We start from the raw sequence: 224880 nt of genomic DNA on the forward strand, positions 1-224880 counted from the left end.
TAAATTGGGGCAGGAAGCGAGCGGGTCTCAGTCTGACTGCCAAGGTGGTGTGACAGTTGGACCGACAGGAGGCCGGAGCAGGCACTAGAGGTTTCAGCGAGAGCTCTTTAGATTGGCTGCCCAGATCGTTGGATGTTAGCACACTTCTTAAGCTCTGATGAGAACACACAAAGGCAAGTCGGAAGAGGGGCTTCTCCCCGCCATCAGCATCATCTGGGCTGGGCTGGGAAGTCCACGGCAGGGGCAGAAAGAGGGGACAAGGAGGACAAGGCTGACCAGTGCAGGAGGAGGAGCAAGAGAGGGGCGGTCGCCCCTCCCTTCCCGCTCTAGGCTGGACTTTCCAGAATGGAAGAGAAGGGCGGACCGCCTTGATAGTCCCAGAAAACCACTTCCTTGCCCCGGACAGCATGGCTGCCCACAGTGAACGCGGCGTTACTCCATTCACACTGAGTAAATTAATCGACAGAGGAGCATATGGAGAGATGCGTAAATTCCTCATGGATGTGCATCATTGGAAAGAAGGAACGGATGTGGGCGGTGATTGTGGAGCACCTTCGGTGACCCCGTGGTGGTCACAGCCCTCGCGCAAAGCCGCAGGCGGCCTTGGGAGGCGGCCCTGACCCTGTTCCTCTTGCTGCTGCTGCTGCTGCTCCTTTAATTCAAAAAACTATCGATAGCCTGAGCCAGAGATCCCTGTCCTTCTATTCAAACAGCTTTCTGGAAGTTTGGAAAATAGAAGAGATTCCCCCGGGGAGTGAAGAACACACGTTTCAAAACCGAGCGACCTGGCGAAGTAAAGTGTAACAACCGGCCGTGGGTAACACGGGGTCAGGCTCGAGCGCTTGATTATCAAGGTTCTTAGAACTAAGCACGTTGGGAAGGTTTCTTCCACCAGGGCTCCGGGGGCCATCAGCTCGTGCTCAGATCCAGGCTTCCGCGCTCCTCGCACGGCGCCTCCAGCACCTGCTCAGCTTAGTGCCTGCTGCTGTTTCTCTCTGTCTCTGTCTCTGTCTCTGTCTGTCTCTGTCTCTGTCTCTTTCCCTCTCTCCTTCCCTCCTTTCGAACAAGCAAAGCCCAACTCATACTTGCCATTTGTCCTCTGAAACCGCTAAGGTTTCAAATGACAACAATATCTGAAATACAAAACAGATCAGTTACTCTCAAAGCAACAACCACAGCAAAGCTGCTAAGAGTCACCCAGGGCCCCAGTCAGTCACCAGTTGTGGGGCCGCAGTGTGTCCCACCGTGGACCAGCCCAGCGGGTAGCCAGGGCAATGGGATGAGCTCCACCGGGACAGAGCACGCCAGGGGATGGAGTGACACTTAGAAGCTGAGCATTTTTCAAATGTCTTAGGGGCTGATGATTACTCTTGGCAGGAGACGTTGGATCTCCTTTCTCTCCCAAGGACACAGTTATGCTCAGACGGAGTTGGAGTAAACACTCAGCTGGGGAGGAGCGGGTTGGACTGATGACTTTGCCTCATCCAAGATGGGATGCCTTTGCACGCAGGCAGTTAGCATGGGGCTCCCCAGCGGGTGTCAGGGTTCTCCCCCTGGTGGTCAGAAAGCGTACAAAAGGCTGCTGAACCTGGAGCCAGGAGGCTCAGGCGGGAAAGGCTGCTTCCTGGTTTTATCACTCAGAGGTCCCCCTAAGCTGCCTTTAGGCCTCAGTGCCCTCACTTACAAAATGGCTTAAAACTGCTTGCGGATGATGTCAAGATTACACAGGAGGATGGAACTGCAAAGGCCGGGTGTGACGTCCAGCCTGCTGTCTGTCCCCAGCTCTCCCTTCCTGATCCTGGGTTTCTCAACCCTGGCCCTACTGACACTTGGGACTGGGTGGTCCTCCATGGTGGGGGCTGTCCTCAGCTCTGTGGGGTGTTTGGCAGCGTCCCTGTCCTCTACCCTCTGGATGCCAGTAGCCCCCTCTCCCCAGTTGTGACAACCAAAACGTCTCTGGATGTTGTCAAATGTCCCCGGGAGAGAGGAACTGCCCCCACCTGCCAGAGTTGAGAACCCCCGGTTACAGTGCACGTACGCCTTGTCACCTTATACAGGCCCCCAGAGAAGGGAGACCTTTCCTGATTTGGATTCCAAGCAGGCCTGCGAGGAGCCCAGACCCTTGAAGTCAGCAGCTCCGCGGGCAGGAGCCCGGGGCAGGCCTGGTGGGGTCCAGCAGAGAGGGAGGGAACCAGGGAGGCCGCCTGCGTCCAGGGTCCCCCTGCTGGCGGGTTCTGCAGCTGCAGTAAAGAGAAAACATTGAGAAAGTGGATGAAATGAGGGAAAGCATCCAGAACATGTGTGTCTCCTGTATCCATTTCAAGTGGGCTGAGCGGAGCCTGCCGCGGCCCCTGAGAACCCAGGAGGCCACGGGGCTGGGGACGCCCAGCTTCCATGTTGCCCACCTCTCCGCAACCAGGATGGGGGCCAAGCCTCCCTGACCGCCAGCCCTGTTTGGGGTCACGCAAGCGCCCCTGGACAGCTGTCAAGTCATTTAGAAAAACCCCTGTCCTGAGAGCCGTGTGAAGCCTCCCAGGATTTCGGTATGCCCAATTAATTCCAGTTGGCATCCAGTTAGCAAGTTCTCCCTAACAACGTTAAGTGTTTGCGAGTGGTCCCCATCGGTTCTGTTTACAAAAACTCAGCATGGCCCCGAGAAATGGGCTAGATGAGCTGGCAGAGCCGTCCACGTGAGAGAAAAAAGCCCGCTCTTGTGGACATTGAACTGACTGACGTCTGCTTTTCCATAACCCAGGCGTGGGAGGAATCATGCTCATGGGCGCCTTGTCCATTTTCCATCCCGTGTTCCCTCTTTCAATGCGTAAATGCGCAAAGAAAACACATCTTTGGTCTCCGTCTCCCCCTGCCTGATGGACGGGCTGGAGCGCTGCGTGTGCTGGCTCAGCAGACGCTGGGGGCCCCGCTCGGCCTCCTCTCCGGCTCTGTGATGCAAACCAGGCGGCTGCAGCCGGATTTCCTCACTCAGGTTCCTCCCTTCCCGAAAAATGGGGAAAGGGTCCCTCTTAGGTCATAAAAATGTGGCTTAAAGGCCAAGAACATCTGGCCAGAGCTGACTGTTTAATGGAAACTTCTCCAGGGGTTCTGTGCATTGCCAGACTCCGTCTAGGGCAGCTGGGACGCAGAGACCCTGGTGGGCCAGCGGGGAGAGGCGGGATGAACACAGACCCAAACTTTCAGACCCGGCCGGTGCCACGTCCCCAGGTGGGGAAGTCAGACACACACTCCCCTTAGCAGAAAGAGACAAGCAGCTGGTGAGTAGAAATGCCACTGTGCTTGGGGCCCGACTGCCGCACGGCCCCCAAGTAATCTAACAGAGTGGGGAACAGTATTGTCCTGGAGCCACGCAGACCAGGGTCCTAATGCCAGCTCTCTTGCCGTCTGGACAGCGAGGACCCTGGCCAAGGGACAGACCGTCCTGAGGTTCTGCAGTGCGGAGACATCCTATCTGCCCTACAGGGGTGGTTGTGAGGATTCGAGGGTCAAATGTCAGGCTGCGCTAGAAGTCTGTGATGTGCTATGGGGTGTGCGGCCCATTGAGATCCGTGGTAGGGTTTCCTAGTTCTGATAACTCTGCTCCTCTTCCCAGCCTGTGGGGGGGCCCAGGGGACCTTCCCTGACCAGCAGGAGAAAGGCTGAGGCTGTCAGAACTCAGCCCTGTTCCAGCTGCCGGCAGACAGAAACTTCTCGAGTCCTCGGACCGCAGAGATTTCTTCCAGCAGCCGCCTCGGGCAGCTCATTTGTGAGGCAATAGCACCCTCTCTGGTCAGAGAGTGGTATTTCCTCTAGAACCTTCTTCAGCTTCAGAGCACCTGCACCCAAAGAGTCAGAGGGTGTGCTGAGTTCGTGGGTGGTCCCGCCAAGGGCAGGGTTCGCGCAGGGAAGTAAAGGTGGCTTCAGGTCCCCTCGCTCCCTGTGGTTGTGGTCGTAGCACCCATGCCTTTCTCCCCTGACTCGGGCTGTCGCCCCTTCTGGGCTCTGATGATGGGGCAGAAGGGTCTGCCTCTGAGGGAGCCCACGGGGAACAGGGTGGTTCCCTCCCCTTCTCCATCCCCGCAAAGCCCCGGAGCTGACTGGACCCCAGCTGGCACTGACGCCTCGCCAGCACATGCCCCAACCATGGAAATTTGTGTGCTGTTTGCTTTGGAAAATTCCAGAGAGCCAGGCTCTCCTGGGGTCTGTTTGTCCATCAGGGAGAGACTCCCAGGCAATGTTAGAAGAAAAGGGAAGGGTGAGGTCTCGCCCCGTGGCACTCCCCCCAACTGCCTGGGCCAGCAGAGTGTGTTCGGTGGTCTCCTGGGTGGTTCCTAACAAGGGCAGCAGGCTGGGCAGACGTGGCCTCCATTCAAGTCCAGCCCTGTGGACGGTGTGGCAAAGCCCCTCCAGCGGCTTCGCTCGGACCCCGGCACTCACAAGCTCCCTGTGACTCCAGGTGGAGTCTGTAGAAAGGAGTGACCTGAATTTTATAAATGAAGGTGGTGGCAGTCCAGCTTCAACTATACCACGGAGGACCCATTAACATGCATAACGGCAAAGCTGATCCTTGCCCAGCGGGCAGCTGACACCTCCATCCGCAGCACAGCCGGGCTCCGTCTGAAAACTCACTGACCACTCCCAACAGCCCGAGGCGGGTAGTGATATCATCTCTGCCTCGTGGTTTGGAAAGCAGAGGTTCAGAGAGGATGGGCAGTTTGTCACTGTCACACAGCAACTGGAATTTTCAAGCACTGGGCTCTGAGTCTCAGCTCATAACCTCTATGTTTTGTGATGATAAACACTCTGTTTTTATAAATACCCGGAATTTGGGGGATTTTTTTATTATTGAAGTATAGTCAGTTTACAGTGTTGTGTCAATCTCTGGTGTACAGCATAATGTTTCAGTCATACATACACACACATACATTCGTTTTCATATTCTTTTTCATGATAGTTACTACAAGGTATTGAATATAGTTCTCTGTGCTCTACAGTAGAAACTTGCTGTTTATCCACTCGGGATGTTTTTAATGATGGTGCGGGATGATTTGCAGGCATGATCTTTCCTGATGTCGCTACAAGGAGGAGGGGGTTTCATGACCATTTTATAGATACAGAAACTGAGGCACAGGGAGATGTGTGCCTCAGCTAGACATGGCAGAGATGGTTTTTAAACCAAGGCTGGACGGACCCTTTATCTTGTATTAGCGACCATGTGACATTCCTGTCGGTGGGCAGGTGCCTTCGGTCTGGAAACCAGAAGCGCGAGGCACAACCATTGTGAACGTGCCTCATCCCTTCCCTTGTGTCACACAGCTCTCACGTGGACCATTTGGGCTCGGCTCACTTCTTATCCCCATTTCATGGATGGGGAAACGGAGGGTCAGAGGAGTTGAGAGGGCTTGCCAAGGCCCCACAGCAGGAGGAAGCAGAGCCGGGACTCAGGCTGCCGACACCAGAGTCGAAGCCCTCCGCCATCCTTCTTAGCGAGTTACCAGGGTTGATGTGACCACATACATCCTGGCCTCTGTTTAGGAACTGCTGTGGCCAGAAAACGTGCTCTTCCTCCAGGACAGGGGAGGGCTGCTAAGCAAGCCCTCCTTTCTCCCTGGTCTCTGCTCTGAGAGAGGGGATGGGGCTGCCTGGGGCTGGGGTCCAGGAGGTGACTGGCCCAGGGAGCTGGCCCTAGAAAATCCAGGTGTGTTTCTGCCGCCCTCCCCTGGCTGCCGGGGGCCGGGCTCTTCTCTCTAGATACCCCTCCTGTGCCATTTGTATCTCAGCCCCCTGCCCACTCCTCTGGTACCCCCAAGGACAGAGGGGTCGCATTGTTGGAGAGACCCCAGTGTTTTCTTGTCTGCTCAGCATCCTGTCCCCTTTCTTCTGGGAGCGGCCACTTGCCTCTGTCGGGAAGCAGCCCCTCGCAGAGTCTCAGTCCCTGGGACGTGGACGGGGTTTGTCCTTCTCCCTCCTGACTCAAGAGGGCAGCACGTGTCCACGCCCAGCCAATCAGACTCAGAATAATCTGGCTGGTGAGGGGAGGGAGCTGAGGGGCCGAGAGGGAAGTGGCTGACCCAGGGTCACACGGCAGCAAGGTGGTAGAGCCGAAACCGGAGCCCAGGCGGTGTGTCCAGATTCACGTTCTTGGGCTTTATTCTGAAGGTGACACAGCAACATGGATTTGATCTGCCTTTCAGAACGAGGGTTCAGACAGACGCGTGGAGCCGGGCTGGGGCAGGGGCCCTGGGGACTGGAGTTGAGGCTGCTCAGGCGTCCAGGTCGAGATGACGGGGGGCGGAGGGGAAGCTGAGAGGCGGACACAGCACTGATGGGATGTGGGGGCACAGAGGGGAGGGCTCCGGGGCCAGGGCTGCGTCTCTCAAATGGGCGACTCTGGGGCTGGCATTGCCCTTCCCGGAGACAGGTACAGGTGGAGGGCAGGGTGGCTCGTGGCTCGGAGGGCTGAGTTCTGAGACTGTCAATCTCATGGAGTCGGCCCGGCCTCAGCTCCCCGGAGACAGTGCAGAGTCCTGGGCTGGTGGGCTTTCTTCCTCTCCCACCAGCATGAAACCCCCTTTCTGGCTTGGGCAGCATCTTATCTGGACCCAGCCCCAGCCTGCCCTCCCCACCATACGTGTCTGAACCCGGCTTTGCACGACACCCAAACGCATCAGTGGGGGCACCACACAAGCCCTGCTGTAGCCTTAGGGGCTCCCGGCTAACAAACCAAGCCTCACGCGTGTTTAAATAGTCGGTGTTGTCACCGCAGGCCTGCAGACTGAGTTCTCAGTCACAGAGCCTGCTTTGCCTCCCAGCATAGGTAAGGTTATGCTGGATGCTCATTAAGAGAAATAACGGGGTGTAAACGCATGTGCAGTGGCCGGAGCCCCGCAGAGGATGGATCTGCACTGTGGGAGCCCACTGGACGTTCAGGGTCACCCCAGAGTCCTGGGGCTCTCCAGGCCTGGGTTTTAACCCCCGGGAAGAGCAGATGGGTCCCCACCCCAATGCACTGAGCCAGGCCCTGCCCCTGGCCCGTCCCCTTGGCCACCTCCCTGGCCTCCCACAGCATCCGGGGACTGGGGTGGGGGCTCCCCTACCCCTCCCCACAGCAGGATTCATGAAGGCTCAGGAGGTGGGGCTCCCCCAGCCGGACGACACTTAGAATTTTACCTGAGTACCTACCACGTGCAGGAACCATGCAACAAGGTTGTGCTACACCCGCTTCCCCGACAAGGCGTCCCTGCTCACAGAGCCCTGTATGCCTGTTTGGGGGGGACACAAGATGACATCGAGACAAGCAGAAAACATCTGCAGAGAGTTACAATACTCTGAAAAAAATAATAAACCAAGTTGATGCGATATTAAAAATCACTGAGGAGGAGGGCGGGATGGAGGTGTGTCATGAGGGCCTGAGACCCAAAGAATGAGAGTGAGCAGCTGTGTAGGAATCTGGGGGAGCGTCTCTCGCGAGGAGGGCAGAGCAAGTGCAAAGGCCCTGGGGCAGGAACAAACCCTGCAGGTTCTCCGCCCTAGTCTTCTAGGCCCGTCTTCCAGGACCACGTGGGAAGGGAGAGAAGACACCTGCAGAGACCTAGGGAGGGCTGAGAGCCCAGCATAGTCATTTAAAAGCCAGCATCAGAGCTGCAGCCTCTGCTCCATCGCCTGGCCCTGGTCCATGCCAACGGGCTGTCACTCAGGGCCCCAGCTTGTGGGCTCACGCATCCGGGGACACTGGGGCAAGAGAGGGTCTTGGAGCCTGCCCCACCTCTCAGGCCCCCGGGCCCATGGATCAGCTGGAGCAGGGAGAGCAAGGACGCATTTGTGACATCGCCAGATGAGATGGTGACTAATGGCCTGGCCAGGCCCTGGGGACACAGGCCCGGCTCGGCACAGCAGATGTTTCTTGATGACGAGGAAATCAAGGCAGGTGGTGGCTCTCGAGCCTGCGGCTCCGCTCCCACGCCGGCCAGGCCCAGCCGCGCTGTGCATGAGGCCCTTGTGCCCAGCGGGACGGCGGAGCAGGAAGATGGATGGCCTGGCTCTCGGGCCATCCACAGAGAGGCCACCCATCTGCTTTCAGTTAATGACACAGCCTTGCTGTGGCGTGGTTGTTGTTGTCTTAAACTCAACCAAAACATTGTCTTTTTTTTTTTTTTTTTTAATGAAGTTAATAGTTTTTAAAGTCACCATATGTCGGCTTTGGTTAGATCTCTTTGCAGTGGTGTATGTAGTGCAAGTCTGCGGGCCAAGCCGCCAGCAGGCTTGGTCAGACCAAGATGCATGTGTCTGAAAAGGGGGTCTGCAGAGGAGAGGGGAGGCACCGTTCCCTGAAGAAGGAGGTTGCAGGCGGCAATCGCTGCTGTCCCCCAGGCCCCAGGGTCCCCAGCTTGGCTGCACTTTGGAATCATGGGGGCGTTGGGAAGATGCAGGTGGGAGGCCACCCGGGGCTCCCTTGGTCCCGAAGTGGCCTGGGAATCTGGACGTTAAAATCTCCCCAGGTGATTCTGATGAATCTTCAGGTTGGCACCGCGGCCCTGCCCTGCCTTGGAGAGAGGCCGAGAGATTGACGCCCTTACAGACTCCCCTGTTGTCCTGACAATCGTCGTAGCCATTATTACTGTTTTTGAGCTGAGAAAATTGCGGCTCGGGGAAGTTAACCGGTCCAGCCAGTCTGGACTGAGCACCTGGGTTTCTTGGATTCCAAAGCCCCATGCCAAGATGGAAGCTATTTTACCTTAGCCACAGTAAGAAAATGTGTATTATTTCTGTTCTAGACCATAATCAGCAATCACTTAACATTTTTACTTTTCAAGCGGTAGGCAGTTAGCAGAGTTTAAAGAATTGGGAGGAGAATTTAAAGCTTTCTGCCTGAATTGTGCTTCAAATTCCAGATTCTGGAGCAATTGTGTGGAGCCTGGAGTCTTTGAAGCATAATTGGAACAGGAATTTCTCATCCTAGGGGCTGGGGGTCCTTAGGCACCAAGTGTTTCCATGGTCCAACCATACTGGAGACCTGGGGCTTCAGGGGGACCCAGGCATCCTCGGCCACCAAGCTGGCAGGATGGCAGGAGGGGCCATGCAGCAACTGACCACCGCCCAGCACAGGGCAGATCTGCGAGGTCAGCTGTGCCCCAGGGAGGGTGCTGGGGGAAGCCAGGGCCCCATGGCGACCAGGGTGATGGAGGAAAGGGTGACTCGCCCAGACAGTGACAGTGGACAGAGGTCCAGCTAAGGTTGTCAGGTAAAATACAGAATGCCGAGGTAGATTTGAATTTCAAATAAATGGCATTTTTAGCAGTATTTTTACAATAAAAAATACTGTAAGTATGCCCCAAGTATTACATGGAGCAATCTTCTATGAAAAAAAGTTATTTGTTATTTATCTGAAATTCAAATTGATCTGGGTGTTCTGTATTTTTATTTGCTAAATGGACAACTGTACACAGGACCCTGCTCAGAAGAGGGGTCCCAGCCCTAGTGGGTAAGAGTCCACAGCCCCTAGAATTGTGACTGGCACAGAGCAGGCACCTCTGACCCACCCGGGGCCAGAACTCCGGAGTGAGTGAATGAGTGAATGAATTAATGCATACTCATGGACTGGATCAAGCCCTCTGAGCTTTGGAATACAGGCGGGGAAGCTGATTCTCTGGGTGAAACGCCCAGGGCTCTGCTCAGCAGGGCGGGGACCCAGGTGAGGTGCTAAGCCCCAAGTGCAAACAGGAGGCACCACCCTCAGAGGTCCGCCCTCCTGGGTGCCGGGGCGCTGACCGCCCTCGCCTTAGTTCCAGCCCTGCTGGGAGGATGCGTTTCCTTCCGGCTTTCTTGGAGGGTGCAGCCTTGGGTTTATTTGGGGAAAGAGCCCTCTGGGGGAGGTGGAGGATTCTGGGCACTGGGGAGAATGAGGACCCCCCCATCCCAGAGCCTCCAGCAAGGAACTCCTGGCCAACACTTTGATTTTGGCCTTGTGAGACCCTCAAGCAGAGGAGCCTGTGCCTACCCAGACTTCTCATCTCTGGGAATGGCGAGGAAGGGAGGTCACGCTGTCTGAAGCTGCTAAGGTTGTGGTCCCTTGTTACAGCAGCAACAAAACATAACTCTGTGTGTTGAATCTCCAACATGTCCTCCTGTTGCACCTCGCACTTCAGCCAGAGAAGGTTCTTGGCTTACTTTTTGGGCTCATGGGATTCCACTGGGTTCACCCAGATAATCCCAGACAACGCAAGGTCTGTAACCTCAGTCACATCTGCAGAGTCCCTTTTGCCAGGTCATGTGACATATCCACAGGTTCCAGAGACTAGGGTGTGGCCATCAGCGGGCCGTTCTGCAGAACACGGGCCTACATGGCTCGGTGCAGCAACTCGGTGCACAGCTCAGTGAATGTGTCCACACCCACACACCCACTGCCGCCCAGCTGGGCACAGAGACCCGCCCGGGGCCCCAGAAGGCTCCCCATTCCCTCACCTGCCTCCTTGCATCCCCAAGGGCAGTGCCCACCACTCTAAACTGTATTTACTGCTTTTGTTTTTTTTTTTTTTTTTAAAGAAAACAATCATCCAGTCTGCACATTTCTTTGTCTCTAGTTTCTTCGACTTCACATTCCGTCTGTGAGATTCATCCATGTTACTGTGTGTAGCAGTGATTCATTATTTTTCGGTGCCATGTCATATTCCATTAAATGAGCAAACCGAAACATGTTCATTCTATGTGGACGTGGGGGTCATTGTGGGTTTGAGGCCCTGGTGAAGCACGTGGACACAAACATTCTTTGTTACGAAGAGTTTGAAGGTGGCTTCTGTTGCTACGTGTTACGTGACCAGCACAAGGGCCCAAGGGTCGAGACCACCGCAGTTGGCTTGCATTCTAGTGCCTGTCTTACTGCTCGGTGACTGTGTGCCTCGGGCTGTCACACGACTTCTCTGTGCCTGCTTCTCTCTTTACAAAGGATAATAATAGTCCCCACCTCAGAGGTGAGGATAAATTAGTTGGGTACCTACTGGAAAGACTTAATAAATACCACAGGTAATTAGTAAGAGGCCCAGCAGTGAGACAGAATGAAAACAGGAGGGAAACTAAAAACAGGGTGGGTAAAACAAGGGTGGGACCAGGAACGTGTCTTCTGTCTGGAGTCCCCCCCACCCCGTGGTGGCCTGCACCCCTCCCAGGAGTGGGCAGTCTGCGGCCCGAGGCCCAGCTGTCAAATCACAGCCTCAGGCTCCAGGGACACTTGCTTGTGCCAAAGGGGTGCAGGATGTCCCAGGGGAAGCAGAGGGTGTCTCCCTGGAAAGGCGCCATCGTGCGAAGATTTGAGGGGAAATAGGATTTGTATTTTTAAACAAATGTTGGAGTAACCTGGAAAATCACTTGCATTTCTGAAATAAAACCAGGGGCTTCAGAATCATCTAGCGTCTGCTGTCCCCTCTTGGCGCTGGGCCTGGGGACCCCTGCCAATATGGGGGCGCTGGCTGCATGCTTCCTGGTGGCCACTAGAAGGCAGAATCATGAGTTCCAAGATTCTAAGGGTCCCAAAGAAAAAGCAAAACAATTGTCATTGCTCATTTTCTGGATTTTTCCTGATGCCGCTGTGGTCTGAGCTCCGTGTTGTGCCTGAGGCTCTGCGGCCTTTGCTGATTCTCCAGTCTTCGGACCCCCCCCCCCCATCCCACCCACCATGCTCGGTGGCACTGTATCCCCAAGGGAGCCCCCCCAGAGAAGTCAGCTTGGGTTGTGTCTTTCCACGCTGCCCCCGCATCCGTCCTCAGGCAGGAGTGAGCAATGGAGTATGGGAGGTGGGGGGTTCTGTGGTGCCCACCCCACACCCAGGGGAGAAAAAGAGGGGAAAACCGAAAGGAGAGAAGAAAAGGGGGAAGAAGAGGGGGTTTGGGGTGTGTGTGTGTGCACGGTACCCACCATGTCTTGGCAGAACCCCATCTTACATTTGAAATGGCCAGACCCCCGCACCCCGGCCACAGAGAGGCCCCTTATCGTTAACTACAAGTGCCCCACGGGCTGCTCCGACATTGCCTCTTGTTCCTCCTGTCAAGTCTGCACTGTCCTCTCGGCTGCACGTCTCATCCGTGAGGTCTGTTCTAACACACAAGCTCTTCCCGCCTCCACCTTTTAAATCAATTTATATACAGTGAAAACCGTCCACTGAGAGTATCCAGGTCAGCGTGCTTTAGCAGAATGTATACACCTGTGTAACCACGACAACAGGCCAGGGAATGAACCTCCCCTCTCCTCCGAAATGTTCCCTCTTACCCTTTTTTTGTCTCTGTAGATAATTTTGTTTTGTCTTGATTTTCACATGAACAGGATGTTACAGACCTTTTGGTGTCTGGTTTCTTCCACGCCGCCGTATGTTTTGAGATCCATTCATGCATTGGGTGTCTCTGTAACTGGTTCTGTTGCCGCTCAGTAGTTCTGGTGTATGGGTTATGACTGTTCACCTGTTGGGGGACATCTGGGCTGCTTCCAGCTGGAGCTGTTATGATTACAGTTCCCATGAACATTTGCGTTCTTGTCTTTCTGTCGACTTACACTTTCATTTTTCTTAGGTGAACATTTAAATTAGACCCCATTTTTAAAATTAAAAATGTATCCATTTTTAATTGATGGCCGATGTTTTTTGTATCAGATCCAAGATCTGGGCTAAGATGGTGAAGGTTTTCTCCTGTTTCTTTTAGATGCATGATAATAGCAGCTTTTATAGTTAGGTCTCTGGTCAAGTTTGAGTTAATTTTTGTGTATACTGTATGGTGAAGATCAAAGATTTTTTTTTTTCCAGTGTGGCTGTTCAGTTTTTTCCAGCTCCAATATTTGAAAAGACTACCTTTTCCCGTGGTATTCCCCTTTGCACCGTGTGGAAAATCACTTGACCACGTATGTGATGATCTATTTTTGAACTCACTCTTCTGTTCCATTGATCTGTTGGACTACCTTAATGCAAAACCTCACTGTTTGATAATGGCTTTATAAAAAGGTGTGAAGTCAGGCAGCATAAGCCCACCAACTTTGTTTTTCTATTTCCAAGTTGTTTTGACTATTAGAGGTCTTTTGTATTTCTACATACATTTTAGAATCAGCGTGTTAAATTTACAGAGAAAGCCTGCCATGGTTTTGATCGTGGTTGCTTTGAATCTACAGATAATCTATGAACATGGTATATCTCTTTATGTGTGGAGGTCTTTGTTAATTTCTCTCAGCAAGGTTTTGTAGTTTTCAATATACTGATCCCAAATCCCTGTTGTTAAATTTATCACTAAGTATTTCATGGTTTTTGAGGCTATTGAAGATATTTTAAAATTTCTTTTTCCAATTGCTTACTAGTACATAGAAATACAATTAGTTTTGTATATAGATTCAGAACAATCCCAATCAAAAATTTCAGCAGATGTTTTAGTAAAAATTAGCAACTGTGATAAAGTCATTCACTGATTACTACAACTAATATAGAGCCTTGTAAAATGAGAGCTTTTAAATTTTGATTCTTTGGACTTCTCTAACCCATTTCATCCATCATGTTGTCTTTGTGGAATGGTTTTCAGTTATGAATTCAGTTTCTTAATTGACACAGAGCTATTCTGTTTTTCTATGTGTAAGTCCATTTTGATACTCTTTGTCTTTCAAGGAATTCTTTCAATTCATCTAATTGGTCAAATTTATCAACATACAGTGGCTTGCCAGAGTCCCTTTTGTCCCTTCACTGAAGTCTGTAACATCTGTGGTGCTATCACTTGCTTTTTTAACAGCTTTATTGAGGTGTAATTGATACACAGCAAATCACACATATTTCCTGTGGATAATTTGATGAGTTTAGACGTATGCAAACACCTGTGATACTAGCCCCACAATCAAGGTGTAGACATATCAACACCTCCCCGGTGTCCTTGTGTCCTTTGGTGTGTGTGTGTGTGTGTGTGTGTGTGTGTGTGTGTGTTAAAAGAACACTTAACATGAAGTCTACCCTCTTAACAAGTTTTGAAGTGTGTGGTGCTGCATTTTGTCTCTTCTTTCATTCTTGATATTGGTCATTTCTGTCTTGTCTCTTTTCCTCGATCAGTCTAGCTAAAAGTTTACCAACTTTATCGATCTTTTCAAAGACTCATTTTTGGTTTAATTGACTTTTCCCTATTGATTTTAGGTTTTCTTCTTTTTTCTTAGTTTCTACTCTTATTATTTCCTACTGTCTACTTACTTTGAGTTTAACTTAACTCTTTAATTGTAGTAAAATACACACAACATAAAATTTACCCTGTTAACCACTTTAAATGCATGGTTCTATGACATTAGAACCATATGCCATTAGAATTACACATTTCACGTGTGTGGTTTTATTGCCTTAAGTACATTAACAGTGCTGTGCAATCAGTCCTGTCATCCAGAAGTTTTTCATCTTCACAAACTGAAACTCTGTCCCCATTCAATAACAACTCACCACGCCCCCTCCCTCCAGCCCCAGGCACCCAGCGGTCCACTTTCTGTCTCTAGGAATCTGACCACTCTGGGAACCTCATGGAAGTAGAATCATACAGTTTTTTTGTGACTGGCTTATTTAACTTAGCATACTGTTCTCCAGGTTCATCCATACTGTAGCATATGTCAGGATTTCCTTCCTTTTAAAGGCTGAATAATATTCCAATGTATAGACTACCTTTGGCTAATCCATTCATCCATCCATGGACACCTGGGTTGCTCCCACCTTTTGGCTGTGGTGAATAATGCCGCCATGAATGTGGATACACGAACACCTCCTTGAGACCTTGCTTTCACTCCTTGTGGTGTACACCCAGAAGTAAAATTTCTGCTTCGTATGATAATTGTGTTTATTTTGAGGAGTTGCCATGTTCTTTCCCACATCACTGCACCATTTTACATTCCCGTCAGCAGTGCACAGAGATTCCGGTTTCTTCACGTCCTCACCAACACGTGTTTTCTGTTCGCTCGTTTTTGATAAGAGCCCCCCAGTGGGTGAGAAGTGGCACCTCACTGTCGTGGGGTTCGTGTTAGTCTTGGTTTTACAGCTTCTTAAGGAGGAAGCTTAGAATAGCATTCTTCGCCATGATGCTCTGCCGCTCAATTGTATTAAGATGTCATGTCACCATAGATCCGGAAAAACAGTGTTTATGTCAAAACAAATGATTGCATCGTCTAATAGTTATAACCCTTAAATGTGTTTTAAGGAAATACAAGGCACTTCATAGAGAAACGGCGAAAGTAGTTGCCAGGAGCTGAGGTGGGTGGGAGGAAAAGGGAGCGGTGGGTAAGAGGGTGCGAACTTTCAGCTGTAAGATGGGTGACTTCTGACGGCCGAGCGTAAACTGTGGTGACAGTAGTCCATGACACTGTGTTATGCAGCCACAGCGTGCCACGGAAGTAGAGCTTGAACGCTATCAGACACAACAGGAAGGCAAATACACGCTGTGGTGGACGTTAATTAACTAGGTGGGAGGGATCCTTTCACAGCGTATACATAGATCAAAGCCTCACGCTGCACATTTCAAATATCTTATGGTTTTATTTGTCAGTTATACCTCAATAAAGCTGAAAGGAAAAAGAAAGAAATGATGATAAAGTCGAACTTTAGGCTGCTTCCTCTAGCTTTGTGTAAGAGCCACTTAGTAAAGGCTCATCAGAAATTTTCAGGAATTTATAAGGTGCTTGTTCACATTATGAAAATTTTCATACTTAAACTGTATAAGAAGAAAGCGAATAATTGCTTTAAAATCGTCAATTACTATTTGACTACATTTTACTGTTATCTCGGTGGGTTATTTGTGTCTATTGCATACATACGGTAGAAACATTGTACGATGGTAAACGTCTCTGCCCAACTCCACTTCAGCAATGTCACTGTTTACAGCTTGAACTCATCCGTGGTGGGAGTATTTACACTCTGGAAATCAGCCCTTGTTATATTGTTTTGTTGATTGTCTCCACTTAAGAAAGCAGTGGGAAAATGCTAAATAATGCAAATTAACCTTCAATATGTGTCATGTCTGTAGCTGTTGTATTGTGAACAGCACAAAAACGTTGAGGAGAAATTCTTTCAGTATTTGAAAACTATTATCTCATTCTGCGAGGAAGTTACTCACATTATTGTTGAGTGAATGAAGTTTTGACACGTCTTTGTTATCTCGCTTTTGTATCACCAGTTGACATAAATGAAAATATCAACCAACATTCAGGTCGGAACCATAATTGTTTGTCAATGATGTGAGCCAAATGCTTTGCTGAATCAGATATCAATCAAGCCTTCCTTCACAGACTGCTAATGTGACTCTATTGTTGGCAGGAGAATTTTAAAAGTGGATGATGGATTTTGTGAGAAATAGAAATTATCCTGAAGTTAAAGTTGTATGGAATTTACAGCAGAGCCGTGTAACTTGTTATTTGTGGGTTGTTTGCTACACACCCTTTATGTCAGTAAAATTTATAACAAACATAAACGTACGTGCGAATGCACGTGCACAGGTTTTTATTTGCTGGAAAGCCAGAAGGTAAGCACTCGGCAGCGTGTTACTGACCCTGCTCCACTCCAGAGCTCACAGCCAGCCGTCGCCTCCTGGTGGCTCTAGGAGGCTGATGGAGACACCTGGATGAGCACAACTCTGGGACCCTGCGAAACCTGAGTATCTCCATCTGTACTTCTCAAACCTGAGCACATGGTACCCTAAGGAAACTCAGTTCTCAAGAATGGTCAGCTCATGTCTGGGGAACCCTGATTTGCATATCTGAAGTTCAGGTTGACCCACGTGTTCCCGTTGGGGATTAACACCATAACAGAGTTTTGTAAAGAAAAATCCAAAAGATTCCCACAGCAGGGCAACCCGTGGTGACATTTCTGGTGGCACGCTCCCTCCAGAAAAGTCTGCTCCTCTGCGTGGGCCCGAGCGCCCGTGCGGAGCGACCGAGTGACCGGGTTCATGGTCGGTGTCCGGGAGTGAGCGCTCAGGAAGCAGAGGGCAGCCCTTCAGAGCAGCGCTGTCCCTAGCGCCGTTGTCAGCCCCCATCTCGTGCTGTGGGCTCCTGCCCCAGTGCCACGTGCACGGCGTCCCCCGGGCCCCCGGGAGGACCATGGCTGCCTTTCCCAATCAGCCTCAACTGCCAGAAGGTCCCAGGGGCCTCGGGTGGCCAGCCTGTCCGTGTGCGCCCCATGCTTTCCTGCTTTCGGCACGGAATGTCCACGTCCTGTGCATTTGTTTCCTCTGTTGCAAACTTTGTGGCTTAAAACAACACGAACAGATTCTCTTAGAGCTCTGGAGGTCGCGGGTCCCCAGATAAGTCCCACTGGGCTAAAGTCATAGTATTAGCAGGGCTGAGTTCCTTCTGGAAGCTTTAGGGGAGAATTCATTCTTCGCCTTTTGACCTGGAACTGTGTTTCTTCCATAGCGCTTGGCCCTTCTGTCTTCAGGGCATCTTCCTCTCTTTCTGACTCTGGCTCTCCTGCCCCCAGCTCCCAGGAACTCCCGGGGTTCCTTCGGGCCACGTGGAGCGTCCAGGATGACCTCCCGTCCCAAGGTCATTAACTTAATCACATTTGCAAAGTCCCTTTTGCCACAGAAGGTAACACATTCACAAGTTCCAGGAAGTGGAGGGTGGACATTTGGGGGAGATCTTATTCAGCCAACTTCACCCAGAAAACCCCCCACTTCTGGACAAGCCAGTGTGGTTGGTCCTCTGTCGGCATCACTGTTCCCTTACAGCCGTCTTCCCGCGGGCCCAGGTGCAGGACGCAGCCCTCCTCCCTGCCCCCCCAGACAGCCAGGAGCTGTGGGTCCCAGCTGACAAACGGGGGCAAAGGATTTACCACCCAAACCTCGGTGGCGCCTGTGTCTTGCCACCCCCAATATGACGGGAATGATTCACCTCAACTTGGGCGTGTGACCTTGCGAAAATTAATTAACCTTTCTGAGCAGTAACGGCCTCTGTCAGATGACAGTAATAAACGTCCACCTTCCCGCTGGTGTGGGCTGGGGTTTGGGAGAGCTGCGTGTCCCTCACGGGGACCTGAAGGCCTTCAGAACACGGGGCTTGTGTTTCAGCCAAAGCCCCCTTCTTAGGGGTTGATTCACACCCTCCTTTCATTTCACAAAGGGCTTCGTGGGCTGGTATGGTCCATAAATTAGAGCAGCAGGACCAGGACTGTGGTTTGGAGCAGGAGGGAAAGGAGCCACCCAGGGAGCAAGCCCGCTGGTACAGGAAGCAGCGCGAGGTGAGGCTGGCACCCAGGGTGTCCCGTCGGTCCCCACTCGTGCCCAGGGGTCTGGGCCACATGCAGGGCCCCCAGCCTGGCCTCCCGGGCCCCCAACTCTGCGTCGCTGTGCTGCTGGTGGTGCAAAGCCGCCGGACACCCCCGGGCACCTTTTCATTAGGAACCTGAATGTCAACAATATATTTATGTTAAAAGATGCCACCTTGTGGACGTCAGGCTAAGTGACATGATCCAGTCACAAAAGGACAAATCCTGTATGATTCCACTGATGGGAGGCCCCTGGAGGAGTCCAGTCCACAAAGACAGAAAGGACGGGGGCGTCTGTCAGGGGCTGGAGGGAGGGGAGGGGAGGGAGCACTGTCTGCAGGAGTTTCAGTCTGGGAGGTGGAGAAGCTCTGCGGACGGACAGGGGCGATGGTCGCCCTGCGGCCGCCCAGCTGTGCCCTTAGAAATAGCTGAGGTGGCCCATTTCATGTTAGGTGTGCTTGACTGCAGTTTGCTAAAGGATGCATCGCCTGTAAGCGTGACATAGTTGTGAATTCTGAAATGGAAACACGGCATCTGAAGTATAGGCAGGCTGCTGGCCTCTGCAGGTTCCGGGGTGGAGGTGCCTCTGCCCAGCACAGGGGAGCTTTGGTGCTGAGAGCTGCAGGCCCCCTGCTGTGGCCTAGCCAGGAGCCAGGAGAGCCAGGCGTGTCCCCCAGCTGCCCGGCTGCCCTGAGGTCACCCGGGAGCTTCTGAAAGTCCTGCTGTTCCAGTGGCTCCCAGACCCATTAGAGTGGCTGCGGGTTGAATGAAGTCCCCTCAAAAGACACGGTCCCGTGAATGTGACCTTGTTTGGAAGCAGTAATCAAGTTAATATACAGTTGTAATCAGGTTAATACAAGGTCACACTGGAGCAGGATGGGCCCTAAATTCAACAGGACTAGTGTCCTTGTAAGAAGAGGAAGAGACACAGACACACGGGGGAGAAGCCACATGACAACAAGCCGGGGAATTCTGAGGACTGCCGCCTTCGCACCCCACGCACCCCCAATGCTGGGAGAGAGCCAGGAACAGAGTCCACCCAGGGGCTCAGGTGGGGCACAGCCCAGCGGATGTCCTGATTTCACATTTCTTGCCTCCAGATTGAGAGAATCAATTGCTATTGTTTTAAGCCACTCAGGTGGTGATCCTTTGGACATGCAGGAAATGGACCTAGAGCTGCACCTCCGGGGCCAGGACCCAGAGTTTGGAAGTCCTGCCTCCCTCCCCACGATTCCAACTCAAAGTCAGGCTCAGGTCTGTGCAGGGGAAGACGGGGTCCCTTCCAGGTTCTCGGCGGATGAGCAGAAGTGATCCATCTTGGGACCCTTTCCTGTTCTTGCCATTGTTACTTTTATTCTCTTCCTCCTTTCCCACCTCGACTAACGTGGGTACCTCCTGGAGTGGCCAGTCGTCCCCACTTGCCTAGGACCAGAGAGTTTCGTGGTACGTGGACTTCTGCTGCTAAAATCAAGAAAGTCCTGGGCGAACAGGGATGAGCTGGTCACCCCAGGGTCCCCCCGTGCTCTGACCCCAGAAATCTCTTTGCTGAGCTGTAAATGGGGTGACCAGCTGTCCCAGCCTGCCCAGGACCACCCCCCAAGTACAATCCTGAAAGTACCTTGGACACCTGGAGTGTGGGTCCCCCTGGTTACAAGGCCCGTGATGCCCATGGGCTCTTACAGAGAGAAGGGCTGCCCTCCAGACCCAGGGGCCCAGGCCTGACTGCCCACGGTGCTCTCCCAGGAGGAGTGTGGGAGAACTGGTGCTCTGGTCCCTCCCAGAGAGTCTGATGGAATAACTCTTTGGAGGGGACTGGCTGAAAAAATTCAGATTTTTTTATTCCTCTTGCATCAGTTTTAATAATGTGTGGCTATTTTTTTAATGTGTCTATTATCAAAATTTTCACGCTTCTTGGCATAAAGTTTTTCATAACATCCCCTCGTCTTCTTAATGTCTATGCCAGAAATGTTCTATTTTTCCTCCCCGATGTTGGGTGTCTGTCCCCTCGCTCTGCCTCTCCCTCCCTCTTACCTGGGTCATGTTTTGTTTTTATGTGAATGAGTGAATTAATGGATGTTCTCCTTTGCTCTTATTTTCCCCTCTACTATTTATTTTTGAAGGTAGATTATATAAACTCTTTGGGCGCATGGATCACTGCTGTAAAATATGGGTCGTAATTTCTACCTGAGACTGCTGTCTTGAGGCTGTGATGGAGTGGATGGACCAGCCCAGCACAGTGCCAGGGAGACCGTCAGTCAGCAACTCTGAGCCATTATCGTTCCCAAGCTGGCTGAAGAGGCCGTATAGAAATGCGAAATAGAGCAAGAAAACAAAAATTAGAAGCAGATAATAAAGAAGATTTAAAATGAGGCAAACCCGGAATAGGAAGTACATATTGCTAGAAGGGACCCCTGATTTGTTTTGTTTCCAAACTCGTTCTTGCCAAACTGGGGTTTGTCCTGCAGGGAACACGGGGCCACGCGCCAAGGGTGGGAGAAGCCGTGCGTGATGTGGTGCGTCTTCTGAAAACGCCGGGATCACTACTGGTCACGCACAGCGCTTACCGTCCAGCATGATCCCATGTATGTTATGTGGTTTATGTCTTTTAATCCTAACAACGGTCCTGGGAAACAGACTCAGCTATCATCCTGATGTTACCACGGTGGGTAGACTGACGCTCAATGACGTGAGGGTCCTTCCTTATGGCTTTAAAGACACAACTGATGGAAGCAGAGCTGGGACATGGGCCCCCGACGTGCATGCCCTGACCAGTGCCCCGAACCTGTATGTGTTCCGCTGCCTTGATTTCATTGAGAACTTGTTTTATATGAAGTCCTATAAAAAACACATCTTTCATTTCAAGGAACACAGTTGTGTTGTTTAGTGGAATACAAACTTTGAATGCATTTTGAAGAAATAATGAAAATGTCGTGATTTTGCAGCATAACCTGTCAGGTGTCAGGCTCCCCCGCCCCATCCCGGACCTCCTGGGGGAACTTGGTTTTTCCCCTCGTGCCTCTGAGACACATTGGTAGAGGATATGGAAATGCAATGCTGTTCATTTTCTTTCAGTCATTATGGTGAAGTTTTATCAGTTCTGTCAGTATTTCTAAAACTCGAGCCAATTTTCTTTTAGAGGCAAAGAAGTCACACAGTGCTGAGGACCCCAGGCTGAAATCTACTGATTTAAGAATCTCAGTTTTGGAGGATAGAAAATGCTTTTCAATTGTAAATGAACAATTGAGCAGAGCAGATTTCTTTCAACATTTTTTTTTAACTTGTTAAAGGATGACTACTGAAAAGACACCAGAAAATTACAAAGCATATTGTGGAACTGCCCCCTAGAATCCAGGCACACATCTCCCAGGCCTGCAGGGCCAGTATGAGAAACACTGAGACACAGGATGGACTGTGTCCTTCAAGACAAAGCAAGTCTGTTGCTCAAAAAAAAAAAAAAAATAGCATGGTGGCCCTCATCAAGGTGATGGCATTAACTCAACCTCTCCTCCAGTGACTCCCTTGGCTGAGTTGATTGGACACCACGAGTCTATTTAGATCAGTGTCGCCTCCTTTCCTCACCTGCTCCTGTCAGGCATCACTAATCAATCACCCCACCTGCTCCCATCAGACGTCACTAATCAACCCTTGTCTTAGGCTCCCTGTAGAAGGAACCTGTTGTCCTCTCCACCTATAGGACAGACACAGATTCCTATGCTGGGCCCCAAGCGACCTGCTGGCAAGATTGTCTGGATCAAGTGCAACTCCACCAGCTGCACCTCCTCATGTAAACAAATTAGCCTTTCTGATGCCGGGTCCTCTCTCAAATGGGGGTGGACACCCCCAGTGAGAGCTGGGGGCTCAGTGCGGGAGGCAGTGAGAAGCCGTCATGCTCTCCCCACCCGGGACAGGACCTCTGTGGATAGGATGGGAGCTCCTGTTTTGATCAATCCACTGTTGTGTGTTTGCCTGTATCCACTCTGCATTCAGAGGGGGATCTGGAAGCTCACCATGGACGTAAACTCGAAAGGTGGCTGAGAAAGTGAGGCAATGGGAATGAACTCAGGAACGAGGACCCCAGGTGGCCCCGGGGAGGCAAGAGCACAGGTCACATGCCCCTGGCCTCCCCACCCCTACTGCATGTCCCTGCCACGGGGGCGGGGGGTCACACGCTGGGCTGTGAGCCTGTGCCTTCAGACAGAGGCTCTTACCCTTGGGTCCCGGGCTGGGGTGGAATAAAGCCCCAGGATAAGCCTGGTAGATCTTCTAACCCGAAACTTGGAAGATTAAAAAAATGCCATTATTTTATGCCCAAAGAAACTTGCTCATATTAGGGCATAAAACATGAAATTTCCATTAATTTTAAAGCTCAAGGGGAAAAAAATGAAGGAAATTGAATGCTTTTATGCTGTCACTCCTTGAACTCAGCAGGGGAGATGCTGAATTCTATTCGTTCCACTTGAGGGGCCTTCGATGGGAAAATGGGTGAAGTTTTGCTGTGGTACCGCTCACAGCCCTTAGAAGCACAGTCACCTCGGCGATTCACAGCACCTTCGGATGCAAAGCACAGCAGTTTCGCGGAAGCGTGACTCTTCTGGATGGTTTTGATATCAGCATCGCTGCTGCTTTCCTCTTCCCCCTCGTCCTCACAGCAGCTTGGTGCCAGCGCCCTGCTTCCCCTCTCCCGTTCCCACGCTTCTGGGAGGAGGGGGCTCCTGGTTTCTTGTGCCAGAGGGGGCTGCCTTCCCAGTGGTGACCTGCACGCTGGCTGCTTGGCAGGGGCTGGTCAGGGGGACTTGAAAACCGGCTCGTGCCGAGTTTCCCCCCGGAGAGCCTGGCTTGGGTGGACGAGGGTGCTTCCGCCACGGGACATCACGTTCACAGGTGCCCAGGAGTAAGATATAGGAATATTTGAACGGGTGTTACTCAGCCCATCACACGTATATTAAGAAATTCAACCCTCACAAGCATGCGATGAGATAGACTACTGTACATAGCCCCATTTTACAGACGCGACAACTGAGGAATAGAAAGATTAAGGAACCCACTCAGTGATGGAGCCAGGCCACCACCCCAGAACCCATCTTCTTGGCCTCCAGCTGAGACCCCAGCCCCACCTTGGTTGCAACCTTGTGAGGTCCCAAGCGGAGAACCCAGATGAGCCGAGCTGAGTCTCCTGACCCATGGATCTGGGAGATGCTGAGTGGGTGTGGTCTTAATAGCAAACTGACTGAGTCACGGACATCTTCACCCGGGTCGGATGAGGCCTTGCGATCTTCAGGACGGTAACGCCAGGAAGCCGTGAGCACCGGGCCAGATGTGGCTCTAGATGGAATTGCTGACATCTGTGTTATTCCCTCTTCCTGCTGTAACCAGGCGCCACACCCAGAGTGGTTTAGACAACGCAAACATATCCTCTTACAATTCTGGAGGTCAGAGGCCTGACGGGGGTCTCACTGGGCTGAAACCAAAGAGTCAGCAAGGCGTGTTCCTTCCGGAGGCTCCAGGGGAGAACCCCTCCCTGCCTTTTCCAGCATCTGGAGGAACCTGCAGTCCTTGGCTTCTGGCCCATCTTCCAGCTTCAGAGCTGGCGACGGCCACCTCCTACATCCGTCACTCTGGTGCTGACCCCTCTTCTGTCCCCTCTTCCACTGTATTTTATTTATTTTTTGCTTTTTTTTTGAGGTGGGAGGTAATTCGTTTGATTGATTGATTGATTGATCTATGTATGTATGTATGTATTTAATAGAGGGACTGGGGATTGAACCCAGGACCTTGTGCATGCTAGACATGTACTGCACCACGGAGCTATACCCTCCTTTCTCCTCTTCCACTTCTAAGAACCTTTGTGATTGACATCAGGGCCCCCAATAATCCAGGCTCATGTCCCTGTTTTAAGGTTTATTCCTCCTTTGCTGTTAGACCTGGCACACTCGACGTCCCAGGGTGCAGAATGTGGACATCTTGCTGGTGTGCAGTGTGGGGCGTTACTCTGCTTGTCAAAGGCTGCGTTCCTCTGGTGGCCTCGGTTATTTTTGTGAGTAGTTGTTCATTCAAATCGGGGCCCAAAGAAGAGGCTTTCTTCTCCATTGGTTGATATGTCTTTTCAGTCTCATAATCTGTCCCCCATGACCTCTTGCAACCTAGCTGTTAGTGTAATCAGATCATGTGTCTGGAGAGTTTCCCACAACGCAGATTTTTCTGATTGCATCTCTGTGTGTAGTCTTTTAACACCTTCATCTGTATTTCTGTATTTCCCATAAACTGACAGCTAGACCTAGAGGCTTGATTAGTTTCAAGTTCAATTCATTTTGGCGGGAAGTGGGGGACAAGAATATTTCATAGGAGTTGTCCACATGCATCAGGAGCACGTAATGTCTGTCCTCACCTGCAGGTGTTGGAGCCCTTTGTGACTGTTGCCTAAACCCGCTGTCTCACTGGGGGTTGCAACACAGCAGTATTCTGATACCATCCCTTCTTCTTCATGCATTACTAGATGTCGCTCACCCACTCCGGTCATCCTGTGGTGTATGGTTTGTACAGGAGAGGCAGGAAAGCCTTGGTCTCTTCCTCTCTTCTTTTAAACTAATTTTCAAAATGTTGAGTTGGTTTGCTAGGCTCCTTAAAACGTGACCAGTTAGGTTCTGTTTGGTATTGTTATGATTTTGCTGATTTAGGCGCTGTTTGTGTACTTCAGTTCATTACAGTTCTTATTCTTATCGATGCTTAAATTAGCCCACCCTGGGGGTGGACCTTATTCAAGTTGGCACCTAAACTGTTTTTTGTACGACCTCTGTAGGTTTGAAAATACACTTGTTCCAGGATCATCTGGGATATTTCTTGCCCCAGACCTGGAAACAGTTATTTCCCCAAGGAGTTCTGGTTCGTTTGGGAGGAAAGTGAAAAAGAGACCATAATCTCTGGGCTCGGGGTGCTCACCTCTTGTGTTCATTGTCCAGGCCGTGCTTTTTGGCCTTTTCGATGGACAGACCTAGGGAATGCACATGTTTTAAGGATAAGCTACATTCTGAATCGCCCCTAAGACTTTGCAATCAAATTTAGATCTACAGATAGGAGTTTTACTGACCTCACCGATCTTAGTCTGTATCCTCTTTCTCCTGTTCTGAAAATTCCAGCTCCTGATGTCAAAGCAATCACTGTATTACTTTCTCCTACAATATACACCAAATACTCTCAGAGTAAAAATACAGCACTGCCAGCAAAGTTAGGATTGCAGGTTTAAGATTTTTTCCCCAAGTTTTTTCCCTTTTGGTATGATTTACTGGGGCTATACAGTCAGACAACTGTCGGTAAATTGAAGTCAGCAAAGAGAGTTCCTTTGTGTAACTGTTCTGCCACCTTGATCTATAATTAGGTTTAGTTTGTCTTATTTTCATTGCAATTAATAGGGATTGATTTTTTAAAATAATTATCTATATATAACTATATAATTTGGTTATTACTTATGTTCATTTTGCATAGTTAGAACTAATTTTGTATAATTATATAAAAATATTTGCATGGTTCCAGAGTCATCTCTACAGACAGGATATATCATGAGAAGTCTAGCTCCTAACCCTGTCCCCTCCACCCTGGTCCCCTTCTCTTTCTATAAGGAGACATATTTTTAACATTTTGGGCTTTTTTTTTTTTTTTCATTTAAAAGATATAGGCAAGTACAACTTATCTATGAAACTGAAACAGACCCACAGACATAGAGAACTTACGGTTAGCAGCGGGTAAGAGTGGTGGGGAGGGATAAGGTGGGAATTCAAAAATTGCACCTCTTGGGGAGCGATGGAAATGTTAGCTAAGTGATCATGGTGGTGGTTTCATGGGTGTATACATTTATCAAAATCCATCAACGTGTGAATCTGAAATATGTGTAGTTTACTGGACTCATTCCTCAATAAAGGTGTTAAAAATATAGGCAAGTACACACACACACACACGGTCCCCCTTCCTAAATAAATAATAGTACATGATACACACTTTTCTTCACTTGCATTTTTTGATTTCTAATACACCCTGGACTCGCTCTCCAGCGGTATGTAGATACTTCTTGTTCCTTTTCTAACTGAGTGTTACTCCGCTGTGTGGCGGTGCCGTAGTACATGTAATCAGCCTCCTCCTGGTGCACATTTGAATTGCTTCCAGATGTTTGATAGTGCGAAAAAAAGCTGCAAGACGTAGCCTTCGGCAGGTGTCTTCTTGTATTTTTGCCCATGAATCTTTAGAATAAATCCTTAGAGGCTGAATTGCTGGGTTAAAGGATACATGCACAGACCATTTTTTGAAACAAACGTCTAATTTATCTTCCCAGGAGTTGTTCTATTTTTCTTTCCAACTGGCAGCTCATGAAAATACCCATTTCATGGTCTTGCCTACAGAGAATGGAGTCACACTTTTGGATTTGAGGCAAATGGACCCAAGAGAAATGGTGTATCAATTCGTTTTAATTGGCATGTCTTTCATAATAAGCAAAGTTAAGCCTCTTTTATTCATTTAGGGCCATTTGCATTTCCGTTTGGTGCACTTTCCCGATTCCCTCCTATTGCGTAACCATCCCCCTTCTCCGCGGCACAGCCCCCACCCAGCTCCCTTGCAGACCTGCCATCCGGTTGTTGGGATGATTCACATTCTGGGCTTGTGCACTAGATTGACGTTTTGCTCTATATGTTATACTTTGTACAAACAGGTATCTAATCCAGAAGCATCACTAGGTTCAGCTTTAGTGTCCCAGGCAAGCATCTTGCATGGTGGGCCCTGCACCATGGGGCACAGGATTCATTTGCTCACTTCTGTGATGGTGAACACACAACACACGTCAAATTGGTTCCCACGTTGTCACCTGGCTGAGCCAGTGGAATGGCCCCCACCAATATTGCACTTCCTAGTTTCAGTGTCCCTTGATCACTATTGCCTAGGCCCACCACTCTTAAGGGACCAAAAGGGTGATTTTTAAAACTGTCATTCCCCCTGAATATATATTAGCTGGCATTTTCCTCCAAAGAAGACTTCCCCTCCTCTGTTTGGTGACCTGAAATGTCATCCCGTCCATACAAGGTGCTCAAGGTAATTGTTTTATTCTTTCCAGTTATGTGCCGATGTTTCAGAACAAGAAGACAGAGAGAGTAACTTAGGGAATAGAATCTGCATGCTGGGAGGGCTCATTTTAAAATACTACTGGGCTGTGGTCTTCTAAGTCTTTCTGGGAGACAGAAAAAATATTTGATAAAGAAAACACATGTTTATACTGATATTTTCAATTTAACATTAAGATTATAGAGAGTTACTTAACCTCTTTGATTTGAAATTTTTCTCTTAGGCTGAAAATCATGGCTCCCAACAACAGTTACCTTAGCATAATTGTTTGCTTTATCCTACAGTCTCCCTGTAATTGTTTCAAAATAACCATGCCAATAATGAATTCCGATTTACATTTCTTTGAGGAATTTTTGTCCTTAGAATACATCCTATTAGGACTATAAATCTAACAGCGTGTTTTAAAGTCAATTGGACCAATGATTTTCTCCATGTGGTGATCCTACCAGTCTGATAGAATTTTAGGCTTGTTTCCTTTTCAAATTTTAAAGATTTTTTTTAATTGTTTTAAAAATAGCTCGAACACTCCTTGACTAATATCCATTCCAATTTTATTTTTATTTTTATTTATTTTTTATGTTTAACTGAATTTATTTATTTATTTTAATGGAGGTCTTGGGGCTTGAACCCAGGACCTCGTATGTGCTTAGCTACCACTGAGCTATACCCTCCACCTGGCTTTTATTTTTGAATGTAATCCTTCTCCAATTATGCAAAAACATTTACATGGTTCCAAAATCAAAACTATTCAAAAACTGCATCTAGAGAAGTCGTGTGTCACCTTTGCCTCCTCCTTCATCGTCCTTCTCTCCACCAGAGGGCACCTAGTTTATTAGATTTTGGCTGTATTTACATTGTTTCATTGTAATAATGTAAGTGTTTATGTGGATGTATTTATAGGTCCCTTTGGCATGGCTCTTTTGACATTTTTTCATCTGTTTCTTTGAGGAGGGTCCTAGAAAGAAGATTAATAAGTCAGGGGGTAAATGCGCGTGGAACCGTCCTGCAGTGTCGTCACACGCCCCTCTCCTGGGGACTGGCTTCCCACTGGCAGTGTTAGAGAGTGTCAGCTTCCACGCAGCATCACCCACAGAGCAGGCTCCAGACCACTCCTCAGTTTGTTAAGTGATGGGGTCTCCATGCAGTTTCAATTTGCATTTCTCATACTGTACACGAGGCTGAGTATCTTTGCAGGTGACTAAGGACAATTTGCGTTTCTTCTCTGAATTTTCTGTCTATATCCTTAGCTTCTTTCTTCAACTTTAGATTTTCTTGAATTCTTTACAGATTTTAAGGCTTCTCTATACATTAGAAATATGAGTGTTTTGAGATTCACTCATGTTCGTGTACGAATTAACATTTTGTTCATTTTTATTGCTGAATTGGCTTGGATGTGCCCCAACTTGTTTATCTGTTCGCCCGTTGCTGGAGATTTCGATTTCTCCCCATTTGGGGCTATTCTGAATAATGCTGAATTGGAATCATACAGCTACACTTCTGTGTGTGTACGTATGTCTTCGTTTCTCTTGGATAAACACCTAGCATTGGAAAGGCGGGGTCTGTGATCGGTGTGTGTCTAACCATATAAGGTGCTGCCAGACTGTTTTCCAAAGTGGCTGTGCAATTCTCATTCTCACCAGCAATGGATTGGGTCTACTAGTATCTTTCTTATTAATACATAAAACATTTTTAAATCATAAGTTTTATATGAAATACGGTAAATCCCTATCTGCTTCTCGATCTGCTCTGAAGAAACCAAAGCTCTCAGGGATCTTCAGTGTTTTTAAAGTGTGCCAAGGGGTCACAAGGCCAAAATGTCTGAGAACCGCAGTTATAAAGAAAAATTGAGAAACGGAATGTACCCTGCTTTCTGGCAGCCGCGAGGGGGGACCCCACCGTGTGCCTCAAACTTGAGCCGAGTTCATTTCAATGGGAATAAATTCTCAGAGTCCCCCCAGACCATCTTGGAGGACGCGAGGTTGAAAAACATCCATTTAATAATATAAAATTCTGGACTATGAAAATCTCTTTCCGTGGTGCATTATGAAGGCAACACTGGGGTTTTGTCATTAGGCGCCCTCCTCCCACCTCCAGGGGCCTCCGTTCAGGGACATCGGTGGCATTGTCCCTTCAACATCCCTGCTGTGTTCTGGCACCTGCAAAATGCATCTGCCTGGACCCTAGTGCCCAAACACTACCCCAGACCCTGCCACAAGTGTGCGTGCGGGGCTGCCCCCCGGCTGCACTCCTGGGAGCTCCGTCTTCTGCGTAGTCTGCACTCCGCACAGCGCTGTGCACACGGGGCTGGCCCCAGGCCTCCCGTGACCTCCCCCTTGTCAGACCTCAAACCTCTTCCCCCTGAGTGTCAGGAAGCCTCATGACCGTCAGCGTTTCCTGCAATTGATGACAGGTGGCATCTTAGAAGACACTTTGTGGTCTTGCACCCGGACCCTTAGGTGTATGTTTACTGCAGATCTGCTCTCCCGGGAGATGCAGGTGGGATGGGGGCTGGTCCCACCCAGGGCAGGCAGCTCCCAGGAACCCAGTGTGTCGGCGACTCATTTCTGCTGTGTGTCCCTCTAGTGGCTGACAGAAGAATTGCACAGGACTTCAACTGGTACCCTAAACCTCTTAAAGGGAGAATTAACTCCCTGAAACAGGCTCCCTGAGGAGTATTAGGGAGGAGGGGGCATGGCATCAGATGTGAATGATGCAAGACCCTTGCTTAGTGACGATGCCCCCTGTAAACTCTTAAAAAACAGAAATTGTTTGAATTCTGCCCTCTACTCAATGCTCAGCTTTTGTTTCAATAGCTAAGTGATCAATTCCTCCCTTAAAAAAGTATGAGTGCAATGGCTATCCTAGAAAAACGAATGATTTTTATCCAAGAGCCTTACTAATGCCTGAGCTCAGGGCCCCAGGCACACAGACAGACCTAAGTTTGAAAGGCTAAATTGAGCAGGTGAGCTGATGTGCGCCCACCTGAGCCCCGGCCCCAGTTTTCAGTCCCTTCCTCCCTCTTAGCCTCATCTGTCTTATCTCTCAACTCTGAATGCCTGTTCTGTCACTGTGACTTCTATGTCTAGAGGATCCATATTCAGCCATCTCTGGAGTGAGATGGGCTGTAAAGTGATGTGAAAACCAAAAGAGGAGAAGGAAGAGAGCTGTGTGTTCCCAGGGCTTGCCTACCGTGTGCTGGACACGGAGCCAGGCGATTCCACCTTTACACCAGCAGGATGATGTAACAGATGGCTTTGCTGCATTGTCTTCCAGAGGTGGGTGCTGGGGCTCAGCGCCTTGGCCCCCAAGCTGGTAAAGTGTCAGGAGCCCAGGCAGAATTGACTGCTGGCGTCCCGGTGGTGCTGCAGGCTCTTCTGCCCCTCCCACCTTCCTGCCTCGTTCCTGCCAGGACTCCTGGTAAGTATCAGGGGGCAAGAGCATTTCCTTGGATCGCAGATGATGGCGTCTTTGCCAAGGAGGATGGAGATAATAATTATCATGCCCTTTGACTCCCACCCCAGGGACGGACTTTTGGAACTCTCTTCCATTCTGATTTACCGTAGTTTTGTGGGTAAATTAGCTCATCCGAGTCTCTGACTGCATTGTCTGTTATTTGTATTGAGGGGGTGGCATTTCAGGAGGTTAAGAATAAAGGGCCCTGGAGACTTCTGTTTGTGGCTCTGAAGGAGTAGATGTGTAAGACTAACCCTCTGCCTGAAAGTCTCAGGAAAAGGTGAAAAGAATTTGTGTGATGTGTGGGAGAGCAGTGAGGTGGCCAGGACCTCGGGGGAGCATCTCAAAGAAAACGAACAGATGAGGAGCCCAGATTCTGCTGCCACTTGTCCCCTTGGCCGTTTACTGATTCTTTTTTCTCCCTCTGGAGTTGATGTGGGTTTTCTGTTTTGGTTTTGGTTTTGCTTTTGGGGGGTTATTTTTGGCATTCTTTTTTTATTGAAGCATAGCCAGCTTACAATGTTATGTCCATGTCTGGTGTACAGCGCAATGTCCCAGCCATGCACATATATCTGCACATATTCATTTTCATATTCTTCTTCATTAAAGGTTATTATAAGATATTGAATATAGTTCCCTGTACGATACAGAAGAAGCTTTTTTAAAATCTATTTTTATATATAGTGGTTTTTCCAACTGCCAGGGGTGCTGGGGGCGCAGATTAACTGATGACTTCTAAACATCTGACATGTGGAAGGCCCTCAGCGAGGTGGCTGTAGGATGACTGTGTTTTCAGTTGAGGTGTAATTTACAGACTCTGAATTCACCATTTTAAACTGCTGGCTGCGGCGGTCTCAGTAGACACCCACGGTATGCAGCCGGCACCACTGTCCTTTTCCAGGGCAGCACTGTCACCTCGTACCTGCTAGCGGTCACCGCCTAGTCCCCTCGCCCCAGCCCCTGGCCACCCCGCTCTACTTTCTGCTTCTGCTCTGCACACTTTGTGTAAATGGAATTGCGCGCTGGGGGTCTTCAAGGGTGGCTCCTTTCACTTTCCACAGCGTTTCCCCGGCTCATTCGTGTGGCAGCCTGCATCGATGCCTCATTTCTTTTCATTGTCCAATAGTCTTCACTCCATACATCCATCAGTTGATGGGAATTTGGGGTGTTTCCACTTTTTGGCTCTTATGATTAATGTGACCATGAACAGGCACTGCAAGTTCTCCTGGGGACATGTGTCTCCAGCTCCCTTGGGTAGGTGCCTAGCAGTGACATACACCCTGAACCTGCAGGGGGGTTGAGGACGTGTGCACCCATACCTAAAACACAGCGGAAAACGGAAGAGAGAAGGACACTTTGATTGTGTATAGAAAGAAATACGGACACATGTTGTCTAGAATGACAAAGTGGGTGAACTTTAGAGAACTCAGAGGGATCGACTGCCTGCGTGCTCTCTCCAGCACCCCCTCAACATCACACACCTGTGAACCCCGTTCCCTCAGGAATCGGGACTCTGGACAAGCTCGGCTGCACTCTTCCTAGTGGCCACTAGAGGGCGCATGGACCACCCTCTGTGTCCGGGTCCTTAGAAACGCACATGGTCTCAGTTTCTTCCCAATTCTGCCAGCGGGGCTGATTCCACAGTGCTCGCCCTAAAACTTCCCAAGGGTAGGATGACTGGCTCAGGCCCTTAACCTGAATCAGCACGTGCACGAAAGAGAAGCAGGTGACATTCTGACAGCTGGAGGCAAACTCACCCTGGAGCAGTCTGACCTGGAAACCCCGTCTATGCGGGTGCCTCAGTGACCTCGAGCCTGTGTTGCCCCAGACCCAGTCTGTGGGGGCTCCCGCTGCCCCCTCTCTGTTCCAGGGCCCGGACAAGTCCACGGATGCTCAGGACACTCGTAGACGGTGGGAGGTCCGAGGGCATCTGTTTAATTTACCAGCCAGGGCCCGCTCCAGGGGTCTGCTGCAGCCTGCCTGGGGCTCCGGTCTAAATCAACACCGTTGATGGGCCCTGTGGGCCGGAGATGTCACACACAGGACTGGCCTTGAGGAGTCTTCAGGGGCACTGGGAACAGCCGGTGGGGTCTTCAGCCCTTGGGATTCCTCGCAGGGGCTGGCCCAGCCAGCCTGTACTCAGCCGCAGAACCGCCTGCAAGGAATGTGGTCCATGGCGCAGAGCGTGGGTCCTGGAGTCCAGCTCCCAGGGCTTGAACTTGGTCATCCAGGCACCAGCCGGGGGGCCTTGGGTACTCTCTGTGAGCTCCCGTTCCCTCGTTTGTAAGAGGGGGTAAGTGGTCATCCCTGTCTTCTTGGGGTTGTTGTGGAGATTATCTGGGACCAAGTGTTCGGCACTGGGCCTGGCAGTAGGAAGTGCTCCATAAATGCGGATTATTATCACAGCTCCTCCCCACTCCCCTTCTCCTCTGACAGAACTTGCTCAGCACCCCAAAGAGACCGGGGGCCCCAGCCCCAGCCCAAGTGAGTGGGATGGTCGGTCTGCCGGCCTCAGGCCGGGCTGCTCAGCCTCTCTCCGCGTCGTGCGGACTCGGGAAGGCTGTGCCATCCTGTTGCATGAGGACCCCGTTTTGTGGGCTGCCACGGTGTCACTAGCACATAGATGAGTGGCATTGAAGGTGCTGGTCTGTGGTCCGAGGAGCCCAGGAGTGACAGGGAGAGGGAGGGAGGGGGAGGAGACAGAGGGAGAGATGGAAGGAAGAGGAGGCAGGGAGGGAGGGAGGGAGAAAGACACAAGATATTGAGAAAGAGAGAGATTTCTCATAGGATACTGTTCTTTTTCTTTTAACTTCAGCTTTATTATTTCGAAGTCCCTGGGGTCAGGACTTTGGATGCCTCAATTCAAGGTCCTTCCTTCCTTCCAGCTGGTCCTGGGGTACAGTCTCATCCAGAGGCCCCCCTGGGGGCCATATGCCTGGAGCTGGCCACACACTGTCCTCAGGGCTCAGTGGCTCACAGGCTGTTGGCAGCAAGTCACCCTCAGGTCCCTGTCACCTGGGCCTCTGCAGAGGGCAGCTCACCGTGTCAGCCGCTTGCCATCAGGGAGAGCAAGGGAGAAGGCGCCCAGGACAGATGCCACGGTCTTTTCGTACCTTGAGCTCAGCTATGACATCCATTCCTTTTATTCCCCCAGCTTTTAAAAAACTGTGGTAAAATAGGGCACATAAAATTGACCATTTGAGCCATTTCTAAGCGTGCAGCTCCATGATATTAACTGCATTCGCATAGTTGTGCAGCCGCCAGCACCGTCCTCTCCAGAACGCTTTTCATCTTCCCGAACTGAAACTCCATCCTCATTAAACAACGACCCCCATACCCCTCCCTCAGGCCCTGGCACCTGCCCTTCCACTTTCTGTCCCTGTGAACCTGACTCCTCTAGGGACTGCAGACAAGTGGAACCCTACAGTATTTTTGGCATGCTTGCTTCGCTTAGCATCATGTCCTCAAGACTCATCCATATTGTAGCCTGTGTCAGAGTTTCCTCCCTTTTTAAGACTGCATAATACTCTGTGGTCTGGATGGACCATATCTGCTCATCCATTCATCTGTCGATAGACACTTGGGTTGCTTCTGTGTTTTAGCGATTGTGAATGAAGCTGCCGTGAATGTGAAAATATCTCTTCAAGCCCCTGCTTTCAATTTTTGGAAATATAAGCAGAAATGGAATTGCTGGATCAGATGGTAATTCTATTTGTAATTTTTTAAGGACCCTCCATACTGTTTTCCACAGAAGCTGGACCATTTTATACTTTACATGCTCATCAACAGTATATAAAAGTTTCAGTTTCTCCACATCCTCACCAGCCCTTGTCATTTACTATCATTATTGTTATTATTATTTGATGGTAGCCATCCTAATCAATGTATCTCATGACAGTTTTGGTTTCCATTTCCCTAATGATTGGTGACGTTGGGCAGCTTGCCATGTGCTTCCTGGCCATTAGTATACCTTCTTTGGAGAAATGTCTGTTCAAGTCCTTTGCCCATTTCTGAATCGGGTTGTTTTTGGTGTTGAATTTTAGGAGTTCTCTATGCATTCTTGATTAATCCCTTATCAGATATGTGATTTGGAAATATTTTCTCCCATTCTGTGGATCGCCCAAAGTACACCTTTGATTCTCCTTACTCACTCTTTTTAATGACCTCTTTCCCATGAAGGCTGGCAGGGAAAGGAGATAGCAAAGAGAGTGTGGTTGAACATTCCAGCCCTCCATCAGTCTGCCTTCAGGTACAGCTGGAACCAGGTGCTCAGCCCCGGCATACCTCTGTCTCTGGGATCTTCTCCCTTCTGTGTTGTTTCAATTCTGAAGTGTGTGGTGGCTCCCAGGGCTTCTCTCCCCATCCAGTAAAAGTCCCACGTGTGTGCCTCTGCAAATGGACTTCCCCTGAACTGATCATTGAGGCCAGATGGGTGGACTATGCTGATTGGTCAGACTGGGCCACGAGCCCACCCCTGGCATTAGGGAGGGGAGCTGGCTGCACCAGCGTTGGGGAGGGAGCTGCCCAGAGGAAAATGGAAGTTTTTTGTTTGTTTTTGTTTTTTCTTTTACCAGCAGAGGGAGACAGAGCTGCAGAGCAGATGTTCTTCACTGACCATGAGCGGGTCTGGGAATGCAGTGACTAGGACCAGTGCCCATCCCCTAAAGGTATGTGGGTACATGACCTACAAAGGTGCACACAATCCTTGGGGCATGGACATGAGAGAACCAAATGTGTCGGGAGGGGAAGCAGGGAGGCTGAAGGAAAGACTTCGGAGCAGAGGCAATGCTTAGTTAAGCTGGGTCTTGAAGAATGAGTAGGAGTTCGTCAGGTTATGCCCACAGGGCTGGGCAGAGAACAAAGGCACTGAGACTTTGACTGGGGTTTGAATCCTAATGCTTCATTTTCCTAACTTCCAACGGCACATTACATCATTTCTCTGAGCTTCAGTTTCCTCCCCTAAATAGGGGCTGATCGTAGTGTCCCCCTGTGAGCTGATAGAGGGGGAAATGGGATGAAGCCGGAGAGGGAGCAGTAGACATGACAGTCCCTGATCGCCCAGAACTTGTATTTTCTCACTTGTAAAGTGGGAATAGCAATTGTCCCCTCCTCAAGAAGTCATTATAAAGACTAAATGACTATATGGATGTATGACACAGTGCCACCTACTGTTAGTTGGTAATTGCTGTTATTGTTACAAAGTTCTGAAGCTGAGGAGGGAGAGGTATGCGGGGTGGGAGTGGGGGATGATGCTGGAAGCGGCCAGATGTGCGCCCCAGGGAGGACACAGGTGGGTGGGATGCCCGGCTACATCTGAGTGCCAGTGCTGCATTCAGCTTCTATGTGGCGTGGACCAGTCCTTCCTTTTTGCTGCCTGCACTTCTGCATCTGTAAAATGGAACAGATGATTGCACCTGTTCACAGGAGCACTGGGCCTGAACAGGAGAACGGCTGATGTCCTGAGCAGAGCTGCCCTTGGGAAGCTCTCAGTGATGGGGGGGTGTTGGGTGCGGTCCCTCTGGGGCTCTCAGGACCTGTGCCTGTTACGCTGAGCGAGTCAGTCCACCTGGAACTCTCTAGATGACTTGGGTGCTGATGAGGGCCCAGAGAGCAAGCAGAGGCCTCCCCAGCCCCCTCCAGACTGAGGGCCCCCAGGTGCTTGTGGGTGGAGCGGGGGTCGTGATTGGACTGACAGGTCAGAGGGCTTGGGAAGGGGTCCTGGCTCGGTCACAGCCCTTGAGCTAGTTGGTAGTACAAGGGCTCCACATACAGTTCTCACCAAGTTAAATGTTTCTGTTTTATTTTATTAAAGATACAAGTATTTATATGTCTATCAAGCGGATTTAAGAGAAGCAACAGTGGCCCCTGCAGTCTCGCAGCAGCCGCAGTGGGGGGCCAGGCCCTGGTGCAGTTCCAGGCTCACCCATCTCCTTCAACCCTCCCCAACCCCATTTGCCACACCCGAAGACTGGGGCTCAGAGAGGTCAAGCGACTTGCCCAGGGTCCCACAGCGGCTCCACTGGGCAGCTTCTTTACAGCCTAGTTATGCGGGCGGCTACACCTCCTGCCCTGCTGGCCTTTTAACATTTCCAGGGCGTCCCGGCACTGAGGTCTCGCCTCCCGGGCTACGGCGCCCGCGGGGTCCAGGAGATCAAGGTCACGGCGGCGCCCCTCGGCGCCCCCGCCCAGCGGAGGGGCCGGCCTCGAGTGGCGGCCCCGCCCCCGCCCCGCCCCCTCCGCCGGCGCCTCCCGCAGCCCCGGGCTCTGCGCCGCGCTGGGCGGCCCCGTGGACGCAGCCCCGAGCGGTTTTCCGGCGGGATGCGCGGCCGGGGCGGGGGGCGCGCCCGCTGGCCGGCGCCGGTGCGCTCGCTGCTGAGCGCCTTCGGGGCTCGGGGCGCCGCCGCCGCCGCCGCCGCCGCCGCGCGAGGCCCGGCGCAAGGTAAGCGCGCGGCGCGGGGAGCGGGCGCGGGGCCGGTGGGCGGCCGGCCGGGAGCCCACGCTCTGCCCTTGGCCGCTGCAGGGCGGCTAGGATGTCCTCTGGGCCCCCAGCACAGAGGTGGGCTCCACGTGGTTCAGGCTGTCCCTGAAGCCAAGGCGGGGGACTCTGTCCGCAAACAAGGGCAGTGCGCGCAGTGGTCCCTCACGCTGGCCTTGGGGTCGGCCGTCCCGGCATCGGAACCCTCCTCTGCTAGCTGTGTGACCCTGTGCGCATGACACTTGACTTCGCTGTGCCTCAGTTTCCGCATCTGTAAGATGGGGTGCGATCCAGTACTTAAGTCTTGGGGCAGTTGTTGGTATCGTGGGGGCAGTGTTTGCCACCCAGTGAGAGCGCCGCACGTGTTCCGTTGTCTCCCAGGGAGGAGGCAGGCCTCCCTCCACCTGTGCAGGGCAGCAGCAGCCAGGGCCCCTGCAGACAGACACCTGGCCCTGGAGTCGGTCCAGCTGCTCTTAAAGGGACAGGATCTCAGGAGATCCTGAGGAAGCTGGAAAATGGTGAGGGCCCCACCTGGTCCAGGGGAGAGGACCTGGGAGTGGGCGGGGGCTTAGGCCTCCCCATGACGAGGCCAGAGAGCTTTGCCTGGATTCAGTGGCCGTTGGTACAGTTGGCGACCAAGAGGCTGAATGATGGTGGGGCCTGGGGAGAGTTAGGCCAGTGTTTACCCCACTGGTCCCCTGGTATGGATTTTCTGGGGGGCACTAGAAACAGCATCCAGCCCCTCCCCTTAGAATCTCCTGGAATCTGTATTTCCAACCAGAGCCCCAGGTGACTCTGGGATCAGGCAGGTCTGGAAACTGGTTTTGATACATCAGTGGTTCTCAACAGGGGTGTCCCCCCCTCTTTTTTGGTTGTTACAACTCCCCTCACCCTCAGTTCTACTGGCATCCAGTGGGGAGAAGCCAGGGGTGCTGCTGACATTCTGTGATGCTCAGGAAGCCTCCCCCATCCCTAACCCCCACCTCTAACCTCCCCCCACCAAAAAGAAAAAATGCTCAGGACCACATTGGCAGTGCAGAGGTTGGGAAACAGATGCATGGTGTCACAGGGTCAAGAAGGATGGGACGGACGCTGGGGTTGTTGGGAGAGCCTGTTGTGTGCCGCGCTCTGCGGTGCCCTGAGGATGAGGAGCCCACGGTGAAGCTTTGGGGCATTTCTGTCTGCTGAGTGGAGCCCCACCCTGGAGGATGGGTGGCCCTTCTGTGGCTGTTCACCCATCGTGAATATCAAGCACCTGCGAAGTCTGAGACCTTGTACAGAGCTCAGGGGTGGGGTGGGGTGCAGTGGTGAATGAGAGGGAAGCTTGCCTCCCAACCCTGGCACTCATCCTGTAATGGGAGCAGATGCTCCCTCATCCTGTGCCTGCACACAGTAGGTACGCAGGAGTGCCCTCACACAGAGTCCCCACCCGGTGCCCACACACAGTAGGTACACACAAGTGCCAGCTTCCTCCCCTGAAAGCCCCCACCTCCCACCTTTGCAATACTCGGGTACTGAGTTTACAGCGAGGCATATTTGGGGTTGGATTTTGAGAAAGGACGTTTCAAATCCTGACCTTCAGCCGTTTGGCAGTGTGCTCAGAGCCGTCACAAGTCTATGATCTGCCTGTGGACATGATGCAACTCCTGCCCCACAGGCTCATTTCAATTGTTGGGCATTTTTAAAATAGTTCTGTGGCTTCTGTCTAGGCCTTGAAGGATGCAGGGTTTAGCCCTGCTTGCCCGCATCTCCGAGAAGGCCAGCTCTGCAGGCAGCGGGGCAGCAGGAGTTTATTAATCTCTGCAAATGATTCCAGGGCTGACCTACGTGCGGGGAGCCGCAGGGCTTGGAGGTCAGCTTCCTGCCCTCAGGGAGCTTTTATTTTGGTGAGGGGGAGAAAGACAATGTTCCTGGACTTGGAGGCAAAGAAAGAGAAACATAAAGATCATCTCTGTGCAGAGATAGGCTGGTGGAGAGGCGGTGACTGAAGATGGGAGCTGCTCTAGCTGGGGTGGCCAGGAAAGGCTCTCTGAAGAGGGATGTTCTACAGACTTCATGTGGGGAAGCAGGGAGCCATGTGAGGGTAGGGGGTGAGAGCATTCCCGGCAGGAGGGAAGCAGCGGCAGAGGCCCTGAATGGGAGTTAGCTTGTGGAATTCGAGGAGAGAAGAGGGTCATGAGGCTGAAGATCCTGGGCGAGGGGAGATGTGGGTGTTGTGCCCAGTGAGGTGGACAGATGGACAGGTGGACTCTGGACTCCACCAGGAGCTGTGGGGTTTCACGTGTGCAGCCCGAGGCCTTTGGCGGCTTTACCTGAGAGAAGGCTCCTAGTGGGGAAGGGGAGCTGCCTGCTGTGGGAGGACGGAGGTGGGGAGCCCAGAGGACCTGTCGAAGCCTTGGGGGCCTGAAATCCAGGATGCTCCATTTCTTGTCTAAGCCCAGGGGTTGGGGTTCTGTTCATGGAGCTGTGGAAGAATGGGTGGAGGATGGGGGAGGCTGGTGGGGAGGAGGTTGGGGAGAGGAGGCTGTGTTCATTTGGAGAGGCCTGTTGACTTCTTCCAAGACGTGCCAAAGAGGCCATTTCATTGCCTGTCTGAGTCCGGAGCCTGGGGCGGGCAGATGGCCTGGAGCCTCCACCCTGAGATGCGTCTGCCGGTGTGCGGCTGGCTCCCAAAGGAGGTCACCTGCCAGGGGCTGAGTCTCTGGGTTTCAGCGTTCCAATACAGCGTTGGGTCAGATGGGACCCCAGTCCAAATGCCAAATCTTCGTGTGGAGCAAGGGTGCAGGGACCCAGGGTAGAGCCAGGCTGTGTGCCCACAACTCTGGGCATCCTGCTGGCTAAGCCTCGGGACGGTCCCCTGACCTCTCCGCCTGGAAGCAGGACTGTTTGTCGGGTTGCCACCTGCAGCTCTTGCTCCCTTGATTTGTGTGGCTCCTTCCTCGGAGCTTGCTTTGGGTGGATCCTAACTCCCAGCCTTAAAGGGATAACATGCTATTTCAGTGGCTTTAATTTATGAAGAAATGAACTACTCACTCGTCCAGACTTCGAAGTCGGATTCAGAAGCGCTGACTAGTACTGGGATATTTCTGCCCCAAGGGAGTTTCTTCCTTCCTTCCTTCCTTCCTTTCTTTCTTTTTCTTTCTTCCTTCCTTCCTTCCTTCCTTTCTTCCTTCCTTTCTTTCTTTCTTCTTCTTTCCTTCCTTTCTTTCCTTTCTTCCTTTCTTTCTTCTTTCCTTTTCTTTCTTCTTTCTTTCTTTCTTTCTTTCTTTCTTTCTTTCTTTCTTTCTTTCTTTCTTTCCTCTCTTTCTCCCTCTCTCCCTCCCTTTCTCTCCCTCTCTCCCTCCCTTTCTCTCCCTCTCTCTTTCTTTCTTGCTTTCCTTCTTTCTTTCTAAAAAAAACCAAACCAAACCTTTATTTGAAGGGGGAGGGGTGATTGATGAGAGCCTGATGCGCCCCAGCTGGTGCTCATTAAAAGCTGCGGCTTCCAGGGCTGCACAAGGCAGTTGGGAATGCAATGCCCTGGCTCAGCCCTGGGCTCAGAGTTAGGACTGGGTCAGCCTTTCCGAAGGCAGCAGCCCTGAAGCCCCAGGTCAGGTCTGCACCGCCCAGCTCTTTTGAAATCATAATGATGACCAGCTGTACTCAGCAGGCTTTTCCACTAGCAAGTGACTAGCAGTTCAGGAAAATGCATGTCCAAAGCCAGGCGCGTTCAGGAGCTCCAGCTAACGTCCCCTTGGTGGTCCAGGGCTCTGGCAAGGTCACACTACCTGCCCTGGGGAATAGGGGAGCTGGACGGCTGAGGCTCAGCTCAGGGGCCAGCTCACAGGCCACCCGGGGCCATGGATGGAGCCGGGCTTGAGACCCCGGAAGACAATCAGTGAGATGGTAGCAGAAGAGGGAGCGAGGGTGCTGGGCATTGCAACTCCTCCACCCCTAGGAGTGCGGAAACCCCATACCTGTGCTCACCTGACCTGCAGAACCTACCTTGGATCTGGAATCATCCTCTGGCCTCAGCCTTCATCCTCATGAGTGTGTGCCTGGAGCAAAAGGCAGGGTTCGTGGCGTCCGGGCAGTAGAAGGCCCTGCCAGGGTTTGCTGTCCAGCCAAGGTCTTCCCTTCCCTCGAGTCACCTGCCCAGGTGCCCAGAGCATTTTCCCACCCCTTGGCCCTCATCCACCTGAATCTGCACCCCGTCACCTTAAAGACCGCTGGTGAACTTGGCGGGGTGACTTAGCTGCTCGCTCCATTCTTGTTTGAAGAGAAGGAGTGACCCCTGGCTTTAGAGCGGGTCTGGCCTGGAGCTGGCACGCCGTCGCTGTTTGTCCGATGAATGCATGATGTGTTCTCCTACACAGGCAACGGGGTTCTTTGGGGAAAAAAAATAATTACACCAGTATTTCATGAATAGCTTCTCGAAGTGAGAAGGGAAAACGTTACAGACCCTCCTTGGAGCACCACTCCTTCCTCTTCCTCTCCCTGGAGAGAACCCCTGTGACCGCCTGTGAGTGTTTCCCCACCAGACAAGCTTGCCATGTGCCTGTGGGTCTCAGGAGGAAATGCGCAGGGTGGTTTCCTCTAAGAATTGCAGAGACGGCATCTGAAGACAGCAGACTTGTTCTGAAACTGTCTTCATTCGGCAGTGTGTCTTGGAGATTTAGCTGGCTCCTAGATTCTTCCTAATTGCTTGAGAGCATTCCATCATTTGAGACTTTCTGCTGCTGCCGGCCATGGCGGGTGTCCTCGGACCCTCTGCTACCCGCAGTGCCCTCTTGTACACTCATACAAGTGCTTCTCCACAGGGCACGTTCTGAGATGCAGAATTCCTGGGGCAGACGATGAGCCCGCTGTAAATTTCACTTGATTCTGTGAAATTGTTGCCCACGTGGCCGCCACCCCCCACAGCAGTGTCGGAGGTGCCCGTTTCTCTAGGTACCGTGAAAGGTTCCGTTTCTTAAAGGCTGTCAGTGCTACGGAAGGAGAAGGGAACTCCTGTGGTCTAATTTGCATTCCCTTGGTTGCTTGAGCGGGGGTTTTCTTATGTTAATTGGCCGTTTGGGTTTCTCTTTCTGTGAGTTGCTTCTTTTCTGGGCAGCTGTGGGTCTCTCTTTGTGACTGGTTTGTGAGAGCTACTTATGTGTTCTGGGTTCTAATCCTCTGTTTACTGCAGGGGTTTTTGTTCTCGCTGGGGCTTGGCTTTACATGTTTATCGTGTCTTTGGTTGAGTAGAAGTTTTCAGGTTTTTTTTTTTTAAGATATAATTGACATGACATACTATATGAGTTTTAGGTCTATGATGTAGTGATTCACTGTATACATTGCAAGATGATCACCGCAGTAAGTCTGCTTACATTCGTCACCACAGAGTTACAGTTATTTTTGTGTGTCTGATGAGAACTTCTAAGATCTACAGTCTTAGCGACGTTCAGACATACTGCGCCCTTCTGTGAATGGTTGTCACCGCACTGTGTAATTCCTCCCTAGGTTTTCAGTTTCGACGCAGTGAAGTTTTTCAAGCTCTTTCTTTATGTCTTTGCCTTTTGTGTTGTCTTTAAGGAGTCTCTTTCTGCCTCAAATTTGCAGCAAACACCTTGCCCCAGTCTGCCTGGGACAGTCCTGGTTTTAGCTCGAAACGTCTGGCGTCCTGAGACCCCTCGAGTCCCTGGTGAACCAGGACGGTTGGTCAGAAGCGTATCCACCCACGTTCCCTTGTAATAAGTGTACAGCTTTCCTTCTTTATATTTATATTCCTGGTCCACTGTAATTCACTTCTGTGAATAGCATGGGGCAGAATACAGATTTTTTAAAACTGAAGTATAGTTGATTTACAATGTTGTGTTAGTCTCAGGCGTACAGCAAAGTGACTCGTATTTTTTCCAGATTCTTTCCATTTATATTATTACAAGATCCTGAATATAGTTCCCTGTGCTGTACAGCAGGTCCTTGTTGTTTATCTATTTTATATACAGTAGTGTGTATCTGCAAATCCTAAATTCCTAATTTATCCCTCCTGAATACAGATTTTCAGTAGGGCTTCTAGGAGTTGAATGTTTAACTCAGGGAACAATTGTTTCCTGGTGGCAACATCCAGCCACGCCTTAGCCAAGGAGGGAAGGTGATCTGGGAGGCAGACATTTGACCACGAAGTGGCCCGTGTCTCCTGAACCTTAAATCGAAACAGATTTGGGGCAAGGGTTTTCTTTCCAATTTGATAAGGTAGATGATTTTTTGATACGATCAACATTTCGTTTGCATCTGATGAACCCCTTTTACCGAGAAGCACTGGCTCGCAGGGGTCATCTGTTGGGAGAATTTCTGGTGCTCCTCCTCACTGCCCTGGCTGTTTGGAAGGCCCTGCCCCTGGAAGGACCCCTCCCCTGTGTGTCACCTAGACGTGCATCCTTGTGGCTCACTCTAAGAGGTCTCCAGACCTCTCCTCTCTTGGGGCCTCATTGCTAACAAAATTCAGATGCAGTTTATTTTAAGGAAAAACACCAGGAGCGTACATCCTTTGCATCGGCCTTCTCCTGGCCGGACTGGGGTGCCGGTGGAGCCCGTGGTGACCAGAGGGGCCTGGGTCTCCCAGTGGCTCAGGGTCTGAACCGTGTGCTCCATGGCTGGAGCGGAGGGAGAACAGGGTGGGATGCCTGCTGCCCTTTGCTGCCCGGTGACCTAGGTGACCTCGGAGGAGGTCGAGTTTGCGAAGTTGCTCTAGTTTCAGGAAAGGTGACTAGTTCTCCCCGTTACGGGTTGTGAGTGTGTGAATCTTCATGAGACCTTTTCCAGGATGGACTGCAGCAGTGCTGGGTGCTCAGGGCTGAGCTGTCCCTCGTCGTTCTCCTGCGCTTGGACCCGGCATCCTGGCTCTCAGGCCTGCAGGTGTGGGCCGGACCAGTACCAGGACTTGCCTGGCCTGCAGGTCGAACATGCTAGGTCCTGGGACTTCTCCGCCCTTGTAACGGAGCAGGTCGGCCCCGCGTGCTACGTCTCGTCCTGTACGCATGTGTAGCTCTCTGGTTGGTTCTCTTTCCCTGGGGAGCCCTCACTGGCACGGCTGGCAGCTGGTGTGCAGAGGGCACCATAACGAGGTGCGGCAGAAGTGAAACTGCCCCAGCCCTGGAGGCTCGGAGTCCAGAGCCAGGCTGTCGGCAGGGCTGGTTCCCCCTGAGGCCTCCCTCCGGGGCTTGCAGACCGCCTCCTCCCATGGCCTGCGTCCCCTGGGTGTGTGTGCCTCGCGGTCTCGCCCTGTGTCCAGATTTCTTCTAAGGACACTAGTCAAAGTGGATTAGCACCCACCCTGGCAGCCTCATTTGAATTTAGATGCATCTTTAAAGGAGCTGACTCCAAACACAGTGGCGTTTGGAGGCCCTGGGAGTCAGGGGCTGGGCTGTGTGAACTTCGAGGGGACACAGTTCCGTCCAGAACCACGGCCGGGTTGGCGCCGCTGTCCCCAGGGAGCTCGGCCGGGCTGTGGGCTGGGCCTCAGGCCCGCTCCACGCGGCCTTCGCCCGGAAACTTGGGTTCCAAGAGGGAGCTTCCGAGAGAAACAGCCTTCAGTTCTGTCATGTTTCTGTCATCTTTTATGATCTGGCCTTGGAAGTGTCGACAAAAATAATCAATAAGCAATCAGTAATAAGAACAGAAAGGAGTTTTATCTAAGCCGGCTGCCAAAACGGGCCCACCGGCTCAGCCTCAGCAACACGTGAGCTCCGCACGCCGCCTGCTCCCCGGCTCCCGCCGTCTGGGGTCCAGGTGTCGGAGGTCTGAGCTCCTCCCCGAAGCTCTGAGAGGGAAGCGGAGTCCTGCTCACGGGTCCCTGCCGGCTGTCGGGGCTCATCCCCACCTTCCAGAAGCCGCTGCCTTCCTGGCTTGCGGCCCCTCAAGGCCAGCGGGGGGGGGGGGGGCCGAGTCCTCCTGGCCTGTCGCCCCCTCCCGGCTGCCCTCTCCTCCTCCCCCGCCTCCCCTCAGCTTTGAAGGGCTCTGGCGATTACACGCCCGTCCCGGTCATCAGGGTGATCGCCCCGTCTTCGGGTCAGCTGGTTACACCCCGATTCCGGCTGCAGAAGCCTTGACAGCAGTGCCTCGGGTCGTGTTCGGTTGAGTAACCTGGGGCCTGGGGCCGGGAATCCGGGGGCTTAGGATTCTGCTGTCCACATTGTGAGGAAGTGCATTAGCCTGGGGTCCGGCCCGCGGTGGGCCACTGCGTGCAGACGGGGTGGCACCACGTTGATGAGAACGAGTTACGTCAGCAGCAGGAGTTTGGGTGGGGGGGACAGCCGCGTCCTGCTTTGAGGAATCCTAGTATTAAAACATCCCCCCCCCAATTTGTAGAGGACAGAAACCAGTTGGTAACAATCTGAACTTCAGTAATCGAGGATAGGAATTGTTTTCTGTATTGCAGTTTAGCTGAGGGCACCTTTGCATCAGGAGCTGGCCAGACACGCAGTTACACACCGTATGTGGGCTCCGCCCGCCGCGTTTCCAGGCTCCTCTGTGCCTCTCACTATGAACTGCAGCAGCGCCTGCCCACCCTCCTCGTCTCCCGGCCCCTTCTTGCCTCCCGCTGCTTTGTTCCCCACCCAGTGGCCCTATACCTTCCGAGAGAAGGGGAATTGTTCTCTTTCTTTCCTGGGTGGAGACCCTCCTGGGTTTTTCATTCCTCCCAGAGGCCCCTTCTCAGCCCCTTGAACTGCCCAGCGCGCTTACCCCAGGGCCTTGGCGTGCGCTGTTGTCAGGAGTGCGCCTCTCCCCGTCCCCACCCCCTGCACAGAGCCTGCCACATATAAGTGAGTGGACAGATGAGTCCGTGAGGAGTGAATCGGTCAGTCAAACCCCAAACAGGGGACTTGTGTTCTCTAGGACACATCTCTTGGCTCAAGCCTGGTGAGTCTGTGTGCCTTTCTGAATAAAGGGTCAGCCCCTTGTCTTTGCTGTGCATTGCAGATTCTGGTGGGAGCTCTAGTCCCTCCTGCTAACAGACCCCCAGGGCCCATTCTCCTAAAACTCTGGGGCTCCTTTTTATACCGAAGTATCAGCGGGTCCCCCAGGTAGCCCTTGAATGAACTAGGAGGGTCAGAGACCCTCCAAACCCGGCAGCATAAAATGCCAGGGGTCACCTCTGTTGCAGCCCATGCCGCAGGACTGATGTCAGCCTCTGCTACACACAGAAACGAGCGCTGCTCCCCCGGCCGGCTGTGGGAATCGCTGGCACTGTTGTTAATGTTTCAGTATGAGGCCGGGAGAAGGCGCCAGGATCTAATTTCCTAAATAACTGCTCCCCCTGCCAACATAAATCCAGGGGACCCACCAGCTCTAAACTTCACGGCAGTTTAGTGAACAGTGGGCTCGGAAAGATATCACAGCTTCTATGAAAACGTGGATGCAGCCGTCACTATTGTTAGATTTGTGCAAGTGAGTCTTGGAGTGACCACCCCAGCCGTGGAACTCGGGATGTGTTTTTCAAGTACTACCTATAAACCTCACGCTATGGATTTTCTGTAATTTACGGGCCGGGCTCGATGCCATGTTTGAGCTGTCCCGCGGTGGAACACTTCATCTCCTGTTCCCGCGACGAGGTATTGGAGACCGAAATCCGTGTGCGGTCAGGCAGTGAGCCCGGCTCTGCGGGCTGCCGTGGGGAAGGAAGCGGGCCCCCGTGGAAGGTGAATCCAGGAAACACTTCACACTGTACACGCTGAACTGGAGGAAAGAGAATGTCTGGGTGACCATGATATCGTTTTTATGTGAATTACCTTCTTTTATTTATTTATTTTTTAAACAAGTCTTTTAAAAAATTGATTTATTTTTTGTGAATGGAGGGACTGAGGATTGAACCCAGGACCTCTGCATGCTAAGCACACACTCTCCTACTGAGCTGTACCCTCCCCACCCTGAATTGTCTTCTTGTAAAAGTAAGAGTCAGATGGCTGGATGGTTGGGGCAGTGAGTGTAACTGCAGAAGAGTTACTGGTTTGCCCTTTTATTTATTGTTAACATTCTAATCTTGGAAGCTTCTCACCACCCTCTTCTGGCAAAAATGAAAGCATTGCTCGGTGGGAGCTTGGATGGCCACCCCCTCTTGGAGGCGACCTTTTGTCCCTCTCAGGACTCCACCTGAACTTTCAGGGTCAGGTGAGCCGTGGGAGATGGGCAGTGGTCAGGGGTATGTGTGAGGGACGATGGACCATTGCTTTGTTCTGTGATGTACCTGCTGACCCAGGAAGCCAGAGAGCCCGCTGATGGGAGATTACATGGATTTATTTCACTGAGAAAGCCGCTGTGTAATACTGCTTGGTTTGGATAGACCACAGGCTTTGAGGGACATCAGGTTGTTGCCAGACTGTTCGCCTTATTCATGCCTTCCTGTGTTGGGGGGGTTTCTGTAGAGTGGGTGGCAAGTGAGGCTGTGCTGGGGCTGACGCTCGAGATTTTGGTGGGATGCAAGGCACCAGGGATGGGCTGGGACAGTGGAAAGAATGTAGAAGGCCTGCCCTGTTGCTGTCACCTGTCAGCTGTGGGACCTTCGGGAAGTCACGCCCTCTCTTGGAGCCTCAGCTCCACTCTCGGGACAAAGAGGACGATTATCCCAGCTGCGTGGGGTCATTAATGAGCACTTGTGGGGTCACAGTCTGCTGTCCTCTCCCCACCGCGCCACCTCCTGTATCCTCGTCAAGTCCGTGACTTCTGTGGGGATCAGAAGAGTGTGAGGTCTCTGCCGGTGCCACTTGGGATATGTTTGTAAGAACAACCTGAGCTCTGGAGCACAGGACCCGTGTTCGAATCCTGGCTCCATTCCCTGGACAACGATGCAAGCACTTTGCATCTCACTTGCAAAATGAAACATCAGAGTACCTACCTTATTTGGTCATTTTTAGCATTAGCCACATTCATAATTATGAAGTTCTTGGAATGGTGGCTGGCCCATAGTAAAAGCTATGTGTTAAGTAAATGAATACTCAACCAATGGGGCTTGAGCTGTGGGACATTATCTCCTTTACAAGGGGTCTGGAGGGAGGCAGACTGGAGGTCTCCATCCATGGGGTTGGCACTCCAGCCCCCCGTGTGTCACTCCTGGGTCACAGGGTGGCAGCTGCCACCCTGGACGCCTCAGGACACTCAGACAGGAAGCAGGCACGCTGCAGTCAGCACCTGCCAGGGTGTCTTTTCTCGACGGGGCTCCCCGTTCACCAGCAGTGTTTCCCAGAGGCCCCGGAAGACAGCCTTCTCCCTTCATTAGCTGGAAACAGGGCACATGGCCTCCTGCAACAAGGGAGGCATGTAGGAGGTGCCCAGGACGGGAGGTCACCCGAGACACACCTGACATGGAGAAGCAGGAGCTCCTGGGGCTGTGATCTGTCCTTCTTGTAGAGGGCACTCCGGTCCCTCCCCTGCCGGAGCTTCCTTGCGTTTTTCTGCCTCCCATTGCTGCCCACCCTGTACAGCCCTCCGGGTCACCTGGATGTGCATGGGGCATGGAGGACATCAGAAGACCAGTGCTTGCACCGGTGGACTTTTTGTGTTGATAACAGCTAGCACATGGGGAGGCATCCCTGGGGCTGGGCTGCCCGCTCCGTGGCAGGGAGCCCTCCCCCAACTCGCACATCCGAGAGGAGACACAGGAAGTGATCCAACCGCCTCTGGTGCCTGGGGCTGCGGAAGGGCTTCTCTAGACAGCCTGAGCGCTGGCAGAAGACGCTCGGAGGAGGGCCAAGCCCCACGGGACCCCTGGCCTGTTTCTCAACCAGCCTTGGTGACCCACGCCTTTCAGGGTGGGGACGGCGGGTGGTGAAATGTAGGATTTTGTTTTACAAGAATTGAGACTTGTTGAGAAAAGAGCCGCAGCTGGCATTGCATTGCGCACTAACCTGGGTAGCCTCTTGGGCGTGGTCGGTGGTAGAGACCCCAGGGAGGAAGTGGTCGAAGGGCTAAAGAAGCCAAGTTCAAGGCTGGGTCAGCGCGCAGGTCAAGGGAAGTTCCCACAGGCCACGGCTGCGCGCAGTTCCTCCTGTGACCAGCAGAGGGCGCGGCTCCCCTCCGCACCGCGGGCGCCATGGGACCTGCTTTGTCTTCCGCTGTCCTCCCTTGGCTTCCCCATCCCGGGGGTTACCCTCTTGATCCTCTTCCGTTGGTTCCTTGAGCTCTTGGCAGAGACGAGGGCTGGAGCAGTTCTTTTTAAACGATTGCGTTTGCTGGTTTAATTCTGTTCCTGTGATGGGCAAGGAAGTGTTCCCGGAGCCTCAGGAGAAACCTCAGGACTTTGAGGCAGGAGGCAGCCACTTATGTCCCCGAAAGCCTGGAGCTGACTTGGGTCCTGGGGCGGCTGAGCGCCCCCCTCCACGTCCTGGGTTAGCGACGTCATCCACTAATCACCCGTGTGTACGCATGCTCACTGATTCAGTCAACAAATGTCTGTTTCCTGGGTGCCTGCGACGTCCCCAGCCCGTGCCTGACAAAGGTCCCCGAACTCATGCAGTGACTGGGCGAGGGCCCAGGTCTTTGGGCCATCAGCTCTCCGGGGTCGTCAACCTGCGAGGGTTCTCTGGGAGCACCGCAGGCCTGGTTCAGCTCCCACCATGTGCCCTCTGGAATGATTGTCACCAAGTGACCAGGCAGGAGTGACCATGCTCACTCCAAGGTGAGGAACTGCAGTTCCAGAGAGGGGTCTCCAGCCTGCAGCCAGTCTCAGAGGGTCTGTGGGACCCCGGAACTTGAGCTCTCTCACCCCGCCTCCCCCCACCTCCGATAGAGCGGACTGTGTCTGGGAGTCTCGGGGGTGCTGAGCTAAGGCAGTGGGCTCTCCTACATCGTGTCTAACGTGCAAATGGGGCCCCTCCTCTTTCTGCCCCATCCTGCCCCTTCTCTGATCCTCCCCACCCAGGAGAGGGCATCTTGCCCACCCCGTGGTCAATGTCAGACTTGATGGTTACCTTGAACCCCACCCCCATATCCAGCTCATCATCAAAAGCAGAAATCTGGGGGCCTTCTCTGGCTCCTTTCTTTCTCCCGTCCCTCCACAGCTGACCCACCACCAATTCTCTGGGACCATCTTGGGGGACCCTGAATCAGGCCTGCTCAGCACCTCGTCTCCCTCGTGGGTGGTTGCCAGCCTCCTGCTGCATCTCTCTGCTTCCTCCCTCACCTGTGGTCCCTTCCCCATCAGCAGCTGGAGGGATCCTCTGGCGACTCAACTCCTGCCTCCAGAGGATCTCGTAGTCGTTGTATCAAGGACCACAAGACACTGCGTGGCCTGGGCCCTGCCCTCTGTCCAGCCTGGCTCTCGCCCTGTCCCCGCAGTCTCTGCCTCTCTTCAGCGCCCTGTGCTCCTCCCACCTCATGGCCTTTGCCTGGACTGCCCGCGCTGCCTGTGAGCCCTCGCTCCGTGACTTGTCTGGTTCATCCCCACTGAGCCTTCGGTTTCAGAAAGAGCGTCACTTCCTTGGAGCAAGGTCCGCCCACGCAGGTGGGGCGTCCCTCACTCTGTTCACTGAAATCAGTGGCTGACTGGTTGCTTGGCTGTGAGCTCCGTCTCATCTGCAAGGCCAGGAGTTCTGAGATTTCAGGGTCCCATAATGCGCTGCTCCTTGTGATATTCCCCAGACACTGTAAGTTTGTTACAAAAATGCTCGGGAAATATTTGATGGGTACTATTAACGTGCATCTCTTTTTAAAACTGAGGTGTAGTTGATGTGCAATATTATATCAGTTTCAGTGTACAGCATAGTGATTCACAATTTTTGTATATTTAATCTGCACTTTATGTAAGAATGAAAGCAACTCTGAAAACACATGTGAGTGGGGTTGGGTCTCCACATGGTCCTTTTTCCACACCACCTGCTGCTAAGGTGCACATCTCCACGTGTGGGTATCTGCCAGCCTCAGGGTGTCACCTCTGCCGTGGTGTCCTCCTGCTGACTGTTGTGGGCAGAGGAAGACCCTCCCTTTCCTTCATCACTTTGTGTTTTTGGAAGGGACACATTTTATAGACTTCGCAGTCTTTTTAGTTCTTTGAGGCAACTGTGTGGGGTTTATCAAGGCTGCCCGGAGTCAGGAAATGGCTTTGGGTTTTCTGATCAAGGACCAGAAGGGTGACCCCTGGGAGAGCTTCTGTCTGATTCGAAGCCCAGGGCAGGGACAGGACAGTTTTAAGTGTCCTGTGCTCAGCAGAGAGGCTGACCGAACACAATTATTCTTCAGATCAAAAGCTCAGCCCAGGTGCCTCTGTGTCCCTGGTTTGGTTTTGTTTTTAAAACAGCTTTATCAAAATAAGTTACATACTGTAAAGCTCACCTGTTTAAAGTGGAAAATTCCATGGTTTCTGGTATATTTACAGAGTGGTGAAGCCATCACCATGTCATTTTAGAGCATTTAGAACATTTCTGTTACTCTAAAAAGAAGCCCCTCACTCACTAGCAGGAATCCCCCAGACCCCTCCCCGCCCGAGGTAGTCACCAGCCTGCCTTCTGACTCTGGGGACAGCTCACATAATGGAGTCATATCATACGTGGGGTTTCTTGTGACTGGCTTCTTCGGCTTGGCGTAGTGTTTTCAAGGTCCATCCATCTTGTGCAGGTATCAGTATTTTATTTCTTTCTATGGCTGAATAATGTTACATTGGGTGAATACACCACATTTTCTTCATTTATCGATTGGTGGACATCTGGATTATTTCTGTGTTGGGGCCACCGTGAAGTGTGTTGGTTCTGTAAGGGTTCCACAGTGTGCTTCCCGACCAACCCCGCCCTTGCAGGGGTCTTGTTGAGGGGGTGCAGTTGGGGACTTTCACAGAGACCCCCTGAGGATCCTTGAGGCGGAGACTTTGTGTGGACAGCGGCCTCCCGCAGTCTGTGGCGGCCAGCTCCCCGGCCTGGGGTGGGCGCCTGGGAAGGCCTGGCTCTGCCCTGCAGGCAGCTTCCTCGACTTTCATGGCTGCTGACCACTCATTTTTTAAAATTTAAAACTGTTTTTTATTTTGGAGCATTTCAAAGCCAGAAGAAACACAACGACCAGCTCCACCCCTCCCTGATTCAAACAAGTCAGCATCCTGCTGACGCGGACGTGTAAGAACCGAAGTTTGGTGGTCGCTTTTGTCTTCCGCCCCCAGCTCCACGTGCGCTCCCGGAGCAGGTGCTGAGCCTTGTCCTTCTCGGTGCCTGTAAGCACCGCCTTACAGTCAGCGAGAGCAGGGACTAGAGAAGCTCTGAGGTGGCGCACGGACGAGGCACTGAGGGGTACTGGCGTCTAGGGACAGTTCTCGTGGTCTTCGTCCTTCCCATGCACGACGGGGAGGCTGCCTTTCTGTCACTGTAGTGATGGCTTCCTTTAAAATGGATTTCAGTGCAGATTGTCGGTAGCAGGACAGGTTCTGAGTCTGGGAGACCCAGAAGCGTGAAGGTGAGGAATGGGGGGCAGACAGCCGGCAGCCACTGGCGTCCTCTTTCTTCCCCCTTCCTGCCCCACATATCCCTGAGCTGCCGTCCACACCCCCAAACCCCGCTGGCCCTTCTCTGTGTCTGCTGCTGGCTGGCTTCCTCCACCACCACAGGCTTTCGCATTCAGATGTGGGAGGCTGATGGCGTGGTTGAGGGGCTCCTGAGACCTGCCTGCTTCAGGGCCAGGACTCAGCATAGCTCTCAGGGGCTGCCTGAGGACACACTTGGAGAGACCCCGGGCTGGGAGCATCAGCCCTGCCTGCCCTGACTTGTGACCAGGTGTGCTCACCTCTCTGAGTTGCCCTCACCTGTAAGGTGGGGGCTGTAGTAGCTCACACGTTCTAGGTGTGTGAGGAAGAAATGCTGCTCCCTCTTCCCCCAGAGAAGGGCTCAGCCCAGAGGTAGGTGTGTCACCCGCCAGCACGTTTTTACTTGGATAAAAAGTATTTAGAAAAACATCCTATCAGTCTCCTCTTTGCTTCACGGTATGTGCTGACAACCATAAGGAGATGTTTTGGGGGTGACATCTATTGATCTATTGGTGGCCTTTCTCAGCTCCCTCCTCCCGGCCACCTGGAAGACCCTTTGTTCCCTGTCGGACCCCCGCTCCTGGCGTGGCACGCAGCACACACTAGGCGCTGCAGAGTCCTTGAGGGCAGGCGGGCAGGCAGGCGGGCTCTCAGAGGGGACTGCCGCTAAGCACCCAAAGCTCCGTGTGGAGTCAACACGCACGTTGTTTCTCCACATCTCAGTTCTGTCCTTGGCTCTTCACTGGGGCTCACCCAACCCTGCCAGGTGCTGCTGGGGTGCAGGGGCAGCCCTGCAGCTGCCGGACCCCTGACAGGCTCCGTCTCTGAGCCCCAGTTGGGTTCATGACCTGCAGTGGGGCTAAGAGCACCGCCCCCTGGGCTTGTTTGAGGGGCGGAGATGGGATCGCGCCCAGCTGGTCCCGCGCCCGGGGGGGGGGGGGCGGGCAGGCAGGGTGGTGTCTCTGCAGCCCTTTGTCACCCAGGCTGTGTGACACAGCTCCACGCCACGCCCTCTCTCTGTCCTTCCCTGGGCTTTCCTCCCCGTCGTTCCTGTCCCATGCCTGAGCTGGAGACGCGGGAGCTGCCTGTGTTTCCCCCACACTACCATCTAGAGCGGTGAGAATTGCTCATTAGCACCTTGGGGAACAGCTCTGTAAGTGGCAGCCCTAGGGGGTGTCACCTCCCTTGCCTGGCCTCAGCTCCATCAAGGAATCCAGGGGAAGCCTCCTTGGAAGGCACCAGGTGCCCCTCCTTCCTCTCTCTTCCCAGGATTAGGGCTGAGGGTCTGGAGGGAGGAGGAGTGGGCGGTGGGGAGGAGGATGTGGGCGGGGACAAAGCTCCGGAGGGCCCCGCCCCCCATCCCATGATGGAGCCAGGGCAGCAGGACCCACTGGCCTCCAAATCCCCTGAAGAGCAAGGGTCTGGGAAACCGGCGTCTGAAGCTGCTGGAGAGGTTAGGCCCTGCCTCCAAGGGAGGCACCTCAGGGTCTCCTCCCCTCCAGCTGGGGAGGGGGAAGAAGCGGGATGTGGAATCCTTGTTTCTAGAGCCCGCGCGGCTGGGGTGGGGGTGGGCGGTTCATAACTCAGGATCCAGCCCCCACCTCCCTCCGGGCAGGCGGCGTGCCGTTCAGGTATTTGAGACCCCTCCCCATCACCACGCTGGCTCTCACTCCCCGCTCTTGTGACGTCAGGCTCCCCGCGCGTGGCATGATGGGAGAATCCTAATGTTTTCCAACAGATGCTCCAAGAACAGCTTTCAGATTAAAGCAATTGCAAGAGCAAAGATTCTTTTTTCCTTTTTTTCCCGGGGGGGTGGGGGGTGGGGTGGGGGGAGGGAGCACCCCCAGAAATTCCTGGACATCACCCCCTGCCCCAAGCATGCAATAAACAGTGACAAGAAAAAGTTTTTATTTCCTGGTTCAACTTTTTTTTTTCCTGGAATATAGACTGAAGAATGGAAATAAACGCGAATAAATAACAGGCAGGCCGCGCACGCCGGGATGCGCCTGGCTGCAGCCGCGAGGCTATTGTCTCATCGCCCTGAAGCCAGCCCCGGCCTCGAGCTCTGGCTCCTTCCCTTTCCCTGTCCTTTTTGATTTTTCCTTTTTAAAAAGACGCCCCCTCCAGCCCCCTCGCCGGTGACCTTGGCCGCCTCGGATGCTCTGATTCCACGCGGCTCCCTCCAACTTGCCGGGCCCATGGCCGCGTCCGAGGACGGGAGCAGCTGCCTCGTGTCGCGGGGCCGCTCGCAGAGTGACCCCAGCGTCCTCACCGACTCCTCGGCCACCTCCTCCGCGGACGCCGGGGAGAACCCAGGTAACAGGGCGGGCGGGGGCGGCTGGACGAGCGGATAAGGCCAGGGAAGGGGGCGCTGGGCGTGCGTCCCCGGCGCCACTCTGCGCCCTGGTCTGCATTTGGGATGCCGCGGCAGGACCCGGGCGCTCAGGCTCCCACTAAGGCGACAGAGCCCTTTGTCCGGAAAGGAACCGGTTCGCCGGTTAGAGCCCTGGGCTCCGCATCGGCCCTCCTTGCGGGTTGGTGGGCTCTGCTGTTCCCTCCCAGGGGCTTCCCTCCTTTGGGCGCTGACCAGCTAGGGGATGAGAGTCAGACCTGTAGCCGCTTCCGCCAGTGCTGGCTCCGAGCTCTGACCCCTCCCCGAGGCCCCAGCTCAGGTGGCCCGGGCGGCCCGGCATGGGCGTCCCCGCCCGGGCAGGGCGGCGTTCGTGCGGCCACCGCTCAGAGGGGCTTCCGCGGGGCGCCCGACTCGGCGGGGCCTGGCGCACCTGGGCGCGCCCACCGGCCTCCGGGACAGGTGCGCTTGTGCTCGCAAGAGCTGCCACAGGGAGATGGAGGGCGTGCGCCAGGACCAGGGCTGATTTCATTAAATTATATGGACTTCGTCCACTCCCCCACCCCCACGGTGGCGTCGATTGTTCAGGTGATAAATCTGGTCACAAAGGCGTCTATATGGCTGGATTGATTACTTTCCAGAGAGGAAGAAAGGCCCTAATAAAGCAAGAGGGGGGTGGGCTGTGCGCCCTGTCACCATGGAGACGCAGGAAGCAAAGTGATCATTAAAACCTTTCTCCACCAGAAGGCAATTTTCACTTCACAGGGAGAAGTCTGAGCTTCTGAAATGTAGGGTTCAAAAAAAGAATCAAAGCTGGTGTTTTGGTATCAAGCCACAGGACTCCGTATCTCAGAGAAGCAGGATCCATTCACGGGTTCTGTTTTGACAATAAGTTGCTCTTACCTTCCTTTGAAGACTCATTCTCTCTAAATGCGCTGACCCCAAATGGGGACTTGATCACATTAAATGGTGGGCATGGAACTCCAGATACTCCCTGGGGCTGGGGTGAACCGGCTTTGTGGGGAGGGATTCCTTTACTTGGCTGGAACACAGAGGAGCTTCACTATTTAACTGCAAAAAAAAAAAAAAAAAAAAAAAAAAAAAAAGACCCATTAAAGGCAGCTCTGTGGGCGCCAGGGTCCAATCTGAAATTTTAAACAATAAAGCCATGCAAGCTTTGTAAGGTTTCTTTGTTAGGACTATTGACACTGTGTCATTTGGTCAAACTAAGGTACCAGCCGGAGGAAATCCCTGGCTTGTTATATCTGGGAGGGCAAGTTAATTTCCTTGGAGTTTCAAGCAGAGGCTGCCATCGGCAGACCCTTAAGGCTTTAATTAATCCTTTTATTAGAAATCGGGGATTAAGGCGTCAACACTCCATGACGGGCTGGCTTTCTCTGGGTTGGAGATGCGCATTCACGATTATTCCAATTATGGAAGTTGAGTGGCTCCTCACAGGAGAATCCTTCTCAGCTCCTTTTGTCTCCCTGGCAGTAAAAGGAAGCAAACTTGAAGCAAGAATTATGGAGGATTTAGCTTTTCGGCTGTCTGTGAGTTGATGCCTCCGTGGGTGGGAACAGAGGGCTTGGCAGGTAGCTCGGCCGGCCTACCTGGGAGAGAGGTGGAAGGACTTGGATGCCCGTGATTAACTGATGCCTTGGGAGGATGAAAGCCTGAGTTAGTCTCTGGTTCAGATGTTCAAAATGGGACCCAGAGAGCAGATGCCTGAGGTGAAACATCTCTTAGTGTGTATAATTCTGGGAGTGGAGAGAACCTTACTAAAAAGCATCAATCAATGGAGCAATTAAGGGTTGTGTTAAGCAGAGGCGTTCTGGTGGAAAGAGAATCAGAATCGTCAAGTTGGAAGCACCTGGGAGCTTGAAGCAGGAAGGGTGGGTGAGGGGATCATTTTCTACAGATGCTTTGGTTGGCTTGGCGTCCACTTGTATACCTCTCTTGACGGGGGACTCATTTCTTTCTGATGCATTGCGTCCTTCTCTTTGGGCAGATTCATTTAAAAATTCTTTGCAGATGGCTTGAAAAGGTCTTCTATCAGTCAGTCCTGGTGGGGATCCTCTCATGATGCATGTTACCTGGGCTTCCAGAGAGTCTGGTGTTTTTAGTTAGTTATCGCACTGACCTGAGTCATTTCTTCACCAGGCCGAGGGGTCCCAGTCCTTCAGCCCGCTCCCCCTGTAGTAGACCTCTCTCATCAGTCCGCTTGCTGCTCTGAAGTGCGACTCCTGCAACGTGAGGCTGGTGCATGAGCCGCGGGATAACCCAGCAGAGTCAGGCAGAAGAGTCACCACCTGCCGTCTAGACTATGTTTTTATGAAACAGCCCAAGTTGCATTTACCCTTACCCTCTCTCCAAAATGCATTTTTAATGCATCAATATTCTCTCAATGAAAGCTCAGAACAGTATGGGAAAGGTAGGCAGTGCCATCCTTTCTCTCACTCTGCAGAGGTGGTCTCTGTGATGAGTTTGGTAGAGCATCCTCTTCCTGCATGTTTATATTTCCTTGTTCTTGGGAAAAGGTATTCAGGACAACACAAGTGGTCGTGCGCCGTATGGAAGCATCTTCGGTTTGGATTTCTGCTCAGCACTGGGTCTTGGAGGTCTCACCGCATGGTGGGTATCTGTCTCCCTTTCTAACCCCCCCCGCAGCATCCCAAGGAATATATTTTTCATGGCTGAGCTATTACATATTTGTGTTTCCAATTTTTACCCATTTACAAGCAACACAGAGATGGCCCTCCAGGCAAAGCCTCCTTGTGCTCACGTGTGAATTTCCTCGAGGGCATGTCCCAGCTAGTAGGACACGTGTCTGGGTTGTAGGAGACCCACGTGTAAATTTTTTTATAATATTGCACCCTCCTGGAAAATGTACCCTTGACACTCCTTCCAGAATCTGCACGCGCCCTTTCTCCAAAGCCTTGCCGACCACCTGAGGTCATCATTCTGGTTTTCTCTCACACGAAGGGGGACAAGGGGTGTCTCGTCGTGTTAATTTGTGGCTCTTTGATTGCTAGTGAGTGTGGGCATCTTTTTGTGGCTTTATTTGTGCATTAAATCTCTCAGCAGCTGCATCTGCAGCCACGGACTGCGTGGCAGGAATGAAGGATTTTCCCAGAGGGGCGACCCTAATGGTCTCACCACATCCTTGCTCCATTCATGATTCTGTCGGCAGCTTGGCGGGGTTCCTCTCTGCAAATCCTTACTCTATGCCCACAAGTATGGTTAGGATTTTCCCCTGAACTTAACATTTTAAAAAAGTAACTCAGCATCCCCATCACCTTGCCTCCTTCCGAGGAGCTCATACTCACCAGGAGGAGTTTTGCTTCCTTTTGTCCCGTTAGCTCTCAGGATGTGGGATGGGCTCTGCCCTGGCATTGGTCCCGTATGGACCTCCTTCTGGTCCAGTCCCACGCCCCCTTCTCACCTTGTCCCTTCACAGCTCTTCCCTGCCGATCCCCTCTTCCTGACACTCTCCCCTCCCTGGGTGTTTGCTGCACTGCCCTCCCCAGCTCCCTGCTCATTGTTTGCTCCATCTCCTCTTCCTCGTCCATCACATGGGGGTTCCCGAGGGGCCGTCCTTCGCTGCCTTCCTCCTCCGCTCTCAGCCTGGTTCCCAGATGCCAGGACCAGAGACTGGGCCCAGAGTGACCTGGGACAGCTGTGTAGAGCGTGTCCGTGGGGACTCGTAATTTGCCTTTTTAGAGATTCTGCTGTGCAACCAGGTGGGGGACCCTTTAGAGTGGTTTCTCAGCCTCGCACTGTGGGCATATGTGATGGAGTCCTTCTCTGCTGTGGGGCCAGTCTGTGCGCTGGAGGATCTTTAGCAGCATCCCTGGCATCTGTCCACTAGACGACAGCAGCCCCCCCAGCCCCTGACCGTGACCGTGGAAAACGACTTCAGATGTTGCCAAGTGTCTCCTGGGGGCAAAATCTCCCTGCAGAACTGCTCATGTAGATCATTGGTTCTCAAACCCAAGTGTGCATCATAATCACCCAAAGGCTCGTTGCCCCCACCCGCAGTGTTTCTGATTCAGCCTGCGGTGGGCGGGGTGACGTGTGGGCGTGGTAATGTGTGGGCGTGGAGATGTGCAGTTCTAACAAGTGACCAGGTGATGCTGATGGCGTGGGTCAGGGGACCACATCTGGGGAACCGTTCAGTCTAGGGCTCAGCCCCTCTGTGTCCTGCTGACCCCTGCTTGCCCAGGTCTTAGTTGGCTGTTACCTCCTCAGAGGGCCCTCCTTGTTCACCTGATTAGGTTAAGTAGCTGCCCTGCCCCGACCACCTGGATCTTGTTTCTCCATCCTGATTTACTCACGGGGCTCATCCCCACCTGGGATCCTAGTCTTGTTCTCTGTGGACCATCCCCACTAGGCTGGGGACCCAGCACAGACCTCGCCTGCAGGAGGCCTCAGTAAGCCTCTGTGGAACCAGGCACCAGGTGGTGTCTTAGCAGACCAGGCTTGGGGGTGGCCAGGCGGTTGGACGGGACCTTCGTGATTACATAGCTCAGTGACGGCTGAGAGTGGCCAGGAGGTCAGTGTGGAGGAGGGTGTGGCCACACCTTTCTGCAGGGACAAAGCCATTTCTGCTCATCACCTGGAGAGGGAGAGTGCTTTCAGAGAATCTGCTCCCCCCCTGAGCTGCAGAAAGACACCCTCCAGGCTGGGGTGTCCCTTGGCCTGAACCCTTAAATGGCACCCCTGCCCATGAGGGGGTCGTGAGCCCATGTTTTCTGTGTTGTGCTTCTTCCCGGTTTTCCTTGAACGATCTCTTGCTCCAGAGTCCTGAGCTTTGGGAATCTTCCTCTGGCCCCTTCTAGAATGTCTCCATGGCTTAATTAGCCATAGAACTAGGTAGTAATTACTTTGTCAGCTTCTTTGGGGTTATTAAAAATAAAAGCTGGATGCTGAAAAGAATACAGAGTTTAAAAACTTAGAATTTTTGCTGGTGATGAAAGTACCGCACATTCCTGGTAGAAATGATTGGAGGCTTTTGAAACTTCTGTTTCTCCTGCCCTTCTCACCCCGCTGCGACACAGGCGGCAACAGCCAGGGGGCGAGGCACAGCTTCGTTCCCGGGACTGTTCTGGGTGCCAGGTGTGGCTGTTCGGCAGAAGGCCAGTCAGTCAGAGCCTGGGGTGGACCTCCCTCCTCCAGCCCGTCCCTCTTTGATCACCTGAGCCACTTTTTCCCTTCTCCTTACTGGTCGCTCTTTGAAATGACCTCAATTATTGGACAAACTAGCTTATTCTCTTTCTCTCCCTCCAGACGGCACTGTCTACGGGAGTCACTCGCTACTTAGGACAATTTTAGCCTAAAATCAACTAACATTAAAGTTTCCTCTCAGTTGCGCTGGCCACATTTCAAGGGCACAGTTGCCACACGTGGCTGGCAGCTGCCATGTTGAAGAGTGTGGATCTAGAACATTCCATCCTTGCAGACAGCACTGCCCTGTAGTGGATGACCTTGAGGGCAGAGCCTCGTCCCTTGTCCTCTTGGCTGGGCTGCACTTGGCTGTTTCCCAGTGGATGTCTGTTGATTGAACGGCTCTGTCAGAGGGCAACCGACAAGGTCTGAGAGCTCCTCTGCTGGATGCCCTCAGCTGATCACCTCACGCCCTTAAAGGGCACACTCAAGCAGAGATTATTCCTTACCCACGCACGACAACTTCATTTCAATTCAGTGAGCTCCTGCAGAGAACCGAGAATGTGCCACAGTTGGTCCTGGCTGGATGGGTCTCTTTGACAAAGAGAACAATGACGTCCAGAGAGATTCTTTGCCTGGAGTTGGAGGGATGGGTCCAAGGCCTGGCTCTGCCGCGTACATGCTGTGTGACCATGGGCAAGTCACTTCACCTCTCTGAACCTCCATTTCCTGGATGTAACATAGGGGCAGGGATTGTTGCTAACTCCATGTGGGTGAGGATTACTGAGCTATTGTCTAGAAAAGAGTCAGTTTGGAGACACCAGTCATTGGTTTCACAGCTGGGAGGCAAGTATGTCCTTGACATCCTCTAATCATCTTGAGATAATTCTGTCTTCTGTGAATAAAGTCGGGGAGGCAGGGGACCCTGTGATGAGAGGTGGGGAGGCACAGGAAGGACAGCTGTGGGTTAATTTACAGCCCCTCCTCTAGCTGGCTCTGTCAGAGCCAAGCTGGTCAGCTTCTTTGGATTTTGTTTCCTTCACTGATGAGATGTGAGTTAGTTTGATGCCTGGCCCACACTGTATGTCCCACCCTGTATGCCCCACCCACCCTATAAGCCCCACCCACCCACTCTGAGCCTCCCATCCTACCAGCCCCTCCCACTCCACCCCCCTCACTCTCTGCCCCGCCCACCCTTGACTGGCCTCATCATCTTGCAGGAAGGCTGCCTGTACTTTAGATGAAACAGACACATGTGATCACCCCACTCCTCCATTCCTGGCTCGAGCAGTCTATCCCACAGATGTATACGTATCTGTGGTGGCGCAGACACACAGACACAGACATACCCTTCAGTTCCTTTAACTGGAATGGCCACTAGGACAAGATCTATTTATTCAAAGTCAGGCAAGGTGATGGTCGAGAATCAGGGGGCAGCGCTGTTGGAGGTCCCGTCTTTAATGGGCTGGGGTGGGTGTCCCTGGTTGTTGAAGCGCGTCATCTGGATGGGTAACGTGGCTGCGCACTTTTACCTCGTGACCACGGCAGGAGGAGATAGCGATTAGTCAGCAGCTGGAAGATGAACCTGCCAGGACCCCAGTGGCGGTGGGAGCTGGGGCTGCAGGTTCAGGGAGCGCCCCACACGTGGTTCTGCAGTTGTGTTGAGTGTAGTTCTTTGCTGAAGTTGCTGTTGGTCTTACTATTATTAATGAGCTTGTTGCTATTCCTTGATTTTTTTGGTCCCGTTGCTTCTTGAAAGTTTGTATCCGTGTGCAGGCAAAATTTCTGCCTCGTTGTAATCGCGAACTCAGGGGATTGGAGTCAAGTCAGGAAGGTGAGCCAAAAATGATCTCTGCGCTTCCCTTTGGCAGGAGAACCTTGTCTCGGGCCACATTAACTGTGGGGTGACGTTGTTTCTGCAGTCACATGAGTCAAGTCATCGCTGACCTTGGCCCATTTGTCAGTGGGGTCTTTTGCGCAGAGCTCCCCAGAGCTTGCCAGCACCAGGGCTGTCTCAGCCTGACCGCCATCCTCAGGGGTCCACTTGGCCCCATCCCACCATCTCTCTTTTCCTGTTGTATCCAGGTGACCAGCATACAGGTTCTGCCCAGAGACTGGTGGTAGTTATTGGTCTTCCTTTAAATCAAATTGATTTGCAGACAAAAGAAGATGGGCTTAAAATAGTAACAAAGCAGGAGTGGTGCGACATCACGGGACGCATGTGTGGCAGACATCACCAAGGTGGTGCGGGTTTCAGGGAAACGGGGAAATGCTGTTGTCTTATCATCTTGGCCTTGTGACTCTTCCATTCTTATTTACCTGCTGATGCATTAAGCACTGCTGTGTGTAGGGAGCGAGGTGCGGAGGAAGATGGAGGGGCATTGCCTGTCCTGGGAGCTCACCCTCTGGCTAGAAGCATAGCATTTGGACCAGTAAAATGATAGGTGATTAAGCACCAGACCTCCCACATTGCACCCTCTGTGTGGCGTCCGCTTCATCCTCTGCAGCCTCCAGTCCTCTGCGGTAGCCCCGAGGGCTCTCTCCTGCACCTCCTGCAGGTTGGCAGGTCTGCGATCCAGGATGGGCTCAGCCGGGAGGCTCTTCTCCACGTCCTCCTCCTCCTCGGACCCAGCGGTGTCGTCTTGTGGCAGTGGTGGACCTGCGCGAGCCTCTTAGGGTCTGGGGCCCTCAGTTCTGCCTGATTCTGTTAGACTGGGCACTTGACCAGTTGAGGGTCGAGGGGAAGGAGTAGAGTTCACCCCTTGGTGGGAGGAGCAGGCAGGTGCCACACAGACACAGGAGGGGTGGAGAACTGGGGCCGTGATGCAGGCTTTTTTCCCCTCCTAGACCAAGCTCCTTGGGGCGAGGGGCTTGGCCACATTCACGTTGCCGGTGTTCATGGCAGGGCCTTGACTTTGGGAGGCCAACAGACAGGGTGTTGAGGGGAGCCAGCAGATCTGTGGACTCTTTGGTGTCACCGGTGTCCGTGTGACTTTGCAGATCCACCTAACGTCTCTGAGCCTCGGTTTCCCCACCTGTAAAATGTACCTGCACAGGAGGTGGCGGTGCCGATTTGATGGGGTGGCTTCAATAAGCATTCAGCTCAGGGCCTGGAACGCGGGAAGACCCCAGTCACCAGGGGCTGGAGTCGGCCCCGCCATCATAATGGAGACGCTTCCACCACAGGCCTCTTGGAGGCCCCTGCACATTTCGGCTGATGACAGATGTCAGGGAAGCCCTGGTCCAGGGCAGCTTTTAGGCTCCCACGTGCTCTCCCACGGGGGCCTTGCGATGTTGAAAGAAGGGTCGCTCCTGGCCCGGGGCCGCAGAGGGGGGCAATCCGACAGCCCTGCGGGACTCTCCACTCTTCCTGCCGTGTGGCCCTCGAGCTGGTTCTTGGGGCTCCTCTCGGGGCACTGTGCCCGTCTTCCTAGTCCGGGAGCTGGACTGGGGGAGCGAGAATGCGGAGGTTTTGTAACTGGCCCAAGTCAAAGGTCAAGGTCAAAGGCTGAGTCACAGCCCAGCTGGAGCATGAGGCTGTGGCTGTGCTGAGCTGACCAGAGTCCCCGGGCTCCTTGAGGTTGGCCTTGGGCTCCAGAAGGAGGGTGTGAGGCTGGTGGAACTGACGGCTTCAACTTCTGTTTTTCCTTTTCCCCTAATCCTTGCAAGGAGCTGCTTTTGCCTTAATATGAAATAACGGAAAATGTAAGAATAATTTATTGTTTTATCTCATTTTTTTAGCGGGAAAGGTGAGTAGCGGGGGCACATTCATCACATCCAACATGGAACAAACCAAGCAGTGCTCCGTGCCTGCACTCTCCCGGGCAGGTGCGCGGGGTGGGGAGCACCGGGGCCAGATTCCGCGTGTCTCCCCTGGAATCTAATGGAACTCATCTTTTCCTTAAAATCCTTATTACAAACCACACTGACATTTTAATGGGAGATTAATTTCCTTGAATATTTTCCCAACTCTTTCTGCTTTCTAGGAAACATACTTGTACCTTTTTACTTTAAAGATACATGTCATCCACCATTCTGTCCTCAGCTCCAGAATAAACTTTTGCTCATAGTAGGTGCACAGTAAAATTGGTTTTCTCTTCAGTGCACGGCAGTGACACCCAGCAGCCACTTCGTAGTCCTTTCCCCGTGTTCCCGTAAGGAGCAGTGAAACTGAGGGGGAGAAATCCCCCGAGGAAGCCGTGACAGCAAAGCGTGATGATCAGGTCAAGTGGTCTCGCCCTGCTGGAGATTCCTGGAGCAAGTGACCAGGCAGAGAGGGCTGTTCAGAGGGCAACTTGTCAGTAACACGTGTGGCTAAAATAAGCCTACAAACTCGTTAATAATTGCTCTCTAGGTAGTTTTTTTAAGTTAACTAATAACAGTTTGTTCCAGGAGGATGTTAGCAGCGAGCAGCTGTGTGCTCACAGGCAAATATCCATTCCAATCCCTTGTCTCTTTTCTGTTTCCTTTTTCTGACCCGGGCGGGGTTCGTGGTGGTATCTTGCTTGGTGAGCTCTGGGGCCAGGAGGCTGTGGGGGCCTGAAGCACAGGGGCGACATCCCAGGAGCCAGTTCTGGTTGAAGAGGGGCCATGAGAGCCTGCGAGGACCAAAGGAGAGTTGCACAAAAGTTGGAGGACGGTGCCTGTAGCTCACGGCAGGTGAGGCTCCTCCCTTCCCCTACCCTGCCTGCTTGCCATCTAGCAAATCGCCTGCCTTCTCTTAGGCCAGGTGCGATGCCAGGTGTGGGGCCACCACAGAGAGCAGAGAGGGGCCCACCCCGTGGAGTTGTCTAGTGGGGGTGGACTCGGATGCCAGTCTCTGGGGAGGGGGTGAGGGCTGTTCTGCGGCTGTGAGGGGCTGACAGGCTGGAGATGTGGAGGGAAGGTATCCAGGGGCGGTGAGTTGAGACCCAAAAGGTGCTCGGAGTGAACCAGGCCATTCGGGAGGGAAAGGTGCTCTGGGCAGAGAGAACGGCTGTGCAAAGGCCAGGAGGCAGGAGGCAGCTTGGGGAGCTCACAGAGCTGAAGTTAGCCAGTCCTGGAGGAGGGGCATGGGGAGAAGGGTGGGGGCGGGTGAAGGAGTCATGCGTGCATGTGTGCACATATGTGTGTACATGTGCCCTGCTGTGACCTACCCGCCTTGCTTGTAAAAGACACATGCTGTGTGGCCAGGCGCCATGCCCCGCCCCCTCCTGCAGGCAGCTGGAGCCTTTGTGTCTGGGCACCTGGGAGCTGGCCCTGCAGTCAGGCTAGAACCCCGGCCTTGCCGACTGCACCTGGCTGACCTCAGCAAGTCCCCCTGTCAGGCGGTGCCTCAGTTTCCTCATCTGTCAAGTGGGAGCACTGAGTCCCTGCACCATGTGGTTACAGGCAGGATTAAATGACACAGGCTGTCAGGTGCCTGTCACCCGGTGCACGTCCAGGCAGCGCTGTCTTGATCGTTCATGCAAACCGGCTCTCGGCCTGTATCCCCAGACTCCTCCCTGAGGCAGCTGCTGACCAGCTTCTAGTGTGTGCTTTCAGACAGTGTCTGTGCGCTGCATTCTTCCTGTTGTTTTTGTCACAAAGGAAGCCTACTCCTTCACCCTGATTACCATCTTGCTTTTTTCTCTTAAAACTGTATCTTGGAGATACAGATATGAAATTTGAAAAAGTAGGGATGAACCAGATGTGGTGGGGGAGGGGTGAAGGTAATGACCTTCCAGGCAGAGGGAACAGCATGTGCGGTGGCCCTGAGGTGGGAGGGGATGTTGTGTTTGAGCACAGTCCAGACAGCTGGGGGTGGGGGTGGGGAGATGGCCAGGGGCCAGCCCGTGCAGAGTGCCTAAGATCTCTTTGAGGATTTTGGTCTTTATCTAACTGTGAGCAATGTGGAGCCATTGAAGGTTGTATGAGAGACGGTGACCAGTCGATTTGGGACTGGGAAAGATCATTTTGCTGCTGCTTTGGGGGCAAAAGGGTAGGATGTGTGTGTCTGTGTGTTGCAGCTGCCCAAGAGAGAGGAGATGGACCAGAGGCTGGAAGAAGTCATGGAGGAGTAGACAGAGGTGGGGTTTCCAGGGCACTCACTGGGGCTGGGGGCAGGCGCGGGAGAGGGAGGCACCAGGCGTGTGGCTTGTGTTACTCGATGGGGAAGGTTTGTGGAGAACCTGGTTTGGGGGAAGGAGAAGAGTTCGGTCTGAAGGCAGATGCTTTGTAGGAACTGAGTGGCAAAGGCGGGTACTTGGCCTGGAGAGAAGTTAATCACATTGACATGTGAGTAACCAGTGCACACATGAGATTCCCGGAGTGACTATAAGTGTCCCCAGACTCCCCTGTCTAGTATTACACTGGGAGACCCAGGCCAGCCAGCCAGCCCTCTGTCTACCTGCCTGCAGTGCAGGCCCAGTGAGTTCCTCGTCCCCATGGAGCGAGGCTGAGTGACCTGTGCCGGTCACACCAGTGGCTCATGTCAGAGTCAGAGCTTGAACTTTGGGGGCGGGGGGTGGTTCAGAGGGGGGCCTTGGGGTTAGACTGTGTGGCTTCCAGTCCTGAATCTGTGTGACCTCAGGTGAGTCACTTGCCCACTCTGTGCCTTATGCCACCTGTAAAAACAGGACAACACTATTCAGGTTGTTTCCACAGGTGGCCACATTCATTACCACGTGACTTGTCACTTCGCCCACCAGGAGGGGAGGCTGTCTCCTGCCCCCTCACATCTGTGCACTTGCTCTGACCAGTAGGACGAAGCAGAGGTGACACAGGGTGACTCCTGGGCCTGGCCCTTGGAAGCCCTGCAGCCCCTGTTCAGCCCTCTCCCCTGCCGTGCAGCTTGGGCCCTCGTGCGGGGGGAGCGGGGTGCCCCAGCCGACAGTTCCCGAGGGCGGAGCTGTCCGGGGTGTTTCCAGCCCGGGCCATGCTCCGGGCTGTCGTCATGTCCAGCAGGTGAGCCCTGCCCAAGCCCCTGGCCCACAGCAAGTGGACGATGAAATCCTTATTGTTTTAGGCCGCTGAATTGCGGGTGCTTTGTTGTATCTCATCGGTAACTGACATAGACCCCAACCAGCACGCTTGAGAAGCCCGGGCTCCTCCTTGCCCCGAGTTACACTGTGGTCCTTTGTTCTGAGCTGCTGGCCAGGTGCTGACTTTTAAATGAGGTTTCCCTGTTTCTGGCCAACTCTGGATCTGCGTTGAATTGGAGGGGGCGCCCGTTACATCTGTGTCCACGTGCGCCTGGTTTGTGGCGGCACCAGGGCTGAACCAGATTTTGAAGGGCGTTCGGCCCAGGAGTTCTGAGCCAGGAGTGTTCTTCGCAGCCCCCTGAGGGGAGCTTAAAAATGTAACGTCTGAACTTTCTCCCTGGAGTTCGTGACTGCCAGGCGTTAACAAGCACTCCTCGGGCACCTGCTCTGCGTCCGCCGCTGTTTCGGGGGCAGGGACGTAGCACTGAATATTGTGACGTCCCTGCCTTTAAAGATCGAACAACTGTATTCAGTTTCCTGTGAAGAGCTGTCATGGAAAAGAATCTGAAAAAAAGTGTGTATGTATGTATATGTATAACTGACTCGCTTTGCCATATATCTGAAACTAACATTGCAAATCGACTACACTTCAATAAAAAATAATTTACATTTTTTATAATAAAATTTTTAAAAAATGAATAATAGGTTCATGGGATGAGGGGAAGCAGGTATGAAAGAAAGAGATATCTGATGTGATGCCAAGGAGCTTTAAATGCCCTGCACGCAGGCTGGAGGAGGGAACTGGTAGGGAGTAGTCAGAGGGCATCTGCAGAGAGAGAGAGAGAGGGGCAGAAAGGAGGGCATTGGTCACATAAATACCTTGAAAAGCCTTCCGGGCTGAGCGAACAGCAAGTGCAAAGGTCCTGAGGTAGCTGTGCTCCTGGACATTGGTGAACCAGGAGACTGGTGCGTGACAGATGAGGGGGTGGGGATGCTGAAGCCAGTGAGGCCAGAGGCACCGGGGGTTAGGATGTGGGCATGTGCAGAGGCTCAGATGGACACTTGGCTTTGTTTTCAGAGCTAACACTTGGAAAGGGGGTGGTGTGCTGCAGGGTAGAGACGAGACCAGGCTGGGCAAGGCAGGAGCAGGTCGTTTGGTTAGAGATGTGGTAGCTGGGAGCACGCTGCTCGTAGCAGATGTCTCTGGTGCCTGCGCCACACGCTCATGGACCACCTCTGCCTCTGTCCTCAGTTGTGCTTCCAACTCAGCCCATGTGACAGGCGACAAGCTCTGTGCTGGAGCCGTCTCGAGTTGGCACCCAAGAGCCAGTGGTTACATTTTCAGGAAGGTTGCGAGGTTGGGGAGATCATGTTGGTACTTGAAATCAGCCGCAGTGGGAGTATTGACACCATGGAAGTTGGCAGTCCTACCTGCCTGCTCCCCCCCGTCACCCAGGTGGTCGTCACACCGGCACACGCCTTGCCAGGGCCTCACCTCGGGCATGAGCTGCATGACCCACAACCTTCTCCCTTGCAGCAGAAGCGAGGCCGCAGCATCAGGGGGGTTAATACCCAGGGGATGATTCTCAACTGACAGGATGGGAGGGAGTAAATGTCCCAGCGTCTCATCCTTCACGTGGGCAGTTCTTGGGGCTCTTACAGAATCCAGCCCCAGTTGCCTGCAGCCGGGACCTTGATGAGGTACCTGAGCTGGTTTTTCCTCTCTCCCTCCTGCTCCCTCGAGCCTCTTTCTGGGACCATCTTCCAGATAAACTGCACCAAGTCCGCCTCCAGCTCTGCTTACGGAGGAAATCAGACCAAGACAGTGGTAGAGTGGGAAGTGGGGAGAGTGGCCACAGTCTGGCTGGGATTTGCTGAGTGATCAGACATGTGGGGTGAAAGAGAGACAGAGGTCAAGGATGACCCTGAAGGTTTTGGTCTGAGCACCCAAAAGGAAGATGTCCCGTGATGGGCAGATGCAGAGCTGAGCCGGTAGGGAGTCTGAGCAGATGGCTGCTCCCTTGCTTTTGGACAAGCTCTGGTCCTGTTGGACACCGAGTGGAAGTGGTACCAGGAGTTGGGGAGAGGTGGATGTGGAGGCCCGGAGAAGACCGCGTGGAGTCGACGGGGACTCCACCTGGCACCTGTGACGCAGCTGTGCCTTTCTGTTTAGGAAGTACTGTTCTTCCTCCCTCCCCCTTCCCCTCCCCCATCTATCACCTGTCTGTCTAATCTATCAGCCATTTGTCTATATGCATCATCTGTCTGTCTGTTTGTCTGTCTGTCTATCTTCTGTTTGTCATCTGTCAATCTGTCAGGCACCCATGTGTCCATCCATCACGTGCCTCTCTCCATCCCTTCTTTGGCATTCCTGCCCAGTTAGAGTCTTGCCCCTGCTTGAATGCCCCAAGTGACAGGGATGTCCCTACATCTTAAGGATTCTGCTCAGACCACTTGTGGTCTGTGACCACAACTTGTGACCGCTTCAGAACACTGTCCTCTAGGGACGGTGCTGCCCTCCCCTCTCCTCCGCCCTGAGATTTATTTACACTCTCCACTTGCCAGGAGAGAGGCACTTAGGAGTTGGGAGGGGTGCGTGTTCCCTGGCGGGGGCAGCCCCCGACGTGGGGGGAGAATGGGGCCAGTCACGGCGGCGGAGGCGCCCCCGTCTCAGCTGCAGCTTCCCTGCTCTTGGCTCCCGGGCAAGGGCGTCTTTGTGCTCCCTGGGGACAAGGCTCGCCATTGAGACGGGCCGGGGACACTGCAAGAGCAGAGGACAAGGACGGCTGGAAAGTAGAATCAGGCATTTCACAGAAAGCCAGCCCCACGCCCGTGCCCGCAGCCGGCGGGCTTCTGAGCCGCGCGTGGGGGCCCTTGGTTGTGGGGCCGCGGCTGGAGCAGGCGTCTGTCCCTGCAGCGAGAAAGCCCTCTCTGTCCTCCCCCGGCTCTGGCTCTGTCGGACACAATGAGCCCAAACACAGAGAACGGAAAGTGCCAGCGGGTGGCCCCCCGCGGCCTGCAGACCTGCCTGGGGGCGAGTGCGTGTTCTGGAAGGTTCCCCACGACTCCTGTTCGGAGGGGTCAATGGCGGCCGGCTTGGAGGGAGGCTGGCGGGCGTGTTTATAGGACGAAGGGGAGGGGAAACCGCCGGCTGAGGTGGACTTTGCTGTTCACATTTTTGTCCGTTTTCTAAGCTTTTTTTAAATTTGAAATAATTTTAAACTCACATAGACGTTGCAGTAGTCCTGAGAAGCCCCCCAGGTGGCGGCCCCCCGGGACCCTGGCGGACCAGGGGCAACTGCCCCGGGTGTGGTCCTGTAACTGAGCCAGGGGCCGGGACGAGTGTCACCAGGCTGTACGCGTTCTTTATTTTTAGTGTAAGTTGTCTGATATTTTATTGCATTTATAGACCCACCACGATCGGGTGAGACTCTACTTTTAGATAAAAGCCTTTTTGGCCCCTGAGATGACGCCAGCGCCGTGTAGGGATGTTGGCGCCCGGGCAGCAAGAGCCCAGCTTTTGCCGCTTACCAGCTGGTTGACCTTATACAAGTTCATCAGCCTCTCTGTGCCTCAGTTTCCTCACCTGTGAAGTGAGAGTAGCAGTCACACCAAGCCATAGGAGTCACTCAGTCGCAAAGCACTTGGGACCACGCCCGGCTTAGCTGAGCCCACGAAGTACCAGGTGGCGGTGTCGTCGGCGGCACAGCTCACAGGTCACTTCCCACTGCTTAGGAGCAAGTTTGCAGCATCTTGTAAGAAAAGAGCAAAGTGCTTGGGATCTGGGCTGCGTTTCCAGGTCACGTTACCCTGCCTTAGTATTAATCCCTGAGCAATCCACTGTCACCCTCTCTCGTCATGCGCTTCCCCAGTTCATGTTACCGTGAGTCGTCACTCACCCCGACAGACGCAGTGGGTTCCCCGTGTTTACTTCCTGAGCGCTTGTCCCGCCTCTGTGGTCTTGCCAGGAGAGGCCCCGTGGGCACATGAGCGGCGTGCCCGCCCCGAAGGGATCCTGAGGCTTTCAGCTGCCGCTGGACGCCGCACGGGGACGCGGTCCAAGGGCAGCTTCTGTTTCATGTCAGAAAATGGAGCAGAATAAATACAGTTGCCTCTCGGGAATTGGAGATTAGTTCCTATGATTCTGGGTGAGTTCTTCAAAACATAAAAAGAAAAAAAGAAAACCAAAAACCTCCCAATTCCATAATTATCTTCAAAACAATCCCAGTGGGTGACACTGAATGAGCCATGGTGGACTTGAGTTCTCACGCCCGTGACTGATGGCAAGGCGCTGGGCGGGGGAAGCACCCCAGTTCCTGATGACGGCAGGTGATAAATGGTACCCACGGGGGTGACTTTAGACCAAGGCTTTCCTGCGGCTGAAGGAGGAAGAAACACGCAGGCAGAATTTAAGAACACTGGGCAGCGGTGTAAATCCCAGCCCACCAGCAGGACATTTCGACGGCCACCCACCCACTTCCCAGCCAACCCGTTAGAATGCTGACCTCCTGGCCGTCTCTGAGGTGATTTTAGGAGGTAAATGAACTATTATACAAGGACTGTTTAAGTTAGGTGTACGTTTGTTTAATTTTTTAATGAAGAAAATATTGTGTTTCCATTCAAGAGGATGCCAAATTTTTCCTTTTACATTTATTTGGGAAAACATTTAGAAAAATCAGTTAATTACAGGGAAGGTGGTTCTATGATAGCAAAATCCTCGGGAGTGGTGGCCAAGTGAGTGGAATTTGGAAGACACTGCGTTGTGCAGAGTTACATAGTGCCTGCTTGGCAGAAATGCCCTGGGAGGGGCAGGGGGTGCGGGGTCTAGGAGAGGGACGAACAGCTCACGAGACGCTGTCACAGGGACGGCGCGTTGTCAGACCCATCGAGGAAGCGCCTTAATGCTCTGGTAAATTCAGAGAGGAAGGTTACGTGTGCTCATGTGCAGATGGGGATGGGGGAGGCATGGCAGAAGGTTCATGAAAGACAAGAGGCCCGGTGGGGATTCTGGAGGTGAGGTGACCACGGGCACAGAAGCTGGCATGTGGTGCAGGCTTGGTGACTGTGGACTGTCATCATTTAATGGGTTTAGAAGAGTTGGAAGGGTACTGCAGACCTTCCGTGCTGGCAGAGGAAGCGGTTCCAGGGGATTTATGGAGCTAAAAGTCCGGGGTGGCAATGCTCAGGCTCGGGGACCCCCTAGTGGCATCATTCGTGAGAAGCAGTCCTTGGATGAGGTCTGGTCCAGTGTTTCTCAGACGTCTCGGTGCACAGGAATCTTTGGGGGATCTTGTGAAAGTATTCTGACTCATGAGGTCTGGGGTGGGGCCTGAGACCCTGCATTTCCAACAAGCTCCCGGGCGTTGCTGCTGCTCTGGTGCCCGCCTCTTGTCTTCTGACCCCGTGGATGCTTGGGGCCGTCCCGCCTACAGCGACAGGAGCAGGTTGCTTGGCAGAGGCCGGAGGCCTGGGAGAGCTGTGGAGGGCGGAAGCGGGTGGGACATTGTCTTGGTCTCGGTGAAGTTTGCTCAGCTGAGACGGCAAGGGGCAGGGAAGGTTGCCGACTTTTCAATTTTAGCCAAATAGGGAAGTTTTATAACAAAAGGATGACCACAACAAAAAACTCAAAACATCCAACTCTGATCACCATTATTTCTTAGAAGAGGTAGAATTTTAAGTCCAGAGGATCAAGAAGGCTACGTGCTCCGATAAGGGACCATCAGTCTTTGGGGTGCCTACCTGGCTGGCTGTTCCTGAGGGCTTTCAGAGCGGGGTGTCCGTGGAGGACTGGGGGAGTTGCTGGGTGCATGAGGGGAGACATCTGTCTGTGGCCTCTGCTGCGGGGATGGAGTGGTTCAGGCTGGGGTTCAGGCTTTTTTCACGCAGGTGGAGCTTTGCCGGGCGGTTTTGTGTTGCCTGGGCTTGCGTGTCACGGAGGGCTCTGTACGTCGTGGAAAGTGTGTTCTCAGGAGCTGCTAGTATCATATTTAATTTTGATAACGAGATACCCATGCTCACTACTTCTTCCCTGCTGTGGCTTGGGCCCTGCTTCCTTGAGCGGCGTCAGAGTTCAAGGTTAGTGTGTCACACGAGCGATTATGTAGAACGTGGAGAGGAGGTTCTTACAAAACCAGGACTTTGTGACAGATTAAGTAATAGGTTCCTCACTTAATTATCATTTTGAATTTTCCAAAGAACACTTTCTCTCAAGCCACTCAGCGGTGGAAAGTGGTTGGGCAACGCCCGGCTTTTACGCTGCTGCTTTGCTGGGTTGAAGCACCGATGTGCTTATTTTTCAATGGCCATGCAGCTGAAGGCTTTTGGTCTTCATTTCATTGCCTGTGAAATATGTGAATTTCAGTGGATTCAGCCCCTAGGAAACCTGTGGAGGGGTTTGCAACACAAGGTGATATTTTAATGCTCTGGAGACCAAAGATTTGATGGTGAGGTTTCATTTTATCCTCCTGAGGGACTATGTGTGGTGGTTACAACTGCAGCCTTTAGGGTCCGGGCGACCTGGGGTGGATCCTAGCTCCTCCAGGGCTGGAAGCTTCGCCTCTCTGACTCAGTTTCCTCCTTCATACAGTGGGGATACTGAGCCTTAACCTGGTGGGTAGTAGTGAAGACTGAACTTAAAAAGGCAGGCACCACACTTAACGGTGGTGCCCAGCTCGGGGCAGCAGGTGAGTGTCGGCCGTTAGTGATGGTGATACTGGTGTTCGCTAGAGCGAGGCTCAGCAAACCGCAACCTGTGAGCCCACCTCCTGTTTTTGTAAATAAAGTTTTATTTAAAGACCAACACGCTCATTCATCCGTGCACATGCCGTCTGTGGCTAACTGGTTGAGTAGTTGCCCAGAGACGTCTGGCTCACAAAGTCTGAAACACTGACTCTCCGGCCCTTTGCAGAGAGCGTCGGCTGCCCCTGCACTAGAGGCATCCTTCCTTGCTTTCACCGTCTCTGGGGACCTTGAGAGGTTTCCCTGCAGGTCCTGTGGGGGTGGGCGTGCTCTGCATCTATGCTGTGCTGCTGGGTGTGGCGGCCACCGGCCACAAGTGGCCACCAAATGCCCGAGGCCAGGCCAGTGCCCACGGCACTGAATTTTACATTTTCTTTAGCTTAAATTAATTTAGATTTAAATAGCTCTGTGGCTAGCGGCCAGCACGGGGGGCAGGGCAGTGACATGCTCCTTGTCCTGTCCGGGAGTGTTGGGCAGGTGGCACCCCGGGTGGTCCTCGTGCCAGAGCCCTTTTCGGAGAGCGCAGAGGTGGAGGTGCCGGCTTTGGCTGAAGTGACGAGGTTGTTGGGGGAGGGGGTGGCGGAAGGCTGCCTGCTTTGTTTTCTCTTACGCTTTTGCTTATTAAAACATTTTTAGTTACAAAAATACATCTCTTTTTGAGGGGGATTGGTGAAATATTTGCTAAACATAGTAAAACATAAAGGGAGAAATTAAGGTATTTCATCCTATGATTTAGAGACACAGCCCCGTCCACACGTTGGTCTGTGTGTTGGTGTCCCTTTGATACGTTTGTGTATCGCAGAAGCGGGGGCTTGAGAATGTCCACATGGGGCCCACCACTCATGGCCAGCACACACAGGGACCTCCACGGGGTCATGGTCAAGGCTGTGTAATCAGTGGTGTGGCCGCCTCTCCGGATGGCTCTTTGAGCTCTTTTCATTTAAGGACTTTACATGCAGTGCAGTGACCCGCACCCTTGCTGTAAAGTGTCTTTGTGTTTTCCCTGTTTATACAGAGTTGCCACACATTTTCTTAAGAGACTTTTTATCAATTTATGTTCCTGCCAAAGGCGTGGGAGGCTGTGCTCCCTCACGTGATAGTTGTGGGTGGTGGGTGGTGGTCACTGCTCACTGCTGTCCATCTGCTGGTGAAAAATTGCTGGTTTGTATTTGTATCACTTCGATTTTGTATAAGATGTGTACCCCAAAAATCACTGCTTGGACATACCACTTTTCTTGCCCTTTTTAATTTCTGGAATGGGCCAGCGGTGATACTCGGTTTCCTGGCTCTCTGGGCTGTTTGGAGAGGCGTGGGGTGGGCAGCAGAGAGCAGGTGTTATCAGCTGCGTACCTTTAATGAGGCTGACACCATGTCTGGCAGGTTTTAGCTCATCCATTCCACCTGAGGATTCAGGGGGTCTCATCCCCATTTTACGGATGAGGAAACTGAGAACAGTCTCAAGTCCAGGTGAGTGGTTGACACACACACAGTGGGAGAAGGATGTGGGAGTCGGGGCAGGAGACCCGCCAGAATAAACCCCCCCAGGCTCCGTGGCTGTGGACAAAGTTGTGTGGCCTCTCAGAGCCCTGGTTTCCCCAGCTTCCAAGCAGATAGCAGGGTATTTACCCTGCGGGGTCGTTTTATGGATACACAGGGAAGTATGGAAGGGTGCTGGCACCCCGTCTGTGATAAGTGATGGCTGTTATCTGTATTATCAGCTGTGATTCTTAAGACAACGATGGAAAACCTAGAGAGAAGGTGATAAATACAAAGAGTCTAAAACATGGTAGCCACCAGGGTGTTAGCTGTTGTTTCTTTCGTTAACATGTTAGAGTGTCTGTTTCCAGATTCTGTAACAGAACCTGGCCCTTCCCGGGACACTGATGAAAGCCCCTGGGGGCCCCAGACTATCTCCTCACAAATGCAGGCCTCTGATCCAAGGTGGCTGGTGACGTTTAGACTGATCTAGGCAAGAGCACAGCCGTGCTTCTAAAGCAGCCTGCTCCCTTAGGCTTTCCATGGGCCATCACATCCTTCCTGGCTTGTGACACCTCCACGGACTGGTGGTTATGTTTCGTCCATGGGGTCGAATTGTGGTTAATCTGTTCTGTGTCAGCGGGAGGACTTACCACTGGAACTGGAGCCTCTGGGTTCCCAATATTCTCCAGCACCTAAACAGCTGTGTCCAGCGACGGCTCTGGCCCTTCTGTTGCAGGCTAGAGACGTCACAGCCAGAAAGGATGTCCTGATGTCTGGGTGCGTTCCTGAGAGGCCTTCATTTCCAACCCAACTGTGCCTTCCACCTACTCCTGGGGTTATGGGTTTGGCCAGCCCGTGACATCTTAGCTCCCAATGGTCCAAGTTTACTGCTGGTCAAAATTCCATGGATCAGATTCTCCATGGAAATTGTCATGCATGATGGATGAATGGATGGAGAGATGATGGATGGAGAGATGATGGATGGAGAGATGATGGATGGAGAGATGAATAGATGGATGGTGGATGGATGGATGACGGGTGGATAGATGGGTGGGTGGATAGATGATGGATAAGCGGGTGGATGAATGATTAGTGGATGGATAGATGGATGGCTGAGTGGGTGATGGATGGATAGATGGGTGGGTGTATGTGTGGGTGGAAGGATGGGGTGTGGACGGACAGGTGGATGGAAGGATGGGGTGGGAGGATGGGGAGCTGGAAGGACAGATGCTTAAAGAAGAAACACAGACATTCTCTGGAGTAGGGGGATTTCTCTCATGGTCCCCCAGTTTTGTTGCCATTAGCTCCTAGAGAAAGACGCACCTGGAGGAAGAGCTCAGCAGGTCTGTCTGTTCCTTCCTTTTGGCCAAGATGCCCTCACAGCAGTGCCCTAGTTCCCTTCAGGAGAAGGTTCTCCCAGACACGTGAAAACCCAAGAGGGGAACAGGCACATCCTTGGCCTCCAGCTAACGTGAATCTTACAACTTGGACCTCATTCTCCCCCGACCGTCCTGTGCTGGCCTCTTCTAGGATTGCTGATTGAACTGAGAGTATTCATAAACCTGACTTTGAAGGGTCTTTGGAGGCAGCCACAGAGAGGATTAGAAAGACTTAGGTTTGAGTTCCAGCTCTGCCACTTGCTGTGTAGTTTTGGACAAGTCACTTTACCTCTCTGACCTCGGTGTCCACCTCATAATGCCAACCTGTGGTTCTGCTGAGCATGGAGGGAGATACTTACGCATGGAGTGAAGCCAGTACCAGATTGGTGTCTAGCAGGCATTAAGTTGCCTTTCCATTTCACTCTATTTCCTTTTCCTTAGACTCTTGGAAGTGATGCACTGTGCTGGATTAAATTTCTATACATTATTTTCTCTTCCTTCTTCCATATTTTCCATGAAAATGCAAAAAAAAATCAAAACAAATAAACAACAACAAAAAACAAGGGTTGACATCCAGCTGTGTTGCCCACTGGGCTGGCAGACACTTTTCCTGGTTCCAGTCCTGGCTCTGTGAGAGGAACTTCTGTGGAAGCAGGAGTCCTTGGTCCCATGTGAGCCCATGGGGGATGCGCTGGGGATGGAGAGGGTGGTGCAGGGGCAGATCAGAGCAGATGGTTGATAGTGTAGGTCTGGGTTCAGACCTACTTGGGTCAGCCTCTCACCTGCTGAGCAGTTGTGGGAAAGGTCTTAACCTCTTGTAACACCAGCCTTGGAGGGTAGGTGGGACCAAGTATGGAAATGGTTTAGCATATTATGTGGACTCTGCCCAGAAGACTTCCCCAGAGAGCCTGGTTGGATGTGGGCAGGGCTCAGAGCAAGGGGGGAAACGCAGATGGCCCTGGGGCCAGACAGGCATCGTCTATCGGCCAGGGTGAGACAGAGCAGCGGGCCCCAGCGTCAGGGTGGGAAGACACTGGGAGCCCCTGTCCTGCCCAGAGAGGACGCTGCTATGCTGCCCAGCTGGTTGTGATTGTGGAGGAATATGGGTGCAAGTTTGACAGCGCCTTGGTTTTTAAGAGAACTTGAGAGTCTAGATTTTCATGTGAAATCTCTTGACTCTAAAAATGTTTGCTTTTGATTCATATTTTTTAAAAAATGTGGTGTACACCCGACAGCACATTTCTTGCCCTAGCATTGCAAAGGGCAGAGATGAGAACAGAAATGACAAGTTAGGTGACAGAAGGAAACAGAAAGCACGAATGGCCAAACCGACGAGTGCATCAAACCAGTGGGCCAGAAGGCCGCAGGAGAGGGTGTAAGTTTGGTTCCTAGAGAGAGCGCACGGATGGCCGTTTCACAGTTGTAAACTTTTACCTTGCATCTTGGAGAAATGCAGTGCAGCTTTAGATTAGGGACGCTGCAAATGGAACAAACTGTAAGGAGAAGACTGACCAATACACCTGTTGTGCAAAAACTCAGAAATGTGTCTTTGGAGACCACTCAGCTTCTAAGTTATACAGATGGACCCGAAATGGACCAGAGGGTAGGGACACACGGCTGAGGGTCTGGCATTCTTGTTACATGTCTCTCTCTCCCCCGCCACCTCCAGCCCCTTTCTCTCCCCTCTGTCTGTCTCTCCCAGTAAGGGGATAGAGGGACAGGCGGACCTCTAGACGCGTACGCACACATGTAAACAGCATGTAACTACCTTGGCAGGGATGCCTCGCAGCCTGCAGGGAGCGATCGAGTCTGGCCTGGTGCTTTTCAGTGTCTCTTTATGCACAAGTGAATTATGCAGCCATGATACCCTGTCCCGTTTTATTAATTACTCGTCAGTTAGTCTGTTTAAAGTCAATTATTCTTCACGGAGTCCCAGTTCTTCTCTTGAAAACAGGCCCCTGTCACTGAGGAACCCTGAGCCAACGACCAATGGCTATTCTAACTCTCCGGGAGCATGTGGACAATCTCCCTGGGTCTCTGGCCGACCGTGTCCTGCGATTGGCACGGGCGGGCCTGCTCATCTCCGGGTGCAGAGCCGACTGCCTCTCTGCGGAGAGCTGGGTTCTGGGAGCAGGAGGCCTAGGTTAAATAGGAAGAGGGGCTTAGATGCGCGCCTGCATGCCACCCCAGACACGGGCTGCCTTGATGTTTGGGGGGGTTGTTGGGTTATTTCACCATTTAGTTATTTGCTTGTTTGTCTAATGCCCTCTTTATTTTGTTTTTCTTTTGAGACTTTTTTTCTGGTTGGAAAAAACACTCATTACTGAAAAATTCAGAAAACAGGAAAATATTGAGAAGGAATTAAAACCCTTTCACAAGCTCCCCACCCCCATCCAGAGGGAACTCTTGTGCCTTTTTTCTGTTTTCTTCCAGAAATTTTTCTGTGTAAATGTTTTGTTTGTTTGTTTACTGTTTTGGAATCTTTAAGTCTCTCCTTTATTAAACTAATATTTCATAAGCATTACGCTCTGTGTCCTTGAAACCATGGTTATGGTGGTTTCATAAACTCCCAGACTATGAGTTTGTCAAAATTTATTTATTGGGCGCGCGTTGCTCTTTTGCTGCAACTTAGCCTGGCTTGGGTTCTCTGTTTGCTTCTTGTTTCTTGTTGTAGTAAAGCCTGGGATGGACTTCAGGCTACGTGTCTTTTTCTGTGCCTCTTCATCTCTTTAGGCTAAATTCTTCGAAGCAGGATTCTTGAGTGAAGGGGAATGAAGAAAGCATTCAGGTACGTCGTGCCGGCCTGTTTTCTGGTGGAAGGTGGGGTATTCGTGGAGCGAAACAGCAGTCTAGTTGAACCAAATAGCCTTAAGTGATTTAATTCTGCCTCTGAGAGCTGGGGTGCAGAGCAATGTGGGAACCCCCCAGCCCAGCACCCCAGCACACAGTGGGCGTTCAGTGGGGGCTGGGCCCACCTTCATTTGTAGTAATTTTCCTCTCTGTGACAATCAAGTTTCTACCTGCTTTCTTCATCTCTTTAAATTGGCCTTAACTGGGAAGCACTGGGGGAATTCAACACACACACAGAGTGATCTGTTTTTCTTTTTATTTTAAGCATCTCGATTTAATGTGATCCAACCAATTTTGTCAAGTTTTGCCTAGCTTTTGAGTGATTCTGCTGAAAACTCCGTCCTCGCTCCATGAGCAGAACAGACATTTTGCCTTGATCTTCACGGGGTAATTAGGCTCTAAAATTAGAAGGCAAACAGTGCAGTTCAAATGCATCTAAGTAAAATCCCAGTGGGGGAATTCATCCTTCCTGCCAGCGCAGGCACACTTCGGCGCACGCCTGGTGGAGCAGTGAGAAGCTGAGAGGGGGCTGATCCGCGTGGAGCATTCAGGGCAAAGGCAGATGCTTCCATGCTGCTGACGCAATCCCGTTGCTTTGGCTAAAAATACTTGGTTCCAAACGAAAAGGAGGAGGGGTGCGGAGACCCTATGGGATGTCTTGCGGATCTTGTGAGGGCAGCCCTGAGGACGTGTCAGCCCCACTTAGCGTTGCTCTGTGAGCTCCTCAGAGAGCATCCCTGGTTGTACTCGAGGAAGGAGGAAGGTCAGGCAGCTCGGGGCTTAAGCGGTGTCTCCTTCCTTGGCATAGTTGACCCCGAACGTTCCAGAGCAAGCCCTCCATCCACCCGTCCACCCTGCAAATACTTATTTCACCGCTACTAAAGGTCATGGATGCCAAGGGAGTTTATAGTCTAGTGCGGTGGAAAGGCTCCTTTAATAAGTTAAAGTCCATCAGATGCCTGCTGCACGGAGACACAGAGCTAGGGGCCATGGCTCCCCCACAAGCAAAAGGGACATGACCTCCTCCTCCACCGAGTCAGCCCTCAGACGGAGAAGGCAGCTCCTAATCCATGGGTCACCGGCAAGTTTCCAGTGAAAAAGGGGCTATGTATGCCATGTTCCTGGAGAAACGTGTGTGCTGCACTTCGCGGTGAAAAGGGCTTTGGGTGAATGACTGTCTCATCAGCTGTTCAGCTTCAAGCTATTTTCTCTCTTCCTTGGCTCTGCCCACCCCCATTGTAAACTCCAAAAAGATGGGACCCCAGGGTCAAGCCCAGGGCTGGTCCTTAGTGCAGAGTGTGTGTGGGATGGGTGGACGGACGGACGGACATGCTGACTCTCCAGGACGTGCCCCTCCCATGATGCTGTGCACCTGAGCGCCAGAGGTGGCGCTGTCTGGCCAGGGTGCACTTGCCCCCGTGTCCGCAGAGCTGGTGTCTGCCCAGGCCACCCCCACCCCCTCTCAGGAGGCTCTCCAGAGCGTCCCCAGCCAGGTCATCCCTTTTACTGCCGCCACACCCACACCTTCCCTCCATCATCCCCTCCTGGTACTGTCACTTAGCCGCTACTGCATTGTCGGCAGGTCTTTTGATCAGGGCTGGGCTCACCTCTCTGCACCCAGATAACAGGTGCTCAGTCTTTTTAGAACAAAGTCCTGTTTAGACTCAGGAGGGAAGGGGAGGGGAGAAGAGAGGGAAGCCCTTTGCCTGAAACAGCTGTCCCTAGGATCATAGCACCCCCGGCTCCTCATTGGTCCTGTCTCAGCTCCCTCTGACCCACCCCCCGGCCACCATAGCCCGAATGCCGCCCCTCCGCGTCCCCCTGGATTCTCTTCTGGGCGCACGTAGCACCATCTGGAAATATATCACTTATGCACACTTGAGTATTGCTTGTATTAATTATGCATGAAGTGCAAATGTATATGATGCGCGTCTGTGGGTGTGGGTGCCTGTTTGCACCGCCTGAATGTAACTGAGACGCAAGCAGCCTCTCCCAGCACCCAGAACACGGTGGATGCTTAGCCATGACTTGAATGAATGAACGAATGAGTTTCCCTTTTCCCTCCACTCTGCTGTATTTTTCATGAGACTATTGAGCCCAGACCTCGTCTGGGGCACGGGGCCCACCCAGGAGGACACAGTCTGGAGCTCATTCAGGGTCACGTGGGCCATTCTAGGATCTTAACACCCCTGATTTCCTGCGAAGACCCCACGGCATGTCTCCAGCAGAAACCCTGGCGAAGATGGTGCCAGGCCCAGGGCCCTTTTGATTTTTCACCCCTTTCGTTCTCCTCTCCTGCTGATTTCCTGAGTCCCTTTGACAGACAAGCTCCCCGTTTCAGAAGGAACCTGTTACCACATACATCCCGGTGGCCACACACGCCCCGTGGAAAGCCACCTCCCACAGCATCCCAGTTCCTCACCTGGTTTCCTGGATGTAGTAAGAGTTAGGGTCCCCGCCTCCAGGTCCCAGTCCCACTCCTGATGGGCTTGTGACCCTCGCGGCCGTTCTCGGCTCTGACTCTCATCTCTGAAATCTCAGGCTTGGATTGGGTCCTGTCTGCATTTCCTTCCAGCTTTGAAATTTTCCATGTGATTCTGTGTCATGTAGCCTGTTGATAGTGGAGCACAGCCTTGTGATTAACTGTGGATGATGTAGGCTTGGTGCCTTCCCTTCAGAAGACTTGTCATCTCATTCATCAAGATTCTTTTGGTTGCATGTGGCTTTAGCTGCCAGTGAGAGACTCAACGACACTGGCTTCACATAAAGGGTCTTTATTGACTGATAAATCCTGTTGGTCCAGGGGGAGACCGACTTAGACCCACTGGATCCAGAGAGAGGATCTCTTTGTATCATCAGCGTTGGTTCCCTCTTGGTCTCCTGACCTGGGGCTGTGTGCTGGCTCGCTCCTAAGCCAGCTTTTCCTTCTTCTGCGGTCCCTTGTAGGCTCCAGGCTCCAGCCAACTCAGAGAAAGAGGACGCTTTCCCTTTCCTACTATCTCAAAAAGGAAAAACTCTGGGAAACTGTGTCTTACTGGCCTGGAGGGGGTCAGCCTCTTTGAAATCCTATGGGAAGAACGGGCAAGGGGTGTGTCCCCCAAAGGAGATCCAGGGATGCAGCCAGTAAGGGGGCAATGGCTGTTGCGTAGGAGGAAGCCCATCCCATGGTCTTCAGAAAAGCTCTCCTTTAAAACTTCCTCATGATTCTTTAACCAGCAAGAGAACGGCTTGAATCTGGGGGCAAGGAGTTAGAAGACTTGAGCTTCTGGGGTTGATGATACCATTTGCTTTCCTTTCCTGTAACAGGTTTGCACTGACCTTGGTCCTTCACCGGGCGCCTGTCCTTTCCTTAGCTCACCAACATCCATCACTGTCAGTCCTTCTGGTACTAATTAAAGGGGACATGTTTGGATTGGTAGGATGATGGATTAGGTTGGTGAGATTCAGGGTGGGGGTGAGCGAGAGTATGAGTTGCTCACTCTTAGAGAAATGACCTAGTAGCGACCGAAAGCCTGCTTTGCCCACAGAAGGGCTGGGAACGGCTTGGAAACTACCTTCTCCAAAAGGCTTCCTCGTATCGGGGGGACCGCGTTTTCCTCTTTGGAAGCACCTGTGTTGAAATGATGAGCCAGGAAGTGTGCCCATTGACTCTTCAGTTTCATCGCTCCATCTGCTCAGCGTTGCTGACTTAGAAGTATGATCGGGAATCAAATGGTTTTTCCCCTCAGAGTTTATATGCTGGGTAATAGTTTACTTGGTTACTTTCTGAGTTTTCTTTCTCTGACTTGACCTCACATTAAAAAAAAAAAAGGCTGATAGTGAAATTTTATGGGAAGCGTATTGAAAAGCAAATAGCAAATAACCTGTCCGTGAAATTGTTATAAGAAAAGTTATTATGGTGATGGTTAGAGTAAAACAACTCTATCTAATGCTTGGTGATTATGGAGATTCCAGCTAAGATGTGGAATTGTGCTTTTCTTAATGGACTTTTTTAAAGCACGCATTTTTAATATTATGTCTCTCACACATAGTCACATGCGTCAAATGAAGTAAATTCATCAAAGGGTGAACTGCATGCAGCAGCTGTGTGCTTTCTTTCTATAAATACAGCATATATTTCATCTTGTCAATTAGGGGTGAAATTATACAAGGTAGATTTTGAAGTAATGTAAGGGATATATTGGGTTTTATTGGGTTTATATTTATTTTTATTTGGGTTTGAAGAGCTTCTCTATGCTTTAGCCAGTTAAAAAGCATCATGCTTTTAGAATCAGAGTTAGACATGCTTATTCCTATTAAGAACTCAGGTGCCCGTAGAAATTGATATTTGAAGACTTTTTATCAGTTCATGACTCAGTAACATTCAGCAGCGTCTTTCCTGTGGTGTAAAAGTATCAGTGGTGAATTGGAGCGTGCCTTTCATGTGAGTTACACGTTGTCCCGTGTGCACCTGATCAGTGCTTACCTTCACCTGCTAAACATAAGAAACAAAGACCTCGTAATGTTTCCGCATTATCTTTGTTGGCAGTGAGAAAACGCTTTTGCAAATTAGTTTCTATTTGACGTAGTTGTGTTAGAGATATTGCTCACTTGCTAATATTCCAAATTCTTCAGTGTTGAAAGTCAAGTGGTATTTTCCTGTGTACTTTTTTTTGTCCCCTTAAGGTCAAAAGGTGAATGTGGCACATCTGTCAGAATTTAGGTGAATAATTTATAGATGTGCACATGTTTTATTTTTATGGGTGTAGAAATAGGGGTAAAGGGACTCGGGAAGCATTTCCTTTTGGCAAATGAGCATAGAAAGCAAAACTATAAAGAATGAGGTACTCAGCTCTGGGTACAGGATGGTGATATTCATAATACAAAATGAGGAGAGTGTCTTGGTTATGTTTTCAAAGACAGGGTTCTCAGAGGTCTGTATTTCTGCTGTGAAACACAGAAAACAAAGAAGTAATTAAACATCAGCAGAACCACCAATTCAAAAACAAATCAGGAAATTCCAAATAGATCCACATGGCTGTGCTTCCGTTTTCTCTAAAATTAATAAACTATATACTTTATGTACCTGCCCGTATCCAAGATTTATATAAAGAGTTGCAGATATAAACAGGCTAAGTTCTTAGGGATGAGAATAAATACATAAAACTGTTCTGTCTTTTGCATTACGTTGATTGTTCCTGGGAAGGGGGAAATTGATTTTAAAAAGCCAGTTTAAAGTACATTTTCCCATTAAAGAAAGATACTTTTGTTTTAAAAAGTTATCCTATTCAATGCAAATTAAAACAATGAGGTACTGTTTCCACCCATCAGACTGGCAAAAGTTAAGATACGTAACAATGGTAAGTGTTCGTGAACTTCGGAGAAACAGGAACTTACGTGCACTGCTGCTGTTAGCATGGGTGGGCGGGACCACTTTGGAAAGCAGTACGGCCTACCTCCTTGAGTTTGAAGCACTGTGAGCCCGCAGTGCCCATCCAGGCATTTGCTCCGGAGAAAATCACATCCAAGGGTAGGAGAGCCATCCAGCTGTGTCTATCACAGCAGTGACTGAATAGCAAAAAGTGGGAGGGGCCGTAACAAGGGAACCAGAAGTCAGTTGCAGGAAGACCCACGCTTCAGTCACTAGCGTCAGTGCCTCTGCGGCGCTGGGAGGGCTGCGGGCTGTGGTTGGGCTCCTGAGGTTACCACAGGGGCTTAACCTTCGTCTGTAATGTTTGTTTCTTCTAAGAAAAAGAAAACCCATCTTAAGCAATATGTCAAAGGTTCATCTTTGCTAGTTCTGGCTTTTGGATACACGCACGTTTATTTTCTGTGTGTGTGTACTATTCAGAAGAAATCAGTCCATTCAGACTGCATTCTCTAAAGCAGTGGAGTTTTTCACATTAGAAACTGGAATAAATCCAACCAGTGAAGTATGTACTAAATCGTGAACTATTGCCTCTATAATTAGTTGCCAAAATGTCCTGCCGGTGTGTATTAAGTAAGAAAAAATGTACAAATAGTTTTTTTTTTTATTAAAACATGGTTATATTGTCATTAAAAACTGAATGTATAAACCTAATGGAAAGAAATGGGCTATATTTTGCAAAATCACATATACAGTTACTCTTTGAACCAGTAATCCCATTTCTAAGAATCTATCCCAAAATATCTTGGCAAAATATAAAATAGCACAAATGCAAGGCTCTTCATTTCATCATTACTCATTATAGCAGAATGTCAGAACAGCCCCATGTTCGTGGCTAGTGGCTTGGTTGGATAAGCGATAGTGTATCCACACAGTGGAATATCAGATGGCTGTACCACCACGGAGCCATCCCCAGGGTGTCCTGTTGAGGGGGAAAATAATCTAGACAGACAGTGTTAATACTATACTACAATTTGTGTAATAAGTGGGGAAAAGATGCATGTGTGCATGTGTGCTACAACTTGTGTAATAAGCAGGGAAGAGATGCCTGTGTGCGGCCACATGTGCATGTGTGTGCGCAGATTGTCCAAAAGAAATCCTGCAGACATCAAGCAAAAACTAAGAACAATGGTTGCCTATCAGGGAGAGAGCCACAGAGTGGAGAGGACAGATATGGAAGTGAGACCACCATGAGTGCACTTTGTTACATAATTTTGAGCTTTGAAATGTATATGTTCTGCATATTCAAAAAATCCAGTTAAAAAGGGGAAAAGTGAAACAGATGTAATAATTGAACCTAGCCATATACCCAGTTGGTGGCTTAACCTCAGAGAAAGTAATTTCTTCAGGTGACTTTATAACCCAGTATTTCAACTGTCCGTCCCTGGTAGGTGTAGTTTAAGGACACACATGCTTATAAAAATACAAAAAAAAATCATAAACCGCATTCGTCTGTTAGCTGTAATATTGCTATTGTTACTTTGACATTACAGGAATAACTTTGGGAAACATTATGAAAAAAACATTTCTTATGAGATAGGTATGCTGGCAATGAATCCTGTGTTTTGTTTACCTGGGAATGTCTTTAATTCACCTTCGTTTTTGAAAGATAGTTTTCCTGGATGTAAGAGTCTTGGTTGACAGCCTTTTCCTCTTCCCACAGTTTGGATATGTCAGTTCTGCCGCGTCCTGGCTTCCATGTGGTTTCTGATGAGAAGGTAGCTGTATGTCACTGGCCGGTTTTAACTTGCTGCTTTCAAGATTTTCTTTTCATTTTTATCTTTCAACATCTGTATTGGGATGTAGGTCTCTCTGAATTTATCCTCTTTAGAGTTTATTTGGCTTCTTGGATGCATAGATTACTTATACAAAATCACATTTGGAAAGTCAGCCATTATTTACTCCGGCATTTTCCCCTGCTCCTTCCTCATGCTTTTCTCATGCCGGTTCTCCTGCTGTGCACGTGTTGATGGACTTAATGGTGACCCCACATTTTCTGAGCCTCTGTTTATTTTCCTTTGCTGTTTTCTTCATTTTTCATCTTTGTTTTCAGATTGAATAATCTTTGTTTTCAAGTTTGGTATTTCTTTCTTCTGCAAGTTCAAAGCTACTGTTACCTCCTGTAGTAAATCTTTTATTTTAGTTACTGTAGTTTTCTTTTCCAGAATTTCCATTTGATTCTTTTCAATAACGTCCATCTCTTTATTGACAATCTCTTTCTGATAAGACATTGCCACGAGACCTCCCATTTCCTCCCCGAGAATGGTTTTCTTTAGTGTTTGAACGTATTTGTAACAGTTGCTTTGATGTCTTTGTCTACTAAGTCTGACGTTTGGGTCCTTTCATAGGCTGTTTCAGTTGTTTGCTTTTTTCTTTCTGTGCTGGTCGGACTTTGCTGTTTATTTACACATTTTGTAATTTTCTTTTTCCCAAACTGGGCGTCCTAGAGGATATATTTTAGCAACACTGGATGCTGAGTTTTCCTTCCCTCAGGCTTGTTGTTTGTTTTTATGTTTTGCGACTTAGGCTGTTTTAGTGTTTATTCCCCCCACAGTGTGGAGCCCTGGCGTTGGTTCTCAGAGGATGCAGCCTCAGAAGTGTGCACGGTCACTCGGAGATGATGGCGCTTTCAGCAAGTCTCTCTTCGATGGTCTCTTTCACTGATTTTCCTGTTGATTGTTGGCCTCTGTTGGTATCACACCAAGCTGTTAGGCTCCACTGCTTGCCAGCGGGTTGTTCTGTTATTTCCAACAACACCCAAGAGTTTAAATTCCTCCCTAGTCTGATCCAATTATATTTGGACCCCTTTGCAAAAGAGCGGGTCTTTGGCCAAGAAGGCTATTCTCAGCTGTCTGTTTCTCTGATAAAACAGCTGGTCTACAATTTAGCTTTTTGCTGTCGTGGAGCTATCAGCCTCCCACACCTGTCGCAGGTTCACTGTCATTTCCGTTGCTCTGCCTAGCCTGTCTAAAGACCATGTTCTTCATTTCTTCCGTTGTGGTTTTCCTCTCAGCATTTCCATTCCTGTGGTTTCTGTGTGCTTCGTTTCTCCATCCCTTCAGACCTGCTGTCCATCTTTTACACACTATTCTTTAGAATTTTTATCGTAGTTACTTTCAAGTCCCTATCTAACAATTTCAATAAATGAAGAGGAATTTATATTTGGAGCCTAGATGGGTCTTGTCTTATTGTCTGTTTCCTTTCTTGATCACGGGCCAAATTTTCTTACCTTTTCACGCGTTGCATTCTTTACCACACGCCGGACGTGCTGTATCAAATGACAGCGTGTTCCTCTTTCAGGCTGCAGGAGTCGGAGCCCTGAGTCAGTCCTGCCCAAGGCTGAGCTGCGTCTGGGCTTTTTCGTAGGTTCGGTTTGCTTCAGTTTTCTGCAGGCTTCACGTGCTTTGAAAGGAGGGTCGGGACGTTCCCCTGCGTAGCTTGGGCTCTGCGCTCTGCGCTCTGAGGGGTCTCCTTGTGCTTTGCACCTGAGGCCCCGGCCCTCTGAACCTGGAGAGTCCTTTTCCCACGCTGCAGCCTGGCTAGCAGAGGTGGGTGCCACAGAGTGACTTTTGCCCTCCGGTCCCGCTGGAGAGCTCTGCTGCCTGCTCAGACTTCGGAGGAGCGCTGTCTTACACTCCGTGAAGGCCTGCCAGGCCTTGAAGGGGCTCCTCCTGCTCTGCGCTGTGCCCTAGACCTCAGTGGCTGAAGGCCTAGAGCTTCCAGGATGGATTTCTCTCAAGTTTCCTCCTCGGCCCCCACTTTCCAGGGGCTGCTGCCGTTCACTTGGGGGAGGCACGCCGTATCTCAGGGTCTTGTGTTTCCTCGCTTTACCTGTGGGAAGGTAGCCAGGGGGCGCAGACTCACTCTGTGCCTGGAGCTTCTTCATTAGACCTGTCACCTGGCCATCAGAGCTTCCTTAACCCCACCCCCACCCCCTCCACTCTCCCAGGGCGGGGAGCAGTCAGCTGGCAGACTCCTTAAATAATACTTGCTGTCACCCCACTTCCATGCTCCGGATCGCGTACGAACGTTAGTCATGTGTAAACGCTGCACACTCACTGTAAGGACAGCATCTTCTTGCAGAGCCAGGAGGTGAGTTGTTTTATGAAACATCTCTAATTGAGTCAGTTTGGGTTTGAACAGGGAAATTCTCCAGTAGTCGTTGCCTTTGCCAGTGAAAATTACAGAAAAGGGAAATCAGGAGACCATTACGTCACTTCTGGAAAACACTTTGTCTGCCCTTCCTTGTGTCCTTGGCTTTTTCACAACTCTGATGGACAAGGAGAGAATGGGGCTGCCTGGTGTCGGACTGGATCTCTTCACCCTGTGGTTTCTCATTTTCCTAATGTCAAGATTCAGAATTTTAAAGTGGACAATGGACTGTCCACGTTTACAAAGCTTCTTATTATCTGATAGTGAGAGGAAAATGGGGCTTGGGTCTAAAGGCATCAGCAGCAGAAGAGCTCACCTGGGGACCGTGGCTTTGCCCTGATTTAAGGAAATTTGAGCCGAAGAAAGTGGCCATTTCCAACTGGGCTATTCTTTGATTGCTGTGTTGTGAGATATGCGATTCCTAAGTTACTCTGTGTCGTAGGGACAAGTCCAAATGGTCACTTCCATCATAATGCTTCGTGGACAAATGCCAGGATCCCTATCTTAGGATTTGGTTCTTGGGCCCCCGAGGCTGCGACACGTGTCCATGACTGTGTTTGGCCAAATCTTCTTAACCATGTTGCAGACCCGTCCAGTGTGGCCCCCCGCAGGGCATGCTTCCTGTGGCCAAGATGCCAATGCGTGTGATTTTCTACGTGCTTGTTCCCTCGCCACTTGGATGTCAGGCTGGCTGTGGAGTGACAGGCCTGCCTCTCAGCGGGAGTTTTCAGGATGTGTAATCAGATGGAAATCTGACCTGTATGCACGACTGGCCTTGACAGTTAGATGGTGCAAAATAACCAAATCTGCCCTGGCTTCTCTGTCCACAAGGTGACTGTTGGCAGCAGCCCTGCTTGCCCTGGGCCCATTGCCTTCTGGTGGGATGGCTTTGGGTTGGATCAGTCTCTGGTGACCCCCACAAAAGGGAATGAGTGCTGCGTAGGAGAGCACGTGGAGTCGTGAACCCGGTGCTCCAGGGGCTTTCTGGGTGCATCTGTGGGCCATTCATGCATTCCTGTACTTACCCCATCTCTCGTGCACTTGCTGCTTGCCAGGCTTCGTGCAAGGCCCTGGAGTTACTGGGGGAAATGGGAGATGGCTCTGCCCACAGGGACTTGCAGTCTAGAGGGAGAGATGGACACTGAACAGGAAGTGACAGATGGGGGTGTGTGAAGAAGCCAGGATCTGGTGGGACACCCAGCAGGGAGCCTTGGCCTAGCCTGAGGCGGGGGGGGGGGGGGGCGGGGGCAGAGGTGGTCTCCCGGAGGAAGCAGCCTTTACCCTGAGACCCCCAGGAGGAGTCGCATTCCCAGACGAGGAGGGAGAGACAGAGCCCGAGGAGATGGTTCAGGCTGAGAGGACCGTGTGTGCCAGGGGTCCCGGAGGGAGCTGGTGGGGTGTTTCTGTGAACCCGGCCAGTGCTTCTGGTGGGCAGGGAGGTGGGATGACATGGAGAAGGAGGTAGGGCCACATCACAGGGCCACAACCATGGGGTTTTGTAGCCAGTGAAGGAATCTGGATTTTACCCTGAAAACCAGAGGGAAGAAGTTGAAGGGTGTTAAGTAGAGGAGTGACGTGATTAGATTTGCTTTTTTTTTTTTTTTTTTTTGGTGGGGGGAGGTAATTAGGTTTATTTATTAATTAATTTATTATTTTTAGAGGAAGTACTGGGGACTGAACCCGGGACCTCAGGCATGCCAAGCATGCGCTCTACCACTTGGGCTATACCTCCCCCCTAGGTTTGCATTTTTAAGAGACCCTCTGCGTGCAGAAGGGGCTGGAGCGGGGAGTGGGGCGGAGGGGTCTGGGGTAACTCAGAGCTGTGTAACAGGTACGCTTCACGTGACGTGATGATGAACTTAATAGGGAGGTGAGGGAAGCCTACCAGTTTTCCGGGACTGCCTTGACAAATGAGCACAAAGTGAGGAATTTAAAACAACAGAAATGTATTGTCCGCCCGCCCAGGAGCCCACAGGTCTGAGCTCGGGGTGTCGGCAGGGCTGTGCTCCCTCTGGAGGCTCCGGGGGAGGGGCTTCCTCGCCTCCTCCAGCTTCTGGGGGTTCCTGGCTTGCAGCTCCAGCACTCTGATCTCCGCCTCCGTCTCCACACAGCTTCTCCCTGTGTGTCCCTGTGTCCTCTCCTCTGTTGATAAAGACACCAGTCACTGGATTTAGGACCCACCAGGGTGATACCGTTTAAACTTAACTAATTACATCTGCAAAGACCCTGTGTCTACATCAGGTCTCATTCTGAGGCTCTGGGTAGACATGAATTTGGGGGGACGCCACTGCCCCCAGCACAGGGAGGGAGGAGGAGTTAGGGACCCCGGAGTTCCTGCCTGAGCACCGGGGTGGACACGTAGCCCAGACAGGCAGCAGCGTGAAGACGCCAGGGCCGCTGACGCGGGAACACGTGCTCACGGGCGCGTGGGCGACAGGACCAGGCCTGGGGATGGTCTCCGATCCCCTCACGTGACCCTCTTTCTTTTTCACGTGAGTGAGACTGAAAGCCTGTCAGTCCGCCCTCACTTAGTGCGAGCTGTTCTGCAAAGCTGCCGGGTAGACTGCTGCTCAGCCTCGCACAGCTTGCGTGCTCTTACGCTGCTTTCGTGCAACAAGAGTTGAAACACTTTTGAACAGGGCCACGGAAGGAATCGTAGAGTGCTCGGAAGGGCTCAGCCCAGATCCAGTCTGGGTTTTGGTTTGTTTTTACTTTTAATGGAGGGATTCCATATAAGGATTCTGTTGCAATTTCCAGCAACTGCAGTGGGAGAGTGCCCACAGTGACAGGACGTTTGCTGAAACGCCCAGGTTTCTCTCAGCGTGAATCGCTGATGAGTGCTTGTTTGCTTGGGATTCCCCCTTCCCTAAACACGCGGGAGAGAAACACCCCACTTCACTGCAGATGCTTTTCTATTAAGGATTTACTTTATTTAGGAGTCCGGAAAAATGGTGGTTGATGGAGAAATAAGAAGTGGATGAGTAAGAAAAACAGTAAATTTCCTCTGTAGAGAGAGGGCAAGGAAGTGAAAAATACACGAAGGTGTGGTGATAAAGAACTTCGGACTTTTTTATTGGCATAGAGTCGATTTACAATGTTGTATTGGTTTCTGGTGTACAGCACAGTGATTTGGTTATATGTGTAGATATATATTTTCATGTTTTCATCATAAGTTCTTATAAGCTATTGAATCTAATTCCCTGTGCTGTACCAGCAGACCTCGTTTTTTTATCTATTTTGTGAGAACTCTGGGTTTTGGAAGAGGCCTTCACGTGTGCTTCCTGGTGTGGGACTGGGCAGGCGCTGGTCCCCACAGCACAGCCCGATACATGAGGAGCAGTGATAGGTGCTCTGGAAGGTGACAGGAAGTGTGGCGGGACAGAGCTGGCCCTCTCCAGGGGGCCACAGAGGGCTGGCAGGAGAGATCTCTCTGGCCTTCCCCTCTACCCAGAGGAATCCCAGTTTGATATCAGCTCAGCGGGTTAGCCTGTCTCTGGGGTTTAGTCTCAGAGACCAGAGAGGGTGGAAGTACGGAGTTGGCCACCTCGCCAAGCGGCTGTGCAAAGCTGCCCCTCTCAGCTGCGGTTTCCCTGTAAGCCTAACCAGGAGCGTATCCTGGGAAAGTGAGCTTTGTGTGAATCATTCGGACCTGGCTCTTGCTTCAGAGTCGGGATCGTCTGCTTAATTACTGGCTGGAATTAACCAGTGGCTTCTGCTGAGCTGGCCACAAGCGTGTGCTGGGCAAGTGGGCTCTTTCATAGTCACAGTGGGGCTTGTGTGTTCTGTGGAGGTGGCACCCGGACAGAGATGGGGGTGGGCTTCTGTGCCCAGCAGCAGCGTGGCGCCTTGTCAGGGTCTTGGGTCTTTCTCTCGGGATGTGGGGGCTGCCTGGGACGACCCCTTGCTCAGTGGCCATTTTGATTTCCCTGGGGACACGAAGCTGTCCCCATCAGAGACAGATCCTCCCTCCCCATGGAGGATCCTCCTTCCCTATGAGACCAGGTTCTCCCAAAGTAAGAGCCTTCTTGAGGGGTAACTCAGGAAACAACGTCATATGTGCCAAGAGAGATGGAGCTGAGCAATAAAAGCTTAAGCTTTGGTATAAGACTTACATGTCTTCAAATTCTGTCTCTACCATCGGCTCGCTGTGTGACCTCAGCCTGGTGGCTCCAACTCTCTGAGTCTCACTCCCCACGTCTAGAAAATGGGAAAGAGACTGCCTCTCCCCACTCGGGCTGCAGGGGCAGCACTCAGTGTGCACAGAGCAGGGGTTCAGGAAAGGCTGATGACAGCAGCGCGGGTGGCCACGAGATGTCCATCATTCCAGGTCACAGCACATTTTGTGTTTTAACAACTGCAGCTGTTACTGGTCACCCGGGGCTGTGAAGCCGTCGGCACTGCTTTCCTTACTAATTCACACTCAAGGCGTAGCTTCCAAACTGGGAGAATCTGACCCAGGGATGAGTGGTCTTGAAATTTTTTCTTTCTTTTCTTTTTTGCCAACAGCTTTATTGGAATATAATTCACATACGATAAAACTCACCCACTGAAGATGTGCAGTTCAGTGGGTTTTAGAATTCAGAGTTGTATAACCATCACCATAATCAATTTTGGAACATTTTTATTCCCTACCCCTGAAGGAACCCTGGGTCCATTAGGAGTCAGTTACCCCCCTCCCCCTCCCTCAGCCCCTGACAACCGCTAATCTGCTTTCTGTTGCTGTAGATTTGCCTGTCTTGGACATTTTATATACATGGAATCCTACCATGTATGGTGCAATGATTTCTTTCACTGGGTGTAATGATTTTGAAGTTCCTTCATGTTGTGGCGTGTATCAGTGCTCCATTCCTTTTCATGGCTGAATAATATCCCCTTGTATATTTGGTTTATTCATTCATCAACTGATGGACATTTGGACTGTTCTTACTAACTTTTTCAGCTTGAATTGCCTTTCATTACATTCTTGCTGTGATCTCTCTGTCTGCCTCAGTCGTAAGGTTCATGAGTTCACCTCTTTGTCTGGCCCACCCATATTTCTCGAGCACCTAATGCCTCCTGAGTGCTTTGAGAGGCACTTCTGCTGTGAACGAGACAGAGGAGCCCCTCGCTGTTGTGGGAGGGCACGTTCCAGTGACCAGGATACGAGGAGGTGTGTCTCACCACCGCGGCAGGTGGCGATGAACACGAGGAGGGAAATCAAACCAGCTTGAAGGCACGAGCGGTGAGGTCTGTGTCCGGTGAAGTTGTCAGGGAGGCGTCTCTCTGAGGCAGGGTCGTGAGCAGAGCTGTGGGTTTCACTGGTCTGGGTCAAGGTCAGAGACGGGTGGATGATGATAAGCCTTCGGAGGGCTGGAGATGGGGCAGAATTTGGAAGCAAAAGTTGCTTTTTACTCCCCATTAAACAGCCTCCCAAGTGGCCCGGCCCCACGTGTCCTCAGCACTGTCCAGGATAAAGGGTAACAGTTTAGAGGCGACACCCACACCTGGCCTTCTTGGGGATGCAGATACCCCCACGTTTCCTCTGCGTTTGGCCGTCTCAGGACAGGGAGTGAGGACAGGTGCCTGCTGGTGCAGGCATGTTGCACGGCTGTGTCCTGGAGGCTGGCGTGGAGCACATCCTGGCACTCAGGAACACCCGTCTCTAAACCGCGTTGAGGCCGATGTTGGAACTCCAACGGCAGCAGTGCGTGTGTCCCAGTCTGCCCCGCCATCTCCTGTTGCCTGAGTTGTCTACTGGTCTGGGTGGTCCTGTCTGTCTCCACAATCCTCCTCAAGTCTGTCCAGTTCCTCCCACCTTGCCCCCGCTCCCGGCCTCACTCAGCAGCAACTTGTGCTGGAGAAGAACCACGGCCCCGGCAATCCTCCCCGTGTCTCCTCTGTGGTCTCATGGTTTTTCTCCCAAGCCGAAGGCGGGGGTGAACTCTGAGCATCCAGTGCTCTTGCTTTTGCTTTTTTTTTAATGGAGGGACTGGGTTGGAACCCAGGACCTCGTGCCTGCTAAGCGCGCGCTCTGCCCCTGAGCTGTCCCCACCCCCACCAGGTGCTCGCACTTTCTGAGTGGCCTGGAGGGGCTGACCCACCACCTGTTGGCCCCCGCACCCCCTTCAGTCCAGTGGGAAAGAAATTTGGTTCTAGGAAAGCCATGTGGTTCTCCTTCTGCTCATTCTGAGCTTTTTCCTTCACGGAGCTTCAGTTCCCAGCGTGAAAAATCAGGAACCAACTGGGCAGGGGTCGGGGAGCGGCATTTCCAGAATAGTGGGCCTCCCTCGGGCCTTCCTGAAGTGGCTTCCTTGGCCCCAGCCAAGCGGGAGACTCGACCATCCGCTGTTTCAGGATGAGGCCCGGGTGCAGCCCCAGGCTGGGCGCGCATCCCCCTCCTCTCTGGGAAATTCAGAAGCAAGTCACAGTTTCCCCGAAGCTGCTATGCCTTCTCCTTTCTTAAGCCCGGGTTGGAAGCCACGGAGTCTGGAGGCCGCCCAGGGAGGTGGAAGGATAGGAAAACTCGAGGTCCGAACAGGCAGCCCGGGGGCCAGATTCAGCCTCTAGGTGTGGCTGGTTTGGGCTTGAACAGGGTATGTGTGTGTGTGTAACTGAATGAACATTTGACCCCTGGGGTTTCTGCCGTGGCTTGGAAACCTCGGAGCTGCAGGCGGTGCTGAGCTGCCATGCTGGCCTCTCGTGAGGACGAGGTTGTCAGTCCGTTTAGTTCACTGCTCTGTTTCCGTGACCTAAAACCACGCTTGGAGGGGGCCGGTCAATTTGCATGAATGGAAGGACAGACGGCCAGGTGGTGGCTGCCCACCTGCTTTGGGCAGGACCCGCCCTGTCCGGTTTGTCAGTGCCCCCACCCCCTGCGTGGTCAGCTCCCACCTGGTCCCCGTTTCCTCACCTGTGTCCCCGCCTGGCCTCTTGGGGACAGCCATGGACATAAGGTGTGTGTCCCTCATTCTAAAACGCAGTCCACCAGCTAGAAATGCTTCCAAAATTCTGCGGCGAGGACGCCTAGATGCCTGCGGCTGTGACCACGACTTTCACGAGTGACCGCATTCTGGAGCAGGGTCAGGCGGACGGCATTGGCTGCCTGTTGCCAGGGTAGTGCCCACAGTGTAGAGTGTCTGTGCTGCGTGCACGAAGAGACTGGATATGGTTCGATGGGCCAGCAATGCTGCTTTTATTATGCATTTTCCAGTGGAAGGAAGTCTCAGACCCCTGTTGGAGGCAAAGGCGACACAAGCCATGTCCAGCCATCCCTGGTGTTCTTCCGTCTAGAGCAGCAGTTCTCGACGGGGGGCGGATTTGGCAGTGTCTGCAGGCATTTTTGGTTGGCAAGACCGGTAAGGGAAGTCCTATTGGCCTCTGGTGGGTAAAGACCAGGGATGCCACTGAATGTCCTGCAGTGCACGGGTCAGCCCCCTGCAGAGGCTCACTGGCCTCAGTGTCCGCAGTGCCAAGGCGGGGTGCCCTCCCAGCTCCGTGCTCCCTCCCTGCATGTCTCCACCTCGTGCCTCTCTGAGCCTCAGTTTCCCCTCCCTGGAACGAGGATGATTGTAATGCCTACCTTCCACGGGCACGTGGGTCTGTGGAGGAGGGGACCTGCAGGCAGACGCACCCTCGGTTGTCAGGGCCTGCAGCTCTGACTTTCTGGGAGGTGGTAGCCATCTCATGCTGCCGTGTGTTAACCATGATCTCAGGCTCATCACGTGTCCCCCCGAGCCAGCTCCCCGACCTGGACATCAGGGAGGGTGATCGCACACCCCTCTGGGACGTGAGATTAAACGGGACTCGGCCCATGCTCGGCGCATGGGACGTGATGATCCGGATAAGCGCTGCCGTCCGGCTCTCCCCGGGCTCAGCCGTGCACTTTGTGCAGCTCCCGGCCCCTCCCCCTCCCCCTCCCATCCCTGTTTCTCATGCCGGAGGCGGTAAATCCACCCCCTAGCCACACTCTCCAGGAGGACTGAGGAAGTCCGCTGGGTCTGACCTTTGGTGGATGGGCCCCAGGGCGGCTCACGTGGAAGTGGGGAGACAGTGGAGGGGCTTCCAGGGGAGAGGTGAACGTGGCGTAGCCTAGGCTGATGTCAGCGGGGGTGGCGAGGAGGGGGTGGAACTGAGAGAGATCCTGGGGGCAGAGGCCAGAGGAGGCATGACGGAGTGAATGGTCTGTTCCTGAGGAGTCTGAGGGCAGGAAGGCATCTCCTTTCAGTGAGTCTCCCCAGAGTCTGAATCAATATGGTTTGTGGCTTTAAATAAGATAGGAGCTTTCAGGGCATCCTTTTGGGGCAATCCTAATTCATCTGTCATCTTCTCATGATTTATGTGTCAGCGTGGGTAGGAACATCCCGAGACTGGGTTCAGGTTTCCCTCCCACGTGAGCCTCCTTGGGTCTCAGTCTCTTGATCTGTCCAGTGGGGATGGAATCCCTGCCTCCACGGCTCTTGTGGGGATTCAGGAAGACCTGGTGTTGGAGGTCCCGGCAAAGCGATGGGCTCCCGGGGTACAGACGGGAGGAACACAATAATGGATCGTACTCATGAGAGCTGGTCCCGGGGCACCGAATGCCCCCTGGGAGCCTGGCACTGTGCTCAGCGGAGTTTCTGTGATTAACCCCATCCAGCTCAGTGACCTGGCCCGGGGAAGGCCTTGCGTTCTCTTATCCTGCTCACAGCTGGGTCCTGGGGCCCAGCATGTGGCGAGTGTCCAGCTGGTTTGGGGGCCCCGGGGAAGACGGGCAGCTGGGATGCTGTCCCTGGGACCCTGCTTCTGGGTGGAGGCCCCGGGAGCAGGACTGGCGCTTGACCTGGCTTGGTGCAACCTTGGGGCTGACCCAGACCCAGGGTCAGACAGAGGCGGTTTCTGTGCCCCTCCCAGCCACGTCCTAATGTGTGGCCTCATACAGCTCATTCCACCTCTCAGAGCCTGAGTTTTCCCTCCAGACAGAGGAATCACAGAAGTGCCTGCCCTTGGGGCCATCACGAGTGAAAGTGCGACCAGGCCTGGCAGAGGGAGCCCTGTGGTTCCCCAGCCTGGTGGCCCGGTGCCGCCTCCAGGACGGCCTTGAACGTGAATCAAGGGAAAGTAAACCGTCTGAGCTTCATCCTCTGCCTTCCACCAAGATCCCAGTCCTCTGTCCTCCTGGTGCTGAAAGGGGCGGAAACCGGCTGCCAGCCTCAGCCGTAAGCGCAGCGGGCTGGCTCCCGGGCGCGGGCTCTCCCCCGCCCCTCCTGGCTGGGTACAGGCAGGGGTCGTTAGCAGGGCAAGGCTTCTCTTCTGAAGGGCAGGAGCAGCCGATCGGTGGCTGCTGGAATTGGGGGTTTCCAGAGAGACTCCAAATGTGGACTGACTCCCCCAACAAGCCAGCATCCGTGTGCTTACCCCAGGCTGTGTGGGGGGACCTGGGTCTCCTCTGAACCCTACCTTTGGGATTTCGCTCCCCGACCCGTGCCCCCCTCCCCTGCGCCGCCTGGTTGCTGACCCTTCACTGTGTGAAAAGCACTTTGCTTGCCTTGCTGAGACAAGCTCATCCCACGCCAGCCCTGGGGAGGGGTGTCCGCTCTGTACATCTGGGTAAACGGAGGGGCACAGAGAGGAGTGAAGCCCCAGCTGCAGTGTGGTGCATGCCGACCCCCGACCTGGGTAGCCTTGCTCCAGAGTCCAGCTCCATCACCTGGGTTTATCTCCAGCAGCAGGAAGGATCTGGGCCCTTCTGAGTGCACAGTGAAAACAACTCTTGAGAGCAAGAGCTTCACTCCTCCATCCTTGGCCCTGAGCTGAGCACTTTTAGCCTTATGACCCGCCATTGCAGATGAGAACACTGAGGCTCAGAGTAGTCAGGTCGCTTTGCCAGGTGTCCATTGTCATGAAGGTGGTGGGAGCATGATTCAGGGCCACAGCTGCCTTTCTCTAGAGCAGAAGTCTCAAGCAGGGGCAGTTCTGCCCCCCAGGGAACATTGAAATGTGTAGAGACACTTGGGTTGTCAGAACTGGGGATGGGGCTCCCGGCGTCTAGTGGTGAGATCAGGAATGCTGCCAAACATCCTACGATGCACAGAGTGGCCCCACGACAGAGAGGTGTGTGGCCCCGGATGTCACCCGTGCTGATGTGGAGAAACTCTGCTCTCGTCCCCTCCGCGTTGGGAGTTCACTGGAACATCACATGTTCCCACCCCTACACAGAGGTGTGGACGGAATAGGTGTGGGGGCTTCGGGTGAGTCTGTGGGACAGGCCTCCCCATCTGTCTGCTGCCCATCCTGGGCCTGGAATAAACGTGCAATGAGGGTCCCTGCCTTCATCCTTTGGCTGAGGCTAGGGATCAGAATCCCATTCTCCCGCTGTGGTCCCTCCCGGCCCGGCCCCGGGCAGCCTCCCCGACCTGAGACTGCAGCAGCAGCCTCACAACTGAGCACGGCCAAGGTGCCCTCTCCCCAAGGTCAGCGTGGCAGCAGTGGGGGCAGGGGAGAGCAACCCCTCTGACCGATGGGCCTTGCCTAAGGCCAGGAGAGGTTTGATGCAGTGGGTTTTGAATGTGGCATTTGGTTCTGGTGACTTCCGTCAAGCTCCGGCCAGCTGCCGTTGCGGCCAGTGTCCCGACAGTGCTCGGGGGCAAGTCGTGGACACTGAGCAGCCCTGGGTGGGGCTTGGTCCATGAGCTGATTGCTCATGCCCTGGCGGCCCTCCTCACCCCACCCCACCCCCACTCCTGCAACATCTATATTTAAAAATGTTTACAGATAATAATGGTGTTCAGCCCCAAAAGGCAGACAGGAGCGTCCTGACAATTGCAGTGCTGCTTGGGGCTGGAGGTTTTTCGGGGAGCTGAGCTAGTCCTGAGCGGTCAGATTCTCTGCCGGTCACTACCTCTGAGGGAGGTTTAGGGAGACAGGATCCAGGAACCTGCAGGGACACAGAGTTTCCTGGGAGGATGAGGACCTGAATTCAGAACCATTCTTTGACCATAAGGTGAGTGGAATTCCTCCAGGCACCTCTGCGGGAGGGAGGGGAGTGGGCATCTTTTGTGGGGGTAGGGGGAGGCCTCTGGAAGGCAGAGACCTTGCAAGTGTGCACAGCAGCAGGGCCGCCAAAGGGGGCCGGCGTTTTACCCCCAGGAATCAGATGGCCAGGCTGGGAGTCTGGGGTGAGGGGGAGGTGTGCCCCTTTCCCCGCTGACAGGCCAGGCCAGGGTTAGCCAGCCGCTCTGCTTCAGCCAGAGCCCAGAAAGAGTCTTTTGTTTCCACAGGAATGCTATTTTAACCTATTACTTCTGGGCTAAAAATAAAAATTCCACCTGGATGGCTTTTCCTCTCCAGCTTGTGAGATAATTTCCAGGAAATAATAGATTGTCATTGATGTGCATTTTGACTGCACGGGGTCCTGTTCTAAAGCTAGGTTTTGTAAAAATTCCAAGTAGGGGAGGTTTCCAACAGTGGCGGCTGAAACCTTCATTTAGTGTCTGGAATGAATGTTGCGTGCGCAGTCACGATCCCTTGGGAATCTCAACCACAGACTCCCTGCTCGGGGGCTGGGGGAGGGGAGGAGCGTACCTTCTGCTTTTCTGTGTGATTTTGCATGTAGTACCACTGGTGGATTTGGGCTTCTGAAAATTGGTTTGCAGGTGGGATTGGATATCTGGAGTTGGGGCCAAAGAGGGAGATGGGGAAGCTAATTCTGAGTGTTAATATGGGTCACATGAGGTTCTTGGACGTAAAATTGGTTCCTGATGGTGCTCTGCTGTGTTTCTAAGCTGCAAGTTTTTGGACTCAGAGAAAAGTGGTTTAACTCTTGAGTCCTGAGTTCTTCAGGAGATAGCCATTGTCTGAATGCCAAATCCCCTCTCCTGAAGTGCTTGCTTTTTTCCTTAGAGGGGAAGGAAAGATGGTAATTTAGCCATCCTTTGGTGGGATGTCCTTGGCGTGTTACACTGCCAGGGTGAATTCTGGAATTGTGTAAATTCATAATGATGGTAACCACTGACAAAAATCGTAGCATTAAAAAAAACCCATGCTTGACGTTCATTCAGAAGTAATCAGGGGTATATACTGTTTGATTAAGGAGAGGAAGGGAACAGCTGTCCCGGGGCCATCATTTCAAGCTGTCACCGAGGTGCGACTCTCAGCGAAGTGAACATTCCCAGTAAAGACACACTGCACATTTGCTGCTGTTTAATTTCACAACCTTTAGCAGGCAAGCTAAAATAAGAAGCCCTTATGAAATGCACTGTTTCTTTACCATAAATTATTTTGCCTCCCAGAGCCATACTCATGGATGGCTTGGCTGTTTTGTTGATCTCTATCTGCATGGACTAGATTTTTTTTCCCCTGTATTTTTTTTTTTATATTAACTCTTTGGTTGCCAAGCAGTTGAGCCCTGAGTCAGTATGATCTGTTCACAGCCTGTGACTTAAGGGATTTTTTAATTACATTGTTGTTACATAATGCAGTAGCTTTGCTTGTGGGGTGACTGTTCATCTTGTGTATGCTCAGAACATTCTATTTTTAAACTATGGAGTATCATCCTCGGAGCAACCTGCTCGCTCTTGCCTCCCCTGGAGTCCTCCACTCTGCACCCGCAGAGCTGTGGGCAGGAGGGCACGTGACATATGGACAGAGCAGCGAGCTCCTCCTGGCCGGGGCCTTGTGGGGACCTGAGGAGTGGCCGGAGGCTGTTTTTGGTCCCGGAGTTGATAAACCAGAGCCCTGGTGCCGGCCGCATGGTGCTATTTTTAGCTCCCTTTCTTCGCTGCCTCTTGACATAATTTGACATGTCACAGCTGAATCCCATCCATTGGCAGAGCTTGCTGTGTTTTGCAATCTGTTTTATGGGGCAGAAATCATCTTTGCCTGAGCAATATTGCATTGTTATTACTTAGGTGGGAGGTTAAGATATTACCAATTAACTTCAAAAGAGACATGCAAAATGAAGTCTAACCTTGTATTTTGTATCTGTGTTAATTTCCCCCGTGTGAGCTCCTGGAGGGGAGAGACTGCTCTTCTAGCTGTTGGCTTAGAGGGCAGAGAACAGTGGTTCCCAGGGTTTAAGAACCTGCACCAGAACCCCCCGGGGGCTTGTCACACCAGCCATCGCTGGCCCCGCCCGCAGAGTTCCTGGTTCTGCAGGGTTACGTGGGTGTGAGAATTTGCATTTTCTAGTGTGTTCCCATGTGATACTGCTAGTCATGGTCACTCTTAGGATCACTGTCCTAGAATCCTGGGGGAGGTCAGTAAATAATTAGAAGGTGGGGGAAGGGGAAGGGAATAAGGAGGAGATGCTCAGCTCTGGAGAGCCAATTTAGGAAATATTCAGACTGCAGAGCAGGAGATTTCTATTGGTTTGTATCCTGTCCTTGTGGTTGAAGATGAACTTGATTGGAAAAGAAATTAAAGTTTAGAGAAAAACTTTATTTAATAAAGGGGCTAAATATTAGATGATCCAGGGAATTATTCTTAATGGGTTAGATGTGATCATGTTACTTTAGGAGGGGATGAAGGCTGAAATGTTTAGATGTGAGGTGCACAACTTCAGGCATCTTTCTTTGAGATGACTCAACAGGGCTCACATTCTGTAAGAGGAGGGAGCGTGTGTGAATGTAGGAGGTACACGGAGCAAAAGAGTAACAGTTGCTGAACCCGGAGAGCTGTTTGTTACACAATTTCTACTTTTCTGCAAGTTCAGAAGTCACATTAGCGTGTTCGGCTGAGGGCACCGCTTGGCTTTTTTGTGGGTGCATCACCATGCGTGTTTAGAGCTAAGCTGCTCTGGGTGTGCTGGGTGCACGCGTGTGTGTGTGCACACGCATCTCTGAAACGCTGTCCATCCTTGTTACAGTTAGTCCCCGTGATGGGACACGATCATGTACCCGATTCACATCTCTTTTGGAGGTCTTACTAACGCTGGAGTAAAGTTCCCTCCCGGAGCCAGCTTCAAAGATGTGTTGACTCTCATCTGACACATAAGCTTGCTACTTCAGTCGTGCCCCTGTGATTTAACCCCCCAGTTGTTAACAGGAGAATTCCATTAGTGTGGGGTCTATGACATTAGAGAGAGAAGTTGCCAGAAGCTGATGGGACAAAGAGGTGGGCAGAATTAGTAACAGCTGGAGAACTCTGCTCCTGGCATGAGCGCAGCTGGAGTCGAGGCTGCAGGGCTCACGGCGAGGGAAAGAGCAGCGCACGTGTGCGTGGAACGGAGCGCCCCTGTGGGCGCTGGGAGTCACCGCCACCGGACCCGTAGGAATTCTCGTCTCCTTTCCTTCCTTCTCGCTCCCTTCACTCCTTTTTCTTTCCTTCTTCTACCCACATGGCTTCTGATCCAGGCAGCACGGCAGGAATTTGGGATTGTTAAATTTCACTCTGGGAAATGAAACGCCTCACCTGTGACTTCTGGGCAGCAGCTCCCACGGGCACATGCTGGTACTTTGCGCATCTCCCTCATTCTCATGGGGGCCTGGGAGGCGGGTCCTATCCCAGCTGCCATTTTACAGATGGACAAACGGAGGTTTAGAAGTTTAAGTAGCTTGCCCTCTTCCCCATCTTGAACGCTTTGACCCCCAATCCCACACTCCTCCCCACTAGTGTGATGGGAGAGCAGTGGAGGGTGGGGAGTCCTCTGGTCCATTGTGGGCTTTGCCTCCCGCCCTGGGACCGGGCCACTCACCCTCTCCAGGCAGTGCGGCCGAGGCCAGGTGCTCAGCCTCCGAGCTTGGAGACAGGCTGGCCGGGTCTGCATCTCCCGGCGAGTAACTCGTGTGAGCTTCCCAGCAGGAGCAGTTGAGGCAGAGACCCTCGGCCCACACAGCTTAAAGTATCTGCTATCCAGCCTGTTGCAGAAAAGGTTTGCCGACTCCTGACTTTTCCTGTGAGGTAGCTCTCTGGGTGGCGATCACACGCACACACAAGAAGGGAACTCAGCAAGGTGCAGACAGTCGTGGCCTCGGGCTGACATCTGTATGGCAGTTCACCATGCTGTTTTTTTTCCTACTTTTCTCTGTGATCAAAAAAAAATGGTAAAACATTTCGCTAACTGTGAGTAGCGATGACCCCCAGGTTGCAGGAATAGTGCCTCGGGGCTCCGTCCTAGGTCTTGAACCATCAGTGCTGGGTTAGCAGCTTGGCAGGTTAGCAGTTGGGTAGGTTATAGAGCTGATAACGGCATTAACAGCATGCCCGACGTGCTCAAGAGAAAGAGTCAAATGTGTATCTCCACAGACTGTTTGGGAGGCAGAGCCAACAAGGAGAAGTTTAATGTTGATGAACTCAAGTCCTCAGCTCCGATTTCCAAAGCGCACTGTCCTGCGAGGAGCAGGCTTGGGTAGGGATCCGGCCTCTTCACTGAGCTGACCCGGTGTCTGTTGGCCCGAGCGTGTGGGCGGTGTTCTGGCTGTTGGGACATCGCGAGCAGAGCAGGCACGTGTACTGGTCCCCGGGACCTGCATGCCGATGGGGAAGGACAGACAATAACCAGTGCCCGTCCCCAGTGGAGAATCCCTTCCTGGCCCGGGAGGGGACGGCCCTGGGTGCAGCAGGTTCTGGGGCAGAGAAGTTCGTTTGGGCCTCTTGAAGCTTGAGGCATTGGTGGGACATCCACGTGGACACGGCAGATGGCACCTGGTGGCCTGAGCCTGGAGTCCGGCAAGGGCCGGGCGGAGGCGCAGACGCGGCCGTCGGACGAACATCGCTTGCCCTAACGCACCCGCTCCCCGACTCACTTGTCTGCCACCTTTAGGAGACTTTGCTGACTATTTTCTTTTAATCCAAGTCTATTTCTTCTTAGCTAATTTCATTGTAAAAGAGATTCTTTTGCTGTGACTTCAAGTAGAACACCGGTATCACTTGCCTTTGATAAAAGGTAACCATAAAAGTAAAACACTGAATGTGAAATAACATTAATTCAGACTAGACACGGTCTCCTGCCAAGGTCTCTGACCCAGAAGACCCTCTGTGTTAAAACACCGCGATCTAAAAAGGTTGTGGGTCAGAATCATCTCGGCACCGACCTGATGCTCCCTTGATGTTCTCTGGAAGGCTTGAGGGGGATGAGAAGGGGCTAACTTCTGTTACTTTGCACTGGGTCCATGAGCCCCCTAAAATCACCTTATCACCCTCGTATCTGTGCCTGGATCTTGGGGAGATGCTGAGTAGAGCAGCTGATAGATGGAGAGTGTATAGTATAATGGAGCTTAGGGTCTAGCCTGACCCTCTGCTAAAGATTGCATTCACTTTGGGGTGCTGTGTTTTCTGAAGGACTCTGGCAAACGGGAATTTGCAAGAGCACTGAGAGGGACTGCAGCTGTTTATTTTAGAGCAGACTTAGGGGCTAAGAAAGGGTGGGATTTGTCCTGCGTGGTTCCAGAGGGGGGCACTGGGACCTGCAGGGAGGGACAGCAGACAGCTTTCAGTTCTCCCCAGCCCACGCTTCGTCTCTGAGCATTCTCACTGGAGTCTGTATTTTTAAATTAAATCATCTGCTTCCTGACTCATCTCTTTCTTCTGGGGTGTTTCTTTTTCCTATCTGTTTATTGTGGTCTCTTTTTCACGTTTCAAGCTTTCCTCAAATGCCATGGTTGACCTTTTCTGCTTCAGAATGAAGCAGCAAAGAGCCATGCATGCCCAGGGCTGCATGCTTACATCAGCAGATCGTGCTTCAGGGCATCCTGATCTCGAGCTGGCCTTTGTGCTGCGGGCACTGGCAGAAGCCTCTTGTCGTGGGTGGTCTCGGGACAGGCACAGGTGGCCCAGTGTCCTGTGCCTGGAGATGGGGGCTACCTGTGCTTCCCGCCGTCCACCCTGCTGCTGATGGTGAGAGAGGGGATCGCTGTCAGTGGAAGCATGTAAACACAATCAGGCTTCGGAAGAGCTTTTGGATCTCTGAGGTCCTCCCTATTGTACGGTTGTGTCGTTTTACCTCTGTGACCGCTCCTGCCGGACTCCCTCCCTGGACGGGGAGCGCCCGGAGGGTGGGACCTGCCGCCCTGCTGTCACATCACAGCCAGCCCTGGTTGGGCTTTGCAGTGTTGAATGGATAGATGGGCGTGCGGGTGGAAGTACCTACCACCGAAGCAAGCTGCCCGACTCGAGGCCACCCTCCAAGCCCACTTTGGCCCCAAGGTCTAGCCCCGACGTCTGGGCTGGAACGTCCTCTCCGCTCCCCACAGCTCTCTGAGTCCTGCTCGTGCATCCGGGCCCCCCTGTTGTATGACATCTGGACCCACCGCCTCCATCTCTGTCCCTTTTGTTGCAGGTTATTGTCTTTAATGTGGAGAGAAACATTGTGAGGCTCTACCCTGAAGGGAAGTGGATGGTACTGAGGACAGACTCTTAACCTGGTTGCCTCCAGCTACACACCCTTGCCAGGTGGGCGGTGGTCCCGGACGCCCTGTGAGCACTGCTGTTTTTGATGTAACTCACATGGGGCTTTGAGTGTCACGGGATCCAATGATCAGATGGCCGTTCCCTTTGAATTCTCTTTCAGTCTTCTGGTTGTAGATCAAGGAGAAAATTTTAGTTTGTGGCTGATGTGTCTTTGACGCTGAATGCTGGCTGCTTTCCCTTTTGTAACAAGCGGAGAACAGCCTCAGGCACGGAGCCCTGGAAGGGTGCAGTGTCTGCCAGAAATATAATTACATTGATTTGTTTCCATTGTATTTATTTTGTGGCCATTTTGCAACATTTAACATTTCTGGAAAGTGATTCTGACTTTCTTATTAAAGCAGAGATGTAAAGTTTCCTTAATAGATTAAATTTACGTAGGTAAAAAGAAAAGTGTGTTGACTTAAAATATAAAGTATCATGCAGCTGATTGTGCGTATACGCAACGATAATGCCAACAGCTCGAGAAGGATTCTTGGCAGATTTGCAGACGACTCTTGGAAGGTGGGGTCAGGGAAGTGGGAATAGATGGATGGAGGTTTGGAATTTCTATTTTTTGGTGGTGTTCATACTCAGTGGGAACAGACGGGGTCAGTTGGGGCTGGGTGAGCCCTTCCCCTGCTCCCTGGTGGGACAGCATGAAGAACGTGCCCTCTCCCTCCAAACGTCCAGTGTGTGGAAGCCACGGGTTGACGTTGTTCTCAGTACCAGAGACGCCTGGTTTCTTCATCTCTCGGATTCTGAGAATGTCATACCTGACTGTGTTTCTGTCTTCACTGGGGCTGCTAGGAAGCCCGGCATCCAGCTTCATTTCAAATCTCCAGTCTCTGCACCGAATCCCATAGCATACGTTTTGTGTATTTAAGCCACATCATGTATGTTCTTTCCTCGTCTTGTTTTATCTTTACTTAAATTACCACAGGCATTTTTGTAAGACACCTTACACCTCCCTTTTGGAACATGGTGGGGGGAGGGGTAATGAATTAATGCCGGATGAATAAATAGTGATGAACTTCTCTCCTCAGACTGCAAAACGAGGCTGGCGGCCTCTTCACCACTGGAGCTGTCGGGAAAGGGTCAGGACCTGGGGGCAAGCGGAGCGTCTCAGGATGCCGGCCTTTGTCCTGGGAGGCTTGGGCTGGGCGGCGCCATGGCTGTGCTGAACACTAACTTCTCTTATTGGTGGTGTTCATGTCCCAGGCCTCTATTTAAGACACAACATAGACTGCAAGGCACGTATTTGCATTCTGCGTGGGCTGAGGTGCCTGGCTTCATTCCCTCTCTATTCCCACACCATCCCCTGGGTATTTTTAAATATGCGTCTTAAAAGCCAACTTCTCTGCAGGGTGTGGGCTTATCGTTGTGTCGGGGAGTTGCCACGTGGGTTTGCAGGGGCCAAGGACAGAGACGCCAAGTCCCTGGGGGGAGAGTCCTCCTTGCGGCCGCTGGCAGAGATGCCTCTGGGGGTCACTCCCAGGCAGGGCAGAACTCAGTCCCTGGGGCCTGTCCTTAGGGTTGCTGGAGTGGCCACAAGGCCCAATGGCCTGGAGGTCATGTCTTGAGGCCAGGTAGGGACGATGGCTCAGGAGAAAGATGGTTTGTCAGATGGCGCAGCAGGACAGAGACAGAGGGGCTGGCGAAATTGTCAAGTCCTGTGTTTTTTTCACACTTGTCTGAGGATCTGTCAGAGTTTCGTGGGGGTGCCCCAGGGGCCTGCTCGGAATTGAGGGACCTGCCATTCCTGTCCCCTCTAGTGTGATTTGTTTGGATACTTGGATGCTGTGTGGATTGGTTTGGAGTCCAGCCTCGGCTGGCGGGACAAGGTGGAAAACCCCGCCGTGGTCCAGCCCCTTGACTTGGCACTAGGGGAGGCTGAGGCTCAGAAATGGATCCCTGGGCACAATCCCTCATGCTCCCAGGGGATGACCCCCTTCCCATCTGCCTACTGAAGCTGGAAACCTGGGTATCAACCGGCCTCGGCCTTTTCCCTCCTCACCCTGCATCCTGCAGGCTCACCCCGAGTACCTCTCAGATCCGTCTGCTTCCCATAACGACCACTTCCCTCCAGCCATGACCACTGAGGCCCAGGCCTCCCAGTCTCTCTTCTGGGAGAATGCGGCTGCATCCGGCCCCACCCCTGCTTCCTCTGGGAGGCCCACCTAACTGGGTTTCTGCTGGGTAATTGGAGTGGTCTTTTTAAACCTCCAGTCTCATTATGGCGGTATCTCAGCACCCCCCAACCCCCCCGCCACGTCCTCATCTTACTTGAAATTTCTCAGGGCCCCCCCCATGACTTGCAAGATTTAAGACACCCAAACTCCTCCCTACATCTGTCCCTCCTGCCTCCTTTGGCCCCTCCCGCCTCCTCTGGCCCCTCCCCTCCGGCCTCACGATGGCACGGTCCAACCTCAGGACCTTGACACATGCTGTAACCTGTACTGGGACTCTAACGTGAACTCCACCCTTGCAACATGTACAAACACAGGCCTTTCCTGGTGGACTCCTGCTCTGCCTTCCCATCCCAGCCCAAGCATCCTTTCCTCACCGGCCCCTGTCACCACGTCTGGGTCCTCTGGGACAGCGGGAACCAACTGCCGGTGCCTGAGCAGGGGCCTCTCCGACCGTCTCACCTGCTGGGCTGCCAGCCCCATGAAAGCCAAGGGTGCCTGCTTCCTGCCCCAAGTCCCGGGGCCTCCCAGGCGGACGGGGGCCTTAGGCGTTGCGCGGAGACTGTGAGACGTACGTAGAGGTCCCAAGTCCAAGTAGGAAGTGTCTTCCGTGTCCTCATCCTGCTCGTAAACCCTTCTTCACTGGGTTGCTGAAGCATTGTGTCATGGAGGTTCCGGTTCAGGGGCCCCAGGCAAGGGGACCGTCTTCAGTTCACCGTCCCGAGCCCCTTGCCTGTGTGTCCTGGGACGGTCCCCAGTGCTGCGACGACAGTGACCACCACTGCCGAGCAATGTTTACCTGGCTGTTTGCTCTCTGTCGTCTTGCCAAAGCCCAGCCGTCGAAGGTCACCAGCCACAGTCCTGCAGTCAAAGCAGGGCTGGCTGCAGGAGGGTGGATGCGGGGAGGCGTCCACCCAGGGTCCTTGGCAGCATCCTGGTTCAGGAGGGCTGGGAGGGGCTTCTTACAGGGCTCAAGGCATAAGGTGATAATCAAAGGAATGCAGGAAGTGAGGGCCAGCCCAGGACGGGACATTGTCGGGAAAGGCGGCCCTCCGCTGGGGGCGTCTCCGTGGTCTTTGTTCAGGAGGTTTGTTTGGAAAGTCTTGCTTGGAAAGCAGGCTTCATTCCTACGAGGGTCTTCTGCAGCTTCCATGTGGCCTCCTGTGGGTCCTGGTGGAAACCCTGTCTCTGTCCTGTTGGAATGGTCAATGGGAACGATTTTCACTTTGCTCACCATTTTTTCTCTTCTGTTTCTGTGTACTCCTGTATTGGGGAGTTCAGCTCTTTGAGATAAGAGTTGCAAATGTTTCTTCTTGGCTTGAAGCTAGTCTTTTGACTTGGCTTCTGGTGATTCTTGTTATACAGAAATTTTCATGTTGATGTTGGTGAGTTTCTCACGATTGTCTTTCTTTTACAGTTTCTGGGTGTCATGTCCTTGTTAGATAGGTCTTCTCTCGTCCAAGCCTGGTTTTTAAATATTTTCTTTGGGAACAAAGATAACATCAGACACATTATAATGTCATAATGTTACTTCAGTGACAAATACATTGAAAAAAATAAATGTTTTCTTTTACTTCTTCTATGCTTACATTTTCTTTTTATATTTAAAGCATTCATAAATCTGGCGTTTATCTTGACGTAAATGTCACGGCCAGACCCAACCTACTTTTATTCCAGTTTGCCACCAATTGTCCTAACTCCATTCACTGAGTCATCCCACTTTCTGATTTCACTGCCTTCTCTATAAATATATTGAATCCCATGTGACTTGACGTCTATATTTGGATTTTTCATTTTGTCTCATTGAAATCTGTCTATTCCTGCAACAAACCCACACAGTTGTCATTGTTAACAGTATTATTATGTTTTGATAAAAGAGAAGACTGTTCTCATTCTTATTCCTCTTTCTGTCTTTTCCTGGTTCTTGTTGTTTATTTTTTTCATTTTAGCTGACCTACTTTGTGTCCTTTATCTCTGACAACTCTAGCGGGATTTTAATTGCAGGAATGACTGGATTTAACCCTGGAAGGATGCTTGGAGAGCCTTCGTCTCACTCTCCCATTTTCTAGACAGGATAGTGATTCTCTCAAAGTGATGCTGTGAGTTAGTGGTGGGGGTAAACCAGGAAATCCCCATCGTGCTCCTCCCCCTGACTCGACCCCCCACCCCCCAGGGAGAGAGCCTCCAGCTTGAAGGCTGGTTTTTCCCACTGCCGAGGAGATGCTTCATCTAGGAGGCCTGGTACACTCTTCTCTCATTTAAATTTCATCTTCTGAATCAAAGCACCTCCTTCCGCAGTGCTGATTTTAGAAGAAAGGAGCTGAGGGGTTCAACCTGGATTTTTCTTTTCCTTCTCTGGCTATTCGCGTTCTGAGCAAAGCTACAGCGGAGTCAACAGCACTTCTTTGTTTCGATATCGGAAGGAAGTTCTGTTGGAGGGCTTGGCTCCATTGAACTTGTGGGCAAAATCTTAAAAGTGCCCAGGGCACGGCGTTCAGCAAGGAAGGGAGCGGTGTGAGCCTGAGTTTGAGAACAAAGGCCTCGCAAGCACTGACCCAGCAGGGCCGCTGGGCTGGAATCGTAATAAATAGAAGCGGGTGAGAATGCGGAAGGTCACACGCGGTCCGGCTCCGGAGGTGTCCTTGTTCGCGCTCACTCGGGGTGAGCAGCAGTTTATAAATAGCATCAGGCCAGCTGCCCAGTGCGGATCCTGACTGGCCCCGGCTGGAGGCCTGTGCTGGTCGCCGGGTTGTGAGTCTGCCTTGGGTGTCTGTTACCTCACGCAGAGGAGGGTGGACAGTGACGGAAGCTGCTGGCATTAGCAACGGACGCTTCTGGACAACATGCCCGAAGCCCGTTCTCTGTGAATTAACCCTTCAGTCTTCAAACCACCCTTTGAGGTGGGGCTCGTTTTTATCCCCATATGACAGATGAGGAAACTGGGCCCCAGAGGGGTGAGGACAGAGTGACCTGTGGCCCGCAGCTCCCTGTGAAGATGCAGGTGTATAAAAATAAAAACAGCATCAGACATAACCCCCAACCCCGAGATGAGCAGTGCAGACATCCTGGTCGGGCCCGTTACAGTGCTGCCCCCTCTTTGTGTGCAAGTATAGATTCGACAAACAAAATTAGAATCATGCTGTTTGCACTGTGTTTATCCTGTGTCGTTAACCTCACGTCACTTTGTGAACGTTTCACATGTGTCTTCCTCACTGAGTCTTTCGGGCTCGGGCATTTTAATCTTACCTCTTGAGCTCAACTTCTGTCTAGAAAATGGGGCTGATAACAGACCTCCCTCCTGAAGGGTATTTGTTCTGTTTCGATTTGCGGAGGGTTGAATGAACTGATGCACTTAGCCCCGTCCTGGAACCATCAGCTCTAACCTTTTATATACGTACACTTATTTGGGATGAGAACAAACCATGTGCTAGGTTATTTGGAAGGTCATGTGTCAAGAGAAGTGCTTTGAATGCTTTGGAATAAAATTAAATTAGTAAAATTAGATGGAGGTCAGAGCTGAGAGCACTTACAGATTCCCAAAGTGTCCAGAACGACAGAGGTGGGCTATAAATTACAAAAATGGCCCAGTGATGCTGCCCCTAAGATTCTAAACACAGCATCCATTAGCGCCAAACAATGGACAGCAGCCTCTTTCAAGGCTTCTAGAGAGTGGCAGCCATGGAGAGCAAGGTCAGAGCGATGACCCAGGCGCCTCCTTTAAGTGTGTGCTGACCCGTGTGGAGAGAGGGACTTGCCCACCTCTCCTCTGTGGCCGGGCGGTGGGAGTCCGCCTCGGGCTCCACGTTTTGCTCCCTTGCCACGTGGGGGTGTTCTTCACTCCTCCGTGGAGTTCGTGCATTCAAACTGGGGCATTTGTATTCCAGCCGTTTTGCTGAGAAGGCCCAGGGCCAGCTTGGTGAATACTAAGGAACAGCCCCTGCCCTGGCCCAGCCTGTGCCCGGCTCCCTGGGCAGCCGCCTGGGGAGAGCGCACGCCAATGGCCTTGAAGAGGCTGGTCAGCATGTGACCTCTTGGGGTTGACAGGTCCCAAGGTGGCCCCTTAGAATACCCAGATCTGCTTTTGGGAGACCTCAAAGGCTGATGAATTTCCTCCCTGCCTCATTCTTTTTTTTTTTTTTTTTTTTTAACATTTTTTATTGAGTTATAGTCATTCCACAATGTTGTGTCAAATTCCAGTGTAGAGCACAATTTTTCAGTTATACATGAACATACATATATCATTGTCACATTTTTTTTCGCTGTGAGCTACCACAAGACCTTATATATATTTCCCTGTGCTATACAGTATAATCTTGTTTATCTGTTCTACATATGCCTGTCAGTATCTACACATTTTGAACTCCCAGTCTGTCCCTTCCCACCCCCCCCTCCCCCTTGGCAACCACAAGTTTGCATTCTATGTCTATGAGTCTGTTTCTGTTTTGTATTTATGTTCTTCTTCTTTTTTTGTTTTTTTTTTTTTTAGATTCCACATATGAGCGATCTCATATGGTATTTTTCTTTCTCTTTCCGGCTTACTTCACTTAGAATGACATTCTCCAGGAACACCCATGTTGCTGCAAGTGATTCCTGCCTCATTCTTACTTTACTTGAATTAATAGTGGGACATGGAATCGTGTCCAGCTTTCCCTCTGTGGGGTCTCTGGCTCACCAGGTGGATGGACACTGAAATTTTCAGTAAGAATAATTTAAAAACCTGAGAGTTGAACAGAAGATGCTGGGGTTTATCCCCGATGCTTGGGCAGAGAGGAGGAGGGGGGCTGGTGATGGGTTAGACGATGAGACAGTCATCACTCACAGGCGTTGTCCCCTTTGCTTCCCACTGGGCACGTAGGAGATCAGAGCTGCTCCACATGCCAGCTTATGAAACCGAGGCTCAGAGGGCACAGGCAGGTCACCCCAGGCATGGCCGGACCCAGGAGCCCTTCTCTAGAGCCTTCCACAAAGGATGTGAGCACATGCGTGTCCCAGTGGGCGTCTTCCTTGTTGCCCTTCTTCTCAGGGTGCGAGCTCATCCTATTCTGTGGATTGCTGCTGGAAGGCGGAATTCAGGTGCTTCGTAGATCCATGTCATGATTGTAGGAAAATAGGAAAATCATACTTATTTTCATGGTGGCTCAGACCTACTCCTTTAACCCTGTCCTGCACACAGAGGCCCCTAAGAAATGTCAAGTGGTGGAAAGAGACTTTGGAAGCCAGGAGTCTTGGCTATAGACCCCTCTATCCTTTCTTAGTCGTGGGGTCATTGGCAATTCACCCCCCACTCCCACTTTCTCAGGTAGTGGCTGTTGCTATTAGTCACCCACGAGGACTGAGGAAGTGGTCATTGTGCCTGATGTTCCGAGCAGCACACAGGCCAAGGAAGGAGTGGAGAAGCTTAGAAGGAAGAGGGGAGAAAAAAAAGAGAGGGCCACACATCTTTCACCCAAGACACTGGCCAAAAAAATTTTTTTTTTTAATTTGATGATGTCAAGTGTTGGCAAAAATGTGGGGGAAACAGCTTTGGTACATTTCAGATACATATTGGGATGACCATTTTGGAGCGGCAGTTTGGCGATGTCAAGTACAACTAGAAATGTGCATATACCCGATGTCTATTTCTAGGCACAGAAGTGGGCGGGGGTGCATGGCCCAGGCTGGTCCTTAGGGTTAGAGTGCTGTGTGTGATAATGAAAAACTGAAAAGAACCGAAACAGCTATTAGTAAGGGGCCAGATGTATCAAATGTTGTGTGTCCTACCCTGGGACCCTGGGCAGTCATTAAAAACAATGAACTAAATTTCTCTGATGAGAGGAGGTTGCAAGATGAAACTTACCATGTGATATTATGTTTGTAAATCTGAACCCAACAATAAAGCAATATGTTGCATGTCAGGGAAGTGTCGTGTCAGGAAGGAGCGGGGAGGGAGAGAGGAGGGGAAAGATGGACGGATAAGTGAGGGTGTGTGAGTGAGCGTTTTAAATACTGGACTAGAAGGACATACACCAAATCCGTGATAATTGCCCCTTCCGAGGGCACTGAAAGGAGCGAAAGAGGATTTCGCTGTAACAATAATGCCTCATCATACGTATTATACAAATACCATCATGCACTGTATTTATTAGATTTATTATGATACACTGTATATACTGTATGTCATTATCAACCACATAGCATACACACAATGTATATCATACGTCATACACGCTGCCTATAGATGTTACATATGTGTTGTTTTACCATTGCCCACTGCATACATCACACACACACCAAGCAACAGCTTTAAGAACCGCCAGTTTTGTATGTTTGATACATTGTTCCATGTGCTTTAAATTAAAGAGAAAATAATTCAGGGGAACTAGAGAAACAGTTTTAAGAGGAAGAGGTTTATTTGGGAAGGGGAAAAGGCTGGATAACTCAAGATTCATATTTTAAGTTCAAGGTCTCACTGGGCTTGCTGTTGTGAGGTCATCTGTTCTCCCAGAGTGTGTTTGCAGCAGATACTTCACTGCCTGTTGTGTGCACAGTCTGCAGAACTGTCCATGGTGCTAGTTCTGTAACTACTCGGCAGGCAAACTCATCGTCTAGTTAAGTGAATTCAGCTCTGATGGTCTTCTGTCTGATAAGAATTCACATTGTCACACTTTGGCCCATCCAAGCTGCAGAATATGAAGGAGGATGAACAACACCTGGGAAGTACATTCAGAAACATGACTTTCCCCGCTGTTCCAGTGTTTCTGCTGATCCCAAATTCCCAAGGCCAAATAGTACGAAGGTCATGCCTGAGCTACAAGAACATCAGAAAATTGTTGGAGGATGAAGTGGATAAGGCTGCCACTTCTTATTTTTTATAGGCCCGGAGGACCAAGCCAGAATAGGCGTGCCAGGCCCTGTGGCTGCCTTCTTCATCTCCTTCCAAGGCCTGGGGTTCGGGGTGTGGTTTGCAAGGAGACAGCAGCGCTTCCTTATGTTGTTTTAAGTCTTGGGCTGGAACCAATATGGTGACCTCTAGACTCAGAGCCAAGAGCTGCAGGAAACATGGCTCAAACCAACCATTTCAAATCCAGAAGTCACTGATCCTTGAGGGAGCCACCGATCCCCCATTTACCCCTGATGACCCGGAAAGACCTGACATTCCTTTTCATGCTGTTAAAAAGAAGCCTAATGGTTCTGTCGACTCCGGTCTCCCATATCTTATGATTCCTTTCAGATCTCCTATGGGCTTGGCTGTTTGGTCTGGCAAATGTTTCTTCTTTCTATCCCCTTCCTCCTTACATTTACTTAAAAAAAAATTTGAGTAGGTAACACATGCCTATGGTAAAAAAAAAAAATTAAGTAGCATGAAAAGGTGCTCATTGCTATTGTGAGTGCTATGACGACCACCACCATCGCTTTCGTTAGACAGTGGAAAGGCGCCCTCCTCCTCTGATTTGCCAGCTGTCCAGTCCTCCTCCCCTGGGGCAACCACTGTATTGAGTTCCTTCTTTGCGACTCCTGGCAGATCTACTTAAGTCATGCATCATGTATATACACGTGTGTGGCGTGTTTTTCACACCAAGGATGGTACTCTTCCATGCTCCCTAGTGCCGCCTCTTACTTGCCAGTATTTCTGGGAGATCATTGCATATCAGTCCATGTCAGTCTTCCTCATTCTTTTCACCTGCTCCTGGTGGTCTAAGGAGAGCAGGTAGCAAACTGCTCTTCTCAGGGCCCCACGGCTGGATACTGAGGCTGTTTCTAAACATTTGTCAATAAAATCTGCTCTACCATGAATAATCTTATACCTGTGCATGCATCTTGGTTCTCAGCTTCGGGTTTGTTGGTAACATCTGTTCCAATGATTGTAACTGCTGAGTCGAATGATATGTGCATTGGAAGTTTGGATAGACAGGAAAAATCGGCCTGCAAACATATTGCACCAATTTGGAATCACATCAAAATGAGGAGGGACTCTGCCTTTCAACACTCCTCCTCTTACTGAGCCAAGTCACTGAAAATTCTAAGAGATGGGTCAAGAAGAGTAATGCTTAAAAACAGAAGTCGTTTTTGACGTAAATTCAAGTCATACTTACCATCATGATATATGTCATATATATGAGATATATGTCAATGATATAATGTCTTGCAGTTTCTTCAAAATAATGCGATGAAGGGTGAGTGGGAGTTCGTGGGGGTGTATCTTAGGGGCGCTCACCCACATAAAGGAGTCGTCGAAGCTGAGGGTGAGTACCCGGCAGTTCGGGTTTTTTGTGTGTGTTGTATACTTTTTAGACACTTAGTCTTCTTTATATTTTTTGTAACAGAAATTTTCAAGACCCCCATGAAAGAGTTTTACCGTCTGACCCACGCAGCAAAATTTGGACAATGAACTTGCATAGATTATTTTTCTGCCTGCATTTAACAACAACAACAACAACAAAAAAAAGCTCACCGTGTGCCAGGCAGCAGGCTAAGTAGCTGGCGTGATCATCCCATTCCTCCCCTCCCCTCAAGGTCACCCCTATAAGGTTAGGGGGTGATGATCGGATTTCTATTTTACAGATGAGAAAACAGACTCTGAGAGATTAAGTAGGTTCAGAACCAGGAAGCCCAGACATCTGACAGAGTGTCACACCACGTATGGCTGGCTGTCGTGCCAGCTGCCTGCCAGGTTCTGAGCTTACTGGTCACTCTGAGGTCTAGTTCGTAGACTGGACCTGGCAGGACCGGAGAGACTGGATGGAGTATTCAAACATCACAGCAGCAATTCTTATTTGTTAATAGATCTATTTTTTTGAGAGCAGTTTCAGGTTTGCAGAATTGTACAGAAAGCACAGCGTTTCCATAGACTCTCCCCACTCCCCCAGTTTCTCCTGTCATTCATTTCTTAGTGGGGTACGTGGTGCAGCTGATAAATCAATGCCAGTGCATTGTTACAACTCAGCCCGTGGTTTATATTGGGGCTTGCTCTCGGTGATGCACATTCTGTGGGTTTTGACAAATGTGTCATGTTGTGTATCCACCATCACAGGATCACAGAGAACAGTTTCACTGGCCTGAAAGTCCCTGTGCTCCACCTACCTGAACCCCTGGCCAGAGTGGATCATTTTACTGTCACTGTAGTTGTGCCTTTCCCAGGATGTCACATGTTGGAATTATACCGGATGCAGCCCTTTCTGACTGGATTCTTAGCAACACACCTTTAAATTTCCTCCATGTCCTTCCATATCTTGATGGCTCAGTTTATTTTTATCGCTGAGTAATATTCCATTGTATGGGTGCACCAGAGTTTGTTCCTTTACCTATTGAGGGACACCTCGATTGCTTCTGATGTTTGGCACAGTCTTTTATACTTTCAAAATGGCTAGATTTCACTGGTGGATCTTGCTGCATTTAGAACACCATCCAGGTGCCCGCCATGACCTGAGGCCCAAGTGGCTTGGGCTCCGTCACCCTCGCTTCCCTGTCCGTTTTCATCTCCCTCCGTGTCCCCTCCCTCCCGATCCGCAGCCACTCCAGCCTTCTTCCTGCTCTTCTCCATGCCTTGCTGGATCCCACATCAGCACCTTCATGCAGACTCCTCCCTCTGTCCTCCCTCTGTCCGGAAAGCTCTTCCCCAGGTCTTCTCACCGTCTGGGTCTCAGCTCAAATGACACTTCCTCTGAGAAGCCCTCCCATCCGAAAGGAATCCGCACTGCCCAGTAACCCTGCTTCACGAGCCCGTTTTGATTTCCTGTAGTACATTTTCCACTCCCTGAAATGATCCAATCAGTTTGCTTGTTTGTTACCTATCTCCCCCCAGAGGGTGGGACCACATCTGTCTCACCCCGGCCACACCTCCCAGCCCTAGAACAGTGCGTGGGATGCAGTGAAGAGGCTCAAAGAATATCTGTGGGATGGACAGAAGATTCATTGATCAGTATGACTGCTCTGATGCTCCCCAAGGTGATAGCCTCACCTCTGCACTGATCACATTTGCCCATTAAAAATAAGATGGGGAAAGCACACCTTCAGTGACATGTGTGCTGTGTCTTGGGCAGTTTGTGGGGGACCATGACACGTTTTCATGTAGCTTCTGCTGGAGACGAGTCTGCACGCCTCCTCCCTCTGCAACAGAAGGGGAGGAGCCATCGGTGTTTTATCATTCTAAACCAACATGTTGCAAGAGTTCATTTCAAAGTGATCCTCACACCCGTCAGAAAGGCCACCATTAAAGAGTCTACAAATGGTAAGTGCTGGAGAGGGTATGGAGAAAAAGGAGCCCTCGTACTCTTGTTGGTGGGAGTGTAAATTGGTGCAGACACTCTGGAAGATGGTATGGAGTTTCCTTAAAAAGCTAAAAATAGACTTACCATATGATCCAGCAGTCCCACTCCTGGGCGTATATTCAGAGAAAGCTCTTATTTGAAGATACATGTATCCCAATGTTCATAACAGCACTATTTGCAATAGCCAAGGCAAGGAAGCAACTTAAGTGTCCATCAACAGATGGCTAGATAAAGAAGTGGTGGTATATACACAATGGAACATTACTCAGCCATGAAAAAGAATGAAATAATGCCATTTGTAGCAACATGGATGGACCTAGAGATGATTATATTAAATGAAGTAAGTCAGACAAAGACAAATATCATGTGATATCACTTATATATGTGGAATCTAAAAAAAACGATACAAATTCTATTTAGAAACCCAAAACAGACTCACAGACATAGAAAACAAACTATGGTTACTAAAAGGGAAAGATAGGGAGGGATAAGTCAGGGGTTGGGGATTAACAGACACACATTCCTGTATAAGACAGATAAACAACAGGACCTAGTGTACAGTGCAGGGAACTATGTTCAATATCTTGTGATAACATAATAGAAAGGAATCTGAAAAGAAAAAAATACGTATGTACATGTATACCTGATTATTTTGCTGTACACCTGAAACTAACATTGTAAATCAACTACGTTTCAGTAAAAAAAAATTTTAAATGCCTCTTTCCTTTTCCTCCACATCTATTTAGGCTCTGAAAGGTGTTTATGTTGATTCTCTCTGTCTCCATCCCTGAGGTGCAGATCAGCACCGTAAATATGTTAGTATTGAACAGGTCTTAAAATTTACTGACATAATTTCCACTGTTTTGTCAGAACTCATGAGCCCAGATGGCTTTTTTTTTTTTTTTTTTTTGGTGTAGTGAATGATCCACTGTTGGGGATGGTTTGAAGGCATTTTTATAAGGACATTTAGTCATCAGGGATCACTTGTTCCTGAGTCATGTGTTTATTTTAAGTCTAAGTCTTTTGAAAGGTCGTTTAGATTTTTCAGATGTAGCAGGCGGACCCTTGTCTCCTCTCCTTTCTCCTCGCCCATTGTTGATTTTAACAAGTGAAGTTATTTCTAGGGAAAGAGGATTCAGATGATACATGACCAGCCAGGAGGGATGTAGCTTCAGACACACGCTGGTCAGGTGTTTGCATCTTTCCATGGGGAAAGGATTGTGTCCAGAGTAAGAAGTGGTGAGAATTTTAACCAAAGTGTCTTTACTAATTGTGAAATTAGGACATGTATATGATAGAAACATTTTCAGTTAAGTTTAAGAAAGAAAATAATTATTGCACAAGTTCCTCTAAATATCATTCACACTTTGGTGTATTTCCTCTGTGTGTGTGTGTGTGTGTGTGTGATCTCATTAGACTGTGAACACCAGCCAGGCAGCCCCATGTCTGTTTTGTTCATTCTCTACTGTCTGCCCCCGAGAAGATGCTCAATGCCAATTTACTGAATGAATGAAAGTATATATACATACATATATATGTGTACGTATGTCACATCTTTTAAAGCAAAGTTTGGATAGTTTCCTGTACTTGGTTATGTATTCTGCTTTTTTTCCCCCATTCTCTATGAGCAATTCCTCATTTTCAAAATATGTTTTTGAAAATGGAATTTTTAATAGCGGAATGTTATTTCATTGAATGAAAAGCTATGTTGGAAAACCCCTTCGTGCTGGAAAGTTTGAGGCCATCTTCATTCACTTCCTTACAGTCAGTCTCCAGAAGTGGAATTCTTGGATTAAAGGGCCTGAAGATGTTAAAGGCTTTTGTACATTTTTGATGAATAAGTCTCCAGAGAGAAGGTGCCAAGCTTCACTTTCATCCACCAGGAAGAAAGTGGCTCCTCTGTTCATGTCCCTGTGAAACAAGGTGGTGGGGGGTGACACTCTCACGGTGTCAACATAGCCCCGTTGTGTATGTTAAAAGCATTTTCTACAGCGAGTAACATTCTGGGTTTTTTTTTAATGGTATGTTTCCACGAGCAGACGTTTTAAAATTTATTAGGTCACCTGTACTAGTGTCTTTCCTTTAAGGCTTCGTTAATTGCTTTTACTTAAGAAGATCATCCCCACCACCAAGTCAGACAAATAGGGTCGTCATCTTCTGGTTCTTGTCTGGTTCCCCGTCTTTATATTTGACCTTCCGCTCACGGGAAATGTGTCTTTCACGTGAGGTGTGGTGACCTGACCTCTGAGTTTGGTCGGAGACTCAGCCCCCTCCTTCAGATAGTCTATATTCGCCACTGATTTGAAGTGCGTGCTTTATAATACACCTACTTCCTTTATTTGTATTAGGTTCTCCTTCTGGATTTTTAACTTTGTTTATTTACCTGGGTCTGACCTTTTAATAATTGCAGTTTTAGTACATATTTTAATATCCAGCCTCCCTCACAACAGATTTATATATTAAAAATTAATTATAATTATATACTAATCAAAATATACTTAGTATCTGTTAATAAAATAATTATTAATTAAAGTATAATTATATATTAATTAAAATATACTTAAACATATTTTATTTTTATTTTTACAACTAAGTAGATTTTTTTTTCTTATCTAGACTAAGTCCCAAAAGTTAGGGAGTATTTGTATGTTGTTCACTGTTGTGTCTCTAGCACACATTAGTCACCTGCTGTTTTTTTTTTTTTTAGAGGAATGTTAAGAATGGCAGAAAATCAAGACTCATGTATTAATAAATTACATCCTTAGGAAGGATCCAGAACAAACAAGCAAAAATAATCATCAAACACTTAACAGAAGAAAACATACTTAAATCAGAAAAAAAAATAAAGAACCACTCTTTCACAATCCAGAATTTGTACTTAGTATATATTTTAATATGGGGCCTCCCCCATTATATTTTTCTCAACTCTTTTGGCCGTTCTATCATACGTATTCTGTAAGAATTATTATGACTTGTAGCGTGTTAGATCATAGTGCACAGTTACAATTGCGTGAGAGGTACAGAACCCTTTGGAGAACTGGATCTGTACCACATCACGTCATCCCATTCAGGAACCTGATGCACATCTTTGTTGTTTGAGGCGTCTTCCAAAACCGTTGTAAATCCTGGTTTACATGTTATCCTTTCCTCCTGAGTTCCACAGTTTTTTTTTATGAGTTTTATTTCTCTGTGTTTAATATTTTCCATTTGTTACTGTGAATGACATTTTTATTCTCTTTGAATTATCTGAGTGACTGTTGCTACTTAATCAGGAAAAAATACTGATTTGGGTCCATTCATTTTTAACAAATTATCTTAAAAACTCTCTTAGTATTTAGAAGTTTTCTGGTTGGTTCTTTTCGGTTCTCTGAGTGAGAGTGATCAGTTGCCCACGTGGCCAGTAATGAGTGACTGCTTTATGCAAAGTGCTCAGACATGGCTCACAGTGTCCACACTAACTGAGATGGCTCTGGTTCCAGGGCAGTTCTACTCCTCGGCTCCTGCTGCATCCTCTGTGGAGAAGGATGCTCTGACTAGCCCTAAGCTGCCCTTTCTCTCCTGTAGGCAGGAGAGAGTAAATAAAGGAGAAGCAGGAGAAGTAATAAGTAAAGAAATAAAGAAGCCCCAGGAGAAGTAAATAAAGGTGAAGCAGCTCACCTCTGGTCTGCAGTCAGTTGGCAAGTGGCCACTAGGGCTGGGACCCAGCCTTCTGAGGGCCGGGCCCGTCCTCTTGTCCCCATCTTGCCTTTTTGGGGTGCTGACTCACTTGTCCCCAGCCTGGCTCCTCTTCTAATCCAGAGAAACCTCCTTCCTTCACACCTCTTCTCTTGCTGCTCCCTCTGCCAGGATAGGCATCCTTCTCGCCTTCCCCATCTTGCTTTCCACTGTGCGTTCAGAACCACCTCCTCCAGGAAGCCCTCCTGGACCTTCCCTCTAAGCCGGTCCCCCTGGTCCCTGCTCCCAGGAGGAGTGCTGTCATTTCTCCCCCACAGGATTGTAGGCTCCCAAGGAAGAGGCCTCTGGGTCTTGTCCACTGATGGGGCCCAGTGTATAGTGAACATTCTGGGTGCAGCATCTACCTGGCAGGTGTCGGGGAATGATGGGGGACCACTGAGAGAGTTCAGGGTGCCAGCCAGGTCTGTTTGTTATCTGAGTCTGTCCCCATTCCCATCCCCACCCCTCCCAACAGATGGGCAGCCGAGGGTGCCAGCCTGTAGTGTCTGGGTGTCCGCAAAGACAGTACAGTCGATTTGGGAGTTTCAGACTGTGGGCTTATGTCCCAGGGAATGGGGAGAATCTGTCTGCTGCTGACAAGGCCCCTCGGAGGGCAGGTGAAGTCTGGGATGCTCCGTTAACAGGAGATGATGCAGAGGTTCCAGGACTGTGGCGCGTTTCAGATGATCCCGCCTCCACGCCTCTCCAACAGCCTTTTCCAAGGCTTTGTGAATGTGGGAATAGTGACACATTGCACCCCGACCCTCCCCGACCACCGCGGCGGGGCCTGCAGGACGCTCATCCCCGCCCCTCCCAGACCAGAGACCAGGCACATCCGGCTCCCAGAAGCTCCTCGGGCTCCTGCCTGGATCCCATTAGTGTTAATGGACGTTGCATTTGGGCCTGGAAATATAATTGCACCATTTCCCCTAGAGCTGTTAATGGGGGAAAGAAGTGTTCGTTCTGCTTTGTTTGTTCCAGTCTTGCGTTTGTGCTGAGAACGTGAGCGCACGTGGCCACACGCACACGAACAGCCAGAACAGCCAACCCCTTCTGTGCGAGAAGCCAAGCTCACCAGACGGCAGGGGGAGCACCCCCCGCCTGACCCTGGGGCCTGACCCTCCGCTGGCTTTCTGCGCGCTGACCTGGGCGGGGGCCGGTCAGCGTCCACTCCTGGGTGTAACGCACCTGCGCTGGCTGCGCAGGCCCTCAGATGCCCGTGGGCCTTTTCCCCGGAGCTGCTCTCCAGGCACCTTGCTGTATTCTTCCCAAAGAAATGCAAACTCTGTGTTTTCTAACAAGCGCAGGGGAAGCGGGGTCTGACAGGGTGTAAGTGCAGGGTATAAGTGAAAAAGGTCACTGATGGAGTCACAGGGCCGAAACATCTACGGTCAATCAGGTGACCGTGTCCAGTGGTGCAGACCACGTCTGCAGGAACCTTCTAGCCCGTGTCTGCCCTGCGTCCATCTGGTTTGGCCTCGCCCCGCAGCAGGGTCTCCCTGTGAAGTAGCAAATGGCTGTTAGAGCCCCAGGCTCATATTCTCAAAGCTTAGCAGTCCTTGCTTGGAGAAACAAATGTTAATCCAGCACTTCCATAAAAAGTCCTGGAGTTGACTCTCCTGGGCCCAGCCCAGTCCCACATCCATCCCTGAGCCAGTCACCGTGGCTGGTGACAAGTGACACTCTGATTTGCTTGCTCAGGCCTGGGTTGTGTCTGGACACCAGAGCCTGGCCACTGGGATGGGGGTGGGTGGGAGAGTTAGCCGGGGCAGGAGGGGGCGTTTGTCAGGACTGGCTGGGCTCACGCTGCTGAAACAGCCTGAACACTTGAGGGGCTCACGGAGGCGTCTGTTCCTTTCTGATTCTATGCGTTGATTACGGGACAGCAAAGGGACTTCACTGATCATAGTCCTCTGGGACCAACTAGAAAGAGGTTCCGTCTTAACACACACCTCCGTGACCACAGAGACCGGAAACACGGTTCTCCCAGAGTGCACGTCACTTCCCACCGATTCATTTGGTCAAAGCAAGTCACGTGTGCAAGCCTGAGTTCAGCAGGGTGGAAGTGTGATGCTCTCCCAAGCAGAGGCGCTGAGAGTCTGTGAGCAATAAAAATCTACTGTAGACGGGCCTGCTGGTCCCCAGATACTCAGTTCCTACTTCCTTCCCAAGGGAGATGACCCCAGAGTCCCAGCTGTTCACTCCTCACAGGCCATTACCCCAGATCCTTATGAGACCAATCATCATCGTTTACATCATGTTTGGATGTGGTCCTTCTCCATGGAGAGACTAATGACCAGTTACCTGCCCTCCACCCCCAACACGTAAGGTTTAACCAGGGATACAATCTTGCAGACTCTTGAGTTTCTGGATTCTCTTTCATTGCTAGTGGACCAGGTTACCTGCGGGGGGATTTCCCACATGTACTGGGTATATTATTGAGTAAAGAGAATGCTTTGTTGCTTTCACGTTGGGCAAACTTGATGGCTCCTAATCTGAGGGTTAACGTCTTCTTGGTCAATAGAATTATCCTTCAACTGGTTTAATGAGTGATTAGATGTTTCATGCCTTGAGCCCCCCTCCCCAATTCCCCACTTTGTCCAGGATGCATTAGGATGCAGTTGGAATTCTAGGGTGGGGGTCGGTGCAGGGGACACTGGTTTACCGAAGTTGACTTAGCACTTCCAGTTCCCCTGAGTCAGGGTCCCTGTCCCTGCTTAATTATGTAAAGCCACCCTCGTCATCTCTGAAAGTGAAACCCATGGGGGACCTGTGGTCACTGGGACGTGGTCTTTTATGAGGTCCTATCATGTATTGTCTGGTCCTCTGGAGGACCTTTTGGGTTCTGGTTTTCTCCATCTGGGAGGAGAATCAACCCAGTTTCAGGGAAGGTATTGGTTAAGTCGCAAAGTCTGGATTGGTGACCAAGTCTTCCTGGCTTGGAGTTTTCCTTCTATCTACCTTTTCAGATTGGTTTCTGGAAAGATTTCTTTAAATCATTCCCTAGTTCACCCCCTTGATTCAGTAGACTTATCTTAACAAGCACGGAGTCCTGTTTATTTGGGTTCTGTGGACATGAATAGAAAAAGTAGCTTCCTTTATCCATTCCATTCTCCTACTTTTGGTCCCAAGCCAGATGCTCCCGGAGTCTAAGTGGACCTCAGGAGAGATGAGTCTGTGAGATACCAGATGATGATAATGGTCCTCCTTGGATCATGGCTGGGTGGAATTTTTTGGAGCTTGGTTTGTTCTTTGGGAGACAGGGATAGGGTCTTGTTAGGGCTCAAAGCATCAACTGACCTGGCAAAATGGACACCTGAGCCACCCCCTACAGGAAGACACACGCTCTCAAATTCCCCATAATCTCCAACTGGCCTTTTTATTTTTTATTTATTTACTTTTTATTGAAGTACAGTTCATTCACAGTATTGTGTTAGTTTCAGATGTACACAAAGTGATTGTTATACACACACACATATACATACATACTTTTTTTGATTTTCTTCCATTATAGGTTAATACAAGATACTGAATACACCTCCCTGTGCTACACAGTAGGTCCTTGTTGCTTATCTATTTTATACATAGTAATGTGTATCCATTAATCCCATAATCCTAATTTATCCCCGCCCCCTCCCCTTTGGTAACCACAAATTTGTTTTCTATGTATGAGAGTGTTTCTGTTTTGTAAATAAGTTCATTGGTATCATATTTTAGATTCCACATATAAGTGATATCATATATTTGTCTTTGACTTACTTAGCTTAATATGACAATCTCCAGGTCCATCCATGTTTCTGCAAATGGCATTATTTCATTCTTTTTTATGCTGAGTAGTATTCCATTGTGTATATATACCACATCTTCTTTATCCAGTCATCTGTGGATGGACACTTAGGTTGCTTCCATGTCTTGGCTATTGTAAATAGTGCCCTCCAACTAGCCTTTTAAATTCTTTTTCAATTCTTGTGTGTTTCCTGGGATTAGTCGACCCCTTTCAACAGAGCCTTCAGCTCTGCCAGGTTAACAAGTGGCTCCGCCAGTGACTTCTTAATTCCCAGGCACATCTTTTTCATCCTCATTGATCTTCAGTTTGGCGGGTTAGGTCCCTTCAGGTCTGCAGCAGCCTTTCCTTTCTCACCTCTCTCTCTGTTGCTTTTCCTCATCCCCTAACCCAACATCTTGCTGTTCCTGCATCACAGCTTTCTTCTTATTGGAAAGCTCTTCCTCACCTGTCAGGATCCTATGCACCCTTCAAAGCCCAGGTCAAATGTTCCACCTTCAGGAAAACTTTGGGGGAAAGTGGAATTTTTTTCCTGCATCTGAGAGTATTACATGTTTATTATAGAATATTTATAAATAAAACAAAAATTGCTTTCCATCATATCACCTGGAGTTAATCACTGCAAGTATCTGTATATATCCCACTCATCTTTTTTAATGCAAACATACACACAGACTCTTTTATAATACTGATACCATATTGTAGATATAATTACATATCCTGATTTTAAATATAGCATTGTGTCTTGAAAATCTTACAGCATCATTAAATAATTTTCAAATACATGATTTTTATTGTCTGCTTGAAATTCTGTCCTGTCTCTCTTCTGCAGTGTATCTAAACATTCCTCTTACTGCTGGGCTATTGAGATTGTTTTGGTGTTGTAACTTATTCTAATTTTAGAAATTCTTTTGGATTTTCTAAAAACAGTTCCCTAGGGGAAAAAATAGCTTCATTTCTTCCTAGCCAGTCCTTAAACTTTTTGTTTCTTATTGTACTAGTTAAAATCTCTGGTACAATTTTACACAAGGACATTTTTGTCCCATTCTCAATCTCAGAAGGAAGTCTTTCAGTATTTCATCAAGTATGGGTTTGCTACAGATATTTTGTATGTATTGTTTTTGAGATTAAGGGAGTTCCCTCCTGATCCCAATTTGCCAACAGTTTTTAATCATGATTGCGTGTAGGGTTCCGTCACATGTTGTATCTACTGAAATGATCATATGACTTTTCCTGTTTGTTCAGTTAATGTGGTATATGCACCGACTGATTTTTGAGTGTTGAACCAGCCTTAGGTTTCTGGAATGAGCCCGGATGGCTTGGGACGCGTGTGCACGTCTCTTCCTGACGCCTTAACTTCCGTGCAGGCTTTCTGTATCTGCTCTTGAGGCGGGAAGCCCCATAAAAAGACCGGCAGGACCCCTAGGCAGGGCCGCTGCTCTCCTCTTAGCACCGTCGGGTTCCCTGGCCCAGAGCCTCTATCTCACTTTCTGCCTCTAAAGCGGCTAACTTACACCTAGAATTCTATTGGTTCCCTGAGCTCACTTCTGATTAGTTATTTCCTTCACTCCTGATTGGTTATTACTCTCATTCCTGATTGGTTATTACTCTCACTTCTGATTGGTCCACTCTCCTGACTTCTGATTGGTCCATTTGTAGTACTTCATTTGCATGGAGCTCACTCCTGATTGGTCTATTTCTACAAAGCTTGTTCCTGGTTGGTCAACTTCTGTTGTACTTTATTTGCATATGATGTTGCAAAGTGTAAAAGTGGCAGCCTATAAAAGGCCTGTGTAAACCTGCAGACGGGGTCCACACCTTGAAGTGTTAACTTTTTTGGGCCTGCAGAGTTTTCCGACTCTGTGAGTGTTCGGTCTCTCGCCCGGATCATGGTTGTTGTCACAACTGAGCTGTAACACCGAGCTGTATGTAACACATTTTTCTGCAACACCCTCATTAGTGATCTGCTTTTCTGGCTCCTATGTTAAGGTGATTCTGGCCTCATTGACTCGGTTCCCTCTTTCTTGATTCTCCCCGGGACTGATGTTATTCCTGCCTTAAGAGGCAGGAGGGATTCACTGTCGAGCCAACGCATCCTTCAACAGATACTTGAGTGTTTACAAGAGGCGCCATCATCTCAGATGGTACAGACTAAGAAGAATGGAAAAAGACTGAGGCAGAGGTGCACGTCCGTGTTCCTCTTGGTGGGGAGGATTCATTGATCAGCGAAAATGGAAGGTTTGGGCCCACCGGGCACTGCAGGGGGTCGGGATGTGCAGGGAGGGAGCCGCGTGCACAGGCCCTTCCCCGGACGGGAGTGCTCCCGACTCAGGGCTGAGCGCGTCTCCCTGCACCGAGGCCCTTCGCTCCGCCGGCACCCGCCGCGTTCCGCCTGCCCTCCTCTCCAGCCTCCCCAGCCCGCCGTCCTCCGTGACCCGTCATACGGTTTCTCCTCTTGGTGTGAGGCTCCCCCTCCCTCCTGTGCTTTCTCCCCTTTACTCTTTATCTGTGCACCCTGCCCCTTCTTTCTTTTTAAACTTTTTGTTTTTATGTTGAAGTACAGTCTATTTACGATGTGTTAATTTCTGACGTACAGTATATGTACTCATTTATACGTACATACTCCTTTTCATGTTTTTTTATCGTAGGCTACTGCAAGGTATAGAAGATAGTCCTCGTGCTGTGCAGTAGGACCTGTTGTTTATCTGTTTTCTACATAGTAGTTGGCATCTGCTAATCCCGAACCCCCGGTTATCCCTCCCCACCCCTCCCCCCGTTGGTAACCACGAATTTGTTTTCTGTGTCTGTGAGTCTGTTTCTGTTTTGTAAAGTTCATTTTTTTTTTCAGATTCCACATATAAATTGTATCATATGGTACTTTTTTCTTTCTCTTTCTGGCCTATTTCCCTTAGTATGATCTTAAGTGTCGTTTCTTCAGTAAGGACTTCGTAGGCCTCTGTTTAAAAATATAGTATGTTAATTAGATTATTGGAGGTATAGGAAGGTCACGACGTTTGGAGATGCCAGCCATTGAAAAAACAGCTCGTGGTTCATGCCGGGCACGGGGGCCCCACGTAGCAGTGGGCACTGCGAGTGCGGGGGTGCACCAGCAGGCAGGGGGAGCGAGGGGAGAACAGTGGGACAGGAGCCTTTACTGTGGTTTCCTCGGGAGGGACAGGTGCGGCCGGGTACGTAGGCTTGGACTGGCTAGTTAGAACAATTGCAGTGGGTTCCAGGTGTGGGGGGTCCCTCTTTGTCTGGTCCCGGGCCCTGGAGTGATTAGGGCAGGGGACAGTGGCTCAGAGTGTGAGACCCTGACACGGGGCGGGTAGGGGTGTGCCTCTGGGTTGGTTGGTCTGTGTCTGAAACCGTGCTCACAGGCAAGCTGTTTCTAGTCTCTAGGAATTGGCTGGACGAGGGAGCACGGTCTCCCCAGGCTCAGCCAGGCTCTAGACGTCAGAGCATCGGAACACAGAGGACAGGAGGCACGGTCATACAGACACCAGGCTAAATGCGGTTCTCCAGGGCCGCAGGCTCAGAGCCCCGTGCTCCTCCCTCTTCACACTTACCCTGTTTGCACTTTACAAATGAGCAGTTTCATTGTGTAATGATTTTTGTCTTAATGTCGCTTTCCTCATTAAAGTGTGGGGCTCCTTAAGGACAAAAGCTGTACTCACTGCGCTTGCCAGTGAAGCCCTTGTGCCCAGCGTAAGGCCAGGCACACAGTAGGTGCTCAATAAATGTGCACCCCTTTCCCTTCCTTTCTAAAGGGTTCCCAAAGGCTGTTAGTAGGCAAAAGCCCCAGTGCAGCGTGGATTTATGACCAAATCCAGCGTGCTCCAGACGCGCCCCCACTCCCAGCTCTTTCGGTGCTGGTGGAGTGAATGAATGAGTGAGTGACGTGTAATTGCAGTTTATTATACTCATAAAGGCAGACAAAGATTGCGTAGAGTCACTGCAGTAAGACTATTTTGAGAAGTTACTTTAGGCCTACACTCATTTTGTTTCCATTGTAAACAGTACACAGAGACAATTATTTTTTGTTTTCGTGAAAGATCAATTAAAAGGACCCTTGAGTGTTTATTCTGTGTATTCATTTTGGTAGGGTGAACAATCTTAATGAAACTAGCTGGCTAACTTTTTTAATTGGACTTTTTATTGAGATAATTGCAGAGGTCCATGCAGAGTAAAACTACTGCAGCGAGGGCCTGGGGCCTTTGGCCAGTTCACCCCAGTGCTAAGCTGGAGAGTGATAACCCCACCAGGGTGTGACATCGACCCAGCCCACTAGACTTAACATGTTGGCAGCTTCTTTTTTTCAATTAAAAAAAATTTAATTGAAAAAATGTAAAATTGTTATACAATTTTCAAAGGTAGTTTTCCATTCACAGTTACTACAAAATATTGGCTCTGTTGTTTTTGTTGTACGATACATCCTTGAGCCTGTCTCACACCCAGTGCCTTGTGCCTCCCTTCCCACCCTCCTCCTCAGCTGGTAACCTCTGGTTTGTTTTCTATATCTCTGAGTCTGCATCTGTTTTTTGGTATATTCACTAGTTTGGTGTATGTTTTAGATTCCACATATAAGTGATATCATACAGTATTTGGTCTTTCTTTGACTTATGTCACTTAATGCTCTCCAGATCCATCCATGTTGCTGCAAATGGCAACATTTCTTTCTTTTTTATGGCTGAGCATATGTATGTATGTATGTATGTACGTATGTATGTATCTGTCTGTCTATCTCACATCCTTATCCAGTCATCTGCCAGTGGACACTCAGGTTGCTTCCGTGTCTTGGCAGTTGTAAATAATGTTGCTGTGAATAGGGGGGTGCCTGTATCTTTTCAAATTAGTGTGTGTGTTTTTTTGGGTATATACCCAACAGTGGACTTGCTGGGTCGTATGGTGGTTCTGTTTTTGGTTCTTTGGGAAACCTCCATGCTGTTCTCCATAGTGGCTGCACCAATTCTATTCCATCAACAGTGTACGAGGGTTCCCTTTTCTCCACATCCTCACCAATATTTGTTACTTGTGTTCTTTTTGATGACAGCCATTCTGACAGGTGTGAGGTGACATCTCATTGTGTAACTTTTAATTTACGTTCGCGGCGTTGTGCTGAGTGCTTCATCTCATTTAATTGGTAAAGCAACCCTATAAGGGAAATGTAGCTTATGTTCCAGAGCCTGGGGCTCACGTTGTCAGAGCTGTGAAGTGAGTTGCCTACAACCTTGCAGACACTAAGTGGTGAAGCTGAATTCACACCAGAAGGACTGACATCCTAGTCCAGGTTCTTTACCACATTGACGTGAACCATAATACATGGCTCTGCCTCTCATTAGAGGTCTTTAAAGAAGAAAATGACTTGGGTGACAGAAAACAGTTTTGTTGTAAGATATGCTTTTTGAGTATTCCTTCAGAGTCGTGTTTCCTAGAAGTCTGATGTCTAAAGAGAATGCGTATAAAACAGATAAACCACAAGGTCCTACTGTAAAGCACAGGGAAGTATATTCAATATCTTGTAATAACCTATATTGAAAAAGAATATGAAGAGGAATATATACGTATAACTGAATCAGCAAAAACTAACACAACATTGTAAATCGGCTATATTTCAGTTAGGAAAAAAAGAAGACTGCAAAAATTCAAGGCAGCCAAGTCTCAGAAGAAGCTCTTTGAGTTGATTTCATATCCTTTCAGCTTCGTGGGAGACAGCTCTCCTCCTCAGCAATGACTTCACATCCTGGAGTCATTCCCCCAGGTTTGCAGAAGTTCCTGCGGGGCTTGGGGAAGGGGCCCAGGTGGTAAAAAAAAAAAACAAAAAACCTGGGTCAGTGGTGTCCTCATGTGTTCTTAGAAGCTAGGTGGCTGGGGCCCCTAGAAGTTAAGTGGCCAAGAAGAAAAAGATTCTCCCTTTTCTGTCTTTCTTCCTAAGACCTTGTCACTTACAAGGTTTGAAACTGCTTCCTCAAGGCCTGGGGGCCAGGCAGCTCTGTCAGCCTGACTGCGTACTGTTTCCTGGTCAGTGAATGGTGTCTGAGGCCACCTGGTTCCTCTCCGGGTCGCTGTGTGGCTGTGAAGGACCCTGGACTGAGATGCTTCTTGCTGCCTAGAATTTCCGTCTGGTCCCACTTAGGAGGGAAGCGGGGATGCTGTGTCTGTGGCTGAGCTTCACGGGGACCCCAGCCTCAGGATCAGTGGTTCCACCTGCCTGGACCACCGACGGGTCTCTCCTGTGTGCAGATGCACCTAAGAGTGGATGAGCCGGGCAGTCAGATACAGCGTACAGAAAGGAACGGTCCTCAAGTTCCAGTGTAGCCCCCATGATGTAGGGAAGGGCTCCCCCAGACAAGTCCAATCACATTCCATCTTTGTTCATTTCATTATGGAATGAGATGTAATGTTAACTTCTGTTGGGTTGATCTGTATGAAGTTGCCATTTCTGTAGGTCAGTGACGGCCGCATTTTGGCAGTCGTGCAGCTCCCTCTAATACAGCAAATGAATTGGAACCTAGGGGGCATGCAGATCAGTACTCTGCCCGGCTCTGTGTTTTAAAAAGGATGTCAGTGTATTTCAGCTGCATTTCTGGCATGTGTTGTGAGCAGCCCTTAATGGTGAAGTCACTGTGGTTGCCCCACGCTTGGCCTCCGGTTGTCACCGAAGCCTCCCACCTGTCCAGGTGGCCAGGACCTCCTCACGAGGGACATCCTGATCCAGATAAGAACCCATCAGATCTCATGAAAATTTAATGTGTCAGAGCGTATGGTTGGATGAGGGTTTAAAAAAAAATTAGTTCATAGCCCTTGGTAACACCAAATGAATAAATTAATAATGGGCCTTCCCCAGGGCTGTGGGGCTGACAGGAGGCCCGCTGGGGCAGAATTCGCACTCTTATTTGTGGCTTATCCTTGAAGGGAATTCCTGCCTTTTGTTGTTCTTCCTGAGGTAAGTTTCAAGTTCGGTAGATTTGGGGGGTTTTAACTGGATTTTGTGCTTTTAGTCTGAAGGGTGGAGCGACAGCCCTTTACTGCGCCTTCCCCCTGGGACATGGTGGAATCTCACGTACAGTCCCCAGCTGAGCCTTTACACTGGCTCTGGGGAAGCCCGCCGGGCTTGCCCAAGCTTGTGTCTTAGAGGCTGTTGCCTCTCGCACTTTGATCATGATTGTGACTGATGCTAACAGTAGCCTTGTCACATGTCACAGTCAGGACCCCTGGGAGACCCAGAAAGATCTGTGACCTGCCTGCCGTCATGGGGCCAGTAGGACGTGGAGCCACTGCCTCTCCTGGCCCCGGAGTCCAGGCTCCTTCCTGGTTGTCAGATGAGATTGTAAACTCCTTGAAAGCAGGGCCCTGTGCTGTCCTCTCGGGCGTCCCCGCAGCCCCCAGCTCTCACAGGAGGCGTGCGGCGAGTGCAGGGGGGCAGCGCCTGGTGCTGGTGTGGGGGGGTCTTCCAGTGTGAGAAGGGGCTGAACCGCCGAACTGCCCCGGGAGGGCGCCGTGTGGAGGACCCGTAGCTGCTCTCAGGAGGCCAGCACATCTGGCCACAAAGCTCATGGTTTCTTTGGGTGAGACTCGCACGAAGTGGCCCACACCACGCAGAGTGGGGTGGCCGTGTTGGAAATCTGCAGGGACACGTCAGTAAATGCGAAGCCACCCGTGAGGAGCCCACGGGCTCACGTGGACAGGCACGGAGGAGGCCACGGCCTCTAACGTCCCCCAGTTCCTGTCCCCTTTGCTTTTGAGGGACACTCAGAGTGCAGTCCAATAACGCTGGCTCCAGCAGGCCCCGCCGGCGACACAGCTGACGGCATCCGCTCAGCCCGCGGCCGCATGTGGTGTTCCCCGCGGTTATGCATCCGGGCTGATCGTCCTCGTTCAGCCTGAGTCCTCAAGGAGCGTGAGCTGCTCACCTTGTTATGGAAATGACAGGCCAGCCAAGAAACAAGCACCACTCGGAGGGTTGGAGTACTCAGATTTATTACGCCGGCGGGCTCAGAGGGGCTTCTGCTCCTAAGCCTTGAGCACCTCCAAGACGTGCACATGAGGTTTTATAGGGTTAATTACAAGTATGGGGCTATTAGCCAATAAGGCTCAAACAACAAAAAGCAAGGAGTCAGTACACTGGAGCTTATCAATTTGGAACAGATCACATTACTGACACTTGTTGAGCTTGGATTTACGAGTTAGCTTGTTAGCCCAGTAAACTGACACTAAACTTCAGATTTATGAGTTAGCCCAGCAGAACTTAGATCAGTAAACCGACACTTACTACACTTAGATTTGTGACTTAGCTCGTTAGCCCAGCTGGGCTTTTCCTTCACAACCTCTCTCCATCTCTTTGATCTGAGGACACCGGTTCTTCTGAATTTTGTCCGCGGTTCATTTTTTCCCTAGATCTTTCAAAAGGATTGTGCTTCTTCCAAGTATCTTAAGACTCTTGTCGTAATGGCCACTTCTGAAAGCATCGAGCCTGGTCCTTGCAGATTCCAGGAGGAACCACTGATCTTTTTGCATTCATCTTTGGTGTTTTGATTTTGGAAGGGGATATCCATTCTGCTGAACATTGAAGACTTGGTAAAGGTGCTTTTTATGATTCCCTTGAAAATTGTGAGACTTAGCCCAGGATCTCTCTATCTTCACTCATCCAACAGATATTTATTGAGTGCCTACTGTGTGCCAGAGACTGATTCAGGCAGGCCACCCAAGGAGCCTGGAGAAACTGCTGCTGGGGAAGGTGGTGATGGAGATGCATTTATTAAACATCACCATGTGCCGGGCAGCATGTTAAGCCTTCCCTGTTCGTAAACTCGTTTAACCCTCACGACGATCTTTTGCGGTAGGTGCTGATGCCATCCTTGTTTCACAGACGTCAGGAACCTGCGGCTCAGAGAGGTGAAGCTCCTCGTCCAAGTTTCAGCAGCTAATGAGAGCTTGCATCCACACCCAGTCCATTCCCGCCCATGGACCCTGAGCTTGGCACTGCTGCGCCGAGCTGTCAGGATAAACCAGCAGTGGCCTTCAGGGGTCCTTCCTGAGGACCGGCCTTGTGCCAGATGCTGCCCTGGTTGATGGTGGTGGGCAAGACACACCTGCCCCTCTGCCTTGGTGGAGTCATGAGTCATTCCCACAAGAAATGCAGTGAAATCAGCAATTCTGATGTGGTGTGTGCGACAGGACCGTCGAGCAGAGGGAAGCTGTAGCCAGATCACCCTGAGTCTGTCCCACCAGAGGCAGGGGTGCTGGGTTTTGCTTGTGTGAAGCCAGTCATTGGCTCAGGCTGGCCAGGCTGCGGGGACCTCCAGCACTGCCTCCTCTCTTTTTACGAGGGCAAAGGACAAGGCAGCTGCAGGAGCCTCAGGGATGAGGGCGCAGGTTTGGGCTGTTAGAGGCAAAAGTGCGTGGAAGCCGGACAGGGCCACGGCCAGGGTGCAAGGACTCCAGGACCCGGAGAGCCCTGCCAGCACCTGCCGTGGGGCCAGTACCCCGCCAGCATCCTGGACATGCCTCAAGGAGCATAGTCGGCCCCCAGCTAGCTCACAGTGTGGCCAGTTTCCGACGTGCTCTGCCACAAGGAGCATGTTTCTGCTGTCAGCTGAGGTGGTGCCTCCACGTGGCAGTTGCGTGAACCCCGTTTACTGTCCCCACAGTCAGGACGCTTTGACGTGTGGGCTCTTTAACGAGTTTTTAATTTAGGATGATTGCAAAGTTTGCACGTTGCCTGAGGCTTTCTATGTTAATGGCTTTTTCAGATCTGTGTGAATCACAGCCTTGATGTGTGTGGGTTATTGTTTGGCATCCTGATCAGTTCTCTTCTGGACCCTGGAGTCTTAATTCTGCAAAGGGCTGCATTGACACGTGTGAACAGAGGCCAGGCCTGGAGGCTGGCCCGGAAGCGAGTCGGCATTAAGTCCACAGGGAGGCCGCCCTGCCCGGTGCAGCCCTGCTGCGGCTGGAATAATCGTGCCGTTTATTCCCTGGGACACCGGCTTTCCTCGGCGCCGGGCCAGGCCGCACTCAGATGCAGGCAGGCGAGGGGGAAGCGGAGAGCCCTTCACTCCTCATTCCTCCCAGTAACCGCCGCTTTTCCTGGTGGGCTTCGCGGGACTGTCTCTGGCTTCAGGGCAGAACAGGGAGATCCACTGGGTCAGGATGTGCTGTTTTGGTTTGTAATTGAGGTAAAATGAACACAACGTAAAATTTAACATTTTAACCGTTTTAAAGGATACAGTTCAGCAGCAGCAAGTACGTTCACGGTATTGTGCAACCGTCACCACTCTGTAACGCCAGAACTTTTGAGCTCCTAAATGGGAACGCTAAACCCATTTAGCAGCCACTTCCCACTCTCCTCTCCCTCCCGCCCTGCCAACCAGGAATTTATGTTCCGTCTGTGTGGGGCCAAGTCTCAGGCACGGCGCAGGCACTCAGGAAGGTGGACTGGTGTGTGAGTCGATCAGTCCAGTGTGGGTGCAGTGGCTGCGCTCCCCCTACCACTGGTGGCCCAGAATGATGGAGAACGGTGGCTGGGCCTGGGGGCACTTAGCTATGCCCCTGCCACTGGGGCTGGCCCTCCCCTCCGAGGGCACCAGAGGCTGCTGTTTTCCAAACGCAGCAGGAGGTCCTTAGGGAGCAGACAGGTGTCACCTGTAGGAGCAGGTTCCCAGGACTGGCCCATCACTGGCTGCCACTTGTTCCCCAAAAGCACGTGGTATATGGACTTGCTGGCTTGTCTGACTGTCTCCATCTCTGTCACTTCCATGACAGTTGCCGGAGGTATCAGGGCCAGGACAGGGGCCTGTGGAGAAGCAAGAGCAAGGATGACAGCAGCCAGGCAGACACTTTTAGGTGTTCGAGCACCACATCCTTGGTCCTTGGGTGTAAGTTCTCAGCGAGGCGCCAGGAGGAGGATGAGCTGGGAAAAAGCAGCGTGGCAGGGAACCTCACAGACCCACAAGGGAGCCCAGCTTGGTGAACATGCCTTGTTCTGGTCGGATTATAAACTTCACACGTGCCTGGACTAGCCCCGCCGGGCAGGGCCTGTGAACTTGAGCACAGGAGAATCTTCAGCTCCTTTCCTTCTGGTTGTCAAATACCTGCTGGGCCCTTGCTGGACCCACCTGGGCTGTGTTTTAGGGCCTCGGGAGGCAGTTATCCAGACCACACTTGGTCTCTGCTCTCATGATCAAAAAGCCAAGATGGACATTAAACTAATATACACAAAACCAGTAGCTAATTACACACTGCCTTGAAGACTATGTGGAAAAAAATAACAGGAAATCTAACTGGTGGGTGTGGAGGACCAGACCGTGTGGATTGAGTAGGAGTTCACCAGGGAAAAGTGTTGCCTCCAGAGGGATTGACAGGAAAGGCAGCCCTGTTGGTGGGAGAGAGCTTGATGAATGAGAAGCAGAAAGAGACAGACCGACAGAAGTGGAACAGAGTGAGGCGGGGCATGGCGTGAGATCAGCAGAGACCCGGACTCAGGGCTCATGGTTGGAGTTTGTGTTTCATCCTAGAAGCCACTATGACATGAAGCAGGAAAGTGATGCAAGGCCCTGTTTGCCTGGGGAGGTGGGCAGGGGCAGGATTCGTGGGAAGCAGGGAGGAGGATGCAGAGTTGGGCGAGGACAGTGATCCTGGCCTGGAGCTGGGGGTCAGCGGTAGGAGTGGAAGTAAAGGCTCAGATCAGGAACTGTTCCTTTTCCCCCTTTTTATTCCTGGCGTGTCCAGTCATGCTTTTCCCCTGAAGACATTTCCAGAGGGGTAACACGTAAGGCCAGAGTGGGCAAGTGGCAGCCCCTGGACCCAATCCTCTTGCCACTGGTGTTTATAAATAAAGTTTTATTTAAATACAGCCACACCCACTGAGTTACATGTCATCCGCTGCTGCCTTCATGCTGTGGCAGCAGAGCTGGGTTGTCGGGCAGTGGTTGTGCGGCCCTCGAAGCCTAAGATACTTACCGCAGAAGCCCAAGGAACTGACTGTGTGGCCCTTTACGGAAAACGCTGGCCCGTCCCTGACCTAAGCAAAGTGAACATGGGACACATTTTCTAGATACACATCTGTTGGCTCAGAATCTTCCCAGCCTTTGAAACGTGTTTAATTCCTGTGAAAAATGCAAAAGTGTGCATATTTTTAAAAAATTAACGTTTGGAGGTCCTTAAGCGTTGGCTGACATTATTTAAGAATCTCCTCTTACAGTTGAAGTTTAAAAAGTCAGAGATGGAACCTGAGCTTTGAAGCTGTTGCACAATATTGTTCGTCTAAATTTATCCTGCGATGCTGAAGTCTCCCAGGGCATCATTTCAGTGTTTATCTTCCCTCAGAAACGCTCATCTTTCTCCACTCTGTAAAAATAGGATCTCTGAGAGGGTGTCTCTAAAACCAGCTTTTTGTCTTTGCCCAAGTCTCTGGGCTTCTTGCAAAGTCATTTTTGTGAGAGCTGGCTTGTGTGCAGACATAGAGCACCCTCCTGAGCCCAGGACAACACTCGGTTTTCTAGAAACCACTTTCTTCCTCCCCTGACCCCCGCCATCTTCATGTTTCCACTCTTGGGTCTAAACTCCATGCAGCATTTTTTAGATCTACTTGATTTACAGATCTGAGCTGATTTCACGTGGAGAATTGGCCATATGTCTGGCAGACACCAGCCACCATTGGCAGAATTATGGGGTTGATGCTGAACAGATGGGCTTTATAGTTAGATGTGCTGTTTTTTCCACAGTACATAGGAGGGGAAAAGAAGCCTCTTCATAATGTCTTGATTTTTCCACTGGTGTCAGAGGCATAAATGATGCCCATTTATCTGGTCTTAATTTCAGCATCGTTGCTGGTTAGGGGGCCTTAGACAGCTGGAAAGGGAGAGGGGAATTGGGAAAATTTCAGGCCCAACCTCTGCTAAGATCTTAGAGAATCCTGTTGCCTTGGGAATACAGATATTGGGGGAAAGACTTTTCTGTTCCGGAAATAAGTTGTCACTCACACTCCTTAGCAGGAGTAATTCAAACTGGTTAATCTCAGGCTTCTTGCTCAAACTCCACTGGACAGCTTCTGTGTGGTTACTGTTGTCTGGACAGCAAGGTGTAAACAGGCATTTGCTGATCCATCTGTTTAGGAAGAGCCGGCCAGGCAGCCGAACCTGATTGCTCACTGCAGGACTTCTCAGAGCCTTTACTCTGATGGTCTGTGGCGGGGCTCTTCAGGGAAGGCCTTCTGTGTAGAGTGTTTTCCCAGGTGTCTTTATTCACAAAGCATCGCCCACGCTGGGGTTCCATGGGACACACTTTGGGAAACACTGGTTTCATGCCCAGACGGTGAACTTCAGGTCTGAGACCCCGGGCTCTGACGCCTGACCTGCCCCTTACCAGCTGTGTGATTTTCCATGTGGGGCCCCCCCATAGCCTCCCCCTCCTAAATGTCAGATGGAGTTGACAATATGACCCCCACCTCCTGGGATGGTCTTCTTGGGCAAAGGACCCAGAAGAATTCGGTGGCCTCCCCACGAGCATTCAGAGGTACATTCCCTTACGATTAAGTGTTCGTTTGAGTCCTGGTGTCCCAGGGGCCCGTTACTCACGCTGACGCTCAGCCAGCCTCTTGTATTTCCTTCTGTGTGTTCCTTGGCACCTCAGCTAATGAGGAGGGAGGGGAAGGTGGCAGCTGGGAGAAGCGACGGGCCAGCATGAGGCTGGGGAGTTGCTTAAGGGTTACAGTTACCTCCTGCAGTCAAGGGGCACAGAGGCGGCTTGGGTCATGGTCAGTAACCACGGGCCTGCATTTTGATTGCACTGTAGTGTTTGTATCATGGAATCAGTCTCTTTTATTCATTCATGCATTCCTTCCTCCCTTCATTCATTCACTCCTGTGCCTGGCGCTGGGCGAAGCGCCCAAGGAGGAGGGAGAGCCCGCTGCCGGTTCTCTGTTTCCTCCACACTGTAAAGGCAGCAGTCTTCCCATCACAGGGGCCGTCACTGTTCACAGGTCCTGATGAATACGCTCGCAGGGCTGTAGGAAAAGTCTGCAGGGCTGCTGGGAAGAGAGCTGCAGGCCTTTAGAATTCTTCCCCGCTCCCTTCTAAATAAATTCAGCCTTCCTCCTCCTTTCCTGCCTCCCCTGCCCCACTGAGCAGCCACCTCCTTCCTCTGTTCTGAGCAGTGTGACGCTGGGGCGTGGTCTCACTTCTTCCTGGAAGCTGTTCACGTGTGACCCTAGTTCTGCTTGTGTCCATCAGTCCTCCCCAAATATCCAGCTCTTCAGTCATTCCTCTAGAATTTTCCAGGAGGCATGGAGAAGGTCAAACCCAGCATTCTTTCACATCTGCAAGACTTTAAGTCCATTTTGTAAACTTGGTTTTAGAGGTGCAGACCCATCCAGGTGGTGGGTTGATTAAGACACCCAGCGGTTTCTTAGTCGAAGGCCGTCCAGCCACACCTCTTGCAGCCTGGACACAAGCTGCTGGCCTTTGACCCTGCATGCCATGATTCTAGTATCTTGCTTTAAGGAGCCTCTCTGTCCCAGCTCCGTTCCCCCAGGTCGTCCCTTTTCCGGATAACAATCCTGTGACCTGGGATAACCGTTTCACGTGTCTGCTTCCATTTTCCTCCTTACACTGTGGGTGACGGAGGTAAGGATCCACCTTCCAGGGTCCTGGTGGGAATGAGCTGATTCGTGTCAGGTGCTCAGGACCCGGCTTGTCACCCAGCAAGTGCCCAGCGGGTGCTGTGGCTGCTGGCGACGGTGATGGCAACCAACCTTGGTTTTCTTGGTTTTCCCGTCTGTGTTCCTGGGCCACGCTGGTTGCTCCCTTAGTTCTGCTGAGGACTCGGCCTCAGTGGCATCTCTGGATTCCTCTCTCCCCTCTCTGCCGGCCCCACGCCCCGGCCCTGCCTGTCCGCTCTCAGTGGGTCTCCTGGCCTTCAGACTCGTTCCCCAGCCGTCTGCCGCCCACGCTGATGTTCTCTGCAGCTTTTCCACAGTGCCAGTCTCGTACCAGGTCCCCCAGTGAGTCCCGTGCCCTCAAGGCTCCTGTCACAGCCACACACAGCTCCTCTTGGCTGGACTCCAGCCTGTCCTCCATCCCCTCCATCCAGAAATCAAGAGCTCCAGCCTAAGGGTCTTAAGTTCAAGTACACAGACCCATGCCAGCAAATCAGGAACACTAAGGACAGCACAGCACTGCTCTTTTCTCATTTATCAATATATTTATTGATACATCAATAATAAAGATTCTTTTATGACTTTGAGATCATCTTTCCTATTTATAGTCAGTGGTGATGATAATGATCACTTTGTGTCTGTGTATCTGTGCATGTATGTTGGTCATTAGTTGGCACCACAGAAAGTTGGAGTCTCTATGTGGATCTCAGTTTTATATGTGGAATATGTGGACGTTACATTTTACAGGGCTTCTGAACCTTAGAGACAGGGGACATCAGATCTTGTTTCCCTGCTTGCTTTTTATCCACCAAACATCACATACGATCATGCTTTTAAGGGTTTTCACCTTATATTCAACTCCTATTCAACCTCCAAAACCTGAATCCAAATTGCCCCCACCCTTCGTAGCCTTTCCAGAGATTTCCCACTCCAGGCGGGAAGAACTGCGCCCTCTGCAGTTGTAATTCTCTGTCTTGGTGATTCCACAAACCTTGGTTTTCTCTGTGGTCAGTGACCCCACCGGGGCAGAGGAGGGCCCAGCACCTCTTTGTTCTGCTTCACACACCCGGCATGGTGCTTTGCTTATAGAAGATGGTGACCACATATTGCCCGATGGATTCTTTGGGGGCAGGGAAGGGCTCACTGAGGAAACGGAGGCCATGCTCTGGTGCTCCGTATCCCCGCTCGTTGCCTGCCTCCTCCTTAGCTGACCTCACATTCTGAAGTCATCTTCTGTTTTCTTGCTTGTTTAATTCCTCCTTCATGAGCCGGTGAGCTTCGTGCAGAGTAAGACAGTGTGTCAGTTGCCTTTACTGCTCTGTCTCAAACTCAGAGCAGGGCTCAGCTGATACTTGAGGAGTGAATTTGTGAATAAGTGAATGAATGAATGAAAGAAACAAACAAAAAGTTGTGCTCCGATATTGCCAGATACAGATAGCGCTTGTCTTCCCCGTGAGGCCAGCCACTCAGCACAAGGCCCCTGCTAATCACTGAGTGGGGCTTTTCTTCCGTTGTGTTTTGGGGAAGATGACGGGGAAGGGAACGGAGGCAGGTCAGTAGGCAGAAGACAAGGAAGCAGAAATGCGCGATGCCACTAAGTGGAGGACTTTGGAGTCGGATGGACAGGGGCCGGATCCTGGCTCCTGGGATACAGCACCCCAGACTCACAGGTCAAGCAGGGGTCTATGTGAGCACCTCCTGGGTCCCAGGCGCCAGTAAAGATGCCAGGGACCCTTGATGAACAGGACGGCCACGGTTCCTGTTCTCATAATGCTTACTTTGTTCCAGTGGGAGAGAGAGACAGAAGATAACAGTAAGTAACTCATCTCAGGATGGTATCTGAGAGCGCTCAGAGCTGGGGTGGGAGGGAGTATGGCGAGTCAAGGGGTTGGCCCTGAGCCAGGCATGGGAATGAGCCTGTGATCTCAGTGACCTCATTCAAGACACTGGTGTCCCTCCTGGCCCTGTTCTAGAACTGCCTGACCTGTTGATTTGTGAGAGCCATTGATGGCGGAGGGGGCTGGCGTTGGGCCCGGAGGACAAGTGCACCCAGTCTGCGGTGAGCTTCAGAGGGGACCAGGAGAGGGTTGCAGTTGCCTGTGGGACCAGAGATGGCAGGGGGCAGGCGCCTGCCCCGTCCACCATCCGGGGACCCAGGAGGCGTCCCGCCTGCCCCGTAGCTGCCTGCCGTGCTTCCTTGGCAGATGTGGGGAAGCGCTCTTCATTAATGAACCGCCAGTGCCTCACAGGTGGCAGAGGTGGCCCTGGAACTCAGCACCACGGTGTTACTCAGAGGCTGGAGGGATCTGCTAATGTGTCTGCACCTCTGGGAGTCTTCCCGGAGGTGAGGAGGTCCCCCAGCATCTCCAGACATGCTGCGTGAACTCATGGGCTGGGGATAGAGGGAAGCAGGGGTCCACCCAGCCTCTTCTCTCTGTACGACTCTCACTTGCGCGTGCGCGTGCGCCCACCCGCGTGCACGCCCACCCGCATAGGTGCCCGTAAATCCACATACACGCCCTCCCTCCTGCCCACGTTCACTCCGCCCTTCGGGGGGAGGGGTCACACGGTCCTCAGGGGACCCAGCCCACCTCTTGCTCACTTGGACCCCCGGGCACGCAGTCAGTGACACAGTTATGCCCTTGGGTGGTTTGTAAGCAGTTCCTTCCCTGGATGGTGCATCTCTTCTGAAGCTTCTGTCCTTGGGTTACAAGGTGCCGTCACCCCACCCGGCCCTGGGCCTGAGCCACCTGGGGGCCGGCAGGGAGTAGGGGGCTTCATCCTGTGGGGGCATTGGGGGCACAGCCTTCAGACCTCTGGAGCCTGTCCCCACCTGGGCTTGGGGGGTTCTTTGCTTCTCCCATGACAGCAGGCCCCTGGGGAGTTGCTCAGATGGAGGTGCCTTCCTGCTGGCCACTTCGGATATTTGATAAATGAATAAATCAGGTCATTTGAGCTTAAGAGCTCCCAGTGGCTCCCTGATGAATTCTAAATCAAGTTCCAGCCCCTGCCTGCCTCCCCGGCCTCATCCATGGCCCTCATCTGCTGTGTTCTTCCTCCAAGCCCTTGACCTTGTCTGGGGCCTCCTCCCTGCCCCAGCTCCCATCTACACTGCCGGCTCCCTTTCATCCAGGGGTGCATTTGGAGCATCCTTTCTGCTCCAGTAGGCCCGCTCAGAGCAGCCTTTCTTAACCCTCTGTTGACAGTCAGCCCCTGCGTCCCCCAGCTCCCTGAGCAGGTGCGGGGTTCTGTCCATCCGTCCTCATGTCTGGAAAGATTTCCTTCAGCATATGGGTTCCTGTCTCACGTGTTCTGGACGCCAGGGATTCAGCTGTTAACCAACCCTCAAAGACAGACCTCACCCTCGAATTAGAGACACAGCAGGGAACAGCAAATAATTGTGCAGGTGTATCTGTGTGTGTGTGTACGTGCCAGGATATATACACACACACACACCGGGTGAGAACGTGATGAGGAAGAATCAGGAGAGGGAGGTGGCGGGAGCGATGGGAGAGCAGGCTTGGGATCATAGTATCTTCGCCGGCTGTCCGCCTCCCACAGGTAAACAGAAGCCCCACGAGGGCAGGGTTTTTTTCTGTTCACCTCTGCGTGTTCTCCTGGAGCAATTGCTAGTGTGTGGCTGGTGTCAGTACTTTCCTGTTGAGTGAGTGGATGGATGGATGGATGGATTGATGGGTGGAAGTGGTCCTGTCCGGACTCCCCTTCCTCTGGATTTCCTTGGACACTCACCGGACCTTGCTGGGCTGTGCTTCTGGGGGCGGCCGCCCTTCCTTTGGTGTAAACAAAGGGATGACAGTGCTTCCTTGTTTCCATGCGCATCTCTGGAGAGCAACCTCTTTCTCTTCAAACCGGCCCAGAGGCTTGGGGAGACCTGGCCAGTTCCTTCCCTGTTGTGCCAAAAAGGCCTCCAGGACAGTCAGCTTTCCTGGGCCACGTGACACTGCCAGCTCGACTCCCATCTGGCGTCCGTGGGCGGAGGGAGGAAGGGAGAGGATGGTGACGTGACGTAAACTGCCTCTGGGGGAGAAGGACCGTCTGCATCCCGTGTGCCTGGAGCCTGGAGCTGGGGACCTGGTGACCAGAGGGATCCCTGACCGGTCCTCGGGCTCCCCTCACTCCCTCCCACCCTCACGCTTCCTGGCTCCGACTGGGGGCCGGGCGCCGGGGTTATACACACGAGGTGGGGAGTGCCGTTGGCTTCAGTGCCTCACTGGCTTGCTGAGTCTGCAGGGAGAAGCTCTCACACAGGGCGTCCCTGGGCTGTCCGTCCACGCGGGATTGCCTCGTGGTCCCCCTGGCACCCAGCCCCCAGTGTTCAGTTAACGCTCAGTTAGTAACAGCTAGAGAGGGAGTGGCCACACACGCTGGTGGCCTGGGACGCTCTTGGTTCCTGCCCCATCCACTTGTGTCCTGCTCTGGGTGATGAATCTACCCAGTCACCCTAGAAGCAGCGTAGAGCTACAAGAAGGGTCTCTGGAGGCAGGCTGCCTGAGGTCGGCATTCCCTCGCTCTGACAGAACGGCTCCCTGCCCTGAGCCTCAGTGTGCTCGTCTGTAAGATGGGTATAACAGCATCTCCTGTCGGGGCAGAATACCGCAGCACCTGGCCCAGCTCAGGCAGTGACCCATGTTCACTCTGTGGTAGCTATGTATGGCTGCTGTAATATAAATTATTACCATGAAAACTTCTCCCAGAAGGCACCAGTGCTGGCGTGGCACGTTTATCAGAGCAGCCCTGCAGTTTTAAAACACAGATAATACTCCTTCACGCGGATTAGCATACTGTCGGTAAACTCTGTGCTGTGTGCATCTACCTGTGTTCCCACAGTCTTCTCATCCCTGGATCACCAAGGACGATGATTATCTTTATTTTACAGATGGGGAAACTGAGGCTAAGGGCCTTTGTGTGCGTGCGTGTCTGTTTGCAGGGCATCTTGGCCAGAGTCTGGGCTCAGGTGCCAGCCTCACTCTGGGGGACACTTGCAGGTCTGTGAACTTCCACCCAAGTGACAGAGCGGTTCAGTCTGAGAGCCTGTAGAGGGTGGGTCTTCGCCACCGCTGGAAGAAACGTCCCTCCCCTGTCCCAGGTGATGACGTGAACTCGTGTCTAAGCTGTGCCGTTGAATGGGGGCCTGGGGTCAGCTGATGGAGGCGACACTTGTCCCCTGGGTCTCCAGCATCACTGTTGTGTTAGTTGCATTTTGTTTTCCATTCTAACTAATCTTTCTTAAAAAAAATAGTACATGTTGTATACTATAAAATGGCCTAGGGTGAAGGGCCTCCCTCCCAGGGCCCCAAAAAGCAAGTGATCCCCGGTTCTTGAGGGCCCCACAGACACATGGGGACGGCCCCCTTTTGCACATGGGCGGCATATGCTGTGTGATTTTTGCGTGCTGATTTTTTTACCTTGAGGTTTATCTTGGCTAGTTTTCCCATCTGCACAGACAGATCTGCGTGTTTCTTTTCTGTGTCTCTGCGAGGGTCTCTGAGAGGAAGGACAGTGACTTGACCGGTGCCCTGGGCACGGGCCTGTAGGTTGCTACGAGTCTCTTGCATGACGAGCAGCAGTGCCATGAGCTTCCTTGGACGTCTGTCCTTGCACATCCGAAGAGTGTGCCAGCGTGGCCTAGTTTCCTGGGCAAGGAAAGGGCCCCAGGAGAGCCTCCCTCTGTCCATTCATGGACACGCTCAGTCTGCAGCTGTTCGAGGAGGAGCACGGCCAGGTCTGTGCTGGGGTCCAGGACAGCCGAGCGTCGGGGAGGGACCCAGGAGCCTGGGGTAAGGGACTGAGCCTCGTCTGGGCAGGACAAGGTGGAGACTTGCTGGAGGAGGTCAGAGTCAGCTGAGGTTCCCAGGGCTGGGAGGAGGCTGAGCTGAGCGGGAGGGCAGACTTGAGCAGAGGTCCTGAGGCAGAGAAGGTTCCTTTGTGGACTTGGGTGAGTCTTCAGGTCACTGTGGCCAACACAAAGTGCTGTAAGGGCTTCCGGAGGCTGTAAGAAGGCTGCGGGCGGGAGGGAGACGGTGCGCGCTACCTGTGGGCGCATCCCCACCGGAACCAGCCCCGGAGGGCCTCTGTTGCCTGGAAAACCCTCTTTAGCCCCAGGCATTGGAGGCTCACTGGTGGCCCCGGTGGGGAGGGGAGTCATCTCGGGTCCCCAGGGTATCATCTGGGCTTGGTCATCACTGACCCCTCCCTGGGTTTTCGTCTTCCAGATGAGATGGACCAAACCCCCACAGTGCGCTCCGAATATCTGGTCTCAGGGATTCGAACTCCCCCCGTGAGGAGGAACAGCAAACTGGCCACCCTGGGCAGGATCTTCAAACCCTGGAAATGGAGGAAAAAGAAAAATGAAAAACTGAAGCAGACGACATCCGGTGAGCACTGGGGAGAGGGGACCTGGTGTCACTGTCACTGCACTTTCTGTTGCTGATGTGGGGAGGGGTGGGCTGTGCTCTGTGGCCTCTGATGGCCGGGAGCTGTTCAGCCTCCTCCAGGTCACCTCTCTCCCCTGGCCCTTCCAGGTCCCTGCCTGGAACCCACTTACCACCCAGAGCCTAAGGGGCACCCAGGTCACCGTCGACCTAGTTAAAAAAGCAGACTCTGGAGTCAGTGCGGGGCCAGGCTGGGACCGAGACCCTGCCAGCCACACTCTCCCTGCTGACCACACTCGGGGAGGAAGCACCAGCCCCCCTGCACCCAGACCCTCACTTTGACAACCCTGGGGTCTGGGTTCCACCGTCCCCGAGAGCCCCCTTGGGTGATTCAGAGGGTCAAGACCCTCAGCTCGGCCTCTCGATACCTTGAGGTCTTCATTTGGAAGACGGCTCTGAAACTTTTCTTGAAGAGGCTTCCCCCCGAGGGACCCCCGCCCCGGCGCCCTCCCGCTGAAGGACCTGGAAGCTCCCCCAACTCACCCGCAGCCGCATCCTTACACCCTGCCCGTCCCAGCTCTGTGGGAAGTGGGGTTATGGCCGGTTGTACCGCTGCCCCTGCCCCTCGAAATCTACACCAGGAACTCTGGCCACGAGACAGATCCACGGGGTGTGGTAACAACAGCACAACTGACTGTAAGAGTCACAACAACACAGCCCATTTCTAACCAACTAAATACTCCGAACCACCCCCACCGCCAGCACCCTGACCTGATGACCACTGTCCTGCCCATCTCAGAGACAGGAAACGGGCTCTGAGGCAGCCGCTCCTGGGCTCAGGCAGCAGCGGGCTGTGGGCTGGAGTTTGAGCCCTAGCAGCTGTGCTCAGATCTGGCTCCCAGAGGACAGGACGCCCTGGATGTCCTTGGTAAAGGAGGGGGTCAGTGCCCTGAGAAGCAAACCCACGGGGAGACAGCATCTCAGCTCCCACAAGCCTCGCCACTGAGTTGCACGCCTGTTAGGTGCGGCTGGAGACAATTAGCAAGGATGCTGCTCATGTGGAATGAGTTCTGGGCCTCGGGGACCCACCTGGTAAGTGCCCGTCTCGGGCTGCGGCCTCAGGTGGTCCCCGGGGTCCCCGTTTCCGTCCCAGCCTTGAAGCAGGGCAGACTCAGGGCTTAGAGGATGACGGAGGCAAAACCGGCGGGGGCGGGGGAGGGGCTGCTGGCAGCAGCGGGGGGTCCTCCACTCACCGTTTTTACACATTTTACAACATGACTGAACTATCCGAGAAGCTGACAAATTCTCCTGTCGTGGGTGAAAGCAGAACAAACACTGGTTTTCAGTGAATCTTGTGAGCCTCCCGGGTGCTGTGCCAAGGACAAAGCAGACCAGGGACCTGGGCCCTGCCCGCTTACAGCTTTCCGCCAAGCAGGGAGTCCGGCAACGGGCAAGTGAGTGAGGGAACAAGCAGGGAGACAGGACTCTGGCAGGCCAGCCGCGGGGGAGCTGAGCGGGTGCTGGGGAGGAGGTGGGCGGGGTGAGTGTTGCTTTGGGTCAGTTGTTCGGGGTTGGGGGCAGAAAAGACCCAGGTGTGGAGGTGATGCTGAGCTGAGACAAAACTGACCCCCTTGAGAAAAGCAGGGGAAAGCGTCTAAGCAGTGGAAACAGCCGTGCAAACACGCTGAGCTGGGGAAGGCCCTCCTGTGCATCAGTGAAAGGCTCGGGGGGCCAGAGCAAGGTGCCCTCTGTGCCCTCAGGGAGGGCCCCTGACGCTCTCTGGGCCACAGGGTTGGAGGGTGAGCTGCGTGCTCTCGGGAGCCCATGCCGCTGGCCCACTTGGCGCTGCACGGTGGGGAGCGACCTGTGAGTCCATTAGGGTGCTGTGGGGACCCTTCAGGTTAACAGCTGTGACACCCCCACCCCTGGACGTTTTATCAGGCACCTGGAAATCTGGACGCAGCACCGCATTTGGTTTATTTACTCTAAACCATTCTTTCCCCGCTTAAGGGTGGGATGTTATTTATCTCAGCATATCAAATCCCCAATTTCACAGGCATCGTTGGTTGGGATGAGATGAAGTAAGAATAAAGATGATACAGAGGAAAAAGAACAGGTACAAACAGTGGTTTGGGCAGAGCTCATCAGAGGAGCCTCCGGTGGGACAGCAGTGCAGGGGACTGGTCTGAGAGCAGACGTAAAGGGCGGTCAGGGTGTATTCAGAGAAGGGTAGCAGGAACCACAGAGAAGCACCTCAGGGTGGCGGGGGCAGAGAGAGGATCTGATCTGGTCAGTGAAGAGTACTCGGCGGCAGGCAGGAACCAGTGGTGGGAGGCAACTTAGAGAAGGGGGTGATGCCGGGCATCACTTCTCAGGGGAGCCAGGGGAGGCACCGCCTTAGCACTCATGCTTCCCTTCGGCCGTGCTTCCCGCCTGCTCAGCAGATTGCAGAGTGGGGGAGCGCAGGATTCCTGAACCGCACCCCCGACCTGGTGGCCCCCTCACCCACGGTCACCTGCGGCCTTGCTGCTCTCTTCCCAAACTGGAGGTGGCATTGCCCGGGCTCCGAGAGGGCCCCTCGACGCCTCTGCCTGTGACTCACCTGAATGTTTGTGTGTCGTGCAGCCTTGGAGAAGAAGATGGCCGGCCGGCAAGGTCGGGAGGACCTCATCAAGAAGGGGCTGCTGGAGATGATGGAGCAGGGTAAGTGGGCTGCCCCAGCTCTGGCCAGGCTGGGGTGGAAATCGGAGGAGCCCAGTGTCCAGGTGTGGCAGCCGGACCCGAGTGAGGCCTTCCCGGTTCGAGAAATTCTCGAGTGGCTCAGCCTCCAAGCCTGTGAGGAGCCACCAGGGAGTCTGAGAGTCAGTAACTCCCGGGGCGAGGAGCCAAGAGCAGCCACCTGCCCTGGGGACCGTGGGGTCGCTTCCCGCCTGCACTGGGTGTGCATTAAGCGAGTGGGTGGTCCTGATCCCTCTGAAGTGGGCGCAGTGCATTGGTGATTTTCCCTGCTTATATGTTAACCCTTGACTTGGGCCAGCTGTCCATGCCCTGCTGCCACCTAGCGCCGCCGCTGCCGCCTGTCGCGCTGCAGTTACCAGCCGGCTGCTGTCCCGGGCCTTCTCCTCGCCTGGGCCCTTGTCCTCCCAGGATCCTCAGGACTGGGTGTGGGGCTGGCCCGTGCTCCCAGGTGAGGAGTGTGCGGGCCGGGAGGTGGCCTCCCAGGTCATGCAGCTGGAGGGCCCGGACGCCGGGTGCTGTTCAGACTCAGGACCAGAGATCTTGGCGCCGCCGTGTCTGAGTGGCCGCCTTTGTTTGCGTCTTTGAGAAGCAGCATTTGTATCGTTAGCGCACTGATTTACAGGATCCTCGAGTCCCCCCATTTTCCTCTCATGATGGCATGAGGGACAGGCCTTGGGTCCGGACGCTGACCCTTCACGCTTTCTGATTCTCTGAGACCCTAAAGCTTGGGGTGGGGCGGGGTCGGGGTGGGGTTCAGAAAATCTCACTGCCGCTTACCCATGTCTCTGGAGCTGAACCGCGTCTTGCCTCCTGGTCGCAGGAACCTGGCTTCGCAGATGCAGGTCCCCGAGGATACGTGAATAAGTGGAATTCCTACCTCCCTTTTAGCCTTAAAACACCACTAGCGGCTTTGTAATTTGGCCCAGGCTTCAGGAATTAGCCAAGGAGCCCACGGAGTCAGTGAGCCCAGCCTTCTAACCTGCTGAGTCTGCCACGGCCTTTGTAGTCATTCCTCGGTAGATTCAAAGAGAAAAGTCATTCAGTGATGCTATTTTCGGGGCCAACCTGCATGGGAAGTGGCTTAGCGCTAATTATCAAACTTTGCTTGTAATAAAAAGCTTGGTATCAGGTCCTGTGCCTTTCAGACGTTGAACATTCTAGTCTGACTCAGATTTGGAGGAATGTCGTGGTTGAGATGGAAATTGAGACTGTTTTCATTTGGATGAGACCAGAAAAGCTCCTAACTCCGGCCTTTTGACTATGTTTCCAACAAACCTTACTTTAAATCCTGGGGAAGGAGGAGGGAAATAGAAACGCTGTGAAGCTCTGTTTATCATATTTTAAAAAATGCTGTCGTTGTTGAGGGAAGAGTAAATAAAAGAAATGAATTTGACTCCCACGTCAAAATGAAGCGACAGGCGAACCACTAAAGGGGCAAACTTCCGGCAGAACGCGGTTTGCCTCTCCTGAACTGAATCTCTGTAAGATAATTTTGTCCGATGGCCTGAGTGCAGGGAGCCAGCAGCCAAGCTGACAGGGTGGCCGAGCTGCTGGGCGGCCGGCTCCCCTGGCCCCCACGGGCCCGACGGAGAGGTCCCACACCAGCCAGCCTGCAGTATTGCTTTATATCAGGTCAGTCAACCTTTTCTGGAGTCAGACAGTAAGTGCTTTCAGCTTTGAGGGCCACACTCAACTTTGTTCTTGTCAGGTGAAGCAGCCACAGACGCTGCATAAAGGAATGGGAGTGGCTGGGTCCCAGCAACACTGTATTCAGGGACATAGAAATTTGAATTTCTTGCAACTGTTGTGTGTCATGCATTGTTATTTTTCTTTGGATTTTTTTCAACCATTTAAAGAGGCAAAATTCCCTCGGAGCTCGGGGCTCTGTGGAGCAGGTGGTGGGCTGGGTGTGGTCCCCAGGGTGGAGACTGCCACCCCGACTTCTGATCTCTCTTTCTCTCTTGCTAAGTGCTTGTGGCCCCGGATCTGGAGGGGCCTGAAACACAGCCTGTCTCCTCAAGAACTGACAAGGCGCTCATTAACTGATTTTTATTGAGCACCTCCTGTGTGCCAGGGGCTGTATTGGCTGTTGAGGGTACAGGTGAGCAGAATACCTTCCTCCAGGAACCCATAGTCCAGTGGGGTCCTGCAAACAGCTATAAAATGGCAGCTGAGAGGAGTATGGTGCAGGAAAGGCACATGACTGGGGGCCCTGACCTGGTCAGGCGTGCAGGGAGGTGATGTTGGCTTGGGTCCCACCCAAGGCAGCCGGAGTCAGCAGGCTGCTTCTCAGCAATTGCTCTGCATTAGGGTCACCTGGGGAACTCTCCCTTCAAAGGCTCTGGGGGTGGGACCCAGGCATCCGGACTTTATAAACCTCCCCAGCTGCTTCCGCCTTTGGCGCCGCCGAGGTTGAGAAGCAGAGCGACGGGGAAGTGGGCAGCATCTTCCAGCCCCGTGGAGCGGCCCGCACAGGGACCCTGGTGAAGGAGCCAAGAGCAGGTGGGTCGGGTGCAGGGAGTTTAGAAAGCGGGAGAGGGAGAGGGTCTGGGGTCTGACAGGGCCTTGTGTCTTCCCTGCCTCTCCCTCCAACACAGACAGGGCCAGGAAAATCAGGCTCCCCAGGAAGCGGCTGGGTGACAAGGAACCTCCGTGGCCGTGGGGCCCCGGGGCAGCCACAGGACGAGGGGGCTGAGTCTGCAGTGAGCCTGCCCAGGGCGTCGCTGCGGGGGGCGGTGGGGGGCTTGTTAGAAGGAGGGCAGCAGGGGTTCCCCCGGAAAGGGATGGGTCAGGGAGAGGGGGCAGGGATGTGGGTTCACCACCTACTCGTAAACCTTAGACCCTTCACTGTGTGCCTAGTGGACAGAGAGAAGAGATGAAAACATTTGGCCACAGGTCGTCACCCTGGGGTAAAACCTTCCTCGCGCTATTTCTCCCTTGTGCCCTGGCTCAAAAAACGCCTTTTCTCACTGGGCGGGGGTGGGGTGGGGAAACATCTGGTTCTAGGGTGGGCGCTGTCTGTCCCTAATTTGTGCTGGAGTTGGGACCTCAGGTTTCCTGCTGGGTCAGTAGGAATCCGCGGCCTCGGAAGTGGAACCGCCACTGCCGCCCCACCTCCCCCACCCCCGCCCCCGCCCCCGTGAATCAGTCTCCATTGCCACCACCTGCGCCCAGCCAGGCTGGCTGTCTCTGTGGCCAGGAACACTCCCCTGTGGCTGGCTGCCCTTTGCCCCCTCTGAGCCTGGACTTCACACCAGTGGGCGCCTGGGAGGCTGCCTGACAGCGACCGGGGGGGCCCAGAGAGGCCCCCACGGGCTCGGGCCACAGACCCCCCCAGAGCTGCCCGGAGTCCTTAGCAGCCCAGGAACTCTCACTGGAATTTCCTTGCCCAGGCCAAACCCAGGCTGGTTCTCTGCCCTGCACAGGTGTGCACAGGACACCTCTTTGTGTGGAGTTTGCCCACAAAGCAGTGAGGAACGTGGCAGCGTGAACAGGTGGTACACGGGGCCTGCAGGAGAGGCCCACGCGTCCCAGAGACAGGCCTGTGTCCAGGGCACAAATTCGCCTTCATCCTCTCCAGGGGGTGTGTTAGTCTGTGGTAACTGTGAACGTGGGCGTTTCATGTACCACTCCGACCTCTCCTCTGGTTCCCGAAAGTCTGGTCATCTGCCGGACCCAGGAAGGACCCGATCTGTGTGGTTGGGAGATGCGTGAGATGGGACTGACTCTGTGTGGGGGCGCTGACCTTCCCCCTCACTGCGTCTTCACTGCTTTGGCCGGTGATATGTCTGTGACAGGCAAGGGCCGGCTGGCGTCCCAGCCCCTCCACTGGGGCCTCAGTCCAAATGCGATGAGTGAGGACAGAGGCCTGCCTGCTTCTCTGTCCAGACACCACGTGTGCTCCTGAATGACTCCTCCATCCTCCTGGATGTGTCCCCTTGGCCTTGTCTTAAGTTCCTTATGGAATTTCATTCTCCATCACTGGATAGAAGAGAGAGGCAGTTGTTACCCTTGTGCTGTGTTTGGTGACCTGAGAGACGCGAGGTGCCTCTCCTCAGGGCATTTGGCAGTGACAGATCAAGTCTGTCTGGTTTCTGTGGGGCAGGAACGCTGGGGGCAGCTTGTATGTGTGTGTGTGTGTGTCTGCATGTACGCGTGTGCACGCACGTGTGTGTGTGGCGTGTCCCCTCTCACAGTAGCTACTCTGTCTATAGCGGGGGCATCCAGCTTCTGCTCCCTTCTGCTGCCCTCAGAAGGGCCAGGAGGAAGGGCCCAGGGTACAGAGAGAGGACCAGGGGACCAGCTGCCCATGCCCCCCCGCCCCCCCCACCGTTGCTTAGCAACGGCCCTGCCACCGCGGCTATTTTGGGAACTCTAACTTTTCATTGAACGTGATTATGAGCGGAAGCTCTGAGCAGAGCCCAGAAAAGTCCTGCAAGTCCACTAAGCTGGGAAGGCAGGTGGAGGAACCCCAGGACTGTGTGGCGGGGTGCAGCCTTTGCAGAGCCCCGGGGGGTAGGCTGGAGACCTCTGGGCCTTTCAGGCTCAGCATTCTGACCATTTTATGGATGATGGTGATGATGATGGAGGTGCTACTGTCATTAACAAAAGTGATGGTCACCAGCAGCAAATGACTCACCCCTCCTAAGATTCGGTGTCCCCATCTGTGAAGGCAGGTGGCAGTCCCACCTGATAGGGTGGGGCGCTGCGAAGTTCCAGTGAGATGGGGCCGCGGAGCGCCAGGCTGTGTCTCCAGCGGGGCAAACCCTCGGTCAGTGCTGGCGTGCCCCCTCTGTTACTAAGAGCCAGGCAAGCCAGCGGTGGAGACCATCACAGCTGTGTGTCAAGTCTGAGGAAGCCAGTTGTGAGGGAGTGTCTGAGAAGCTGTAGTTCTGAGCTGCGTGACATCCAGTTGTGTCCACTGGTGGGTTCTCTTGGTTTGTGTCTTGGTCTTTTCTTGGTTTGGGGTTGGTTGGAAAATCACAGATCTGCTGGACCTGTTTAGTAAAGCCCCTCGAGCTAAGAATGGTTTTTTAAACTTAAAGGATTTTGGCCAAAATAAAAAATCAAAGAATATGGAGCCTGGACTTTGTGGCAAGTGGCCCAGAAAGTCTAAGATACTGGCTATCAGCTCCTTTCTAGAGAAAGTTGGCCGGGCCCTGGCCTAGACCCCCCAGTCAGGTGACATGGCTACACAGATGGCATCGTCCTGGCCCCAGATCTACAGACTTCTCGCCCACCAACCTTTCTGCCCTCCTCTCGAGGGGATGTGCAGGGGAGGGAAGGTGATGAACGGTGATCATGAGCGCACACCCTTCCCAGGGTCGCCCGTCATGGGTCTGGCCCGAGTCCTGGGCGTGGGGAGGGCCCTGCAAAGGGAGCCTGGAGTTCCCACGTGGGCACAGGAGCCCAGGCCACGTGGCCACACCATCACCCTTGTCATCCTCTTCCTCCTCCTCTTCAACAGCAGTGAGGGTGCTTGCAGGCACACATGGTGTTTGCTTTGTGCCACACACATAATAGACATTAACTCATTGAATCCTCGCACTGACTCCGAGAAGCAAGGAGTTTTAGCCCCATTTTAGAGATGGTAAAATTGAGTCTTGGAGATGTTTCCTGCCTGGGCACAAGAAACTGTACGGGTCACGGTGACACGCTGCTCTGGGGTGGCCTTGATGAACCAGCTGTGGGGACAAGGGATGTGGGCGGGGCGTGTGGGTGCTGCAGGCCTTGGGCTGTGAGCTGTGTCTCAGGAGGGCCATTGTGTCAGCTGGCTGAGTCTCCAGCCAGAGCCTGCCACGCTGTGCTCTTGTGATCTGGACCAGTTATGCTCCTGAGTCCCTTATCAGTACTCTAGGACCCCAGGGGGGTGACCAGTCCATCAAGGGCCAGACCCTTAAAGGCTGAAGCCACCGAGCCCGGGCACGGGGAGGCACCAGCTCCCTCTTTCAGCCCTTCTCTGTCTGCTGTCCTTTACTCTGGGACGGCCAACTGTCTAGACCTAGGACTCCGAGTCCTGCCTCCGTCTGGCTGTGCCCCTGTTCCTGGGCTGGCAATATCACGTGTGGTCAGCTGTGTGCCCACCCCAGGGTTTGAGCCCCTGGGGATAAGGATTGTCTTGTTAATCTCTGCCTTTCCAGGGACGGTGACTGAGAAGCATTTGTGTATTGTGGGACTGATGGTGGGATGGTGGGTGCAGAGGTGAAAGGTTATTTGTAGCCATGATGGTGTCACATAATGACCACCTCAGCAGCGAGCCTTCACCGTCGCCTGTCTGGGTGACCTTGGCTGGCGGGATGGGGGCCGCTCTGCTCTGCTCCCCGCCCCCCACAGCTCACCCCCTACCAGGCTGGCTGGGCGTGTCCTCAGGGTGAGGACCCGGTACTGAAGGAAGAAGCAGGAATATGCAAGCACTTTTTAAGTCTCTGCAGCATCAAACCTGCTCACTTCCCACTGGCCAAAGTGAGCCACGAGGCAGAGGGTCGGGGTCAGGGGCCCCACCAAGGCAGGGATGTGGGGGTGTGCATTGTCCAGTCTCCCACAGGTGTCAAAGTAAGAGCACACAGGCCAGGAGGGGTGTGGCCAGAGGCCAGTGGGTGTGGTGATGCTCGGTGCTGTCTGAGGAGGACAGTGGAGGTGCTTCCCCGGGTGTGTGGGAGCGGTGCAGGGTGCCACCCTGGGGCCCAGGGTGGCATCCTTCCCAGGAAGTCACTTCGCGAGAATGAAAGCAGGTAGGAAGATGGCCACAGCTGACCGCTGAATTTCCTTGCAGACGCTGAGAACAAAGCATGCGGCCCTGATGGAGGCCCCCGAGCTGCACAGAGCGAACCTTCCACACCCAAGCAGGAGCCGCTGACTTCAGAGGAAGCCCAGCCGGGAAGCCCGTCGGCCACTGGGACAGACCAAGCGTCCCCAGATGAGCCGCTGTCCTCGGACACCCATCCGGACGATGCAGGTATTGACTGGACCCTGGCGCTGAGCTGCTCCCATGATGGCCACTGGCCTGGGCGGCAGCTGGGGTTCCTGGCCGGGGCTGGGCTGCCGCTCCGGTAGAAGACTGTCCTCAGAGGCACAGCCATGTCCTGGGCTCTGAGCCCTGTCACGCGGCTCCACCGCATGGTTCCGTTTAAATGTTTCCGATAGCATGTTTCTCCAGTAGCTTCCCAAATCTGGCAGAGCAGTAAATGAAGGTACTTCCAGATGCTCGCAGGTGGTTTCCCGTCTACCTTCCTCCCACAATGTCTTTACTCGTCCCCTTGGAGCTTCTGAACAGGAAAATTCTCTCCAAAGGGGCCAGTTTCCAGACAGAGCATCTTAGCTGCCCCAAGGCAATAGGGCAGGATGGAGGCAGAGGGCCTTCCCAGTGGCCTAAATCCACAGCAGTTTCCTGCTCCTCCAGAGAGTGGCCTCCCTCCCTGGGATGGTGCTTTAGTGTCACATAGTGCCCTGGAGCTGGTGGCACTGGTGACGGTGCTGCCAGCCTGCCCCTCGTGTGGGACAGCCCTGCTCGCCACTTCTCTGCCAGGCGTGCCCAGCACATATCTGAGCCTCTCTCCCCCTCTGTTACGTGGGGAAAGAATGGCCTGTATCGGGGTTATTTGCAGGGTGCGAGGAGCTCAGGGCAGTGTCTGCCACGTTGAGTAATTCGTGGTGGGGATGGTGGGGGCCGTGGTGGTGGTGGTTCTCGTGATTTTAATTGACTGGACCAGGATGGTTGCCAGCTGTGGGAGGGCGGAGGAGAGAGGGAGGAATGGAAGGGAGGGATGGAGAGGAAGAAAAGCATGAACCCATGACGAAGCCCGTGTGCTTTAAAATATCCACCCGCTGCTCGCTCTGACCTGTTAGCTGTGTTTTCATAGAAAGCTTCCAGGAGACCTTGCCGTCAAGGTGGAAGCCCGCTTCCTCGCAAACCTGCAGCTATAAATAGGCCAGGCCAGGCGTGGGGGCTGGGACGTGCACTGGGTCCCCACAGCGTGGGGCTGGGGATCTGGGCGTGTTCCCGGGCCTGCCAGGGCCTCAGTGGCCGGCCTGCCCTCCGGCCTCCCCAGACACCTGCTGAGAGGTCTGCCCTGCTCTGCCCAGAGCTGGCTGTGCCTCTCCAGTTTCACCCCAGTTTGGAGACAGGACAAGAGTTTGGGATCTGAAGATTTGTGGCCCGTGGGACAGTCCTGACCTCTGCTGCAGTGGCCCTCTCGGCCCACCTGTGTCCCCATGTCCCCCAGTGTCTGACTGCAGTCAGGGCAGTGGCTGGTGGGACCCTGGTGGCTGGCTGAGAGCACTTGGCCAGGTCCCCCCTCTGCCGGGCCGCTGGGCCCTACCTCTCGCTGGCACCCCTCCTAGTCCGCCTGCTCCCGTCAGCAGCCCCTCACCTCAGGTGTTCTCTGACCACACACTTGGCTTGGGGATGGGTTCTTAAGACCGGAGTTGGTTTGTTGAGGTCACAGATCTGTTTTGAGGACTTTCTCCTGGGTGGTACATGCTGTGGGGTCCGGGGTTGTGATGGTGATGTGTCCAGGTCCCTCCTCCGGGAGGGAGGGAGGGAGGGAGGTGAGCAAACCTGGTGACACCTTGAGCTGAGTCCATGGCAGCAGGTGCCCGGAGGCTGGAGCAGCCCAGCTGGGGCAGAGGGATGAGCAGGAGCTGTCTGGGTGGAGAGTGAGGGAGACAGCCTCCTGGGCAGGGAGAGGGGCCCTTGTGAAACTGTAAGGGGCCAGGTGTAAATATCGTTGGCTTTGGGGTTAGAAGATCTCACCTCCGCCAGGTCGCGCAGAGGATGCACATGGGAGAGGGACTGGCCGGGTGTCAGCAAACTGTTTACCAACAGCCAGACGCTGGGTTTTGGTTGGCTGTGGGTGGCCTGGGAGCAGGAAAGACTGCGAGATTTTGGCAGGGTGGTAGGTTTATAGATGAGGTCAGAGCTGGGGTAGGATGGGGATATGAAAGGGCTGGGCCAGGTGTAAATATCGTCGGCTTTGGGGTTAGAAGATCTCACCTCCACCAGGTCGCGCAGAGGATGCACATGGGAGAGGGACTGGCCAGGTGTCAGCAAACTTTGTTTACCAACAGCCAGACGCTGGGTTTTGGTTGGCTGTGGGTGGCCTGGGAGCAGGAAAGACTGCGAGATTTTGGCAGGGTGGTAGGTTTATAGATGAGGTCAGAGCTGGGGTAGGATGGGGATATGGAAGGGCTGGGCCAGGCCCGGCAGCCCTTCCCTGAGGGCAGCGGGAGCCCCCAGAGGAGGTTGGGGTGACCTGGGGGCTTGTACTGTTGGAGGAGCGCTGGGCCGATGGGCGGGGCAAGGCTGGGCTGTAAGCTATGAGGTTTTGTGAGTGGTGCATGCAAATAGCTTGCAAACATTTTGATAGTGTATTTATTTTCATTCATTAGAGTAAGGGGTCCAAGTTTCTCCTTCAGGGCAGCAATAGTTTCTTAGTAAGTAAATTGAACTAAGAAGCAGGACTTGACTTGAAGTAAAATGAGGCAGGCAGACAGACAGACATATAGACAGCACAGGGCCATGGCCAGTCTCCAAAGCAGTGCCATTAGTGTGTCAGCAGTTAGTGACCTTTGTCATAACGCTGACAGTGACAGAAACTACCATTCGGCCACTGTTCAGGTGCTTCACATATACTCGCTCATTTAACCTCGGAGGCACCCCCAGAGGTCGATGCTGTTGCCCCCTTTTACTCATGATGAAATGGAAGCACACTGGCTAAGTAACCTGTCCAAGGATATAGAGTTAGGGAACTGAGAGCAACGTCTTGGACATCAGGCTGACCTGGGTTTGAGACATGACCGAACTCCCCACCAAGCTGTGTGACCGTGGACAAGTCACTCAACCTCTCTGAATCTGTGTCATCAACTATACATGGGAATCGTGTCGCACCCACCTCTCAGGGTTGCTGAAATTCAAACACTTAGCGCAGTCGTAACACACACTGAGTGCTCAGAAAGTGTCTGCTGCTGCTGCCGGGGACTGTCATCCTTATCATCACTTTGGTCACTGTCACTATGGAAAAGCAGCCCTCCATGGGGATACACTAAATCACAGTCCTGGCTGCCTGCAGGTGTCCCCGGAGGCTCTGCCTCTCACAGCACGTGCATTTGGGGACGTGGGCGCCTCTGTGTCTGGCTGTTGAGCTGGGACCCCCCCCCCCCGGGTCTGTTGCGACCCCACAGGCCTGGAATCCTGCGCCAGGAGCTCTGACCACAGCCCCAGGTCCCTGTGAGAGGCCTGGCCTCGAGCAGAGTCCCTGCAGCGAGGGAGCTGGTTGTCATCTAATGCCGACCTTGAGCTCCGTGCTTGACACGCTGCCTAGGCTGAAACATCAGGAGCGTTCACAAAAGCCACAGATGCAGCTGCCTTCTGTTCAGCCATCAAAGTGCAGGCCCACGGGGCCGGTGTTCCCACACGGCCATGGTCACTGGAGCTGAGAAGAGGTCAACGCCTTCCATGGTCTCACCTCTCAGCGTGGCCTGGCCCCTTGGGAGGGCGAGTTTGTGACCCCTGCCACGAAGGTGAAGAGCCCGGTCTTGGGACCCCGCCCCTGTGCCGCGCTGGGAATGACACCCCTCCTTGGCCAGGTGCTAACACCTGGATCGGGGCTGCTGCTCCCATGTGCCTCAGACTGCGGGGCAGGGGCAGAAGGGGTCGTGTCCAACGATCGCAAGTATCTCGAGAAGGAAGCGCTGTCAGAGACTCCGACCATTGTTTTCTTGGGTCCTCGGCTGGGTTTAGTGACTTGGGTTGACTTTGGGCTGTGCGTTCGGGGTGATTCCTGGTTTTGTGTGGGAGGTGCTGCGTCGGCCACAAGCACTGCCTGTAAAAGCCCAGGAGGAGTCGTCATAACGTTAAGCGGGGCACGTTCGGTGTGGCTGCTGGGCGGGGCCGAGCTCTGGCATTTCCGTGGGTGTTCTCATCGAAAGGAAAAGTGGCATTCAGTGAGCACGTTCTGTGTGTGCTGTATTATCTTAGCCCCGTTTTTTTGTTTGTTTGGCTTTAAGATGAGCGAGCAGTGGCCCAGAGAGGTTAGGTCACTTGCCCAAGGCCACAGAGCACATAAGTGGTAAAGCAGGGATTTGGTCCTTAGACTTGCTCTTAACTCTAACACTCTACAGCCTAAACTAGAGCCAAGCTTTGCTCTGCTCTGGAATGTTTTGGAACGTGGGATGTTTCTGCAGTCTAGAAGAGGGTTGGCAAATTGCAGGCTACTGGTCAGCCCCAGCAGCCGCCTCCCAGCTGGTGGCCACACTTCCCCAGTGTCCGGGGGCTGTGCGGGTCCCACCTACACCGGGGACTCGGCTGTTGTTAACTGCTGGGTCCTGAGCTGTGGAGCTTCCTTTCCAGAGTTGGCCAGTCTCCTTGCCGAGGGCCAGATGTCCAAGCTGAGACCAAGGACATGCCGCTGTCCCTGGGATAGAGTGAAACTGCCCACGGCAGCTGTCCCCCCGCCCAGCAGGTCCTCCTCTCAGCAGGTCTCTCTGAGTCTCAGAATGTCTCTGGCGGGTGATAACTGGGTGCAAAGCGTGCCCACCCCCAGCAGCACGCCCCACAGGGCCTTGGCGGAGATCTCAGCTGGTGAGAAGCGACCTCTGCTGGTCAGGGCAGGATCCCAAGTGCAGGGAACTTTCGCAAAGCCCTCGTCGGCTTCTACATTTTAAAAAGTTCAATGTGTCACTTTGAACTTTAACAGATGTTAACATTTCAGTTTGTGCAAGATTCCAAAATACAGTGGTAGCTTCACACTCACGCGAGATGCAGAGGAAGATGGAGACTGGAGAGGAGATGTTGAAACATCAGTTTCCAGACCGTGGACCCTCAGACAGGTCGGGGGCGAGACGGGTCAGTGAATGATCAGTTTTAAGGAGAGACATTGGAGGAAGGTTTTTGGTGTGAGTTCCTGGTGTGTTGAATCCCAGGGCCCTCAGAGCAGAGGGTGGGGGGCCCACACTCTGCCTTGGGCTAGTTGAGTGGGGGGCCCTCCAAGGGGGCTATTAGAAGCTTACCCTGCAGTCTCTCTGGTTGAAGGAGTGTGGGCTGTGACAACGAGTCGCTCCCAGAAATCCAGCCCTGTCCTGTCCTCTAGCTGCTTGGCTATTTAAATTAATTTAAACCAAATAAAATAAAAAATCCAGCTCCCCAGTTGCACCAGCCACTTGTCAGGTGCTCATTGGCCACGTATGGCAAGCGGCTGCTGTGATGGACAGGAGGAGACGTTTCTGTCATCTCAGAAAGGTCTGGGCGGCTCGGAGGGTGAGGGGTGGTCACATGTTCACTGTGGTGCACGGCCAGGGGACAGTGCCGTTTGTGTTGGCTAGCCTTTCCAGAATTTTCTGCACCAGCAAGGACCTTATAACACTCAAAGCCAAAGCCCCTTACAGGTAAAGTTTGCCACATCTCCGTTAGAGGAAGGATTTGGGGCATTTTGGGTCGAAGAGGACAAGCTTGGAGGCCATTGCTGAGATCCAGGCCGAGGCCATGGCAGCTGACACTGGAGGACAATTCGGGGACAGTATTTCTGAGGCTATTTTGGAGGTTGACTGCCCAGGATTTATTCACGAATTAGATATAAGGGGCGAGTACAAGGTGGAGCGGACAGGAGAGGGACGAGTGTTTGTCTAGTATGACTGGATAGTGGGGGATGGGGGGCCGTACAGTAAGTCTAGTGAAGATGGGGCCCCGTCTTGGTCAATGCCGTGTCCACAGCTTCTGGAGGGGTGGGTGCCTGGGCCGGCTAACTGTTCAAGGACTCCTGTGAGATGGATGAATGGGTAAGTGAGAGAGAAGAGGAACTGGGGAGGGAATCCCCTGGGAAATCAAGAGATGGGTTTGCATGTGTTCCACTTTGACTGTTTGACCTCCAGACGGAGGTGTCACAGTGGCTGATAATGTGAGTCCGGTGCTCTGAGACTGGGTCAAGGGTAAACAGAGATGGAGTTGATTCTGAAGCCAGAGGACTGGACGAGAGTGAGTTAATGGGGAAGAGGACCAAGGGCTGGGTCCAGGGACAGCCCGGGTGGAGCCCGAGGGAGCCTGAGCAGGTGCAGCCAGTGAGGCAGGAGGGAACCGGAGTCGTGGTGTCCAGATGCCACAGGAGAAGGTACAGAGATGCGGAGATGGAAGGACTGTGCTGGGACAGAACCCAGTGGGCCTGCTCTGGCTGATGCGCATGTCGGGACCTGACCCTGGGCTGCTCTGTCACCCTGTTCACCTTATCTCAGTGATGCTCCCAAGGGACCCCTGGAGCCCACCTTGTTCCAACTCCCAGGTCTCGGGGAGGAGAACATGGCTCGTAGGGAGAAACTGGCCTGTCCGTGTGTCCCTGGAGGTGGGACACAGGCTTGTTCCAGGAGCATTCGCAGCCGTGGGTCTCACCACGGGGCTGCCTCACCAAGCAGACACCACCAGCTGTCCCCTCAGAGATCTGAGTAGTGTCCGCCTCAGGCAGGGCTCTCCACTGTGGGAGTCTGCCCCCAGGGACGTTAGGCTGTGTTGTCACAACTAGCACCTGGTGAATAGAGCCCAGAGCTGCTGATGAACATCTTACAGGCAAAGAATTTTCTAGCCCCAAATGTCAGTGCTGCCAGGGTCGAGAACCTCTGACCTAGAATGAGAAGAAACTCATCCATGTTCCACAATAATGCTTTTATCCATGACAGTGTGGCCGTAACTGTCCAAAGCCGGACAAGTGCTGAATAGCTCCAGACTTTTCCTCTGTGTCCTCATGTAAGTTTCCGTCCCTTGAAGTGGGCAGGATCGGTATTTTATACAGATATTTGTACAGGCAAGGAAACTGAGGCTCAGAGAGGTAGAAACCGAAGTCACTCATCTGGGAATGAGCCAGTCACAACGGAGGTGAAGGAGGGACCTGGGGGACAGGTGTGCTTGAGGCCAGGTGAGCCATGCCTGCGCCACTGTCTTCCCTGAAACCATGACACTGGGAGCGTGCTGGGTGCCCAGAGAACAGGAAGCAAGCCTGTACCGAGTACTGCCACGCACGCCCGCCCCACGCCTGTGCTTCCGGCTGCAAGCTTGGCTGCCGAGGGCCTGGGCTCGGGAGTGTGGCCTCTGAACGAACAGAGTCCACTGCCCTGCGCTGATTTACATGAGCCAGGAGGCCCGACAAAATCATAGGACCGGTGCCCACATGAAGAAAAAGGACATTTCCACACTCAGTTATGGCTTGAGGAAATCACACAACTGTTTTCACCTAGAAGCACAAAATGTTTATTTTAATGTTATTTTTGCAAAATTTATGAACTAAAACAATCTTCTAAGACTCTTAGGGACAGGTTACAGTTCAGAGAACCTCACGGTAGTCTTGAAGCCTAGGAGTCTTTATAAAATTCCTATGGACAGATAACACTTTTGAGGACAGTTGTAGTAGCAGTAATCGTATGAAACCAGTGTTTGCACGTGAGTTTCCGTGCAGGACAGGAGAGTAACGGCTGGTCTCAGCTCGGGCTGATCTCATGGTACAGACCTGAGTCTGCCTTCTGCAGCGGATGGGAAGGGTTTCTCAGATCTTGAGAGGGCCAGCCCTTCGAAGGCAAAGACTACACTTCCATGAGCTTCACAAGGGAGAAGTCCTGGCCTGAGGGGTCTTGAACGTCCAACACAGACAATAGAAGAACAGGAATGGTGACAACCAGCGGGATACAAGGGACGTACAGGCTCCCCTGTAGACTTTCACGGGAAGCTCTGTAAGGGGAGGGGTCGGGCCTGCCTCAGTCAGCACCGTGCTCTCAGCACCACGGTCAGCGCCACCTCCCTGGTGGGCCCTGGTGCTGACTCCTACACGAGGACTCGGACCAGCTCTGTTAGGCTGTTCCCTTAGGTGATGGCAAAGATAAAATGAGGTGATGTGGGACAAGGGCTGAGCACCTGGGGTGTTCTCTGAGAGGGCAGGGAGCCTGAGATCCTGAGGTGGGGACGGGAAGCTGCCTCTCTTCTTGTATCAGGGAGGAAGGAAGGGTATGTCAGGGACAGTAGGTTTGTGTTCGAGCCCTCAAGCGCCCCTCTCCTGCTCTGAACCCAGGTCTGGTGGTCAGTTTCTCCTGTGAAGCTGGAGGTGAGGCTGCACGGGAGGAGGGAGTGAGAAGCTGGAGGTAGGAAAGAGACAGAAGAGGTTTGAAGCAGAGTGACTGCAGGATGGAGGCAGTGCCGAGGGCCCTGAGGGTGGTGGTCCTGAGATGGGGACTCAGGACTGGGGCTTCAGTGTCGCTGTCTTTCTTCTACATCACTCAGCAGGGACAGGAACCTGCAGATAGAGGCTTTATCCAAAGGTGGGATTTTCCCAGAGAGCTGAATGAAAAGGACATGAGGCAAAGGGTATTGGTGAGACGGTGGTTGCAGTGATGAACAGTGGAACTGGAGCTGAATAAAGAAAGAAGGGAGAAAGAAGAGGGTTGATGGGTTGGGAGAAAGCACCGGGGTGGGCAGGCTGGGGCAGTAGATGGAGGGGCTGTTCTGGAGGAGCCTGAGCCAACAGCTGGAAAGAGAGGGGCTGGGGCTCTGGGCAGGCCGACCTTTCCCCAAAACTGATCCTCCCTGCTCCTCCCCTGCCACTCATCTCACAGGCTCTCCTGGGAGCAAGGCTGTTGAAAACCAGGCATGTAAAGTCAGTAGCTGCCGAGTTTGAGGGTCTGCAGTTCACCAGGCACACGTCTCGTCATTGCTTCTTGATTAAAACTCACAGCAACCCTGTGAGGGACGCTTGCTATTCACTCAACATCATTCACGGGTAAATGGAGACACCAGAGTGTAATAACTTAACCAAGGTCACAGAGGAGGTGCAGGGGTCAGCCAGAGTCGGGTTCCACAACCTGCACTTGTGACCAGCACCCCCGGGTGAGGCAGGAGCTTCAGCACCACCTACTGAGTGGAAAAGGGGTGGAGTTCATCCACACTCTTGAAGTTACTGCCTCCCGCCCTCCTTCCCTCCTCCTCCTCTCTCTGCTTCTGATGTTTCTGTCGATAATTGAAGTCAAGTCTCCGTGAGAGGTGACCCCTTCGTACTCTGCTCCGTGTTAACAATCCCATGCAGCCCCCTTGCTGTCTTTACATCCCCCCCCCAATCAGAGGAACTGTGGTTTGTAAACTGTCTGTTTTTCCTTTGAACCAGCCAAGATGTCATCAGCATCCGGAGGTGAAGAAGCAGATGCTGGCAGCAGCCGTCCACCTACCACGGACGAGCCCTCTCAAGCCTTAGCTGGGTCCGACTCCCAGGACAGTCCTCCCAGACCCTTGGAGAGGTCCATGGGCCAGCTCCCCAGCCCCCCACTGCTGCCCACCCCACCACCCAAGACAGGCTCCAAAACCACAAAAAATGTCACAGGTGGGTCTTCATGCATCCACCCATCCGCCCTCCTTCCTTCCTTCCTTCCTTCCTTCCTTCCTTCCTTCCTTCCTTCCTTCCTTCCTTCCATTCATCCATCCATGCCTCCGACCAGTCCTGATTGGGCTCCCACTGTGGGCTGGTTCTTACTTTTTGCTTCTGTGACTGGGGCTCTGAGCAGGTCCAAGAGAGCAGAACTGAGGCATAGGAGGGTGGTTCTTAGCGAGGAGCTCTGGCTGTCAGGAGCAGACGGCTTCCTCAAGCAAATGTAGGGTGGTCTCCAAAGGTGTCTTCCAGAACCTGAATGCAGGAGATGCAGCCAGCCCCAGGGCGGGGGTGTTCTCTCCTTCTGTATTAGGTACTCAGGTGTCTAACTGTCCTTCTATTTTTGCCTTTAAGTCAGTGTCTGTCCCCCATTCCCCCATTCCCCCTCCTTTCATTCTCCCCACTTTCTTCCCTCCACTCACTTCCTCTTCCTCCCTCTCTGTCTCTCTCACTGTCTGCTCATCTCTGTGAGTGCTCTGTCCAGCAAGGCAGAGCCGAGAGTCCACACCAGACTGTGGGTGGTGGTCAGAGAGGGGAGCACTAAGGACACACAGCCCGCTCCTAATCTGTGGGCTAGCCCCCCTGGGGAGGGAGCATGTGCCCACTTTACATTGGAGGGAACTCTGCATTCACCACCAGATCCCACAGGGCCTGCATCCAGCAGGTGCTCAGCGAGTGCAGGTGACTGTGATCGAAGGAAGAGTCAGATGTCCTGACCCCCTCTGTCTGCTTTCTGCCTCTTTTCTCCATCTCTGGGAATGAGCCAGAGTATTCAGTCCTTGGGTGACATGGCCACACAGATTAGAGTCAAAGTTTTGAGGCAAAGTAATACTATCCTGTATTTTGTTACTATCTTTGTGATAATCCCCCTTTCCATCCATTGAAACCTGAAACAATTGGAAATCCACTGGATAAGGCACCATCCACCTGCTTTATTTTGGGTCCTGTGTAATTTTTCCAGACCCTCAATGAGTCAGTAGTGCAGAGGTTTTCTGTCCCTGTTGTCCTTGGGCAAGACTGGAGCTCAGGCTGCATGGATCTCTGCATGAACCCCACTTCCTAATCTTGGGTCCTGGGGCCGTGGTCAGCACCTCGGACAGCACCTCGGCTTTTCACCCGCTCCCCGGGGGAGGAGCTCCAGAACATCATCAAGCGGGGTTTTCTGACAAGTCACTGACAGGTCTGGGGACTGAATTAGGCGCGGGAGGGGACAGGAGGACAGTTACGAGCTTTGGACTTAAGCCTGGATCTTTTACGCTGAGATGCGTTTCAGTGACTTTGTCTTAATTATCTTTAGGGCGAAATGTTTATTTCAGCATGTGAACACTAGGTGGCAGCAGAGGAGGAGAAAGACCCCTTGCTGGGGCTTAACTGGGGCACACTGTCCCCACTGGGCACTCACTCGTGTGAGGTGGCCGCAGCAGCCCCAGCCCACGAGCTTCCTTACCCTCCCCTCCCCCAGGTGTCAGGGAATCACCTGTATCCAAATCCTGCTACACACTTGCTTTGCTGGTCTACATTGTTTAAAAAAATGTGTCGCCATCATTTGAAACATATCAAAATATGTTGAAGTATTAAAACATATCAAAATATGTTTAAGGGGCAGCCTGCGGGGCCGTGGGACTAGTCATCATCAGCCCAGATCTTGTCCTAAGGAGAATGTGAGAGCTGTGATCAGGTTTCCCTTCCAGAAAGCTCCCGCTGGGTGAGGTATAGGGTTGGAGGCAGACGTGGATGGATGATGCGAGGAAGGAAAGAGGAGCCATGGTGGTGGTCCAGCCTGAGCAATGGCTGTAGAGCTCAGGGAGTTCTTCCAGGTTCCACAAAAGGAGATGTGGTTCAGGAAGCCGAGTTTGTAGGAGAGTAACAGGGAGGAGGGCTTCAGCTGCCAGGGATCCTGTAGGCACTGAGTCTGCTCGGCTCGGGTTCCGAGGATGGAGCAGAACTAGTCAGGGGCAAACCCTGTCTCTGGCTTTGGCGGCGGGGGGCTGCTGCAGCATTTGGATGGTGCATGAGTGAGCCCAGCATCCTCTCTGCTCACGGGCTTGTCTTTCAGCAAAGCCCCACTTCCCTGCTCCCAGAGACTTACATCCTTGTTGGTCCCTCTCATGCCCCAGGCCAAGCTGCGCTCTTCCAGGGCTGTGGCGGGAAGAGTGCTGACCCTCCCCTCCGAGGACAGCTTTCTACGCCCACGGGGTCTCCACATCTCACCACCGTCCACCGGCCGCTGCCCCCCAGCCGCGTCATTGAGGAGCTGCACAGGGCGCTGGCCACCAAGCACCGCCAGGACAGGTGAGGTCCCTCCCCTGGCCGGGGGACCCATGCGCCCGAGTCCCTGCACAGGCCAGCCTCACAGGGGGAACCTGTGCAGTTACTGGGGTGGGGCCAGTGCTGGACACAAAGCTCTGCTGTCGCTGTCTGGAAATTCTCAATTTTTGGCCAAGATGCTCACGTGTTCATTTTGCACCGGGCCCTGCAGCTGGTCTCGGTTGTTGCCAGATTCTGGGACAGGTCAGGTGGGAGGTGTGCACCATGGGAACCAGCCCCAAAGCCTCTGCATTTCCCCCGGAGGATCCAGGGCCCAGTGGGAGCATCACAAGAGAAAACCATGAGGGAGAAAGAAGTAGCTGTTACGTTGCCCCAGGACCCTAATGGTCTCGAGTTTTCATCAGGCAAGAGCCCAGTAAGCTTGTTCTTTAACTGACTCTTATTTTGATCTCATGTGCTTCATAGACTGTGAGGACAAGTGAGTTGTTGGAGGGCAAAAGGGATAATGGAACGCACATGTGGCTCGGCAGAAATAGCAGACAAATAAGATGCCCTTCTCAGTTCTTAGAGATCCTTGATCTGGGCATTTGCCGCACGACGTCTTGTGGGTTTTACTACATGCACGTCTGTGTCTTTCAGAACAGCACATTCTAAACAGCCGATTGCCTTGGACTCAAAGCCGCGTGAGCCTTGGTGATTCTTGTTCTGTGTGTTGTCCACACGTACTTGAGGGCCGTCTCCGCACGTCCATTATTAGTCCCCAAGTCGACTTTGCAGCATTTCCAGGTGACGGGGACAACGAATAACCCGAACTACCTTTCTGGTTCAGTTTCCAAGGAAGGGACAGTAAAGGGTCCCCAAAGAAGCGTGTGGACGTCCGGCTGTCCAGGACGTCCAGCGTGGAGCGGGGCAAGGAGCGGGAGGAGGCTTGGAGCTTTGACGGAGTCTCGGACGGCAAGCGGGCTACGGCTGCAGAGTCTGAGGAGAACAAGGAGAACTTGATCATGAACTCTGAACTCAAGGACGACCTGCTCTTGTATCAGGACGAAGAGGCACTGAACGACTCCATCATCTCTGGTGAGTGGAGGGTGGATCCCGCAGGGTGGGACTCTCCTGCCAGAGGTGGTGACTCGGAGTGTGGGCACCAAGGCTGAGTTTGAGGTGGCGCTTTTGCCGCTAGCCTGGAGGGGGCAGCATGGAGGGGCCTGCGCTGGGGGGCGATGGAGGGAGACTCCCCTCCTCTGTAGTGAGCAGGGGTGCTTGCGGACGGGCTCAGGGCACAATTAGGAGGGGCCAAGGGACCTTGTTTTATTTTGATAATTGTATATTAATTTTCACATGTATTCCAAAAAACAAAAGCAGCCCAGCAGGTGACCGAGAGCATCACTGCTTAGGACGGCATAGCTGGGCTGGCGTGCGGGGCACGCAGGTGTCCAATGCGGGGAGTGCAGCAGGGCGTGCCAACAGGAGAGCCAGATGGGAGGAGAGGGGTGAGAGGGGACGTGAGGGGGAGAGAGTTGTTCCAGCGCCACTCGGAGACCCCGTAAACCTGAAAGTGTCTGCTGCTCATGAGGCCCTTGGAGGTCCAGCCCAGTATCTGCGCTCACAACGTGTTCTCCAGGTCAGAGTGATTGCTCTGTCCCACCCTTGAGGACATGGGAGCTCAGGGAGACAGAGCATCATGGACCCCTTGTGATGAAGGTCAAAGGGGCCTCAGGCCCGGGAGGCTGTGCTGAGCCCCGCCTCTTGCAGAAAGGTCAAGGGTGGACGTGGCTGTAAGGCCTGTGGGGGAGGGTTGTTGTTCTTCCTGGGAGCATTTGTGGTGACCATCACGGGCAGAGCTCTGGGTGGAGGCACTGGGGCCCGGGTCCAGTGTTGGTGGGAAGTGGGGAAGGGGCTGGTACTAAGGAGGTGCGGGCAGTGGGTCCTGTGACCAGGTGGACAGACTAGGAGCCTGGGCTTAGACGCTGGCCTCAGCCGTCACCCTTCCAGCGACCTTGTAGACCTCCGGGCTTTCTGCGCCCCGGTCTGGTGAAGCACTTGTGGGGGAGCGTGCTGCAGTGCGTGGGGCGCGGCATCCCTTGTGGTTGGAAGATGCTGACAGTGCTAGTTGAACCAGGGTCTTCATGGAAGAAACTCAGAACCGGTCATTGGCCAAAGGGCCCTGGACATCTAAGAAGAGGCTGAAGTCTGTGGTGTTTCCCAAACGTATCTGGCCCTGGGACTCCTTTCCTTAAACACCCATTAGTATCCTGCAGGACGAGGTGACAGGGGACACTTCTGAGAATGGCTGGTGTAGGCAGCGATCACAGGCTGGAGCAGGGTCCCTCGACCTCGGCCCCGGTGACAGTGGGGGCTGGATGGTTCCCTGTGGTCGGGCTGCCCTGAGCCTCGTAGGGCGTTTAGCAGCGTGCTGGCCGCTGCCCACTGGACTGTGCTCCCTCTGGCCCAGGGGAGGGTCCTTCCTGCCTCTTTCAGCTTCTGGTGGCCCCCGGCATCCTCGCCTTGTGGCTGCATCGTTTCAGTCTTTACCACCGTCTTCACATCACCGTCTCACCTGTGCCTTCTTTTTGTAGACGGACACTAGCCGTTGGATTTGGGGCCCGTCTGATAATCCTGGATGAGCCTCGTTTTGAGATCCTTACCTTAATTCCATCTGCAAAAGCAAGTTGCATCTTTTTTCCCAGATCAGTCTCATTTCCAGGTCCCGGGCGCACAGATCTTTGGGGGTCACCACTCTCTCCACCGCAGCCTCTCCTGGTGGTGTAACATGTTCCTCTTCTTGAGTCAGAGTCACCCCTAGGGCTTTCACCCAGTCCCCAAGCCCATCCCCAGGCCCTCAGCAGCAGGGCCAGGGCGCCTGCCCCCGGCGGGACCTGCTGTAGGAGGAACTGGTGAGCCCCTGACAGGTGCCCACCTGCCTCCGCCTCCTTCCTCGCTGATCAGGGCAAACGTCCGTGCCCACGGCACAGGAGGCGTGCGCAGTTCCTCTGTTTATTTAGAACGCAGCCTCCTCCTGGAAGCTGGCAGGCATCAACAAGTGATCCTTCCCCACCATGGCCTTCTGTCCCCGAGGCGCTGGCCCCACTTGACCCTGAGGCCACCAGCTGAGACGCCCTGCAGTCAGGGGCTCTGCCACACAATTCTGCTGTGCCTGCAGTCCGCGGGGTGCGGAGTACGCAGTCGACGTCAGTGAGTGGCCAGGTGTCGGGGGATTAAAGGAGATGGTGTCCGTAGCCTCCCGTGGGGGGCCAGCCATGTCTCCTCCTCTGTGGTCTCTCCCAGGGCATGGGTCAAACCTGAGTCCCTTGTACCTTGCCTCCTGAAACCCCGGGCCCACGGTCTGACAGGAGCAGGGAGGGCGGAACTCATTACAGAAGCTGCTGTCTGTGATGTGCCTGCGCTGCATTTGCAAGTTCAAGCCTGAGAGCTTCCTGCGCAGCGCTGGGTCCTTGGCCTGCAGTCAGGCTGGTGTGGAAATGCATTCTCGACATCCGAAAACTGAGCCCTGACAGCTGCAGGTGAGGCCAAGTGACAGTCTGGGGTCCCTGAGCCCCAGTGAGGAAGCGGGTTCTTCACCTTGTCAGATTCTCGTGTGTGTCCGTAACTCCCACAGAGTTACGGGTCTCTGGGTTAAAATGCTTGGAGGAAAAATTTCAATATTGGTTTTGGGAAAAGTCTTACTCACAGTGGGAGAGGCCCACAAAAGTATTCGGCTTTCCCTGGTAGGACAGCAGCAGAGATTAGTTTTTATTTGCATCTGTTGAGTTCAAACCCCGCTCCCACGGTCGTGATGGGGACGTTATTTGTAGATCTCTGGGTGCAGGAGCAGAGAAGCACCAGGCGGCAGCCTCCTCAGTGATTAATCTTAAACCCTCCACTGGTGTTTTATTTATTTATCCACATAACTCACTGTCGACGGAGCCTTTGCAGCTGGTGTCTTGTCCAAGGCAAACACCGCAGGAAGTTTGTTATCAAACATCCTGTCAACCTGAATTCTGTAGTAGCATCTCCATGAGGGCTTGATTTCTGGAGGTGGTGGAGGTCCCATCCAAGGCAGACCTGCCTGTGCATCAGCTAGAAGACCGTTCTGCTCGATTCAGTTGTAGTGAAAAATGTATTTGTTTCTGTTTGGATCTGAGAGTTGAATTTCCATGCAGGGCAAATATGATGTCTTGATCAAGGTGCAAAGATGTGTTACAGGTTGTGTGTTCACGCCTGGTGCTGGACACCACCGCCTGCCCTGTGTCCATGCGATCCCCCGATGTGCTTGAACACGTACATCCCCCCACACACGGGCACCTTGATGGGCATGTGTGGTCAGCGCTAGGGAAGAGCAGGACGTTGGGGACGTTCTCAAGTCCACCAAAGGCAGGTTTATAAAAGATTTTGTTTTTTAGAGCAAAATTTTAGCTTCACAGCAAACTCAGACGAAATAGAGTTTTCCATACTCCCCTGCCCCACGCCTCCCACTCAGCACCCCCACGAGGGTGGGATGGTTGTTACAACTGATGAACCAAGACTGACACGTCATTACCACCCAGAGTCTGTCATTTACACTAGCGTTTATTCTTGGTGTTGTGCGTTCTGTGGGTTTGGGCAAGTGTGTAATGACATGCAGGGAATTTTCATTGCCCTAACCCTCCTCTGTGCCTGCCTAGTCATCCCTTCTTCCCCTTCAGTCCCTGGAAATCACTGATTTTTTTATCATCTCCGTTGTTTTACCTTCTCCAGAACGCCACAGTTGGATTCACACAGTAGGTAGCCTTCAGACTGGCTGCTTTCACTTGGTGACATGCATTTATGTTTCTTCCATATCATTTCATGGCTGGATAGCTCATTTCTTTTTTTTTTCCCTACTTACTTTTATTTTTTCTTCCACTTTTGCTGAGAGATAATTGACACAACACTGTGTAAACTTAGTGCACAGCACAATCACTTCACTTACATACATCATGAAATCGGTGCCACGGAGAGTGTAGTGAGCACCACTGTTTCCTGTAGATAAAATCTGCTGAGAGCTTCATGGGGCTTCCTTTGTAGGTTCATTCTTTCTCTCTTGGCTGCTTTTAAAGTTCTTGCTCTGTCATTGACTTTTGACAGTTCTTGGAGCAGGTCTTTTTGTGTCGAGGTAACTGAGTGTTCCCTTAGCTTCATGGACTCAGAGATCTGGTTCCTTCCCCAGGTTTGGAGGTGTTCTCAGCTATTACTTCTTTAAGGGACTCTCTCCTCTCCTCTCCCTCTTTTCTCCTTCTGGGATACTCGCTGTCCTAATGTTGCCCTTCCTAAAAGAGTTGGAGAATTCTCGTAGAACTTCCTCATTCTTCAAAGATACTGATTCTGTCTCCTCTTCCACCTGAATCATCCCTGGAGTCCCATCTTCGGGTGCACTTGTCCTCTCTTCCGTGTGGTCGGTTCTGTTTCCAGTGCTTTCTATTGCATTGTTCATCTTGTTTATCGAGTTCTTCGGCTCCGTAATTTCAGTTTGGTCAAGTGTCCCTTCTCTTCTTTAATGTTACTCCTGAGCTCATTGAACTGCCTTTCCGAGCCTCTGTGTAGGTCGCATTTCTTCGTGACAGCTGTTTAAAACTCCCTGTCAGTGAGATCACAATTTTCCGTGACTCTGAGTTCGGTTTCTGGAGAACTGTCATTTTCTTTCTGTGGCGCAGTGTTATCATGGTTCTTCATGGGGTGTGATGAGTTGTTCTTCTGCAGGTGCTCTTGAAATAGTGAGTGCCTTTCTTCTTTAGGTAAAGCTTTCTTTTTTATTTTCATTTTTTAGCATTTTTATCGACGTATAGTCAGTTTACAATCTTGTGTCAATTTCTGGTGTACAGCACAACACTTCGGTCTTACAGGAACAGACATATACTCATTTTCATGTTCTTTTTAACCATACATAAGTTACTACAGGATGTTGAGTATAGTTCCCTGTGCTCTACAGTAGAAACTTGTTGTTTATCGGAATTTGTGAGACTCCTGTATTTCAAAATGAGAGCCACTCTGCCAGCGTTCAGTCAATGTCCTGTGCGATTCAGTGGGTCTGTAGATGCAATTCGTGGTGTACTTGTGGGAGAGGGAGAGCTGTGAGTCTCTCTACTCTGCCATCTTGGCTCAATCCCGGCTTTCTTTTTTAGAAAATTAACTTTTAGCAACTTTATTGTGGCATGGTTCCTGTACAGTGAGCTACACATATTTCAGATGTACAATTTGTTGAGTTTTGACAGATGTATACACCCATGGAACCACCGTCACAATCAAGATAGCCAACATTTCCATCCCTCCCCAAGAGGTGCACTTTTCGAATTCCTAGTTTCCCCCTTCTCAACCCTTTACCCCCTGGTAACCATAAGTTTGTTCTGTGTCTGTGAGTCTGTTTCTGTTTTATAGATAAGTTCACTTGTGTCCTTTTTTTTTTTTCTTTCAAGATTCCACGTGTGAGTGATGTCATATGGCATTTTTCTTTCTCCTTCTGGCTGACTTCATTTAGAATGATGCACTCCAGGTCCATCCGTGTTGAGGCAAATCGCATTATTTTGTTCTTTCTGTGTCTGAGTAGCATTCCGCTGTGTATGTGCACCTCAGCTGCTTTATCCAGTCATAGGTAAGGTTTTCTTACTTTCTTTTACTTGATTCTAACAGTTCAACAGGTTAGAAATGAGAGGCCTTTCTCCCCTTTTCCAGTAGGTGGTGCCACAGCACACGTTTTGGCTTCTCTTGCCCGCGCAGCCTCTGAGCTCAGCACCGAGAGTCTCGGAGCTTCCCGGCCTCCCTGCTGGTGGCTCTGGGGTCGTTGGTGTCTTGTTGTCGCTGGTCTTGGGGCATCACTGCCTGGGACCTTGGGGTGATGGTGGTGGGCAACTCCACTGTGTCAAGGGTCTCCTGAGTGAGCCACAGGCTCTGCTGAGGCAAGGGGTGCCGGGGTCATGGGTGTCTCTGCCGTGTCTGGAGTTTTGCGTTTACGGGCACTGCCGCTGCAGGCGGAGGGCAGGACGCCAGACTTGTGGGCGCCTCTGTGACTGGAGGGGTGCGGTCGTGACCCTGCCTCCACTGCCGCCTCTCTCCCTGTGGCCGAGGGTCCTGCCGGAGGCTAGAGCCATGCGGTCAGCCTCCTCTGATGCTGCTGGGTGTTCGAGCTGCAGGCTCAGGTGCCGGGGCTGGGGTCCCAGGGTCACGGCACCACTGCTGCTGCTCCCCAGGTTCTGCCGCCTCTGTGTGTCCCAGTCCACCCACCTTAGGGGTGCAGATGTGTGGAATCCTCTGGTGTCCCGCTGCGGCGGGCAGAGGCAGCTGTGTTTAGTTATGGTTGTAAACTGATGGAGACAAAGGGAGCGTCTCCTCCACCGCGATGCTGACATCATTCTTGAAGTTTCCTTCATCACAAGTGGGTATTGGATTTGTCACACGCTTTTTCTGCATGAGTTGATATGATCATGTGATTGTTCCTTTTTAGCCTGTTGATGTGATTCATTACATTAATTGACTTTCCAGTGCTGCCCCAGCCTTGCGCGCCTGGTATAAATCCCACGTGGTTGTGGTGTGTAATTCTTTATACATTTTTGGATTCGACTTACTAATATTTTAAGGATTTTTGCATCTGTGTTCGTGAGAGACACTGATCTTTGACTTTCTTTTCTTGTGATGTCTTTGGTTCTGGTGTGAGGGTGATGCTGGCCTTAGGGAACGTTGCAAGTACTCCCTCTGCTTATATCCTCTGAAAGAGATTGTGGAGAATTGATACACTTTCTTCCTTAAAAATTTGGTAGAATTCTCCAGTCAGCCTGTCTGGGCCTGGTGCTTCCCGTTTTGGAAGATTATTAATGATTGATTCAGCTTCTTTAATAGGTCCCTGTTCCGATCGTCTGTGTTTTGTGTGAGTTTGGGCAGATGGTGTTTTGTCAAGGAACTGGCCCATGTCATCCAGGTCGCCCAGCTGTGGGCACAGCGCCGTTCGCAGTATTTCCTTTACTATCCCCTTTGGCCCCCATAGTGTCTGTGGTAATGTCCCCTCTTCTGTTTCTGGCATCAGTAGTTCGTGTCCTTTATCTTTTTCTCTCAGTCTGGCTAGATGCTTCCTGATTTTATTGATCTTTTCAAAGAATGAGCTTTTGGTTTTGTTGATTTTTCTCTATTGATTTCCTGTTTTTAATTTCCCTGATTATTTCTGCTCTAATTCTTACCATTTCTTCTGCTTACTTTGAGTTTAATGAAGCATGTCTTACTTTTATCATTAGAACTTGGTAAGCATAGGAATTTTTGGAAAAGACCCCCTTCCTTCTTTGGGGGAGCTCTCAGTCTTACAAACGTACAAGCAGGCGAGAGTAACGCAGCTTGGCACAGCCTGCAGCAAAAGGGCAGACGCCTGGGCCAGGAGCAGGTTAAGTGGTGGGCGAACATTAGGAGGACAGAGGAAGTTTTAATAGGGTTTTGAAGAATAAATAAGAGTTTGCCAGGTGGGTGGGGAGAGAGATGGGCAGGAGAGAGCTCTTGCCCCCAGGACTCAGTCCGTGGCGACGTTGATAACAGCATCACTGTTGTTTTCAGACGGGATCAGCCACTGCTGCTTCTGGCCTCGATAGACCAGTGGTAGCTGCCACTGGGCAGTGAAACTGGGCAGTGTAGGGGACCACTGTTTGGGGGTGATGAACAGCAAGCAATGTGGACCATCGTCCTTGGAAGACGGGGGACACGCAGAGTGAGCCCCACAACTGATTGTCTGGCTCTCTGCTTGGAGCATCCTTCCGAGGGTGGGGAGGTGTGCAGGGTGTGCTGGGAGGGACCGCCAAGCAGAGTAGGGGTCACATCGAGACTGGGAGGCTGAGGTCGCAGTGCTGTGGTGGCTGGTGTTTGTCGGACAGGGTCCTGGAAACGGGGGCTGTTTGAAGGAGGCCCAGAAGTTCAGGGGGAGCTTCAGTTGGCCGAGGGCCAGATGTGCCCAAGCAGGCAGAGTTCCTCCAGGCTTGGCAGAGATCACCCGTAGGCATGAGAGATGACGTGCCGCTGCGATGCTGGAGGCCAGGCGTGCTGGGATCCAGCCCAGACCACGGGCAGACCTCAGTGCATACCGCGGATGGTCTCTGGAAACGCCAGAAAGGCCAGACCTTAGGAGTGAGGAGCATGTCGCGGAGGAAAGGACCACGTTCAGAACTAAAATAGGCCTGCCGTCATTGTGAATAGTTTCAGGGTCTAAAAGAACAGGATGAATGAACAGATGGAGAATCTTAGCAGAGAAACAGAAACTATAAAAGAGAACCAAATGCAGATTCTAGAATTGAAAAGTATAACATGTGAAATGAAAAATCCACAGCCAGTCGAAGACTGCCCCACAGCATCCCTGCCGTGCCAAGGCGAGCGCGGGGACTTCTCAGACAGGGCTCCTGCAGCCAGGCAGGGACGCCCAGGCCTTCTTCCCCCTTCCACTCAAAGCCAAAGCCTCGTGCGGCCCGAGCCCCCCAGGGTCCCGAGATCGCTAGTGTGGACGTGCAGTCTGGTGGGGAAGTGGCTGCATTAGCGAGCGGCACAGGGATATGCGTCCTCGCAGCTAAGACTGTGTGCATCTCCGTAATTATGTCCTTAGGATAAATTCCAAAGTGTGACTAATTGAGAAAAAAGATCTCGTGCTGAGTTTATTTTTAACTCTGAGCCTCTCAGCCTTCTGTTCTTATTTATACACGACCCCATTTACGGTTCCTCTGTCTTCCCGAAGGGTAGCCGAGACTGTGGTTCTGGAAGCCAGAGCGAGGCGGTGATCCAGGGTGGGAAAGGAGCATCGGTCTGAACCGAGAATACACGGCAGCTTCGGCTCAGGGGTGCTCCCCTTTCCAGGGATCCGGCTGATGGGAATGTTCATTCATGTGCAGGGAAACACAGGAACAAGGGCGGTCCCTGAAGCTTTGGTTTTAAAAGAGTAAGAATGAGCACTAACCCAGATGTCCGTTCACGGGGAACTGAGTCCACAGGTGGTGAGATTATGTGACATCCTCGCTTGGGGATTATTTGCTGCCAATAAAGGGAAAAGCTGTGCAGTTCATCCTGCTCTAGAAGCAGGTATGTGAGTGAGCCAGCCTATTGCCGTGCTGGGTGTGGAGTGACCCCACTTTTCTGAAAGAGAAGAGTTAAGTGGGAGTGTCAGTTGTTAATGGCAGAAAAGTAGGTCTGGAAGTAAATTCTGCAAAGCAGAACATCCTCCGCGGTTTCCTCTTGAGGTAGACGTGGGCGGGGGAAGGCATCCTTTCCTCTTACCGCTGCCCTGGGGCTTTCGTTGGTGGTGGTGGGTGTGCCTCAGTCTTGCAACTGAGTGAGAGATCATGCTTCTCTGAGTTGGGAGCCAGCAGGCTGAGCCCTGCTCTCAGCTGGTACCAGAGGCAGCTTCCACCTCCATGAGCTTCTCCTTCCTTCTCATTAACTTACCGACAGGCAACAGGCAGAGCCTGGTGGTCCCCGTCTGCTGTCCGTAAACTGGACGGTAGTCTCACGGGATGCTTTTTCTCTTTTTAAGTTTGTTGATTTGGCGAATCACGTTGACGGCTTCTCAGATGGTGAACCGCCTTGGCTCCTGGTGGGTCATGATGTATCATCTCCGTTTTCATGAACGGCGGGACCTGACTTGCTGCCATTTTGTTCAGGGTTTTACAGCAGCCTGCCTGAGGGTTACTAGTCTTCAGTGTTTTTTAAGTCGGTGTCTTTTCTGGTTTTGACATCACAGGAAATTTTAGCCTCATTGTATGAGTTTTAAAGTCTTCCCTTCTTCAATTTTCTGAAATAATTTGCATAGAGTTGGAATTATTTACTTCTTCCATGTTTCATAGAATTCATCAGTGCATCCGTCAGGGCCTGCATGGGTTTTTTGGTTCGTTTTTTTTTTTTTTAACAGGGGAAGGTTTTTAATTAGAAATTTTATTTCTTTAGTAGATATAGGTCTACTCTGGTTCTATCTTCTTAAATGAGTCCTGTTCGTTGGTGTAGAATCAGACGGCGGTACCTCCCGATCCCTGACGCTGGTGACTTGTGTTTCCCTCCCTCCCCCGCCCCAGCCCCCGTCTCCCCACTTCCCCGCAGAGCCTGCCTAGAGTCCTATCAGTGTGGTTGCTCCTGCTCGAAGAATCAGCTTTCCTGTTTTTCTATTTCCTGTTTCATCGGTTTCCACTCTGATCTATATTATTTCCTTCCTTACACTTCCTTGGTTTTAATTTGCTCTTTTTCTAGTTTTTTAATCTGAGGTCACTGATTTGAGCCTTTCTCTCTCTGCCATAATATAGGCGTGTATGGCCGTAAACTTCCCCCCAAACACCATTTTGATATGTTATGGTTTTATTTTTTCACTTCCAAATATTTTCTAATTTCCTGTTTGATTTCTTTGGACTGTGGGTTAGTCAGAATTTTAAAATTTAGTTTTCAAAGATTTGGGTATTTTTCTAGAGATCTTCTGGTTATTGATTTCCAATTTAATTCCACTCTGGTTCAGAGAGCCTCCTGTGTATGACTTGAGTACTTTCTAATTTGTCGAGACTTGTTTGTAGCCCAGAGTGCAGTCTTCCTTGGTAAAGGTTGCATGTGCACTTGGGAAGAGAGTGTATTCTTCTGTTGTGGGGTAGAGTGTTTGTAAATGTTCATCAGATCAAATTGCTTGATAGCGTTAGTCAGATCCCCCGTGTCCTTACACATTTTCTGTCTGCTTTGTTCTGTCTGTTACTTAGAGCTCAGAAATTTCCGTCTGTAGGTGTGGATTTATCTGTCTCTTCTCTCAGTTCCATTAGTTTTTGCTCCCTGTGTTTGAACTTCTTATAGGTTCATAAATGCTTAGACTTTGTCCGTCTTCCTGATGAAGTCGTCCTTTTATTGCCAGGGCTGAGCCTCCTTTTCCCGGAGACACCTTTCTGCCCTGGACTCTGCCTTGTCTGATGTTAACCTACCACTTCAGCTTCCTCTTGATGAGTCTTGGAGCGGGCCCTCTTTTCCCCTTTGTCCCTTTGATCTGTTTGCATCTTTTTATTTAAAGTGCATGTTTTGTAGGCAGCATGTGGTTTGATCTTGCCTTTTTGTCCATGCTGAGAATTTCTGCCTTTAGTTGAGGCATTCAGGCGGTTCTCACTTGGTGTGATCATTGACACTATCAGGCTGAAATCCTCTGTCTGGTTCTGCGGCTCTCTCCACGCCACTCCCGTCCTGCAGACTCTCGCTGCTTTGGTCTCCTTGGCCTCTAGGCTTCATCTTCTTCACTCAGGGAGTTTTCCAGGCTCTTGCTGGTGCCTCTCCCTAGTCCATCTCCAGGGGCAGGAAGCTGGGCAGTCACAGGGCTCAGCTTCATTTGATTCCCATCTCAAGGCTCTCTGTCCTGTCCAGTGTCATCAAAACCGTTGTTTCATATATTTTGATTTTGCGTTTGTTTGTTGGATTTGTGGGTAGGAAGCTCCATCCGTATTACTCCATCTTGCTCAGAAGTAGAAGTTGGAGTCATCACTTTTACTGTGGAGCCTAAGACGAGTTTTCACAGCACAGCCCTTCAGCGGAGCAAGCTGGGCTCTGATCTGACGTGTCCCCGGGAGGGACTCCTGCTTTTAGGTTCCAGCTCAGATGCTGCTTCCTTCAGAAATCCTTCTTTGACCTTGACCTCAAGCCCCTTCCTTATGTGGCTTATCTCCTCTTCCCTGCCCCATGTAATTCAACAGGTGTTTTCTGAGTTTGTGTCAGGAAAGAAATGAATGAGGCAGAGCCCCCTCCATGGATGAGCGCACCAGGTGGTTGTTCTCCGCTGAGGAAAGGTGTCTCAAGCTCGGGTGATGGCTGTGGTTGGGGGAAGAGCCACACAGTCAGGTCAGTAGGCTGCGCTGCGAGGATGCACAAACAGCAACACACGGTGTGCCTCAGATTGTTGCAGGCGCTTGGTTTCAGGTCTCCCTCACCTGAGCAAGCTCAGCGGAGCGTGCCCCATGTGGTCCTCCTTTCTGCTCTTGGGGGCCAGGTGTGCAACAGGTGCCCTACAGATGGTGCCTTACTGAACTGAGCGGATCCCTGAATGTCACGGCTAAGAGTGTGGATGTTGGGGTCAGGTCCGGGGAAAAAAATAACCTGTTGGTGCTTCAGTGGGAAAACAGCTCAGCGGAGGATGTGCTGAGTTTGAGATGTCTGATTGGGATCTGGGTGGAGACAAACTGAAGGACGCTGGAAATGCAGTGTGGATTCGGGAGAGAGGGCGCGGCAGGAGACAGAGACCCTGAGCCATTAGCATTGGCCGTTAGTGCCGTGGCCAGAGGAGGCTGTGTGGGAAGCAGATGTGGGCAGAGGGGTTTGAGGATTGAGTCCTGGGCACACCCACGTCTAGAAGGGAAGTGAGGAAGCAGCAGAGGAGACCGAGACGTGGCCGTGGAGGTGGGAGGATGGCGCTGTGGTGCGCAGGGAGAGAGGGGAGCCTTCCACAAGGAAGAGAGGGGTCCGAGGCCTGAGACCCCGCACGAGCAGCCCTTCTCCACTGGGTGGAGAACAGGAGCGGGTAAGAGGGGTTTTAGCGGGAAGGCGTTCAGCTTTTCACTGCTGAGCACTGTGCTGGCTGCAGGCTTGTCATAAATAGCTTTTATTATGTTGAGATATGTTCCCTCTGTACCCACTTTGGTGAGGATTTTTATCATAAATGGGTGTTGAATTGTATCAGATGCTTTCTCTGCATCTGTTGAGATGATCATGTGCTTTTTGTCCTTTCTCTTGTTGCTGCGATGTACCGCGTTGATTGATTTGTGTATATTGAACCGTCCTCGGGTCCCTGAGATGAACCCAGCTTGATCGTGGTGTGACCTTTGTTACGTGTTGTTGGGTTCACAGTCAGTTTTAGAATGGCTTCATCACGTCAAAAAGAAGCCCCATGTCATTCATTCATTCATTCATTCATTTATTTATTTATTTCAGTTCTTATTCTTTATTGGAGTTTAGTCAGTGCACAGTGTTAGTTTCAGGTGTGCAGCAAAGCACTCAGTTACACATGCACCTACGTGTAGATATAGATTCAGATTCTTTTCCGTTTCAGCTCATTACAAGAAACTGAACATAGTTCCTGTGCTGTACAGTCCTTTTTTGCCTTTTAACTAGCAAAACCTGGACACCTCCTGAGACCTGGGGGAAGACCATCCTCCCAGAAGCTTTCGCTGTGGCCCTACTGTGCACGCGTGCTGTGCCCGTAGAGGCTGGATGAGTAAGCAGAGGAGTGTAACTTGCTTGTGGCGCAGAGATTTCGTGCGGAGTGAATTCTCATGACATCGCGAAATCTCTGAGGAGAGAGATCCTTTTCTCAGCTAAGAACAAATACAATTGAAGTTTGTAATGACAAGCCTGAGATGTTCGCCATAGGCTTAAAGATGTCCTTGATCAAGAGCTAAAAAGATTAAACCACACCAGTGCTGTTTTATGGTCAAGCATATTATGGTTGTCTGAAAATGACAATCCCTTCTTGCCACGAATCAGACCCCTGACATTCACGAAGGGTTTGTCCCAAGACCTTTGAGGCTCCCTCAATTCATACAAGCCAGGCTGGCTTTCAATTTCCCCCAAGACATGCAGTCAGGACCAACGCAAAAATGCAAAAATGCATGTAACTGCTTCAGTCTCCTGATGATTCTGTAAATGTAGGACTCTAGTCATCTGTAAAGCTGTTAAAAAAAAAACCAGGCTGAAGCCATTGCCGAAATGGTTTGGGGGGTCATTATTTTTCTTTTTCTATAAAACATATAGCAAACAGGTTCATATTAGAAATTCAAGCCTCAGTGGAGTCCAACGTTTTTGTGTCTTTATCCCAAACTTCTGTTGAGCTGTCACTTACTGGGCTTCCTGCATGCTTGCTATTCCCACAGGTCCCCCTAAGAGCTGACTTTCTTTGAGGAGCCATTTGTCTTAGGGAATAAAGCTGCCTCCGCCTGTAGTGGTGCCTTTGTTGGATGACAGTGCAAGTCCCCAGGATTTAAACCCACCCCCAGTACAACCACAAAACCGCACACGGCAAAACTGCAGTCTGAGTTATGCTTCGGAGTTTCTTCCCAGTGGCCGGCACCTGCACTTGGAGGGGCCCAGAGGGGCCTCTGTCACACAGAAAAGCTCAGTGCCACTTCCTGGCATGCTGAGGAGTGACCCATCCCTGCCTGTGAATGCCGCCAACCCCCATTTCTGCTCTTGAGTAAATTTAAGCCTTGTTCCTTAAGATCTTACTCGTGCCCTGCTGTCACTCAGCTGCTTCTGGACTTGTGTAGAAATAAAGGTTAATATCCACCTCCTAGACCCTGAATCAGCACCCCCAGCCCCTCACTCAGCAGTATTTGTTGATAACCTGCAATGTCAACACAGTGCCAGGACCCAGGAGAACAGACTGTCGTTGAACTTAAAGGCTGGTGCGGGAGACAGGTGATAAACTAACGGGCAAGAAAGAGCTCAGATGAGGGAGGAACTCATAGGGTGGTGCTGGTGGTGGGAGGACCCACAGGCTTCAAGGCCAGGGGCACAGTTTGGGAGGCGGCCAGCCCCAGACGGTCCACGCAGAGCAGGGTGGTGGGCACTGGAAACACATAGCGCAAAGACCCTGAGTTGGGATGTTCCGGGAATGACAGTGGACCCACATGGCCAGGGGGCAGCGGGAACCTGAGAGGGGGGCTGCACGGGGCTGGGCGGGGCAAGGGCCACCCTGATAAAGGACCTGTAGTTTATGATCCGAACTCAGACACTTTTGAAAGAAAAAGTGGTGCTGTTTATAATCACCCTGGGGCAACAGGTGTTGACCAGGACTGTCCCTGGAGACCCCACATGCATGATCGATCCCCGCCCGTGAAGCACGCGGCTATAGGTGGGAGGCCTTAGTGAAGGGAGATGCGTCGCCCACTGTTGGCAGGAGGGCACCGCAGCCGCCAAACGGCCCGTTAACTCCAGTCAGATTCTTCCCTGCAGCAGGGGGCGGCTACGCTGATGGCCAGCACCTCCCTGACACCTGTTTTCTTGTCACCCCTTCTCTCGGCCTCCCTGCAACTGCTCTCTTAGGAACCCTGCCGAGGAAGTGCAAGAAGGAGCTCTTGGCAGTGAAGCTAAGGAACCGGCCCAGCAAGCAGGAGCTGGAAGACCGGAACATCTTCCCCCGGAGGACTGATGAAGAGAGGCAGGAGATCCGGCAGCAGATTGAAATGAAGCTATCCAAGTAAGTGGCAGCGCCGGGGCACGGGTGGAGGCCACCCCGGCCCTGCAGCCTGAACCCCTCTGCCGTCCCGCCTTCCCGGAGCGGGGCATCCCAGCCTGGCCTCTGTCAGCTCTCAGGGCCCGAGTGGGGGCCTCGAAGGGCCTTGGCAGCCTCCCTGGCCTCGCGCGTTCCTTCCCCATGACAATCGGTGCTGTCCCCAGACGTCGCCAGGTCTCCCCAGGGGCCTGTCCCCCCCGTGGGGAAGCACTGATTACAGCCGCCAGGCAGGGTCTGTGGTTTGGTCAGGCCCCCAAGGGCTGCCAGTGCCGTTGGTCTGCACCTGGAGGCGCGGGGACCTGAAGCAGGATCTCCTGAGCTTGGCGCCCCTGATGTTTGGGGCTGGAATGACTCGGGGTGGTTGGGCATTTCCTAAAGAGATGGCAGGCTCTCCATGGTCAAGGAAGTTTGGGAAGCCGTTACACAAAGGGTTTCTTTGTGGCTGGACTTGTCAGAGACTCGAGCATGGCCTGCGTGGCTCTGCAGGAGGGAAGGAGTGTCTGCCCCGCAGTACGTGACCGTGAGACCCTTCCTCCCGGCACCTCCAAGCTCCTTTTGGGGAAGCTGCAGTCACCAAGGTGTGCTGGAGGCACCCGAGGGCTCTGCGACAGCCGAGTTCACAGCTGTGTGGGGTGGGTCACACCCAGCATCGGCCCCCGGCCCGCTGCGGCTGGGGTCTTCTTGGTGGGCTGCAGGCTGTCCGCCCAGAGCCACGTGCCCAGACTTCGCCTGCACTGGGCAGGGCGGCATTTGGATCCCTCAGGGAGATGGTGGTGCGGTGGGAGGAATGGCCTGCCATGGGCCAGGGGAGGGCGTGGGGAGGGTCTCAACATCCTAGGGTGAGGTGGGGGACTTGGTGCTACCACCACGCGATGACTTTGATGGCTGTTGCTTCTATGTGGCCCTGACAGCTTCCGCCTGTGGGCCCCCAGCTCTGCCCTGGACCACAGGCTGCTGCCACTGGCTCCTGGCCAGACAGGCAGGGCCCCTGCAGTGCAGACCCAGCACTGACTGAGCACAGGCAGGACCCTGCCTCTTTCTGGGCCTCCCATTCCAGCCTTTAAAGTGAAGAGCGGGAGAATCAGTGCTGCCCAAACCACAGTCACTGTGGAGGGTACCTGGACGAAACTTCTAGGGCTGCAGACCCCTGGGGGCCTGATGAGGTTCATTTTCCTTTTAAGTCGCTTCATGCTACCCACAGAAGCTGTTGAATCGTGGGTCTGATGCTCTAGTTAGGAAGAACAGCTCTTCTCCTTTATTGAAAAATAAAAAGACCAATCTGTCCACTGGTGGTCTGTCTAAGGAAAAGCCATAGGGAGAGGGGGCATCATTAATAAAGCCTCCTGCCTGCCTGCTGGAGTCGTGATGGGATGGTCTGTCTGGATCCTCTTTGTTGCATACATCTCTTTGCAGACTTCTCTGTTCTTTTCATTGGTGGACAGGCCATCTGCTGAATACCGATGATACACCAGGCACTATGCAGGGTAGTGGGGTAACAGTGAACAAGACCATGGGGCTCACAGCATCTGAGTGTGCTGCAGGCATGGCTTGATCCAGGCGCTCACTTGGCATTGACATGAATTGCCGTATTTCTGTTCCTGGACTCTGCTTCGCTCTGTGTGGATTCATTCTCTGGCCATCTGGCTCCACATTCTGGCCACGGGGAGCTCTAGGATTGTATCTGCACAGGTGCAGCAGAAAGACAAGATCTCCTTCCTCTAACTCAGGAAAAATCTTCAGAATTGAGTCTGGCTCATTTGCCTGGGGTCAGGCACCCATTCCTGAACCAGTCCTCTTGACCAGGGGGCTGGGGGTGGGGGTGGGAGGGGCTGTCGGTCAAGTTTGGATCGTGTGCGTGTCCCTGAGCCGGTCCTCGTGGCCCCGGGGATGTGTGGGCTGGTCAGGCTTGGTGACCCCGGCTTCGTCTCGTCGGTGGGCTGCATTGCTGCAGGAGAATTGGTTTTCTACAAGCCTCTTGCTTCTAGTGACATTGAACTTTTTTTTCAGGGTTAATTTGCTTTTTGGTTTCTTCACTTCCTTTCATGTACTTTACCTGCAGGTTTCTTTATCTTAATGATTTTCAGAGTTTCCTCTGGAAATGACAGCTTCCCGTTCTTCCCAGGTCTGAGTTACACCTCTTCTCCGTCTTTGGGGCTGGCGTGGGCATTTTGTTCATGCTTTTCCTTTGATGTGTGGAAGTTTTTCATTTTAAGGTCATCAGATCACCAATCATATACTTCAGGAGAGAGCAGACCTGTTCTGTGAGGGGCCAGATACGGGGCATTTCTGGCTCATGGACCCCATGTCTGCTGTGACCACACACCCCGCTGTAGCACCAGCCCAGCCGTGGCCTGCACGTGCGAGTGAGCACGGCTGTGCACCAGTGAAAGCTTATGCGCAGACATAAGCAACGGCCCCCGGGACCGTTTCCTGGCCTCTGATGTACTTTATGGTTCATACTATTTGTGCCCTATTTTAAAAAACCCTTCCCCACCTGGAAGTCAAAAAAATCATTTTCACATGTATTATTTTTGCAATTGTCTTCTGACTGCCAATCGACAGAGGTTTTCTGTTTGATAAACTAGGTTTTCTTTCAAAATAGAATAGTAAGTGAATTAATTTGAGTAAAATGTAGTAAACATTGTAGTTTATGTGATTCAAAAATAACAGAATTATCACAATGATGCTTGGCGTAAGAGAAGTCTGGGGACCCCATCCGTGCCTCCCTGTGCAGACGGGGGGCGGGAAAAGGTGGGGTGTCACGAAACCATGCCTAAGGACCACAAAGTCCCTTAATTAAGAGATACCCAAAGCACGAGCCCATGTTTTGGGTTTCCTCCATTACTCCCTGAATCTGTAACTAATTTTAACCCTTGGACTAGAATGTAGTAGCTCCTTGGACAATTGTCACCGTGTTTAAAAATGGAAAAGCAACCCCAGAATTAGATAGACACAGAGAGGGCCCTGGCTGAGAAGCCACATCCTACAAGGGCAGACAGAGCCTTCCCGGCCCGCCCAGCTTGTTTCCGCTGCAGAAGTGGTTTAATTGGATCCTTTGTCTTTGTTTGGCTTTCTTTCGGAGATTCTTCTGCCATCACTTGCTGAATAATTCAGCCGCGTTGCCATGGCAACGTGCCATTCGCCGTATCCTGAGGTGCGGTTGGTGTTTTATTTATTTTTTTAATTCCCAGACCTTCACTGTTTTATCCTTTGGGTGTGCCTAGGGCTTTTCTGGATGAAGTGGTCCCAGTCTCCCCAACTGCGCTGGCGCTGGGGCTTCTCGTGAAGTTGGAGTCAGCTTTGGGGGAGCAGCGTCCTGTGATGAGCTCGCCGCCTTTATGTTCAGGAGCCCAGTTCACCTTTAGTGCGTGTGTAGGTGCATCTGCGGAGTGTTCAGACCCACAGCTCCCGCCCCTCACACAGTAGGCGCTTTCTAGAAATTACTGTCTTCCTTCTGTCCAGTTGTGCTCACACCATTTAGGGGGAGTCCGTGGTGAAGACACCCGACAGCTCGCTCTCTCTTTTTTTTTTTTTTTATTGTATAAGCTTTAGGTGTCCAGCGTTTTAATTAGACATCTCTATGCACTACAGCGTGATCAGGTGACAGCTTTTGCTTCTAAGTGCGGACCCCAGGCTTCATTAGTGCTGCTCAGTTTCCGTCATTTAATGGAGTCTTTTCAGGAATGGGTAGAGGGGTGTGGTCATCACCTCCGTTTTACAGATGAGAAAACCACAGCTTGATGAGAAGTTAGGGAGCTTGCCCAGTGTCACACCGCGTGGAGGAGGCATGTGGAAGTCAGGCGGTGGATGGTCCCCCAGAACCCCCGGCCTGGGTGGCGGGGAGGCAGATGCTGGGAGGTGCCTTGGTCTCTGCTGGGCGTTTTCTGATACTGGTGTGGCTTCCATCCGGGACATCAGGCCTCCAGCCAACGCCCTATGCCTCTGGTGCAAAATACTTATTTTGAATCGGGGTGGTGGGAGAGGATGCAGAGGTCCCCCGACCTGAAACAGTGCAGTTAGTGAAAATATCCAGAGACTGTCAGCCAACCAAGGGCTTTGGGGAAACCTAGACTGGCAGCTTCGAATCCCAGCCCTTCCATCACGGCTGTGTGGGTTTGGGCAAACACCACCATCTCTGAAGCTCCACCCCAGGTTTGTTTAATGGACACCGGGGTGGCAGCCCCTTCCTCCTGGGGCCCTTTGGAAGGTTCCGGGTTAGTCTGGTGCATTCCTAGGGGAGGGGGAGGAGCTGTTACGGTCCTGGCTGGACACACCGGGGCAGAGTTGGGGAGCCTCCCAGCAGGCCACGTGAGCAGAGTGAGCTGCTGTAGAAGTAGCGCCCGGAGAAGCCGAGGAAGCCGGGGCGTGATGGCGTGGTTGTTAATGACGATCTGATTGTTCTCCGTGACTGTGGTATAATTTGCCTGGAAATAGAGGGGCTGGGCGGGCACCTCCGGAGCGATGCACGAGCCTTCTGCTGCGTCTCCCCTGGGGGGTCCTCTGCTCTGGGACCGCATTGTGAGAAGCTGATTAATGCTCAGTGTCGTCCTCTGGGAGCTGGTCGTTAGCACGTTAGCACAGGCGTTAAATGGTGCTCGAGCTGGTCCCTTTGTACGGTTTGTTCCACCACCTCCAGAACAGGCTGCCTCTTGGGCCTCCAGGAAGATACAAGTTCCTAGGAAAAAAAATGTGTGCTGCTGTCCCCGTGCTCCGTGCTCACCTTGAAATGTGTAGAATAGTAAGGCAGTGGTTTAATGCTTTTAAGGATGGGGATAGAATCTAACACAGTTTAGTCACAGGGGTGGCTGGACCAAGCATTAGCTTTGGTACTTTCTTTCTTCTGAAGGTGCTGGGAATCTGAGAAATGGAGCAGGATCTCGGTTCTGTGGACACAGAATTTTGAAAATAGAGAAACCTTACAGGGTTGGTGCTGGGTGGGTATAGCTCAGGGGTAGAGTGCATGCTTAGCATTCACGAGGTCCTGGGTTCAATCCCCAGTACCTCTGTTAAAAAAAGAAAGAAAGAAAGAAAGAAAATACAGAAACCTTACTTTCTCTGGGCATAGAAGAAGAAAATGACTTTTAATTGCTGGAAAGGAAAGCACTCCTTTTGGAAGCATCGAGGGGGTAGGGGATTGCATGGTAACAGACAGTCACTTGTAAATGTTTGCAGATTTGCCTCTTCCCAACCTGCAGTGCTGGCTAAGAGACTAGCTCATTCTGGGCAACTTGAATCCAGCTCCATAGGCACCATCTGAGGGGGACAGAAAAGCGTGCTTATTAATCATGGTCTTTGCTAACATTCATCCAGTGTCTTCTGTGGCCCTTCCTGCTAAGTGCTTCATGTGTATTGCCTCCTTGAAGCCCTGTGAGAGCTCTCTGGGGTCGGTACTGTTAATGGTCTGACTTTCCAGATGGGGACAGCTGGCTCAGAACAGAGCAGTCACTTGCCCAGCTCACACAACAGGAAACACAGGATGGGTGGTTGGTCTTCTGATCCACACTGGTTCCCACATCTGACTGTGCATCTGAATCACCAGCGTGTTTTGTGGAAACAGACTCTCAAGCCCCACTCCAACTCCCTTGAATAGGAAGCTGTATTTTAACAGAACTCTTCTAAGAGCCACTAATACCTCCTGCTACACTGTGCCCCCTTCTTCATGACCCTTGGAAGACTGCTCTCTGAGGCCTCAGGATCAAAATAAGCTGGACTTCTGTGTAACAGCTGCCTGTTAGAATCTTAAGGAGAATACCTATTTTGCCATTGTGTTTCCCTTTTTACCTTGGCTACCAGGAAGCTCAGAGCCGAGTGTGCAGCTGCCTGTGGCAACTGTGTTGTATCATTTGGGTTGTGTGTGTATGTTTTACCTGATGTTGTATTAATTTCCTCAGTTCTTTTTTTTCAGGAAGAAAGGCATCTCACATTTATTGATCATACCATGTTCTAATTCTTTCACCTGTGTTAAATTTTTTTCATGGTTATAAGAAATCTAAGAAGTAGATATTACAGCAGATTCTTGTTATTTGATGATTTAACACTGGAGGTTTTGGCTGTTGACGAGTAACTGCAAAAGTACAGGACTTGAAGGTTTTCTAAAGCCACGTTTGGACACAGTTGGCCATGTCTCTGCACTGTTCACAGTGGTTCGTTCCAGCAGCAGCAGGAGTGTGTAGACTTCGGGGAGGAGCCTCCCCTGGAGGTTTGGAACTAATCGGGTTGCAGTTGTGAACAGCGTCAGCTCAAGATCAAGGGCCCTGAAGAACCGGCACAGGGTTCTCCAGGGCTGTGTGCTTCCTGTCTCAGTGGGCTTCTTTCCTAACAGTGTTCTCCCTCCGTCCTCCCATCATGTCTGCAGGGGGAGGGCGAGTGACAGGCTGTGTTGGCTGTGTTCCATTGACTGCTGGGGACAGAACAGGCTTCTGTGTGTCCGATTTGATAAGCCCCATCCATCTGTAGAAACAGAGCAGCATTAAAAGCAACCCAAGGGAAACAGGGGGGCTTGGAACCCACTTTTCTTCTGCAAACCTGCGGGGCTCGAGCTATGGGATGTTGCTGAGCAATTTGGGACTTCAGTTCGGGCACATCAGGGGCCAGGTGTTTCTGTTTGGATGAAACAGGACAAGGGGAGGCTGAGACCTTCCTCACGTGGCTGAGGCGGGGCTGGGGCCTGAGCTCCCGACCTGGGAGGTGGACTCTTAACAGCGGAGCTGGGCCCACAGTCCTGGGGCCCCGCCGGGCCGAGCCAGGAGAGGTCTCCAGTTGAAGAGGGCTTGTCGTTAATGAACAGCGTCCATGAGGAAAGCACAAGATGTTCCCCAGCTGCAGCACGACCGCAGGACAGGAGACCTCAGAGGGCTGAGCTTGGCGTCCTGGTACACGAAGGTACATTCCTCTGCTCGGTCTTTGAAACAGCCAGTGAGACAATTTCCGAAGGGATTTTCAGACAATAGAAGGAGAAGGTAGATGAGTAATGAGCAGACGAATAGCTCGTTACCCCCAAGGTCCTTCTTGAACAGAGAACCACCGGCCGGGCACCTTCAGGGGGAGAGGTCTAGCTGTGGTGGGAAGGCTGAGACACAGGTGTAATGGGCCTCCCATTTTACAGTGAGCCCCAAATCTGCAAAGCAGGTGATCAGGCCTGTGATTATTCCCCTTTGAGGATCATTAATTTAAGAAATTGATGGGAGGCTTAATCATCCTGGGTATGAGCACCTGTTGTGATTTCTGGAATTTCGTCATTTGTCTAGCATGATCTGCACGTGCTAAGAGTTGGTGGCTCTCAGTTCCTATGTAGGGGTCTCGCAACCTCTGATTTGCGTGTGAGGAAACTGAGGTTCAGAGTTGCTCGTAGCCAGTGAGTAGCTGAGTGAGGGCATGAACTTGAGCCTGTCTGGCTGAAAGTCATTTTCTCAGCTCCCACTGCCTGCAGTGTCGTGATTCTAACTCCCTGAAGGTGGTCTGTGGATCGTTCCCTGGTTCAGAGCCACTGGACTGTTCATATGACTCTCCATCTAGGAAGCAGACTCTCCTGGAAGGAAGGATCTCACTTCTTCAGTGCCTGCCACAGTGCTCGGTACGGTGCTGGCTCTTAGCTAGTGACTGCTGGATGGATGGTGTTTGGGTGAGTAGATGGAGCATTGGAGAGATGAGTGGCTGGGTGACTATACAGTTAGATGGATGGGTAGGTAGACGGAGAGATGGGTAGCTGGACAGCTAAGTGGTTACATGCTTGGATGAACCAGTGGGTGGGTGAGTGGGTGGGTGGGTGGGTGGATGATGGATGGATAGGCAGGGAGGTGGTTAAATGATTGCGTAGTTAAATGGATGGGTAGATGGATAGAGAGAGAGTTGGATGAATGGATGGTTGGACAGACGGGCATCGAGGTGCACCAGGCGCAGTGGGTAGGACACAGCTCAGGAAGAATTTAGTTGAACAAGGTAAACGTGTGTTGAACAAACGTCTTCCTGAACGTAGCGGATTCTTCAGATACCTTTAGGCGATGATTCATTACCAACTTGCGGTGTAACCAGGAAACTCAGAGTCATACTTGTGGGAAATGTGAACCTTCAGCTGTATGGTGGTCACTGCTAATTTGGGAGTTTGTTTCTGTGCTGGGGGTGTGTCCGGGCCAGGGACGGAATCTTCCTCCTGTGGCACATGGTTCTTGGGCCAGCTGACCGGCCAGGGCTACTTCCAGGCTGCAGGTCCTCAGGCCCTTGGGAGGGGTGCCCCCAAGCTCCCCCTTCACCATCCCTGGAAGGCCAGTGGATGCTGCCAAAGGTTCCTGAGCACTTTTGGGGGAGAGGAGAGATGTCACCTCTCCTGGGATGGGGGTGACTCCAGAGCGAGAGGTCAGACTGTCTTCATGGCTCATTTCGCAGAGTGGGGCTCCCAAGCCCAAATGTTCCGTTTGTGACTTGGGCCAGGTTGGAACCGGCAGATAAGGGAATGTGTGTCCGTGCTGCGGGGTGGGGGTGGGGGCTGCCACTCAGCAGTGGTGGGTGTCAGCCCTGGGGACGCCAGCCCGATGTGGGCAGGATTTTCCAGGAGAAACTGGAAATGTTTATTTTGGTGCAAAATTTCCTCCCTCTAGTGTTGAGAGAACCAACTCAGATTTAAAAATAAAGGAATGTTTGGATCCCATAAAACACATTTGTGGGCCATGTTTGGTCTGGGGGCCACCCATGTGCCACTTCTAGTCTGAAACCCCTTGTTCTCTGAGAAGCTCATTCTTGTTTGCGCTGAGAAGAGGGGTTTGACTGTTGAGTTCACGCAGGGAAGCAGTGGGTCAGAGTCTGGGCTGACGGGCAGCAGCAGAAGCGTCAGGCCCCGCGTCTGGGACCCGGCGCCCTGTGCGGCCCGGCGGGTCCTGGCTCTTCCTCTGGCGGGTGAGGGGGCTTCCTGGGAAGAGCTTGTGTTGGACCCCGTGGCTCTCATCTTGATGGGAGGAAGCACCCCTGTGGTGGCGGCGTGAACTCTGGGCAGGACGCCCTGGTTCCTGTCCCGGCTCTGCTGTTTCCCGGCTGTGGGACTACAGGCTGGTGGCCTTCCCGGCATGGCTTCCCTGTCCTCCTGAAACAGTCTGTGGACCATTCCATGTAAAATGGGGGTGATTACAACAGAGCCGGACTCCTAGGGCTGCAGAAAGGATGTGGTGGGACAGGACACATAAAATGCCTAGAACTGGGCCTTGCAGGGCGGGAGCGCCAGGGAGTAAAACAAATATGAGATCCATGGGGACAGGGAATTCGTTTCAATGGTGTGCGATTTAATTTCCAAACCATACAATCCACCCTTTCAAAGTGTGTGACCCAGCACTTCTAGTATATCCGCGGAGTTGTGTCCGCCGCCCCGGACCCTTCACCTCTTAGCCATGTCTCCAGTCCCTAGAACAGTACCTGGGCCATGTGACACTTGATAATTTTTCAGTTATTGTCACAAGGGGTGCGGTGTGTGAAGGCCTGTCCTGAATGGTCCCAAGACGAGCGTCTCCGTCCTGTTCTTCATCATCTTTGTCTTTACCACCCGGAGCCTCTTCCTCGTCGCTGTCGTCATCACTGTCACTGTCTTTTCCTCCGTCACCGCGTTCATCTTGGTCGTCACCACCGTGGTTTTCAACAGTGTCTCGTTCACCTTCTGCTTCTTCATCTACGTCAGTATCTTCGTCGTTTTCATCTTCCTCATCCTCACCATCATCTTTAGCAACATCTTCACCCAAGTCTTTACCATCCTGCTCAGTGTCTGCCTTTGATACGCAGAAAGCACTAAGGAAGTGTTGGCTCCTCACCTCCCTGAGGGCCAGGGGCCCCACTTCCAGGGAAATGAAGCCGACATCTGAACCCGGGCAGGAGCTTCATGCTGACTCCTGCCTGGAGAGAAAGAAGTCTTGGAGGGTGGAGGTTGAGGGTGGGGCGTGGCCAGGACACAGCCTGTGCTGTGACCTGGTTGGGATGGTGACCTCGAGGTACTGGCCAACCCTTGGCTGGGATGGGCAGGGCCCGGCTGTCTCAAAATCTTGAGAATTTTGAGACCCAGGGAGCAAAAACTCTGTGTTTAGCGATGTCTCTGCTTGTCTTCCTGTTTTGGTGAAGCCGAGTTATGTGACTCACTTCCCCAGCCCTCTAGGGACTCTTGGGCGTGTTCCTGAGGCTTCCAGCCTCCCTCTGTTTAGAAACCTCAGGATACACTGATGTCAGGTCTGTTCTATCGAGGTGAACCCTCCCGGGCCCTTAGCTTGGCACCACCTCCCGGCTCCCCTGCAGCAGTGAGGGGCCTGCCATGGATGTTACAGAGCTCCAAAGTCAAGAGGAACGCCGGGGTTCATGAGGGCACTTTCAGGAATTTGTTGCAAAAATACATAAGGGACTCATGGGGCAGGGCTGGGAGCAGACTGTGTGGGATGCTGTGCGGAGGGCAACCCGAGACCCCCGCCCCGGGGGGGAGGGCGTGGTGGTCCTGCGAGGCCTGGGAAGCAGGTGAGGCCAGCACAGTCCAGGCAAAGTGGTGGCCGTAAAGGATGGATCTTGCGTGTTCTGCTTTTAGAGGGAGGTAACTTAGCAACAGTCAACGGCACTTCCAAATTGGGGAAAGTTTGACAAAATCTAAGCCTCGGAGGACATAAATATAAACTTTGTTTGTTTAGGTAGAGCTCATGCTGTGTAGCGGGGGGGGGGCGTGAGTGGGGCTCCGTGCCTGGGCAGGTGGGCCTCAGGCCCCCTCATCCCTATCAGTGCAGAGTGAGCTCGTGACTTTCGAGTCTCCCCCGTGAGGTCAGCTGCTCTTTGTTTTCTGTGGTTGCTTAGGAAGCTGTCAAGGAAGGTACAGCATGTTTTGTAAGAAAATGCAAAATAGTATCAACCCCTTTTGGTATCAGTAAAACGCAAATCCCATCCCAGGGGAGCAGGTGGTCTGGCCGTTTGGAGCTCACCTGGCTGGCAGGTGCGGACTGAGCAAGCCCAGGCAGGTCACTCCATCCATCCAAGCCTGAGAAACAGGTCTGTAACGCCTGCCTGCTTTACCCAGAGTCGGGGCTTATCCTGTGCAAGTAGTTGTCGTGGTAATAACAATGCCGTGGTAGCTCACTATTTATTAAGTTTGTGTTGTGTGCCAGGGACTGTAGTTTGCCTGCATTCACTGAAGCCTTGATATAAATGCTATTATTAGCTGTATTTCACAGCTAAAGGAAATGGTGGCTCAGAGAGGTTAGGTAAGACATTCGAAGTCACACAGCTAACATGCCATGCAGCTGAGGTTTGATACAGGCAGGCTGATTCTGGACACTTGGCCCAGAGGCACCCTGCTTTGTGGCATGGTTGCAGACAATCAGGCCTGGCATTGTGCCATGGTCACTGAGGACCCAGGCTCCTTTCCTCTTCCTGTTCAATTACCCTCACACTGGACCTCTGTGGTCCAAGGTGGCTGCAAGAGCACCAGACATCACATTCAAATCCCCAAGGTGCATAGATTCCAGCTGGATTAGCTTTTCAAAAAGACTCTCCCCTGAGGCTTTCAGCACACATCTACCAATGCTCCTTCGTCAGAACCTCTTTATGTGGCCATGCTTTGCTGGAAACCAGGCTTCCCCGAACAGAATCTGCTTTCTGATGCTATGTTAGAAGGGAGAATGGAGATTGGGTAGGAAACTAGCGGTCTCTGCTACTGTCGGTGTTGAGGTTAACTTTGCTGTGTGGATAGACTGAAGGGAGAACGGAAAGAAGGTGCGAACACATGGACGAGTGAGTGGAAATCCTTGCGTCTGCGAGATAACGGCAGTTCCCAAAGCAAGCCGGTCTGAGGGGTCTGCGTGGAGCCCGGGAGACTCCAGGCAGTTTATGCGTGTCTCGTGTCCCTGACTGTCCAGTGTGGGCCCAGGGATTTCAGTTGGCGGGGGGGACACAGAGGGGCCCCTGGGGTGACGTGGACAGATACGCTGTTTCTTTCTGAGGCTGAATAAGGGACTGATCTACATGGTGAAGTGAAGCAGTGGGTCTCACTCCCACCCCCTCTCTCTGCCCAGAGGCCGCGCTGTCCCGGGGTTGTTTGTAACCACCCAGAGGCGGCTTTTACAAGAATCGTAATAACCACAATGGTACCTGGCGAGCACTACTCCTTACTGAGTGGACACCCTCCCTGCCCGGGGCTGAGCGTCACTGTCACCGGGAGGTGATCACGGGCCCGTGATGGGGTGGGGCAGAGCCCCCTCCTCCGTTAGAGGCAGAAATTATAAACGTGATTTGTTCATGCTCGCAACACTTCATTTTAACCTAAGTCATCCAGATGTGCATTTATTGGGCCATCTTTTGAGCTGGCATCAAAGACTTTTCATTGCGGAAGGATCTCCAATTAAGGTTCTTTCTTGTGTGAGACAAACGCTGGGTGCATCTTCTACAATTTCCAGTGCCGATTTCTATGACGGCGAGTGAGAATTGAAGACACTTGGAAGCAGTCGAGTGCAGAGTCCTTCAGAGACGTGAGCCCCACCATTTACACTTCCCTCCCCCGCACTCCAGATGGCAGTGTTTTAACACCCTGCCTTTCCCGATGCCAAAGCCGTTAACTCGGTTCTCCTAGAAACTGTTTTCTTTTCCTGTCCGCATTGAGTCATTTAGTCAACGTGCCTACGGTTTGATTAAATCCCCTAATTACAGGAACAAGTGCACCTGGTGCACACAGGTTGGGGAACAAGGAGACCGGCTCCTGGCAGGGGCACAGCTCACTGGGAACAGACTGCCCGGGGCGGGGCTGCCTGCGGCGCGCGCACTCTGGGGGGTCTGGTTTTCCAGAAGGATGGGGGTGTCCTTTGATCGGGGGTCAGGTAAGTGGAACTCAAGGGAGCTCCTTCCACAATGTTGTCATCCTCATTTACAGAGAAGGAGGCTGTGTCTGTGAGACACCAGAGACCTAGAACCAGTGGCAGGTGTATATTGAGGAATTTATTGCAAGGCATTGGTGATGGTGACCATGCAGCTGGCTTGACAGTTCTGGAATCCATGGAGCAGGCCTGGAACTCCCCAGCATGGAATGGAGGCTGCTGTCCACAGGCAGAATTTCCTCTCCACCGAGGAGCCTCAGCCCCGCTCTTAAAGCCCGTCCACTGATTGGACCAGGCCCACCAGGCCATCTAGGACAGTCTCCGTTTCTTAGTCACCTGATTATGGATGTTAATCACATCTACAAAACGCCCCCTCCACAGCATGTAGATGAGCGATTGTTTGATGACCTGGGGACGGGTGGACCCCTCCAGCTGATGATCACAGAGCCAAAGGCAGTGAGAAGTTCAGGAGCAGATCGGAGACCCCACAGCTGATTTGTGGGGGAGTCAGAATCCAAGCCAAGGCTGGGTTTGGAGCCCCAGTTCTTAGCGGTGACAGGATTTGGCATCTTCTGCATTTGCTTTCATGCTCCAGAGTCCAGCCAGGCCTGCCTGTCTGGCATGAGGACTCACTGCTGAACATCAGGGAGACACCGCCCTGCTGGGGGAATCCCGGCCTAGGAGGGGACCCCGGCATTCCTGGGTGACTCACGGCTGGTGGTGGAGCAGGATCGGTGTTCCCGGCAAGGAGCTCCTAAAATAGCCGGCGAGCCCGTGGGCGGGAGCTGTCTGCTCTGCAGCTGCGGCTTCTCTCTCCGGGAAGGTGTCCTGCCTCCTTGGACAGGACGGCTTCTCAGCTCCTGCCTGTTGCTGAGCTGACTTTCGGTGTTACTCGAGCCCCACGTGGATGAAGTGGAGATTGGGGCACATGCACTGAGTGGGGCTATGCCGCCCAACTGGGGCCAGACAGGCCAGGCCGTTCCTGCTTCTTCTCGGAATTTCCCGCAGCCTGAAAGCCGTGCCGGGTGCGGAGGTCCTGCCGCGGGGGGGGGGTGTGCGCGCACACAAGGGACAGTTCAGCAATGGCCACTGACCACGGGCCGGCCTGCCGTGTGCTAGGCATCTGGCTTAGTGCTTCTTGGGCCCATTTTATTTCTCCCAAGAGGATATTGTCACCAGCCGATTTAGGGGGAGAAGACAAGATCAGGGGGAGAACTTGGCCAAGCACGTAGGGTGGCAGGGTCAGGGCTGAAGGTCTTGAGAGGCTCAGGCCGAGATGTGTGCCCTCTCCCCTTTAGCCGTGGCCTCGGCCGAGTCCCCTGGAGCCCATATGCAGGAGACTGAGGGTCTAGGAAGGGTGGCGGGAACAGTGGAACACGCCCTGGCGAGGGTGGGAGGGGTCACCCGGCCGGAGGTACAGCCCTTAAGGAGATGCTGAGGGTGAGGGCTCACTCCCAGGGGAGTGGGCTGCCAGGTGAGGTGGCGGACGGGAAACATCACAGGTTAAGGCCGGGAAGGGAGGAGTGAGTCCGAGTGTGCGGGTGGTGTCCTCCCGACACCCGAGGGCAGATGAGGAGAGAGAGCCCACAGGGGTCAAGCCCCCCTCTGCCACCGCCCAGGGTCACACAACAGGATGGGCGGGGCCAGAGTCCAAGTCCCAGCCGCCTCTCCCCCCGGCGTTTCTCGTAGTGATGGGGTTAGCACGCGGTGTGAAGGCTCAGCGCCACAGAACATCCTCTCAGAAGTTCCCCTGGTTTTTCATGAGCTGTTGTGCAAGGACCTCGGTTCTGGGATTTCGTTGTTTTTCTGGCTCGGTGTGGTCAACCGTGGACAGGGACAGAGGCCGGAAGAGGAGGCTTGGAGGCTCACGGAGTGTTGGGGAGGGTGTGTTAACGGTACTAGCTTAGAGAGCTTTGCCAGGGAACGACAGAAAACCTCTTGCAAAGTGTAGTGAATTTGGTGCCTTTTATGGCAATCCAGGTGACAGTGAAGTTTGGGAATCCTGTGACTCAGCTTCCCACCTGGCAGACGGGAGGTGGCAGGACCGTTGGCAAGGATGGGAGAGTCACAGAACCTGGCTTCCCCAGCGGTCCTTGAAGCCACCCTCCCCCATGCCAGGTGCTCCTGGGACCACAGGCCATCTGCCCCAGGTGTGTCTGGGAGGCAGAAGGGAGTCGTCAGGACAAGGAGGGGGACCCCAGGGCCCCCTCAGGACCTGGTCCCACAGGGGAGTGAGGCCACTGGGAGGTGAGCCATGGGGACGATGAGGAACCAGGTGCCCCTCGCAGCCCAGCTGCTGTTCCGCTCCAGCTGTGCTCGGGTTGGGCTTGGGGACCTGGAGTAACCAGCTCTTCCATATCTTCAAGGGAAGCTGGAAAACTGAGGGTTTTTTTGAAGTGAAAACTCTCTATTGATATCTGCTTCATATTCCCATTTTAAAGAGTACTCTGTGAGTCAACAGTGCAGCTGCTTGCTGGCTTTGGACTACAGTGCACTGATGGGGTCTGTGGCCAGGCTGTCCTCCACGCCAGCTGGGGTCAGAGTGGGACACTTGGACACCCTCAGCCTGCATGGAATTCCGAGGCTCCCTGGCCCTGATTGTGCGCTTGAGAAGGCTCTAGGCTGGTCCTGGCTGGCGGCAGAGCTGGGAGGCAGCCCCTCGTCTTAGGGGTGTGGTGGTCTGGCGGCAGGGCCAGTGTCACGGCCAGCCGTGGCCTGAGCTGTGCATCTGCGTGTTAGGTTAGATTAGGCTGTGTGGCAGTAACACCCCCCAGATCTCAGTGGCTTGACCCAGGAAAGGTTTATTTCTTGCATGCAGAGTCCACCATGTGTCTGGGTGACACCGGGGCAGCTGTCCTCACCCTGAGGCCGGCCTGGGCTGCTCAGTCTCGTGGCTCTGCAAGGCCCCCAGCAGGGAAGGGAGTGCATGGAAGACTCCCGCCTGCTTTTCTCAGGCCCAACCCAGAGGTGACTTCTCTTCGGCTCCCAGCCATAGGCCACACCCAGCCACACAGCCCTGCCCCACTGCCAGGCAGCTTGAAGTGTGGAGCATCCCAGGACTGTCGAGTGAGCCATTGCTATTTCTGCACCATTGGCCCAGGTCAACCCGAGAGCCACTGTCACTGGGCAGTGGCAGGCAGGGTGGGAGCTGGTGGCATGGTGTGGTGGGGTCAGCTCCCTGAGAGCAGCGGGCATCAGGCCTCAGTCACGACTGTATTCCTCTGCCTGGTGCAAACCTGACGCTGAAACAGTCTGATGGAGGAGGTGGGGTAGGCGAGACAGGGGAGAGGCGAGTGAGTGTCCCACGGAGGAGGGAGGGAATGTCTGACAGAGGGAGGCGTGGCTGAGTGTCTGATGGAGGAGTTTCCTGGGGATCTGGCTGGGAGGGAGGCTCCCACCAGGGTGAGGATCACAGCACTGACTGGCTGGAAGAGACCTGGGCTCAGCACACCAGGTGACCCCTTGATTGTGCTGGCCTCCTCCTGGTCTTCAGTGTCCTCCAACTGCTCAGCACCCTTAGGTTCGCTGGGGCAGGTGAGGGTAAGGGGACGGGAGGCTCAGGTGGGGAGGGCGTTAGCCCCATCACCCCGCTGGCAGGTAGTGGGCCTGGGACTTGAATACAGACTTGGTGCCTGTGTCCTGGCCTTGGTACTGGCCCTGGGGGCGACGTTTGCAGCCTGAGGAATATGGATGGTACAACCGCATCATTTTTTTCTCCTAAAACCCGCTCCAGGTGTCCTGTCACCCCGCTGTCAGTGGCCTGTCGGCTCCACCTCCCTCTACCTGTTCCTCTTCATGCATCACCTGCTGGCTCTCCTCTGTCCTCAGTCGTGTCCTGTGTTCATGGCACAGGGTCAGGTGTGGAGTTCAGTCTTCATCGCACTGTTCAGAGGAGAGGCAAGAGGGCTGGGAAGCCCCTGGTTCCTAAGTGCTGACAGCCGGGGTCCCTGGCGATGACTCACGCCGAGGTGCGCCCCGCCCCCGCCCTGTCCCGCCCCAGGTGTCGCATGCCTTTACCTCCCACTCAGGTCCCCAGGGCCTGTCCAGGGTGCTCCTGGTCCCCCCGCGTCCCCGCCTCCTGTGTGCACAGGCGGGAAGGCGGGTGCTCTCTCTATCCTGGTTTCTTTTCCTGGTGCTGCTCCCACGCCCACGCGGCGCTGTAATTGGCTGCCGCACTCTGCTTTCTCGGCGGGGAGAGTCAGAAATAGACTGTGGTTTCCCCAGTTCCAAGCGGCACCTGCTCATCAGCCACAGCAGCAGTTTGTGAATCAGGGGAGGGAGCAGCCGTGGGCAGAGCTGGGGAATCCCTCGGGATTGCGGGACCTGGTCCCCCTGCCTGAGGCTCCACCCCCTCCTGAGCCCCGCCTCCCTGGAGGCCCCGCCCCACCCTCTTGAGCCCCACCCCTCACACCCAAAGCCAAGCCGCCCTGGGGCTGTGTCTGCTGGGGCTCCAAAGCCTGGATGCCCTGGCAGCATCCCTCCAGGGCCGCAGCGAGCTCGCGCCGCGGTGAGGGAGAGGGGCCGGCGGGCCTCCGTTCCTTTGCTCTTTTGTTCCCGCCGCTCACGTTTGCCTTTGCCGGGCTCTGGGGTCAACACGGGGAATGAGACCTGGTCACATTCACCTCTCTGCGCCTCGATGGTCTCACCTGTAAAGTAGGAGTAGTCATCCTGTCCACCCTTGCCATTAGGTTGTGGTCACTCCTGCCTCGGGGAGCACCACACCCCACACCAAGAGTGCAGCTGAGTCTCAGGCAGCAAGGGGATGGAATATTATGTCTGACATGTAATTAGTCCAGCCTGTTCTAATTTGGAGTTTGCAGTGTTCTTACTCTAGAGTCAACATCTCCCCCTTGTCTTGAACATTTCTTAGACTCGGCGTGGCTCAGGGCCTGTGACACCTGTGCTTCGGGTCTGATAGGGTCCCCCTGAGCAGCTCTGTGTCCCCTGGTAGCAGTTTCTGTTCTGTCTCTCCTTGGACAGCAATCCAGAGGAGTCCAGAAGTGCTTCCAAGGCAAATCCAATTGGGGCACATCCATGCTCCATCCCCTTCTGCCTGCTTCAAACCTGGCAGTGCCTTCCTGGCTCAGAATAAATCCAGATCTGAGCAGGGGTGGAGGGTTGGGTGGGCCCTGCCTCACCTTGGTCTCCTGCACACACCTCCACGCAGCTTAAATGGCACTGCAGGGTCCTTCTGATCTCAGGGCCTTTGCACGTGCTCTTCTCACCCCTCCTGGTTTAGAGATCCCAACTTAGCCTTTGAATCTCACTCCTCAACTTCAGCATCACCTCAGGGAGCGTCTCGGTCCAGGTCGGCCCCCTACCCTAGGCTTTCATAGTGCTGTTGGTTCTTCCTCCTGGCGCTGTTGTTTGTGTGACAATGGGTGGCCTGTCTGGCTCCCACTGGAGCCTGTTCTCCCTGAGGGCAGGGCTGGGTCTAACTTCCCACCACCACATCCCGGGCGGGCCTGTCATCAGTGCTCACTAAACATCTGACAGGCGAGGTCAGAGGTCAGGTTAACCCATGTTAGAAGGTCTCAGTCTCACGAAGTCGGGTGTGGGTGCACGTAGGGCAAGTCCCGCTGGGGCTCCGGACCTGCAGCACTGCCCTTCCCGCCTGCTCCTCTTCCTTCCCCGTGATCGGGGTCCCCCAGGGAGGCGCTCAGGCTGGTGGTGCTGCCCAGGGGGTGGGCCCTCTTGTCCAGCCCTGGGCTCCTGGGCTCACTCTGGGTAGAAGGGCAGGTTGGCGATGACCCAGCGGGCTGCCCTGTGCTCTGTTCACAGCTGTGCACCTGCAGGGCTGTGTCCACCCAGAGGACAGCCCCTTCTGGCCCATCTGGGAGGTGCCCGGCAGCCAGCCTGGAGCCCCACAGTGAGTGGTGGTGGTGGAGCTCGATCTGCCGTCACCTCTCAGGCCGACGGCGTAGATTTTGGTGGTGAAATTCCACCCTTTTTAAGACATGTGAGTTGGATGGAATGCCTTTCTGGGAACTCAGTCCATGAGCTGCTGACAACCCACAGGTTTTCTTGCGTCATTTTTTGAGAAACTGCTGTCCCAGGCTAGCATTTTGACAGACTCATTTATGCATTGTTCCATTCACTTCTCGTGCCTCAGTGAAAAGCTACTATTATTCCTCATTTTGGAAGGGAACACAGAGCTCCAGCAACAGAAAACCTCCACAGGGGCAAAGGAGCCGGAGGTTTGGGGTACTTTCCAGGTTTGAGGAGATGCCTGGCCTTAGGTGTCCCTATGGGCACCCCGGCTAGTCACTGGCAGCCACTAGGCACCAGGCGCTGCCCCCATGTGGATGCTCCACAACTCAGCCTGAAGTTTCCTCTTCCAGGAAGCCGACCTGGATCACTCCTTCCCCGCTGTCCCCAAGCCTAGCACATGCGCAGTTAGGAGACACCGTGTCTACAGAGGTCTGATCTCCCCATGGCTGGCTCCTTCTCCTCTTGTGGGCTTGGCAGAAAGGGGTCTTCCCCCCAGTCCCCCGCCCCATCACTCATCTATCACTTCCCCCTGTTTTGTTTTCTCCACAGCATTGGCCGCTCCCTGCATGGTCTTGTCTGTTTACTGTTTGTCTGTCTTCCCCTTTGGACTGTGAGCTTTCCAAGGGCAGGGAAGGCTTATCTTGATCACCACTGTGTTCTGGGACTTGAAACAGTGCCCGGCACAGACCCGGGGTTCCACAGTCACTGGGTGAGTGAGTGAGTGACTGGCATGGGGTGGGGGGATTGGAGCAGGCAGGGGGAACCCCACCCAATGAGCTGGGTTGTGTGCCTGTTGCTTTGGGGGGGGGGTCCGGAGGCCCTGGTCCCTGGGTCCCAGCCAGGAGTTGCCGGGGGCAGGTTCAAGTCTCAGCAGACATCACGACAAGATGTTAAGCAACCACCCACCAGCCAGCAGACACACAAAGCCCCCGACGGAACCCAACGGCAAACTGTCGTGTTGAGTGTGGAGGGAGGAGCGGCTGAGCCCTGGGGATGCGCCCCCAGCTTTGTGCTGGGACAGGGGTTATAAATAGGAGACAGTATATCTGGAGGTGACATCCTCTGGGGGCAAAGTATGAGGGCCCCACATTGTGGGATTCAGATGCTCAGCTTGCTGTCTCAGCTGAAGGGTCCGGAAGTGGGGAGGTTTCTGGCTCTGCCCCAGGGGCGACATTATTGGAGTTACAGAAATAATTGGAGCTTGGCATTCATTTTGGCTAATTATGCCTCCCTCTCCTGACAAGCCTTTTATTTATTTATGTATTTTTTTTCTTTTTGGCTGTGTCCTCCAACTCCCTCAATGAGAAGCCATTTGAAAGGAAATGGTAATTTGCCTTCATCTCTGGAAAAGGCGGGTAGGGCGGGTGGGGAGCTGTGGGCGTGGCTGGGCTCCTGCGCCTGGAGACTCCCGGCCCGGATTGGCTCGGCTCCCTCGTCCCCGCCTCCGGGTAGCGGCGGGACTCCCTCCATCACCCGCCAGTCCGTGGGGCGAGGCTGGACCAGGACGCGAGCAGGACGAGGGCAGGTGTCCCCGGGAGCTGGAGACAGAAGCTGCGGAAGCGCGCGCCCGCCCCTCCCTCCGCCGGTGGCCAGGGGACCATCCCGGTTGGACCTCCGTTCTGCTGACACACGGTGCCCGGGGAGCCGGCCGGCCGCGCCGGGCTGGCAGCAGAGCCGGACATGAACTGTCCGTGCAGAGCGGGAGCGCGGACTGCCCCTGCCGCCCGGTGACAGAGGGCCACCTCCCTCCCGCGCGGAGGTCTGACTCGATTTACCAGCAAGAGGCAGCCGCCGGAGGAGGTCCCCTTCCTCTCCTCCCGTTTTTGGGGAGGCGATCTTCAGTGGGGTGCACCAGCCACCTCTGACCCTCGCAGAGCCTGGGTGGAATTCACCGGCAGCCACCATGGTGCAGAATGTAATTCTAGTGTTTTTCCGCAGACGGCTGAGCCAGAGACCTGCCGTGGAGGAGCTGGAGAGGAGAAACATCTTGAAACGTGAGTAGCGGGTGATCCCTCTAGGGCTAAGGCTGCCGCAGGAACCTGCCGGGCTGAGTGTCTGGCTCAGCGCTCTCCCGCCCGGCCCCGCCCAGCCGGCTGAGCCCTCGTGGGTTCACCTGAGGTCTGAGTCGCTGAGGAACTCGGAAAGCAAGCCCTAGGGAAAGCTGAAACGCCCAGGAGCATCCAGTTTAAAATTTAGGGGAAAAAAGCTCTCCTAGCATGGTTAAAGATGTCCCTACCTCAGGGTTATCCAAGCCATCAGCCTGTAGATCTAAGGGAAGGGAATCTATATCCCTCTGCAGACTGGATTCCAAGCAGGTAGGTTTCCCTGGCAGTTTTGGACCGTGGCTCCGTGATGGCCACAGACATCAGGCAGGTGTGGACAGTGTGTAAATCCTACCAGGGAAGGACCTGCCCCTTGGTGGTTACTCCGGGGAATGAAGGGAACAGGTCAAAGGAACAGAGAAGCCCCCGAACTCCGAGGTTCCAGGACCTTCCCTTCTGGCTCCACAGCCCTGGAGTCTCCCCAGTTAGATCTGAACTCTGGGGTCCGCCAGAGGCCTCTGTGGTGCAGAGAACACTCTTCCATCTCATGCAAGTCAGTGATGATTTGGGTGGTAAAACTCTTTCAAAAGTGTTTTTCAGTTAGTTCTTATGTCAATAGACTTGAATTTGCAAGACATTTTCTACAAAAAGTGTCTTCTCAGGGGCCTGGAATTTGAAAACGTTTTCATCTTTTTCCACTCTTTATGGATGAACACTTTAGACATTCGTGGAATTTCCTTTTTCATTCCGTGAACATCTTTTTACAAAGTCAGGGTGGTGGTGAGGTTGATCTTCTGTCAGAGAGTCGATGGAAGACTGTCTGGGCCGGTGCTGAATTCTAATTCCTCTCCCCTTTCTTTGACTCAGTACCTCCATTAACTGCCTAGGAATCTCCCTCCTTTATGGACTGCTGGAAATATTTAAACCCTAAGATCAAGAATTCTTTGTTTTGTGTTTGAAACTTAAGACATGGTGACTACTCTCCCATCTCATGTGAATGAGACTGCCTCTGAGGACTCGAGGAAAAGCTTTTCATTGACAACATGCTCTGTAAGTGGGTGGATAGGAAAGTCAAGCTGATACCAAATAGCTGAATTAAAAAAAAAATTGTCACTTACTTACAAAGTGTAGAAGTCACTACCTGAGGAGAGTCTTCCAAGACTTGAGTCGAGCCAGTTCAAGGTCCCGGCCAGTGCTGCTTTCAGACTGGTCTGCGCCCAGAGTGGTCTGCAGTAGGTGGCTTTTCTCCTGGGTACTGTTTCCTCCATCAGTGGTGACCTCCTCCCAGCTCTTGTGGACGGCCAGGTCCTCCCACCAGCCAGTGGTTAGAATTGTATTCACCTTTGCACACAGAGGTGTAGACACCTTAATAACAGAGCTGGTACTTGGTGAGTAGAGAAGGCAGATGGGTCCCTGGGACTGACTCCACTCCCCTTTAGTGGCACAGGAGGGGCAGGGAGACAGTGTTCCTTCCCTGCGGCCCTGACTGTCCCTCCTTCTCTCTCCCGAAGGTCCGGTGCATCCTTAGTCGGAAGCTTCTCAAATGCCCTGGGCAGGAGTGCTTGAGAGTTTCACTGCTGGTTTCTGGTGGGCGTTTGTTTGGTTTTGTTCTGGGGCGATGAGAATAGGGCTCCTTATATGTGGTCCAGGGTAAACCGCCATCCTCCCTGGCACTTGACACAGGCTCCCACTCTTGCGTTTTCTGCTTTTTATCAATTCTTAGAACAGCATCACATTGTATTTGCTTCCCTTCAAGTGGGGAGCTCATGAGTAATTGCGATCATGTCAGGGGAACATTCAGAACTGGGCCTGTGTATTCTTGGAGACAAGAGCAGGAGACATGGTGGCCCCTCTATACATGATGACATCAAAGATGAGTTTCTGCATTGGGCCCACTCTGTGCCGGGCATTGTACTCAGTCTTTGCTTGTGTTCCTTCACTTAATCATTGCAACACAGTCGTGAGGGTTGCAAAGTGGTCCCCATTTCCCTTGGGAGAGGCTCAGACCCTGGGAGGGGATGGGACCTTTTACCATAAGTCTCAGCAAAGGGGTGGAGCTGCAGGTTACGTCCAGGTGGCCTGGCTCCACCATCCGCATTCCCACCGCTGCCTTTGTGGCAGTAGTGCGTCTCTGATCGTTTCCAGGAAGATCGGGGTTTGGGGGCTTTGATCATGGCTCCCTCGTTTTGTGGAAGGCACAGGGTTTTCAGGGTCTGTGAGTATGAGATCACACCCCACCGCTAAGTGGGACTCGGAGGGCGTCTGTGCTAGGCTTTTAGGAAGGGCTGCTTGGAGCTGGTGTCCCACCAGGCACCTGCCCCAGAGAAGGACCCCGCCAGGCTTTTTTTTTTTGAATCTGATTTTGTTTCATTGTTTTTGCATGGAGGCTACATTTGGGATTTGTTCGTGGCCTATTTTAAGAAATCTGAAGAATTAGTTTCATATCATCATTTCAGCCCCTCAGGGTGGGCCTTCCACGTGGCACTGGCACAGTTTTTTCTATTGTATCGTCATCTTTCGCAGTGGAACTTGTAACTGCGGTTTCTTTTGGTTTTTCATTTGGATTAAGAACCAAGAACATAAGAGGGTTTCATATCCTTTTCTGCAACACCCAAGTGCAAGATGCATCCTGCCTTTTTAGGAAAATCACTGAAAAGTGCAATGGCTAGTCTGTTAAACACCTGTATACCCAATCCCCCAAATGCGGAAATGTTTGAAATGCTTTAAATAAAGGCAGATAATATGAACTTACGGTAACTGCAGGTGTCAGGGCTTCCCTTTCTCAAACCTGGCGCTGTGTCTAGGATTGCTGACAGGTCCCTTTCCTCGGAGTGGAATTCTGGGTCCCCTCCAGGAACCTGAGGCTTTTTTTAGAACAGAGAGTGCCAGAAATAGGACACCCATTAGCCCGTATCCGCGGGGTGAGCGTGCGCTGTACACTATGTTGCAGCATTCTGCTCCGTTTTTAGCTCCCATCTGGAGGTGGGAGCACGGCTTGGATGTTAATAGTCACACTCACCAGGCAAAGCCAATTTTGGTGAAAGGCTCGGGGTTCTTTAAAAGGCATGGCGGGTGCCTCGCTTCTGCAACAGTCAGCTGGCTTCCTGAGTACATCTGGATTTGAAATAGATCCTGAAAATACGAATTCCAGGCAAGCATGTGAAGAGGGTTTTCCTTACCTTACGTTGCTTGGCTGCAAGTGTGTGTGCCGGTTACACGAAGGCGGGGGGAGCAGCAACGGTTGTATTAATATTCATTCACTCACATATATTTATGAACATATCATATATATGAGTTTATCCTGCTAAACTTTTTTGGTTGCCATCTGTGTTCCTAGGTGTAAAGGTGTGATGTTTGATTAGAGAGGGGAGAGAAGAGAGAGCTGTCTCCTGTTCCTCCTGCAAAGAAAGACAGAGCACGCATCTCTGGGGTTATTTCTGACACAGAGCAGGGCCAAGCAGACCCAGGCTGGGACGATGGCAAAACTTCCCTTATCCCAGTGTTTCTGGGTAACAGTGAGACCATCGTCTCCTGAGCGGTGATGGGCGAAGTGGAGGAAAACAAACCATGGTACAGAGCGACGTGTCATGTACGAGGTGTCCCTCGTGGTCCGTCCTCAGCTTCCAGAAACGTGCAGTTCTTGAGGACACTTTCCTGCTAAGGAGAAGAAAAGTCTCAACTTGCTTTCTTTTCTTTTCTTTCTTTTTTTACTCTTTCACAGAAAGAAATGATCAGACAGAACAGGAAGAAAGAAGAGAAATCAAGCAAAGACTGACGAGAAAGGTACTGCCATGGAGGCGCCTGTTTCCCGAGTAGCGAGGGGACAGGGACTAGAGGGAAGCTTGCTTCTGCAGCACTTGGGACGGGGGTGCAGGGACTTCTTGGGTGACAGTGAATGCCCTCACCAGGCACTCAGTGGTCCCTTTTACCACATCCCAGGGTGTGAGTGACACGCTTGTGGACGGTGTCCTCACCCAGCACCACCGGGGCGCCTGGCGTGGCCACGTGGCCCAGATGACATTTCCACTTGTTCCCAGGAAGTCAGATGGTGGCTGGGCATGTTCTTTATTTGTTTGAGCGCTTTACGCAGTGCCTAAGCAAAGCACGTTTGGGTATCGGCGTTTCCGTCACCCGTCAGACTCTTCGGTTACCTTCAATTTGTCTGGAAGTTCCGGACTGCAGAAAACTTGATTAGCCTCAAGAGTTTGTATCTGGGGCTCAGAGTTAAGTCTAAACATTCTGTGGCCAATGTAGGTAGCCTCTGTGTGCTTTCTTCGCCTTCTAGAGCCCTGACCATCTCTAAATTCAGATCTTCTGGTGTTGTCCTTTCTCGACTGTGTTTAGTAACACTCACACTCACACTGTCTTGTCCTGCTCAGAGTTAATAGAATATCCTTCCTGGACGTGCCTTGTGAGCGCTAGCAGTGTTTAGCGTTTTAACTGTCTCAGTACCTTTTTTGTAAGGCACTGAGAAAGTGTTTTTGCACTTACAGCGTTTAGTGGAAAGGAAGCAGCTGCTGCTGTAGAATTTTTTTCTAGATTAATTCTTCAACCTTTCCTTGAGCTGGGCTGCGAACCGGGCAGTGCGAGGCTCCTGCAGCTGTGGGTCCTCCTGGTGACGTGTAAAGGGGAGGGGTTGCAATCTGAATGTAAAATGTAAGCTTTTCCCCTTACCTTAGGGTTGTGTCTCACAGTTTCAGAGTATTCTATTTATAGAAGTGTGCTGTCTGTTCAGAGCACTTTAAGAAAGCTAGCTTGGCACAGGGTGCCTAACTATGGTGATCTTTTATTTTAGCTTAATCAGAGACCCACAGTTGATGAACTGAGAGACAGAAAAATTCTGATACGATTCAGTGATTATGTGGAGGTGGCCAAAGCCCAGGACTATGACAGACGAGCAGACAAACCCTGGACGAGACTGTCGGCAGCGGATAAGGTACAGAGCGGCCCTGTCTGAGCGGGGCAGGGATGTGTGTGTTACATGTATACAGTAAGGGCAGACCCCGTCATGCCAGGGAGTGGCTGCCTAGACACTGGGTGCCGCCAGCTGTTGAAATTAAGGCTGTTGACCAGATTGTTGACCAGATGTTGGTTTCACAAATATAATCTGGGTTTAGGGTTGTGTTTTCAATCAGGGGACACATTTGCCCTTGGGGACATTTGGCCATGTCTGGGGACATTTTTGATTGTCACCAAGTCGGGGTGAGTGGAGCCCAAGGATGCTGCTGATCGCCCTATCGTGCACAGGACAGCCTCCAACAGAGGGTTATCCAGCCCCAAATGTCAAGAATGTGAAATTGAGGGGGCAAGGGTATAGCTCAGTGGTAGAGCGCGTGCTTGGCATGCATGAGGTCCTGGGTTCAATCCTCAGAACCTCCATTAAGATAAATATGTACATAATACATCTCCCACTCTCCCCAAAAAGAATGTGAAATTGAGAAACTCTAGCCTGGGGTGTGAGTCAAAGTAGGCAGAGCTGTCAAAAAAGAGACTCGGTGACACAGGTTTAAACAAAAAGGAGCCACAGTGGGGACGAGGGAGGGAGGAGATACCAGGGGCCTTCAGGAAATCTGCCACAGTGTAGACAGGTGGCTCTGGACTCTGTCCTGGGCTGGTTTAAGTTGGAGGGGTCTCTGAACATCTGCACTGGATGGTCTGAGAGGCAGGAGAAAGCAAGGAGGCAGTGGGTCAGAGGCAGGGGGCAAAGCAAAGGGAGTCGACCTTCACCATCCCTGATGCTGCCCTGAACCGAACCCAGCCTGCCAGGTGTCATTTCATCTAGTCCTCAAAAAAGTCCCTGTGGGAGAGGTGCCGTTGAACTGATGAGGGAGGACTAGGGGAGGGAAGTCTGGTCTGGGGTCAGAGGCTACTGAGGGGCAGCACTTCAGCCCAGGAGCGTCTGTGTGAAGAGGCTCTGCTGCCTTCCTGCCTTCCTGCCGCCAGGGATTTTCAGAACTCTTAAAGCCTTTAGGAAGAGGGAAATCATACACGCAGCCAGTGAGTGTGCGGAATTTGCTCATTGTTCCTCATTCTTCGTGTGCTGAGTGTGTGTGAGGTTGTACATAAACGCACACACGCGTTGCATCAACTTGGAGAAACGCAGCCGGGCTGTAGGTGGACTGAGGCTCTTGGGTCCCCGTGGCCCGAGTGCGCCGAGCAGCACGGTCATGGAGGGGAAGCCGGGCGTCTTTGGCAGCGGAGCCCTTTGAGTTTGGGAGCTTTGACTCGGCCTTCCCTTGCCCCGGAGGCTGTGTCTGTTGTTTTTGTCTCCCCCTGGTACTCGAGTGCACGGGCACTGGGGAGCTGGAGGAGGGCCGGGGGGGGGGTGGTGCAAAAAACTGAGGTGTGCACCTCACCCACGTGGAATGACAGTGTTGTTTTCCACATGACACAAAACATAAACTTAGGAAGTTAGAATGACTTCCTTCTAGATTTTCTAATTGCAGAATTCCAAGTAAGTTCACCCAAAACTGACCTTGACTCATTATTTGATGTTTGCACTCTGCCTGCACCCTAAGCCCGTGTGGCCCATCTCTCACCTATTCTGGTGGGACGGGAGGGCCGCGGTCTTCCTGCTGCAGAGCAGCGAGTACGCCCGCTGAGCGCCTCCGGAAGACCGGCTGTGGACTAGTTTGTAGGACTGTAAAGATGAGTAAGTAAAAATCTAAATGCTGAACAAGAAGTAGGGTTTTCTTTTGTTTTGTTTTTTAAATCTATCACAAAGTAGCAGAACTCAGCAAGCATCAGGAAAGGTTGTCACTCCATAAGCATGAGACTGATTTCCTCTGGTAACTTTTTAAGTTCTTGAAAAATAACACACTGTTTTTAAATTCCAGGCAGCAATTCGTAAAGAACTGAATGAATACAAAAGTAACGAAATGGAGGTGCATGCATCAAGCAAGCATTTGACAAGGTCAGGCTTCTGTTTGTACGAATCTCATGATACTTACAGCATGGTATTTATTTTAAAAGAAAATAAAAATGCCACAAAGAGCTAGATGTTCAGGTAAAACAAAAATTCAGTGCTTCTGCAGAGAACCGTGTTGAACAAACAGAATGCACCTCCATTAAAAGTGCCGGTCACACCCATGAGAGCTTGGTGAAAAGTGTGTGGAGAGCAGTATTACACGGGTCATTGGCTTATTTAAGTAGCTAATGTATATTTAAGAAAATTAGTCTCAAAGGACTGACAGTAATTGCCTATATATTTAATCCCCCTTCTCTACTGTTCAGAACTCCCTAGTTTCTAGAACTCCCTGATTCAGTTGTACTTAGGGGATGCTGTGAAGTTCTCTGTCCACCATCCCCTTTGCTTTTCTGTCCTATTTGAATTTGTATTCACATCTTTAACACAAACTAATGCTCTCCAAAAGCTCTTCCACAGAGTGGTGGTGTTTTTTTCTTTCCCTCAGCAAATAAAAGTTGTTTTACTCTGTGCCGCTGATGGTGCTGAGATGCAGCTGTGACGAAGGTGAAGGAGGCTCCCACTTGCACGGAGCCTGTGCTCCAGCGGGGATAGACTGGCTGGGTCTTCCGTAATCAGGGCTTTTCACACAAGAGGGATACATCCTCTGTGCACGTGGTCTTAAAGAGGACACGAGCGATGTCTTGCTCGTGATGACGTGAGCAGAGACTTCCTCTCTGGGCTCTCTGGCTGCACACTCCTCCAGCATTTCCCCGTTTTTCCTGTGGTCCTGACAAGTCGTAAGGCCTTGAAGTTCTCACGTACCTTTAGTGCTAGAGGGGCTGACCACGTGCCACCAGCTGCCACCGCAGCAGCTGCTTTGTCATTTCACCCATGGTCCAAAGATGCTCAGGACCCAACTACTAGGAGGAAGGAAATCCTGAATGGAGATACTGCTTTAAACTAAAAAATGGATTCCTTTCCTTTTCTGTTTGTCACAAAGTGGTCACTGCAATTGTTATTGAAAAGATTTACCCTGTAAGGTCAAGGCGGATGTAGAACAGAAACCAGATACAAAGCATTCCATTGTACAAGGCGGTTTTATTTTGAATATATCGAGAGGAAGAGGAGGTCAGAAGGGCAGGAAAAAATGATGCAAATATAAGTTGTTTTAAAATGTTTAAAGTTTCCCCCCATGACTGGCATACTTTTGGGAATAGATCATCGTATTTTAGAGCGTTTAGGAAACGAACATTCCCCCTAAAACATTCAGAGTTATTTTTAATGTTTACTCTGTGTTAAAGAAAAAGGATATAATTACTGCATATTCTGTATATGGTAATGCCAAAATATTTAATACCTCTTTTCATTATACATTATTGAAAGAGATGTTTGTTAAAAATATGTATTTTCTCTCATAAGTCCTTGATAGCTTTCTTAGATGACAAAATTTTAAGAGTCTGAAACTCAGACATCAGGAAATAATTTTAAGATTTTTTATGCCACTGTATCTTAGCACTTAATGTCAACTTTTAGAAGAACAGTATTTTTAGTCATTTGAGATTTTCTTAAGTGTATTACACACTACCACACATTACCAACTCTGTAAGAAAGAAACTTAACTCTGATTTCCAGTATTAATCAACTTATCACTGCCGCTGATTTAGCAAAGCCTGGCCTTCCCGTGTACTTCAAGGGCTTACCTAGCCGCTTTCAAACTAAGTTTTAGGCAGTCTTAAGAATCAGCATCTAATTCCTCTTGGGGTATGACAGAGGCCCAAGAGGTGGGAGCCCTTTAAAACTCTATGTGACTTTAACCACAGCAAGCCCATCCTCACATCCTGGACTTCTGATAAGCTTGTGAAAAGCAACAGAATTATGTTGTGGAAGGTTTTGGCAATTTTTGCTTAGAAGTATAACCTTAAACTATTTGTCCTTTTATAATTTCTAGATTCCACAGGCCATAGAGATTTTCTTCTGAGAAGAATTGTGTTTAATTTTTGATACCAACACTGAACATTCATCAGGGAACTTTCCTGAAGTTCAGCTCACGACTACCTGCTATGTTTGTGAGAGAAGCAGGGTCATGTAGGCAGGTGAAATCCTGGCCACACTCACCTGTAAGAGGAGGACCCAGAGGACACACTTCACTCTTTGGTGTCTGAGGAGTGTGACTTTGGGGTCAGTAAGACCCCAAGGAATCTACCAGAAGAAAACTGCTGTCTGCCTCCCCCCTTGTTTTCCAGCTCTGCGTTGTGACGGAGAACGGTGATGTGCGTCGCAGGGTCACCAGCCTGGGCTCTGGCCGAGGGACGTGTGACACAGTGTATCAGTACCATGTGGAGAAGGCATTTTTATTCTGAACACGATTAATCTGAGAACTCTTTAAGTTCATGTTCTACAAAATGATTTACTGTACTATACTTTTTCTTTTTTACATATAATGTCTAACAAAAAATACAGCTGCAGCATTTTGATTCCTGTTAATTTTGTTCTTTTAATTAAATGACTACTTATTGCAGGAAATTCACCTGGGCGTTACATTTCTTGGGTTTGAGGGTGAGAGTTGTTTTTTTTTGTTTTTTTTTTTTTTAGAATAGGGATCTCTGAAACAAGTTAAATTTTATTACTTTTGAGCCATCAGAAGCCAAACACATCAAAGAGAATTCAAACTTTTTGTGTGTTTTGTAAATTCTGTTAGTATATATGTGGTTACTTGGAAAATCAAATTATCCTTTTCAAGTTAATTTATGTATCATTGAGTAATGAACCTGGAAATAAGTAACAGCTTGTTGAAAAATTCTACCAAGATGAAAATTATGCCCTCCTTAAGAGTATTTCTCAGTTAACATTTGCAAACATTATTAAAAACTCTGTTACAAGATGGAGTGGAGATTATAAAGAGGAAATTTACCCCGGCATAAAGGTAAAAAGTAATCTTGACAAAAGAGAGAAAGTAAATTAAGTAAAAATAAATGTTCCCTGAAGTATATTTTTCCTTGGCCTTTGAGTAAGTGTGCTGGCTAAAATGAGCCCTTCTTCCCGCCTTCCCTCCCGGTGCATCGAGGCAAGGAGCACAGTGGTCGGAGCACGACCTTGGGATCTCGCAGAACCTGTGCCCAAATCCCAGCTCTGCACCATTCAGCAAGGTATTTATTTCCTCTGCCGGAAGGTCTCTCTGTCTCACTGCTGCTATAATCTGTAAATGAGATACAGGAGGTAATGTGGCTCAGGTGCCTGGCACACTCTCAGCACCCAGTGACTGTCCTCTGCCAGTACGGTTGCCAGGTGGCCCTGGAGCAGCTGGAAGTCCCCTGTGACTTCTCACTGCACGTGCTGCCTCCTTGCTCTCCGTGACCTTCCTGTTCCGCCGCTTTAAGGCTGGAGTGGGTCAGGGGCCCCCGGGAAACTGCTCAACCCTTGTTGAGCACTTTGTCCTTAGGGACTTGTGATTGGTCCTAGATGCTAGCAAACACACTATTAGTTGAACTAGAGTGTTTTATAAGAAATCACTGTGTGGTAGAAAAACTCCAGCTCTACCTCTTACTTGCTGTGTAACTGTCTATGAATCGCTTGACTTCTCTGAGCCTCAATTTCTGTGTCTGTGAAATAAGATGATATCTAAATCCTTTCTGTCTCGAAGCCACTCCCTTAATTTTATAAGCATTTATGTCTCTGTGTTATATTGTATATTTAATACGTATTTATATATGTGTACTCTATTTTATACATAAACTGTTATTGGTGGCCAGTCAACCCCCCCAAAACTTATTTTCTATTTTAAGCCACACATTAGCATCTCCCTCTTTCATATTTTATCAATTTAAAATATTGGAGCCCAAACTATGTGAAAACAAGATTTCAATCTCCCTCATATAGAAATATCCATATAACTACCTACTATGAAGCAAAGAAAGGAAAAAAGTGCCTCTATTCTAGAAACCATCCTGGCCCCCAAAGCAAAAAGGATCAACACTTAAAAAATAACTAAACTGTGCCTATAGTAAGAGATAGCCTGGTAGATGGGACTAACGTTCTGGGTTTTTTGCCCAAGTAAAGTCCCGTAACTGACAGATAGATAAAATTAAAAATTAAGATAAAGTACAAGATACTTAAAGGATGGTTTGGTTTGGTCCAGACTCAAGGGTTCGACCATAAAACCAGAAGCTATTTTCATTGTAATCAAATTTTTTGCAGTAGTATCTAACTTCTACCAGTGTATTTTTATTGATCATAAACTATTACCCTAAATTATATTTCCATATTTCATGTTCTTAGCAGGCATTCTAGAGGTTGAGATTAACTAAAACTGTCACTCAATTACTTCTGTTTACACTGCACCTACTAAGTATATGTAATCCTGCACTAAATAAGCATATGACGTGGCATCTCAAATACCTCTCATCCTAGTTAGTTGGAGGAACAAAATTAAAACGCAATTGATAAATCACATGGTACTGGTGACATACATGATATGTACATAAACTTACATGTTTTGTGTAAGTTTGAAGATAAAGTTTATATACTTAAGAGCCTGAAGACTTAGGAAAAAATTCTGCGTTCTTATTCAATAAGTCACATATATTACCTGAATTATCAGAATTCTCCATGACTAGTAGTAGTCATTAATGAGGTTTTTATGCACGACTTTACAAGTAATTTGTTTTTATTTTAACAAAATAAAATGATTAACTATTAAAGTAATATTAAGTGATTCAAGAAATTATTTTTAAGGGGTTTAAAAGATTTTAAAAACTTAATTGGTAATTTTGTGAGAAGAAATTAAATCGCATCTAGAAGCATCAAGTTTTAAGCCAGTCTGATAGGGGGACTAGTGCATTGTATGATTTTTGTGAAAAAAATACATTTTAAAAAATGTTAAAAGGGCTTTGAAATTATGTAATTTTGGGACAATTGAGATGTATTAAAAAATCACCTAACATTAAGACGTCCACCTTGTGGAAATACATGGTAACTACAAGTCTACATTTATTCTATTATATATTGGAGATTCGAAAGTCAGGTTTTTAGCTACACATCCAAAGTCCTTCAATAGCAAACTGAATTCCAGAAAAGCAAAATTCTAATTATACTGTTAAAAGTACTAGTCACACATGATTCCAATACCCATTTACCCAGTTCTTTTCCAGAATTTTTTTGTTTTTCATATGAAAGAAGTATCTCAGAAAATGCTGATAAACAACTCAATGTATTGAAAGTTAAACTAAATATAGGAAAATAGCTTTAAACAATGAATGACTAAAGTTACATTTGTGCGTTTTTTCTGTGAGCTTACTGATGATGGCATTGGGAACATGTCTTAGCAATGCTAGGATGAACAATGGAAAAGCGACCAGTTCCATAGCTCTATGAACACAGAATGGTGTTTTATATTCACTGTAATAAAAAAGACTTTTAAATCTTTAATCTCAACTGTAAATCTCCTTAAAGACTGTGAACAGGGGAATTCTAAAGACCATGTTTTCTTGACAACAAGCAGTGGCAGAGAAACCTGGATGTGGTATACATGCTGGTGATGTTTAAAAGAGGAAAGAAGGCTGTTTTATGTATGCATCACTACTTTCTAAATGCAGTTTGTTTTCCCTTTTCAAAGATACACATGCTGAAACTGTTAGGACAATACAGGTGTATGCCCTGAAAGACCAGCGTACACCACCCAGTCCACGCCCTGCCTTCTACCCGGAGAATTCCTTGGTTATAGTGGTGACTGCAGGTGTGGCCAGAGTACAGGCTCAGGAAGGACCCTAAGCCCTCACTCCAATTCTTGCATTCCAAGTTGAATGTGTTTGTTGCTCAGAATTCTGCTTTGGGTATTTATTCATAGCATGTGTGACTCTTCCATGCTGTGCACTGTCGTTTCAATATGTTAATGAGCCTAGACATCACGGTGGATGCACATAGGACACCTGTGACTGGGCTAGCTTCGCAGGTGGTGATGGAACAGCTGGAGAACTACCTCTAGCAGCTGGAGAGCTTCCCGGTGGGCCCTGAGGTCAGAGATGGCAAAATGTGGCACCAGAGACCACCAATTTAGCAAGGAATTAAATGCCAGATGGAAGCCACACAGTCTACTTCCCACTCAAGGATCTACTGGGCATCTGTGGTACCAGGATTTGGTGGCATTTAAGCCTCTGCGGTAATGTCCATAGAGTGTAGTATTTAAGTTTCTGCCTGGCTGCTACACTAATGCTGCAAAATGTTTTCTCTCTCCCACGTCCTTTCCCATGTGTTCTTCTGGAACAAGGGTTACCACCGTCCAGCTCTGTTTGGTTGAGGAATTGGAGTAAACCTGCACCAACATGCTGTTAAATTGTGATCCAGGTAAGAAATAGAAGTCATTAGCTACAATGATTATTATTTTACTCTGTTTGAAATAGGAAAATCAAGAAGTATTAGCTATATTAGTTGGCATAATCATTAACTTCTAATGCAAAATTGATTTAAATCAGTGTCTGTTAAATAGTAAGATAAAGTGAGCAATAAGTTTTGTAATAGCAGAGAGATCTGATCTTCAAAATGTTTCTTCTAAACTAAGGGTCTTGCAAACTATAGCCCACAAACCAAATCTGGCCTTTTTCTTTTTTTATGGTCTGCAGGCTAAGAACAGTTCTTACATTTTTAAATGGTTACATTTGACGTGTTTATACAAGTACCTACGTGATGTCCTCAAATTTACCATTTGGCCCACAAAGCCTAAAGCATTTACTGTATTGCCCTTTCCAAGACAGTTTCCCTACTCTTGCTCTAAAAGCTTTTTTAAAGTTTAAATAAGTATGTAACAGAAAATGTTGAATTACACAGAACAAGCAACTAAGTTTTGTTTCTAAATAAGCTTAAATTTTAAAGTTTTAACATCAAATCTGTTCCAAATTTCAAACTCATAAGCTCAACTGACAGTAGTTATTTGACATGCATAGAATGCATGTCGAGTTAGAGAACTTATAAAGTCCCTATTGATATTAAAGGCACATGTTTCATTAATGTGAGACCTACTCTTTCAACTGCCTTTTATTTAAAATTATTGCTATCACAGCGTAAACAAAAATTATATTACCTATAGTTCAGGCTAGTACGACATACAGGTTTTATGCAACACATCTGTATTCCTGAAAAAAAATCAAATTATTTCCCTCTAGATGTTGTTTTAGAATATTTCCATGGGCTTTTTTTTTTGACCCAATTATGTTTTTTAAAAACATGAACCATTACAAACATAACATCTTCTTTGGTAATGCAGCCTGTGTACATCTGATTTGCCTACACAGTTCTTCAGAGGTGCCAATAAAATGGAAATCCATAGAATTCTGCATGACTGCTTTAAAAACACATAGATCTCACTTGTAAGTACAAGGAAAGGGTTCGTTTCTTACCTCTGAATATAGAGCTAAGCACAGTGTGTGTCATATAATGGATGCTCCAATGGCTGTTTGACTTACACTTTGTTATCAAGTTAATAAAAATGCCAACACAATACAGGATTTGAGGAGCTGAGAATTTTAGGAGGCACATGGCCCTCTCTGAACTTTGCAAATTCCTGCCTAGAAATATTCCACCTGTTCACTCATGTATTCACATTGTACAAGCCTACTTTTCTAGACACTCTCTTTAGATTCTGGAAATAGTGATGAACAAGACAGACAAAGTTCCTGTTCCCATAGAATTTACAGGAGTGCAGGTTTATGGAGGGGAGGTAGACATAAATTTCTGACACCAAAAAATGCTACATGATGGAGAATGATCTTAACATGAATAGGTTTGTGAGGGAAGTGCTTTCTGTTTAAATGGAGACCTGAAGCCCAGCAAGTTCCCAGGATGAGAGGATCACATCAACAAAGACTCTAACGTGGGAATGAGATTGGTCAATGAACGATGCTTGAAGGAGACTGGAAGAGGAGAGGAGTAGGAAATAAGGGTGAAGAGGCAAAGACAAGGCCAGCTCGCATGGTATACAGGTAAGCCATGGTGTAAAGGTTGGGTTTTTAAGGGCACGGGAAACTTTTGGAGAGGTTTTGTGTTGTTGTTTTTAATTCAGATGAAATGGAGATAACATGAAATTAACAATGTTAGTACAGTTCAGTGGCATTTAACACATTCACAAAGTCATACAACAACCACTTCTATCTAGTTCCAGAACATTTCCATCCCATCCGAAGAAGACCCCTTACCCTGCAGGTAGCTACTCCATTCTCCCCTTCTCAAACAGTAATCTGCTTTCTGTCTCCATGGATTTCTACAGTCTGGATATTACATGTAAATGTAAGTTGAATCATCCAATATTTGACCTTTTCTGTGTCCATTTTCTATCATTTAGCATGTTTTTGAGATTCATCTACACTGTAACATATTAATCAATACGAATTTCTTTTTATGGCTGAAAAATATTCCATTGCATAGATATACTACACATTTGTTTATTTGATAGCCATTTGGGCTGTTTCCACCTTTTGGCTATTGTGAATAGTGCTATTGTGAACATTTTTTTACAAAAGTATTTGTTGAGCATCAGTTTTCAGTTCTTTTCAGTATACAATTAAAATTAGAATTGCTGGATCACATGGTAATTTCCTTTTTTAACTTTTTGAGGAACCGCCAAACTGTTTTCCACAGCGGCTGCCTTATTTTACATTCCTCCAGAAATGCACAAGGGTTCCAATTCCTTTACATCCCTGCCAACACTTACTTTCTGTTTTTTGATTCTAGCTATCCTAGTGGGTATAAGTGGGATCTCATTATGGCTTTGATTTCCATTTTCCTAATAACTAATGGTACTTGATGTATGTTAATAAGTTTGTTAGCCATTTGTGTATCTTCTCTGGAGAAATGTTTACCACCCATGTCCTTCGCCCATTTTCTAAATCAGGTTGTTTGTTGTTTTGTTGTTGAGCTGTAAGAAATACCTGCATATTCTGGATACTAGACGCTAATCAGATAAATGATTTGCAAATATTTTCTCCCATGCTGTAATATGTTCTTTTTTACTTTTATTTAAGTATTCTTTGATGCACAGAAGTTTTTTTAAATTCTGATGAAGTTCAATTTACCTTTTTTTTTTTTTTCCTGTTGCTGATGTTTTTGGTGTCGTATCTAAGAATCCACTGCCAAAACCAAGGTCATGAAGACTTAGTCCTATGTTTTTTCCTAAGTGTTTTACAGTTTTAACTCTTACTTTTAGATTTTGGTCCATTTAAAGGTAATTTTTATATATGGTGTAAGATAAGGGTGTCCAATTTTATTGTTTTGCTTGTGGCTATCCAGTTGTCCCAAAATCACTTGTTGAAAGACTATTATTTCCCCACCAAATGGTCTTGGCACCCTTGATGAAATTCAACTGCATATAGATGAATACGTTTATTTCTAGACTCTCAGTTCTATTCCATTGGTCTATGTGTCCATCCTTATGTAGGTAACATACTGTTCTAACTTAGCTGTGTAGTATGAAACTGGGAACTGTGAGTCCTCCAACTTTATTCCTCAAGATTGCTATGTTAAGTTCCTTCCATTTTTACGATTGGTTTTTTTGTTTGTTTGTTTCTGCAGAAAAGACTTGGAATTTTGATAGGGATTAGATTAAATCTGTAGATTGCTTCAGGAAGTACTGCCATTTTAACAATATTAAGTCTTGGAATCTGATGGGATGACCGTGGGAGTCTTTCCACTTATTTGGGTCTTTAATTTCTTTCAGTAATGGTTCATAGTTTTCAGTGTTGAGGTCTTGCAACTCCTTCATTAAGTATATTCCTTTTAATATACTTCTGGGTTCAGTTTGCTAGTATTTTGAGGCTTTTACATGTACAGTCATTGTGCTGTTGTTCTGTAATTTTCTTGTGATGTCTTTATCTGATAGCAAGGTAATGCTGGCCTAACAGAATGAGTTAGGAATATTCCCATTTCTTATTTCCTGGCAGCATTTGAAGACTGGTGTTAATTCTTCTTTAAACATTTGGTAGAGCTCTTTGTTGGGAAACTTTATGATTACTGATTTAATCTGTTTACTTAATTGTAAGTCTGTTCAGATTTTCTGTTTCTTCTTGAATCAGTGTCAATACTTTGCATTTCTAGGAACTCATCCGTTCTATATGTTCTCTAATTTGTTGGCATACAGTTGTTCATATAATTCTCTTATAATTCTATTTTTGTAACGTCAGTAATAATGTTCCCAATTTTCATTTCTGATTTTAGAAATTTTAGTCTTCTCTTGATCTTAGTCTAACTAATGGTTTATCAATGTTCTTGATCTTTTCAAAGAGCCAACTTCTGGTTTTATTATTTTCTCTGTTTTCTGTTCCTTTTTTTAAATCTCTAGTGTTTATTTCCTTCCTTCAGGCAGCTTTGGGTGTAATTTGCTTTATTTTTCTGGTTCTTTAAAGTATAAAGTTAGGTTCCTGACTTTGAGATCTTCATTTTTAATGCGTATTAATGTGAAGCTATCCATTTCTCTGAGCACTGCTTTCAGTGTGTTGCATTTTAATTTGTCTCAAAGTATTTTCTAGTTTCCCTTGTTATTTCTCCTTTGACCCATTGGTTATTTAAGCGTGTGTTGTCACTGAAGAGTTTTACATAAGGAAGTGGCATGATGTGATTTATGATTTAGCAAGAGTATACTGGCTGCTCTGTGAACAAGTTGTGAAAAGGCAAGTGTGAATGCTGGACAGCAATGTAGGAGGCTGTTGCAATTGTCTATGTGAGAAATGATATTGACACTGTTGAAGGTAGTGATAGTGAAAGTGACAGAAAGTATATTTATGTAGAACATATTTTGGCAGTAAAATCTGCAGGACTTGTCGATCGACTAACCAGCCAAAGGAAAAGGAGCAATCAGGAAGTACTTCTAGGTTTTGGCTTCAATATCTGGGTGAATGAAAGTAACATTTCAAGAGATGGAAGGACAGGTTTACTTTTTTTCTTTGGTGGTGAGACAGAATGCTGAGGGAGAGAAATCAGGAGATGTTTTGAGAATTGAGATGTTTACTACAGCTGTCAATAAGCAGTGTATATGACATTCTAATGTCCAAAGTAAAGGTCAGAATGTTTATACATTTGAAAGTCGTCAACACAAGGATGGTTATTACATGCTACCAGATGCAGTTACCTACGGAGAAAGAGGCTGAGGAAGAGTGACAGACTAGGAATGAGCCCCACGTTAAGAGGTAAAAGGGAAGCCAGGAATAAGATGAGAAAGAGTGGAATACATGTGCCAGCCAAGGGTTTTTAAGTGTTAAATGGCACTGAGGAGCTGAGTAAGAAGATAGAGATTAGATTTGGAATAAATAAATTACTGGTGATTTTTCATAAAAGCTGTTTCAGTGCAATTGTAGAGATAAGCTGGACTGAGGCAAGGTAAGAGACAAATAAGAAGTGTGTGAGTTAGAAAATAGAGAAAATTCTTTTGATATGTTCTGTGTAAAGGTGAGTAAAGAATTTCATAGGGAGGGCAGCAGTTAGAGGGGAACTTGATGTTAGTCCTTTTTTTTTTTTTTTTTAAATAAATGTGGGCTATACACACCAGTAGAGAGAAGTCAAAGGTAATAGGATTAAGAGCACTAGCAGGTGGATTAGATGGTCTTGAAATAATGAAGCTAATCTGTCACTGGAACATGTGAGAAATCAAAAAATGCTGGTGATGCAGATAACATGTGACATTTTTGGGAGAAGAGATGAGGAAGTGTGAAGTAAGGCCATCCCCTAAAACGTAAAGAATTAAGGAGAGGTACTGATACATAGTAATACTCTTGAAATGTGGTCATAAATTTAAACCTTGGTTATATGATTTTTCTCAAGTGATATTCAGGTTATGGAATGAGGGGTGTGAACCAGTGGATAAAGTTAAGGAGAAGAGAGAGGACAAGAAAGTATTATTTTGGACTAAGGACTCCAGCGTGGGGAAGGAAGGACAGACGAGAGGGTAACAGGCACAGCAGGAGTGGTGGAGTAAACAGCCGGGACGACTCTGCAAGTTGGGGTGATAATGTCTGAGGCTGAGGTTCAGGGCACATAACTACTGGTGATGACGAGGTCAAAGGAGAAAGGTT

The 224880-nt window shown here is 51.5% G+C and overlaps 1 protein-coding gene and 2 long non-coding RNA genes across 8 annotated transcripts; 2 read left to right on the forward strand and 1 right to left on the reverse strand.

The window, feature by feature from the left end:
- Positions 1-37101: 37101 nt before the first annotated feature.
- PHACTR3 (phosphatase and actin regulator 3) lies at positions 37102-216459 on the forward strand. Of its 6 annotated transcripts, none has more exons than XM_032461466.1 (13): positions 37102-37226; positions 147336-147497; positions 150120-150197; positions 157006-157188; positions 166358-166570; positions 168733-168907; positions 169713-169960; positions 184892-185045; positions 205823-205878; positions 209648-209709; positions 210722-210862; positions 212763-212839; positions 214782-216459. In XM_032461466.1, the coding sequence occupies exons 1-13, from the start codon at positions 37106-37108 to the stop codon at positions 214795-214797; spliced, it is 1686 nt and encodes a 561-aa protein (XP_032317357.1). In that variant the 5' UTR covers positions 37102-37105; the 3' UTR covers positions 214798-216459. The 6 variants fall into 6 exon arrangements, with proteins under 6 accessions (XP_032317357.1, XP_032317358.1, XP_032317360.1 ...); XM_032461467.1 differs by lacking the exon at positions 37102-37226 and adding an exon at positions 54518-55032; XM_032461469.1 differs by lacking the exon at positions 37102-37226 and adding an exon at positions 64601-64888.
- On the forward strand, positions 72102-76888 carry LOC116657865. Its single transcript, XR_004313017.1, has 3 exons — positions 72102-72112; positions 75890-75891; positions 76798-76888. It is a non-coding gene; the product is annotated as an uncharacterized LOC116657865 (long non-coding RNA).
- On the reverse strand, positions 190118-209512 carry LOC116657866. The gene is made up of 3 exons (XR_004313018.1): positions 209501-209512; positions 191762-191773; positions 190118-190504 (listed from the first exon to the last, which is right to left on the reverse strand). It is a non-coding gene; the product is annotated as an uncharacterized LOC116657866 (long non-coding RNA).
- Positions 216460-224880: the final 8421 nt, after the last annotated feature.

The sequence above is a fragment of the Camelus ferus genome, chromosome 19 (assembly GCF_009834535.1).
Source record: "Camelus ferus isolate YT-003-E chromosome 19, BCGSAC_Cfer_1.0, whole genome shotgun sequence".
NCBI classification, from domain to species: domain Eukaryota; kingdom Metazoa; phylum Chordata; class Mammalia; order Artiodactyla; family Camelidae; genus Camelus; species Camelus ferus.

What these genes read in the sequence shown, in the direction of transcription:
- PHACTR3 (XM_014552931.2), top strand. Translation starts at nt 146,677, where the DNA reads ATGACGAGCAGCAGTGCCATGAGCTTCCTTGGACGTCTGTCCTTGCAC. An exon ending in ATTGAAATGAAGCTATCCAA is followed by an intron (nt 185,046 to 205,822) that starts GTAAGTGGCAGC and finishes GTTTTTCCGCAG; the next exon opens with ACGGCTGAGCCAGAGACCTG. An exon ending in GACTGTCGGCAGCGGATAAG is followed by an intron (nt 210,863 to 212,762) that starts GTACAGAGCGGC and finishes TTTAAATTCCAG; the next exon opens with GCAGCAATTCGTAAAGAACT.